At 42.6% G+C, this 241,141-nt stretch overlaps 8 protein-coding genes and 5 long non-coding RNA genes across 21 annotated transcripts; 6 read left to right on the top strand and 7 right to left on the bottom strand.

The window, feature by feature from the left end:
- The first annotated feature begins 17,396 nt into the window (after positions 1-17,396).
- Positions 17,397-30,768, top strand: meak7 (MTOR associated protein, eak-7 homolog). 5 transcript variants are annotated; one of them, XM_040008235.1, is made up of 10 exons: positions 17,522-18,644; positions 18,842-18,945; positions 19,058-19,210; positions 19,486-19,749; positions 19,827-19,971; positions 20,072-20,283; positions 24,042-24,228; positions 26,342-26,460; positions 27,379-27,558; positions 29,429-30,768. In XM_040008235.1, the coding sequence occupies exons 3-10, from the start codon at positions 19,064-19,066 to the stop codon at positions 29,552-29,554; spliced, it is 1,380 nt and encodes a 459-aa protein (XP_039864169.1). In that variant the 5' UTR covers positions 17,522-18,644; positions 18,842-18,945; positions 19,058-19,063; the 3' UTR covers positions 29,555-30,768. The 5 variants fall into 5 exon arrangements, with proteins under 5 accessions (XP_039864168.1, XP_039864169.1, XP_039864170.1 ...); XM_040008234.1 differs by lacking the exons at positions 17,522-18,644; positions 18,842-18,945 and adding an exon at positions 17,397-17,515; XM_040008236.1 differs by lacking the exon at positions 18,842-18,945 and having other exon boundaries at positions 17,522-18,037.
- An 8,031-nt stretch (positions 30,769-38,799) lies between these two features.
- On the top strand, positions 38,800-84,851 carry plcg2 (phospholipase C, gamma 2). The gene is made up of 33 exons (XM_040008026.1): positions 38,800-39,184; positions 53,979-54,170; positions 55,356-55,505; positions 55,835-55,928; positions 56,827-56,874; positions 57,673-57,757; positions 57,876-57,956; positions 58,050-58,093; positions 58,194-58,266; positions 63,844-63,945; positions 64,218-64,336; positions 64,450-64,535; positions 65,518-65,635; positions 65,896-66,064; positions 66,153-66,248; positions 66,656-66,742; positions 67,181-67,350; positions 69,593-69,793; positions 70,699-70,821; positions 71,110-71,290; positions 71,929-71,997; positions 72,097-72,206; positions 74,625-74,721; positions 74,816-74,888; positions 75,138-75,310; positions 76,238-76,340; positions 78,848-79,051; positions 80,239-80,378; positions 80,516-80,624; positions 81,115-81,279; positions 82,041-82,129; positions 82,214-82,377; positions 82,787-84,851. Exons 2-33 carry the CDS (start codon positions 53,987-53,989, stop codon positions 82,827-82,829), a joined length of 3,750 nt encoding a protein of 1,249 aa, XP_039863960.1. The 5' UTR covers positions 38,800-39,184; positions 53,979-53,986; the 3' UTR covers positions 82,830-84,851.
- LOC120719113 lies at positions 69,209-77,244 on the bottom strand. Its single transcript, XR_005692623.1, has 3 exons — positions 77,100-77,244; positions 71,551-71,636; positions 69,209-69,394 (listed from the first exon to the last, which is right to left on the bottom strand). It is a non-coding gene; the product is annotated as an uncharacterized LOC120719113 (long non-coding RNA).
- On the bottom strand, positions 84,343-126,564 carry LOC120719107 (c-Maf inducing protein). 3 transcript variants are annotated; one of them, XM_040008028.1, is made up of 22 exons: positions 124,896-126,564; positions 124,397-124,743; positions 106,124-106,249; positions 102,783-102,833; positions 101,422-101,583; positions 101,241-101,282; positions 100,809-100,871; positions 100,623-100,703; positions 99,593-99,696; positions 98,545-98,649; positions 97,083-97,538; positions 96,922-96,987; positions 93,471-93,497; positions 93,329-93,377; positions 93,044-93,151; positions 92,831-92,947; positions 91,654-91,794; positions 90,245-90,292; positions 90,007-90,153; positions 89,798-89,903; positions 89,636-89,706; positions 84,343-88,381 (listed from the first exon to the last, which is right to left on the bottom strand). In XM_040008028.1, exons 2-22 carry the CDS (start codon positions 124,718-124,720, stop codon positions 88,328-88,330), a joined length of 2,448 nt encoding a protein of 815 aa, XP_039863962.1. In that variant the 5' UTR covers positions 124,721-124,743; positions 124,896-126,564; the 3' UTR covers positions 84,343-88,327. The 3 variants fall into 3 exon arrangements, with proteins under 3 accessions (XP_039863962.1, XP_039863961.1, XP_039863963.1); XM_040008027.1 differs by having other exon boundaries at positions 124,397-126,563; XM_040008029.1 differs by lacking the exons at positions 124,397-124,743; positions 124,896-126,564 and adding an exon at positions 106,410-124,343.
- LOC120719110 lies at positions 103,675-106,117 on the bottom strand. Its single transcript, XR_005692621.1, has 2 exons — positions 103,980-106,117; positions 103,675-103,940 (listed from the first exon to the last, which is right to left on the bottom strand). It is a non-coding gene; the product is annotated as an uncharacterized LOC120719110 (long non-coding RNA).
- A 264-nt stretch (positions 126,565-126,828) lies between the features above and the next one.
- LOC120719111 lies at positions 126,829-134,310 on the top strand. Its single transcript, XR_005692622.1, has 2 exons — positions 126,829-128,721; positions 131,430-134,310. It is a non-coding gene; the product is annotated as an uncharacterized LOC120719111 (long non-coding RNA).
- Positions 133,149-149,211, bottom strand: gan (gigaxonin). Its single transcript, XM_040008030.1, has 13 exons — positions 149,030-149,211; positions 148,129-148,352; positions 147,891-148,005; positions 147,448-147,798; positions 147,143-147,211; positions 146,260-146,411; positions 143,622-143,743; positions 143,406-143,518; positions 142,301-142,450; positions 140,642-140,778; positions 139,088-139,222; positions 137,954-138,063; positions 133,149-137,865 (listed from the first exon to the last, which is right to left on the bottom strand). Exons 2-13 carry the CDS (start codon positions 148,311-148,313, stop codon positions 137,693-137,695), a joined length of 1,812 nt encoding a protein of 603 aa, XP_039863964.1. The 5' UTR covers positions 148,314-148,352; positions 149,030-149,211; the 3' UTR covers positions 133,149-137,692.
- A 447-nt stretch (positions 149,212-149,658) lies between these two features.
- Positions 149,659-153,294, top strand: acd (ACD shelterin complex subunit and telomerase recruitment factor). The gene is made up of 2 exons (XM_040008031.1): positions 149,659-149,715; positions 150,013-153,294. The coding sequence occupies exon 2, from the start codon at positions 150,284-150,286 to the stop codon at positions 151,955-151,957; it is 1,674 nt and encodes a 557-aa protein (XP_039863965.1). The 5' UTR covers positions 149,659-149,715; positions 150,013-150,283; the 3' UTR covers positions 151,958-153,294.
- Positions 153,295-160,488: 7,194 nt separating this feature from the next.
- Positions 160,489-163,904, top strand: foxl1 (forkhead box L1). Its single transcript, XM_040007897.1, has one exon. It carries the CDS (start codon positions 160,683-160,685, stop codon positions 161,853-161,855), a length of 1,173 nt encoding a protein of 390 aa, XP_039863831.1. The 5' UTR covers positions 160,489-160,682; the 3' UTR covers positions 161,856-163,904.
- Positions 163,905-164,371: 467 nt separating this feature from the next.
- Positions 164,372-167,049, bottom strand: LOC120719044. The gene is made up of 3 exons (XR_005692617.1): positions 165,816-167,049; positions 165,329-165,377; positions 164,372-164,590 (listed from the first exon to the last, which is right to left on the bottom strand). It is a non-coding gene; the product is annotated as an uncharacterized LOC120719044 (long non-coding RNA).
- A 2,905-nt stretch (positions 167,050-169,954) lies between these two features.
- LOC120719045 lies at positions 169,955-170,603 on the top strand. The gene is made up of 2 exons (XR_005692618.1): positions 169,955-170,071; positions 170,269-170,603. It is a non-coding gene; the product is annotated as an uncharacterized LOC120719045 (long non-coding RNA).
- Positions 170,604-178,349: 7,746 nt separating this feature from the next.
- Positions 178,350-205,726, bottom strand: kiaa0513 (KIAA0513 ortholog). 3 transcript variants are annotated; one of them, XM_040007894.1, is made up of 13 exons: positions 205,630-205,726; positions 196,676-197,245; positions 193,352-193,451; positions 189,688-189,761; positions 188,881-188,951; positions 187,951-188,158; positions 187,823-187,863; positions 187,625-187,697; positions 186,546-186,623; positions 186,209-186,238; positions 183,542-183,622; positions 182,180-182,274; positions 178,350-181,859 (listed from the first exon to the last, which is right to left on the bottom strand). In XM_040007894.1, exons 2-13 carry the CDS (start codon positions 197,053-197,055, stop codon positions 181,810-181,812), a joined length of 1,281 nt encoding a protein of 426 aa, XP_039863828.1. In that variant the 5' UTR covers positions 197,056-197,245; positions 205,630-205,726; the 3' UTR covers positions 178,350-181,809. The 3 variants fall into 3 exon arrangements, with proteins under 3 accessions (XP_039863828.1, XP_039863829.1, XP_039863830.1); XM_040007895.1 differs by having other exon boundaries at positions 187,625-187,691; XM_040007896.1 differs by lacking the exon at positions 186,209-186,238.
- A 4,862-nt stretch (positions 205,727-210,588) lies between these two features.
- On the bottom strand, positions 210,589-231,051 carry LOC120719043 (solute carrier family 13 member 1-like). Its single transcript, XM_040007898.1, has 15 exons — positions 230,824-231,051; positions 226,657-226,785; positions 225,097-225,233; positions 224,824-224,990; positions 224,652-224,691; positions 224,454-224,535; positions 224,168-224,325; positions 223,881-224,000; positions 222,785-222,883; positions 216,686-216,787; positions 216,420-216,511; positions 215,830-215,924; positions 213,585-213,746; positions 211,139-211,276; positions 210,589-210,997 (listed from the first exon to the last, which is right to left on the bottom strand). Exons 1-15 carry the CDS (start codon positions 230,941-230,943, stop codon positions 210,863-210,865), a joined length of 1,776 nt encoding a protein of 591 aa, XP_039863832.1. The 5' UTR covers positions 230,944-231,051; the 3' UTR covers positions 210,589-210,862.
- Positions 231,052-241,141: the final 10,090 nt, after the last annotated feature.

The following is a 241,141-nucleotide window of genomic DNA, read 5'->3' as shown; positions in this document are numbered from 1 at the left end:
AGGGCAAGACCACACTCATCAAATTTGCATCCTCCTCCGTGTGTCACCAGCACCAACATCTGTGAAGGCCTGGTTGTTTCCTCAATGATACACATCTGCCCCGTTCAGGTGGCCTCCTTTTGTCTTGCTTATTTCAGCAAGATGATGCTAAAGCGCTCCGTGCACGTGAACCGTTAGCCTATGTAGGCTAACCCGGCGTGCCTGCAGTCCATACCAGTCTGCATCCGGCACATTATGAAATTAAAAAGACAAAACAGAGCAAAGGCAACTGAACAGCAAAAATACAATATGATGCAAGAATGGGAAAATATTATTCTTTCAAAAATGCTGTAATTAGTCTGCCCAGTTCCCAAAGACTCTTTGAGGTAACGCAACACGGTCCAAAGATGCTCCTGCCTCAATCAAAATGAGCTTTCCTAGTTTGAACTTTTGATGTTTAAATGATTTAAAAATCATGTGTGTATATAAGAGTTTTACACACCTCCCCCCTCCGCTTGTATTGGTTGCTCTTTATCGAACATTGCTTCGTATTGATTCAATCCTCGCAGTCTGCAGTCATGACTTGGTCACATCTAGTAAGTCAGCATGTTAACGGAGAATATCGATGCACATTCGCACATTATCACTTTCAAAAGCAGGTTTGCAGCCAGAGTGACAGCTGCTGGTGTGTAATAGGTCAGTCGATGGCTCCCGGCTGTTCCAGCCCAAACACTGTCTGCGTGCGTGTGTGTGTTGTTTGTCCTGTTACAGCTCCCTGTTGAGTGGATGACGGTTTGTTTGCTGCTGATCAAACACTGAGTGATTGTGCATACAGTAGGCTGGTGCCTGCCTGCTGGGTGGTTGCAGCAGTGTGTAAAGACTAATGGCAGGTTTCGTAATGACAGAGCTGTAAGGAAGTGAGTAGTGGATGCAATTTGAGATGTTTCACCATCAGTGTGTGTGGGAGTTTGGGCGAGTTGAGACAGGCATGCTGGGACCGCAGTGTTGAAGCTGATGCTCTTAAGATTTAGATGAATTTGCCTTAAAAATGAGTGGATGGGCCTTTATCACAGCAGACTTGTTACAGCAGATCAATGAAGTCATACGAGGAGGAACCACTTGTGTCTGTTGTGTAGTGCAATAAAGTTTCTTCCTTTATTTTCAGTTCTCTTGCCCACAATCAAGGTTTTAAACGGTTGTCAGCGTTTTCCCCACGTCTCTGTGTGAATGCTGCTTAAAATAGACCCAACACAGAGGCTGTGGCGCTGCTTTAAAGAGGACCCGCTCTGCTCAGTGCTAACTCCATACAGGGATTCTTCTAGTTTTGTAAATTCATGGTTTTGTTTAATCTTATGCTGGTGCTTGGTGCAGCCCCACAGTTCTTCATGTGTCTGACATAAGCGATTCGAGCTCCTCCCTCTTTAAACAGCCCTTAAATAGAAGAGGGTGGGTGGGGCTTCTGTGCCACAGACAGGAAATCACCTCTCAGTGACACCATACAGATCCAAGAGTAAAAAAACCAGTTTGGATCTGTGTGTTTGGTTGGTTTAAAGGTTTTGGTTTGGTTTGGCGGTTTAAAGAAGGTGATTTTGGTATTTGCTGATTTGCTGGGGGATTTCCCCCTCTGATCCTCGGCTGCTGGATTATGTTTATCCCCACACCCCCAAGAGATTTCCAGACATGTAGGTAAAAGAGTCTCGGCTGCAGATGACCCCTCCACAGGAACATTCACACCAACACAGCAATAAATAAAACAAGCCTGAAATGAGTCACAAACATTTCTCATTCTGAGCTTTTGTTAGAGACCCACAGCACAGCTTTATGCACAAATACCGGATCATGGACCGGAGCGTTTATGGACTTTACTCCTCCGGAGAGCTCCTACTTTCCCCCCACAGTGCACGAGAACCATGACCCATTCCCTTTTAATTAAAATCTTCAGTCCGACTAATTAACAACGCTCAAATGAAAAAAGAAAAACAGTTTGTTAGAATTGCACTGGTTCAGTTTTGTGCACAGTGACTTCCACAGTGGTGTTGCGATTGCTGGCCTCTTCTTCCTTTCACTTTTGTGTCTCGCATGTTCTGACAGCTCCAAGCGGAGGGGGCCAAAGGTAAAAGCATGCACAAGCATCTATCGCTTTCTTTCAGAGAGGGATTTTTTTTTTGTGCGTGTGTGTAAATGTTCCTGTAACCAGGAAGTACAACTCCTTTTCTGGAGTGTGCCTGGCCAAGACAAGCAGCGTTAACTGAGGATATTTTTGATAACAGGAAAAGCCGGGGCTCTGCGAGAAAACCTGCACAAACACAGGAGAAGCTGCAAACTCCACACAGACGGGTCGAGCTTGAACACAGCTCTCTCTTACTGTGAGCAAACTGCTAAGCACTGAGCCACTGTACTAGCATGCAGGACTGTAGGAGTCTGAACAAGGACCGTCAGATCAGTCCCTGCAGAGCTGGCACTCCAGTCCTTCCTGCATTCTTCAGACCTCCTCAACACAGCAGCCCACACAAGTCATGTGCTCTGAGAGAGAGAGAGAGGCAGGAATTGTCCTCCACTCACCCCACATATCTAAATGTTTATGTCATGATGCTGTTGTCTTTTTGAAAATTAATTATTCTTTAATTATTCACCTCTTAAACATCAGTTCCTGCCTTTTAACAGCTCAAGTAATGATTCGGACTATTCCAGTGTCATAACACTTCATACTTTTATGTTTTGGAACATAATAAATAAAAACAACCTCAGACGAGTTACAACACATTACATATTTATTTATGTATTTCACAAAAACTAAATCAAATTGCAGAAGCAGGCCATGTCCAAGCATTCAAGACACTTGGCAAAATTTCCAGAAGTGGACGTCCCAGCAAATTCACCCCAAGGTCGGCCTGTGCAAGGAGCTCCATCTCAGGCCTCAGTTAGCATGTTAAAGGTTAAAGTTCATGAGAGTACAATTAGACAAAGGCTGTACAAACATGGCTTGTTTGGAAGGGTTACCAGGAAGATGTCCTTCGGAATGTCCTTTGTCCCTTTGGAGAAAAGTAAACACCTCATACCAGCTGTCAGCACGGCGGTGGAGGGATGATGAGTTGGCCTCCTTGCCGTCACAGAGTATACCAAAGTGTCAGATGTGAGGCCGCGTGTCCCGCAGCTAAAGCTCAGACCAAACCGGGTCATCAACGGGTCAGTGATCCAAGCTCAGCAGCAGATCTCCAACAGGACGGCTGAAAAAGAAAAGATGGTGGAGCCAGAGTCCAGACCTCAACCTGACTGAGATGCTGTGTGCTGCAACCTTCAGTGAACTGAGCCAACAATGTAAAGAAGAGTGGGCCAAAAATCCTCCACAACCATGTGACAAACCTGCTAAGCAGCACACGATTGTTATTTCTGTCCTTATATGTAAAACTTTAGAATCGAAACTTTTATTTTTAACATGACTGCACGTTAAACAGGAAAGTGAGAACAACTGAGATCTGTCTCTAGCACATAATGTGCGTATAAAGTTTCTTTTGAATGAGTCATAAGTTAATAGTGCCTGTCAATTCGTCTCATGTAGTAAATCATCATTATCTGCTGTGTAGTTATCCATTAGGAATCAAACTAGCTCCCAGTTTGTTCTGAAGTTGTTTAAAACAACTACGTAATCATAAAAGGGAACTTACTGCGTGTTTCCTTGTTTCCTGTCACGCTCATATTTTAATAAGGAATCAGGTCACAGTTTGTGCAGGTAATCCCTCGGCCTCTTTTTCTGTTCAGACAGGTTTTTCTCCTTTTGGACAGGACGGGAGATATCCATGATGTGGTTATGTGGGGAACTGCAGTGTGGAGTGGGAGCCCTTCAGAATAAAGTTGTTTTAACATGAGGGTGAAGGAAGCTAAAGCAGTGTGTTCAGACATGGACTGAGGCACCAAGACCCTGCATATGAAAGATACAGTGTATCATGTGAAACCACTAAGAACAAAGGTACAGAGCTAAACAGGTCCCCCTTAACTAATGATTAGCTACTTTACATCTGGATATATTTTTATCAGCAGTTACTGATTAACTAATAATTAACTAGAAGTTTCTCATTTGTTTCCTGCTTATTCCCAGGTAGCTGTGGTTGCTGGTTATTTTAAAGGGCTGCTCTTAAAAACAACCCTGCTTTGAATTTAAACACGCCACAAGCGTCTCTGAACACTGAAAGGCTCAGACGGTTTGCATCAGTGCGGTTCTCAGACTCAGAGAAACTCTGCGAGACATTTAGTTTGAAGTTTTCCATTAAAGCTTTTAACGTTTGGCTCCTTTTTTCCCAGTTTGTTGTAAGTGCTGCTGGACTGATTGAACATTTGGTTCGTCACAGCTCGGAGGCCTAAATCCAAACAGACTCAGATGCCTGTGTGATAACATCTGAGAGAAAGAGGCAGGCAGGGACCCTGGGAGAGAGAGGGGAGCTCGTGTTACTCCCGATGAACTCATCTGCTCTACACAAATCCTCATCTCAACTCATCTTCTGCCACACCACATGTTTTATGCTTTCCATCGTTTTAAAGTGGTGTCAGTGTTTCCAAATGTAGCCTCAATCAGTAATAAGTGTAGTGATAACTCTTATTAGCAGCAGGATCCTCACAGCTCTGTCACTTTCATGTTCCCGTTGTAGAAGCCAGCAAGTATTTCCCAGGAACACCGGAAACCAACCAGCGTTCCATAGCTGGAATACCAGTTAATTAACAGATTTTAAAAATGTAATCATCATTTGAAAAGCTTTTTTAAGGACAGTGCCAAAAATGATAAATATGAGATGTTCCACTGCAGGGATGAGTCAGAAACTGGATATGTGGCTCAGGATTCGGAGACTTTCTCAGCCCCCTGAGGGTCATAAGTCTGCGTCTCTGCAGAACTCTGATGAGTGATCCTCAGTCAAAGTAACCGTGGTGTTAGATGTGGCTGGGCTACATTTGGGCCAATGTAAGTAATTCCAGCCAACCACATCTAACAGCTGACGAATGCCTGCTTGCAGTCTACAGACAATCTTTGGTCTTGGACCAGGTGGTGCAGCCCTTTACTTATACCCAGTGATCACTTTTGCATGTCCGAGATTATTATTTGAATTTCAGATTACAAACATGAGACATTCCAACCTCTGAGCTTTTCTTTTTCTTTTTGGTTTCTTGTCACCCAAGAACGGTCTTTCTGGAAGCGTAAATGAAATATAGAGCAGGAAGATGTTGGAAACCTCATCATACTGAGACGAAAAGAGGGAAGAGAGATAATGGTTGGTGGGAGGCCGAAGAAGGGGGGCGAGGGGAGCATGGAGATTGAAATTTACACGAGTGAGCAAAGCAAACGGGGGTGGGAGGTGGGGCGGTTCTCTTTTCAGATTCTTCCAGGCCATGTGAAAAGCAAAGACAGGGAGACAGAGGGGGGAATGCGAGCGTGAATGAGTCTGTCCTCAGACCTACTGTGTGCCAGCGCTGCGCGGCGTTGGCACAGAGACATCTTTGTCAGAGACTAACGAGCTGAGGGCCGCTTCATTCTCCCACCTCAAATGAGCATCTGTTTACAGAGGGCCTTTACACTGAACACAGGCCGACAGTCAGGCGTCTGTTTGCTGTGATGTCAGTCTGTTATTGCTTCTCTATCACCACCGATCATCAGTTCATCACCTGTCACATGACAGGCAAAAATACAGTTCCAGTAATTATTACGATATAACAACTCTGCTTTACACAAATACAGCTTAAAGCACAAGTCATGACACAAAGACAAGTTGGTGAAACCAAAATATATGAAAGGAAAATTTTAAACAGATTGTTGTTATCGATGGAGATAGTCAATATTCATTTCATCTTTATGAACTTAAAGCAGAATGGGAGGCAGAGCCTTCAGCTTTCAGGCCCCTCTTCTGTGGAATCAGCTTCCAGTTTGGATCAGTGAAACAGACACTATCTCTACTTTCAAGATTAGGCTTAAAACTTTCCTTTTTGCTAAAGCATATAGTTAGGGCTGGACCAGGTGACCCTGAATCCTCCCTCACTAGCAAAATGTGAGCAAAGTCCAGTCTGATTTACAGAAAACTAAAGAAAAAGGTGCAGATTTGTTACACTTGTTTCTTATCAAATTTAGTTTGCTTTTCATCTCAGTGACAGTTAAAGACAGCCACAGTAGACAGCTGGGCAAAGTAAGCAAATGTCTGTTGTCATTGTCACCAAAGCTGCTTGGAGTCAGGCGTTCCACGTAAGGAGATGTGTGGATTAGCGCTGCTCCTCGCTATAAACAAAGTCTGGATGCAAATTTTGGATCATTGATCAGCCTCCCAAAGACCTTTTGTATGAACATTTAACCAGGCTAAAAATATACTGAAGGAAAACGTTTTGAATCTGAGTTAAAAGTTTACAAGTGCACGAGTAATGAAGCTTCTTCAGCTTCATGCATTCCAGTATGTGCTGTAATAGCAAGTGTATGTGTCAGACGACTCCACCAGGCTCCGCAGGAAGGCAGGAGTGTGAAAGAAGCTGAGATCTTGTTGAGTTTGCCAGCAAACAGGTTAGCTTCACAAAGTCTGTCACCCTGGCAACTGACCTGGGATTTAAGTTAGCGCTACTTCTTTCAGTAAACTGCTTCTGCTTTCTGGAACAGGTCCGAGGAAAGGCTGGTGGGTGAAAAACAGAAACGAACAGCACTGTCCAAATCTCCTTAGGTACCCCCTCATTTCTTTGTATTTCACTTCCAAGGAGCCAGACTTTCTTGTAATGTTTTTAAAAAGCGGCCTCGAGCAACAGTTCTCCAGTTTTCTGAAGGTCTTTCAAAAATGTTCTTTGGACATCAGCTGCTTTTTTACTGATTTTCAGTCCAGACCTCGTTCCTCGTTTGCAGAGGAATGTCTTCTTTTGTTTGTTAAGCCATCTACTGACCTACGAATCATTCAAGTAAAAACAGAAAGAAAAGCACCTAACAAAGGATGAAAATGTGAAAACCTACAAGAAATCAATTTTAAATTGAAAAACACATCATTTGTTCCCATTTTGAGATGATTCTACAGAAAACACCAAACACAGCAAAATGTCACAGAAATAAAATTGTATTTTTGCACCAACGAGGTGATTCCCAAAGAGCTGTTAGCAGAAAACTGAACAAGGGAAGGACAAAAGAAGAAGCAGCTGGTGTAAAAACGATCTACAGTAGATACATCTGGACCCTCAGCTGATTCAGTTCAGTTCAGTTCAATTTTATTTTATTTACTTATTTATAACAATTGTCCTAAGGTGCTTTATACTGTGAGGTAAAGACAATAATACAGAGAAAACCCCAACAAGCAACCAATCCCCTCTGAGCAAACACTTGGCAATAGTTGGAAGGAAAAACTGTTTTTTAACTGGAAGAAACCTCCCAAAGAACCAAGCTCAGGGGGGACGGCCGCCTGCACGACCAGCTGGAGTTGAGGGGAGGGAAACGGGACGAAGACACACTGACCCTTCGTAAAGAAGGAAACAGGGAGAAAATGCTGAGGTATGCCTCAGCATTTACACAAGAACTGGACTTAAAATCAGTGTCAGCAGGTCTGACAGAGCGATGAATTTAAATTTGACATGTTTGGTTAAAATCAGGGCAGCACGGCGGCATGGTTGCCTCACAGCAAGAAGGTCCTGAGTTCAATTCCACCATCAGGCCGGGATCTTTCTGTGTGGAGTCTGCATGTTTGTGGGTTCTCTCTCTGGATACTCCGGCTTCCTCCCACAGTCCAAAGCCATGCAGTTAGTGGGGACAGGTTAATTGGAAACTCTAAATTGCTCATAGATGTGAATGTGAGTGCGAATGGTTGTCTGTCTGTGTGTTAGCCCTGCGAGAGACTGGCGACCTGTCCAGGGTGTCCCCTGCCTCTCACTCCAAGACAGCTGGGACAGGCTCCAGCCTCCCCAGGCAGTCATACCAAATACTGAACTCTGTGTTTGCCTTACAAACTGTTTTTCAGTGTATCTTTTCTCATTTATTGCACCTATTTCCCATTTTCCTAGTAAAACATAAAGAAATGCGGGGTGGCTATACAGAATGTTTTTCTTAATACTCAGTTTAATATTACCTAAACAGCCCTGCATGATGAAGCAGGCTAGTCCAACAACAAGAATAGAGATAAGAGCCCAAGAAAGACAGAGGATATAACTAATAATGGACAGGTAAACCTAACCAGACTCTAATAAGGGCAGGGAATGAACAAAGTAGGAAGTATAAACACAGAAAGCCTCATGAGGAACTAATCTCCAAAACAAAACAGGAAGCAAACTGAAGAGCAGATATGTAGAAGCTGAAGAGGCTCAGAAACACGGGGACAATACAAAACAACTATTAAGACTTACAGCCAGCAATAAACAAGAGATATGGCAAAGATTATGATAAAGAGAGTCATTTCAGTTTTTCTTTCCACTGCTGCATTTCTAGGAAGCCCCTGTTAACAGCTGAACATGAATTGAAACTGAGCAGAAGTCCTTATCTGTGCCCGTGTGTGAGGAAGTTGAAATATGTAGCTGGCTTCCTGCCGGAGACGCTATTTCAAAGAAGGCTGACCGATCTACACCGAGCAGAGGAAGAGATGCAAAGATGCAAAAGCCCAAATCTGATGAGGTTAAACTGGTTAAACTTTACAAAGTCTTCAAATAGTTTAAGAAAAGTCACAAAATATTAATCTCCCGGGAATCCTAGAGGATGCTGTGGTATGTAGATTAAAACAAACAGGAAGCATCAGCATATTGCTCTTCCCTGTATTCAGCTGGATTCCCAAACTAGTAAAGCTGTTTTCCTGACTTGCTTGTGTTTTGTCTATTTGCATGTGTTCCTTTCAGAGTGTCGAGCTTTCTAAGTCACCCTATATAAACAATTTGCATCCAAAACAAATAAGGGGAATTCTTCTCCAGAACTTCAAATGCTGAAGTCACTGTTTACTGTATACAAGTGCTACCATTCAGTCAGATCTCCAGTCTAAAGGCCCAACACAGATTCAAAGAGACTGAAAACAAACTGTACCGTTATGAAAATGAAAGCTCACAGCGCTCATAAAAGACAATTAAACAAACCCATCTCTGAAACATTTATGTGAAAAAGTGTTAACTTTTCTTCAGATTTCAACAAACAGTTCCTAAAGAAATGAAGTATTTATGTTTTATAATTTGATTAAATAAAACACATTAGAAAAGTAGCTTTGTGAACTCATACATTAAGAATTGTGGCAGTGATTTGAACCTCCTGAGGGAGTGGCAGGTACAGCGTGTCTTATTTAAGCCTTTAACAAATTGGCTCTTCTGTTGTATTTGCTGCTGACTGTGGAGTCAACATGCAAAGATGTGAAAGTCTTCATCGGGGCCTTCACCAGAAAAGGTTGTGGATGCCTGTGCCTTTGGCGGAAGATTAAAAGCTATTCAAATGATTTCAAAATAATTGTTACGAAGCTCATCTGTCGTTGGGTTCAAATGTGTCGGGGCAAAAAGCGTCTCCGAGGACATCGAGGACATCAGGGACTCTTTGTTGTCATTCACTGTGGTGAAAACATGAAGAATAAGATCCACTTACTCGGGTCTCTGTGCCAATAACAATTAGAGTATGTGTAGGTGTGGCTGTAGCTCAGGAGGTAGAGGAGGTTGGTGGTTCGATCCCTGGCTGCTCCAGTGTGCACGGCTAAGCATTTGGGCAATGTCAGATAGAAAAGCGCTTGTGCATGTGTGAATATGGGTGAATGGGTGAACGAGTCAAGTTGTATTTAGGCAACACCTATCTCTCCCTCCAGTGTGTCGAACCACAGCATCATCTTACATAATGCTGCTGCTGACCCGCGTTCTGCCGTCTCCCTCGGTTCTGCCTCTTCCTATCGCTCCAGTCGCTCATGTGGCGTCCACGTCTATTTCCTTTTAATTAAACCATAACTCTCGCCTCTTCGTGGATCAGTGACATCTGCTAAAGCGGTTATTCATTTGTTAAGGCCACAGAGGTCACAGCGAAAGGTCAACTGCCTCGGTGCTCTTTATGAGACGGATGGGAGTGGCTCTGCTCTTTAAACCACATCGATTACAAGATGAATTTTTTTGCCTTTCGTTTTTTTTTTTATGTTAAAATCATTCATAGCTTCACACAGTGATCTGTTGTAGAGACCTCTTTTATCTCAGCCTCTAAAAAGGAGCATTTGATCATTTCTTGCATAACCAGCCGAGTCGAATATGTTCTTTATATCCTGCAGCTCTGCTGCTCTCTCACTCTGCAGATCTTACACCTGCTGCTGAAATCAGGCTGTAAACATAGTTTCTGCTGTAAAGTCTCTCGGGCTTGAACACAAACTGTATACAAAAGATGGCTACAGCCCTTGTTATTGTGCTCACTGACTGTATTCTGATGCCCCCAGTTATCATTTTGACCACTGCAATGTTCCTGGACAGTAAATGGACAGTAAATGTGACTCCATACAGCACGGCGCAGTAATGTATAGCCCTTGTGCACTGTGTGGGTGGTGGTAACCCCTGCATAGCTAAGATCTACCCCTCAGAAGGCACGGGGTGAATACGTAATAAAGCAACAGACCTTTCAGCCCAATTCTATTTTTTCTGCATAATCCATCATTTAAAATGTAATCAAATGAAAAATTCTCTTTTTAAAACTTGTTTTATTAGTTTTAATCTTTTAACTTTATGCATCAAGCAAAAATTAAATTATATGCAACATTCTCTGACTTGAAGAAATTGTTTAACATTTCAACCTATTTCCTGCAGATTCCAGCACATAAAATAAAACAATGTTTTGTGTTTACACTCACTCTTTCAAATAGATGCGAGTAAAATAAATAAAATCAAAGACTCAGCAGCACTGAGTCCTGCCGCTCTTAAATCTATTGTCACCTGTTTAGCACGAGTGGGGCGGGTGGAGGTTTGCCCGGTGCAGCAGCCGTCATGTCAGTGGGGGGATTCAGGGGTTTCTCTGTGAATGTCACATTCCCGTGTTTGCTCAGATTTGAAGTTTAATTTTTCGCTGTAGAAAGACGTTTTCTTCCCACGCAGTGAACAGCGGACGCTAATGTTTTGTCACTTTTTAAACACTAAAACTTAAAGTAATATAAGTACATCCACACTTTAAACGCTGTATGGTCGTATTCTCTCTTGCACTCCATATTATCCATTGGTGATCTGCACACGTCTGTTACCATGGACGTTGCACGCTCGTACGTCACTGTCATGAGACACTCTCACAAACAAAATCACGACGGTTTAGTAACGCAGTAACGCAGCATACTTACGGAAATGTACTGGAATGTAACAGTAATCTAATTACTTTTTTGCAATAGTAATCCCTTACATTACTCGTTACTTGAAAGAAGTAATCAGATTACAGTTACGCATTACTGCCCATCTCTGCTTGGGTGCATGAGTAGTGTATCTGGAAAGTATCTTTGGCACAAGAGTTTGGGGTTCAAATCCTGACCAGGGCACACATCTAATAAGAGTCTTTAGGATGAAGCATACCGGTTTGGACGCTGCCGGGATTACAAAGGTCTGTGTCAGTTTTTGAGTAAGTAAGATGTATTGATGAGAAGCAGGCAGTTGGAATGAGTATATGCAATGTGGATGGATGGATAATTTTTCAATACTGAACAGATAATGCTGCATCTTTTAGGATGCATCACGCAGCTGGGAAAACAATGTCCATGCTGCCTAATGTTGGCCTGGTCGGATCGTGCAGACAGGGACAGAGTTGTCGCTTGACACATGAGTGTAGTGTACATGAATGCTCACCATTTTCAGGTGCATTAAAATGCTTACCTGTGTGGAAAATGTTGGCGTTTCAATGCATTGTTTAAATACGTTGTGCAGGTAACTTTCTTGTATATTTCCCAATCTGTTGTGCGTAGGCTGATCAGATTCCCCCAAAAGATAAAAGAAAAAGAAATGGGGGCAAACACGATGTTTATGTGGGACAACATCGGACATGTTAGCAATGCTAGCATGCTATGCTAACATAAAGATAAACTAAAGTATGGTCTTTATACGCTCCTGTATTCTCTTTTATTTCAGTTCTTCCAGCTGCGTTTCTGTCTGGTAATCATCGCTGGATTTCAATATGGATGAATCCATACATTGTTGTATATTTTATAAGCCATATCTGACAATTTCAGCATTTTTTCAGCCAGCTATGATGTGCTCTGCTGCTCCATGCCATTTTTTGCCTTGTGTGAAACAGTAGAGACAAAAACTGCATTTGCCAGTGTAAACTGCTGATTCATTTCTTTGTGATCGTTTCCATCTTATTTATTAAAAACTGCAAACCTGTGACTTTTTGGTGACTTTCCCATTAGACCGACTGTATTGCTTCCTTTACATGCACCGGGTAAAAGCCAGAAAAGTGGACATCCTGCAGAGCTGGTGAAATGTGGGACACTGTCTTGATATATGGGGGCAGGGGGACAAAGGCATAAAAATCTTGTGCAGTCCCACATAAAGAGGGACATCTGATCACCCTGGTCATGTGTTAGTCAGCATGGGTAGGTAGTTGCTTCAGTTACTCACCTGAAAGCTGAGACTAGTTTAACATGCTTTGCATTCGCCTGTTGCTGTTTGAGTTGCTGAATCTTGTTGATAATCTGCGGTTTTTGTCCATCACATCGCTGATACCGTCGTCCTGTCTGTATGTGGTTAATTACACTCATGTATCCACATTTCTCTGTAGTTGTTTTGCTACTTCATGAAAATAATTCTTCTTCTCTTTTAGCTTTTTTCGTCTTTAGTTTTAGAAACTACTGGAATCGTGTGAATCCCCCTCGTTTTCCAGAGTAAAGAAGTTGAAGGCCGTTTGGTGACTCTGGGCTCGTAGCTAGTCTTGTAGGATGAAAAATTACAGCCAATTTGCACACTGCTTATGTAACATAGTAGAGTACTGGACCTAGTTACACCTGTGTTTGACAAGGTCAGTTCATCTACACGAGCAAGCGCAGAAGAGCGGATAAATTTGAGAAATTCAGTCTTTGCGAGTGTACGGTGTGTGGCTTCTTTTTTTTCTAACTTGGTAGTCAAATGATAGATTTCCCGTGCAGTCACTCGACAGTGACACTTTTACCATATAGGGACTGAGCTCAGAGGACGGGGTAGAGGGTAAAGGGAAACAAGTTCAACATGCAAAAGTCAAGCATGCGATTTTTTTTGTCCCCTTGAAAGGTCTGCTGCCTCGTGGAACCGGAGTTCTTCTTCTTCTTCTGCTTTTTCACAAGGTTAAATTTTACAGTGAAACCGGCACGCAGAAGTCGCCACATAAAAGACTCAGCAGCATCCTGATTCTCTCAGAATGAATCGAGAGCTGCTGCAGAGACCAGAATGTACCGAAATGAGGAAGCTGATTGTAATTGCAATGAGATACGATTCTTCATAAATGTGTAGGTATATTAGCCTGGTGTTAACGGAAATACTCACATAAGTGACATTTTTGCCAAGGTGTCATTTCTCTCACAGCTCTGAGCTGGCACATTGTGGTCCGTGCACACACGCACAGGAAGCTGTCAGAAACAAACCAAAATCTCATTCAAATGCTGTGGATGCAAAGCAATCAAGAAGACTGTTTGCACGGCAAACACACAGTTCGCCTTTGTGTTTAACCTCAACAGAAAACCTCTTCAGGTGACGACTGTTTCCTATATGAATGAAAACTTCATGGGAGCGCTGTAACTTCTGCACAAAGTACAAGTGAATCCAACAAGCGCAGAACAGCAGATAAAGTTGAGAATTTCAGTCTTTGCGAGTGTACGGTGTGTGGCTTCTTTTTTTCTAACTTGGTAGTCAAATGATAGATTTTCCGTGCAGTCACTCGACAGTGACGCTTTTACCATATAGGGACTGAGCTCAGAGGACGGGGTAGAGGGTAAAGGGAAAAGAAAAGAAGAACTAATGAGGCTCACTTCTCAAGTCTGAGCTTGCTGACAGCTGAATCAGTACAGATGAGTGAACACGCAGGCTGCCAGAGATAGCGATCAAGCCATGTTTTTCTTTTTTTTATGGGAATGTGTGCAAATACATGAACTGTGTGTTTCGCTGGTTCTGTTTGTACCTGCTTGAGGTATGAGGCGGATGAAGTATGACAAATGAGGAAACAAAACAGAAAATAAAAAGAGCCAAGATTATAAATTGTAATTGGTGTGGTTGTACCTGCAGGCCCTACAGCTCAGAGTTCACTGAAATCGCTCTTCATGTTTTAACTCCGAGCTCAGAGTGACCTGATCCAGCTGTAACTATTGGCTTTATTAAAAAGGAAAGCTTTAATCTTCAAATTGTAATGAGTCAGTGGATCAACGACCCTCTTAAGGGACAACTCCCACTAGGGTTTAAATACCAGGGACTCGCCACCATTTGGTCTAAGAACCGAAGAAGCTTCTCGGGTGAAAAGTGAAACATTTCCTCAAGAAACTTAAAGAAGTCCAGCTCCTTAGATCCAATCTTCAAAGTACAGAAACTGGGAGCTGGTTCCAAAGGAGAGGGCCGGCCTCCTAGTCTACTTTTAGACCCAACAGCAGCTTGTGGGGGACAACAACAGTCATTTTGGGGAAAATGAAAACTTCTGTCAACATATGAAAATGAAACTGTTAAAAAATAAAAGGCCACTGCTATCACACCCATCCCCTTCAGCCCAGTGAGGCCTGCTCTGTCTAGTGTCCCTCTTTGGCAGGATTGATTTGGTACGAACCACTAACAGCCACGAGTTTACAGAGAAAGTGTACAGACTTGTTTGATACTCAGTTCAGGAGAAATGAGAAGTGCGAGCCATAAACTGCGACTTTATGTTCAGCTTGTTTCCTTAAACTACAACACATTCTCATCCCACGGCGTAACATCCCCTCGCATGTGATAAATGGTTGGGCGTTGGGAATAAGAATGCTCTGTAAAGTCTGACGCAGACTGAGACTTCCTGACTTAAACAGGTCGTACTGAAACAAATGAGTACATGAAGTGATTTTGTTTAAGCAAATCACTTTTTCTTTTTCTTTTTTTTTTTTATTAAATGCGTCATTGTTTGTATTATCCTTTCATGACCCAGGCCTACAATGTCTCCTGATCCTGCATCACATTAAATGTCTGTATATTATATTTAATATATTTCTATAAGAATCAATCACAAAAACACTTTTAGGTCCAAGAAGACATTTCTGAAAACTTTCCAAAAGACAGTTATTCCTGCAGCTTTTCTGTCTGTGTTTGTGCTTCTGTTATGCATATAAGAGTACACAATCTTTACGGCCTTTGCACAGTTTAAGGTAGTATTTCTCTTTGCAGATTGCTGCCTTAAATAGCTGCTGTATAAATTCTAAACAAGGCTTGGACTTTGCCACTGTTCCCTTTATTAGAGGATTATTTAGAGAACTCTGTCTGCACTGTTGTGTTGAAACACAATAAAGAATTACGCAATACACATGTTGTAAGCCCTACTTGATCAATCAGCTGCAGCTACAGGGGGTATAATACAGTTTTTGGTTTCCCCTGTAGAAACATGGATCATGTCGTCCAAAGATTACTTGAATTTATAATTAATACTTATATGTTTATTTGTAAGAGTCTTCCTGACTGAAGTTCACCCCAAAATCAAACTTCTCTTTCCAAACATCATGACTGTAAAAAGATCCACAGACCCCGTTAACTTTGAAGTACAAACTGTTTTCTTTCTGCTGAACTGCGCCCGCCTAGAAAGAAGCTCGCCCTCATAGACATTACACAAGTAGGCGTCTCCCTCGGCTGAGCTGTAATGTGAGCTTGTTACATGCTTCCTTTGATTGGTCGATGTAGAGACTAGAAAGCAAATACTTCCTACTTGAAACTGCTCACACCAAGGGTTTTGGATTTTTTTTCCTGTTCTTGAGAAACCCAGACGCAGTTTCTGGAGAAAGACTCGCTGCTGAGTTTTCCCAAATGTGTTTTTGCAACTTTAAACACTTTGTGGCAGGTGCCGTTAAGTTCCACTACAGTCAACAGAAGTTCACACTGTGAATGTGTGTGGGTAGGTCTTTACTATGAAGTAGAGCAATGCAGAATCAAGCAGACATGAGAGCAAACTTGCAGAAAGACTAAAAATCTGGAAGGTGTGGTTCTAGGACTAAGCAAAAGCCTAGAGGCAGTGAGGTTCAAATTCAGATGGAGGCAGGTGGAGGTCCACCAGAAAATGTGCCTAAGAAGCACTTTAATTCATTTTGCTGAGCTTCAGAAGAGTGATGATAACTCCATTTAGTATTCGTGCTACCAAAACTTCACTGAGTCGTTCAGGTTTATGACCCAGTTATCTGTGGCTTTATTGCAGTGGATGCACTCCGGGGTTGGTCTTCTAACTCTCAGGTTCTTCTTATACTGCACTCTCTGCTTTGCCACCATATCCTGTTTATGTGACGCAAGCAGATGGCAATGCGTCACCTTCATATTCAAAAGCCCTCATTACAATGCAACACATCCAACTCCGAGCACTCACACAGCAAATCTTATGCCCTTAAAAGGCATTTTTCCAACTGCCTGCTGTTTCTGCAGAGGACCTTCCCGTCTGTCTTTAGTTACTCTCGTGGCCCCTCTACTGGCGAAAGAGGGGACGGGAGCATGAAAACAATACAAGCTCTTTATGAGGGCTGTATGAGTCACACATTCAGGTTTGAGACAAAAGTACGAAAACTGGATAATAAATTACTATTTGTTTCAGTTTTTCAGGAAGAGGAAAACTACAGAAACTGTTGAATGAGTCTTCTTTTTTTTAAAAATATATCCTTGAGACCTTTGTATCATTTTCTTTGTGGGTATTTTGAGAGTTTAGAGTCTCTTTGTAGTTGTTTTTCTTCTTCCTGTGGTTCTTTTTTGTCTTTATGGGATTGATTATCGATTTTAATAGTTGTTTTGTGTCTTGTTATCAAGCTGTGTTACTTCATGTATATTCTAAAAACCAGGAGCCCTCTGATGTGACGGGCCCCAGGATCTGAGTGTGCTGAAAGAAATGAGATATGATGCAAGCCGATTTATGTGGTATTACAAAGTCTTTCCTTTCATTTGATAAAGTCACATTCACAGTAATCTCCTGCCTATGAAATTATGACGTTTTTTCAAGGATAAATATGGCCTTCATTGGATATTTTTTAAAAACTCCACACATGGTTTTTCATAACGCTACAAATTTTACACTTTATCACTTCATATGCACATATGACAAATGCCTGCTAAAAATAAATGTTTCAATATTATCATACCCATGTCACTTTATGTAAATATTAAAAAATGATGTACGTCGTACAAATTGCTCGAATAGTATTTATAGTATACCATTTATTTTTGAGTATATAGTATTATCTATCTGATAATCATGTTCAGAAATATTGTATGAATACAACTGGTATTCCGGTATTTCAGTATTGTACCTGAGGCGCTTTGAACGCGCCCAGGCTGCTCACGCGCATTGTTTCCGCCCCCTCCCTGAAGCGCGTGGACATTTCGTTCTTTCATTGGCTGTTGCTCCTGCAAGACCCGGAAGTGTTGCTGTCACAGGATGGAAAGCTTTTAGCAGCTGTTTCATTCAAAGGTTTGCGCCTCACGGACACATTTACTGTTATTGTCGGAGACCGCGGTGCATAAAATCTGTCTTCGCTAATCAAACACGACGTTTTCGGCGAAGGATAATCATGAAGCAGTGCTGGGCTCTGTTACTTTAACCCCAGCATTCATCCAGGTGTCAGCTAACCGCTGATGAAAAGTAGCCTGGCTAGCTTCGTTTTAAACGCTCTTAAATCACCTCTGTGTGTATCTTTAGAATAGCCAAGGACGCCTCTAATCATCGGGTGGAAAAACTTTCCTGTCAATGCAATGATAAAGAGTAATTTTGTCCTCCTTCCCGGGTGCACCTGCGATTCCTGAGTCCAAACAAAGATGGCCGCGTCCACAGAAAGTAGTTAAAACTGTCGCAGGTTACTCGGTGAAGCTGCTGTTTTTTATTCTCGGATGGTTGGATGAGTTTTTCGGGAATCTAGAAACGCCTTCAGAAAGACAAAGATTTTAAACGTGTTTTCAGGCATCAGCAGCTGATTAAGACAGAAAGAAAACACATGTAGGTCCATCCGTCCATGTGTGCTGGACTACATTATAAAAACTAGCGTTTCTGCTGTTGTGTCCTTTCCATTCATATTAATCGGAGGGGCATAATATACAGGCCACTATGGAGTCACCACTAAATGATAAAGCTTAATCAGCACTGGGAGTGCAACGTATTCACTGAGCCAGTTAGTGAGCCCACAGTGGCGCTTTCACATCTGCCTAACCAGGAGAGATCTCAGGAGACGCTGCTGTAGTGAAGCAGCTGAACATAATGTTTTATTAATCAGACAATTAAGTTCATCATAAAGCATCTAAATGCTGCTGCTCATTGTGTCCCAAAGCCCTGCAATCCGGGTCCAGACATGCCTGTCACATGTGTCGATGTTCACCGTTCAGAGGTCATCCTGGTTAGAAAGAACTAGGAACTTGCCCAGTCCCCTCCCACCTAACTTGGTAGCCTGCCCCCTTTTATGATGCCTCTGAAGACTGAGCCCATAAAATCTTCAGAAAGTGTTTAATCAGGTGGCTTCATAAGGGAGCAGAGTATGATTTTCCCTTAGACTTCTATGCAACCAGAAGTCTTTTTGCAACCATGGGAGTCGCCCCTGCCGCCTTTGCAGGTGCACATTGGCTTCACTATTTAGGCTTAGCTACATTTTTGTCTTTGGTATAATATGTATTCTTCTTAATTTCTAAACTTGATTAATTTGCTCGGCTCACAGGAGGTTTTAAAAATTTATCATCGAATTCTTTTCATTTTAGCTTCTTTAACCGAGCCCATAAACTCATCACCTGTTTTAGCTTCTTTGACTTTTAGCCCTGTGACTGCCTGGCGACCTGTCAGGGTGTACCCCGCCTCTCGCCCAGTGGTTAAAATAATAGCCGTTGCTCCTCTTTTCATTGATATCGATTTATCTTTAGGTTGGTTCAAATGTAATATTGCTTTGTTTTTCTTTGAATTGGATTCGATTGCCTGGCAGTACGTACACACAATGATGATTTCCATTCTGCTGTACTTTGTGTGTGACTGCAGAACATCATGGGTAACGCTGAGAGTGTGGTGGTGCAGAAGCGGCTGGCCCGTTTCCGTCCCGAGGAGCGACCCGTGGTTGAGGGGGTTTTTGACAAGCTCCAGGGTGGTGCTGGGGGCGCCGCAGGGAAGACCATAACGCTGGAGATGCTGCAGGTGTGACTGTGGAAGCAGTACTAAATGTTTTCAAAATAAGATTTAAAAGTGTGTCAGCAGATGGAACAGGTAAAAGCCTGAATAATAGTTTGTATGTAACATCACGACTTCATTACATCAGGTTTCACATGTTTTAAGAAGTCCAGTTTTCCATTTGTACATCTTTAAGCTTTTCCTATCAGGCAGGATTTGTTTTTGTGACTATGATGCTTTGACTACTTGGTGTAGAGGTGCTTTCTGTCACCGGGTTTCTTTAAACATTTTGTTTCTCCCAGTCATCAGTGGGCAGCGTGGCACCGGGCTCGATGGTGAGGAGGGTCTACCGGTGCATGTCCAGCATCGACCCTGGACTGGCAGCTCCAGCAGCCACGGGGAAGGCCGGATACGCCGGCCCCTCTGGAGTCAGCCGAGAGCAGTTGATCGTCTTCCTTGCAGACACTCTGCGGGGAACTGCAGAAGAACGTGCCCCCCTCATCATGGCCATGTCCCAGCATGCGGCAGGGGCGGCAGCGGTTGTCACATGTGAGCAGGTGGTGGAGGTGAGTAGAGTGTAGTGTTGGTTTCTGCAGCATTTGTTGTCTGTGCTTCTTACAGCACTCCTGCTCTTTCACTAAAGTTCCTCCAGGACCTGGTCTCTGCTGTAGTTCAGATTTTGGTCCACAGAGGACGCCTGCAGGGCTGGAAGCCAGAGAGGATGGGTGACATCTCCCTGGGTGTAAAACTCCTGGCAGAGCAGATGTGCTCTGAGCTCAAACCATCAGGTAGAGCTGATTTGGAAGTTCTTGAATATTTTAGAAACTCTGACTTCTACTTCTCTGACTTAATCTACTTTAAATCTACTACTTCCCCTTTTCTCATTAGATGAGGGGGATTGTGATGTTTCCTGTCTGGAAGACTGGATCTTCAGGGTACAGCAGGTATCACAGTACCTGGAGCTGCTGGTAGCTGAGGGACTGAGTGTGTCTTTGAGCAACCGGCCAGCCCCGACGCTGCTGCCCCCCTGCAGGGAGACGCCTTGGAATGAACTGAAGTGTCTACTGGACATCCCCAGCCTCATGTTTCTGGCTCCACAGGTCAGTATATACCAGCATATTTTTGCTTTTTTATGGAGTCAAAAAAACCAAAAAACTTTCAGACACCCTGAAACATTTTGGTGTTACACTTCTGTTTAATGAGAACTTAGTTGTGTTACTGCAGTGCAAACAGCAAACATATAAACTGTATTCAGGTGCTCTAGATTTTAGAAACGCAGCGATCCAGCCGATTCTAGTTCCAACATGAGACCTACACCTTGACATCAGTTATCTGGTGCTGCTTCAGATGTCTCATACCTGTGTGACATTAATAAGCTGTTTCTCGGTGTGAAGACAACAAATCTTTCCTTTATTTGAATAGAATAGAATAGAATAGCCTTTTATTGTACATGTATGTACACAGCAAATGTACACAGTACATGTACAACGAAGTGTAATGCTGTAGCTACACTTGCAGTCTATGTATGTATGTTCAGTAAGTAGATCTTTTTACTGGCTGCACCTGATGTGGTCTGTACAGGTGGGTGCCAAGCAGTGTTGGCCAAGTTACTTGAAAAAAGTAATCAGTAACTAATTACTTCCCCCAAAAGTAATCCTGTTACTTTACTGATTACTTGTTTTAGAAAGAAATTAGTTACTTAGTTACTTTTTAAAAACACGATGTACAACCTGAAGAGGTGATAAAGCGATAGATCTTTCAGCCCAATTCTACTTTTTCTGCATAATCCATCATACAAAATGTAATCAAATGGAAAAGTATCTTTTTAAAACTTGTTTTATTAGTTTTAATCTTTTAACTTTATGCATCAAGCAAAAATTTAATCATATGCAACATTCTCTGACTGGAAGAAATTAGTTTAACATTTAAACCTATTTTCTGCACATTCCAGCACATAAAATAAAATAGTTTTTTGTGTTTACACTCACAGCAGAAAATAAATAAAATCAAAGAGTAGCGGTCCTGTTGCTCTATTTTCACCTGTTTAGCAGGAGTGGGGCAGGTGGAGGTTTGCCCTGGTGCAGGTGTGCCACAGCCGTCATGTCAGTGGGAGGATCCGCGAGTTTCTCTGTGAGTTTCCCATTACGTCGTAGCTACTCGGTGCTTGCTCGGACGTTTAGGGTTTTTTTCGCTGTAAAAAGAAGTTTTCTTCCCACGCAGTGATCAGCGGACACTAATGTTTTTGTCACTTTTTACGGAATCAAACTCAAAGTAAGGTCAGTACTTCCACGCTTTAAACGCTGCACGCTCATACTCTCTCCGCACTCGATATATGATCCATTGTTGATCTGCACACAGCTGTTGTCACGAACGTCGCGCTCGCTTACATCATTGTGAGGAGACACTCTCGCAAACGAAATCACGGTTTTAGTGACGCAGTAACGCAGCGTAATCCCTTACTTTACTCGTTACTTGAAAAAAGTAATCAGATTACAGTAACGCGTTACTGCCCATCTCTGGTGCCAAGTAAGAGCAACACCAAGACATTATTCTCTCATTTTAGGATTTTTTGTCATCCTAAATCAGCAAACTCATATTAAATGTAGCCAAGTCAAATTAACGTTCACAAGGCTCGAACTATCCAAAGATGTTTCTCCAAACTTTCATTTTTCTCAAGTTGCTTTTGTCAGTTGGATAATTAACTCTTGAAACTTTGCTGACTTGAATAACACAGGTCTGCAACCAAAAAAACAGAGCAAAGGCTCGAGCGAACTGTGAAACTAAACACTCATTAATGGCCAATCTTTACCTGGTTAATCCTCTCGTCTTAATTCAGTTCAATTCAATTTTATTTACACAGCACCAAATCACAACAACAGTCACCTCGATGTGCTTTATAGTGTAAAGTAGACGCTACAATAATACAGAGAAAACCCAACAATCATGTGACCCCCTATGAGCAAGCACTTTGGTGACAGTGGGAAGGAAAAACTCCCTTTTAACAGGAAGAAACCTCCAGCAGAACCAGGCTCAGGGAGGGGCGGGGCCATCTGCCATTTGGGTCGATTTCTTTATCAGTCTCCTCTTAGACGAGACTGATTAAAAAAAGTTACAAAATGTTATTGTTAGTGTGTCATGACAGCTTTTAGAGATCGAATCGGATCGCTGTTTTTGCCATAGACTTCCATTAAGGTTTTGCAGTCACATGACCGCTAATCATGTAACGTTAACTTGCCTGTTTGCATCTAAGACGCTGTAAGGTCAAGTCACGCAGGGCTTGAGACGGAGCCACCGACCAGGAGCGAGTGTTTGCAGACATGCTGGCATCTTCCATATTTTGCTGTAATGTTGTTCTTCATGTTAGTAAAACGGGAAAAACATTCAAGTAGTAAGTTTAGAGACCAAGACAAGCAAATAGCTCTGACATTTGGCTTCTTCCTTTTTACTCTCTTAAGTCTTTTACAAGCTGTTTTCTGTTGATTGGAGAAGGAATTACTTGATTAAATATTGCAACTCTAATATGAGTCTCTGGTATATTTATGAAAGCTCGGGGTGCTTTCATGTTCAAACAAGGAAAAGCCTTCTTTAAACCATTAAAACAGAAAGTAGCCGCCTACATAGTGTTCCTTGTAATTAACCAGAATCTGTAATCAGAATCAATGAATCGACTAACTATTGCAACACATTTATCACCACCAGTCTATCAGAATTTGCTCAGATGTCTTGTATTGTTTCACTGCTTTTACTGATATTGATCACAGGTAAACATGTAGCTTTAACACTTACGACCCATATGGAAAAGATATATATAAATCTTATGAAGTTTGTATCTGTCTTGTATAAAACTTGTATGAAAAGCATACAAGAGTGAAAACAGATATAAGATCCCTTGAAAAATTATATAAATGAAACTTGTATGTTTTGGATACTTACTAAAACAATATATGAACGCTTTCATGAGTAAATCATAGAAGCCTTATATGATTCACTATATGAAGTAGGCCACATCTGAGTCTTTTCCATATGGGGGGTTCAAACAGATCGATGCAGGTGAAAGAGGCCTGTGTGCAGAGGCAAAATGACAAAAGGTGCATCACTGTCCAAATATTTACAATAAAAGATGTACTCGCTGAATGTGTGTGTGTTCTTCTAAACATGGCCGTGCAGAATGGAGAGATTGTGGCTTGCAGCTTTCTCAAGAACTGCTCGCCTGCTCACGAGTGAGCGATTGAAGTAGTTTGTCACAGGAAACCAAAGACAAAAGCAAGTGTGTGAACCTGTCCGGCTGTGTCTCTGAGAACTTGTTTGAGCTTCAGACAATCAAAGATATGAAATGTTGTAAAAGAAATTCGATCAACTCTCATGTTCGCACGCCTTCTGAAGGGCCTGTTTGAGGGCTAAGACTTGGTTTTAACTTCTAGGTAGAGTTAATTTTAGGTTAGGGAGAGGCTGGGAGTGCATTCATTTAAATGAATGTGCCAAGCAATCATGCTTTTGTATTTATATACTCTACTACAAACAGAGTGGAGCGGGCAGTAGTTGCTGTCTTTGAGTGGGGTTGGTCAGTGGGTTTGGCACAGCATTTACTCGTCTTTCCAGCAGCTCACATGCAGAGTGTGGTGAAAGCTGCGAAGAATAGGGGGAGTGTTAGTGGGATAACAAGAACTAAAAGCACTGAGTCATGCAAAGTGGCGAAACAAGACATTCAGTGATCTGAGTAACAAGAGGGGAACAGGTTCTCCGTCACCTTTCAGACTCCCGATCCACCTCCTCTGTTGTAGTGTGATTTTTATTATAACAGCAAATCATTCATCAGATGTCACACATATTCTTCCACACGTCACTTTAATCTCACCAGCTGCCAGATGGCTACAGCGCCCCCTGGAGGCTTGTGTTTTCCACTCGGCTGCACGGGGAGAGCTTTACCAGGATGGTGGCCGGCCTGATGAAGCAGGGGCCCACCCTGCTGCTTATCAGAGACACCAAGGGGCAGGTCTTTGGGGGCTTCGCCTCCCACACCTGGGAGGTCAAACCTCAGTTTCAGGGTAAGTATGCCAAAAGTATGCCACAGACTAATGCTCCCACTGCAAAAGAGCTGAAGTCCACCTCATTTTTATTCTTGCACTGTATTTGGGTAGCTTTGCATGATTCACAGCTCGAAATGATCCTTCTTTAAGTGGTATTGTCTGATGCAGCCGCTCAGGGAGAATTTAACTGTGTGGTGATTTGGGAGTTTCTGTAATCAGAATCATATAAAAGGACAGATGCATATATGATTTGCCACGATGTTACTTCATTAATGTCATTTTTTTCCTCCAAGCTTTCCTGTTTCCTCTAAAATGTAAAAAAGGCCACAAAGTGAATATTTTAATATTTTATTCTAACATTTAGCCAAGTGAAATAAATCATTCTGATTGTGGTCCTACAAGAAGGGACCGCACAAATCACAGTGACCTGTTTTTGAGAGCTGCTGGCACTGTCATAAAACCAAGTAATACCGTACATCCAGATTTAAAAGAAAAATCAGTGAGTGTTTAACTTCGCGGGTTCGAGTCATACCTGTCTGTTGCACAGGCTTGAGTGGCCGAACAGGAAGTTACTTTTTTTTTAAAGAAAACTAAAAGTTCTTTGATGCTGTGGTTTAGACACGATTCACATGAAACAAGCCACACATAAAAACTTTGTTTCTAGCTGAATTTCTTCATCTTTCTGAAGCCGCTGTTCTCTAGTCTAGAATAGAATAGAATATATTAGAATCAATACTTTATTGTCATTCAGAACATACACCAGTTAGTGCATATTAAGCGTGATTTAGATGTCTGTGGAAGATCTACATCGTGACTTAAGATGTAACCCCTCTTAGCCCACACCACAACTTTCCACACCATCCAGCTAGAAGGCATGATGTCGATTTCTCTGTCAAGTATGTTTCATTCATTAGAATTACGTTTCAGTGCACTGACTCACCTGATTTTGCAGGTCTTTGGTCCCCACTGCTGTCACACTCCACAACAAAGACTTCATAGCTGACCAAACACACGTGTGTTTGCCGTATGTGCAATAACACTAGGTGCAATTCTTTTTTAACAACGTTGTATTTTACTCAGTTGTGTATATAGTATTTTATTTTATTCTATTGTGTACAGTATCTTATTCTTATTCATATCATCTCATCCTATTCCAGTGGTTTTTTTATTTTTGCTATGTAACTTTGCACTGTTCACTTACTGCTGTAACAAAACAAATTTCTCATGTGTGGTGAAGCTTATCTCATCTTATCTTAACTGGACTGATACAATATTTGAAAAAAAACACAGCAAATCTAAAAATTATAAAACGTTTAAAAAAAAGCACCTAAGATAATTTTTACAAATATTTATACATATTTTGTTATATTCCTTTAATATTTTATATGTAAATATATAACACATCTCTGCTGGCGTGTGGATTTTAGCATCAAAATGACAATGTGGATTAAATGGATGCATAACTTTCTCTCTGGTAAAACCATTGGTGCTGTATCAAACAACGAGCCGTATTACTTGTCATCAGTAAAACAGCTCCAGAAGGCACCAACATTACAGAAATTATTTCTTTAGTCTTTTTAAATGTTGTGGATTTGGGCAGTCTGTGGGCCTCGACTCATTTTGAAGTCTGCATTAACGAGAGGAGCTGCAGTTCTTCTACATTGGCTTCATTTTTCTGACCCAGAAGCTGCTGCTCGTTTGGAGCAAAGAGCTCTTAATAAATCGCTGCGTTACTGTTTATGCTTCTGAGCCGTGGCTGCGTTTTAAACACAAACCTCTTTGCTATTCATCCTTTGCAGAACTTTTTTTTCTGTGCATATCTTGAGACATCTGTAAATGTCAAATCACTGAAACATCATTTGGTTTTTCTCTAAGGTGCTCCACAGCAGTACGTAATCGGATGAGATTTACAGCTCAGTAAAAGATTAACCACAAGAAAGAAAGTGTGTCAGCTCTAATAGATACAAATATGTCAGGCAGCAGGTAGAGACTCATTGAAAACACGGATGAAATGAAACACTGAGGAAGTAACACCACTGCTTTGAATACTGTGGGCTGTCCCTTGACTTTCCTCTCACATCTTCATAATTTGTATATTTGTGTGTGTGTGTGTGTGTGTGTGTGTGTGCAGGTGACTCCAGATGCTTCCTGTTCACTGTGAGCCCCAAACTGAGAGTTTATACAGCAACAGGATACAACCAACACTTCATGTACCTCAATCAGAACCAGCAGACCATGCCCAACGGACTGGTGAGACCACACTCGTTCAGCTGGAGAGAACTTATTAATGTTCCTCAGGGCCTGTGCTCATCACAGATATCCTCAGACATAACCTCTTACTTTTACCAGAGCCTTAATATCTTTAGAGAAGCTGTGTGTAATTTAGGGAACATAGCAGTCTGTGTGAAAGTGAATTTTAAAAAGCTTTGTTTTTTACCCTTTTATCTAAGAATTCTCCTGAGGTGTGTGCTGAGCATGTTGGTTATCTCTGACCTGATGGTAGCAGTGTTGGCTCACTGATCCAACAGCTACACTCAGTGATATCAGTGTCACCTGTTGTTGTCACAGTGCAATGACGGTGTAGTATCTGTGCTTCAGGTGTAATGTAGAGCTGCGCTGTCTTTGACATTTGAGGGTCTACAGATGATAGTAGACAGAAATCTGCCAATGATGACTCGAATAATTGGACAGCAGAATTAAAAAGAGTAAAAGTTTCGATTTTGTCCAGAATCAGAAGAGTTTCAACAGAAAGTCCCACAGAAGTGCAGAATATCTCATCATCATCTCAGCGGTGCAGTAAGCAGGCTGTAATACTCAGGAGCATGTGGCTCTGTACCTCATACAGCAGCTATGTTCAGCCTGACCTGACAAACTAAGCACATCTTCTGATCATTTAGAAATCATTTGAACATTTCATAGGTTCCTCAGCGTGGACGCAGCGGCTCCTGTCCACGTTTGGACAGGAGTCGGTTTCTCAGGCGTTTCACTTTGACTTTCACCTGCTGGTTAGATTTCAGCATAGAAAGGTACTCGGTTGGTTTCCTGAACACAGCGGCAAAAAGGGACGATATTTATTTATTTGCCCCTGAGTGGCCCCCGAAAATGATTTGTTTTGTGTGACCTGCTTGTGTTAACTGACATAAAGATGTGTTGTCTGGTGTTCATCAGGGGATGGGCGGTCAGCACGGCTATTTCGGCCTGTGGCTGGATAGTGACTTTGGCCGTGGTCATAGCCGGGCACGACCCAAGTGCACCACGTATGGCAGCCCTCAGCTCTCTGGAGACGAAGACTTCACCCTGGACTCCATTGAAGTGTGGGCTGTGGGAAAACCCCCAGAGCCCGAGGAGGTCAGAGTACTTGTTCAAATTCTTCTATAAACTCGGCAAAATAAAGACCCGTGCTGACCTAGAGTCAGAAGGTTCACACTGGGTGTTAGTCGGTGTACCTGGAGCCAACAATGTGTGGCTGTCTGAACACAAACAGCCAAACAACATCTCCGTCAAACCAAAGAAATACATGTTTCCATTTTGTGTGATTTGGGCCTTAACTAAAGTTTCTCTTTAGAGCCCATTTTTAGTGTTTGCAGCTTTTATGTCTAATCAAAAGAAAATTGCTGGGATAGTCGAGCAGGGCGACATGAACAAAAATATTTATCACCATATACATTTGAAAATTTGCGATAACGATATAACTGACGATATAATTGACACGAGACAAAATACTTTACAACTCCACAACTTTATTAGTGCAAAAAAAACCCATCAATGTATTTTCACTTAAACAAGCAGCTGTTTTTTATCTGCATTAAAGTTATATAAAAATGTAACAGTGCAAATGCAAATTCCTCGCTGACAGTTTAACCAAAAGGCATTTCCAGTGGAAACTGGCCGACACATCCTCAGCATAACCATGTATAATATCCACAAAACTTAAAAAGAGCTTATACACACACAATACGGTAACATTATGTTGAAGCACAGTACGTATCACTCCGCGAGGCTCCGCCTACGATAGCCGTAATGCTCCGACAATCCATCAAGCGGTGCGGCTTCGTAGCTCAGCAAAGTCGCACTGAAACATTTGACAGATTTTCGAGCGCCGTGTACATAAAATCGTTTCGAGGTCAGTAAACACAACCAGAGTTCATACATAAGGCACACGGGATTATAAGGGGCTCTGTCGACTTTCAGAAAGTCGACAGAGACACACACACTCGGATGCTCCAGAGAGGACAAAGAGGAAACATGCATTATTCCTTCAAAGTTCCTGACTAACAGACAGAATCTCCTCTTTAGTATCCCTGCATACAATATTGTGCAAAAGTCTTGAGCCACCCCTCATTTCTTCATATTTTATTTCCAAGGAGCAATTCCTTTTAAATTCAAAGGACTCCCGAGCAATCGTTCTCCAGGCTTTTTGAAGCTCTTTCAAATGTTTTCTTTGGACATTGGCGGCTTTTTCTGTCCACTCCCTGTACCTGATCATTTTCACAGTTATTCTTTAGATTTCTTTCAAATTAAATGCTTAAATTACATTTTTAGGCACTTTGCCACTAGCAGCCTGTCATAAAACACATCATTTGTTCCCATTACTTCTGTTGAATCTACAAGTAATACCAAAGATAGCACAGTTTGACAGAAATAAAATAATATTGTGCAGCAACAAGGTGATACCCAAACAGCTATTAGTCAGGTGGCTTTGTCATAAACACGGGCCTCTTTTAGGTCTCTCTTATTCTTATTTCTGCCACGCCCACCACTGTAACCAACAGTCTCTGTGTCACAACACAGCTCAGCCTTACATGTAAATGTATGCAAAGACTTCCCATCAAAACATCCTCCTAAATAACCTTTAGGGATCAGTAACTCTGCAGGTTTAGCAGACAGACCAGTTTATCGCCCAGTGTGCTATTACTCCACAAATCTCATTTTATGTTACTTTCCTAAATTATTTTTCAAGGTAATTAATATGCACAGAGCACTAACTTTTTGTGCAGTTGTATATTGCATTAATAATATATGAAAGTACAACATTTCACACAGCAGAATTTGTCTAATGGCAAACTCACACTGAGGAGATTTTGTTGCACTCTAATGCTGATCAGTGCATGCACAGAGCATGCACTGCACCACGAGAGCTGCAGTTCTTCTGCATGAACCTGCTGTTTCCTTTAAAAACTGTGTTTTTATTTTCTGTGCCTATTATTTTGCTTTACAGGGTGAGGAGGGCGGAGCTAAGAAGAGCATCCTGGATGTGGATCCAGAGGCCCAGGCCCTGATGGAGATCACAGGGAAGACCATGCACAGTCAGGGCCTCAGAGAACCAGAGGATGACCAGGAGTGACTGTAAACACACCCAGCTATATATCGCTTCCATTCATGCCCCCCCCCCCCAGTCTACCCAGTTACTAATTCATGTGGATTTAAAGGGAGCTTAAAGGTGGTCTGCACAGTGTGGTTTGTCACCAGTGTGCAGGTTTCAGGCCTGCTTTACATCAGCGAGAGCACGATGGACGTGTTCACATTTGAGCTGCACTGGAGTGAATTCATTTCATCACTATTAAAAAACACAAAGTGAAGAATCAGACTGAAGAGACGTAGCTTGGAGGAATAATTCAGGGAATTTACAACACTGGCGATCACAGCTTCTTTTTCCTTCCTTTTTCCTTCCGGTAAAGTTCACGAAGACAAGAAACAGAAACTTTGATTACCTGTTTTACAAACTGGACACATTCCTGGATTTACTATTCCTTACCAGTTAGCACAAAGTCCAAATCCTGACTTGGATTCTGGGCAGATAAGCTGAGTAATTAACAGCTTAAAGCGAAATAAACAAAGACTGTGGAATGCTGCATCACAGCAGGCGTGTAGCGTCTGTGCAGATGTGATACTGTGAATTTCATCTTTTAAGTCACGTGTGATTTTATGCTTCAGTGTTTTAGACTGATGAGCAGGTCTGTGGTTGATCAGCGAGAGGATCAATAAATCTCTATTTAATCTGTAATCTAATCTGTATTATATTACTTATAAAGTGAAATATTTCAAGCCTTTTTTTATGCTTTACTTTGATTTTTTTGGTGTTATTTTCCTTCTTACTCATATGAACAGCAGAGTGAGCTGGTCCAGAGAAGCTGCAGCACTTTACTTGTTGCACTAACTGGCTGTTATTCATTTAAAAGGCTGTTTTGCTGTTTTTGCAGCAGTTTACAGCAGCAGCTGCTCTGCTCCGGTGTGAAAGGTGAAGCAGTGTGCGAAGATGGGTGCTGCTCGCTACTTTAAATGCTTCCATGGTTGATTCTTCGACTGTATTTAAAAGATAGATGTAGCTGAAGTGTGTTAACCTTGCATTCTGTCTGATGGCCGGGCAGGGTAAAGTCTCAGAATGACGTCTGCAGACTGTAGAGGGAAAACATCCTCCAGCTCCCTGGATCTGTGTCCATACTAAACACTTCCGATGTGTATTTATTGTCTCAGTCACTAGTTTGAGCCCCTAATAAATAAAGCACAGTTATGGTTCCCAATAAGCTCGCAAGGAATAATAAAGTACGGTGTACTCTACCATGTGACTAAGATGCTTCTTCAGAGGTTGCCACTTGGCAGACATCTATAAATTTTAGTCCCACTGTCGGGATAGTCAGTTATTGCGACCACACCACAAGTAGGTTTATGGGTGCAGCTTGCTATCCAAGAATTAGCTGATAGCTTATCTTTCCACCCACAGTTGGCAGCAGACAAAGGCTTTGAGGCTTCAAAGTTCAGACTCACCATTGGAGCCATCTTCGAGTGGCCACGAGAGGATCAGCAGAGAGTTTTCGGCGTTTCCATTCTGGCTTCTTCTATCAGTCCTGTGGGCGGAGCTTGTTAGTTCTGCTCACAGACTTCATCCATGTGCTGCAGAATAAGGCGAGCTTTGTAAATGTTCAGGTTGTCTAAAGATGGAGCAAAACTAGAAGTGACATGTGTCCTGCAGTCTCATGCTTGTGATGTCAGCTGCAACCAAAATGATTGCAGGTTTGAGCCGATATCACCTGAAGTCGCCCGTTTACAAGACGCGCTAGCTTCTCTTTGGCACAGTGCAAGGAAGTGGTGACATATCATCCATCTTCCATCATCCATATTTAGGCAGTGATGCAGACCTTTGCCTGAGCAGCTCTGGCACTGACTCGTTCTGTGGTTACGCTGATAAAGATCAGGATTGCAGAGTCCAGGAAACCTTTTCTTCACGTCGCCGCCAGCTCATTGAACTGAGGTGGTGTAAACTGAGAGACTATTGGGATCTCTACATCAGGCCCACAAGACAAATGAGCCACTGACTGAGCTCAGCTGTTTGTTAAGCGAGCCAGTTAATTCACACCCGCTTAACTGAATTGACATTCCCAAGAAATGGCTGGGTCTTACCATCAGCAGCCAGACATCTGGCTCAGTTGTAGACACAGGCCTCTTTTAGGCCTCTCTTATTTCTGCCACACCCCACAATTGTAACCACAGTCTAGTGTGTCACAGCTCAGCCTTACATGTAAATGTAGGCAAATGCTTCCCCTAAAAACATCCCCCAATATAACCTTTAGGGATCAGTAACTGAAGAACTAACAGACGTGTTGTACAGAGGTGCAGCTGATAGCCTTCCTCTGTCCCAGCACTCTGTAAATCTCACTTCACTGAACAGTTTATGGGAAACAGCCCTCAACCTTTTATTTTCAGCTCAGGACAAACACAACCTGTCTTTTCGTCGCTGTAGAGCCACTTGATCCACGAGCAGCTTTAGGAAATCCACTTCTGTTACACACCAGTCGATATGCTGTGTTAATATAATGTGTTCATGTGTTCAGCTGCACAAACAGGAAATCGGTAATGTTGCATTAATACGGTTGATGGATGTGAAGACACAGAAAAGCAGCTTAATGTTATTTCTTTATTTAAAGTGACCACAGAGTTCAGTCAGCTGTTAAAAAAGTGCACGGTGCAGATTTTGTTCACTCAGCTGGAACAAATTAGACTGTGTGAGTTAGCATAGCAAGTGTTAGCAACATGAGCTCTGAAATCTGGTGTATTCATTATTTATTGGTTATTTTCTGTGTGTACACTTTATTGTAGCTACTTTGACCCATTTCTCACTTTTGCTCGAATGTGACTTTATGTCCGCCGGCACGACGCACAGACGAATAACTGCTAATACAAACAGCTGATCAGTGGCTCTGTGTTCACCTCCTCCCGTCTCGCCCGCTCCTCTCTCGCTATCATGCAAATTACTGAGACAAGTTACACATGCAAATCTATCAGATAATCTGACAGCACTTCAAACAGCAGCATGACGGCTCTGGGCCCATAAACATTTATGTTTATTGTATTTGTATAAGGAAAAGATTTAAATATTATATTCCCAGAAATGAACGTAATCTGGGATCCTTTCATATTTTACACTCTTTGGAATATTTTCTCCAACTTAGGCTTTGTAAAATATTTGACTGTGTCGTCATATTTTCTAAAATATTCATCTTTGTAGCTTTTTCTTCTTTGTCTGGCAGAGCAGGGTTTTTATTCTCTTCATCCTGATCCGCACACATGCTGACTTTTCCATAGTTCTGATGTCACCTAGTAAACCTCAAACTTAACTTGCTATCAAAGGACATATTACATTTACTGTTTTATTCACTTAAAAGGAAATTCAGCTGTAAATAATCATTCTTTGCTCAGAAGAAGCAGTGGGAAATTTCCTCTCTGAAAATAGGCCGACTATAAATGCAGAGTAAAGGAAATGAGGCTGTGCTGCCCTTTTTTAAAAGATATTTATAAAACATTTGATGAACAAATGCTTCCAGGACGTTTCAGCGAGTGAAAATACTCATGATCCTTCTTTGGAGTTTGGACCTATGACTAACGCAGGTGAAACAAATGCCTACGACATCCCTGGTTTATAATAATTTTTCACTCACATCCGGTGAGCAGCCACTTCAGATACACCTGTTCAACTGCTTTTTAAGACGACCAATCAACCAATCACATCGCAGCAACTCAGGTGTGCTGACATGGTCAAGGTGACCAAAATGTGACATCACCTGAAGAAGATAAAAGCATCCAGTGAGCGGGTGTAAACACCTTGATGTCAGATGTATGAGGAGAACGCTTTGAGCTGACTGGAAGGCAAAAATAACACCAATAAAGATTCATTACAACCAAGATGTGCAGAAGAGCATCTCTGAATGCACAAGACACAGCAGCAGAAGACCAAACTGAGAAACCGAGACTACAGTTTGCACATTTTCAGTAAAATATTAGTACCAACTGAGCATCGTTCAAACACCACTGCCTGCCTGAGAATTGTCGATCATGTCCATCTCTTTACTACGACCGTGTCTTCTGATGACTGCTTCCAGCAGGATGACATACCGTGTCACAGCGCTCAGCTACCTCAAACACAACATTGGGTTCACTGAACTCAGATCAGTCCAGCAGAAAACCTGGGATGTTTTGAAATAGGAGATTTGCATTATGGGTGTCCAGCTGACAAATCTGCAGCAACTGTGTGATGCTAACATGGCAACATGGACCCAAATCTGTGTTTCCAACACCAGCCCAACGTGTGGCCAGTGTGTATATAAGATGTTTAAAGCAAGAAATGAAAAAACGAATGTACTTTCACTTTAGTAGGATCTGAGTTACAGGGGTTTAGATAAAGAGTAAGATTTGTGGTCTGTAGCTGCAGAAACAGTCAAAAAACGATTTTTCATGATGATAAAAAAAAATGCCTGCTTTGCATTTCACAATCAGACTGTTGTGGCTAGATTCCGCTTTTATTTTAAAAATGTATGCTAGAATAATGTTAGTTGTGCTCTGCTCACCTTTCTTGCGAGCAGCTTTCTCCTCCCCCACTCCCTTTTTTTCTTTTATAATACCCTGCGTTCACTTTCTTGGCTACAGACATGACTCAGAGTTAACATTACTCACATTGATGGAAAAACTTAGCTGTGCTATGTTGGTGAGTCTGAGATGTTTGCTCAAAGTTACAAAGTGGCACATAGAAACAGGCTGAGCAACAACAACCCAAATTCATCAGGAATCTAATATGGAATGGCATCATACTGTTATTATACTGTTATAATATTGTCACTGTACACGTGTACAATGGGATACAGAGCATCTCCTACTCAGTGCAAACATGTGGGAAAAGAATGAGGAGGTGCACAGTTCTGCAGCACTATATCCCACATAGCAGACAGGCCTGGCCCGGATCTGGTGTCAAGCCGGCACTGCTGGCTGACTGGTGTCATGGTAAGTGGTATGTCATCCAGATATGGGCCAGGCCTGGTGTAGATGGCACTGTTTATGTGATGGTATGCTGCATCTGGCCTGATTGTGGTTTGGTTTATGTGGCCCAGGCTCATAGAAAACAGGTCTGGTTCGGGTCCGGCATCAAGCTGGCACTTCTGACTGACTGGTGTCATGGCAGAGTCTATGTCAACCAGATGTGGGCCAGGTCTGGCAATGCTCCACTATTTATGTTCCTATTTTAGTTAGAAGACCCAAATGCCATGTTGCAATACTATACTGATATGGTAGCCAACATTTCAAATGCAGGTTTGACAGGTTTGTGAGTGTACACTTTATCCAAAACCTAGTGACGGTTTACTCATGTTTACCACTTGGTGGCTGTAGCTCAGGAGGTAGAGCAGGTCACCTACTGATTGGAAGGTTAGTGGTTCGATCCCTGGCTGCTCCAGTCTGCATGCCTGCAAGACACTAACCCCAGTTGCTCTCTGTTGCATCCATTGGAGTGTGAATGTAGTTAGGAAGCACTCAGTTTAGAGAAAGTGACTAGGGCATGTTCTATAGAGTGCTCTGGGAGAGTAGGAAATCACTATATAAGATTTACAGTCTGAGCAGAGTTTTGTCGTGTTACTTTTGTACTATTATATTTCAGCAGTATTATTTGATATATTGATATAATGTTAATTCTGAATTATATAAATCATTCAATTCAAAATAAATTTGCTGCATTACCTTTTGTGATGGACCGAGTTGAAAAACAAAGTTCAGACTCACCATACAAGTGGAAGCATTTTTAATGCTTCCACTTGTATGACTAGCCACTCAATGCAGCTTATTTAATGTTTAAACTGCAGAGATTAAATAATTTTGCTGCTGGAAAATCAGCATTTTGTCATATTTAAAATATATATATATATATTTATATATGCCTGAGGTATTCAGGCATATATCTGCTGCCAGTGAATACCTCAGGCAGCAGAAACCCAAGAAAGAGGAGGGAGACGAGGAACCATCATGGAAGGACAGGGCCCTGCACGGTATGTACCACCGGCAGATAGAGGAGGTGGCTGATACCCAGAAATCCTACCAGTGGCTGGACAAAGCTGGACTGAAAGACAGCACAGAGGCACTAATCATGGCAGCACAAGAACAAGCTCTGAGCACAAGATCCATAGAGGCCGGGGTCTATCAAACCAGGCAAGACCCCAGGTGCAGGCTGTGTAAAGATGCCCCAGAGACAATCCAGCACATAACAGCAGGGTGCAAGATGCTAGCAGGCAAGGCATACATGGAACGCCATAACCAAGTGGCCGGCATAGTGTACAGAAACATCTGTGCCGAGTATAACCTGGAAGTCCCGAGGTCAAAATGGGAGATGCCCCCAAGGGTGGTGGAGAATGACCGAGCTCAGATCCTGTGGGACTTCCAGATACAGACGGACAAAATGGTGGTGGCTAACCAACCGGACATAGTGGTGGTAGCCAAACAGAAGAAGACGGCCGTAGTGATCGATGTAGCGGTTCCCAATGACAGCAATATCAGGAAGAAGGAACACGAGAAGCTGGAGAAATACCAAGGGCTCAGAGAAGAGCTCGAGAGGATGTGGAGGGTGAAGGTAACGGTGGTCCCCGTGGTAATCGGAGCACTAGGTGCGGTGACTCCCAAGCTAGGCGAGTGGCTCCAGCAGATCCCGGGAACAACATCGGAGATCTCTGTCCAGAAGAGCGCAGTCCTGGGAACAGCTAAGATACTGCGCAGGACCCTCAAGCTCCCAGGCCTCTGGTAGAGGACCCGAGCTTGAAGGATAAACCACCCGCAGGGGCGTGCTGGGTGTTTTTATATATATATAGATATATATATCTATATATATATCAAAAATAATCAGTTTCTTAATGTATTTTCTTTAAAACACTCTTTTAAAGAAAAAAAAAAGAATATCATAATTATAATAATGTGTGTGAATATGCATATTAGATAGTTTTGGTGAAATACAAGCCCTCTACAAAGGAGGGAAAGCCCCGTAACTTCCTTTGAAACTAAATATGTTCCTATAACAGTAGACAGAGCTACAGAGCCATGGCACCCTTACCCAGTTAGCTACCAGATAATGACCAGCACTACTTGTGCATTAAATAAAAGGACGAGTAATGTTTGCCGCACTGTTGCACACACAGCACTCTCATTTGTTTCAGACAACTTGCCACCGTGTACATAATAGCCTAATACTCCTGTGTTATATAGACTATAGTGTACACCCTGCTTACTGGTTTTTGTTGCATCAGTCTGCATCTCCCAATTAATTTGTGTGTGCCCAGGCGGCAAAAAATGTGCGTGCTCTTTGCAAGCTTGTTCCCGGCTCCAGGTGCCGCACTCTGCCATCAAGGGCGAACATTGGTTAATGGTCCACAGCCTTTTTTCTAAACTGAGCACCTGATGGCTTTGAACTTTTCTTGTCCATCTTCCATTGGTTTTAATTTTGCACTCCAGTATGAACACAAATCCCCCAACCCGAGGATCACCACAACATGATCTAACACACCTACACCTTAGTTCACAGATTCACTTTGTCTAGGGTGCATTTCTGAGATTTCACACAACCCAGGATTCAAATCATGAATAGATGATGGGCTTGGATTTACATCATTATGAATGAAATGTGCTCTATTTGGAAGCAGCCGGCCCCTCCCCTTTCGACAGGTTGTGTGTGAGACTTTAAATCATCAAACTGTAAATGATGAATTTTAAATTGTTATTGATCCTTTACCCCGAGTCCTAAAGTGTATATTTATTTTCTTACTCATTTTATATTTATTGTTTGTTTCCTTGCACTGCTGTAACTGGAGCCTCGTCATCTCGTCTCTCTATATACTGGACTGTAGCGGAGATGACAATAAAGTTTACTTTGACTTCAGCAGCGAGCAGGCGCACCGAGGGCTCTCGCGCTCACTTTTTGTGTATAGAGTTTCAAAAAAACATTGGTGCAAATTATAAGTCTGTATTATAATGTCTGGTGTTTTCGTGTCTGTTGGTTTGTTTTTATTTTGTTTTATTTTGCGAGTTGGTTATTAGATGCTGCTCCAGCCGGTCAGAGAATACCCCGCTGCCCCGCCCTCTCCTCTCTGCGCTGCAAGCAGCAGGCGCACCTCGCAAACGGAGGGCACCCTTACTCCCAGCAAATGGGCGATAGAAAACTGTTAGGATGCCTGGGTCGTTGACCCAGGGTTTTTGAGTTTATTATATTATTTATCATTTCTAGTCTTTGGTTTCTTTGAGTTCTGTCTTATGGTTTATGTCTCTGTCTTCTCTAGTTGCTCTGTCTCCCCTGTCAGCTGTATCCCCTTGTCTAGTTGGCGTCTCTGTGTATCCTTAGTTGCTATAACCCCGTGTCCAGTCAGTGTCTGTCTGCCCTGGTCCCACGTCTCTGTTCCCTCTGTTGCAGTGCCTGCATGTGAGTCTGTGTCTTTAGTTCAGTCTGTGTTATGTTTCCTGTTTTACTTTGAAAGTCCGTGTCTCATGTATATGCGTCTGGTTTTGCTCCCCTTGTCTCGTTAGGCCTGATTTGCCCCAGCTGTGTTTCCCTCCTGTTAACCATTCCCTGATTGCTCCCTCTGTGTATTTAAGCCCTGTGTTTCTTTGTGTCTGGTTGGTGATCTACCTGCATCTTGCTGTGTAAGTTTATTTTGGCGTCTCGGTTTTGTTACTGTTTGAGTTTAGCATTAAAGCTGTTTTGAAGTACACTCTTGCCTCCGAGCGGCTGCACTTTGGGTCCTCCTTACCACCACTCCTGTCTGCACACAGCCCTAACCTGACAAAAACTGATCGGTGCCGATGCCATTCCCAATATGCACTGGCTGACGTCGGGGCAGCACAAGTACGAGCATTTTTTTTTTTTTTTTTTTTTTGCCGATGCCCGTGATGCCGCCCCCCACCACGATGCCGCCCCGGGCAACCGCCCGTGTCGCCTAAAAACCGCTACTGCCCCTGGTACAGAGTAGACAAAATCATTTTGTCTGGAATTAAAGCTCAATCCCCAATAAATGTATCCAGGCAATTGAAATCTGATGCTAATTTTTTAAAACAAAGGCTTGCTAGGTGCCTTCCTGCCATTACGCCCTGGTAATCCCAGCGCAGTAATTTTCTTCCCATTATTATTCCCATAAATCTGTGAATTTTTAAACAGTTTCCACTTTGTTTGTTTTTGTATTTATTCTGATATAATTAATCCCCCCCCCCCCCCCCCGCGCATCCCCCTGTTGTGCCACCCGTTAATAAAAAAACCTGGAAACGCCCCTGTTAGTTGACACTCGTAGGTCAAACAGCTGTGTGCGTGTTTACATGAGCGCGCGAGACTGTGAGAAGACTCCACCACACAGAGAAACGTGTTATAAACGACCTTTTACGACTTTTGTGTGAAAACACAAGCCTGAGCATCAGAAGCGCTCATCCTGCAGCTCACTGCCCTCTCGTACTTTGCATAGATACCGTCCTTGCTTCCGGACTTTTTTATAACTTGCGGGCTATAATGCAAGTTAACTTTTACTTCCTTGTACACACACGCGGATAGAGGAACTGGCCGTTTTGCGGGTGGCCTTTTTGTCAGCGCTCTACATCCTCTCCTGTTTCACTTCAAAACTTTCAAATCATGATTAGATAGAAAACAAACGAGCGGCGACTTTGGGAGCTGTAAGGAATCGATTTCACTCACAAGGTGAGCCGGACATTTTACTTTTCTTTATTTTTTTCCTCCTTTTCTGTTTTTGGTGTCAGTTTTCTAGCGACCGCGGTGTGACACAGTTCAGCTGGCTGAGGGGAAATCCGCTTTTTGCTGGCGGCAGCTGCAGCAGTGTGTGCGGGGCTGCAGAGGATGTGTCTGACCAGGCGGCTCAGCGTGGAGGCAACTCCGTGTCAGAGCAGGACCGGTACCTCTGAAAGCCTTCACGCACGGCGCACTTTACATTTCTTCTATGGGGAACTAGTTTTGAGGTGAACCGTTGGGTCCACGTGGAAGAGTTTCACCCATATTTAATTCCAATACTTCAAACTTCACTGTGTTGGTCAGGATAATAGACACGGGGCCCTCTGCGGCTTTAGTGTGGGGCTTTGTGTAGCTGTTGTGCCATTTTATTGTAGTTTTGCGCCACTTTTGTGAGACTTGTTCTATTCCATAAAAGTCGTTTTGGTGTGATATTGCATTTCCTTCTTGTTGCTTCTTCTCCTGCCTTGTTTGGGGTTATTTGTGTGCTTTTTGTCTTTGTTGGTCGTTTTGCGTCAGTTTCACTGCTGGAAGGTTAGTTATTGAATATTAAGAGGTCGCAGATTAGTTGCTCTGCTAAAAATGTCTTGCATGAATAACTGTAATGAGATGAGATAATGTGGTTGTATTTTTAGGCAATTTTAAGTGATCTGTGCAGGAGACCTGATTTAAATCAGGGTGTGCACGTTATTTTAGTTCATGCGTCTTTCTCAAGTGTGCCAGACCATTAAAATCACAGCACCATAACCCGTAATGTCAGTATCTTTAAGTAAAGCACATTATGAGAACAATACGTCCTTAAAAAACTGTCAAATAACTAAAATTTTGTTTTGTTTTGTTTTTCTCCTCAAGTTAGCAATCCATCTTTAAAACAGGAGTAATAGCGTATATGTTTCCCACATTCAGTGACTCTGCTGTCTTTGGATCTCAGTGGAAAGGCACAAAGCTTTACATCTTCACCATTCAAACAGCTAATTCACAATTCAGGTCTTTTCATGCCTGTGTGGTAATACTGGCATCACCACACCAGGAGCAGTGTGCTTTTTCTTTTCTGAAAAGGTCTTTGGCACAGGATTGTGTTTTCTGCATTAGATGTTTCCTCAGCAGCACGTTCACTGCTGCTAAACAAGTTTTATTCTATTTAGGGCCGATTTCTGATTTTAAATGGAAAAAAAAAATGTTGAATTTCCAGCTGTGCAAGGCACTCGTGTCAGACAACATGGCCCCTGCTTGGTGTGGTTGGCTGATCACAGGCATGGGCGACTGAACTTGCTAAGAGCATCACTGAGGCGGTGCAAATTCAAACCAGAGAACTGTTCAGAATCAGTGCTCAGACTTTTACTGGCAAACCTGTGGGGTCTGTAGATGCAGAGGGAGCTCCTTACAAAGACTGTTTTTGACATCTTTGGCTACGTGGAGTGAAGGATTACAGGAATTCAACCAGCACGCAAGCTGCGGGAAATACTTGCACACACTCTTCCAAAAAGCCAGCGCAGCATTGCCTTCGTTAAACGCTGATTGGCTGTAAAGGTTAAACAGGAAAGGGAACGACCATAGAAGACTTTACCACAATGATAAAAAAGCACAAAAAACAACAAAGATCAAAGAGGCATGGTTAGAAGCAGAGACGGTGGACAGTTTCCACTGTTTTCAGTTTCACAACACCACCAAGGTCTCTGTATGTCGTGACATTTATCTTCTCTGTGGCAGGGATGAAGCTGAAGGACCAACAAGTGCACAGCACGAACACGAGTTTCTCACGTTAGTAGCTGTCCCTCAGATCTGTATCTCTGCCCCTTTGTCCACAGCGACAAGATGTAGACGCATTTCTGTAAATCCCAGTTGTGCTGGGACCATTTTACCCCTGATGGTGTTGCACTCAAATGTCCATCTTGTCCAGAGTTATGTGAATAAAGGCTTTCCTGCATGGGAAAAGATCAAAAACAATCAACAAACACAATAAACCCCAGAATGTGAGTTCTACTGCACATTTTCAGCTCATCACAGATGCCGTCCACCTGTCCAGAACTCACAAGAATCGTTATTTGTCCTACAGTATGGGTCAGAATTGAATCAAGTTTACATTCAGTGTTCATGTAATGGGTCTAACACGAGGTCACCGGTTTGTCTCTGTCATTCTCCCTCACCAAACCTAAAGAACGCATCACTCTCTGTTTGTGCTTCACACACGGATCGTGAGCCAGATGAGCAGCGACATCTAGATTCCCCTTTCTGATCACCAACGTTTGTATGAGGAGTTGTAATTTAAGGATTTTCTGAGCAACTGAAGTTTTCTTCCATTCTGTTGACTGCAGAGGTGAAGTATATCACAGACAAATTTATCACATTTATTCAGGAATCTCTAAACATAATTTTCTCTTCAGTTTGCATCTTGATCATCATCTTGTGTCTCAAATTGTTTCTCAATTTCCTGGTTCCTTTTCTTCCTCTTTGCATTGCTTTTGATCAGTTTGAGTTCACACTGTGTCTGTTTTGTTTTTGGTTCTTGTGTATTGCTTTAATTATTGTGTCCATCTACGGTCATTCTTTGGCTCTTTGAGGGTCATTTTGCATCTCTGTTTCTTTTTGTGTATCATTTGTCATTTTGTGTCTCTTGCTTTTGTCGTTTGAAGTCCTTTTTGCCACACTGTGTCACCTTTTGCCCTTTTTGTATTTTGTTTGGGTCTTTTTGCCTCCTAATGATTTTGCCTGTCCTGTGTCTCTGCAGTTTTGCTTCTTTTGTCTTTTTTGTCATATTAGTCTATTTTTCCTCATTTCGTGTCTCTCTTTTGGGTCCTTATGTGCAGAGTTGCTATGTATTTTATGCTATTTGTTCATTGTACATGCGTTGTGGTCATTTTTGAGTCTTTTGTCTTTCATTCTTCTTGCTCATAGCGCGCCTATTTTTGTATAAATATAGTATAAATATCCAGATGGAGACACAAATCATCTTCTATGAGAGGCAAATGACTTCAACAAGACATGAACAAATTCTAAAGAAATTCAAGGACTGAAAATAAGATTTCTGTTTGGGTTGCCATGAGAAACAATGAGACACCAAATTACCAGAAAAAGACTCAAATGGACCATAAATAGCTGCACGTTGCCTTCATTCAGCAGACGTGTGTCCTACAGCTCGTAGTCTCATAACCTTCCTTGTTCTTTTCATTTCACTGAAAAACCAATGCAACGACGTAGCTGTAGCTCTGTGGAGCGCTAACACAGCCGTCTGTGAAAGTAAAGCACCTGCAGAGACGTTAAAACTAAACGACAGACCCCAGAGTCACCGTATCTGTATTGCTGCTTCTTTTAAGTGCAGATATGCGGAGAACATTTTCATGCACGTCCTCTTGATCGTATTGATGGGGCTAACGGGTCTAGCCTGTTCTCTTGTTCCTTTTTTCTCGCAGCCTTTGGCCGTAGATGTCTGTTGAAGTTGAATGAATACATTGTTGGCTGGCAGGAGGGAGATGGCGAAATGCAAACAAACACCAACAGTAATGTTCGCGTCCACCTCGTGGATCTGAACTCACTGTTGATGTTCACAGAAACACGCTGCTCCAGCTGCTAATAATCATTTTACTTCACTATGGCAGTGTTTGCTTAAATGGTTAATATTGATCCTTATTATTCACTGACACCGTCCTGTGTAACTGTGTGCGCGTAACTGTGTGCAATCGGTTTGTAAATACTGCAGCAAGTAATTGACTGGAATATTTAGTTTTTTGATATTCCAAATAATTTCCTAAATATGTGATGAGCAGTAAAACAGCCGCCTTGAGTCAGTACTTACAACATGATGTAAAGTGTTTCATCAGGTTAACTGGAAAGTTTAAGCAGACTGACTAATCTCAGTGTTGTAGCTAAATTTGTCAAAAAGTAAACTTTTTGCTGTTTGAAAAGTTAAAATCTGTGTGGCAGCCGTAGGAAATGGCTCTGCAAAAGATTTCTGCAAGAAAAATAGAATTTTTAACGCTTACCATTTGTTCTCTGCGTGAACAGAGAGGCCAGGCTTCAGTCCCCCGGTCTGCCCCGATTACCCACGCCGACGACGTCCTGTCCTTGAAAGTGTTCGCACGTGTGCGTGCAAGTCCATGAAATGTTTTGAATGACTTCTGATAAAATTTGGCTTCCATCCATCGGGATCTTCACGGCCCGCTCAACGATTTATTGGTGGAAAATTTACAAAAAGCCTTTTAAATTAGAAACTATGATCCTTACAAGATCAAAACTGCGTGGACAGAGCAACATGTAGGAAGCACCATAAAAAGATTTCACATAGCATGTCATATTTGACCTTTGACCTCTTCTTCAAGGTTAAAAGAATGATCTAAAAGTGATAATAATGCTGTTTGGAGCGCTTTAATATGGAAATACGTTTTCAGATCGACATGCGTGTTAGCATGGGATACTTACTGAGTACAGCTGATTAATTTATTATTGTGACTTTTATCCACCTTACAGTAACAGGTTATTACTGTTCAAATATATAACAATTTAAATACATGTGAAATATTACTGAAAAAGTTCCTTTTTTTTAATTTTAGAAAAGAAAAATACAGTTTTTAATCAAAACGTTTATATTTATCGCTAACCATTTAAACACATTTTAATAAGCAATAAAATGAATGTTGCAAAGTACAGTATCCACATAAATAACCAATAATTATTCCCCAAATGTAGTCTAGTATATTAAAATGTAATTCAATAAGGTAAATAACTGTTCTAACTGCACTACAAACTCGTTAAGGACGTTAATGTAGAAAAAAGCCCCCAAAATGAGCATACTGTAAATAATTTGTTAAATCTCTTATCAGCTGGTAGCGTGATGTCACATATTTATTATCATTTATGCAGATGTTTGCAAAAAGAAAAGAGAAAAGTAAGATTCTGCATATTTGGTGGGTTTTTTTTTTTCTTTTTTTTAATGCATTTTAAAACTGTTTGATGCAAAGTTCATATATGTGTAATTGTTAAAGAAGCAATGAGCTAAAAGAGGCTAAACCACAGGTGTCCAACTCCAGGCCTCGAGGGTTTTAGATGTGTCCTTGATCCATCACAGCTGATTTAAATGGTTAAATTGCCTCCTCAACATGTCTTGAAGTTCTCCAGAAGTCTGCTAATGAACTGATCATTTGATTCAGGTGTGTTGAAACAGGGTGCGATCTAAAGCCTGCAGGACACCGGCCCTCGAGGCCTGGAGTTCGACAGCCCTAAACAATTTAGCAACTGTGTGAGGAGATAAATAATAAAAATATCAAATCTCTTTCATGTGTTTATCGTAAAGCTTCAACAGTTAAACTTATTTGAATAAATGAGTCGAAATTAAGTTTTTTGTTTTTGCCGCTTCAGCTCTTTAAAATCGGGTTTCATATATATTGCTGCAGTGAAGCGAATGCCATTAGATCTGCACTGTTAGTCCTCAGACTAAACAAGCTGAAGATGTCAGTTTGTTCTACTCTTTTCTTAAAAAGATGCGTAGCTAAAGTTGTTTCCATTAGTGTTTAAATGGGGTTTTTGTTTCTCTGGTGCTTTTCATTCATATTTGGGTTGCATGTAAACAGACTCATTATTCTAACTTTCTTTTATGGCACAAGTGAGTGGATTAAAGCGAGCCACAGACTCAGTAATGCAGCCAAATTATGAATGCATCACCTCTGCGTAGGCCTGTGGGGTTTTGAGGAAGATGTGAGATAACGTTGTCCTATACTGCAGAAATGATTTGACTTGTGATAAATACCCAAATATTAAGACAATAGCCATACAGTTCATGTTGGGGATAATTCAATCCAGTAAAAACGGCGAGTGTAAAACTTAGAAAGACCGACGGACACAGACATCTGTCCTCCTTCCTCTGCTGCTGCGGCGCATTCACTGCCTGCAGGTGTTGCTGCTAGAAAGTGAGAGGAGGCATTTCTCAGCCTGCAGCCAAGTTTAAAAAAACTGCTAGATTTGAGAGTGTGGCACATTAAGCAACCAGCTGTTCTATATACATACATACATACGGCTTAGCGTTAGCTCGGTCAGAACAAAACTGCACTCTAACTACGAGCAGAAAAACACCAAATAAGAAAATAGACTGAAGCTTTTTTAGATTCTAAATGATACTTCTGAAGTGAAACGTTGCACAGGCAAAAATGAAACTGTTACAGAGACAATAATCCTTTTGTGGAGTACAAGAAAAAAGCATAAAGGAAGTTTGACGTCTGTATGATTTAAAGAGCTGTAGCGCGTGTTGCACCTCACCCAGCACCTCAGGCTGATGTGTCATCTTCAAGGTGCAAATCTTCATGCTCTTTCTGTAACATGCATCTCTGTATATCTGCTGTTAATCACCCGTAAATGATTCTTTTGTTCCACAGCATCTTAAACAAGTTGCTTTAGACTTTAGCTGGTACCTCGCTGCAAATATTGATATTAACCAACACGTCTTTGCTGAGGATGAGCTGGATCCTTCAGCCTCTTCACTGCACGTGCTGAACTCAGCAACTTGCTGAGTTGCTGAGGCCACAGTGGCCTAGTTTACAGACAACCACAGACTGTATATAAAAGATGGGCACAGCGACACAAAGCCACATATAGGTTTTGGGACATGGCGGTTGCTGTTCTGGCTGCTGCTCTGTTACTTTTTGGAGCCAGAAGCTGCACTCGTAAACTGCACGAAGGACACCTACATGATTTGTCGTTTTTGTAGTTTTGCCTCTTCGCGCCACCGCAGTGGATTTTAAATCAAACAATCGATATGTGATGAAAGTGTAGACGCTCAGCTTTAAGTCTTAAATACAAGGACTCATTAACTGGCCACTCATTTTCAGAGGCTTAAAAGTAAATTACTAACATCATTTTCAATATAAAAATGGATGAAAATCATTAGCAGTTCATAACTGAGCCCGTGGACATCCCTACATGCCGTTTCCCCCCCGAGATGCTCTGCCAGGCTTTTACTGTGGCTGACTTCACTTGCTTCATCTGTTGCACAGGTTGCTTTCGGCTCATTGTCCATCTGAACTTTGAAGTCTGTCCACACGGTTTTGCAGCATTTGTGTGAATCTGAGCAGAGTGCAGTCCTGTCCACAGTTCATCATGAGCAGTCACATCATCAGTAAACACCAGTAACACGGCCTCCATGACCTGTTCGTTACCTACTTCATACTTTTGTCATGTCGTTATGTCGGTAAAAACAGGTTAACCTCGGTTTAGTTAGTTCAAAGAGGCTTGTTTGGATGTTTAATCTGCTTCTTTTAAAGCCTGGGCATCTCTTGATGACAGCGATACTCCTTCCTCCTCATGAGTGTTCCTGACTTGGTTAGATGTTGTGAAATAGTTTTTCCTTAACCATGGAAATAATCCTGTCATCCACTTTAGTTTAGTCTTTGGTCTTTCAGTCTGTCGGTGCATTCCTTCTGTTTATGAATGAATCCGATTGTTTATATGGTCAGTTTCTGATATCTTTCTAACCGGTTTATTTTTGGTATTTCAGCCCGATTGCCTCCCTCACATGTACTTATATTGTTTTCAGCTCAAAATTACAGTTAAATGCGATAAAGAAGAGAAAGTCTGACTCTATTGTTGCATTATAGCTTTTTTAAATTTAAATCTTTTCTATAGAGATTTCTGAAACGGGTATAAATTCTATAAAAAGGTGGGGACCTTAACCCAGCGGTTCGCAACCCCCAGGCCATGGACCGGTACCGGGCCGCGAGAGTTGAGGCTCGGGTGTGAAATGAATGGTTTTCAGGGTTTTTTAGCGTTATTTATTTATTTATTTATTTATTTATTTATTTATTTTACCATTTTTATCATTAACCTGGTTTCCCTGAGTCTTTTCCCGTGTGTTATTAATAAATCTTGGTTTTTTTGGTACCAGTACTGGTTTTATTTCTCTTTGAAAATATTGTCGGCCATAAACTGGTCTGTGGCACAAAAAAGGTTGGGGTCCGCTGGGTTAACCAATCCCAAACCCCACCCATGACCTGCTGACCCCATTCACAGCAGTACAATGCTTAGCTGCCTACCATCCTCTTTAGCCAATACACTGGCTATGGAAGCATGTCATACAACCCAAATATAAAAACATGCAAAGTATCCCTATAAATAGCAGCTTTGTGTTTCTATGAATGCATTCCTTTGGCACCAAAGGTGGTTTGGCTGAAAGAAACATCACATCCTCATTTCACATAAACACAAATCTTCCTGAAATGTTTTCCATACAGTCGTGCAGGATGTTCACCTGACTAAGGCCTCAGTTTGTGCTTAATAAGTATGAGGAAATTTGTTAATGTAAATAAGATCCTTAATAGGGACTGTCCCTCACTGGACTTCAGTAGGAAAAGCAGGGGCATAGTGCTGTAATTATGTCAGTTAATTATTCACCTTTCCTCAGAACACTGAAGAATGCTCAGTGTTTAATGTTTCAGCCGTATTCACAGGAAAGCACATCCTGGATTTTTACACATACAGACGTACTTTTAATCATATGTAAAGATAAAAATGGCATTTCTTCTTAATCTATGCTCTGTTTTGACTGTAACTCTTCACTAACATTTCTTAATGTACTGTATTCAGTGTTGTGACACACTTCACAAGAGGTAACTCAAAGTTTACGCAGCTCAAAGTGAAATCTTTCATGTTGGAGGCATGTTCAGTCTCCAAGCAGTTTATTTGTTCTGTTTTTTTCTCCTTCTCTTCACCCAACCCCTGACAAACAATTGTTACAACCACTTCTACTCAAAGAGCTCAAAAATATTAGACACATTAACAATGTTATGCTGAAGTGCATGATAGTCACAGTGTAAGGAACTTTCAAAGTGTTACGTTTTTGTGAAAAGGTTTTCACAGTCTCTGTGCAGTGCTGTGAAAAACTGAATCATCTGAGACTCTACAGGCCTCAGCTGGCAGGCTAAGTGTTAAAGTTCATGAAAGGACCATTAGAAAAGGACTGAAGTACGGCTTTCTCAGAAGGGTTGCCAGGAGGAGGAAGCCTCTACGCTCTAAAGAAAAAACGACAGTCAGGTTTGCAAAGCTGCATCTGAACAAACCAGAAGACTTCTGGAAATATGTCCTTTGGACAAATAAAGCAGGATGCAGCAATGCTGCAGTGGTGGCGTCCTGACCTCAGCCTGACTGAAAGCTTCAGAGAGCTGTGAGACTGATGAAGTCATACAGAAAACAATTACTTCTTGCTGAATCATGAGGTGTAATTAGTTTTTCACAGGGCTGCATATTACAAGGTTGCTGCCTTAAAAACCTTTCTTTTACGGTGCAGTTTTAGCTCCCGAGAGAAGCTTGTTAGAGCACTGTTGCATCACCTTCATTTGGGTACTTGGTCCTAGTGCACATTTACCTCACAGTGTACTGACTTCACCTCATTGCATAGTGAGTTGATAGCTTCTCCGCTACATAATAACAAGCTTGTTACGTTCCCTCAGAGTGACTTCTTTAGCTCAAAGTTAGCTGTTGCAACTTTGAGTTTTGTTACACCAGCAACAATATCCTCGAAAGGCCTCACCACCATAACTGTCTCCACCTGTGTGTCTCCAACCGTTTCACTAGCGTACAGCTGCATGTCCCATCATCTGCAGTGAGAGTAAGACAGAAAATCCCCCCGTGTCATAAATTTGCTTTATTTCCTTCGTGAAAACAAAAATAAGAGAAAAACTTAGTGATATTTTTAGAGGAATTATTTCTTTTAGGTGATTAACATCATTAACTAACATCATTCATTTGGCATGTGTCAGCATCATCAGTGAAAGTTGTGGCAACAGTGCAGATGTTACTGCACCATCCTGGTAGGTGTTTGCTGGATCTTTGTAACATCTGTGTAACAGCGAAGCCTGTCGACGTTACAGTAGGTTGCAGTTAGCTGCAGTACCAGCAGAGGGAGATATTTTATTTTAAGCCGATATGAAAATAATGAGTTTAAACAGACTTTACTAACACATGTAAATGCATATTAGCCACCTAGCTTAATCGTTCCTGGCATGTATTTCATACCTTCCTTGATCACTAGTGATTTCTTGGCTTTAAATGTATCATCTCCCCCTGCAGGTGGGCTGCTTGGACCGGCGTGTCTGTTATGTGCTTTCCCGTGAAATTAGGTTGCTTGGAGACATTGTTTGGCCTGACAATAACAACAACAAAAAAGAATAACAAACAAAAGCTTTCAAGCTTGTCTAAGTTTGCACTACGTCATGCACACCAACAAACCTCATGCTTCTCATTCTGACCACACCCTCCCAGTTTGGTGATTTCTCTGATGTGTCAGTGATGCTGCCTGCAGCCCAGGCATGCAAACTCTAATTGTAGTTTGCTTCTTAAATGAAAATGTCATTTTAAAGCTTTTGAGGATAATGGTATGTAGATGTTGTCTGTCCGTCTGCAGGCGTCTTGAGTTAAAACTGAAAGACGTAAGCTTGGTATGCAGGACGGAGATAATTGTGATAAAAATCGAATCAAATTGAAAGCGAACAGATTTTGGACAGTTTATAGACTGTATTTTTAAGATGGCCACAGCATCTTCACACAGTGATTTCTGGAGGCTTGGGGTTTACACTTTGACCTTCTTTTTTTGAGTTAGAAGTAGAAACTAGATGAGTGTAATGGCGTACAGGTGCAACACACAGGTACACATATGCCTGCTAGTCGACTTTCAGGAGTGGAATTAGCGGAGCGCTAGCTGCTACAGCTGCCTGGACCAGCACACATGCCACTCAAAGCAGCTTCTCCCTAACTTAACACAGTTGTTAGGAAGGGGGAAATGTTCGGCAGAGGTCAGTTTTTTATACTAGTCTGCAAACATGCATATTTGTGCTGTAAGTCCAAGCATTTAACTGTGGGGATCTGTGGCTGACTCACTTTGGAGTCAGCCTCAAGAGGCAGCTAGAGAAACTGCAGCTTTTTGCACTTTGCGACATGAGTGCTTATGTAATAATGTACATGGGTTGAAATGTCAACACACTGACCGGAGTTGCAGCATGTGTGATCTCAACTTCCACTTCCTTTTGTCTTCTGCTGCCTTTCTGTTAGCACACCCCACAAATGAGATGAAGATATGAAAAAGCAAAAATAGAAATGGCGCCAGATGTGGAGTTTGGACGTGGACCCACTCATCAGAAAAGACGTGGGTGAGGTCAGCTTCCCATTTCAGGCTAAAGTAGAATCCAGATATAGTGAAAGAATTAATGTGTCGTCACGCGGCTCAGAACACGGACATTCCTGTGCAGTTACCTGGATTCAAGTAAGCGATAAAAGCGATAAAGTCTGAAAACTGGGATGAGATGTAAATGAGTGATTTCTGTTGTTTGTCATCAGCACCGTGTCAGCCAGAAGGGTCTGAAGCGACATGTGGCTATCGCAAGTCTCCCAAAGCAGCCAGATGACTGTAAGACACGCAGAACTACCACAAACCACACGGTCATGTTGCTATAGTCGTTTTGCTTCACCGGCTATGTATCATGCAGATATTTTGCATCTCCTAGTAGTTGTTTTGTGACTCTCACTGGTTGTGTTATATCTGTTTATGGCCAATTTGCATCTCTTCATATCTTTGTGGTCATTTTGCATCTCCCAACCTGAATAAGAAGTAAAAGTTCACTATATGGCTCGTTGTCCTGGGCAGTAATCCACACGTGCATTTATTCACTGTTTTCAGATCAAGTATGTGCATTTATTATTTTTTCTTAATCGTACGTGTTAGTAAAAAGCATCATACATTTCTTGTCTGAAGAAGGGACACATCAGTAGGGATTCTGAATAGACTCTAAATATCTGTTTCGCCTCTTTGTGAAACTGTTGTGTAGTTCAAAACTATTTTTAGGCTCTTGTGTTGTGTCATTGAGGGTCTTTATTTCCTATTAAGTATTCTCTTTACCCGCAGATCTGCTGTGTTTTCCTTGCACCCCCTTCGTGCCACTCCTAAACCGAGGGGTTCCACAGAGTTCAATCCTGGGTCCATTATTATTGTCTTTACATTAAATGATACCTGCTAAAAAAGACTAATCTTTTAATTGCATTTATTATCACTTTGAAAAACACTTACTTACAATAAGTTCATTTACAGAAATGGCTCACAAAAAAAAGAGTAAAAACAAAGGAAACAATAAATGTCTTTAAAAACGATTTAATGAAACAGAACTGGGATGAAGTGTTCAGAAACAGGATGTGAATGGTGTTTATGATGAATTGCTTAGAATATTTACATTATTGTATAATACAAACTGTCCAATAAAGCAATATAGTAGAAAACATGAATATACGGACTGTCCACGGATAACAAAAGGTCTGCAAAAGAAGGGAAAATGCACTATACAGAGATTTCTTAAGAAAGAGAACCAAAGATACTGAAATTAGATATGAAAGATATAAAAATAAGTTAATGAATATACTTAAATATAGTAAGAAGGAATTAGATAATAATAGAAATAATATTAAAAGATCATGGGAAATACTGAACAGTGTTATAAAACATGGGGCTGGACTAAACAACCATCCCACGTATTTCGGTGTTTCAATGAATATGAAGAATATAATATGGATGTTGTAGCAAACGGCTTTAATCATTTCTTTGTAACTGCTGAAGCAAATTTAGCAAGAACGATCACTGATCCTGGGACAGCAGAGGATAGACAGAAATCCTTATTCAATATTTCTCACAGCTGCCGATGAAAATAAAGTTTTTTAAATTGTCAAAAAATGTAAAAATCAGAAATCCTTGGATTGTAATGATACTGATATTCTTTGAGGGTATTTTAAAACCATTTACTTACATTTCAAACTAGTCGATTTTCAGACCGAATGAAAACAAAAAGTTATAGCTCGGGCAACAAACACCATTTCACAAACTACAGGCCTGCCTCTTTACCTCAGTTCTCAAAAATACTTGAAAAACTGTTGAACAACCGACTGGAAAATGTATAGATAAACTACTCACCGAGAGTGGGTACGGCTTCAGATGAAGAAGATCAACATCATCGGCACTATTAGATCCAACAGAATACATCACAAATTCCACAGACAAAAGTCAATATGTGGCTGGGTTGTTCATAATCTTGAGAAAAGCATTTGACCCTATAGATTAGGATATATTAATAAGAAAACTGGAACTTTATGGTGCCAGAGGCGTCGTTTTAAACTGGGTTCTGAATTATATAAGAGACAGGAAGCAGTTTGTGAAATGAAAGGGTTATTGCTCTTTATGTATGGGCATTGCTTGTGGTGTACCCCAGGGCTTAGTTTTGGGCCCATAATTCTTTAACTTATACATCAATGACACCTTTAAAGTGTTCAAAGTATTACAAATGTCACTCTTTGCTGATGATACAAACATTTCCTGTTCTGGTGATGATCTGAGACAACTAACAAAATAAGTGAAATTCTTTACAAAAACACATTGTCATTAAATTTGAATAAAACTAAACTGTGTTATTTGGTAATAGCAGTATAAGTACAAATGTTAACATTCAAATGAATGAAGTTGATACTGAGTGAAAATACATTTCTTGAGGTAATAATAGATGAAAAACTTAACTGGAGAGAATAAGATATGATATATAAGATATAATCATTAGTCTCAAGAAGCATTGCAGTACTAGTAATACTATTGCAATGCTAGTTGCATTACTAGCATTGCAATACTAATCCAGTCTAATGCTGCTAGTATTAGACTGGACTTCATATTTTCCACTGTTCACTGGTTTCACCTTACGTAAGCTATTGTGCAGAGGTCTGGGGCAATAACCAAAAAACAACATTGCATTCACTGTTTACTCTTTTTACAGTTCAAATCATCCACACTGCAGGTTACAGGTTATATACACACTCACTACTTTCTCACTGTTCTTTTTGAGAGAAGGAAGTTATAACTTAAGGTGTTTTTGTAACTTCAAGCTGTGACTGTGTGATACCGGGAACAGTCTTTGTGTTTCTGTGCGTGCAGTGAAGCTGTGGACCAGTCCGAGTGTGGAGTTGAGGCAACGTCCAAACATAAAGCAGTTTAAAAAGAGTTATAAAGAAAGGAAAACGCTGAAATTCAGTGAATATCTCTGTTTAGCTTATGCTTACTGTATTATACAATTAACTTTAAAAAGTGGAGGTATTGGTTTTGTTGTGTGGAGTCACAGTTTGCTGCAGATTATATCAGTAAGGAAGCTGATTTAATGTTGACTGATAACTTCTGGCGAAGGGGTGGGATTAGATACGTGTGCACGTATCCAAATATTAGCTCTATTTTTGTGGCATTTTTTTTAAATGAACTTCTGTCTATTGTTTACATGATTGAAACAAACAAACAATACTTTTTCTCTAAAGGCAGACATTTTCAAATTAAAGACCTGCACATTTCAAAGTAAAACAGCAACCAAATGTATTGAATAAACACAACACGAGAGGTTTAACATTAATAATAAAACATGATTTTTTTTTCCTGTCATCATCGTATTTCGTAACTTAAATAAAGGCAGGATTGATTTAGTGATGCCTTCTGGAGTAAAGGATGATTTATGGAGCAGCAGGCGAGGTTTGTTTCTCGGTGAGTTTGTGGGAAAAACATACGCTCTGCTTTAAAGGCTATTGCAGGATTCATAAATATGTCACAACAGGGGGGATTTTACTCTAGTATGCACCAGCTGCAAGGTGCCTGTGATGACTGATGGGTTAGTTGTTGTTTAAAATAGTCTCAGCCAGCAAAAACTCATGTTTCCACGTTTTCCTAATTATTCAAGTCACGCTTCGGCTTTCTCCCACCCTGTGTCAGCTGCAGAGATGGCTCGTTTGGGGCAGCAGGGCGAGATGACTGAGTACAGGAAGATCGTGATCAAGCGGGACCTGGAGATGGGCGTGGTCATGACGGTGTTTCGGCAGAAGGCAGAGCGCCTCACTGTGCAGGTCATCATGGAGACCCGTCAGGTGGCGTGGACACGTACCGCAGACAAGACCGATGGCGTCTGTAAGTATTTGAGTCTCAGTTGTACGACCTGAGGGTCCCACTGTTTCCTCTGTAAGGCTTGTTGTCATACACCGTGATGCTCCAGCTCAGAATCTGTCAGGTTTGGTTCACAACTTTCAAAAATGGGTTCATCTGAAGCAGGATGTGACATGTTTTAAACCACACCATCCACACTCCTTTCTCTGTGACCTTATTTCCCGTTTCCTAGTATCTATATAGCGGATGTATGTAACCACGGTAACGTCCGCCAGTGTTTTGGGCATTTTAAAGCCACAGTGTTACCATTTTGGTCACTGCCTCATTTCTGTTTCTTTTCTGTGACCCTATGACTAATCACAACATCCCTATAAAAACAAATATCAAACCACACCTCAAAAAGCCAGGAGGCACATTAGTGTATCGGAGGTACCACAGCACATAGAACAGTACCTGTTATCTCCTGCACTTCACTGCTCATTGTGTAGTTTTGAATATCAGCTTCATGAAGCTTCAGAGATGACTGTGGCTAAAAAAGGAAGTTAACCATACATCATATACTCCAACCAGTTTATAAAACAATGTGCATGTTTTGTCTAAATTTCTCCTTGATGGTGTGATTTCACTTTATTCTTATAAATGCATTTGGGGTATTTTAACCTTTATTTGATGGGACAGTGGAGAAAGACACAGAACATAGCCTCGAATCCTTATGGCATATGGGTCACCTGCTGAACACAGGGTGACTCCACTTTAAAAAGGAAATAAAAAATGAGTCTATCATATCTGTGCACAGAGGCCTGATATCTCATCACATGGCTCTGGGGAAAAGATAAGTTAATTATCCTGTTTGTGTGATATAATTGGTAAATTGGGTGGCTGTAACTGAGGTGGTCAGCTACTAAGTGCAAAGTTAGTGGTTCGAACCCAGTCTGCTCCAGTCTGCATGCCAAATATCCTTGAGCAAGATACTATGTGCACATAAGCTCCACCCCCTGTTTGTAGTAGGTTTGATAAAGGGGAGGATGAACTGAGGGGCCCAGTGTTAGTGCAAATCAAACATTGCTACTTTAGTAAAGTCTATGAATAAAGTCTAAGTTTGGAAATATGCATTAAAGGTCTCCTTCGGTAATGATGATGGTCGTATAGTTAAATCACATCCTTTAAAAACTGTAGCTGCTTTAAAGAAACACGTGTGCTGCGTTTCAGTGGACCTGTCTGAGATCCGGGAGATCCGTCCGGGAAGGAACTCCAAGGACTTTGAACGCTTCAAAGATGGGAAGGACAAGCACGATGAGAGCACCTGCTTCACCATCTTTTACGGCTCCCAGTTTGTTCTCAGCACCCTCAGTCTGGGAGGTGAAGCTTTATGGATGTTTCATGCAGTGTTTATAACAGAATTTAGTAGCATCAGAAATGTGTATCTGCTGCACAACAAACTCGTAGTTGCCAAATGGATTTGCGTGATGTATTTGCATCTTCTTTTCATTTCCCACGCTTGCTGTTAAGTTCTTTTGAAGCTTTTCAGTGCATAAGTGCACCTGTTGCTCCAGGAAGTGCCCAGTGCAGGCTAATTTGTTTTAGGGGTAAACGGTAGTTTTGGTGTTACCTATGTAATATAACCAAATCCACTGGTGTTTTCACGAACACATCTTTGAGTAATGAGTCTTTTTTTTCTCATTGTGCAGCTGATTCTGTGGATGAGGCGCAGAAATGGCTGGTGGGACTTGAAATGCTGAGGGAGGAGACTCGGGCATCACCAACCCCGGTGCTCATAGAGAGGTAGCCGTGCACGCTGCAGTGTTTTCATCACCTCAGACACTGACTTTTATTCATTCTGTGAAGATGTCCTCCAACCATAGCTGCCTCGAATTTAAAGCAAAACATTACCCTAAGGTAGCGGTTTCAAACATGTGGCCTGGGGGCCAGAACTGGCCTGGAAAAGACCAGCCTGCCAGACAGCTTTGGAAAATGTAAAAGATGGCAGAAAGTTTTGGACTTTTAACTGTATTTTTATATGTTTTGCAGCTTTTCCTGCTGATAAACACCTCCCCCGAGCCATTTCATCTGACACCGAAGTATTTAAGTGACAGATAAACATTTAAATGACAGGAAAGTTCCTGTTTTTCACTGTCTACTATATAAATTGTGGTTTTAAAAAAAAAAAAAAGAAAATAATTTTTGCAAATACAGCACATTGTGGCAGTGAGCTACCAGAAACCTTATCACGTAGAAAAACTGAGAGGTGCTGCACTTCTTTATCTTATATTAAGATATTTCAGGGATTAAATGTGCAGTCAAGCATCTTTAGAGCGACAGAATGTGAAGTTTCACATGTTCGGCCCACTTAACTTAACAAAGCGGGCTCTAAAAGTAAAAATGTGAACTGTTTGAGGTCTTTGTTTTTCTATGAGCTAAACATAAACCTACACTTTTATCAAGTCTTTGCTTTCAGATGTTACATTATACATACTGGTAGGATGCACCTAACAATATGAGTCATGCAAACACCTACAGACACCCAGCTGTGTTTCCATGACTTAACAGGACACACACACACACACACACACACACACACACACACACACACACACACACACACACACACACACACACTTCCATAGTTATTTGTGGCTGTGCTGCTCTGATCATTGCTCTCTCTGTGTTATTGCCCCTCCAGCTGGCTGAGGAAGCAGATGTATTCTGTTAATCAGACCAAGACAAACAGGTATGCTGAATATAAAGATTACCTACTAACTGTTTAGTTTATGATACTTACTAATATTTCTTTTTTTTTTTTTTTTTTACAAAATAAATCCAGTGGTTTTACCAGTGTGCTGCAGCCCCGATCTCTGGTCCCACCAGTACTAGCGCCTGTTTGCCTTCAGCCACCTGCTGTGTTTAATATGGATTCTTTAAAAATGAACAGAAGCTAAATATTCCAGCTGGCTATATTTAACATGTAGCTAGATGTCTCGAGCTGAAGCGTTAGTGAAGCAACAAACTGTGGAGAGAGCATGCTCAGTTGCTGCGACTCTGTGGTCCACGCCCTCCTGCATGCTCAGAGCGTTTTGAAATGACTGAATGTCCAAACTGTTGTATGGAACACATAAACAGCACTTGACTGTGTTCATCATGTAACAGGATGAGAAATTAATTGGAACAAAGTTGAAATCACGGCAGGACATAAGTCTGGTAAACCTGTTCATGCTGATCCGACCCTTTAAAGTTTACCCATAATGCACTTAGCGATGCAAGCTTCTGTTACTCTGCAATGCATCACAGATAGTACTACCCTGTGTTACTGATGCTGCGCCTTTCAACCCTGGAAACTTTAAAATTTCATGTGGATGTAATCTGGATCTCAGAATAATTTCACATTGCGTACACTTATAAAAAAATCTGTTCTATACCTGATGTTAAATGGGCTTTTTTCTGCACACAGGACAGTGTCTGAACATGCTATAACCAGTAATAATAAATGGTTTCCAGTCTGATCACACTGGGTTTTTTGTCTCATATCCAGCATCTCCTTGAAGGAACTGAAGGCACTGCTTCCTTTGATGAACTACAAGGCGCCGAGCTCTCGCACTTTGAAAGAAAAGTTCCAGGTATTTCCACTTTGTGGATGCCTTTTAAAAACATAGTTAAACCCCCTCAGAACACAAAATAGTCGTCTGCAGCTGCTCCCGTCAGCTTGATCACAGCTTTCATGCTCTGCTTTCGCAGGAAGTGGGCTCGAAGAAGGATCGCCTGGACTTTGAGCAGTTTCATAAATTTTACAACCTTCTCATGTTTGAGCAGAATGAGGTTGGTATGAATGAATGACATCACATAATATCACCAGACACGGGTTCTTGTTTTTGTAGCCCTTTCATTCATGCTGGGTTTGTTTTTTCTCAGATTCTTGACGAGTTCAAGAAAGAATCCTGCGCCTTCATTCTGGGGTGAGATCCCGTTTCCTCTCGTGTAAATAATAGCGATCTGATGAAGGATGCTCTGACGGCATCGTGTGAATGTGTGTTCCCTCTCTCCTCCGTCCTGCAGTAACACAGACAAACCGGATGCTTCGGCCGTTCTCCTGCACGATTTCCAACGATTTCTCATCTATCAGCAACAGGTAAACAAGCTACAAGGAATAACGAGCATGTCGGACAAGCCGTGACTATATTTAGGGTGAGGATTATGCAGGAAGCAGACACGGAGCAGACCTGGCACTCGAGGAATCCTGAGTAGAATTTGGAAACTTTGAAGGTGGAAAAGAGCCAAACAGATTAAATATAACCAATCATACTGCAGCCAGCACACGTCCAGGACCAGCTGAGTGGTGGAATTCATCTTTCTTTTCACTGTCATAGCAAAGATATGGGTAAATGTACTTCTATTTATTATAATTGTAACTAGTGTGGCGTTGGTTCATCTGGTGTGATGAACAGGGATACTGTACATGTCTTGATGGGTACTTAAGTGAAGCTGTAATGTGTTTACGCAGTGCACATGTGTGTAAGAACGACAGTTTGCAGGGATAAAAACGTTTAAACGTTATTTGGAGGCAAAGTCAACAAAACTTCTGAAGCTTTTAGAATTTTCTGGTGATTCTATGCATGCAGCTTTGAGACATACAGTGGGGCAAAAAAGTATTTAGTCAGCCACCGATTGTGCAAGTTCCCCCACTTAAAATGATGACAGAGGTCAGTAATTTGCACCAGAGGTACACTTCAACTGTGAGAGACAGAATGTGAAAAAAAAATCCATGAATTCACATGGTAGGATTTGTAAAGAATTTATTCGTAAATCAGGGTGGAAAATAAGTATTTGGTCACCTCAAACATGGAAAATCTCTGGCTCTCACAGACCTGTAACGTCTTCTGTAAGAAGCTTTTCTGTCCCCCACTCGTTACCTGTATGAATGGCACCTGTTTGAACTCATCATCTGTATAAAAGACACCTGTCCACAGCCTCAAACAGTCAGACTCCAAACGCCGCCATGGCCAAGACCAAAGAGCTTTCGAAGGACACCAGGAAAAGTATTGTAGACCTGCACCAGACTGGGAAGAGTGAATCTACAATAGGCAAGCAGCTTGGTGTGAAAAAATCAACTGTGGGAGCAATCATCAGAAAATGGAAGACATACAAGACCACTGATAATCTCCCTCGATCTGGGGCTCCACGCAAGATCTCATCCCGTGGGGTCAAAATGATCATGAGCACGGTGAGCAAAGATCCCAGAACCACACGGGGGGACCTGGTGAATGACCTGCAGAGAGCTGGGACCAAAGTAACAAAGGTCACCATCAGTAACACACTACAACGGCAGGGAATCAAATCCCGCAGTGCCAGACGTGTTCCGCTGCTGAAGCCAGTGCATGTCCAGGCCCGTCTGAAGTTTGCCAGAGAGCACATGGATGATACAGCAGAGGATTGGGAGAATGTCATGTGGTCAGATGAAACCAAAGTAGAACTTTTTGGTATAAACTCAACTCGTCGTGTTTGGAGGAAGAAGAATACTGAGTTGCATCCCAAGAACACCATACCTACTGTGAAGCATGGGGGTGGAAACATCATGCTATGGGGCTGTTTTTCTGCCAAGGGGACAGGACGACTGATCCGTGTTAAGGGCAGAATGAATGGGGCCATGTATCGTGAGATTTTGAGCCAAAACCTCCTTCCATCAGTGAGAACTTTGAAGATGAAACGAGGCTGGGTCTTCCAACATGACAATGATCCAAAACACACCGCCCGGGCAACAAAGGAGTGGCTCCGTAAGAAGCATTTGAAAGTCCTGGAGTGGCCTAGCCAGTCTCCAGACCTCAACCCCATAGAAAATCTGTGGCGGGAGTTGAAAGTCCGTGTTGCTCGGCGACAGCCCCAAAACATCACTGCTCTCGAGAAGATCTGCATGGAGGAATGGGCCAAAATACCAGCTACTGTGTGTGCAAACCTGGTAAAGACCTATAGTAAACGTTTGACCTCTGTTATTGCCAACAAAGGTTATGTTACAAAGTATTGAGTTGTATTTTTGTTATTGACCAAATACTTATTTTCCACCCTAATTTAAGAATAAATTCTTTACAAATCCTACCATGTGGATTCATGGATTTTTTTTTTTTCACATTTTGTCTCTCACAGTTGAAGTGTACCTCTGGTGCAAATTACTGACCTCTGTCATCATTTTAGGTGGGGGAACTTGCACAATCGGTGGCTGACTAAATACTTTTTTGCCCCACTGTATCATGAATCAGACTCATGAACGTCTCTCCACGTGAGGCTGTAAAATAATTGCCTGGATTCATCCTAACATGCCTGCTGAGGTCTTTGCTTACAGTTACACCCACTTAAAGGACATATATGTCATCATTTGTCATGGTCCTGGGTCATCTTACCCAGAGTTTGGATTATTGAAATATTTTTCTTTTTCAATATTGTTTCATGTATTTCCTCCTTTATTTATGCCTGATACTAGTTTCCGAGTTCATTCAGACTTTAGTTCTCCCCACTGTTCTGTCCTCTTGTGTCAGTCCTCCTGTATTAAGTTCATTCTTGTGTCTGTGTTCTCTCACTTCCTGTTTTATTTTGATAGTTAGCCATTCCTTGTGCTTTGCTTTCAGTTTTGCTTCCCTTGTCTTGTCCTCTCATTACTTCCTGCTGTGTTCCCCACCTGTTTCCACTTGTCTCATCACCTCTTGTTGCTCCTGGATTTTGTTTCCTGATTTCAGCCTACGTCTATTGCAGCATAACTAAGGGAGGATTCAGGGTCACCTGGTCCAGCCCTAACTATATGCTTTAGCAAAAAGGAAAGTTTGAATCTTAAAAGTAGAGATAGTGTCTGTCTCCTGAATCCAAACTGGAAGCTGGTTCCACAGAAGAGGGGCCTGAAAACTGAAGGCTCTGCCTCCCATTCTACTTTTAAATACTCTAGGAACAACAAGTAGGCCTGCAGAGCGAGAGCGAAGTGCTCTTATAGGGTGGTACTATGATCAGGGGTGCACATAAGTGGTCTGCAGGTGCACATTCGCTGTCAAAATAAAAGATGCGCGCCAGATAAGAAGTTGCAACGCGCGTTTGCGTACATAAGATTTTCTGGAGGAGGACAGACATTTGTTTAGAACTCCTCAAGATGTCGAAGAAGCTCCTTTAAGCAATTACTGTGATGGTCCTCCACCTCCAAAGAAATGTCAGAAGGAGTCCGAACCACAAAAGAAGCGCGTATTCTCGGAAAAGTGGTTGCAGGAGGTGAGCTGGCTTCAAACAAATGATGAACGCACAGAGATGTGGTGCAGTATATGCTGTGAAAATCCCACTCTAGCGGATGAAAACAGTGCCTTTTTATATGTACACAAACACACATTGCAACTTCTTATCTGGTGCGCATCTTTTATTTTGACAGCGAATGCGCACCTGCGGGCCACTTATGTGCAGCCCTGACTATGATATCAGGTCACCAGCGACTCGTCCAGGTGTAGGGGTAAGGTTGGGGTTTCTAAACGGGCACATTTTCAGAAACTAGAAAATGTTACTTTCATTTTTACTTTCATCTCGGCATTACAGATTTTCTCATTAAAAGATTTGCAGACTAGCAAAGTTTACCCCCAACAAGTCACCAGTGAGCTGGCGGATGATGGAAGGTTAGCTTATGTTCAGTTCTTATTTATAAGGAAGGGGAACAGTGATATGATATCATTCATTATTGACTTCCTCGCTGTTCAGAGAAGTTTATCTTGTTTTGTTGCCCTGTTTTAGCCCTGCAGCTGTGCACTGAACTCGCCTCTGGTTTGGAATCGCAGGGATTTTTTTAAATGAGCTGCAGTACTTAAATCTATATGTTAGCAATATTAGCTTATTGCTAACAGAACACACACTGAAATGTAACTCTTGTGTCGACAGTTGTATATTATAGAAATATATGTGGCTGATGAAGCTATTTTGGGTTGTACTAAAATGGTTTAGAATCAGTGTGTGTTTGATTTGGTAGATTTTATAACTGTGCATCAATTTGTTTTGTAATCTGGCTGTAACAGCAGCCACCTGAAGGCCACAGAGTGATGACCGAAGTGTCTCGCTGTCTGCCGCTGGTCTCTTTGAATGTCAGCACAGGGCTGAATGTCTCAGATGGAGCCTGCTTGGCCCCCCTGGTCAGCTTTGGCCCAAAGACGGTTTGTAGATTGCTGACTAGGTGGTTCCCAGATTCACCACAGTGCAGTCATCAACAGCTGGGACCAGTTATAGAATTTACTGTTTTTCCTTTTCTTCCTTTTCATTTATCGTGCTCTTACAGCAGAAGAGTTCAGTGTGCTCGCTGGACTGTTATTGATACTAATGCGGATTTAAAAACACTCCCCTTCACACTTAAAAGGACCTAAATTAACTGTACTGTGGCCAGTGTTGGGAAGGTTACTTTTAAAATGTATTCCACTACAGATTACAGATTACATGCCCCAAAATGTATTTTGTAACATATTCTGTTACGTTACTCAATGAGAGCAATGTATTCTGAATACTTTGGATTACTTAATATATTATCATGCTTTTTGCAACTACATGAATGTGATTTATTACTATTACTGAAGGTCACTCTCCACACCAACACCAACTAGATGTTAAAATCTTAATATAAAATGAGTAACAGTAGGTGGACATTAGGTAAGGCTGCACTTTTTGCAGCGATCTCGTATAGAAAACAGGTCCGCGGCTCCGAACCGTAGTAAAGGGACCTCTGGCTAATACGTCGGGTTCGTGTCGGGCTCGTAGCTGCAAACTAGCTTGACTTTGTTGTCTGGGTCAACTTTGCTAGCGAGAGACAGAGAGAGGCGTTGAAAGGCTGCTGCAATGGAGCTTATTGTTTGGGAGGAAAACACGAACACGGTGTACAGTCGAGTCTTAATAGCTTACTTACAGCTGGGCTCGTCAGGCTCTCTTCTTGGCTGCAGTGGTTATTATTATATTTACATGCTTCCAGCTCCTGTTTCTGCCCGGTGACAGCTCGTACTTTTCCTTTTTCTCCCTCCTCGCTCACAGACACATAACGGGTATGGCAGTCCATTCTCCCTGCAGCACGGACTACACTGCCCATCAGGCTACATTCTTTGGGCCGATGCCTGTAACACTCTGCTATTGCCTTCATATTAAATCATTTTGTGAATAATTTTTAAAAATATTTCTTCAAGTCATTATGCGGGGTGCAACTAGGGGTGACATGGGCCGTGAGACTGAGACACAGACATTAGAGCCTCTTAATGCGTGTTTTGTGCGTGGAATTACCAAAACTAGAGAGAGCAAAGCTGAACATATGAAACAGGAAAAGACCGCCGTGCAATCCATTTATTTCAACAAAGTAACTGTATTCTATTATGCCACCTTTTCAAACGGTAACTGTAACAGAATACAGTTACTCATATTTTGCATTTTAAATACGTAAGGGCGGTACATTTATTCTGTTAGTCGCCAACACTGACTGTGGTGCGGTTACTTAATTTACACTAAAGCAAGCCATGTAGTTCCCCTCCTCTCTCTAAAGTCTGCTAAGGCTTTCTTCTGATTTCCTCATATACAGAGAGCAGCATGTTTATGGATTTCCTCTTTCGCTGACATCACACAGCTCTGGGACTAGAAAAAAAGTGTTTGAACTGAACCGTCGCAGTCTGATGTGTGATTTTTATTTATTTATTTATTTATTTATTTTGGCCCTTTCATCCATCAGGAAACTTGGGCCAATGATCTGAACCAAGTCAGAGAGCTGATGACAACCTTTATTGATGACACCATGAGAAAAACCAATGACCCGGAGTTCACCGTGAGCGAGGTATTCAGCACCAACATGAGTGGACACCATCTTCCTTCTTCTGCACCAAGTTTGACAATCGATGCTAAAACTGAGTTTTGGCAGGAATGCAGTTGTGTTAGAAAACTTGCTCGAAATTCTGATCAACAGAAAGCAGCCTTTAAGTTTTTGGAGTGTTTAAGTGAATACATAATCATCCCGTAGCAGTTCTACAGCGTTGTGGAGTCTGGAGGGGCGGGGCTGGGGGAACGGGTTAGATTACTCTGAAATCTGAAGCGTTTCTCCTCTTCCAGTTCCTCGGCTTCCTGTTTTCCAAGGAGAATTGTATTTGGGATGAGAAGTTCTCAGACATCAGCAACGTGGACATGAACAACCCTTTGTCGCATTACTGGGTCAACTCCTCACACAACACGTCAGTTTGACTCCGTCACACATACTAATGATGCTCAGTAATATTTCCACATACTGTTGGTTTAAATGTCTCTATGTGTGAAAGATAAAATGTCTCCTGTTGCTCTTCAACAGCTACCTGACAGGTGATCAGATTCGCAGCGAGTCGTCCACAGAGGCTTATGTCCGCTGTCTGCGTCTGGGATGCCGCTGCGTCGAATGTTAGTATCAAACTCCCGGCGTGTGCTGCACCCGAATGACGCCACTGTTCGTGCCCGGCATTAGCATGCATCCTGAGTGATTCTGTTGCAAGTGGACAGCTCAAAGACAGTGACGAAGGAAGGAAGCAAGCAGTGACGTCTGATCATTCAAACCAACGTCTCAGCGTAATCTGGGCTGACTGGGCTACAGCCGCATGCTTTTACCAGCGTGTGTAGATGTGTCCTGAGCAAGGCTGCCGATTTTAATACAATGTCCAAGTGTAAAAGACACTAACAAGTATTGAATAGTCGATAAAGTCTTTTGTATGCCTTACAGACCAGCGAGCCAGCTCTAACACTCAGTAATGCTCCTGCCCCAATATCTCATTCATCAAATATGCTTCCAAAAAAAAAAACGAAAGAAAGTTGGCTGGTGCAGGTCAGAGCGACTGCTGGGGTCTCCACGTGTTTGCCCAAAAACTCGCGGTTAACGTCACAGTCTCTAAGTTGTCGGTTCTCTCTAAGTGCACGGCTGCTGATTGCACATTTGATCTTTGAACATGGAAACTCTGTGCATGCTAGTTTGTATCAAAGTGAGCAAGACGTGATCACGGGCCCTCGTCGAGATGTGAGAGCAGAACTTTGATTTTGAGCTGTCCACTTTTGATTGGCTCACTCAAGACACATGTTAATGTAGGCAGAACAAAAATCAGTGACTGAAATAAGAAGATTTATTTTAACTCTTGTCTGTCTTATATGGTTTCTAACGTATAAATTAACCACCCCGTCCACGCGATGTTTTGGGGCTTTTCAGCTTAATTTGGCCAAACTCTTATTTAATGCTTAGTAACGTTTGACGTAAATGTCACAGAACCACAGTTGATTGCTTTAACTTTGGAAATGACCCATACCATTACATGTAAAACAAGAGTTTTTAATGAGAGTTTTTTTGCTCACTCAGTGTGTTCACAGTGTCTCTTTGTGTGTTTCTGAATGCAAACAGTGGACTGCTGGGAGGGCCCCGGGGAGCCAATCATTTACCACGGCTGGAGCAGGACGACGAAGATCAAGTTTGAGGATGTGGTCAGAGCGATAAACGAGCACGCTTTTGTCACCTCAGAGTAAGAATCAAAACAACCAGACGTGTTACTCAAAAAATGCTGCCTTTGACTGCTGTTAGATCTGAATATAAGCTGATGTTGGATCCAGATAAATCAACATTGCAGTTCTGTGAATTCAAAGGTCTGAGCTAAACTGCAGAAGCAGCGATTCAATGTGATGATTTAAGAACTTTTTGTCAGCCTCTTAATTCATTGGGAAGGATTCTGTTTTTTCATTGGACCATTCAGAACATCTCGGTAACCACGTCTCGTTGTCTCAGGTTCCCGGTGATTCTGTCCATAGAGGAGCACTGCCCTATAGATCAGCAGCGTCAGATGGCTCGTATTTTCAGAGAAGTATTTGGAGACAAACTGCTGATCGAACCCGTGGAGCACCTGGCCGAGCAGCTGCCTTCACCCACGCAGCTGAAGGGCAAGATCATACTCAAGGTAATGTGGTCTGAGCGCATCCACGCGTCAGTGGAAACGACTTGTCATAATTCCTGAAAACGGTCCTCTCCTTGTTTCCTTTGAGCAGCACAAGAAGATCAACATGGAGGGAGGATTCACCGTCAAGGATGTTAGAAAGGGACAGAAAGAAGGAGACCTGGAGATCTGGGACCCTGTGGATCAGGTATTACCCCACATATCAGTGTGTGCCATTGATAAGAGAGGTTTGAGGTTCTGAGATGAAATGTGTTCAGTTATGTCATTTAAATGTAGCTAAATCCAGTCAAATCCAATGAATTTCTCTGGATTCAGGGCTGACGGTTCTTGCCACTTTTTGCCTCTATTATGATAATATAGTGTTAAACAGCTGCGTTAGTACTGTAGCGTAACAAACGGACTCGTGTCTGCGCTATGCTGGGTGCTCATGTGCGTCTGCAATTTTTTTGTCATCTCTCTGTAATTCATTGACCTCACTGAGCGAAAGCAGCGCCCGACGCTTTGTGTCCCTGTTGCTCTTTGAAAAGCTTCCTGAACAAGTGGCATGTTTTGCATGGGAAGGTGGAAATGTAAATGTTCATTTCTCTTTGTCAGCGCTGGAACAAGCACTACTGTGTGATCTCTGACGACAAGCTGTACTATGCAGAAGAGTACGAGGATGAGGAAGAGGATCCCAGGAAGGTAAAAACCAAAGTTTAGTAGCAAACTTCAAATATCAGGTTTATGCATCTTTTTTGGACATGTGGTGCAATGAGCTGTAAAGAAGCGAAAAGGGGATGTTGAATGATGTCTTATATTAAAATTTTCAATAGATTAGTTATTATTTCCAAAGTACAACGATACTAAAGTGAAAGTACTAAGTATATGGTTTTAAAACAGAAAAATAACTCCTCCTGATTCATTTGATTCTTGTTACTCTTGTAATAAAAAATAGCATTTTATGATTATAGATGACTAAGCTCGAGTTTATTGTAATATTCATCTTGTGATAATTTCACTCGTCATTAGCGAGAAATGCTGGAGCCCTAACCCTGACTCCTTCAGCTCCAAGTTATTAACAGAACTTTTACAATAATTTAGAAAAGTGTTGATAGAACTTTTGTTTTTGTGACGTTTCAGTATCAGGACCTTCACTGCTCGGAGCCGTGGTTCCACGGTCGCATGAAGGAAGGCAGGCAGATGGCCGAGCGGCTGATCCAAGATTACTGCAAAGAGACCAGCGGACGAGACGGCACCTTCTTGGTCCGACAGAGCGATACCTTCGTTACAGACTATACGCTCTCCTTCTGGTACAGTGTCCCATGTTTTTTTTTTTTTCATCAGATTTACACACCAGCACTAATTTCTGTTTGTCCTTCCCCCTCTGTGTTCGCTTTCTAAGGGTGGGACCTCGGCGTCATGTAGTATAGGAAACGAGAAGGGCGAGAGATTTGAGAATGGGGCTCAGAAAAATGTAAAGTTTGCTCTGCTGTAAGAATGTGTCTTGTAGTGTGTGCTATACTACTATCTGACCATCACATCTCCTACTCCATGGTGGAAAGCACAGACGCTGTGTGGGATTTTTAAGAAATATTAAGAAATTATATAAAAATGTGCACTATATAAAACAGTCAGTAAATCAACAATAACTAAACACTGAAATACACAATAAAGATAAGCCTGAAGAATTTCTTCCTGTTTAGGGCTCATAGGAGGCATCTGTGTTCAGTAGTTTTTGCACTTAAACAACCTTCCTACTAATGACCTTACCCACTAAATGAATTCCACTAATAAAATCATCATTTACATGAAGGAATATGAAAAACAGAAAATTCAAATTTTCCCACTTTAGTTAAAATAGGATTGTTGATTATCTGCAGTAATTTGTTTGCCAGCAGTGAGATCACACATCCCTGTCCTTCCATGCGCTTTCACAGAGGTGGGTTTCAAAGCGGCTTGCAGAGGCAACAGCAGTTGTTAGCAGGCTAAAGCAGTTTAACTGGCACACTCTATATCAGCTGCCAGGATAGCTAACTGAGCTTGGCTTCACGCTGTGTTCGATTTGTGTGGTTCAACAAGGATCTATTATCATTTTTATTCTTGTACTTAATCTACCTTTCCTCAATTTAAAGTTTAATGTAATGTGACATTAATGTAAGGCACTGAAATCATCCTCTGTGTGAAAGAAGCAGTTTTAGCTGATTGGCTGCGCTTCACAAATGGAAGGTTTGAACAGCAAATGGGCGGGGCTTCTGTGCTCACAGCCAGAGCTGTGTGCCTTAGATAGATGATGCTGGAGAGATCCTCTCTAACATACATAACCAAGAGTAAAAATAAAGTGTCTACTTCCTGGTGTGTCACAGTTTGCATTAAAGCTGCACCTAAATTTAAACCAGAGAGGAAAGGAAAGAACAAAATGAGAGCGTAATTGAAAAGCTGGTGGTAATGTCTATAAAAACCCAACAAAAGGGTGAAAAATCCAGGGAATGAAATTCCAACAAAATTCCTCAGCTTGAGGATAATGAGGGAAAACTCACAGCAGTGAAAACAGACCATCCAACAGAGACCACGGGGAAGACTGGACACACACAATAATAATGGATTGCATTTATATAGCGCTTTTCAATTCCACTATTCATTCACACACTGGTGGAGGCAGCTACAGGTGTAGCCACAGCTGCCCTGGGGCAGACTGACAGAAGCGAGGCTGCCATATTGCGCCATCGGCCCCTCTGGCCATCACCAGTAGGTGAAGTGTCTTGCCCAAGGACACAACAACTGAGACTGTCTGAGCCGGGGCTCGAACCAGCAACCTTTCGGTTACAAGATGAACTTCCAACTCTTGAGCCACGATCGCCCCACACACACTCTGTAGTGGGGATTGAACACAGGAGTTTGGAGACACAAATGAAACTGTTAAGGACAACGAGACAGTGCAGGAAGTAAAACCCAACTATCAAAGTAAAACAGGAAACCAACAATAGCCATAACTGAAACAAGGAAACGCTGAAACATGAATGAACTTCTAGAGGGGGAACATGGAAAAGTGAGCGCGTAGGAGATAACTACAAATACAAGAACCAAGGACCAGAAAACACAAAGGACTGAAGTCATTCCTAGAAAATCACGAAGTAAACAGAAACCAGACACAAACCAGACACTCAGTAATTTAATAAGGAAATAAGGTCAGTAGAACAATGACGAAATAAAAACTGTAATCCAAACGTTACACTTTTGAACAGAAAATACAAACTGAGGGCGCCGGTTCAGCTCGGTGGGATAAGCAGCCGGTCTGGGCTCCAATACGACCCTCAGCCCTTTGTTGGATGTCTCTCCTGTCAGGCTTCACTGCATCTATCAAAATAAGGCCGAAAACACGTTTAAACTCAAATGGAAACTCGGACTAGGATATATTCAATTTGAATTCAGTTAGGGTTAGAAGCTGAATAGGTCAGCTGTAAACACTTTGGTAGCTTCATGTTTCTGCTACACTGGAGAAGAAAGCTTGATGTCGATGTCATCATTTCGGTCATTTGTTTGCACGTGTTTCAGGCGAAGCGGGAGGGTGCAGCACTGTCGCATTCGCTCCGTCACAGAGGGCGGACACACCTCCTTCTACATGACGGCAAACCTGCACTTTCCCAGCGTGTACGCCCTGATCCAGCACTACAGAGACAACCCGCTGCGCTGCCAGGACTTTGAGCTGCGCCTCACCGATGCCGTACCAAAACCCGACTCACATCTGCAAGAAGGGTTTGTCCCACAGTGCTAAAATGCATCACAGACATCACAGGGTGCTGAATCATTTTGCAGTGTGATGAGAAATAACGAGTTAATCATTCACAACTTCTCAGCTTATAATAAAAAAACAAACCCTTGTTTGATGCAGGGCTCCACATCCATGTTCAGTTTTAGTTGTGTTACTGTAGCTAAGCTTACATCTCACATTCAGTCCCACACACATATGCATAGCTTCTGTTTCTCACTTTCACACTTTCACACATGCACACACACGGACGGGTAGTCACTGCCCTCTCACTTCTTTCAGCCTTTTTTTTAAGAGCATGGAAGAAAGAAAACTCCTGTTTCTGTCAAAGCCAAGCCATCATCTGATAAACAGACATGCCGCATAAATAGAATAGAATTCAACTTTATTGTCATTGCACATGTCACAAGTACAGGCAACGAAATGCACTTTGCATCCATCCAGAAGTGCTTTAGCCATGAGATATATAGATATAGATAGATATAGATATATAGAGATATATATATAGATATATCTCTCTCTATCTATCTATAGATAGATAGATAGATAGATAGATATTACAAAAATGGGTCTGTTATAGGTATGTTACAATGTACACGGTATGAAGGTATGTTATGAATATCCTATCACTATAAGTATGTACAGGCTGCAGTGGTGTACAGGCTATGAACAGGATCTAAATATGAAACTATACAGAAATATGAACTATGCAAGTTATAAACAGTTGTAGAATTAAAATGATCGTATTGTACAGAATGATTATTTATACAGCATTTACAGTAGTGCAGTTAAGATAAGTGAGATATGTGGATAATTTCTACAGAGGCTATATAAAGTGCTAGTGGTTGTGAATGTGTAAGGGTGTAACCCTCCTTGTGTTTGTGTGGAGCAGGTGGTTCTACAGTAACCTGAGCAGAGGTCAGGCAGAGGATTACCTAATGAGGATTCCCAGAGATGGAGCCTTTCTCATCCGGCAGAGAGAAGGAGAACCAGACTCCTTTGCCATCACATTCAGGTACCGTGCCAAAGGAAATTCAACAAATGTGTCTCCACTGAAATGTGTCATTTCATAAAGGGTGAAATAAAGTTGATGACCCCTCATTATGTAACTGTAATCTCCATAAAAACTTTCCATTAATTCAGACACTGACCCATTAGTGACAAAGTTGGGCTAAAATGTGTGTTTTCCAACGTAAATCTGATGATCAGGGTGACAGAGCCAGAACACACTGCCACCGTGAGCATCTGCATAACGGGTTAGTACTGCAAACATAACTATTTGTTATCAACTTCTGTCATTCAGAGGTGACGGTAAGGTGAAACACTGCCGCATCCAGAAGGAGGGCAACATGTATCTGCTGGGCACCACTACGGAGTTCGAGAGCCTCGTGGAGCTGGTCAACTACTTTAGGAAGAAACCGCTGTATCGCAAGATTAAGCTACGTTACCCGGTCACGCCCGAGCTGGTCGACCGCTTCAGCACAGTGAGTTTCAAGAGATTCTGCCACTGTTGCAATAAGTTTGTGGAAACTAGTGAATCATTTGCGCTTGAGAAACAGGTAATTATGGTAGCCCCAAGAGTTCAAACACACTAACAGCTAGAAAACTCAAGGAAACTCACTGTTTTTGGTTTTTGCAATAATGCAACGGAACAGCTGCGGACGTGACAAGCTAAGAGTAAATGGCTGTTAGCAAACATGTCTCTGCAGTATTTTATGAATCGTGTGATTGAAACACACATTACCTTGCATCTTTGTCTGCAGTGTTACATCCTCACTGCGTGCGACTCTGGAGACTGTGCTTGTCCTCTCTGAGCTACCATAGAATTTTCTAAAAAAAAAAAAAAACACACACACAAATAAAAGGAGAAACAAAAATCAGTATTTGATCACTTATTGTATTTACTGCCATGTTAGTTGTAGAGTTCCTGCTCGTCTCTGACTGTGAATTAGGAAAGTTTGTGGCAAAGCCAGTAAATTCCTCAGTGTCAAAATACATGGTGATCAGTCTGAGGAAGGTTTATCATTTTAAACTCAGAACATTTACTGTACAGTTTACTACAGAACATTTCAGGTCAGCGTCAGGTCATGATATCCTCCTAACAGTGCGCTGTGTTTCACAGGAGAAGAACTGTGCCTCTTTATATGATGTGAAGACGTATGTGGAGCCCAATGAGATCGAGCCCTCGCTGGTGTGTATACAGTCAGATTTGGTCATGTGGTGTGTTGTCGAGTATTCTTTGATTATCGTTCCTTTAACGTTCTCAATTCTATGTGTTTGTCTCCTTTAGCCTAAAAATACTGTCAAGGCATTATACAGCTACCAGGCGAGGAGGCCAGATGAGCTGAGCTTTCAACAAGGAGCTTTGATACACAACGTGTCCAAAGAGGCTGATGGATGGTGAGTCCACACGCAAGTTTGTGTCTTTGCATGTACGTGGTTGGCATGGCCACGGACTGATTTAGTGACACAGATGTGGAGAAGGCCCTCCGCCCTCCACAGTAGAGATCGGACTCCAATTAGAAGTGACATGAAGTGGCTTTGTGTCTTTGCTGATGTATCTTAATGTAACAACTTTGTGTTGATTTTTAGCTAGTTTGTGTATTTCTTTGGGCATCTTGGTGTCTTCTTATTTCTGTCTTTTTGTGCTTTTTTTTCTTGTTGTGTCTGTTTTTAGATGTTTTGTGTCTCATTGTAGCGCATTTGGTCTATTTGTGGTAGTTACCAATGTTCCCTCTAAGCTGCGCGCGTGCACAATTGCGCACTGCTGGCACGGTCTCTGCGCACAGAAAATCTGCGTTGCGCACAAAAAAAATCTGACCTGAATTGAAATTAAAATTAAAACTTTAACAATTCTGTTTTGCAGTGTTAGTCAGTGAGTGACTGGCTGCTCCCATATGGGATTAGAACGATGCCGCCTTATCCCACAGTCCAGCCAATGATGCGATTCACATTCGTATATGTTTGGTTTTCTTCCTGAATACTGTCGTTGTTTATATTTACTGCGGGAAGAAACGGTAAAAACGGCATTTTATAAGGAAAACGCTCGAAAGCGTGTGAGCAAAAACAACACCAAACCCCTCCCCCTGCCCTTTCCTATTGGTGGAAAAATGTACCATGTCGACCAATCAAAAAATGATATGGCAACATGGCATTTAGATGTTTAGGGAGGGGGAAGTTTTAGGAGTGACGGCGGTGTTTTGAGATGTGAGAGATTTGCGACGTTTAGCGCAAATCTTGTGTAGTTAGTGTGTAGTGTAGTCAGTAGTTTTGTTGTGTGTGTCAGAACAATGAGGCGACTGCTGAGTGTTACAGCTGTTACAGCAGTGATACATCTCCTGCTGTCAGGCCTGCAGGTATCAGGCTGTTGTTCTCCTTTATCTCATAGTGAGTGTGTGTGTGTGTGTGTGTGGGGGGGGGTTTTGATTGAATTTACCAATGAAATGATTCTAACAGTTACTTCAAACCCTCAGTAACCCTTACATAAACATGGCTAATTGCAAACACGGGACTTTTCGTTTCAACTTACACAGAAGTATCATTAAGTACAGCAACTTTATTATTTAGACTCTTTCTCTCCTACTGAGCTCTAAACTAACTTTAATAATGAACTCTGAGTCTGTTAGACTCCACGTCTTACCGTTAGTGCTTTTAAATTTGATTAGTTTGACTTTATTAACAGACTACATACAAACGGACTTTCAGGGTGGATGTAATAAAATAATTAGAAAGCCATTTGTTGGTGCAGCTGTCTCGTAATTAGAGACCAATCTTTAAGTAACGATCTCCTTCTGCTGGCCTCTGACAGTGGACTTGTCTGTGTGCTTCTATTGTTAGATCTGAGTCCTCGGTGCAGCATTTGATGCTGCTGACTGATTATTACACAGTGTAGAAGACATCATCAAAATGTACTGTGCTGGCTTGAATAGTGTTTAGCTGACAGATTCCAATGCGTTCATGAGTCTTCCTCACTCGCAGAAGTTATCTGTCAGACATGAGCTACATGGACTGCTGTAATTCCTTTATTCTCATGTTGTTTTGAAGGTTGTCAGAAAAGCCTTTAGTTGCTCCAAAATACTGACAGGGACTGAAAATAGAGCCCATATATTTTCTATATTGACTTTTCTTCACTGGTTCCCTGTTGAATGCAGAACTTAAAATTCTTCTCCTGACAAACAAAGGCTTGACAGATCAGGGCCCATCATATTTTAAAGATCTTAGCACCTTATTGTCTTAACAGAGCACAATGTTCTAAGACTGCAGACTTGCTTGTAGACTCGGGCTGCTAGGGTACTTCCCATAGTGTGTTCTGTCCTTTCTCCAATTTCCTTCAATGCACATATTAAACAAATATGTAGGACTGCTTTCTTCCACTTGCACAGTATCTCTAAAATTAGAACCATCCTGTCTCAGAGTGACGTAAAATCCTTCTCATCACATACAAGGTCTTGAATATTCAGGCCCCGTCTTATCTTAAAGACTTCGTCGTACCGTATCACTCCATTAGAGCACTTCCCTCTCACACTGCGGGCTTACTTGTGGCTCTGGTGACCCTCAATCCTCCCTTTGCTGCGCTGCACAGCACTGAGTTGATGCACTGAGTGTTTCTTGTTCAGTCTGCTGGAGGTTTCTTCCTGTTAAAAGGGATTTTTTCCCCCCTTCCCACGGTCACCAAAGTGCTTGCTCATAGGGGGGTCGTCTGGTTTTGTAAGCTCTTTGCCTCACAGTATAAAGCACCTTGAGGCGACTGTTGTTGTGAGTTGGTGCAATATAAATCAAACTAAATTGAACTGAAGTGACTCATTCTGCTCATTACAGGTGCAGAGGAGACCACGGTGGCAAGCTACAGTTATTCTTTCCTGCTAACTACGTGGAGCCAGTGTCCAGCAACACCGAACCTGTCATCAGAGTGCAGGTAAAGATTAGAAGTCAGGTCAGAGTTCAACTGTACTGTATCTGTGTGGAAAGTGACTGAAAACGACCTCTATTTGTGATGTCTGCTAAAACAGGAAATGGAAGATAACCCACTAGGTGAACTATGTCAGGGCGTTGTGGACATCTCCAAATGCAACATTCAAAACTGTGAGTACTCGTTATCTTGGTGTGTCACACAGTCACAATGGAAAAGCACAGTTAATACACATTACACAGCAGCGTCGTTCAGTTTAGTTCAGTCCTGAGCATTTTTCTGTGGCTTTAACTCAGTTTGGACTAAATGTGTCATTACTGCGTTAGGGTTTGTATACACGTCGACTAAATCCTGATTCCTCAAAGTTTGCACAAAGTTTGGGAGTCAAACATCACTGGGCCTCTCTGTCTTCCTTTTTGTAGTGAAGAATGGTAAATACGGGAAGCCCCACGCAGTGACCTTGCAGGACCAGGATGAAGACAGTCTGCAGTTTGACTTGACTGCAGGTTCTCTGGAAGAGCTGTTTGAATGGTACAAGGTGGCATGGGACATTATTCAGAGAACGGCGAACCAGCAGTACAGCAAGGAGCAAGAGGTGAGTGCGATATGCTTCTGTGGAAGCAGAGCCCGCATCATAAAACCTGTTGGGATGTGATTGCTGGAGGTTGCAGCAAAACCACCAGCAACCACAGACTTTGGTCACTTGCTGATTGCCACGGTTGCCTGTAGATTGCATGGAAGACATCAACTTGTATGCAAACAGTTGGGAACTAACCACCAAGCGTTAGTGAAACTGGAAAAACTGCAGCACAAAACAGAACGTTTGCATCCAAAGTTCTGCCTTTAATGCTGAAACCAACCAATGCAAATCTCACTGGTGATGGGAGGAATCTGCCCGCGACCAAAGCAATCACAAGCAGGTCTTTGGTGCAGCAGTGTATGCATCTTTGCAACCAATATCACCTGGCAACAGCAGGTAACCTTCTGCAACCCATCCCTAGCAACTGGGGTGTCATCCAATGTTCTCTAGGCTTGTGTGAATGTGACTTTAAACGAGATACAAAGTGACTACAAGTGAATACAAAGTTACTTACTAACAACTACAACGACAAAAACTGCTACAGTGAGACACAAAATGCTCCGTTCAGTCAGTGGGGCTGGTTCTACTGGTGCTCTCTTCCTGTTAAAAGACAGTTCTTCTTTCCCACCGTCACAAAGTGCTTGCTCACAGAGGATCATGTGGTATCTTATCTGATACCACAGATATGATTTAAGGCAATTTAAGACAAATGTTGTTGTAATTTGAAATCATTTAAAAATATACAAAATTAATGTAAAAACTAATAACTGAAGAAACTATAACTGCAAAGAAATGATGTAAAAGAGCATCATCTGTGTGAAGGTTGTGTATTGACCGAAGCAAAGCGCAAGATGCAAAACCACATCGGCGTCTATATTCATAGGTGGTCTGTCCACATTACAGTGCAAACAGGAAGTGACTTGTTTTTCTGTCCGATATCAGATGAAACAACAGGTGGAAGTGGAGAAGAAGGCAGTGGTCGCCACGGAGATGTCGGAGGTGGTGGTCTACTGTCAGCCACGCAGCAAAGAGAAGGACCGCTTTGGTAAATACGTGTCAACTCACATGTCTAATGCAGACAGGCTGCGCTTGAAGCTTTTGCACGCTGCTTTAAAATGAAACCTTGCCTCACTTATTTAATCTGAGGCTAAGAATCGAAATCATTGGTGAATGCGGTGTTACCTTTGTAACTCCATGTCACAGTAAGATGAATTCAAGCTTTGTGTTTGAATCGCTTTTCTCCAGACCTCCAGTTATAAAAGCAACGTAGTTATTGTACAAAGTGTAAAATAAAACCACAAATTTAGATCAAAAGTGCATTTCGGAGTACTGCAGGCAATACCCAGCCTTGCAGGATTAAAAAAGCATGTTTAAAGCCTGCAATGACAAACATTTCCCTGTCTAGCTTGCAACAACATTGTCCTGATCGGTGGATTTATTGATAACTCATCTCTTTAGTAAATGTCACTGATTGACTTTGGTGTGCCACAGGGTGCTCATAACTGTAAAAGTGCCTGACCGCTGCTAATCGGAGTTACTGTGTTTGGTGTGCTGGGCCTGTTATGTAGGCCACACACGGCAAACAGAAGGAGGTGACCTTTACAGGGCCAGCTGCCAAATTTCAATCAGGTATCATTTTTACCTTTTATAGGTGCAGTCTCTGTGGTGTCTCAATGAATAAGCAGATACCTCCTTCTTCATTTCTGACTTTTAGATGTTATTTTTTATGTTAGTTGGCGTCTAAACTTCCTTTCAATGACACAATTTTAAAAATATAATTGCAGTCACAAAAGCGTTTACATACTTTTACTCAAGAGCTGGTCCCATCCTGAAATGCACGTCCGTGACTCCTGTAACTACACAGTTTCTAACATTGATTTAAATGAGTCCTTCTAGCCGAGGAATTATTTGAGCTGAGGAAACTCGCCGTGTTCAGCCACAGGTTGTTGTACAAACAGGATGTGACCAAGAGGAAAGATCTAAAGACAGACGGTTTCCTGTGATGCACTGTCTCAATCTGGAAATAGATGCTAAAACTACATTCGCACCACAATTGATTTCTGTAGGTTCAGGATGACTCGGTGACATTTCCAAATAACAGATCTGCAATATCAGCTTCTAAACCAAATAAGCATCTGAAGGGGAAAAAACGCGGTTAAATCTGAAAGCGTCTATAAACCTTTATTTAATCGCGTTGTACCTGAAACTCATTTTACAAGAAGCTTGTGTGTAGCATTTATTTGATACTATTTAGGTTCATTTTTAAATGTGTTACTTTCAAAAACAGGAAAAGACCGATTTGAAGTGGGCACAGTCACATGAAACAACGCCACGGCCACTCATTGTTAGAGCCCCAAAACCCACAATCACTCATCTCGTTTGATGACCACCACTTATCATGTGGAGTGTGGTTACTGAAAGGAAAGCAGTAAGATGTGCTGCTGTGAGCAGGATTTGTATCTGATGGACCAGCTTCAAAGTTCTGCGCTTGTTGCTCATTTTTGTTGAGCATGACATCCAGTTCAGATAAATTCAGTTAAATTTTATTCCTATGGAGCCGATCAACATCAATAGTGAGAGAAAATGTTTGCTGCTGTGTTTTGGGTTAAGTTAAAACCTTTAATGGATCATTAAAGTCACCGAACAGTGAATTATAACACAGCAGCCTGAGACAGCTCTCTGGCTCCTCTTATTCAGCAGCATTGCACATCGACAAGTAATCGAGGGCCATTACAGTTTTTATATGGCAGCAGACTAACTCGCCCAATGTTCTTGAGACTGTGCAAACACAAAGTGTGCAGCTGCGGTTTTTGTCACTCTCTGATCAAAATTGACTGAACCAGCAGCAAAAGAAGATCAAAACTATGCTTCTCGTTTGATAAACAACATCATTCATTCCTTCTTACTTTGGCACTTTTGCTTCCACCACGATAAAATCACACTTCCTGCGCAGCTCTTTCTGTCTCTGTGTACTTCAAGACCAGAAATGTAAACTTTTACAAATGATGCCAAACTGCTCTCAGCCGTGTCTCTAATAAAACCTCTGTAACTTTGCTCGGCTTCACTTCAGCAGCATCAGGTAATGTTCATATGTTGATTCATGGTTTTCTTCTGTTTTTGATCTACTGCAGAATATTTTTAAGGTTATCTGCTATAAAAAGCCAGAACAGGAAAATCTGCTTCATGTTTTTGTTTTATTCTCAGTTACTTCCACAGAAAAGCATCTGCTGTGATGCTTCCACCTCTGATAAAGTCTCACAACTGTCAGCTTTGTTTTTATACAAAGATCTAAAAATATGGATTTGTGCTGATAAATGATCAGAATTATAATATTTCTGACTGTCTGAGTGACAATGTGTGAGAGGATGGGGTTTAGATGCAGTTTAGACATGCATCCTTTCACAGTCTAGTCCCCAAACAACCATCCCTCTGAAATAAATCCAGTTAATTTGTGTAGCTCGCTTTAACTAAATGTCAGCTCCCTCTCTTAGCAAGCAGCGAAGGTGAGGTGGCTGAACCACTGAACTCCTCCCCTCTCTCCTGTCTCTGCAGACAGTTACAGCTACAAGGAGGTCCGCTCCTTCGTGGAGAACAAGCTTCCAGGGAAGAGCCGCACCAAAGACTTCCTGCAGTACAACCGCAAAGCTCTGAGTCGTATCTACCCGAAAGGCCAGCGCGTCGAGTCCTCAAACTACGACCCTTACCCGATGTGGGCCCTCGGCTGTCACATGGTGGCTCTCAACTTCCAAACAGCAGGTACAGCAGTGCTCATTTATCACACGGCGGAGGACAAAGGAGACAGTTTTGAGGGCTTTATATTTATTTTCTTATGACAAGAAAACATTCAAGTGAAGCAAAGTACAAAAACAGGCTAAAATATTTGTGACAGAATATACTTATAAAATTAGAATAAACCTCCGCCTGTAGGTTGAGCAACACGAGGATCGACACATGAAAGGACATGAAAATGCAGAAATAAAAAAGTCTGAGGAAATAAAAGTGTGAAAATGGGAAATAATAGAGGATTTAACATCCCATTAATACAAGAAATCTTCTATTAGTAGTATCTGAAAGCTTATTTCAATATATTACTCCACTTATATGTAGTATTTTGGCTATGAATAGCTTTATAAACCCATATATTATGTGTTTAGAGACACTATGTCTTTGTCTTTTGAGCTTAGTCACGGTAAAGAGAAAATACACTATCTGTGCATTACTAAGAATTTAAGTGTCAGGACAAAGTAAAAAAAATATCTAGTCTTTAGCAGGTCGTACATTTGGGTTCGTATGAGCTGAGATGAACAACAACACCTGACGCTGTGTCATTATTTAGTTAACTAGGGCTAAACCAACATGCAGAAGCAGTGCGTCCGCCCCATGGTTCTGTAGCCTGTGCAGTCTTTCAAATACCTGTTCTCTGTGTGAGGTTAACAAACATGTTGGCACGCTCTTCTTTACAGTGTTGCTTCAGTTCGTTTATCCACAGCATCTCAGTCGGGCTGTGGGACTGATGGGCTCACATCTGACTCCAGAATACATAAAAGGCGTTCATGGTGGAGTTCAAAGTTTTTCACACGTTACTTCAGCATCTTGTCTTAGTTTTTGTTCAATAAATAATGGCACAGTGCAACGTGTCACGTGTTGGGATTCATTTAAAGTTACATTTACCTCATTTTAAGGCCTGCTGAGGACCAGGTCATTTTATTATGTCCTGATATTTAAAGATATGCTGATGGGTTGCCAGTGCATCACTCTGCACTAAAGCTAAACTCAAACTGCCCTCTTTATGTTGTCTGTCATGTCTTTGGGGGATATCTGTCTACTCCAGCTGAAAAAATAACACAGGTTACACTGTCGAGTCTACCTGTTAGAATATTATCAGGATTTGCCTGAAGGAGAAGTGACACTGTGAAGTTATTCAGGTTCTTGTGTCCACCCAGATAAATACATGCAGCTGAACAACGCCCTCTTCAGTCTGAACGGACAAACAGGCTACGTGCTGCAGCCGGAGTTCATGCGTATGGATAGCTACGACCCTCATCAGGACAAGAAGGAAGTCAAATACAAAATTGTGGTCAAGGTGTGCCGCCACACGCACACACACTCTGTGCCTCTGTCATGATTATGAGTCACGTTCAGGGTCGACTTATGTACAAAAATGCACTTTGGGCCAGATGGTGTGCAGAGAATAAGAGCAGTTGTGTTCGTCCCTTGCAGGTGATTGGTGCCAGGCACCTTCCGAAGCCAGGCCGCAGCATCGCCAGTCCATTTGTGGAGATCGAGCTGTGCGGGCACACAGAGGAGAAGTACAAGACCATCGTCTATCGTAAGCAGATTCTCCAGCAACCTTTCTATTTTCCTCTGTTTCATCTAGTTTTTCTCTTTTAATACAACTATTAAAAATGTAGCTTGTGTTCGTTGTTTCAACGCTTTCTGCAGGAATTAGAGATTTGAAAGAAGATCGATGGTAAAATTGTAATAAGGTTGTGTTTGTTGTGTATCTATATCAACACTGAGATTTGCCTCGTCTTTGTGGGGCTTTCGATCTCACAGTGGAAAAATTGTGGGACGTGGGGGGCTGGAGCCTGTCCCACCTCTCACAGGGCAAAAGGCGGGACGACCCGGGAGAGGTCGTCCATCACAAAATATAATAATAATGAAAAACCTTAAAATAGTCAGAGCTCGAGCAGCTTCGGCCTTAGCTGCAATTCTGCGGGAACTTTTATTCTTTTCAGCTTGAGGTTCTGGGGACTTTTAATTTAATGGGGACTTGAGGCTTCACAGGTTAAATCTTTGCACGTTTCTGCCCCCTGCAGGTGACAATGGTCTGAACCCAGTGTGGAAAGGCTCAGAGCGCATAGTCTTGAGTGTGTATGAGCCTGAACTCACCTTCCTGCGCTTCATCGTCAACGAGGAGGACATGTTCTCAGACCCCAACTTTCTAGCTCAGGCCACGTTTCCTGTGAAAGGCCTTCGCTCAGGTGGGAATTCATACACGCAGCTTCTGTTACCGTCACTCTCAGGTAGTGCTCGTTATCATTATTACATGAACTGAATGTTACTTAGAAGTAAGATTTAATGCACACTGAGAATACTTTCACCTGAGAACTATATCATGTGGAGCTCAAGTTAATTTCCTCGTTCACCAGTTTTCTCACAGGTGTGCTCGCTTTTGCTGTATTAACTTTTTGTATGGGGCTCATATTTTAATAAGAAGAGACACTCCACTTCTCAAATTAGAAATAATGAAAGAGGTGAAACAATCCTGAATCATTTGATATTTAAGTAATGTTAGACAGTGGCTAGCTCATGTCTCTTGTATCCTGGCCAAAGACTTTAATGTAAACTTTTAGATTCTTCGTAATCGGGGAGTTTCCACTCTGAGTGTGACGCAGCTTTAATATCTAATTTTAGCGGGCTTTAGTATTTTGAAATTCCACAAAAGGCTGACACCACACACTGAAGTGACCTCATTTGGAAGTGAAATTAGGTTGTGACTCATTTTAAGACCTTTTAAGTTTAGAGGGAACACAACTCATACAGTCACGTTGAAAACAATGGTTTTTTTGTATTTCTGTAAAAACTAAACTAGGTCCATCGTTACTGCTTAAGATTAAAAAAAATGTAATTTTTAAAAGTGATTTTAAAAGTTGAAATGAACATGAATGAATCAGGTTATAACACAAATCAAGGTGATGTGAATAAATGAAGGAAATGAACTGTTTTGGGTTTGCTTCCACAGGTTACCGCTCTGTCCCTCTGAAGAACGGCTACAGTGAAGACTTGGAGCTAGCTTCTCTTCTGGTCTACATCAGTGTGCAGCAGGCCGGGGTGAGTAACGCACCAGGAGCGCATCGACGTTTATGTCACTGTGGCGGGATTTCTGTGATCTCCTGACTCGCACGTATCGTTCAGAAAGCGGAGGAGGAGCTGTACTCGTCTTCCAGCCAGCTGAAGAAGAAGCAGGCAGAGCTGGGCGAACCCTTCCTGTACGACACACACAGCAACCTTCAGCGATCCTCCCTGGCCCAGCCCACCAACAACCTCATGAGGAAGGGCAGCACTGGTGAAAATCCAAGGTAAGTCTGAAAAGTGCAGGAATACTCTAGCAGCGACAGTCTGTTCACGGAAAGGACCCCGTTCGTCCGCTGCTGTCGTCTTCGGGTCTTTTGCCAAGCTTAGTGATATTTTGGTTGATTTTGCTGCCGCTAACATCCTGCCTATCTATCAGACTAATTTCATTGCCGTCAGCGGATGGCCTGCTTCACTTCAGTTGAGGTCCTTAGGCTGCCACAGCTTCCAAATTTCAGTGGCGAGCTCAGAATAAACTGATTAGGAAATTCCATCCATAAAACAGCTTTTTGGTGGATTATCTAATTTGCATTTCATGGTGCATACTGCAATATGTACATATACTGCAATATGTACATATACTAATTTGTGATACTTGTTACTCTCTGCTCTCAATCTGTCCGTCTTTCTCTCCAGGTCAAAGGAAAAGAAGATAAACAACAGTAAATTTTACTCCTGAGGACTCATTTGTCTAACCTGTGTGAGCAGCAGGCTTCAAATCTAGTATCAATGTTTGCTATGGGAGCTGTGATCTGGAAGAGCTTTTTTTTTGCCATCTTTCCACCGAAGATGGCAACATTCCAGTATCCCGAATGGTTTTCTATTTATTTAAGATTGAAAAAAATAGTTCCTAACGTTTTGGAGTTTTTGAAATATGGAATTGCTGGAGGAAATGTAAGAGGCCGTTACAACGGTCCAAGTAGCCAGCGTTGTGCTTGATATGTTTGCATTCAGTCTGTTATCAAACTGCATCGTGTTACACTGATGGTATTTATTTTTCATTAAAGAGCGGAGTCTGAAATAATGACGATTTCACTGCAGTGGCTGTTCTGCTGCCAGGGAGCTTGTGTTTAATTCATTTTAGTCATTTTGAATGTGGTTTTTTTTGTGGTTTTTTTTGCTGTGCAGTTTCACCAGTGTGACGTTTTTCTTCAATGTTTGTTTGATATGGAAATCCGATCTGTAATCTCATGCAGTGAGTGTTTCCTCTATTTAATATGAAGGCAGATTGTGGTTATAGCTGTCCCAGAATTCCTCTGACTTCCTCATGAATCGAGTCAATAAAGTATGCTTGGTGAACGACATTCTTTATCTGTATTTATTGAATTGTTTTCTGCTCCACCGCATTTTAAAGTAGGCTGCAGGGACAGCAGTAGGCCAAACGCTTGAAGTGAGGAGCGTAGAGAGACCTCGAACAAAAGAGCAAGTCCTCCATCAAACACTGGGGAAATAATTACCTGTAAGTTTGCTCACTTACAATTTTTAACAAAACATATTCCATAAAGGAATATACTTCAGCCTGTGGATCTCCAGCTTCTCTGAAGATTCATAGGCTGAAGTACAGCATGGAGAAATATGGAAGTAATGAGCCTGTAACCCTGGTAGACAAGAGCAGTGCAGCTAAACCAATGACAGATGCATCTGAGCATGAAGCGTGTGGCTGGACTCGAGACAGAGAACGAGTCCCCAGCTCGTCTCAACACAGGAGATGTTTGCAACACTGCCCTGTGCTCCATCTCCACTACCAGCATCACTGAAACCACTACTGCTCTACAACCACTTGGGTATAAGATCAAGGATGCAAGCAGAGGAAGACAAAGGCTGGAAAGATGTTGATGCGAGTTGCAGAAGGGTGTCAAAATGAGGTACAGCAAGCTGTCCATAACACAGGCTCTAGATGCTACCAAACAAAGGCTGCAAGCGCTGAGAAAAAGGCTGAAGAGATATACCAGAGAAGAATAAATGGCCTTCTGGCAAACCTGTGGCGTCCAGGTATCATCTCATGCAAGCAGCAGTGACTCTGACTCCAGCTAAATGAGAAGAAACTGTCCAAAAAGATGAGGGGAAACGTGTCCTCCACCTGCAAAACCATTTGTTTCTTCTGTTTTCTCACTAACAGCTAAAGCTTCATGTTTTTCCCCCATTACACTGATATAATAACATGAAGAAAAGAAAAAAACACACCCGGTTGATAACATATTCACAGACAATTTATTTTTGATTGAAATTATTTCACATCATAGTTGTTATTTTCCTGTTGAAGATCTTTTGTATTTTTATTACAACAGCCACAGAGCAGCAGCAGCAGCAATAATAATAATAACTCGGCAGGAGAAGCAGATCAATGCGACCGAAAGACTGAAAAAGAGAGAGAAACATGATGGGCGCCCCTTTTCCAGCTGCCAACAAAATGATTTTACTACAAGGAATGGGAAATAAAGTTGAAGTAGTTGCATTTTTTCAGTCTGTCAGGTTTGTCTGACCCTGTTCCTTCCATAACAATGGTTAAGACTCGAGCACAGCTGTACATGACGCAGGTGTGGTAGAAACTTTACAAAAAAATGTTTTTTTTTATTTAAAAAAAGGTGACAGATGAACGGGGAGGAAAGCTCAGTGAGCTCCACAGGAAACAGGAGACATGGCCGAACAGGAGACGGTACTTTTCAACCAGCACATGTTCTATAGTAACACTTAAAAAAAAGAGAGAAACATAATCTCAACATGCTGGACCCCAGGCTCACAGTTTGGACAAGTCAGCGTGGCCCAAAACAGCCCACTGTGGGAAAGGGGCTCATCTGCTTTCACGCCAAGTTTGATGAATTACCTCTGGGATTAAGGGTGAAGCTACAGCCAAGATCGTTACCTCAGCCAGTTTCCCTACTAGTACAGTCTCTGGAGGAAAACGATGCTGCGCTGCACTGAAGCTCAGTGTTGTGTTGCAGGTTGCTTGTAGCCTAAAAGCTGCATCACAATCTGGAGACCACCGGGTGATGTTTGTTTTTCTGCTTTATCTTATTTTAATAGCATTAGTCGTACACCCTGTAACAACCCCCACAAAGGCCACAAGCACACTGGTCTAGCAACAAGGATGTTTAAAATAATAGCTGGAGTTCTGATCCATGTAGACTTCTTCCCCCGTCCTTTGTGTGCCTTGGAAGCAGTGCGAGAAAACCCTTCTAGTCTGTTTTAGCTCCTCCCTCCTCCATCATGACATCATAAAGACCCTAGACCAGAAAAAAGAAACTCGTGGATTACTCGCACATACCTCATTATCTGAAACTCTGCACTGGAAGGACTATTTTACCTTTCGATAAAGTCAAGGTAACCATTTCTCCTGATACGCTGAGCTAAGCAGCCGATGGCTGTGGCTTCACGTCAACCAGATAAACGTGATATTGGTATCAGGATTCTTCATGTCACTCTTAAAATAGAGTCAAACCGTTCATCCTTCAAAACCATCGGGGATAAAAACAACTGCAGTAAAATCAGACTGAATCATCGGGTCGCTGATGTGTGGAATCACCAACTTTATTTAATATGACCACAGTCAGCGTGATCCACATACGATACGACTCGTGATATAAAAATGGCCATCGTTTAAATGATTAAATCTCGGCTTCAGTCCAAAGGCGCCAAGTGTCATTGGCTGTTTTAGAAAATCAACATGAATAAAGCTTTAACTGCCTCAAACAGCAGGCTCGTGGGTAGATCCTGGCTACGACCAATCACAAAACAGCCGGATGGGATCTCTCCATTTCAGTCCTCAACCTGGTGAGATAGTGATCAAACCCTTTATGGTATTTTTACAAAACAAAAAATTACAAAATAACGAAAAAACATATTCGATGACGCGGCAACATTTACGTGCAAAAAACCTTAAACAACAAAAACACCGGAAACAAATGTTTGATTAAAGTGATCGAATGAGAGAAACATAAAATATAACACACATTGAAAACAGTTTTTTTTAGATTACAGAGCACTTTGTGTGAAAAGAAGAAAAACAAAACAAAAACAACCACACACATTAAGATGAAGGCAACAACAGCCTGCCGAAGAAAAGGAGGCTGAGAGAAAAACAGAAAGGAGATGAAGAAGGGCGAGGATTCAAAAATGGTTCAAAGAGAGAAAGGAAGAAGACGACTATATACACTCATATGTACATCATACAGGATATGAAAAAGAGCACGATGTCCTAAAGCTAGACCCGAAGATGGCCGTACACAAACCGCACCTACAGGCCAAACAGAAACCTGTCGTGGCACCCAATAAATAGGAAACAAAGCGCATCGTAGCGGACGGCGTCCTGTCCTGATTCAACAAGCATCTGGAGCGTTGCCCAGGTCGACACGAATAAATAAAATGGATGGATGCAGTTGCGCTTGCCTTGAGTTTCCAAGACAAATCCGCCCAAACCACGCGCACACGGGGAGAATAGATTCTGACAGACTTGCAGTGTGTCAGGGCAGTTACCACATCGTATGAAACGCTGCCACAACAAACAGGCAACACTTTGAGGGAATGTACACAGGCAAATAGAAGGTGCCCCACCCTCCCCGATTACTCGTCCCTTATTGTGATCGAATATGTACAAGAATTTTGTCCCATTATCTGATAAGAATTAGCCTAAAAATGTCATCCACGTGATATGGCGTAATATAAATACAGCAGAGTGATTCAAAACAGGTCGTGGGACAGGTAAAAAGACAAGTGACTCATCCGCTAGAGGCACTGCGACTCCTCCGCTCAGGAAAGGGGGTCGGAGAGGCAAACGGCGTCAGGGGGGCGACACCACGCTCAGGTTTGCCTCAAAAAAAAAAAAAAACAAAGCAGAGGAAAGACGTTTGGCGAGTTCTTTGCTTCAAAAGCATCCCAAAGCACCTGCACGGCGGGGACCAAAAACGAGAGGGGGATATGAAAATATACAACTCTCAGCTGGTGATGGGTCTGGTTTAAACAGGTCCGATTTCAGAAGTCCACTCTGAAGTTTGCCACCGCGGCTTTGGTACACGGACGTCCATGTGCGGCGGCGACCTGCCAGGGCTTCTTGGATAATGCGATGCAAAAAAACCAAAAAAGCTGTGTACTTTGATACCTCCCAACGAAATCCAGGAAAGACAATGTGTCAGAGGTTTTAAAGACAACTTATAAATATCAGTCAGTCCCAGACCACCCAGCTACTGCTACACAACTGTCCTATTAAATAGAAACAGGAGAGCTTCAGCACGCACACTGAAGGCAATTTAAAAAGGACCAAATATTGCCATCACCCTTGACATTCCTGCAGAGCTCCCAAAATGTCATCGTTGGGGAGGTGATGGGGAGGGAGGTGGGCATCTCCTTATGTTTTCTATAGAAAGACACAATATATGAAAGCACAGATGTCTGGAAAAATATGTTAATTCAAGTTGATAAAAACCGTTTTTGTTTTCTTTTTCTCCTTTTCGCGAGTTGTACATGAGGAGTAGGCACAGTCTTCTTTTCTCTGAGGTAGCACCTCATTTTCCCAGTGAAAGATTGGAAAAGGCCGGAATTTGATCCCGAAAACTGACAGCAAAGAGAGAGCGAGGACTCGATAACAGTTGACCGCGTCCGTCGGGAGAGCTACATCGTGGATCGGATCAAAGACGAACTGGAAGGCGAGCTGCTGCGTCCGGCCTTCGTTCCATGAGGGGCAAACGCCAGCGAGAGGCTCCGGGGAGGTGGAGCCTTCCTCGATTCGGGATTTCATTATGAGGTGCACACGCAGAGAGGGGAAAAAAAAAAAAAGAAAAAAAAAAAGAGTGATTATGAAAACTGAGAGACTACGTATGAAAGGACGGGGCAAAGGGTAAGGACAGAGAGAGCAGGGTTCCAGTATTTCAGTACATCGGGTCCTCTCGTTCTCTGATGTCGTTTGTAAAAAAAAAACAAAAAAACAACAAGGGCCTTCGAGGTAAGAGGAGCGATGAGTTTCACAAAGTTCCTTCCCGGTGACGGTGTCACTTTGTGGGGTCGGTGATGAAACTGGTGACGGCTCCTCCTCATAGCAAGCGTCTAATCAGACGGGGTGATCCTCAGGCCGGGTGATGTTAGGGTTCCTGGTGTAATGATGGCGTCGATGTAATGTGTGAGTTGGTGTGTGATCGTGCTTGTGTGTGTCTCTGCATGTAAAGGGGCTGCTGAAAGCTTGGCCGATCACCATGCTTCAGTGTACCGAACATCAACATCCTTCAGGTTAGGCAGTTTGGCCTGGAGAGGAACACAAACAATATACACTTCAGTTGAGATCAGTTTTATTTAAACAGCAACAAATTCAAACAGGCGCTTTAAATTATAAGATAAAGGCCCAATAATAAAGAAAAAACCCCAACAATCAAACGACCCTCCTATGAGCAAGCACTTGACAACAGTGGGAAGGAAAAACTCCCTTTTAACAGGAAGAAACCTCCAGCAGAACCAGGCTCAGGGAGAGATTTCATTCATAACTGTGCTTAAAGATTCAGTGGAGGGTATACAATAACTAACTAAAGCACCAAACAACTGATGCAGATGCACTGATGTGTTGCATGAAAAACACCAGCAGAGAGCAGTCTTTAATGGCGATAAGTGCAGCTGAGCTCAGAGAGCTGTGAAACACGGAAACAGGAAGTAGTACACCAACTATTTTAACAACTACTGTTTGTCAATATTTTAGCATTAGTCCCAGTGATAAAGGTGAGCCAGCAACATCGACAAAGCTGTGTTTAAGCTCCTTAGCATGCACAACAACAACGCAAGCCCAGACATGTCTAAGAGCGAGAGCCACGTAAACACTAAGCTACCTAAACACCCTTCACGGCATCACAATCACTGGCAAGAAAACTGTTCCTGCTAAAGGTGAAAACAACTCGTTTCACCACTGGTGACAAAAACACACTGCTGAGTACAGCCAGGCTATGAAGGCACACAAGGAGGAGATGCTAGCAGCTGCTGATGTGCTGCCCAAAAGTAAACAAATGACCCCTCCGAGCATTGTTAGTGCTCGCTAGCTGCACTCCATGTGAGAGGAAGAATAAACAGTGGATGGAAATTTCTGGTGCAGTTACATAGTGGAAAAGCAGAGCTTTAAGCAGCTGGTTAAAAAGCTCAGCCAAGAATCAAAATCAAAATATTCCTCAGATTCAGTTTTATGACGATACTGCCTCGACCGCCTCGAGGGATTGTGCAGCTTAATGTTAAATGATCAAATTGACTTTAGCTGTCAGTAAAGCACAGTTTAGCCATCATGGGGTCAGGTGTTGGTGGCTTTGTCAAAACCATTTATTTTCACTGTATTAATACAAAAAATATATATGCATCTATCAGTCCATTCAAAATTTATCTGTGTAGACATCAGATATAAGACCTCTCTTCAAAGCGATAAAGGTCCCGAGGCATGCTTTTTTCCATTCATTTAGCATTAGGTGCCACACAGAAACAGAACAGCAGGAACCTTTAAAGAACCTTTAACACTGACTGAATTACCTTGAGGTCCTCGTATGTGTCTGCTGTGAGCTTGGTGCTGTTCATGTTCAGGCTGCACAGACTCTTCATGGCTGAAACAGACATTTGCACTTAGAGTTGACACACACACTATCAAGGACATTCAATGTGTCATAAAAATGCTTCCTATGCAAGATGTCTTACAACTGAGCGCCAGGAGACCAGCATCAGTGACGGGAGTCTCACACAGGTTCAGAACCTGAAGGCAGGCCAGATGCTCGGATAACAACCTCAGTCCTGCATCCCCAAACTGAAGCATGGAACAAAGCAAGGAAAGGGCAGCTGTTAGGCATCTGTAGACTCATAGACAGTCATGATTTCCTTGTGCAGCTGTTTGTGTTGGGTCCGTTTACCTGTGTGGACCAGAGGTTGAGCTGTTTGAGTGAAGGCAGCTTGATGAGCTGCTCAGCACAGGCACTGGTGACATTGGTGAAAGCCAGGCTCAGGTTCTCCAAGTTCCCAAAAGAACCTGAACTGAGCAGGCGGGCCAGGTCCGCATCCTAGAGAGGTGATGACAGGTTATTGTAAGAGTCAAATCAAGAGTTTTGCCTCTTTTCCAAGACAGTGTCTGTGTCAGCAGTGCGATCTCACCGTGGACTTGGAGGGCAGAGTCAGCCGGGTAGGGCCTCCTTTTCTTTGCTGAGGAGAAAATAGAAAGAAAGATGGCGTCTGAGCTTGAGGCCTTGCAGGAATCGTTGCTAACAGTAGATGGCACGTGTGAGCAGCTGCAGGCGTTTCCCACTGAGGCCTCTATGATCACCTCATGTTTAATTTCAGTAATAAGATGCTTTAAAAATGCTTCCCATCCTGCTTCAGTTAGAACCACTGATAAAAACTTATTCTCCTACATAACATAAACGTGGTGTTTCTGGGGCAAGATTTTGGCCTTCACAGTAATGACCTGCTGATGAAATTCAGTTCTGCGTCATCAATTGGGAGACAGATTATTACGTTTTAATCTTAAACGGCATTTTGTTTTAGCTCTATCCTCTCTCCTTCACTCACAAACTCTCTTTACATCCATTTTATTCAATTATGTAACACTGCATTTCGAGTTTATTGAGAGATAACGGTGTACCGCTGTATTGGTGTGATAAAGAAAACAGCTGGTTACTGGGAAGGCCTTTTAAATAGGAGGTGAGATAAGTTATGGAATATAGACATGTTTATTTGAATTGCAAATAAATGGAGTCTACATATCGGCGTAAATTACGCAAATATTAGATAAATGTGTTGTTTTATCGCTTATTTTAACAGAACTATGGCAGCAGTAACAAGCAGACGCTTTTTTTATATAAAGTTGTTAATTTTACAGATTTAGACTACTTTGCTTCCATAACATGCCGTCTTTTTCAGATTTTTAAATATAAAATGTGCGTTGTGTAAATCGTCTCAGGAAATGTAGTGACATTCATATCAAATATATACTAAAAAACACAAACTTTATAATTGGAGAAGAGTACAAGAGTCTAAACTTTACTGTGAATTTGAAAAGTGTGTGACAACCATACATTGTAAGCACACTGGCAGTTTCACATGCATGTATTTTCTGCAGATTCTAGCTATCATTATTATTATCATCAGGTTCTCCATCACCCGTCTCTGCTGCTGCTCTGAAGGAAGGAAAAAACTACAACCTCCAAAGATTTTTAGAGTAAACGGCAGGATTTTATATCCAAACGTGTTCATACACATAATATTTGACATGTGGATGCGTGTAAATGCACCTTATGTCTTCCTTTTGTCCCTAATGTGTGCATGACCTCTCAGACTGTCAACAACCATCACCAGTGTGTTAGAATTGCAGACTGACAATTATCTACAGCCAGGTCACATGCGTTACTGACGACACATGAATTTGCAGTAATGAGAAGCTGGTGACTTTATTTTTCCGTGCGCCGGCAGCAGCGCCGGCAGCAGCGCGCCGGCTGCAGCGTGGCGGCTGCAGGCCTCGGCGCTCCTACTAAATAATGAGAGTGAGAGGTGGAGTTGGAACTCACCAGCTCTTTGAGCTCTCTCTGTCGGTCGCAGAGCTGCTCGTACATGCGGAGCCCCACCTGGGTGCTCTCCAGGGTGGAGATGATCTGCAGCTGGGTGTCTTTATTTTCAATGATGTTGTACTCCAGCATCAGACACAGGATCTGGAAACATGTCATGCACAAGTTAAAGCTGCTGATATACTGAAACACCAGAACATGTGATGAAACCAACACGTAGTGCAGCCCAGTGTTGGTAAATGGATTTTCTACTCTTAATCTCCTCAACCTCACTCATTCACAAATTCACACAAGTACTTTTTTCTATGTCTAAGACTCACATTCACCCTCCAATTAATCCTTTTAGAGCAGCTTGGCATCCAGCATGTTGTCCAAGGATACTTTGGCATGCGGACTGGAGCAGCCAGTGATCGAACTACCAATTAGTCAATGACCTAAACTACCTCCTGAGCTACAGCCATGCCAGATAGTAATAATAAACTCCCAAACTGCACATGGGTGGACTAAACAGAGACTAAGGTGAGAATAAAATGACCAAAATGCCATGCAAAACAACCGTAAAGAGTCAAAATGTCCAAAATAATGAAATGATCAGAAAGAGAGATGTGGAGAAATGAACAAAAACAAGACAATTTTAAAATTTTAAAAGAAGAAATGATTAAAACGAGACTGGAAACATCCACATAAAGAGGTAAAGTGACTTAAAAGTGAGACAGATATGGCCACAGTGTGGCCAAAAAAAAGTTACTAGAGTGAGGAAACGACCGGAAAGTGAGGCTGAGGAGCAACAAACCAAATGTGATGCAGAAAATCTATAAAGTGATAAAGACTAAAATAAAATCTGTACACAAACTACTGCGGTGACACTAAATGACCACAAACAAAAACAAAGAGATAAAAAATGGCCTCAGAAATGTGGTCAAAAGTGTCCACCAAGAGACAGAGACATGAGCAGGATGACCAAAATGTGAAAACGTACAACCAGAAAGTGATAAATTACAGAGATGTGATGCGATAAGACCAAAAAGGTTAGAATAAAAACAACCACAGAGCAGTGTAGAAACACCCCACAGTGACCCAAAGAATCCACAAAAAGACACACAACTGCAAAATGTGTATATATTTAGGAGAGCAGGACATAATTCATGGTTATAAGATAGAAAGATTGAAAATCATCCACCTCCACCATGGTTTGGTTTCCACGGAGGGCCAGCAGCATGCAGGGGCCCAGCTTATTTTCAGCCAGAGAGAGGAGGAACTTCTTGGTCTTATAGCAGGAGCCCATCAGGATATGAACCTGGAGGATAGAAGGAAGAGCAGGAGGTGGGTCACGTTACAGTTCAGCATGACTGTGTCAATGCTTACGTGTGCGCGTGTGTGTTCATACACTCACCATACTGGCAAAGAGCTCTCCGTCGTCATCACAGGCCACGCCTCCTGGACTGTAGAGCTGGAACCAGCCATCTTTCCCTGAACGCACGCTGAGCAGGCAGGAGTGGACCTGGAAAGCACACATACAGGGTGACTCTCCTTTCTTAGGCTTAAAGCAGAGATCAACATGAACACACACACACACACACACACACACACACACACACACACACACACACACACACACACACACACACACACACACACACACACACACACACACACACACACACACACACACACACACCTCCTGCCGAGGGTCCTCTGCAAACCTCTGAATGACATATTTCAGCTCCCTGTTTAGAGACAGAAATATCAAGACACAAAGGTCAGTTTGTTTGAAAGCTCGAGTTCACCTCATTTATCAGGAGCACGTCTCGGTTACTTACTTTGTGAATTTGGCATGTGCAAGAGCCCTGCAGAGAAGACAGAGATATGTGAGGTGTTACAGCCTTAAATACAGGAACGCATTTTTACATGCAGCGTGACTCAGAGCTGATCTTTATGGCACATCCGTGCCTTTCTGGAAGCTGACATCACGTCTGCGCTTTCTCTAACGGTGATGTAAAGCTGCTGACACAGAGGCATGGTGTTACTTTGTGTTGGTGGATACGGTCCACATGCAGAGGGAGTGCAGAGCTCATTATGACTTTCCCTGCACTTGTACGCATGACTTCTATGAACTGTTTGTTATCAGCGATTCCCAAATGGCGTGCCGAGACACCCTGGTGAGCTGGGAGATGAATCCAGGGATTCTGGGACAACTGTGCATTTTTGTTACAATGCACAACTGCACAGAAAGTCATGAATGAATTACTTGACTCTGTGTGTACTTCGCACTCGTTTCCTCTATAAAAATACGCCACAGGCTCTGATCTGCAGAGTGGATCAGATTCTTGTGAGGAGCCAATGACAACCAGAGACCATCTGTAAAAGATGGAGCAATGCTACTGAACGTCCCCCCCACTGTTGTCATAACAATGCAACCATGGGTGGAAAGTACAGGGAAGACACGGAGGGCCATTTTTCTAGGAAAAACCATGTTGGTGCTCATCAGTGCGTCACTGTAAATATACAAGCACAGTAAAAAGAAAGCACAAACTTTCTATTGGAAGATTTTTACATATCGACACTTAATAAATTATCTAATCCTTAATGGGTCTTAAAATTAGGAAAGTACATCCAAGAAAACCTGACATGTTACACTGTGCCAGCATGTATTAAACAAAATCTAATTCAAATGCTTTAGTAATGTAGTAATGTAATCATTTTCTGCAATGTAGCTTTGCAAGCCTGAGCTATGCTGCCATGTTCTTCAGAGAGAAGAGGCGTTCTCCTGCAAGCCTTCCAAAGAAGCCCTACTTATTCAATTAACTGTATTTTAACCTTTTATCTAAGCCTTTGAAGATTGCCTTGGATTTTTTGTCATGAATCTTTCTCACTGTACAACAATGGATTACAGATTGTTTGGAAACGGCCTTATAACCTTTCTGAGATTGATGCACAGCAGCTGTTGCTCCTCTAAGATGAGCGCTGATGTCTTTCCTCCTTGGCGTTGTGTTAACACACACCTGACTGCTCCAGAACTGCAAACTGCCGATGCCTCTGCTTTAATGGAGCCTTAATCAAGTGCATCTGATGTCCTGATACATAAATCCTTACAACTGACAGTCTTTTCTTGTGAGCATGACTATAATTAGCTGGTGCACAATAACATGGAATGCACCGAAAGCTCGTGTTTACATATTTGTTAGTTTTTACAGCATAAAACATCCCGTTTCCACCTTATTCAACAGATTTCACAGAGAATGTTTCGTTCTCATCTAAGTCATGTCTGTGACTGCCAGACTGCCACAAACATTCACTTGGCTCAAGGATGAACGATTAGATCTTGGCGGTCAAAGATAAAGGTCGCTGTGACCTCACAAAACATGTTTTGGCTAGCAGTAAAGAATTTCGATGCTGGTCACTGAAAAGTGTCGAGTGGAAAGAAGCGTCACCGGTTAACCAAACAGCTTCTGTTGCTTCGTTTGCCTATCACAGAAGCTTTGGCTGGCAGATCGTGGTGTTTCCAGACGTTTTGAAACGGTGGGAGCACGACTGAAAACAAAGCAAGAAGATCCCACAGTGAAGCAGTTCAAATATCATTTAAAAGTATTATTTAAAAATACTTCATATAGCTATTAAAAAACCCTCTTTGTTCGTGGCATTATTCATGTAGTATGGGATGATAATTATGGAATCATTAACGTGTGAATAACAACTTGTCATGTGTTAATTAGTCCTCTGCATGCATATGCTTCTCACTTTGTACGAGATGACTCACTCTGTCCAAAGCTAAAGGGTTCTGGGGAATATTGTTGCTTTTCCTAATGACGCCTGAAGACATCAGCCAGGTAACAGTGGCGCAGGTGGGTTCCCCAGTTAACGAAACAACAAGTTGTTGTCTAGTTGCCATTAATGAAGCTCGGGATCAGGCAGCCAATTACAAAGACAGCTCTGGGCTACTTATGCCTAACAACAGCGGGCTCGCTGGGGGTAGGAATCCGCCCCCCACCCTAGTCTGCGATCCTTTGGGAAGCACGGTAATGTACCTCACCACGTCAGCAGTGACACCCCCACGGGTCCTCATCAGAAATATGTGCACACCCTGAGAGACAGCGACAGCGCGTCTGTGGGGACTGGCTTGTTTTTGGAACCAGGCTCAAGTGGCCACAACAGGAACTGCAGTTTTTGTTGGGCTTCCGCACAGCTTCACTGTTCAGCCCCAGAGGCACACGTTTGGTTTTAATTGACGTTCCCACAGCAGGAACCCCAAATTCTCTGCTGTTTGGAGCAGTCCCCAGTGCTCTGTGTAGTGCAGCGGTCCCCAACCCCCGGGCCACAGCCCGGGCCGGTCTATGAGTCGTTTGGTACCGGGCCGCGAGAGTTGAGGCTCCGGTGTGAAATTTATGGTTTTCAGCGTTTATATCGTTAACTCGCTTTGCCTGGGTCTTTCCCCTGTTGTAGCTGCGCGTCTTATTTTGAAAGACATATTTACGCGTTACCATAGCGACCAGAGAGGAGGATGTTACTCTGAATGTCGTTGGCGCATTTTCAGGAGGACGCTGCTAATAAAGTTACACAATTACACAGTGAATTCACTTTTATTATTATATTTACAAAATCCCACAGTTTTTGTCTCGGTCGTATCGTTTTATTTTGTTGTATTTATTCGTGGCACAAATAAGGTTGGGGACCGCAGGTTCAGTGGCCTCAATGAACACAAGGTGCTTTTTGGTCTTTCATCATTAATAACATAAATTATATTATCCAGCATTCTAACTCATACAATACTTTTTGATAGTTTGACACATTTTTAATAAGAAAAAGAAGTTTTTTGGAGATTTTTCTCCAAATCAGAGTTCTGTCCTTTTTTTCTTGGTCATTCAGATTAAGATGAATGACTGGATGAGTGAGTGAATGTGAATATGTGAAAACAGAGGAAAAATGAATGCTCTGGTACGAAAAGGTTTGGTGTCCGAAGGCAAAGTGATGGTGGGTGTTTTCATCAAACTGGATACTAAAGTTGCTTTAATCTGCTGAAATGTGGAAGTGTAGTCTTCACTGTCTACGTTGTCTTACTATCGCTAATTCCACACATAAAAGAAGTTAGATTCCTTTTTATTAGTCTGTCATTTAGCCCCACTCAGCTAATATGTGTCTGTGTGTTTATGAATGGAGCCTGCTCAAGCCATTGGGTGACATCATGGTGGATTTTTCTGTTTTTTTTTTAATTTGCATATCCTATTATATTTGCAGCGTGCAACATATGCTACATTATCTATGATGAACACTCACTCTTTAGGGAAGGGGATGGGCTGCAGCAGGCTGGCCAGAGCAGGTCTCCAGTCGTCATAGTCTGACCTACAGTCACAAAGCAAGAACACAGAGTCAGTGTCACCCTGTCAACCCGGAGAAAAATGGTTTTGGCGTGCTACAGCACTGACGCATTAACTCACAGCATCTTGAGGATGAGAGCGAAGCAGCCCAGCACTCGGTCAGCCTGCGCCGGCAGCTGGATGGAGAGCGTGTTGACGGCCGGGCTGACCAGCAGACAGTCGATAAGGTTGGGTTCGCTGTCGCCCCTCGTCGGCCCGCCCTTCCGCTTGGTGTTTGCCGAATTGTTGTTCCGCTCTAGCTCCACCAGGATCTCGCTGGAGTTGACGACGGAGGGAGGAGGAGAGAGCGGCAGGGAGGACGTCGGAGAGGAGATGGGGATGGTTGGAGCCACGGGGTTAGTGGGGGCTGGGGGAGGTGGCTGAGGAGGACTGGGGGTGGTAGAGAGCGGTAGGATGGTGGCAGGAGGTGGCGTTGGGGGTTCGGGCCGCAGCAGGCGTAGCGGCATCGGGGGTTTGCGGTCGTTCTGCTGTTGACAGCCGTTTCGGATTTCCTTCAGGCTGGGGGAGTTGTCCCGACTGCAACGAGCAAGAGAGGAAAACATCGGTCATGCTGGAGAGCGTGCATGAAAAAGCGTAAGCGCAGATGAGAGACGCAGGTGAGGTGCAGCTGGAGGCAGAAGCGATGTTTCCTGGAGTGACAGCTCCTTCGTGGGTTAGTGCTTTGGAAAAAGTGGCTCCTCTCTGGGGTGAACAGCGCTAAAGGGATGGTGATAATGAGCTGAGAGGGCCCGTCAAACCACCAAAGAGTCCAGATGGGAAACACCAGAAAGACACATTTCAAAAAAATAGTTCTAAAATAAATAAAAACCAAGTCCAAAATGCTGATGTTGAATGTTAAATCCACACACCAATGGCTGATGCCACAGCATCCACAAGCAATGAGCTGCATTTAATAAGAAGCAAAACTGGAAACTGTCAATAGTCCTGCAAGAACCCAACAAACCTCAGGTTATTCTTCTTAATAAACATAATCAGCTTATGTATTTAATTACTTTCCATTTATTCTTTTGTATATAATTGCTCATGTATTTCTGTGGCACTCTGGAACATTGCAGATTAGTTTAGGGCTATAAATGGCATAATGTGGTCTGATGATCGAAACAGTTACCGTCTGCTTTCCTGGTAACATCTGCAAATTGGTGTTTGTATCGTTTCCTTCATATTAGTCCTACAAGATGTGGGAAATTACCAGTCATGTGTTTGTCTAATCAATGACAACGTGAAGGCAAACAACAGAATAACCCTTCTGCCGGAACAGCAGCAAAAAGGAGCCTTAGAAGCAATGGTGTAAATACTCTCGATGAATGCTGTGCAGTGAGCTTTCTCTAGTATAAAAAGTGCAAAATGAAAACTCTGAGCCTGTACACAACAAGTGTACAGGCTGAGTGAGAGTTGGAAAGAAGAGAAGGACGAATGTGAAGGTGGTAAGACCAGTAAGCGTTTATTAAATGAGTTCAGGGAAAAGACAAGAAGCAGAAGAAGAAGCAGATACTGTTTGCGTGTGGATATGGGCGTGACTGACCTGTTGATGAACTCCTCATAACAGGAATAAATGGCAGCCAGACACACTGCCACCAGGTTTGGCAGGACACGTGGGTGAGGGCACTGGCCTGTGGGCCCGTGCATGCTGCAAAGCAAACGTGCAGGTCAGAGGACGACTTGCAACTTATCTAAATCCAGTGTGAGTCTAACGATACTCGTCCTCTAAGCTGATGCTAGAGGACTACATGGTAACTGTGTACGAGCTTTCTGGGGGTGCAGCCTCATGTGTTAGCTCAGAAATGCTACCGATTTGCCTCAAAATACTAGTCGGCAGTTCCAGGAAGTGTAGAGGTTGGTAAAAGTGAGTGGCTTGTCTCACGCAGTGAGGAGAAAGGTCATGCTGGCCTGTTACTTTGAACTGCTGGCCTACCGCTCTTTGGTTTTCACACAGATTCAGTTCCTCCTTGCGTACGGGAAATATCTGCAGTGTGCTGCATTTTATCCAACAGCCTTTGGCTTCAAATTATATTCACTTCCTCTTGGATTGTGAATCATTCAAATAAAAAACAAATGTGCTACTTATGTGTTATTATATTGTCTATTATGAGATTTCAAAGAGCTTGTAGAGTTGGTGCCCAGTTCCTACCACGAGGACAAGTGGACAAGAAACACACACCTCACACACACTCTACATACAGTGTCATCAAACTCGATGTTATATTATTGATAAAATAAATAATAATAAATAATTACAATCTGATCGTTTGGCAACATTTTTCTCTTTTTCTTAAAACTTTCATCTCAATAAAGCTCAGCTGAATACACGGCCTCTCTCAGGCTCGCCGTAGCCTTATTTCTGGTTTCCAGTAGACTGGTCTGGCTTTGGTCTGCGCAGCATGTTTACCCAGTATTGAAGGCAATGCCCCAAAAACGTTTTTCCCCCTTTTTAAACATCCTGCCATCCTGACCGCGAGCTACAGCTGTGGCCCCCAGAGCAATTAAATCCCACCTCACTGCATCTTTAAATAGAGGCTGTAGTCTGAAGTTATTGAGTCACGGATTACAGATTTATAGCAGCACATGCTCACCTGTGAATAAACTTCTTGACCACCTCCATTCCACCGTTGAGCTCATTAAGAGCCAGGATGTACTCCTGAGTGAAGAGACGCAGACGAGGGCACTTCCCGAAATCCTGTCAGCAACAGCCAAAAGCAGAGTTAGGAATATATCATCCAAAATACAAAATTGAATGATGAATAAAGGATATGCAGAAATAAAATCTTTTCTTATTCTCATTAGCTACACGTTTATTAAAGACAACTAGAATTTAGGTTTCTCTATGAGAGCCACTGACAGATGAGACTCACACTGATTACATCTCTCATGCTCTTTCTACTTAATCACCATTTCTATCTATTAAGTTGCTGCTCATGAACCAAGGGCTTGTACAGGACTTTATGGACACTTGTGGGAACTTTACATGGCAATTCATTCATTCATGCTTCTTAAATTCTCACAGAACTGAAGACAGCAGACGGATTTAAACTCTCTCATTGAGCAAAATGCGCGTCGTCATCCACTGAGATCAGATTTTTCCAGTGGAAGCAGTGAAAACCACAGAGAACAAAGTACTTTAACCTTTTAACATTTACAAAGTCTGAAATATATTTCTGCCTGCATGGAAATGCTTCTGCAGAAACCCTTAATTTGAAAGCTAACGGTCTCTGAGGGATTTCTCAATATTTACCAATTTAGCATGACGTCAAAACACAGTCCAACCCTAACCTTAGATGGGTCACAGATGATCTGGTGGGTGATACGACGTTAAATTACAACACAGCACCAAACAGCTAACAGAAAGCTCCCAGGGTTAAGACGCCACAGGAATGTGGCATTTGCAGCCAAAAACACAAAACTGCCTGCAATAAACAGTCATCAAAAGGAGAGGTGGGCTACGTGGAACCAGTAAAGATTTTTACAGCAGATCTATCGTTGCTGGGAATCACTGGTCTTGCAAAATCTTCTGCTTCCTAAAAAATTACTTTAAGAATTCTAAAATAAGAAGAAGATAAAAACGGCGCTGTGCAGAGAAGCGGTACTGGACTCAGCCGATCTCACCATGTTGTGTTTGAGGATTCTCTGAACCACAGGAGTGAACACTTCGATCACAACGCTCGACCGCGGTCGCTCCCGACAGTGCTGCAACACACGAGATCGACGGGCGTCAACAAGGAAGCGCTTTTAATTATTTGCAATATTTACGACAGAAGAAACGTGTTCAGCATCCGATGCACAAGAGCTCACCTTACAGAAGAACTCGCACAGATCAGGTGGAGGGTGGTTGTTTTCCAGAAGAGGAGCGATGGCCTGCACAAACACACATGTACACACACAAACGCACACATACAGGTGACTATTTCCATATCATATCTCTTATTTACACAGGCCCAGAGCCAGCATGCTGTCAGGTGAAGGAGCTGTGTGAAAACAGGCCACAGGTGAGCTACACAAACATTGCAATTTCCCTAAGCATCAAGCTGCCCCTGCTCTGCCCAGTTACCACCGCGTGGGTATCGACCGCCACGGTCGAAAACACACAAATAAAAAAAATCTAGCATAAAGAGAGACACGGGGACAATCTATATTCTTCAGTCTAACGAGCAAAGCAACTGAAGCTTGTTAATGATTAATAAACTTGTTAAATATCAGTTTAGTGCACAGTGACAGCAAACTTACCACGATGATGTTTTCATGATCCTGAGGACTGAGGTTTGAGTTCTGCAAAGGAAGAAATCAAAAATAAGGAAGAACTAATTATGAGTACGGAGTTAACAATACGTCTAACGATGGAAACTCTCCACCTTAAAGGAAATGACATCATCACAGCAATGTCACTCAACACGAGTGAGTGGGCTACCTCAGCCAGCAGGGTGGAGATGATGTGCAGTGGAGCTTGGTGGATGGATTCATCCTGCAGCGGTGAGGTCAGAGCCATGTCCACCAGCGCTCTGATCTCCTTTAGCGCCACATCCCAGCGACTCGGGTTGTTTAGGACCTTGCGATACTTGTAGATCTTTTTCTGCAGGAGAAACGATGCGATGAACAGCTGAGCACCGGCCCAAAGGCCGCAGGACTGCACATGACACATCAGGGTGCTGCGTTTGTGTCTGTTTGCACAGGTATTTGCCTTTGGAGGGCCCAGGAAAACTGCTTGTGTACAATGCACCAACAAAGAAAAAACAGCCACATAGCTCGATGATGTAGCTGAGTGACAGCTGAGTTTACTACACTGCAGCATGAGAAGCACAGACAACAGAGCAGCGAATGCTTTTTATCGTTTTTAATGTTCAGTTTAATTTCAGCTTTTTCTACATTTGAACTTCGCTCTTCTGCAACTTATTGACCCACTAAAGCACAAGCAACACCAACCCACAGATGGTTGTTTGTGCCACTGTTGGTGACAACAAACAGCTACTACATGTTGGCGAAGGTGCGCGAGGCTGTCCGCAGGCAAATACCTATGCAAATGGATACAAATCCAAGACCATAAATCCACCTTTAGACAAAAGGAACCGCAAAGATATGCAAAGAAAGAAAAAAACTAAGCCCACACACAAAAAATACACAGAAAGAAAACAACTGTGGAAAGACACAGACCGCAAAGAGAGACAGAACAGCTACAAAGAGACAAAAAGTTCCTCATAGTTGGATGGAGCCAAGAAAAAAAGGAAAAAATGTACAAAACACCTAAAAAAAAAGAAAAAAAAAGCCAAATAAACGTATGACAATGATAAGCAAAGCAGACACAAATCATTAGGAAATAATATAAAAGTGGTTTTTGTCTCGTTGGTCCTCCTTTGTCACGGTTTCCTCCGTGTTTGTGTTGGACTTTTATTTTAAAGGTGTCCCAGGAAACGTGTGTGTCACACACTAACCTGAAACATTTGTACAGTGCAGAAGTCATTGCAAGTACTAAGGCATACTTCCGTGTACAGCTTTATTTAGCTCTGTGAGCACAGCATGGATTCAGACCTGACAGGTTTAGAGGTCTGGTCCTCATAAAGGTCTGTGAAGTGCTATAAAATGCTGTGTGGGGTTGGGGAAAGGTGTGCAATAATAAACATCCATTTCTGATGTTTTGAGATGATAATTCTGCAGTAAATGTCACCATGTGTGGTAATCTTTACAAAGTGGAGGACAGGGTGAAGGCTGCAGCTTTAATGAGGCTGAAGAAATGATTGAATTCATAGTTAAAGAAAGAAAAAACAGTGACCTTACCTTCCACTGCAGGGAGTGAAACCACTGGTCCCTCAAGTAGCTGTTTGCAGCCTGCAGCAACACACACACACACACACACACACACACACACACACACACACACACACACGCAAAATGTCAAATGATTTCGAGTATATCCTGAGACAAACTTTTGCTGCTGTGCAAAAAGTCACAAGTTCACCTTTTAGCCAGCATTAAATGACCAGATCTACAGTTTTATTAAAGACTCCTGCGCTGTGAAGAAGAGAAACAGATTTAATGCACCCATGGAAGCAAACCTGATGGTCAGAGAGCTGCTAAAACAATATCAAAAACTTGCACAGTGCTGCAACTGTCGGATGCAAAGAAATCTCTAAGTAATCAAAGTAATTGTAATCTTAGTAATCTAGTCTAATTTAAAGTCTTTTAACTAAAATAAAAATGTAATAACTGGACGTGTCGGACATCCTGATAAAGTTGATGGCATCCACAGTGAGACCGTTCCACTCGTGTCTTTAGAAACAGAGCCGTGGCTTCAAATCGCAAATATTTTGCTTGGTGATATCGTCTCAGTGGAAGGACACCAAATATGGATGTTTTATTAAATAAATTAAAATACTCTCATCTCGTGCACCCCCATCGTGACACATCGCACAAACTCACATTAAACCAGCTCAACTGACAAACCTCCAACAAATACGACACAAAGAATCGTCGCCTAATTTATAAATTAGATGTTGTTACCAGTCTGAATGAGTCTGAGCACAACTCAAAGGGACTCTTCTGAACCAGCTGCCGGCTGCTTTTACTCACTAACAGCGCCGCCGTTGACCCGCAGCGACAGAAATGTCTCTGAATGTCTGCTATCATGAATTTCTGTCTATGGTGACAAGAACAGATATGTCGTCATTAATTGCTGTATTATCAGAAACTGATTGCATGTTATTTCCAACACCATTCCATCGCAGTCTGATATCACAGATTGATATATTGACTCTGTCTTATGGCAACACTTATGGCAGGTTTTAGCAACAGTGTTGACAGCCTGACAATCTCATTTAACAGGAAATACATAACTGCAGTGAGATAACTTTATCTTATTGGATAAAACAGATATTGACAAAAAAGTCAAAGGAAAAAAAAGGTGATAAATACTCAGGATATCACGAAACGTTGAAACTCGTAATAGTTGCATCGTTGCTGCCGGGTCATTCCCACCGCCGCCGTGCTTGCAGCAGCTTAACGTGAACGCGGATGAGCTCCGGCGTTGGATTCATTTCTACACGTTTAGAAGGAGTTCAAACCTTTTTTAGGTATTCGACTTACACAATGTGCCGACCCAACCCATGAGCGACTGTTACGACATTATTACTTCAAACTACTTTGTTAATTTGCGCAGCGCTATCATGCTGTGTGCTGCACAAACTGCCTTTGTGGTTGTTCCTGGTACAGTACGTGTCTAAACATACAACCGCACACACAACCAGAAATCAAAAAGATCACGCACAGAAACACTGCATGCAGCGCAACATGACCACAAAGAGATGCTAAACAACAGTTAAAGGAACAGTTTCTGTCCAGTGAAACAGCTAGGCTTTCAGTTTGTTGATTTTGTATTAAAAGCAGATGTTGGGGCAAGTCAAGTACTAGAGTACTTAAATATAGTAAAGCACAGTACAATTACAGCCTTTGGTGCTCATGAGTACCTGCCTGCTTCAGCTTAACCTACAATATAGCGTCAGGTTGGGGTTTCTAGTCATCAACTTGACCTTCAAATCTACCATCCATCCACTAAACACTAAATGCACGTCAGTGTTCTTTACATAGCTGAAGATTTATTCCAGGTTTGCCAGCGTTCCACGACCAGCAAAGCTTCAAAGTGGGAGCATCGGGCGGTGGTCCAAAGAAGGCCAGCAGGCACAAGCAAACACAGCTGAAGAGGCTGACATTCACTGTTGACCCCCAGCACCAATCATAGGCCGAGCTGTGTATCCAAGGTAATTGGGCTAATGGGTAACGGTACTAAATGTGCCCCCTGAGCGGCTCTGGTTAATGCTGAAATGAAATTTTCTCAGAGTTCAGCAGGTACATGGAGCAACAGGCCAAAGACAGGACCTTGTGTTGTCCCAAGCCAAAGCAGACAGACAAGCTTTAATAAGTTAAAGATCGAGGTAAATTCAGGACTGCGTAAAACCGTAAAAATACTCATTTAACAATGCTACAAACAAAACAGCATTTACACAATTATCTGCAATTATTTAACCTTTTGTCACATTCCAGCTGTTCATAGAAATACTTGCTAATAATGAAACTAAATAAATGAAAATCAATGTGACGGGCGCAAACAGAGTGATGCTATTCCAGCTTTAAACATGGCCGCCTAATAAGAAGAAGGATCAATGACCTGATGATAATTTTTACCGTTCTGTTGTGTAACAACAACAGTGACCAGAGCACAGAGCAGAGAGTCTTGATCCAATTATCCACTGGACGCCACATAAGCCACCTCTAAATGTGGCTGCTGCCCACAGAGGTGTCGGCTCCCAGGTTTGTTCCACTGTAGCTGGTCTGGAGTCACCTGTGTCGCTTTGTAGTCATTTAGTGAAGTAAGCGTTGTATTGATGTACAACTGTGATCAAGTTTAAACTTAACCTTTAAATAAGGATCTGTAGTAGGATAGGGCAGATCAGATTTGACAAGCTGACGCAACCAGATGTGGAAAGTGTGTTTTGACCGTGAGTTCCTGGAATGTGCAAATCAAGCCACAATGTTTTGATCTAGTTTCAGAAACTGTCTAGTTACAGATACGCTCCGAAGGAGACAAAGAGTTACGTTTTCACGAGACTTCAGCTGCACGGAGGACTTTGCTCTTAGTAATTTACTAATTGTGCTGAACACAAGAGGTTAAAATTATTAGAGCAACAATCAGTGCAACACTGAAAACATCCACAACCTCTCTGGACAGCATTAACATTTGTGAGAACAGTTTTCTACATTTTCATTCTGTTGTCTTTGTTTTTAAAGTATTTATAAAGTTTGCAGCGCTTTTGCTGTTTGAAACCTATTTTAATATACACTCTGTACGTTTTTAAGACACATCAGGTCGGTAACTTGTTGTTAAGTCTGGTTAAATGTTTACTTAGAAATATGAAGTGTATATCTACATGCTGACAACATCAACCTTGTTTCCAAATGTTAAGTCTTTTTCTCACTTTTTGACCAAAAAGCCGAGGTTCGGCCGACCTCGAAGCCCTCGGTGTGACGGATCGTTAACACGACCCTGCTCACAGCTCGCACATGCTACCAAAAACATAACCTCCCTGGCGGAGGCGAAAATAGTCGTAATAATGATAATGAATTACCTGCAGCAGGACGGTGCCACCAGGGAAGCTGAGCTGGACGCAGTACTTTGGGGCATTGTCCCAAGAGAGGAGCTGCAGGTCCTCTATGGAGCTGTAGGGCAATGATGTCTCCATGTAACCGGTGGGCTGGGGAGGAGAGAGGGAAAGAGCAAGAGGATATTAGTCTGCCACTGTCTAACATTTACAGTACATATTGTATATTTAAACAAAGCAGGAGGAGAAAAAGGCATTTATTTTTTACTGGCAGTCAGCTGGAAAGACAAAAAGAAACATATCCCAGGCTAACCTGCCCTGGGTAAACACGAGGCCAAACAAAACCTCCAAATACAGCCGAGTGGTAAATGCTGTGAAAACAGTACACAGAGTAATCTTTATCAGCTGTGGTGACATTTGATTTAGTTCCAAGTAAACATTCACCGAATGCAAGAGCAAAGTGGAAAATCAATTTAGCAAAAGCCATTAATCACGCAAATACACAAACATCAGCCAGAAAGACACGACGGCGGAGCTTTAACTCAACGCGCATGCAGGAAAAGGCCCTTTGGTGCGATGGCAGAGCTCTGATCGCAGTCTCATCGCAGTGCACACGAGTAACACGCCACAACCCGTTTGCTAGTCTCAAAATGATTACAGAAACGCTGACAAATGACCACAAGTTTCCGGACTCAGGAACAGAAGAGTCTTCAGAGAAAGGGAGGCGGGGGGAGCCAAGCAGATAAAAATAACGAGGCTGAGAGAAAGCCACAAGGAAACCGAGCCTGTATATCTTCTAACCCGCAGGAGGAGCTTGAAGAGAAATGTTTAATGCCACTCTAAAATAAGACGAGTGTCGGCCAGCACTGCAGAAACAGCAGCATATGAATCATCAGCTGATTTCCCAGACGCCGGCGTCACTGCGTGATTTTCGACCAATTATTGTCGATGGCAAGATTAACTGTATATCCACACAAATGGCCCGAGTGGACGTCATCTGTAGTGGCTTTCTCTGCATAGCTCTGCTGGAATTATCGTCCTTATTTTGCTTTTCATTTTTCTGAGGCCATTTCCCTTCAGAAACTTTGGAAAACACAGAGTGGAGAGGCAACATTTTCTCTCAGGGCGGCAGAGCGAGTGTGAAAAGTTTCACTGGGAGCAACTTCATCACACATACAGGACGTCCCGCTCTGAAAGCCATTTCTGTAATCTGTGAAACTGTACAGATTGAGTTTTTATGCCAGTGGTTAAACACAGATAACACATTACAACTTCCATTTTGGCTTTCTCGCGGTGACTTGATTGCAAAACACCGGGTTTGCAAAAACGTCATGAAGTTTGGTATCTAAAGAGAGAAGTGACTAAAGTGTCGTAGCTGACCTGCTTTATTTGGCGTGTTGCTGACTGAGAATGAAACTGGGAAAGAACCACAGCTGATCTAATAGTGCAGTAACCAGGTCTATGTATTAGTAGTAACAATGTAAATATAGTAGCACACATGTAGCTGCCCACCTAACTGAGATGGGCTAAAGTTAAGGACACCCCCACCTTTTTTTCCTGTTTATTGTATTAATAACATAAAAGTGCAGGCGGGCAGATACAGGAAGCTTAACTCGAGCCACCTTTTCTTCTTTTAAAGCACAAATAATGCAGCAGTTAAACTATTCAACCATAACTGAGAAACGCCACATAAACAGACAACGTTGGTGGGCAGCAGAAGCATTATTTATATTCATTTCATTTCAGCGCTCACTGGAAGAGTAAATCTACACGTTTCAGTTCAGGCCTCTGCGAGCGCCACATCTGCCCCTCAGATAATGTTCCTGATGAAATCCCAGGAAAATCTGCTCTTATCTGATTACAATAACACATGTTTTGGTATCAGTGTGCTCATAACAACTTGTGACAAAGAAGCCTTTTCCGGATGTCATCAACCTCCCTGTAGTCATCTTTAGGCCTTTTTTGTCATCCTTTGATTTTCAGGTGAATTTGAACCATACGCCCAGGCCACTGTGAGACCTCCCATGATGCTCTGAGCGCTTTCAATCCGCCCCTCGTTCTTTAACAAAGCACTACTGCGTGCCGTCGTCTGGCTCCTCTATTCTCTTTCCTGCTTTGGTTCCAGTACAGGATCTTCCCGCCTGTTCATTTGGGTTCTGTCTCCAGTTGAAGTCTTTAAAGCACCTAAGGACGAGCGCTGCAGTGAACAGGCACAGTCTAAATAAAACGGACTGAATGAGCTGAACATGTGTAGCTCTGTGGCGTTTGCCTTTGCAGCTGTGTTTTCACTCTTTCTGTACGTGGGGCCTCTCTCGCTCTCTTTTTTTAGTGTTCCAGAGACATTTGTTAACAGTGACTTTAAAAGTATACAAGGCCCGTCCTTCCATGACTCCACTGCATCTTCTTCCCTGCGTGTGCTTCCACACAGATAAACAGCACGTCTGCAGCTCCAGTAAACACAAACACATCTGAGCAGCTACACGAGAGCAGCAGCAGCAGACGCCTGGCGTCCCTCTGCAGCCCGCTCGGGCAGACAGGTGGTTCTCGTCCTTAATTGCGTCCATCTCTCTCTATAGAGCAAACAAACAGCTCCGCCAACCCCACCCTCGGTGAAGAACGTACATGCTATTCCTTTATTTACACCTCCCTCCACGACCGATGGGTGAGCTGGCTTCTTGGTGTAACCCCGCCTCCCCGCACACAGGATACCTGTTGTGCGCCTGCACCCGTGCGGGATTTTCATTACAGACGACGTCCACGGCAAATATTGGTTCTGGGCAAGATGTCTCATTTCCTCGGAAGAGTAAACCTCAGCCCCTGCCTCTGTCCATCCCTCCGCCTCTCCGTCTGCATGTCTCAAAGCTGCCAAATAGTGTTTGCGGTGGTTTTTTGCACGCACATGACACACTAACAAGATGAACTGCAACATTAAGAGGAGAATATGAAGCCGGGAGCTAAAGGAGACGATAAATGCATTTCTGAATAGGCAGAGGGAGAGCAGAACGGAGACAAACAGAGGAGACTTCAATTTTCTGATAACCGGCCGAGGTTACCATAGATACTCCTTCCTGCACAAGAGCGAGCACTGATTGCCTCTCTCTACCCTTTCCTCTCCCTCTCCTCCTCTTTCAGTCCTCCTTGTTTTTTACATCTTATTCCCAAACCTCTCCTTTTCTTTTTTTTGGCTTATTCTGTCTCTTTCTGTTGTGCTTCTCATCACGGAGAAGGGCTGGAGGAGGCTACGGCTCCTCATCTCCTCTCCGCTCTGCTGCGTTGCTATAGAAACAAGAGGATGGAGATGTATGTTATGTTTTTTTGTTTCCAGGGAGAAGCAGACAGCGAGCAGTGATGGAAGGAGAACGGAGGAAATAAGACACAAAGAAAGAGACCGTGACGCATGAACTATATTTTACAGTAAAACGTTCGGCTCATCTGTGCTGATCACCTCTGCATCACTGGCAGGATTATGGACAGATTTCCATTCAAAACCACCAAAATGTAAATCAGTAGACTTTAAACACCATTTGTAGCGATGCGCCCGTTTATTGGCTGACTTTTGTCTTGTTTACAGCCGTCAACAAATCAGTAAACAAGATGACATCACCGTGGCAGCGGTCGATGTTGATCTGTTGTCTCCCATCAGTTTTGGCATCCAGTTCCTTGAGTTGGCGATGTTGAATCTGTCCTCATTTAAAAAGACTCCTGATCACGAAAAACAATTTGAACGGGAACTGGAGCAAACGGGTGTTTGGGGCCGAGAACGAGCAGAAAGGAATGTTTGAAGTGTCGCTCCAAACAAGACAAAAAGACAACAGGTGTCGCCACTCAGTCGAAACCTCCCCATCAGCACTGGGAAAGGAGGTGGAGGAGAAGTTAAAACCGGGAACAAAGATCGTTTTTCTCTCCAAAGATTTTTCCAGAAAGTCTTCTGTGCCGATGTATCATCGAAAACCAGAACGATCATACTTTTGCATTTCCATCCACGGCACCCGCTCGAGGTTACAAAACCAAGGCGGTGCACAACTGCGTGGCTCAAACGAGACCAAAGTGTGGCTTGTGACGGCGGATGTGGTGTCACTTTTGGCATGTGGCACTGTTCAGGAGTGCGGCAACGCCAGGTACAAGCTCTGCTGTAACAGCTGGCTATCGGCCACATTTTTACATCCCTAAAAATGTAACACTGTGGATATGAAATGATGCTCGCTCATGTGAAGAACCACATCTCTTTCCCACATTTCGGTATCGAGGCGTGGGTACATGCATGCGAGTACCAGGTAAGGAGGTGCTTTGCTCCCTTATATGACGACGTCATTAAATAACACATGATCTCAGTTTCTCCTCTGCAAGTATCCGTGCCAGCTCAAGTAAAGGCTCGAGTTAGCATGGAAGCGTTGGCTTTTCTGTGCATGCAACAGTATACATAAGCACAGGGTGTGGGGCGTGCCTCCTCCTTTACCTTTCAGGTGTGGTGTGACCTTGTGTCAGCATTTGTAAACCCTGACTCAGTCCTCTACAGCCCTGACAGCTCGTCGATACACTGAGTAGAGTTTGCAAAGCGCCGCATGAAGGAGGAGTTTTCTGTTTTTTTTAAACGGCGTGAATGATGAGTCAAAGCAGGAAGTGCATCAGCAGCCAGAGAGAAAGACAAAGAAAGAGAAACCGGAGGAGGGTGACAGAGGAAGTTGCGGGCGACTCAAACAGCTGACTGAACGGGTGTGAGGAGTCACCTGGCAGGTGTTTCACAGGCCAATGACAAAGGCCAGAGCACTGTAGCACATTCACCCCTGGAAGAACTATGAAAGCTAATGTGAGTCGTCAGCCTGAGCAAATTAAATCCACAACTCAACAGGATATTAATATGTAACTTTATATGTAACCATTTATTTTAAAAATGGAAATTATTTGCTCTTCTCAAAGGAAAAATTCTAGATAAAAACCTCAGATGCAAATTTAAAGTCGACTAACATTATTTTTCCACACATCTACTTCCTCTTCCGTTTTACTCCTTTTACTTCCTCATCCAGCGATACTTTCTTCCTTCCTTTCCCCCCTTCCTTCTCATGCTTCTCCTACTTCCTTAAGCTTATTTCTCGCTTCCGTCCTTCCACTCTTTTTTCAGTTCTCCTCACCTTTTGGTATTTTCCTCCCCTTTTAGTCCACAAATCCTCATGTTTTTCATTTGACATATTTCCTATTCATGCCCCCATCCTCTCACCATTTCCCCAATTTACTTCCTTCTCTCGTGTCTTGTTTCCCAACCTGTTTCCCCTTTCCTTGTTTTCATTTCCTAAAGCCTTCCCCGTCTCTTTGTTCCTTCACAAAGCCCTCTTCCTACACTTCCTTCACTTAACATCTCATTCTTTACTTTCTCTTTGCTTTCTTTTCTTTCCAACTTCATCCATCTTTAATTTCTCCTCCCTGACTGAATACTTTTGTCCACTTCCTTTTACCTCGACCACCTTCTCCTTTTTCCTTTTACAACTCTCCTTCAACATCCTCCACTGCTCCTATTTCTCTGCCTTCATTTACGACACAATAGATTTTTTCCAAATTTCATTCTCATCAGTTATTCATTTACTTTCTAATCCTTCTTCCTTTTCTTTCCTCTGCTTCCTCTTACTTTTTCTCTTCACTGGATTGGAACCATTTCACCTCCTTTTGACTCCTTTACCTTCTCCTCCCTCTCCCTCACACCTTCCTCTTTTCACTTCATGTTTCTGCTGTTCCACGTAAGTCATATCGCTGAGCGTACTGAGAACAGATGAGGACAAACAGAGGATATAATGACGCAGGATGTCAGATATGTCACCGTATCTAGAAACACTGAGGAAACTGAGAGAAGTCTGGTTGGAGAAACTTTATTGGCGGCTTGCAGTCAACGCCATTTGGTGCACCACACACACTGACAGCCGCAGCCCTCCTGCTGGAGACAGATAGCAAGAGGAAAAGCAGGCTTTGGAGGGCTGCACATTTCTTCCTGTTCCTGTCATCGTGCAAACATTACCCTTTCACATCCTGTGTTCCTGCGTGCTCTTATTTACCAATAACAGCCTTTCCCGAGCAGATGGACGTTCAGCGGCGACCCAGATTTGAGGGGCGGCTACGGTAACGGAGAGACCCCCGCTCAGCGTGACCAGCAGGTTGATCACACGCTAACATAAACATGTCACGTGTTCTGTTTAGGGGCTTAGTCACACAGCAGAACTCGTGCAAAGCTGCTCGACTCAAAGCATTAGAGTCTCTTCCCTCAACGATAAGCCGCTGCACTTCTCCATTTGCGAAGGAACGAGCAAACTGCAGCTCGTAAACACACCCGCGGCGCACTGTCAACAAGCCGGGCGGGCCGCCCCAGCGTTTGGTGCGCTGCGGCTTGACACGGTTCCAAGAAACGTTTAAAGTCAAGGAGCGCTTCGGCGTCGCTACAGCAGGAAATGAGGAACCCCTCCAGCAAAGACTTAACGCGGGACGGTGCATGTGGGGGAACAGTGTGTGCACACAGCAGCACCAAACTCACTGAAGGTGTTAATATTTACACGTGTAGCTTAACGCTGCACTTGATTAATGCAACTCGCAGTGTTGCAGCAGAAAGAAGAGCAGAGCTTTGCATGTGCAGGACTGAGGACGGAGACAGAGGGACGTCCACTTCCTGCTTCCAGCATCAAGACGAATCGCATTTAACAAACATGACTGATTCAAGTCGTCATAAATCTTCATCATTTATGTTAATTGTTTTATTTATATAGCAACAAATCCTGGTATTACATTAGATATATATTTGCAGTCTTACAGGTCTTTGATATCCTCTCAGTATACAATATACAAAAATAATAAATTGCTAGTTTAAATAATTTCGAAGACCAAAAAGTCAAAGGAGGAATGTCAGTTTTCCAAAACAACTACACAGGTTTTTACTGCCACATTTGTGCCCCTGAGGCTCGGCTAAAAGCACAAAATGGGTGTAAACATTCTCCACAAACCACAAGTTTTCTTAGAAAAAGAGAGAAAAACGAGCACATTCTCTTCTTTTTCTTCAGTAATATTTAAGTTTACAAGAACAGGAACGGGTTAGTGTCACTTTAAGTTTGGAGTATATGTTTAGAAGTTTTACAAGCCGTTCATTTTAGGACGGGACAGCGACCAGAACATCATCTGTTGCCACATTTTCAAATACAAGCAGATAAAAATAGATCCTGGAAAGCTGTTTCTGATTTATTCCTCACCCTCATTCCTGCGCTAACAGTATGTGGAATGTGCTCAGCACACAAATGATATGATTAGCCTTTAATTTGAAAACTAAAGCGGTATTAGGGAGTGTGTTTAACACCAGCGAGACATCAGGATATACTGACCAAAAAGCAACAACAACTAAACAAACAGCACAGTAATAATGGGTGTAGCGGTTCCTGGCAGCCTGCAACGCCGTGAGCGGCTCGACTCCAGCTCCAAACGGAACGTTAACCCAAACAAAACTGTAAATCACACTCGAGAAGCTCACATGCACACGCACACGTTGCTGTGACTGTGGAGGAAGGTTGCTGTGGAAAACAGGCCTGCCGTGAGCTGTCGTTATTCCCCGCCGCAGCAGGTCGACGCTCGGTGTTGTGACACACAACAGACCTGAGCGCAGACACGCAGTTACATCAGACAGTGTGAAAAGCGTGGCTGAATATCCTTCTCCTGTTCAGGTATTTAATGGAAATACTGGAGCAGCAGAGCGAGCGATACGTCGGAATGCAGATATGATCTCAGCACGGTTCACTGACAAGTTGTTTAGCAGGTAACATGTAAGACCTGCTTAACTGCACACACAGCAGCCCTGCGACAAACTGCAAACTTTCTATCATTGCACCTCGTTACCTGCTGGATGTAGCAGCTATTCCTCACACTAAAGAGTCTAAATACTTTTCATCCACTTTCTTCCGCCTACTCAAGTCATGGTCAGCTGGAGCCTATCCCAGCTGCCGTGGCACAGGAGGCAGGGTGCACTCTTGTACAGGGCCGCTTTTCACATAATGCCATCTGTATGAATGCACAGGGCTTCACGTGGCACTGAAACTGTCCTGTAGCGACTTTGATTTCTGGCTGAATGTCAGTGCTAAAGCTCCGAAACTGCAGCAGCTTCAACCGTCACCCAGAGAGACTAATGAGTTTGTTGCTGGTTACGTTGTGGAGGAGATGCTACAGTGATCTCTGTAAAGTCAATACACTGAGGTAAATGTGCAGCAGGCTACACACCCTATGAACAAAACCAACATGTGGAAGCCAAACTCAGAGGGCTGTTTAACTTTGGCAGCGCAGAAGTGCTCTGATGACTTCTCCGTGCAGGTAAAGCAGCAGTGTAACCGAATCCCTTTTTATGGCTCTAATCTAACATGGCAAGTAATGTAATATCATTAATGACGACAACAACTTAAACACTGATCAAACACATTAGAATTCCAGCCTAACACTTATCTGTAAATATCCTAAGACACAGGATTTGAAGCTTCTTTTATGACCTTTTAATGGCATCTGAAGACGTGCAGACAAACTGAGGAGTAACGTCATTTCGTATATAAATACGCAGCGATTTAACAGCCTGACAGTCTGTTCTGAACCAACACTCAAATTCACTTTAGCCTTCAAGGTTTTGTTCCCTTGGTGGTGTTTTTGTGTTTTAAGATTAGATTGCGATACTGCCCCTGACGTTGAGGCCATGGCTTCACTGCTCATTGTGGTCTGGTGATGAATGAGCTCAAGACGTCACCAGCAAGAAGGCCAGACAATACATCAGGGGCATCGGGCATCGGTTCTGACCCCCCCAAACACTAAACCAAACTGCTGCAGTCACTTCCTGAATAAAAGCAGTGTTGAAATGCATTCGTCCCTCCACTTTTTTGTTTAAATATATGCTTTTTCAAATCAAGTTGCCATATATTGTGAAAGTGTAGCCAGTGATTTGTTTTTCTGACTCATCAGGTTTCAGGGCTGATTTTTTTCTTATATGAATAAAAATCTTTCATATCAGTGCAGATGATTCAACAACAGGAACATGCTTGGTTGAAGCTTTGTAATTAATGTATTATTAATTCAGAAATACGTACAGTACACAGCACCATCAATGCAACAAACACTACCGAGGTTTTCTTTTGCTTAGTCACTCATTTATTTCTGCTGAAGATGCTCCAAGACCACCACGTGAACTACTTGATCCTGCGTATTCTAAGCATTTGGCGTTGACGGCACAATAACGGGATTTCTTGCCTCCTGCCATTCACAAATAAAAAGGAGGTTAAATAAATCTTGAACGCTACTTTAAATGTTTTCTAAATGTGCGTCACGTTTCCACGTCTCGGTTGAAACTTTGAACCGAGGTCTGCAAATTTTGTCATTAGACGGCGAGCGTGAGGCTCTGGATGGGCAGCTTTTTGTCACTCCAGCTGTTCACGTCCACAGCGGAGCATAATGTAAAGTAATGGCAGATGAGGTCAAAAGGCACCAATGAGAGGAGGGCAGTGTGTTCGTTTTAAAGGCGTCACGTGTGACTCCTGCTTCCCACACGGCACCGTAGCCCCAGTATTGTTCTCGTCAGCCTCCTCTTTGCCAGCTCGTCCTCCACATCTGCAGATGACACTCATCGCTTCTATGAGTTTGACACAAGCTTGTTCATGAGGTCACGTGACCTACAACTCGACGAACAAATGCTTGTTTGGTCGTCATTCTGTATGCATGCGTGCTTTTCTTACCGTTCTGGTTTCTGCAGCCAAAAACAACACAAAGAAGCAACAGCTGTTTAGAATGGAAAAACTGATTTTTTTCCTTTTCCTGGGCTTTTAACCAGACTTCTCACCAGTCATTTCATCTGATGTTGGCTCCAAATAGCTAGGGTCACTGCTGACGGTAAAATACTGCAATCTTAATGCACTCCAGAGTTTTTTTTCCCCCTCATTAAAAACACATGCTTATTTTTACATTATTCTTTTTTTTTTTATTTAGCCAGAGAACACTGTACGAGCGAGGTAAAGAGATGCAGAGAGTAAACTCAGAGGCAGTTTATTAATCAAAGAAATGACTGGCTTGTCTCTGGTTAGTCTATCAATCTGCCTATTGGTCCGTATCAATACATTTAGCCGTTTTACTGTCTTGTTTTATTAGATACAGCACAAGGAATCCAGGCTACAAAGCACAAACTCTTCATCAGCACCTTCAGCATACGTTGGCTGATTTATTTGCACTTGTTTCCTTTCATCTCAGTGTGGGAGTCTTTACTGCATGCTCCTGTCATTTACCGTCACATTGAATCCACTTTTCCCTGCTGTTACTATGTTCCACACACACGTGAAGCTGGAGACGGACGAATAAAGTTAAAAAACAACACGTGCATTAAATCACACCACCATTTAAGAGAGGATGAAGTCGATGAAAATGTCATCTGAACTTTTCTTTTTCAAATTTTGGGCAGTTCAGTCAAAAACTGCCGCAAATGAAAAGAAAAAACACTGCCGGGGTAGCAGAAACAGCTCCAACCTGCTGACTCTTTGGTGTTAGCCTCTTCAGTGTTAAATTAGTCCTCAGTCACGCAGGGATCCGCCCCCTGTTGGAAAAATGCACATTCCCTATCCGGTTGGGGAGTGGTTGCTAGAGGTCGCTAGCAACCAGTGTTGCCAACTTAGCGACTACATTTAGTGAGTTTTCAGACCCCCTTAGCAAAAATTTTCTAAAAAGCGACTAGTGACAAATCTGGCGACTTTTGCTGGTGTTACTGGAGACTTATAACGACTTTCTGACGTGAAAGCAAGTATCGCTCTCACACTCAACAAGCACGGGTGCTGCCGTGGGCACCTCGCCCTTACCAAAGGCAGCAGATAGTCCTCAGGCAGCAGTCCCCCCCAGCTGCCATCAGAGTTCACCCCTACACGTTCAAACCGCTAATGAACGGTGCATTAGCGAAGCCGCTGCTCTCGCGGTGATTGTAATGCAGGGTGGGAGCAGCAGTAAATGTACAGTTTTCTTTGTCTAAAATAAATCAACTCCATCTTGTACATCCGATTTCGACTAACGCTGTTCTGGTGAGGTTTGCTATGACCATTTTGATTGTTAATGTAGTTTGTTAACAACGTTATGGTTAAAAATAGTCTTCTTTCACTGTTACTTTTTGTGGATCAAAAGTTTTAAAACTACTTAAAAAGACACTCAAAAAAGAAACTCCGCCAGTGCCTATTTCGGGTCACCAATTATGCAAATTAGGCGATGAGGTCATTTAGCGACTTCTAGCGACTTTTAGGACAGCCAATAGCGATTTTCCTTACCGAGGAGTTGGCAACACTGCTAGCAACTGATGCTGCACTGAGAACCTCGTCACAATGGTTTTGGCCACCAGCAGCACTCATGGTCTGGTTGTAAACTTGGGTAAACTACTCAAACAGCGCTACGGTGAAAAGTGTGATGGAAACGTGTTAATGACAAACTTAGGCTGAGGAAAACTTGACTAAAATGTTGACAGCTCAGTGAGTTAACTTTAAGACAGCTGCTACACAAAGCTATGCTAGTACGGAAAGAATAACAGTATAACATGAACAATCCATTAGCTCTTGCTTGTTATCTTGTGACACATTTGTGCATCAGCCACTAAATCATGCAAACGATTAGACAATGCGCTGCTGTGTGACATCAGAGAAAGCTTAAAATGCAAACGGGCGGGGGGATGTAAATTTCAGTTGAGGTGGAAAACAACAAGTTTCACAGCGTTCGGCTACAGAAAAGCACTGTGTGCAACTTCCCACTGCCCGAACTGACTACAGCTTCTTTTTTTTTTCTTCCCCAGCTGGCTTAAAAACAGCCCACAGTTTTCCTGAAAGACACGACTAAAAACAATAGAGAATAACTGCTGCTTGGCTGCAGTCTACATTCCTTTTTCTCCCTCCTGACAAACTCTGTCGTTTGGTTTTCTCTGTTTTCCTTCACTTTATCCATCACTTGCTGACACACATAACAAGGCAGAATAAGGGGAACGAGTCCAATTCCAATCCATTCTAAATATCATAAATCAATATGGCAGGGAGCACCATCATTCCTGACTCCAAGTCAGATCTTTGCCTAATGGCTGCATTGTTCAAACACAGACTGGGAGGATCCGTTTTTTAAAGTATGAACACGTATGGTGGCCTGTCAGGGAGGTCTGCTCAGACCTGTTTGGGACTCTCTTGCCATTTTGTATTATCAGAACTGCAAAAACAAGATCCTTCTGCTTTTGGGAGCAAAACATGTGACCAGCTGATCTGGATGTATACTTTTATCCTCTACTCTCCTGCACAAGCTTTCTTCACCACCTTCAGAGTAAAAGCTTCAGGATTGGCAGCGGTCACGTGGTTAGCAGCGTCACCGCACAGCAAAAAGGATCTGGGCCCAAAACTGCCGGCCAGCTGGAGGCCTTGCTGTGTGGAGTTAGCATGTCCCAGTGCCTCGGTGGCTTCTCTAAAAGTACTCCAGCTTCCTGCCACAGACCAAACACGGACTTCTTAGGTTAATCGCCGATTCTAAATTGGACACAGCTGTGGATGCAAGCCAGGTGTAGAGCTTAAAGAGGGTAGGATATGTTGCTGCGTGAAAAGGAGTGCAAAACTTTTAAACTTTTAAGGAAAAATCCAATTAAAAGTTCAGGATTTTCAGTCCTGCAGGTCAAGACTGCGTCTGGATGTAATCAAATCTATCGCTGCAGAAGCATCTCTGAAAACAGGGGCACATTTAAAATGGTTCAAGATATCACTTTTGAGGCTAGAGCAGAGTTTCCTGTCTTTGTACAAATCATAACCAATCAGCTGCTGCTTAGACCTACTTTAGAGATGGTGGAGATAGGTGGCTTGGCGTTGAGGCCTGCTCTATGAAGTTGAATGACGCATTAAGCAACCACATCAGGAAGTCTAGCTGACTTTTCTTTCCTTTTTTTAAAGAAACTAGGGGAGTTCTAACAGCTGGGCTGAAACTAAAAGCATCAGTGATGTGACACTTTTAAAAACAATTTCTGTCCTGAAAATGAAAACTAGAATACTATGAACGCATATTTTTTCAATGTATAATCGGCAGCTAATTGCTGTTTTCTAATTAGTGAAATGTAATCATGTTTACCTTTAAACTTTTACACTGTAAAATGGATCTGAGTGCAGCAGAATAGGTCCTCTTTAGGAGTTTTGGAATTGGGCTTGCTTCACTCATGGAGGTGAATCATTTATATTGTCAGTGTAAAGCTACAGCAGGTCCTAATACTTCTTTACTGTGAGCCTCTCTGTGTTAAGAGCTCTGTTAGCATCTCACTAACAGCTGCTGAGCTGCATACCCACAGCTCCGTGCAGTGCAGTTGTGTCGTCGAGGATCAGTTTGATCTACGTCTTCTTTAAAGATGCAGCTCTGCGCCGTTTCTTCTGTGCTCCCTCGAGTGTGAAACTTTCACGCCTCCCACTCGTCCCACACGTGACACTGCTGGACACCTCGGCATGAAGGAGTTAGGTGTTACAACTCAAAGTTAATCCGAAGTGTAACACGTTCAGCAAGGTGACAATAACACACGGGATCATCCACACAGTGACTGAGAATAACAGGCACGTGTTTTCATTAATATGAAACCTGTTTGTGCGACTTCAGCCGCTCACACTAGAGAAACAGGACGTCCCTCAGGTCTGCCTCTGTCATTTTGTTTGTTCTTCAGACACTTAAAAATGACTAAAAATGTCATTTACAACATTTTTGGTCATCTTTTGCAGTCTTTTTGAGGCTGTGGTCATTTTTCATCTTTTACGGTCCTTTTTGCTCTTTTGTCACGTGTTCGTGCAGTCATTTTGAGCGCATTTGTGTTCATTTTCCATCTTTTGTTGTTGTTTTTTCTCGTTCCATCAAGGAAACATGGTCTCCAACGCTCCGACTCAATCAGTCCAGCACAATGCTGTGAAAAAATAAAGTTCCATGTAACCAGTTTATCTGTTCTAAAAGTGACATCATAGGTCACACCAACGCACACCAAGATAGATCAGCGATGTTGCTTCTTGCTAAATATTTCACCTATAAGGACATGCGAGATAGCGATTCTTAAATGCCAAGTTCAACCTCACCATCTAAAATGAACCCAAAATAATCAGGTTCCTTTCATCTCTCGCCTTTTGTGAGCGAGACGTGATATAGGAAGTGCTTTCCTGCACTTTGCAGCCTTCTTACATAAATGTGATGTAGGTTATGCTTCTGAGCACAGCCGTGGCAGGAAGGTCTGTCGAAGCAAGGAATGAAAAGTGAGTCACAACCCTCCCTCCTGCTACTCAGCGAGAGACAGAAAAAGCATTTAACAGATGAGTGAAAGCCTAAGCGACTGCAACTGTCTACACTTGTGTACGCATGAGAAGGATTTTAGAAAAATGGCAACCACTTTAATTTAATTCAGGTGAAACCCTCTTGGCAGCGGCGCTCAGTTTCACAGAGCTTTTTGTCCTCACAATCATCTCGGTTATTTGCAGAGCGTGGGGATGTTGTTGGAGACGCAGAGTCGACGCTCTGTGGAAGCGGCCCTGCTGGAAGAGCGCAGAGCAAATGGGTCAGCATTGTTCGTCGGCCCACATACCGGCTCCGCTTGACGCTGGGCACAAAAACTCCACTGAGGACGTGCACATTCACGCTCCCGGCCTGAATAAAACCCTGTTTGCTCAGATTTCAGCCTCTACGGGGGCAAAGAATAGGAGACGGCTCGCAGGCGCACCGCTGCTGCATGAGGATTTCTGAATAAACGCCACATGTGACATAATTCAAAGCAGCATTAATGTCACACGGTAGATTTCCTGAAACGAAGCAGGCTAACAGACATTTTGTGATAAATGACACCACTTGGTATTTGCGGTATGGTAAGAAAATATGCGGTGCTGAGTGAAGGGCTGTTTGTTGCTGAGCGATTTACAGGATAACATATGAGACATCAGCCAATAAGCTTCTAATATGTCATATTAAAACAGACGACACAGCATGCAGTCAGGAGGTTTGTCAGAGCAGGACAGAAATGTCCAAAATGAACCGACTTCTAGTTTGCAGTTTTAAAAGATTCAATCAGAAAATTATTGTTTTTTAATGCTTTTGAAAATAAAACTAAAAAGATTGCATGAAAAGGTGGAGGCTTAACTGATACCTGCAGGTTGTTTTTGCATTCTCAGCTGCAATAGTTTCACGACTAGTGTTCACAAAGCACGAGGGTCACAGACAATGACAATGACCCCTCAGTGTGGTTATTTTTAATCAGTATTCTGACGCATATCCAGACCCACCCAAGCAGAGATGCCCAGACCTCCTTCAGCTCCTCTGGGGTGGACACTGAGGTGTTCCCAAGCCAGCTGAGGGACACCTGTCCAGCGTGTCCCGGGTCTCCTCCCAGCTACAGGTGCCCACAACACCTCACCTACGAGGCCTCCAGGAGGCATCTTAGTCTGATGCCTCTGCTTGATCCCTTCGATATGATAACGATACATGGACTGAACCCATTTACGCACATTCATATAGGCACTTCTTTTCTCCATCTAGCTGCTTACTGTCTAACATTCAGACTCCAATCAGTGCATCAAGGGCAACTCGGGGTTCAGTTTCTTGCCCAGGGATACTTTGCCACGTACACTAGAGCAACCAAGGAATTGGCTCACCAATCCTGCGATTAGTAGATGACCTGCTCTACCTGCTGAGCCACAGCCAGCCCATTATGGAGCACCTGAAAGGCCGAGCTCCTCACCCCATCTCTAAGGCTGAGCCCAGACACCCTTCAGAAGAAGTTCATAATAAAGTCGTCTGGTCACTGCCCAGAGTTCAAAGACATCCTTATAGGTTTGTCATAGACTGGTTAGCAAAACCTTTTCAAACACCATTTTGTACTTTACAGAGTGTACTACACATTTAGAAAAACCATTACAGTTTTTCATTTTCAAATATTTTTTAATTTCAAGTGTTGTTTAAATGTCTTTGTTATCTTTAAATTAATATATACAAGATATTGGATAATATGGTAAATGGTAAATGGCCTGTATTTATATAGCGCTTTACTAGTCCCTAAGGACCCCAAAGCGCTTTACACATCCAGTCATCCACCCATTCACACACTGGTGATGGCAGCTACGTTGTAGCCACAGCCAACCTGGGGCGCACTGACAGAGGCACCCCAGGGTTGTTGGGACTTTACAATTTGCAAAGTCAAAAACCAAAGAAATCCCCCCCACACACCTCCCAGCTACTAAATTATAGTTTATACAATTACTTCAAACTGCAAACATTTTCTGAAGTTATCAGCAGATTTTAAAGAAACATCTGCTGTGGCTTTACATCCAAAATACCAACAAAATATCAATTTAAATTAAAATAATTCAAGTGGGGCCAATATAGCAGCGCTCTATCAGTATCTGCATTTATAACAGCTGATAAATGAAAATGTAAAAAGTAAAGAAGAGATGAAAGAAACACCCTTCAGCCATGTTGCAAGTGTTGATGTTACATCTTTTGCCCACCAGGGGGCACTCTGCAACTTCCCTGTCAGGAACAGAGGGAAGTTTATGTGACAAAATTATTTTTTTAACTGCATTGATCAAAATATCTTAATTACTGGTAAATATCTGCACATAACAAACGTTGGGAAAATGTGTTCGCGATTTGTGTCTTGCAAAGAAAAGGACAACGTATCATTTCATCATCATACATCAGTACCGTTCTTACAAATCTTGTATTTGAGGCTACAATGAATAAATAATAATAATTACAAAAAAAAATATGGGATGTATTTTTGTGTAATCCCACTTTGAACCACAAGATGGCACTGGGTATTTAACCTGGCACACCGTTAAGGACATATTCATATTGGTGCCCTGGAAAGGGGCAACTCTGATGTTAACAGTAACGTGGTAACTTTGAATTAACTGCAATAATTGCTTTTGCAGAGGCTGGTTACACAAATAACTACGGAGTCGTTATCAAAAGAGCTGCACGTTATTTTTCTATTAATCAGCTAGTTTCATGATACCTCATCCTGTAAATGAAAACACTTGCATATAACCCCTGATTCCTCACACATATCTCAGGGTGTCACGGACTTGCTGTGTTACGCCCATGAGATAATGCATAAAGGCGACCAACAATCAGTGTAAGGCAAAAGTTGAGCCGTGACATATATATATATATATCCATTTTCCCTGAAAGCTCTACGATTTCTCGAATGTGATATTTTACATGAATTCAGAAAGTCATCAACTATATCGGAAAGTCTTTTCTGAAATAATAACAGCTGCCAAGGTGTTGCACACTGCAGCAAGCAGTTCTGCAAACTCTTCCAGCGTGGGTGTGATAGGCAGACGTCCAAAGGGCCTTTAACAAGGTGTGCTGATAAAACACGCTTTGAGGAAAATGTCACGAGATAATAACAACAGAAGGGGGAAATCACAGGGTTTAATTGTTCTGCTAACAATTACAACTGATCCCTACTGACGCGGGTCCTGTTGCAGTTAATGCTGTAATTACACAGTGTGTGATTCCTCCAGGCTCTTCAGCTCCTAAAATAATGGCCATGTTGTTTCTTTTGAAAGGGGGAAGCTGCTGGATTTCCTCCTTTACGTCTACTGGTTAAACAATCCCATTAGATCCCATCCAGGTCTGTTTTCATTGGCTCAATCAGCTGATTACCAGGACCTATAGGCCTGCACATCCGCAGAGGAAAAAGCCTCCATGTGATCACATGACCAAAGAGATGTCACCTCGTCAGAGCATCCTCTTTCTCTTGGCCTCCCTCTGACAGGCAGGAAGCAGCAGCGCTTTGTTTGGTCAGGTTGCTGGAGTAGACCTTCAGCTGGTTTCATGTTACACACCTAAAGCCTAAACCCCCCTCCCCCACAGATGGCTTTTATTCCAACACATTAAAGGAAGAAGATCTTAGCTGTTAATATTTAAAACCCAAACGCAACAACCCCTCCCGGAGTCAAAGGACGAGCTCAAAGCGAGAGAGAGGCACCTGGGAAGCCGGCAGGGTCGCCGGGAAGGTGAGGAGAAGTGATGGAGGCGTGGCGGGGAGGGGTTCCAGATTAGGAGCAGGAGGGAAAGCAGTGACAGGCTGCCTTCTTCCAACTGCGTCAACAGCAGACTGTGCGTAATCTGGGTGCGCGTTCAGACACGAAAAGGCAAACAGCAAAACTGGAATGTGAAACGCAGCATATTATGAGGAAAGTGTGTGTGTGTGTGTGTGTGTGTGTGTGTGTGTGTGTGTGTGTGTGTGTGTGTGTGTGTGTGTGTGTGTGTGTGTGTGTGTGAGAGAGCCGGAAGGTTCCTTACCGTGGCCGAGGTCAGGCTGCTGTCCGCGAGCGTGAGGTGATGCGGCTCCCATCTCCGCAGGAACTTGGAGGTGAGGATCTTGCTGAGGAAGGTGCGGGGGTGTTTGACCACGCACACCTGGATGTCCCCCTCATGGAGCAGCTTGTATCGCATCCCGCTGCTGCTGCAGTGATGCAGGGACCTCTTGCACGGCCCCGCGCCCAGCTTCGTGTTGTTATTGCTCTCCGACATGTCCGCCAGCAGAGGCTTGTTCTCCTCGCACTGGTAGAACTGATTGTTGTGCGGCTCGCTGCCTTCAACGCCGCCGCCGCTGGTGAAATCCATAGTTGTCTGTAATCCAACAGTTTCTGCTCTCAAGGAGGGGAGAGTGAGCGCGTCGCCACGACACGACAATCCGACATGAATATGTAAAAAACCAATAATAATAATAATAATATTTTTTTTTTAAATGAGGTCGTTCAGATCGAGCTTGGGGGTGGGGGTGAGGGGGGGTACCTACCTACCAACCAACTGCTACAACACGACCTCGGTTACTGTAGACAGGCGCAGAAACGCCACCGATCAGTGTCTCAAGGCAGGAGATCCAGATGTGGGGAGATTTTCGTGACACACTGCAAATAATCCACCATTTTCCTCCCCGCACAATGCCCCATAAATTGTCTCCACGGTGCGCGTCTCGCCTCCCCCTCCACCACCGCCACCAACGAGCTACTCAATATGTTAGGGCCATGGCCTTATCCATTCCGTCCGCCCTGGCTCCAAACGCAATAATCCACAGCGAGAAACGTGCGGGATTCACTAGAAAACGGGACGAGTATCCAATGGCGGCGACCGTGGGCTCCTCCGTGGGATTTTGTGGTCATTACAAGCTCACTGGCACGGTTTCCTTTTATTCAGTCTTTTCCCCCTATCTTGGTGTAAAGCAGCCAGCACTCTCCGGCAGCGCCGAGCCGATTGGTCCTCGCTCGTTCATGTGACACCGGACTGACGTCAATGGGGAGGTGAGCGGATGAGCCGTGTGTCTTTTGCGCTTGAGTGTCTGCCGAGGGCGCACGCTCGAGCTTCGCTCACCCTCCTCCCCCGTGCGCGCAGAAAAATGGAGGAGGGCGCAGCGACTTCAGGCGAATCCTCATTTTCTTTTCCCAGTTCTGAGGAAATGATGCAGCGTCGTTACTTTCCAGGGAAGGAAAAGACGATCGCTGGCGGGCTGATGCGTGCAGGCGACGGGCAGTTTACACAGCTCCGAGCTGCTGATCGAAATCTGCCCCCACAGCCAGATTAGATACATCTGCCATTTGCAAAGGCAGAGGTTAGTTTTCTGTGGCACTCAGAGACAACTTTGTGAACAGAAATGGGGAACAGAAAGGGAAGGGATTGATTTTTTTTAAAGTAATATACATTATGTACATAAAATGAAGAAAATTGTATTTACAGGCCTATATGTTGGATATCATTTGTTATAAATTCAGAAACCAGATCGGACAGAAAAGTAAATGATCCCTTTAAGTGTATCGACTCAGCAGTTATGATAATATGACAGCAGCTGGGAATGATTATTTGAAAGCAGAACATAAAGCCTGAGAGCTTCACTGCATTATATTCCAGTATGTGTTGAACCTGAATCTTGCAAAAATGAATCGGTATCATGAAGAGGCTGCTGTGAAAGCTGCAACCACCAAACACCTGCAGAGGGTCAGATAAGTCCCGAAGAGTCAGCTGCATAGGAAGAACAAGATCTGGGCAATGAACACCTAAGCCCTGCCGGTGATCAGGTACCCTGCTGGGATAATAAGCTGACCAAAGGAGGAGATAGGAGCCACTGACTCTGACTGACATGGGGGCTTTCTCCCCAGATCCAGCACCCTGAAACTGTGCTAAGTGGAAGAAAGGTGGCTGAGGACTAGTGAGTGTCAGAGCCGCTGTCCAGGAGGAAACAACAGATCCATGAGTACATCTGGAAGATGGCCACAACTGATAGTGTGCTTAGTGAATACCTCAGGCAGCAGCAACCTGAGAAAGGGGAGGGCCCTGCACAGCATATCTGATAGAAGAAGTGACTAAAGTGGCTAATAATTGAGAAATCCTACCAGTGGCTGAACAAAGTTGAACTGAAAGACAGCACAGAGGGACTAATCATGGCAGCACAGGAACAAGCTCTGAGCACAAGCTCCATAACATAAAATAAGTATACATAACAGCAGGGTGCAAGATGCTAGCAGGCAGGGCATACATGGAACGCCATGACATGGAAGTCATTCTCGAGTGATCGAGCGGAGAAACTGGTGATGGCTAACCAACCGTACATAGTGGTGGTAGGCAAGCAGAGAAAGATGGCCGTAGTGATAGATGTAGCGATACCAGATGACAGCAACATCAGAAAGAAGGGAAACGAGAAGCTGGAGAAGATGTGGAGGGTGAAAGTAACAGTGGTCCCAGTGGTAATCGGAGCGCGGGAACAACATCCGAGATCTCTGTTCTAGGAACAGCTAAGATACTGCGCAGGACCCTCAAGCTCCCAGGCCTCCGGTAGGACCCGAGAGCTTGATGGATAAAAGACTGCCTGCAGGGACAAGAGGGGAATTTATATATGTCAGCAGGTGCAAGCTGAAGGCTTTCCTGTGGCCCTAAGAGTCCCTGAACCGAAACCTCATCTAAAATCTGTGCATAGCCTCAAAAGCATGCAAGACAGATGAAGACAGACGAAGAGTCTCATCAGCAAGAATGTGACAAGCCACCACAAAGGAGAACTGAAAAACCCAACTGCTACAAAAAGCATGTACATTTACATAGGTGCCATAACATCTGTCACATGTGCTGTGTGACTGGCATTCAGGTTGACTGAATGCCAGTCTTTGGACGTTTGGACGTCATCCTGTGCTCGCGGAGTCTGCATCCAAGTAGCCTACTCAAGGTCATTTTATAGGGCTGTGGCAGCGGTCTCGCTGCTCCTCCTCTCCCAAAGGAGCAGATACCAGTCCTGCTGCTGGGTTGATGGCCTTCTATGGCCCATCTCCCATTATCTCTCCCAGACTCTTGAGGCTTTGGAAGCCTGTTGCCTCCACTAAAAAAAAGTATCCATAACTCGAAATTTTGACTTAGCGCTGCCAATCAGTAATCTACGTGAATTATGTCATTTCCTTGTTACCTGGAAGCTAAAGCCCTCAGCTACAAATGTTACAACTAACCTACCAGGTCATGAATGCACAAATTGCTGAGTATTTTCAGCATGGCTTCACAAATGATGAAATCCTTCTGTTATTACCTGAATCACATGGTGGAAAATAACTTGAAATTTCCATATGAGGCTGTTCTGCAAGACATAGCAAACTTTGCATGATCTTATAAAAGTCTACTGGCTACGATATGACAAAGACACAGACAAAAAGGTAAAACTAGAGAAACATGAGTGAGGTGGGACAAGATGAGAGCAATGGTACGTGGAGAGCACTTGCAAAACTATCACTTGTTGGATGTTGTTTTATTGTTGCTTCTTCGGTGCACATATGTGTCTGTGTCGGTTCTCAGTCATCCAATCATCCATCTTGATTGTTTGCAAAAAGACAGCTTCCAGTTATTGTTGTTTATCAAGTTTTCCCTTAGTTTTTTTGAGAAGCCTAGAATAAATAGACTTTCTCAAATTAAAGTTGACCCCTGGTATTCGCAGGGGTTAGGGACTAAAACCGTGAACACGTGAGACCTGTCTAAAAATGCTAGAAACTGCCTATTTTAACAGGTCAAACAGAAGATATACCTTAAGGTATCATCCTAAAAACACTTTGCAAATGCCAGCCAATAGGGTTGAAGTAGCATTGTGCCTATTTCAGCTTCCCAAAGCTGCATTTTCTTTCCCGGAAGCTTTGTGTTCGGAATTTCCACATAATTTTTTAAGAACAAAACCCAAACATTTTATTGCTATTTTATTGTGTTTACATTAATATATTAATATTTGAAAATTAGTAAATAATGATTTTTATCATTCAAAAATGTATTTAGTCATGAACATACTAAATATATTTTTGCCCCAGCAGAATGACTAACCAACAGGATTATGTCCACATCCGAAGGAATGTAATGAATGCTGCAGCCGTCAGAGGATATTGTATACCTTTGGTTTTACTCTCGTCCATCAAAAAAGCCACCAGAGCAGCTTTGGACCCCGACAGGCTTATTTTGGATCGCAAAGATCAACTTGCCACAACTTGCCAATGTCCGTCATAGATGTCTCATCCAAGCGGATGTTGAACAATACGAGCCCCGGAGTCATGCCTTCCCAGCCACTGCTGACAGTCACCGTGACTCATGTTTCCACTTACTCACATACACAGGTGGGTCATAAAAAAATGCTTCCCAGGTAGATGCTTTACATTAAGGCAATGGCTGATTTTCCTAACCCTCTGTGCATTTCAGCTCTGTTACCTGTTTAGTCACATTCATGGCAGAACTTCTACCCACAGAGGCCGTTTATCTGTGCATCATACAAATCAGCAGAAATACAAACATGTATTTGAATGACAAATGCACAGGTGATGAGGGGGTGGCGATATTTATCCATCATGGGTAATCTCCCTTTGATTAAGTGTGATCTCTGTGGTTTTTCTTAAGTATTACATTCAACATCCTGAACATATCACTGATGAAAATGATGAGGAAAAAAGGCATAAAAAAAATAGAGAGTGCCAAGCCCGATTGTGTTCTGTGTACTTAATGACATCATGAGGCGCCAAAGTAAGAGTAACTACGCATTTGTTACTGGACAGTGACAGAACTCAGTTTCAGCATTCAGAAATACAAATAGATGGAATTTAAAGAGAAAACATCAGCCTATCGAGATGTAATATGATGCAAACAGACACGTAAAAAACATAAAGTTAAAATAACAACAAAGACAAAAGAGAAAACGACCCCACAGAGATGCAATGTGACCACAAAGAGACACAAAGATACTAAAAGGAGCTACAAAGAGACAGAAAGTTATTACAGACAAAGCGACACCAGTCGCTTCTGTGTTTTTACAAACATGTAAGTGTCAGTGAGAGCAAAGGTTCAGAGAGCGTTTAAACTCTGCCGACATAAGTTTGATTTTACTGAACAAGCTATAGGGTGTGCAAGCCTGTACCTGGAAAAAAAAGATGTTAGATGTCCTAAAAATGTGGGAAATAACCATTTTTTTCATCCCTCAAACACTTTAGGTCAAAGGGGGATCACATCTTCATATATATATACACACAGGGAACAAAACAAAGGTTTGGACATGAGAAAATTTATTAAGATTGGAACATGCACTCCACAGATACTTTATTATGAACACATTGCTGGTGCCGGGCTGGATGCCCTTCTTCACAGCACAGATTCAAGGTGGTGAATCCTCAGAGATTCTGGTCCGTGTTGACGTGACGGCATCACACAGTTGCTGTAGATTTGTCGGCTGCACATCCACGAAGGGAATCTCACGTTCCACCACATCCCAAAGGCGCTGCGCTAGTTTGAGATCTGGTGACTGTGGAGGCCATTGGAGTGCAGAGAACTGGTTCAAGAAACCAGTTTTTCAGATGATTTGAGCTTTGTGACGCTGTGTGCTGGACGCACCCATCAGAAGATGGGTACAGTGTGGTCATAAAGGGACTGACACTGTGAGCAATAATACTCAGGCATGCTGCTGCATTTAAATTATGCTCATTTATTTCTGAGGGGCCCAAAGCATGCCAAGAAAATATCCCCACTAATCTGAACCACAGTTGTGCTGTGTGTGGGTTATCTTGTCTGGGCCTCCGTATCTGTGTAAAATGTAGGGCAGCTCACATCTATAATGTGGGCATACTGTGGGTACGCCACGGGCCCTCACTGTGGGCCTCTCTCTGTTTAGTGTGGGCTGTCCACACTAAACAGATTTCACACCTGTACTGGGCCATAGTGGGGTCTGTTCATACCCCGAGTGGGCATTTTGCAGGGTTTTCACCCAGAATTATCGCTCACTGTATATTTCTCAGATTATTCTCAGGTAACTCTACACATGATTAATTAGATCAGCAGTTTCTGAACCACTCAGCCCATCTAGCACCAACAATCATGTCAGGTTAAGAGTCACTGAGATTACTTCTCTATTCTGATAGGAGGTTTAATCTTGAAATACGAGTTGTTGCCATGTGATTGGCTGATTAGATAATTACATGGTGTACCTAACAAAGCAACGAGTGAGTCCTTATGAAGGAGAAAGGCTGTTAAAAGAGAGAGCAGGAGCTTAAAATCTCTTCCCAAAGGTCCCAAACCACAACGCCTACCTCAGTATCACCTCTGAGGTTTACACATGCTTCCCCTGGGTCATCTCACCTTTCTTGTAGAGACCCCACCCCTACCATACTGCCAACAGTGCCTCAAAAGGAAAGCTCATCCTGTTGCAACACCTCGGGCCCTCCGGTGAGTGTTGTTCAGGAGACGAGTTATAACAGGCAGCGTTATCTGTGGTCTTATTGGAAATAATTTCCCCTTGTGGGACTAATAAAGGTATATCAAATCAATTCAAACAAAATACAAAGGAAATGATGCAAGTTCCATCAAGGATGGAGTTTGTCTCGGCAATAATGAAAATAATCTTGAAATAATATCTGACGACCGTTTCCGCTGAAATCGCATGAACTGTTTCAGGAATTACAGCCATTCTGTGCTCTCACTGCATTCAGGATCGTTTTTTCCCCAATGCCTGACAAAGATGTTCTTACTGGGTTGAGATCAGGTTACTCGCTTGGCTGTGTAAGACTATCCCATTTCTCTGGAAATTCACAGTCATTACAGATTGTGAAAAAGTAAAAACAAAACAAAACAATGAAAACGTAATTTTTACCCTCCTAAATTAAAGCCCTGCAGGTACCAATAGTTGCGATTCAGTGGCCTGAAGATAAATAACAATGTAAAGTTGGGGAGTTTACTATAAAATGCAGTTGCGTGTAGGTTTTGCTGAAGCACATTAAACAGAGGCTCTGAGGTCACACATGTCATTTCCTGCATATTTTTGTGCATCAACTTCTACCTTCATTAGCATCCAGGTGTAAGTTGTGGAGGCAGCAGTCTAAGCCGAGATACCAAACCTGCCTCTCCTCAGCCACTTCCTCCAGCTCTTCTTGGGGGACATCAGGCCATCCCCAAGAGGCACGAGCCCCCCAGTGTGTCCTGGTCTACCCAGGGGTCTCCTCCCAGGTGGACATGCCTGAAACAGCTCACCTTGTAGGTGCCCGTGAAGGCATCGCGGTCAGATGTAGCGGGCCTACTTTGAGCTCATTTCCAACACTTTTACCCACGATCTTCTTCGGTCATTAATCACAGCTCGTGGCCATCGGTCAAGCAGTAAATCAACAGCTTCGCTTTCATGCTCAGCTCTTGGTGCAGCATCCACATTATGAGACCTTCCACTCTTTGGCTACGATTCTGAGCGGAGCTGCCGACAGAGAGCTTCCCCGAGTAGCAACTGAACAGAATGCTGGTAAGCAAAGCAGCGAGGCTCTGCAGATCTTCTGTGCTGCTTTCAAATAATATTTCCCAGTATTTCTCAGCTGAATCAGCATATTTACAGGCATGATTCACCCTCCCGTCCTCCTTGGTGCTTGTTTGTACTGAGAACCCTCACGAACGGAATGTGGACAACTCTGTGCAAATTCGAGCACGTCGCACACGTCTGTGTTTTAGAAATGAACTTTAGTGCATCGCGTACATCTCGAGTAAGAAAACTTGGTGAGGCACAGATCAGATGCAGAACAGGAAAAAACACCAGCCTTATAATACCAATGCAAATACTCCGAATGTGCTATTGAGCAATGCAGTCAACCTAAACAATAAAAGGTGTTATTAAGGAGTGTGACAAAGTGGGTGAGAAGACCATTTGTCTACATTCTTAGTTAACATTCTTGTTTTGATTTAACCATATTTCACATGTAATCTGCAATAGGCAAACATCTACTATCCCAGGTTTGTTTATGTTCTGCACTTTTACAGATTATATAATATAACATCTTGGTTTAAATCAATTCCTACAAGTTTGTTAAGTTAACATGTTATTTATTTCAACTGTTAATTTGTATTGTTTAGAACTTGCCTACCTGTCTTGCAGAAGCAAAAGGAGGAAATGTAGTTTTACTTCCTGCTTTATACCTTCTGGGTTCATCTGAGGTCACAGGAAGAGACCAAGTGCAGAAGGGGAAGAATTCTTATAATTTAATAAAGCTGATTTTAGAGGGTTTATAAAGGAATAGATTTATTGTTGTGATATGTATTGATTACACCACAGAGTTTGTTGCCAGTCAAGAGGAGTAGTAGAGGATTGAATATAATCATGTTCATCTTACCTACCTACTGAATGGAATAGTCCAGAGGAGAAATTGTTTGGTTAAGTGGACTATTTAAGCAGACGAACTCAGGTGTTTCGGGAAAAAGGTTCAGGTCAGTGTAGCTGTGTGCAGTTTGACCTTAATTTCTGTTGATGTAAGTTCAGTTATGTTTATTTGAATTGAGTTAATTATAGAGTTGAGTTTCTTATTTGTTTCTTTGTAAATATTGTTTGGGCCACAAAATGGTGAATAAATCACTTGCTACACTGGACAGCATCAGTCTCCTGCACTTCTTTGACTGCTTAAGTTGAGTCCTACCACAAGGAGCTTTCAGCATCTCTTTGCATGATACAAAATGAGCAGCAGGAAAGTGACTAAGCATGTCGCTCTCTCTGGAGGCTGAAATAAAATAGAGAAGCAAATGAGACAAAAACATACAGCTTGACCACCAACAGTTTTAATTCCTCTGACGTAAACGAACGACACTCATGGGAAACATCTTACAAAACTTCCTCATGCACCAGTTACAAAAGTACAAAGTGAAACAAGACTCCCTCTTTCTTTCACAACACAGCTTTGGTTATTTTCAGGTTAGACGGCCATTATTTTCCCTTATAATGTTTTCCAGCACATCACAACAAAGACAGTCATGAGGTGCGAACACATGAGAGCAAGTGCTGTTTCGTACACGGAGCAGCTTGGAAACCATATGACTTACTTTAAATGTTAAGACACTCTGGAATGTTACAGCTGGGCTGTCATATCAGAGCTTTCTGTCCAATTATGGCCTTTTTATGAATTTCAGATAGTGTGAAAAAACAAATGTGTCAGATGATGAAAATCAGACGGTTTAAAAACCTCTGTCAGCTCCGTCTTTCCTCACATCTATACAGGCAGAAACGCGGGCACAACAGACCCATTTACGTCCGGGTCGATGTAAATGGGTCTTCTTTAACACCACTGATGTCAACAATCCATTTACAGCACAAAACACAAACCGTTTCATTGTAGTTGTTGCTTCATATTCATCTGTGCCTCACAGCCTGTTGCACCAGCTGTGTTCAGATTTGCACATTTCCTGCCATTTCTTTTAGCGATTTTGCAATTAGTCATGGTAACGAGAAAGCACACCCTGTATCACTTAAGTTTTAAATATCAGGAGATAAAAGTCATTTGCTCCTTATCGGGTCCTAAAATTTGATGAATCCAACTCTGATAAACTACAATACACGACGTTGTGACAATGAGTCGTTGTTTCTTTCACCGAAAATAAACCCTGAGGCAGAAGCCGCGTGTGAAACACTAGATGCACCCTCACTGCTTCCACGGGAAGTAAGCTGTTGAGCAGCCTGGTACTGAGAGTCAGATGCACTCGATTAACTGATCATCTGCAAGTGTGCAAACTTTGGCAGTTTGCTGGTCTGTTAACACAATACCAAGGAGGAAAGACATCAGCAGTGACCTGGGTTGTGAGGTCAGACTCTGCCTGTGCTGGTTTCCTCTTATTTGTGTGTTTATATGTGCAAAAGCCACAACCAATAGAGCGTTCGCTCTCACAGCGTCATACAAAGGATCGTCCTGAGAATCAGGACAGAGCGGGGGGAAAAGGCATTATTCCCGTTTAATCTGGAATAATCTACAGAAAGAGCTGACATTGTCAGAAATGTGACTGTTTTTAATGTAGCTCTTAATGATCTGCTGTTGCTCACTTGTCTGTGTGGAATATTGTATTTGTTTTTTACTTCTTATGTGTCGTAGTTGTTGTAACCTTTGTGCAGGTCTCTCTTGGAAATTTTCATTCTCACTTTTCACAATTTGAAGTCCACAAATTCTACATATAAAGATTTGGTCTTGTTTTACAGCCACAGAAAGGAGATTCAATCAAAGTCCAGACCTCAACCGGACGGAGGTGTTGCAGTGGGACATAAAGGTGGTTCTGCAAGCTGCTGAATCACGACGTCTTTAGGATTTCACACACTGCTTCTGCTTTTTGGCTTCGATTTAGTTAAATAATGTCACGATGTAATGTGCCCTGTGTGGTTGTTCATCTGTGGCTGTTTAAATCCTTTTAATGTGATTTTTATGACGTCCTCACACGTAAACCCTTTGAATTGACAGAAGGTGCATTATTTATTATTTTGTAGCAAATTATTTCGATATTTAATCCGTTATTGTTGAGCCAATAACTATTTTTAGCCAACTGTTACATATAGTTGATCATTAGCGAAATGTAATATTTAGGCCCTTGGAATCACTGTCATATTTAAACAATCAACTCTTGTGTTTGACAATTTATCATTAAAAAAAACGTGTAGAGGTGTTAATGAAGGCGACTAGAGCGTTCCCCCCAGTCTCTGAAGACTTTTGTAACATGGAGAGCAAATAAATGGTAACTGAACGTCTAGATATGGGCACCGCAACCTCCATCGAGAGGTCCGGCTTCAATTCATGGAACATGACCGCTCCAGGTGAGGGGAGCCTTGCAGACAGCTAGCAGGTAGGTCGGTCTGTGTGGGGGCCAGAGAAGTCGCGCCTGTATAGAAAACAGAAACTGTCTTTGTGTAGGAGGCTGTAAACGTATTTATTTCTGCTGTGCATGTGGACAATTTAACCTGCGAGTCTGGATACTGACAGAAACTGATCCGAGGAACCACAGATCTTAATGTCTGTGTAGGTTCTCAGTCATCCAGATCACGGTAGTCTGAGGAGCTTGGACTTCTTTAAGTTTCCTGAAGATGTTTCACCTCTCATCCAAGAAGCTTGTTCAGTCTTCCAAGCTCCTCAGACCACAGCTCGTAATACTGATGGACTGGCTTCATTTTCCAGCCCTGGAGGTTGCTGCTTGGTAATAATAGAGAGTAAAAAAAACAAACAAAAACAAAAATGAGATGACATTTTGCATATATTTTGGAATAAATAACAATAAAAAAAAAAAAAACAGGAGTGTTTTTGTTAGGTGAGCTACAAATGCTTGTGTAGCAAACCAACCAGTAACAGTGCAGCAAATAAAGGCGAACAGCTGCAACATATCAGTTTATACCAAATTACCGCTTGAACTGATGCTGTTGCTATATTTATGGAGTTGAAGTATTAAATATTTATGTTATGATAAATAATAAGCTTACAAAATAAAACAGACGTGATTCCAACTGCAGTCGAATGCAAGTTTTTGCGCAAGTCTTTAAAACCTGACATTCTTGCGTCGCTTCAAATTGAAAGAGTTGTGTTTTGGCCCGGGGCGATCGGCCCTAACACACAGTGCGCTGCATGAACGGGGCATTTTGTAAGCGCAGCCGCTGAGTGCAGGACAGACACCAGCAGCTGTAACTCACACAGAACAAACGGGGTCAAGAGATGCCAAAACTGTCCTGACTGTAAAGCCAGGTCAGAGGTCAGCAAAGCTGCAGCACATCCAGTAAATCACCAGGGTAACGTGCTCTGTTTTAGAATGGACCGGCCCGGACCAGCTCAGATAAAAAGTGATAATCCATTAAAGAGTTTGTGCTCCAAGAGGCAAACGCTGAAATCAGCGCGTGGGAACGTTTCTGTGAATATATGGAAATCAGGTGCCGTCGCCAAAAGCAAGTCACCCGTGTTCGTGCATAGTTTGGAGAATTCCACGTGGCTTTTCTACACCGTCTGAGCTGCACGCCATAGTTTTTAAAGGACACAACCGCACTGCGAGGGCCTCCAGTAACATCGACAGTTTCCTGGAGTTTAAGAGACATTTGTGAAATCTTTGGTTGTGGATTCAGAACTGTGCTCCTACAGCTTCCTGTACAAAATCATTTTACTTCCTTCTTCTAAACTGTCAAACTGTTGCGGGGTGATTAGGGTTCAGTTTAGGCACGTAACAACGAGGATCACCAATCAGTGCTGCTAAAGTGCCCATATTATGTTTTTTAGGCTGTAAAAACCAAAGTTATTCTCTCCCCACGATGGATTTAAAACACCTTTTCATTAGTCAGTTATCTACATGGGGGTTAGTTGACCTCGGCCTCACCTAAAGACATGAACTAAGGTGGTGTAATGTGCATCTTGCATTAAAGGTTGATGGTAAAGGAAGGCGTGTTTGCTGGTGGGAAACAGCAAATCTAAAAGGAGTTTTGATTAACAATTAGCGTCAGCTTAGCTACCTGCCTGAAACCGAGTGTCCAGAGCCGCCTGTGGCTTCTCTGAACTTTAGCATGAGCATCGAGAACTGCAGCAGCAGAACTCTGCATACAGCTTTTGCTGTGACCAGCACATGCCAAACAGAACATTATCCATCCACACACACGTAAAACAAACCAGCATGTGAGGCTTAATATGCATGTGACTGAGTCAGCTGGCAAGTGTCTAATGCGTTTACCAAAAAGGCAGCTGATTCCTGCTGCAACTTTTCACTTTGCTTTCATGTGTGACTCATCCTTCCCTCGTATCTCCACCACAAGGTGACGTGTGCAAAGTTATCATGAACTGGAACGTCATAACGGTGATAATAATGGGATATTTGCAGCCTTGAAATGATCTAGAGTGATCCTTTAATAAAGCGGCACCACAGCGGGCCTCGCTGCCTCTGCAAAAACTGTGCCGCGTGATTTCTAGTATAATAAAGGGGTAGTGACTGGTGTATAATGAATCCCTCGCCAAGTAACCGAGAACCAGAAAGCATTCAAAATGAGCAATGTCCTTTAAAAGAAAGTTGTAAAAAAAGGATCCCACACTTCAAAGAAAATAGATTTAGATAAGAAAAATGTCATAAAACCCATAAAGCTAAAAATGTGTTCAGATTAAAGTCTATCCCATTTGGTCAACAATAAATATACATCAAAAGGGTCGTGAGTATAAACCAATGACTGGAGTCGAGATCTTCAAAGCGTAGCGACTACAGCGCTTTAGTGTTTGTATATAAACTCAGACCTACAGCAGATAGAGCGTACCAGTGTGCAAAAGTGGAGACACATGGAGCCGGGACAGAGCTGCCGGCTGCTGTCTCGGCTCAGATTCTGATCCGGAACATGCCCTGACTCAGCTGAAGGCGGAACAGTCGACAATTGGCGATGCGCAAGTTGGCACAGGCCGTTTTGGAAAGGTCGCTGGGTAACATCTGCTTGGTGCGATGCCACGTCCCGGTGGTGCGCCTGAACTCCCGGATGTAGTCAAAGTTTGTGCCTGCAACCAAAGGAGGCGAGAGGGTAACAGGATCAAATACTGAACATCCTGAAAGCCCAGCAGAGCTGTATTTAATGTTTTCACCGACCTGTGTCCAGGTCCCCCACCACGTAGATACTGGCTCCAATGGGCACGGCGCCGTAGACGAAGGAGGAGCTGGTCTGGATGCACAGGTTCTGGTCATCCAGGAACATCCACCTGCAGCAGAACATGTTTCTTTTCTTTTAATAATGCAATCGTAAGATTAGCCACACGTACAAACTGTAAGGTCAGCTCTGCTCATCTGTGCAACGATGTGCTGCAAGTTTAAAAAGTGAGGTTCAAATGGAGCGCTATCGTCCAAATACACACAAAATAAAAGCTTCAACAAGACTTTCAGCTGTCACTGGAGAAAGCATGATGCCAAAAATAAAAGAAATCAATTTAGACTTGAGGAAAATAATTGTTGATGCTCACAAAGAAGGAAATGGATATATAAAGTTATCGCAGCGTTTCCTGGACAGGAATAGACTGCAAGAAAAACAGAAGAGACGCCTTCAAACCAGAACGAAGTGCGCTGAAGACAACCTGGAGAACGATTAAGCACGATTATGAGATGAACCTAGAGCCAAAGGGAGAGGCCAAAGAAAAAAAAGAACACTGTCCCCATAGTGAAACACGGTAGTGGGAGTATTATGCTGTGGGGATGCTTCAGTGGAAGTGGGGATTTCATCAAGGTGGACCCATGACGGAAGGAAAGACGTGAAGATTTTGAAAGAAAACTGGGTCTGGGTCATTGTTTTGTCTTCTGACTCAACAAGGGAACGTTATTGACTCACACAAAGACCCGATCAGAAATCTGTGGGGTCAGCAGAACTAGGGCTGGGCCATATCATACCGTTCACGGTAACACCGCTATAATGTTGGGCAACGATTAGAAAATGAAATATGGCGATAGAATATGGGTAAAACGCGCAAGTGCCTTTGTTTTCATATGCACATGGCGGAGAATGAGAAGGGCGAAAGCGGATCGTTGAATGAAACCACGAACCAGAATTCTGTGAAATCTTTTCAGTTCTGTGTGCAAATTCAATAACGGAAGCATTCAAAATAAAACTGTTAAAAATTCCTTGCCCTGTTTAACAGCATTTGGGAAAGCGCTGAAATATGACAGCACTTTATTGCGCCAGCACAGTTTACGTCACTGTGGCTGCGTCTGTGGTTTTAACGTTTAACGACTCACCTCCTCATCTCGTCATGGTAGAACTCAGACTTGCAGGTCGTCATTTGTCTTTGCTCGGGGTTGTCGTTCTCTTGGCTTCTGACTCCACCGAACACGTAAAGCTCCTGACCGACGCCGCACGCCACCGAGCCAAACCTGAGCAGCAAAGACATTTTGAGGGTTGACAGTAAAGCGGGCTCCTCGCTATGCAATGAGTTTAACAATTCATTTAAAGATAATAAGTAACGAGTAAATTAGGGTCATACGGGAGAGATCTCTTCCCTTAAATGGGAGTTTTTCCTTCCCACTCTCGCCAAGTGCCGGCTCAGAGCGTCATCTTATTGCTGGTCTTTCCCTTACAAACGTAAAGCGCTGATATTTCACTATATAAATAAAACTGAATTGATCTGAATTGAATAATTAACGCTATAAAAAGGATGCATGTGACCACGTACACCCCGTGAAGCCTCGAGGACCTCTGTTCAAGAATACAGAAACACTGCTTCTCTCCACAACTCGAGGATTTATGGTCATCTGTTTTTAACTACAGAACTTATTCAGTGGTTAACTTTACTGACGTTCTGAGGAAGGTGGGAGACCAATGTGGTTTCAGCGCAGTGACACTGGGTTCGTGCCATCGCTGCCTTTTGGAGCATTTTTAATGAGACAAATAACCTGGCTTGCCTCGAGCAGCTTGCTATCATTAAGTGACAGCTTATTACTCGACCCTCACTCAACTTTGGGATGAATAAATATTTATGTCATTTTGTCTTACATAGAATCATTTCTGGAACCAAATGGTGGCAGGTAAAAGTTTGAGGATCCAAAATCCGTAAACTCATGGGTCATATTGCAGAGGCCCGGTCCAGCTCTTGAAATACATTTATTTAATTTATTCCTTTGCCTTTCAGCATTTTTTAGTTGAATTTCAGTACAATGCCACGGCTGTGAGAGGGTTGGATCCTCAGCAGATTCTGAACATACTGTGGGCAAAAGCGCAGTTGCAGCAGCGGTGCTTAAAAAGTACAGAAAAACCAATAAGGAAATTCTGCAGACGCCCACAGAGAAGAAAAAAACCCCCCTCATAACAGCGCATAATGAAACCAAAACCTGTGGATGGATGAAATCCACATGAGTAGCACAGACGGGTCTAGCATGCTTGGTGTGGATTCAGCAATACGAAAGAGAAGGTGTGACACAACTAACGCACAATAAAAACCACAGTGTTGAATGTTCTGACTGCACCGTATGACTCAACAGCTACACTTGCTGAGCAAGTCAGTGAAGCTGTGATGTTAGATAAAGTTAGTCAAACTGAAAATAAAACTTCCAGATTGGGGAGAATGACAGTGACTTACAGAGCTATGTTTCATTTCCTGTTGTGCAACATAAACTAGTCCAAATTAAAGCAACAACACTGAAGTTAAATGTTAAGTGTTGCACAGCAAGTGTGCATGCAGTGAGAGAACCCCCCCCCCCCCCCAAAACAAGCTGACTGCAAAGAAAAACGTCAGGACTGTGAGGAAACACCGACTTTAACGTTTTAAGATCACAGACAGCAGAGGCTGTGCTTACCTTCTCTCCTTCAGAGGACACAGCCCCGTCCACTGCTGGGTTTTGGGGTCAAAGCATTCAACAGAGTCAAACAGCTTCCCGTAGGAGCCCCCACCGATGGCGTAGACCTTCTTATTCATGGAGGCGTAGCAGCCGACCTGAAGGAGAAGACGGAGACGATCGTACAAATCAGACGAGGTCAAAGCGTCGTCCAGCCGTCGAGCTAACCAAATATTTCTGTCACTGATTTTATGTTGTTGTTGTTTTTAACATTTCAGAACAATGAGAGCTGTTCTGCTGAAGTTACTGCTGAAGACGGGGTCATAACAGACCACCAACATCCAGTCATTAATCTAAGGAGAATCGAAGGAGATCTTTGTGTTGAACCCATGTATGGATACAGCTGCCAAACCAAATCCCAAACACACACTTTAAAAATATAAATAAATTTGTCCAGAATCGCTGCGTGACATAACTGCAGGTCATCTTTTATATACAGTTTATAGACAAATCCTTTTACTCAGAGTTTTACATTCAGTCATCAAAGTGACATCCATCAGTTTGAGTCGAATTCCAGCTTGAGCAATAAATCATTGGCGTACACAAGTGACGCCAACCGTAGTTCCAAGCGCTCTGGGTTTTACAGCATTCCCAACTGGAATACGGGTCAAATTCCAGCCTATTCCAAAAATAGCTAAACACCGAGTCCAATACACATAGATAGGGGCATTGTACTGGGAATTCTAGTGCTGACGCTACTGGAAACATTCACAACCCATCCAAGCTAAATCGGAGACTGTCATCATCTGTTCTCTTTTTCTGGTCCTTCCTTCAAATTTAACAAGAAGCTGACCTCATGCAGCTCTCTGATTGGTGGTTTCAGACTCTCGTGTAAGATGACAAATTGCTGACGTTGTCACCCATCATTAACACTCAGCAGCCAGTTAGCTTCCGGTTCTGCAGAACAGATGAGCTCAGATGGAAAAGCTGTAGAAATGCTAAAAAAGTAACTACTGATAACAAAGACCCAACTCACTAAAGATATCGATTCGATCTGTCGCACCACTTCAGCAAACCCACATTTAGACATTTTTTCCACCAAGTGGTCTACAATTATTTCATGGTGTTATTTTGATCGTTTTAATGGCGGGATGACACGCAGCAAAAATCCACAGTAGAACCTGAGCCTGGCAGTTACATGGGCAGCACCTTAGACCCTTATTTGTTTCTGTATTTACTTTATTCCTTTGCTTGCACAACATTTAGTATTTGTCCTGCTTCTATTTATGCAATTTCTGCACTTTTAACATTTTCTTTTTGGGCATTTCTGTCATGTTAATTTTATGTTTAATTAATTGTTCAACACTTACGTCAACATTTATTTATTTTAATGTCTGTTTTTATTTTATTTGATACCATTTAGATATTTTATATATCTAAAGGCATTTTTCAGGGTTATAGTTAGGTTGTGGTTAGGTTTAGGCATTTGTTTTATATGGTTAGGGTAAGGGTCTAGGGAAAGCATTATGTCAATTAGATGATATGAATACCCGAGGTGGAGGTAGGTAGGTGTGTGTGTGTGTGTGTGTGTGTGTGTGTGTGTGTGTGTGTGTGTGTGTGTGTGTGTGTGTGTGTGTGTGTGTGTGTGTGTGTGTGTGTATATATAGGTGAGGGGGTTACCTTGCGGATCATGGTCATACTGGTCTGCATTTTCCAGGTATTGAAGTAGGGGTCGAACACCTCGACGGTGATCAGCCCCAGCTCTTCACTCTCTCCACCAAGAACATAGATCAGACCATCCAGCTCCACCACACCGAAGTTCTGACGAGCCTGAGAACGTCAGCGGATGTTAATATAATCAACCACCACCGCCAGCAACATCCTCCAAGCTCAGCTGTGCGCTCAGCCACAAACAAACACCCTCCTGGGGTCTCTGGGTGTTCCCACGTCTGAGTTCCAAGTTCAGATGTTTCATAAGTGCAAAGCACAACTGGGCACAGCTGGGCGATCTGTGGCCCGGTTTGTTTGCAAAGGGGGACTTGAGCTTAAATCAGATACGCTATTAGAGCATACCAAAGCCACGAAGAGTACCGCTGGTGACGTCAGTTTTTCACACAGCTGTTTGTCTGTGTCAACACAAACGCAGCAGTGGGATCAGACCCCATGACTGGCTTGAAGTGTATTATTTATTATATTGTTTTCAGACTGTGTGCAGTGCTCCTGTGCCAAATTCATCTCGGTGCAGCAGCTTTAATAAGCTGATGATCTGCTGGTGGAGCTCTGTCGGGGCCCTTCCCCTAACTTCACCTTCCAGCATGTTTCCGCCAGCTACTTCATATCAGGAACTTACTAATGACAGCAAACTTTTATTAGTGAATGACATCACTTTTCTGGAGAACGATCGTGCGCTCTGTGTATCATCTGCCTTTAACCCTTCAGCTGTCAGGGAATTTTTGCAGCACTGCTGACACCTGATGGCCATGAAGTCAAATATAAAACAATATGGCAGCAACATGTCTGCTCTACGTCTGGTATATACTGAATATTTATGTAGCCAAGCAGCACGAATGATGGTTTTCATACATGTTTAGTGTCTATCTGACAGAAAAGCACTGAGCAGAAGGACAGAGTGTATCATATGACATTTGCAAAACACTGCATTCTGCTGTTTTTAATACAGCATCCCTATTTTGCACTTTTTCTGCACACTCACACAGGAGTTTACTTCTGCCATTTATCTGTTTATGGGTTTCCATGAGTAACTGTTTCAGAAACGTGATCCTACCTGTAGCATTGGGGGAATCGGGCTCCAGGTGTTGGAGTCGGGGTCATATTTCTCTCCACTGGCCAGGACTGCGTTGTGTTCATCTGTTCCACCCACCACGAACAGAAACCCCCCTGACCAACAGAGACAGCCTTGCTAATGACACACCTGCTAATGTCTTTTACTGAACACAAAGCGTTTTGTTACAGACATGTAGGTGCGGTGGACTGCACTGACCGGCAGCAACCAACCCATGGCCGAGGCGGGCGACGCTCATTGGCTCCAACTCTATCCAAGCCTGCCTGTTGGCGTCATACAGAGGACACATGCAGCGCGACGCAGCTGTCGGCTTCCTGGTTCTGCACAGAGTGAACGCATCAGATCAGACAAAAGGTTTTCCCGTCACTCTGTTCAGACAGGATGTGAGTCGGCCTTCCCGGTACTTTTACTGAAGACCAAGTGCACACAGGAGACCGAGAACAGGCTGCCTGCCTGTTCAGACCGACTGTTCAGACTGCATATTTTTAAATGGTAAATGAACTAATACTTGTAGAGCGCTTATCTACTCTACTGGAGTACTCAAAGCGCTCTATACAACATGCCACATTCACCCAATCACACCCATTCTCACAAGCACTCTCTCTACACTTAGTGCTTTCTAAGTACATTCACACACATTCATACCCCGATGGATGCATCAGAGAGCAACTTGGCAACTTTAGTATCTTGCAGACTGGAGGAGGGATCGAACCACCAACCTTCCGATCAGTAGATGACCTGCTCTACTTCCTGAGCTACAGTCAAAGTATGACTTCTCTGCAAACAATTGATTGTGTTGCATAAGTTCAATTCAATTCAATTTTATTTATATAGCGCCAAATCACAACAAAAGTCGCCTCAAGGCGCTTCACAGGTACAGAGAAAAACCCAACAATCATATGACCCCCTATGAGCAAGCACTTTGGTGACAGTGGGAAGGAAAAACTCCCTTTTAACAGGAAGAAACCTCCGGCAGAACCAGGCTCAGGGAGGGGCGGGGCCATCTGCTGCGACTGGTTGGGGTGAGAGAAGGAAGACAGGATAAAAGACATGCTGTGGAAGAGAGACAGAGGTTAATAACAGATATGATTCAATGCAGAGAGGTCTGTTAACACATAGTGAGTGAGAAAGGTGACTGGAAAGGAAAAACTCAATGCATCATGGGAATCCCCCGGCAGCCTACGTCTATTGCAGCATAACTAAGGGAGGATTCAGGGTCACCTGGTCCAGCCCTAACTATATGCTTTAGCAAAAAGGAAAGTTTGAAGCCTGATCTTAAAAGTAGGCCAACAAAGTGAAAACTACAAAACAATATAGCTTTTAAATGGGTGCTTAGGACAAAGCCTTTAGAAATCAACTAACGAGAACACACTAGATCTTCTTGTTTTGAAGCCAGAAAGATCTGTTGCAGAGTAATTGTAGCTCCAGTACTAGAAAAAAAAAAGAATTGCCTGAAAATCATTTGCTTCTCCCTGTACAAGTTACAGTAATCTGTATTTACTTTCATTAAATCTCTGACAGTTTTCAGGGAACCAGACAAAAAGTAAGTATTTATATCTACTTATATAAATACAAGTAGATATAAATCTCCCTAAACCTCACGCTGGATTTGGGAAGGTTTTACATCAGATCACCTTCCTGACACAACCCCAAAGGGACGTGTGTCAGATGCAGATGGAATCGAACCATCAACCATTTGAATGTGCTAACCAGTACACTATAGAGCCACACACAAAATATTAAGGAGGAGTTAACCCTGCAAAGCCTGAACCATGAAATAACTGCCAGAAAAGTCTTTTTGAAGCTGGAGTGTTTATTTCACCTTCAACGCCATCGCACTCATCACACCCCGGACACAACCTGTTCCAACTCCTTCCCTCTAGTAGGCGCTGCATGCAAAATCAAGCAGACATCTGTACAGTTTTTATTCCCACATTCACTCTGATCAACGCTCACGCAGAGTCTGTACTCATACAGCCATCATATCAATCACTGCAGTAGCACTGATGTCGTACAGATCAGGGTTTTTTAGGAAAAAAGAAAAAAAGTCACAATAAAATTGTCTTATCAGATTTATTAGCTTCCTTAAGTATCTGAGCTTTTATGTAATTAAATAAAAAGACTGCATCAACCCACCGCACCGCCACCATGACCTGAACTAATCTCAGCTGAGATGGTTTGGTTACAGGACAGAGTGAAGCACACTGTGAGATTTCAGAGGCATTCAAAGTTCAAAGGTGATAACTGAATCTCAAAGTCTACGTTATCTGCTTTGTTTCCATGCTGCGTCAGTCGTGATAACATCTGAAGGACACAGCACACAAACAAGCTTCTGCTGCAGCGCTCAGCTCAGTTTTACTGCTTCAATCTTTTTTTCCCTCCGTCAGCTGTTTTTTTTTTTTCCTTCCAACAAGTGCTGATATACCTCCCACCCCCACCTTTCCTTTCTTCGCTCAGTAGACACAGGTTGTAGCTGTGAAATGGTCATCCATTCATTCTGACTGTGTCGGAATTTTGTCCCAGGCTATCTTTGTTGAACACTGTGACGCATGGAACCAACATTTCATAGTCACAGGCAAAAATACTGTCATGGTTATTTCACGTGAGTCATTCTTCCAGAATGGCACAAAATTACACAATTTACACTCGAGTTAAGGCCGGTTAGTTAAGGTTACTTCAGTTTTGATGTCATCAGCCGACACTGAAGAATACAGTACAATAAATAAAGCATATAAATGGTAATGTATTTGCAGCCAAAATAACTGTATGAAATAAACTTCTGTTTCTTTGCATGAAGCCCAAACAGAACAAAACAAAGTTGGCGAGTGCGACTTACTTGCGATCCTCACCTCCAGCGATGACGATACACTCAGAATACCCTCTGGGTTTGAAGGCAGCGAGCATAGCCTCCCCCTGCAGCTGACCCTGTGTCAGCACCGGCTGACAGTACTCTCTGATCACCTCCCTCATCAGAGGCTCCCCCATGGCCTGATGGGATACAACAGTAGCACACAGCGAGGTTAGCTCAAAACTTATATTGCATTTGTATGTTTACAGCAGACTGAGTAAGCCACAGCTTTCCCACATAAAGGTGGTAATCAGCAGTTCCTCCCACACTGGGATGTCACTAAAAGCTTTTCAGGAGAGTTTTCATGGTGAATGACTGCGTGTGAGGATCACTGGCTCACACACAGCTAAACTGTCCATGTCTGCAGGTGGAGGAGATGTACCAGGTGAGGCTGAAGGAGACAAAGTGTGTGTGTTTTAGCCACTACACACACAGCACTCATCAGTATACTCAGTTATCAATGCTCAGTGTTGTTAATGTTGAAAACAGGAGCCACTTTGTTCTGAAATTCTCTGCTGCCATTTGATGTTTTCTCAGATTTAAAACCATGGTTCATTTGTCAGTTAGCCTTGCTGACACGGGGAGAAAGAGACTCATTGTATTCACACTTAATGTTGAAGAAAGGCAGCCTCAGCCTGCATTTCAGCTGTTACAGCCTTTAACCTGAGCTGTGACGCTGTCATTATAGCCAAACGATAAGCTGGGATCAGAATCCTAGCTCATAAAATCGAATATACTTCCTGCTTCTTGTTAAAGTTTTCATGACATACATTTACATTGACACAACAGTTTTCAGTGTAACATTCACATCCAAACACGGTCTCCCTGTGCCTGCCAGTAGCAGCTGGTAAGAAGTATTTAGACTGTTTACCTGCTCTCTCAGGTAGCTCAGATCCAAACCCTGCAGCCACACGGCAGACATCACTTCCTTCATGCGTACCTGCAAATTCAGATGGAATAACAGTTTGTTTGTTTTTATTCAGTTTGAGCCAGCCCTTCACAGTTTTATATGCATAAAAAAGAAAAGTGTTTATAGTTATGTAGTTTAGAATTTAATAGGAAAAACCACTCATCAGTATTTTGTTGATATGAAACTAAAGTTAGACAATGAGACTTGCCTCTGAATGCTGCAGGTATCTCTGCAAAAAAAAGAGAACATTTTCCAGTGCTACCCACCCTGCGATCATCCGGGTCGTGTGCGAACCACCGCACCACGGCCTCCAGCACATGCTTCTCGTTGCCCACATTCAGCTTCTCCATGGACAGCACCTCGCAGAGCCGGTCCGGTGGCAGCTCCCTGAACTCCTCAGTCAGCGCCACGTCACGGAAGTGCGTCTGCAGGAACTCTGTGGCGACGTAGTGCACGTGGTAGAGGCAATAGTGCAGAGAGAAGAGGCGGATACCGATGCAGTTCTCTGCAGTGATGCAGCTCTCCAAGAACTTGCAGCACATTGACTTGAGGTCGGTCATGAGGAGAAGGTCGGATGCCTGCACCATGTCCTGGATGGTCTCTTCTCTCAAGGTGATCTGTGTGTGAGGTACATATGAACAGTCAGTGAAAGCCACACGCTATTAGGATATCAGCAGGTCACTCTGCTTTTTAAAGCATCCCCACTCACTTCACCGCTGAAGATGTAGTCCAGGATTTGTTTCATGATGGCCATAGAGACCCCCTGCAGCTCGATTCTGTAAGTAGACCCATCTTCCTTTGGAGGGTTGTAGTTCAGCTTGGTCCTAACAGGAAGTAAAGCAAGAATCATCTGAGCTATAGCACTGCTACTAAATAAAATTGGACACGCCCTTGTTGTCCCTGGCTGGTGTTTACAAACAGTTCGATCTGTGCTGTGACTGACTGACCTGATGTAGGGGCTGGCAGCAGCCAGGATATTTTTCTGGACAGGAAGCTCCTCTCCGTCCACCACCAGCAGCGCATCGTGGAAACTTTGCTCCTGCCAAAAGGTGCGAAGGACTCTCAGGAGTCTCTGGGAATGTTGTGGATCCGAAACCTTCGAACCGGGCTCATTGGAGGCAGTGTCGGGCATGTCTAGGCTTGCGACAGCCCGAGGACGCACAGCACACTCCTGCCAACATAGTGCCAAACTGAGCTTCTTCAAACAGTACCACCTAATGTTGTCGAACATACGATGACAGTAATGCACAGTTTACGGCACTAAGTAAAAGAAAAGTGGTCCATTCTTAAAATCGAGTTTCAAAAGTCTCAACATAAACTCTTCATTGCGAAACTTTTTTTTTTTTTTTAAATAAAGGACTTCTCTGGAGTGGCTAGTCCTCTGCCAGTACAGCGAGTGTAAACGGGCCGCGTTAGCAAAACCCAAACGTAGCAAACATATCATGCTTTCAGTGAATCAATTTAATGCCGAATATTACGGAAACACCCGAGGACCCATGGGACCCAATGATTTACATTTATATATGTTAGCGATCTTGATTGTATCGAGTCTAAACTTGAACTGATATTCCTAAATGAGGTTTGGCCAGTAAATGCTAGCATAGCACCAAAACAACCGACATGTCGATAAAGATTTCCTCGATAAAGATTTCCCGTGATAAAGGAAGGACAACGCCGCCATTAACGTTTTTTTAAGTAACATCGTTACATGATTTTAGCAAATTGTTTTTGTAAATGAAAACTGTGGAGCTATGTTTACATGGGGTTCCGACATGGACTGTTTACAGTGCATGCAAAACCTGAGGTGTCATCCTTTCCTTTTACTGATTACAAATTTAAGTATCTCACCTTAAGACTGAAAAATGCACTTTTCTCTTCTGGGCACAGGGCGTACCTACACTACATGAATTACTCATCCACCCTCTCTGATCACTCAGGACGAAAATTTTGGAAGTAGACGTCAAGGCATGTGTTGTGCAACATTCAAATCTTGGGAAAATGTGGTAAATATGACATCCATCTCGAATGGACGTGACGATAATGGAGAACGTACAACGGAGAACATATCTATTTATATTTCAAGCCACTATGTTTTGAAACCTTTCATAATAAAGAAGAAACCACCTCGGTTGCTTTAAACAGATAAAAAAAAAAGTTAACACAGCCGCTTGCAATGTATTTTGGCGACACCACCTGAACGGAGCATCAGGGCGGAACGCGTGCAGTTTAAAATGTGTGCAGCAACAGAACAGCTGTGAATCAAACAACCGATATAAATATGTACATTTGGTTTCTAAAGACAAAAAAACATGTTACATTTCATTATGTATTTTATTTTAGTTTTCGCAATGTCTTTTATTTTTTCTGACTTTCGTAATGGACGTTGATTGGTCGGTTTAGAATTTACGACCACACCCATTCCCTTATTGTCACGTGTTTCCACACAATAACTACGAGTTTGAAGCACAAAAAATTTCAGTTTGTGTAAAACGGCCGGCTAGTTTTAATGCTCGAAGGCGACTGGAACCAGGAGGGTAATGCTGGAAATTCTTTGCAGCTATTGGATTCATGCCTGAAAGCATAACGGCGGATGTCGTAAAACGTGGCTCATGGTCGAAAAAAAAAAACTATCCCCGATAGAATGATGTCAGTCAAAGTTTCTATACATATTAAAAGGCATAAACTCGCTATTTTACCCGAGTATTTGGCTTCGACGGTTTAATATAATTTAATATGACTAATATGACTAATGATTAATATATATAATTCATCTTCTTGTTATCGTTCGAAATAAAAATAAAACGATTAACTTTTGCGCTTTTATGTTGAAGGAGCTGTTGTTCTCTGTCGGTAACTTGACTGTCGCCGCCATGACTGCAGACACGCGCAGAGCGGAAGTGCACAGAGGTTACAACGCTGATCAAATATTTAAGCTAAGCGAGTGTCCAGCTAACGTGGCTAAAATATAAATGGCGACACTGCGAGAGACGAGTGGACTTCACCAAGTCCCTGCTAAAGTTGTCACTACAGTGAGGATGTGGTGGGAGTGTTCTTCTGACTGAGTCTCGTAACTGTTCTGCGGTACGGTTTAAAACTCCGGACATGCCTCGGCTTCCGCGGAACAGACTGTCTCCATGGATAGAGCGGCTCATCTTGCGCTACGGCAGCCAGGAGGAGGAGCAGGAGGAGGTGGGCAGCAGGTTGAAGGCTCATGTCATCGGTGTGGGTCAGATGTCCCAGTCCCAGGCGGGGAACACCGAGGGCCCCACCGGGTTGCTCTTCCTGTCTGATGGGGTACTCCAGATCCCAGCCGTCCTCACGGCGTCAGCCTGGGAGCATCTGCAGGAGCAGGAGGACCGTGAGTGCTTCAGCAGCCTACTCAACAGCACGGTTTGCATCCAGGACTACCGGCTGCAGTTCCACATGGCCTCAGAACAGACTAAATGCAGGTTCTTCTTATCAGTCGGAGAACTAGCTACAACCGCAGCAGGTCCAGTTAAAGACAACACTCCCTGCTGCACCACCCTGTCCTCTGTCAGGATGAAGATCTGTAAAACGTGGAGAGCTCTGCTGGGTCAGGAGGACTCTCAGAAGAGCCAGTGTGAATTTGACCTATCCGAGCTGCTGGGAGAGTGGCAGCACGACTGTCTGCAGGCTGTGCTGGAGGACGTCAGGGAGAAGCTGACAAGGGGACGCGCCGCGAGCCTGCAGCCCTCCACCTCCACCTGTCACTCCACGCAGACCTGCTCTAGCACACGCTGGGATGTGGACAGGATCAGATATAAGGGAGAGAAGTGTTTCAGTGTCCCTGTGAAATATCTCCTTATCCCAGAAGAAGACTCTCAGCAGGTCCAGACTCTAAAAAATGCTGAAAGCAGCACAGAGAGGATGGAGGAGGAGAATATACTGCAAGTCTGCAACCCTCCAGAGACCACGCAGCCCTCTGTTGATGATGCACACTGGCAGATAGTTCAGCCAGCAGCTGTACAAGGAGTTTGTGCATCCAGTGACAGCTCATCTCTTCCAATGGAGGACAGCCTGCTCCACGAGGATGTGATCACAGGTGGGACTGACGAGCCTTTGTCCAACCCGTGGAACATATTTCCTCCTCCTTGTATCTCCTCATCTTCCTCTGATGCATCTCCAGAAGCTACACCAAGCATCTCGCCGCACCCCGCCTCTGCTGCAGAATCCAAACCTGATCCCGCCACCAGCACGCAGCTTCCTGTCCACCTGGTGGAGTCCAGCTACTTCCCACCCTACCAGAAACAGCTGACTGCCCTCCCCACCACTGCCACTTCCTCTTGTTCAGCTTCAGGCTCCATGATTGCTCCAGAAATGGAAAATCATCGCACCTGGACAGCACAGCAGAGCCTCCCACCTGTGGACCAAGAAGGGGAGGAGACAACTTTGACAAGACACGGAAAAGTTAAGAGAAAGCAAAGCGAGTCCACACCAGAAGCCCTCGACACCTCCACCTTGGCGGAGGACAAGGAGGCGGAGCTGAGCAGCAGTCCTCCATCGTGGCTCTTCGACACTCCGGTAGGAGGCTCCAGTGCCGAAGACGGCAGCAGTCCTAAACAGGCTTCAGGGAGTGTCCCGAGAAAAATTCCAAAGGTTCATCGCGACGGCAGGCCGTTCTCTTACTCGTACCGCGTGTGTGGACAGAATCTGCAGGACTTCAGTCGCTTCAGAATGACTGAATCTCTGCTGCACTGGGCTGTGAAGTATCTCGTGACTCCAAAGCAAACAGACAATCCTGCAAACGTAGCATGAGCGGGCCTAATTTACCTCTCGTCTGTCTTTAGTTCTGTTCTGGTATTGCTTCAGTTTGTCGGTTATGATGGTGTCCTCAGGCCGCTCTGATGGCCATTTCTGTTTGGGATGGTTTGGTTTATCAAACGAAGGTCCACATCAGCTGATGAGGGAATTTACAGCTGTTATTTATTTAGCTTTTATGAAGATTTCCTCATTTTCCAAGAACAAAATAAAAACAAAGTGCTGGTGTTTCAGTCAGAGCTTCCTAATTTAATGGGAAACTGATCTGATTTTGGTTTTTTTGAGCATATAAGACATCACCTTGGCTTGTAGGAAGTTAAAACTTAATTTGATTTATTTTTTTCCTGATATTTTGTATAAAAATTTGCAAACAGAAGAGGTTTGCATTTCACAAAAGCACATGACAGCAACGCCAAAGACACCGCACCGAAAATGTTTTGCACACACGGTCGATGTTTGTTTAACAATTTTTGGTGAGCTCTACACAAATATCAATGTTAAATCATCAATAAATACAATTACTGACCGAAATAAAGCCAAACGGCAGTTTTCTTTACACCTGAGCAGGAACGCCGTGCTTACACCGATGCACAAACTCGTCACACACTGTGAAACCATGCTTCTGTTTCATGCTGTGTGACGCTGTCACGGGTTAAAAATGAATATTTTCTCAGCCTCTAGATGCTAAAATGTCCAAATAAAACACGTTTGAAGTCTCTCTTCAATCATTTGCTGTTAAATGTTCTGTAAGTGCAGAGGTTGTGGCTTTGCTCTCTTTTGTGATTTCAGACCTTTCCTGTCTGTGATTAATGGAAATGTCACACGCTGCAATATTCAGCTGACATTAGTTTGATGTCAGAAGTCCTCAGCAGCTGTTTGATTATCCATGAAAGCAAAAATGTAAAATATTTGATTGTTCCACATTTTGATAAATGAATATTTGTGACAGTTGAGTAAAAATCTGCATTTTAAACTCTCCCCCCCCCCCAGTTTTCTGTTTTTCAGACAAAATTGATAAAAGAAAAATAAAACTTGGCAGATGAATGAAAAGGATGTTTGTAGTTTTCTCCATAGAACCGCCTCATGTCTCTGAGCATCGTTGGAGCTGTGCTTTTGTGTTTTTTCATTGTTCAGTGTGGAGATGATTAGAGCAGTATTAACAGTAGAAGCTCGGTTAGCAGCTTTATTGTCTCACCTGCAGTAGAATTCTTGGACCCAAACCTCAGTCAAAGTCATCATATTTGTAGAAAACAAAAAACTAGTAAAGCTGCATTAGTAGATATTTTTCTTTCTTTTAAACTTGGCAGCTTTTCAGTATCGATCCAGGCTCTCATGCAGCCATATTTCACATTCTTCATCAGTATGAAGGCTCATAAGCCTGAAAATCAGACTCAGGGTTTATTTCTGATCAAATATTCTGATTTCCTGGTTAAAGGTAAAAGAGTTGTTCTTTATTCGTCCAGGAGGTGTCGCTGAAGACCGTGCTTGTCAAAGTCGAGCTGATGCAGCGGTTCAGTAATGCGCACTTCAAAGCAAAAAATGTGAAGTGAACTAATCAAAACCTCACAAAGTGATGCTGGTAGGCAGAGGAGGGAGTTCACATTTCTCTCAGTCGAGACTAAACCTGAGTTTTTGCAGAGCTGTGCCTCCTATACGTGAGTATTTACTGTCACTAAAAGAAAAGGCAAAGAAGAAAACAATGTTGCCATTGTATGGAAGTTTAGGAACTGAACAGTTTATGATAATAAGGAAATGAGAACAACCAATAAATAAATAACATACACAACTAAGTAAGTAAGCACCACAATTCAGCAGCTTGTAGAACCACCTTTGACAGTAATAAACTGAAGCAATCATTTTTTGCACGACCACAGCTCACATCATCGTGGAGGAATTTTGGTCCACTGTTCTTTACCTCCTGGCTTCAGCCATCTGAAGGTCCACCACAGCATCTCAGTCAGGCTGAGGTCTGGACTCTGGGCCCTTACAGCAGGTCGATTCTTCTGGTCTAAGCTTTAGCTGTGGGACAGACGGGCTCACATCAGCCTCTAGAATACTTTGGCATACAGAGGAGTTTGTGGTTGACTCAGTGACATCAAGGTGCCCAAATCATCAGCTCGCCACCACCGTGCTGACAGTCGGTATATGTTTGTGCTGATAAGCTGTGTTTGACTTTCTCCAAACATCGCACTGTGCATGAGGACCAACTCGGCAGGAAACAGTAGAGGTTAGTTTTGTTCATTTTAACAGGTGCCAAATAAATCAGATGATGGGATGTTTCAACAGGATACAGACCCAGGGGCACAAGAAGTCAAGGAGCCCTGGTACAGAGAAAACTGAAAAGAGATGTGCACAAAAAGCCTCAAAATGACCAAAGTGAGGAGAAATATTAACAGAAGCTGATGCACCAATGAGTGTAAACAGAGTAAAAATGATCAGAAAAAGGTGCAATGTGACCCCGAAGAGACTGAAATGATGAAAAAGAGATAACTGTCTCCCCCTGGTGTCTACAAACAACCAGAGGCTGTAACTGTGAGAGGGCCATGCACACAATCATAGACGTGAAGTTACATTCAGTAAACTGCATTTTATTAACACCTCTTTTTAAACTTTACTGAGTGTTCTAGATTGTTTTTAATTATCTGAAGACGACATAAAAAGCTCATTTTGCTCGTATAAGCAAATAAGAAGTGAGAAAAGAAACAATTTCTTTGGTTTACAGCAATTTGTGAAAGAAAGAAAGAAAGAAAGAAAGAACAAAAGGAAGCTTAACAGCAGTTTCCGTATAACCACTGTGTAAAGAATGGTCACGTTTTCTTTGCAAAAAGACAAAAATGTCTAAAGTGAGGAAACTGACACAAATGCAACACTGCAAATAGATGCAAAGTAACTAGAAAAGACACACAACACATCCTGGTATTTATTAGCTCCACCGAGGAGGTTATGTATTTGGTAGCATTTGTGTTTGCGTCATTGTGTTTTGAACGAATGAACTTTTAGAATGGGGACGTGTTAACAATCCTTTAAAACACAGATGTCCTGACACTTTTAAATGTCTCCCTGCAGCAACACACCTGAATAAAATTAGGAGGTCATTAGCAAGACTGGACTGCATGCTGAGGTGGCAACCCCTAACCTTGCTCAAGTAAATTTACATAAATGTAAGTTTTTGGAAAAATGCACTTCTAAAAGTACTTTTATTGCATCATATTCATTCATTCATGAGCTGCTGTAACATGAATCAAATGGCTGAACTGCCACCTCAGCATGCAGTCAGGTCTTACTAATGACCTACTAATTTTATCCAGGTGTGTTGTTGCAGGGAGACATTTAAAAGTTTCGGCTCTTGGGGACTGGAGTTCACTACCTGCGCTTTAAAATGTGGCTTAACTCTACTGAGGTCTTCAATGTCAACTTAATGATTTATTGGTCAACAATGGGCAAAAAGCCCAAATATTATGTAACATCTGAACTCTGACCTCTCCTCCCCCTCTCTACAAAGTACAACTTCTTAAAGTATGTTTAAAAACAAAAATGTAAACTTACTTTTCCATCCACTTGTCCTTTTCAGGGTCGCTGGAGCCTATCCCAGCTGTCATAGGGCGAGAGGCAGGTTACATCCTGGACAGTCTGTTGCAGGGCTAACATATAGAGACAGACAACCATTCACATTCCCACCTATGGGCAATCTGGATTAATCAATTAACCTACCCCCACAAACTGCATGTCTGTGGACGGTGGGAGGAACCCACGCAAACACGGGGAGAACATGCAACCTCCACACAGAAAGCCCCGGCCTGATGGTGGAATTGAACTCAGGACCTTCTTGCTGTGCAGCAGTGCTGACCACCGTGCTAGCCTTCAAAGCAAATACTGCAAGAGACAGCGCCTCCTCTCTGGGTGCTTCCTGTATTAGCTTTGCTTCATTTTCTCATTTTGAAGTTTTAAAAGCTTTCAATTTTTTTTATGTGTAAAAACAACAGTTTTTGTTTTGCTGAATGGTTTCTTCTCTCGTGAGCCTCCTCGTCTGTGAGGTCTTGGCATCTTGCTTCCTGTTTTATTTTGAAGGTTAGATCTTCATGTGGCTTTCAGTGCTTTTGCTTCCATTCTTTTTTCCCCCTCCCTCATTAGTGACTGATTGACTTCACCCACTCCTTATTTCACTCCTCTGCTGAGAAGAGTATTTCATCTGCGTCATTCTCCTCAGTCTTTGTCATTTCTACCGTCTTTGCTCTCCCTGTGGTTTGGAATTGTCCATTGAAGATGTGTTTTCTGAAATCTTGTGGTCGTTAAGGTGCTTTTTGACTTCCTGCAGATTCATTCTAGTTTTTTTCTGTTCTCGTCCTTCAGTTTCATCAGCCTACAGGTGAAAAACCGCTGCGAACAGATACAAAGTGTCTGCAAAGACACCCAATATTATAGCAAAGATGAACATGCAACTACATAGCAACACAAGCCATTTCCTGCATGTTGTTCCCCTTGTTCTCTCCAGCAATAAAGGATAAAATGCACTAGAATAAATCTTTACAAAAACCCAAATAAATACAGATTAAAGCTAATCTCAGTCTGAGATCATCACTGGAATCTCTTTTTGGTCTGGGACTAGGCTTAATCCAGGTCTGGGAGATTGGCTGAAACTGTGTCATGGACAATCCTGACATGGAAAAGATCGTAAAGAAAGCAGAAAGCAATCAGAAAGGAAAAACAAGTCAGCGCTCTGGCACCTCACGTCTAATAATCTGTTTCTAATAAAGCGACCCTACAACACTGAGTTTGGTGAGTCAATGCTCCTGATCTTTGGACACACAGTGCTGCTTTTGTGAACTCTCAAATAAAGGTTGTAACAGCTGGGCGACTGGGTGACATCACTGTCAATAAAACATCATGCTCGTGCATCTGCTGCTCGAACATAAAGTTGTAGATATCAAAATGCGTCCTGCAGAATTTCCACTAAAATGTCAGATCCTGAATCCCGCTCGCTGTGGCCCGCACTCGTCTCATACTTTCATGTTAGTTTAGTTTAATTTGCTAATGAATCACCGTCTGCTCAGAGGAAACAGAGAAAAGACCAACTTCTGAGTTTATCCACCGAAAGCTCCAAGGCCTTAATGTAAGCAGGAGCCAGCTGTGCGCACTTGTAAAGTTGTTATAATCCTCCTCTGACCTATAAACAGGAAAATACATAATATAAAGCATCATGCTCACATCTACAAATAATACACTGTCCATGTTGTCCTTGTAAGGCAATACAGTCCCGAGTGGCTCCACAAAGCTTCTCCAAGGACAATTAAAGTCGGGTTTCATTTTGTTCCACTTTCATACGGACACAGTCAGAAAAGAACCTGAAGAAGCTGCAGTCGATGTGAAAACAAATATTCATTCAGAACTTTTCCACAGAGCAGAGAGTTGATTTGGTCACATCTGTAGGAGACATTTCAGTACTTACACAATTGTTTTATATGATTATACGTTGCTATTTTAATTCTCTGAGCCCTTCAGATTTTTTTTAATTAATACACACTTTATCCATTATTATATAATTAGAAATTTTCATTGAGCGTTGTGTTCACCTCCCCTTATCTTCATGTTTAGTGTGAGCGTTTGGTTACTTCCTGTTTTACTTTGAAGGCTGACTTTCACGTGGGTCTTGGGTCATAGTCAGATACTCAAAAACAAAACAAAACAAAACAAAGAAATAAATGAAATAAGAAAAGAAGATACAAAAATCTTCCCACATCCTTTTCCTAATCAGTGTTTCCTTGATGGAAAACCCTATGAGGTCAGAGGAAGGTGTGAAGGAGACCTCATAATGACTGAGAACAGCGAGCCGTGGTTCTCCTACACCGGCCTCCTTAAACTGATGACGGATGTCTGACACGTTGAAATGATAATTTCCAGAAGATGAACTACAAAATTTACATTTTACTCCACGTCAAAAAGAGACTCACTTCTTAAAATTATCACTTAGCTACAAAATTTAGAATTTTAAAGGAAATACATGTACCTGAATGTAAAAAAGAATATTAATGATAAGGCTGAAAATACAGTGATGAACTTAAATAATCAGAAATGTGAAACAGAATCAGGGGCGCCTCCAGAATTTTTTCATGGGGGTGGCCATATGAGGGCCACTAAAAATATTGGAGTGGCACACGAAAAGCAGAATTTCCAGTTTTATTATGCTGTTCTTAAATACATGAGTTACTTGAAAAATGTGGCAAAAACACAGAGACGGAAAAGAATGATATGCCGAGTTCATTTCCTGCTATTAAAGTTGACGATTGTTAGCAGAAGCAAATTAAGATCCATTCTCCCGGGAAGGAGTTCAGTTTAAAAGCAAAGTTGTTCAGGAAAGACAAACAAGTGTCGGATCATGTCAGAGTGTGATGCCTGTCTCTGTGTTGCCCCTGAGATGCACCTTTCCAGGGGTCGGCACCGGCTTTTCTGCAACCTGACATGGATCAAATACCTGTAAAAATATTCATAATATGTTAATATGTTTCAAAACCAACTATTTATTGGTACAAAACAAAATCATCTTTTAACATCACATTTATTTAAAATTATTATTTAACATAACAAAGTCTTGACGTGGGGGGGGCACTGGAGGTGGTGGTGGGGGTCGCCCCCTGCTGGTCATTCAATAACGTCAGCTCCCCAGATGTTTATGTGTTTTGTTAACTTCTGTAGCTATTAACACTTTATCGAGTGTTGGAGTTTGGCGGCTTCACCAAACACTGAGCTTTAAATTTAGTTTTACCTTAGGTGAGTTTAGATGTTTTTTGGGACACTCGGGCACCCCTACATTTTATCATACCACCCATTAAAATAGAATAGAAGGAGTAGCAATAATAACAATGTATCTTATATGTCTTCTGATATTATATTTTGGCAGCTGGTCTACTGGAGACAGGATCCAATAAAAACAGGTTTAAATGTCCGGTGTTGCTGCTGTAATGATGTTACAGTGCACTCACACACAGGTGCTGCTGCTTCAACAGCAGGTTTGTCAGGAATAAATACGACTTTTTGGGGGGAGGTTTTTGTTGCTGTGGCAGAAAGAAAATGAAGAGGTCATTTCACGAACTCTTATAATGTTTCTTTAGGGCCATTAGTTTGCTGACACATCACTAGTTACCACCCAAGGAGCTGGTGTACTTCATAATTTTAGTTTGTTAAAGATTTTTATTCCTATTTTGGTCGAATTGAGCTTCAGTGTTCGTTTACAGCTCCAAGTGCAGGTGAGAGTAAGTCAGAGGATGTGATCTGTCAATGTTCAACAGCAGCTTTAACTTACTTTAGAAAGCTCTGGTCAGCATGATTGAGCCTTTGTCTCCGGTTTGGTAAATAAAGGGTACGAGATAAAACTGGTGTATAATTGTGAAATGTGCGATTATTCATACTGAATTAGTTTTAGATCCAGATCTAAGTAATTACGCTTCTTTTGATGGTAACATTGTCACGATTAGTTGAAATGAAGTTTGCAAATGTGAAAAAAGCTGACTACATTTGCAATCATCATGTGCTGTTTATATTAACTATGAGGCACTGCATGCATGACAATATGACCGGGGCTGAGCCCCCTAAAAGTTTGGTTCTAGAATCGCCCCTGGTTTTATACAAGACAGACATGAACTGGAAGAACCGACAGTGGACTGAAAACTGAACACATTACAAAGGCAAATTAAAATAATTTGTTCCTTTTCTTTTTGGGAAATGCGATTTGTATATTTGTGTAATAAGTTAATCTTGTAATATATTAAGGTCCCTAGGTTTATGCATTGTTTGTGTAAGCATGCCCCCATTTTCTTGTGTCATCTTTCAATCAATAAAAAAAATAAAAATAATATTGTCTTTGTACCTTACTGCTTGGTATCAAGAAATGTTTTAATAAAAATGATCTCAACATTAGCTGATCGCAATAAGTTGCAAATTTTGAGCTAATCATATAATTGTTTTTTTTAACGCCACCACCTACAAAACCCAGTCAATCGTTTTAGAGCAGCTGTCAGCCTGAAGTACTTATATTCCTGTTAAGCTGATCATTATTATTATATTGTCAGCCATGCCTGATTTATGCGCTCAGATATTCTTTGAAATGAAGTTTGCTGCAGAAATGTTCCCTCTGCGTCATTTGTGTTGGACTGGAAGCAAAACGAGAGTCTGACACGAGTGAAGAGAAATTGTTTAAGTTATTTTCCCTTTTATACACTTTGTTTTCATTCGAGTGAACTCACAGCAACTCCCAGAAAGGACTCGGCAATGTTTGCTTGTTCTCTCTGTGTGAGCAACTCTGAGCGTCAGGGGTGGACGTGATATTTCAAACAGCACATCAGTGCGTTTATGTATTGGGTGCCCGGAAATTTTTCCAAATAAACACAGCTTGATTCAACCTGGGTGGGCAGACTTATCAAGCGACTAATTCTATAAACAGATGAGGGAATAACCCGGCACCTCATTGGTTGTTGGGCAGAGGAGGGGGACATGAGGGAGTTTCAGCGCAATGAAATTTTAATTAATGTGGGTGGGCTAAGAGCAGCACCGACTGTTTATGATGGACAATTTATTTCCCAGTGCAAAGTCAACATAACACAGCAAACGTACAACAATTATTAACATTTTTCTGGGGCCCTCATGAGGCTGGAGAGTCAGTCAGTGGAGGAGTGGAGCTGCGGGAGCAGGCTCAACTTTCCCCGGGACACACTGCGGCTTTCCCGCCGTCATGACTCTCTACCACGGCCGTCTGCCGTCACTCGGAGTGACATCTTCGGCTTTGAGCCTCTCCGCCCCCCCGCTGATCTACCTGTACGGAGGCGACAGCGGCGGGGTCGTGCCCACCGCCCTGAGCTTCGTGCCGGCCCGCCAGGAGCCCCCGCAGAAGCCGCCCTACAGCTACATCGCGCTCATCGCCATGGCCATCAAGAGCGCACCGGAGCAGCGCGCCACGCTCAGCGGCATCTACCAGTTCATCATGGACCGATTCCCCTTCTATCACGACAACAAACAGGGCTGGCAGAACTCGATCCGTCACAACTTGTCCCTGAACGACTGCTTCATCAAGGTGCCCCGGGAGAAGGGCCGGCCGGGCAAAGGCAGCTACTGGACGTTGGACACCAAGTGTCTGGATATGTTTGAAAACGGCAACTACCGCCGGAGGAAGAGGAAGGCGAAGTGTCAGCAGGAGGCTCTGGACTCCAAAGCCACCGGGCACAAGCGCACCAAGGCCCCCGGGCAACCCAGGGACCCTCAGACCTCCCCGAAACATCAAGCTGGCTCGAGGGTAACAGAAGCACCCGCGAGGGATGAGGAGGAGGAGGCGAGGACGCCCGCAGACAGGAAACATATTCTTGGCGAGTTGAATCACGCGGAACAGCCGCAGAGCCCCTCCACGCAGAGACTTAAAGTGCCCCCCAACCAACACAGCAGTCAGGCCGCCGGCAGGGAGCTTCACGCCCCACAGCCCGAGCCGTGCTCCGCGCCGAAACGCGCTGCACTGTGGACGGACGACGGTCATCTCCCAGACGAGACCCTTGACCCGAAATCAGAGGAGAGGAAGTCTGCGTTCAGCCAAAGAGAAAGAGGTCCTCTCTGCACCGTCAGCTGCGCAGGAAACACAAACTTGGCCGCACCTGCGCCAGACAGGCCGAAGGGGAACACACTGAGCAGGGACAAATCCAAAGGTTTCAGCATAGACAGCATTTTAGCGAAGAGCGAGGACGAAATACGAGGCAGCATCCTCGGCCTGCCGGCCGAGACATGCGCACAGGGCCAAAATCCGGCTTTCAGCGCGTCCGTGGTCCTCGGCGCGCGTCAGCATCAGTTGTACCAGATGGGATTCCCTTTCTGCTCTTACCTGTCGCTGTCCTACCCTGACAAAGTGCTGCATTTTAAATGACCGGCAGACTTTCGTGCGTTTTACGCACCAAACGCGTAAAAGTGTAAAGTCTGTGTTTAGCTTTACACGCAGAGACACGAAACAGGATCTCTGCCATCATCTACTTTAAAGTTCGGACAAAAATGAACAAAGAGCGTCAAGAAGACTTTTATCTCCATCTTTACGCATGCGTCATTTTCAGGTTTGTGATTATATTCAGTTTTTTCCTCCCAAATCTGTTGCTCCTCAGAAATTATGGCTGCACAAAACATAATGCTCAGTACAATAAAAGGATGTCGTCCCTGCCATGTAAATATTTACGGATATTCTCATATGCTACACTTTACTCATGATGGTGAAACCCCATAAAGCAAGAACAGTGCGTAATTTAAAAAATAATTTTAATTGTCGTGACTGGGCCTGAAGATGCCGTACAATATTAAGTTTAGTACTCAGTAATGATGTAACCAAAACCTATTATTATTTTCCACTCTGCTCTGGATTTGAACATTTATTTTACTGCAAAATAAAATTTAGCCAAAAATGTTGACGTGATTTATTTTAAATTGTGGTACGAAAGAATAAATAGAAACACTGCTGGAAAACTGCACCTTTGTTTTCCCCCCCCGTTTTGTTTTAAGAAAAATGAGACGACGTGTTTGGTTTTGTTCATTTTCATTAAAGTTTATGAGTTTAAAAAATGAAGTAAAACCGATATCAGGGCTTTCACCAACGGAAACATCAGCAGCAACAGAACTGAAAAACTGGACACTGCCTTGTAGTTTAAGGACAGACAGACATTCCATTATTAAAAGTTGATGCTTATCTAAAAAATTATAACAAAGTTTCATTGAAATCAAAAACATGTACCGTTTGAGAACAGAGAGATACATTGTGCATTTACAGAATTCATTAAAAAATCAATTAATAAAAAAACATGAAAATGTTCTGGGGAAATCAGAGAATGTAACTTCATATTTGTGAACACAGCAAAGTATTTAAATCATGTTTTTCCAAGTTGAGCGGCAGTAAGAATGTGCGGTGATGGCGCTTTATTTCAGTGGAATGAGAGAGCAGAGGCAGCCGGGCAGTCTTTGGAGGGCAGCTTTATAAATAAACATCATGCTGTGCTGCTCCCTGGTATTTGTTGAGGAGGACTGGCCCACCTTTGCATTTCATACGGTGAGAAAAGATTATCGACCGCAATGAAATGCAGTGCGATGTGATAAAAGGAATCAAAAGGCTTCCAGGTGGAGGAGGAAGCATTCATATGAACAGTGCCGAGCACAGAAAACAATTGTAGATCATGATTATGATCAGTAAGAGACACATCCATATAGTTTCTTCCACATCCAGCATTCATCCAGAGTCTGAAGCATTTAGATCATTTTATGTTTGGAACCAGCGGTTTCAGCTTTTGCCCACAAAGCGTTTGATTATAGAGCAGTCCAGGCTGGATGGTGACCTTGTGAAGGTGAAGCTTAAAGTAATTTACCAGTATTTATACATACTGTACGTGTGGATATATTTGGCACAGCCACACAGATCTGTGTGTGAAGGTGTTCTCATAAATACCTGCTTAAATCAGTGCAATCAGTCATATGGTACACCCTGTGCAAGGTGGCAACACCGGGTCCCCCAGGCGCCCCCAAAAGTCCACAGTTTACTTATCATTTCAGCCTAATGATGATGATATATTAGCACAGTTTAAGTTAAATACATAGACCTTAAGTGCTTTATTTTCTGCTGAGCTTATTTGTTTAAGTTTGTGTTTCAAAGTGTGTTTTAATCAACACCCAGAAAACCAGGAACCATCCGTCAGTGAAAATGGGGAAAATCTTTGTTTTACTGAAGTTCACATAATCCAGAGTTTCAGCTGCAGCTGTCAAATTCACCAAATCTAGGACTACAAAAAGAAACGGCATGTTTTTATTGTTTGCAGCGCTGACCATGACCTAAACTCAACGTCCATTTATCAGCTTTCCTTGGGCCTTTAACCATGTCTGAGGTCACCTGCAAACAACATTTAGAAACACGTTTTTTGGTTCAACTGTTTCCACATCAAGAATGAGTTTGTAAAAATCACAGTAAATAATAATAAAAAAATCTAAATCTCAAAGGAACCAAACAACAAAAACAGTAATAATCCTATATAATAATTTTCTCATGTTTAAACTTTTTGTATTTTTTAATTCTGGTATCTTTTTCTCATTTATATTATTACATTAGGAGTTAAAGCTAAAATTTCAAACAGCACAAAAGGCAAATGAATAAAACAAATTCTCATCATAAAGCTGAAATATTAATACTAAATCATAAAAGTGTAAAATACTTATGACTTATGACTCTTCTCCAAACCAGCGGCTGTGATTCCATGCAGGTAAACGCAACGACACGCTGAAGCATTCACATAACTAACAGCTCAACACACTCCAGATATTTTATTCATGCTCATGTGTTCATATAGAATTATGTAACACACAGCCTCATGTTTATTTAATTCTATATTTATACAAAACAATTATCATCATTTGTTGCAATCTATCTTATGTCTGTTTGCTCCATTAATACACAAGCTGGAGCAGTCTGCATCAGGCTGTAAATTCCCTCCTTGCATCCAGACAGATCCGGGCTGGAGTGTGACTGTTTCCTCTGGAATATCAAAATGATTTCTTCCACTTTCTCTTCTTTCAATTCAAGAAATTTTGAGCGCTCTCTCAATGGAGGAATTCTTCCAAAAATAATTAAATCTGGATCTGGATCAACAACAAAAGTTAATCACTTCTATATTTTTCCAAAAGCAGCTTCAGATGTTCAAATGCATCAAGAACTTTTTGAGTAAACTTATAGAAGAAGAATCAGCCCTGTTATCTCCACCCCTCTGTGGAGATAATAAGGACATCAGTCCTTTGCAATCCTGCAATTTGTAACATAATAACTTTGATCTGTATTTTTTTTTAATGACAGAAAATGAAGGGCGTTTTCTGGTGTGTGTATGTGTGTGTGTGGTGGTGGTGGTGGGGGGGTACTCTAATATAACACAACCTGGAAAGTGTTTGGAAACGAACACATTTCTGCCATGATTGCAATCTGTTATTAAAATGCAACCTGCATGATTTTCTAAACGCTTCAGTCCGTAGCGCACTCAGAGGTGGTACGACAGTGACTAAGCTGGACGCAGCATTTGTCCTGCTTCCTGTCTGCTGGGTGACGTGTGGCTGACGCACTCGTTTTTATAAGGTTGTTATTCACTTGAAAATTTACAGCTTTTGAAACAAAAGTGTCATTTATTGCTGAAGCGTTTTAAATTATGGAGACAAAGAGACTTCTTGTATTTCAAACTTCTCACAAGTATCTCTCATCCTTACAGCCTGATTTTATCCATGTTAGACTGAAAGAAAGTGTATTTAGCATTCCCGCCTTTAAAAAATAAAACACCTCACATGCAAACATCTAAGATTTAAAATAAGGTTAGAATTATTGTGAAATATCACCTCATAAGTCTTCTTCACTGTGCACTGACTGTAGTCACTGGCTTCATACCTGCAGGAGCAACAAGGTCATGTAAGTGCCAAAGACTGCAGTTCCTCGAATGTCCACTTGAGACAGTCTCCTCAAAAATGAGGCAACTCCCGTGTAACATGTTCATGTTTACAGCAGAAATAAAGACATTTACAGCCTGGATTAAAAACTACATCCAGTCACTGAACTGAATGTCCTGAAGGTGTTTGTGCTGCCGGAGCCTTTTGGACCATTTTACTGAATTATCTGACAAATAAAATGACTTGGTGTGAGGTGCAGGTATTCGTGTCCGCGTGTTGCCCCCAAACAGTTTATGATCGTAGCTTGATAACAAAGCTTGCTAGCATTAGCTGATAACTTCTACCTACAACAGCTGCGCGTGGCGTGGGTGGAAGGAACGTCACGGCGGTGACAGAGGCCGTATTTTCTGGATTTACTTCTCAGCAGGGCTCAGCTTACCTGGAAGAAGTGACGAGTTTAACGTACAGACACAGCTTGTGTTTCCTGGTTTCACCGCTAATGCTAATGCTAACAGCTGAATAACAATGGTAACCCTGCGTTTGCTCTGGACCGGGAGTCATAAATAGCTAATGAGAAGCCTTTTAAGGTCTGATGGTGCTGAAAGTCCCAAACGAGGGTCTGTGAGCGACTTGTTGTAGAATGACACCTGCAGGAAATCAGAGCGCTGTGCTGACAGCATCATTACAAACACAGAGCAGCCATGTCTAAATATAGGCCCGCCGCTCAGACTCACACTCCGCTGAAAAAGCTGCACTGTTTGAGGCTAGCGCTGTGCAAATCAGGAATGTTTGCTTGAAATAAATAAACTTGCCCACATTTGAGGAGAGGAACTCACAATCACAAGCATTTCCTGTGTATAGGATTCTTTTGGTCGGACGTGTAAATAAAACATGATGAAAACCTCAGAAGGGAAAGATGGCGAGAGAGGAGTGGAAAGAAGAGGAGTGACTGGACTCCACGCTCGGGCTCTCCGAGGTCTGGGTGCGTTTCATACCGACACATAAACCAGCGTAATTGGCTCCGCTGGTTCCTCGTCCTCCAGCGATTTCCAAAGTCTTCTGAAAACAAAGCAGATTAATAAATGTTGGTTATCTGATGGTGTCTGTGAGTGTTTGAACAGTAAGAGATCCTCCTGAGAAAGCAACTCAGACAAAAGGGAAATCCTGTCGCTTCTATTTATTATGCGAGAAAACAAACTTTGCTGATGGGCCGTGGTCACAGATCTTTAACATGCACGGAGCCAGCATTGGCACCGGGCTGAACTCTGCAGCAGGGACATGGAGGTGGCTTCCAGTCCCTTCCTGTGAGAGGCTTTAGGATTGTGGACTATGCAGGATTTGCTCATCAGAGCAACTATGAGACACTTTTTTTTTGAATGGAGCTCGTCATTGTCCTTTATGTCATCCTTCAGTCAAAGTGACATCGTCTTTAGATTGACTAAAATCGTGACTGGATTCGTGACTCCGTCCAGAAGAGCAGCGCAGACGGAAAAACCCCACAAAACCCCACTAATCATCCCACCATGTGGTTTGCGGCTCTGTGTTTCCATAAATGCATCTTGCCTCATTTTGCATACCGTTGTGTTTAATTTTGTGCATCTTCTGTGTCTAGTTTTGTGTTTCTTTATGGCTTTTTATGTGTTTTGTACATCATTGTGGTCTTTTTGTTTGTCTATGACGTCCTTTTTTGTCTTTTTTTTGTCAATTTTTGTCTCATTTTGGTGTGTGGGTCATTCTGAGACTAAATCTGGTAGTTTTCTTTTGCTCATCTGTTTTGCATTTGCTTTTTGAGCTTATGTTTGTACTCGTCTTTTTTGTAATTGTTTCACTCATTTTAACTTCTTATCACATTATTTCATCCATCTGCACATGTCTTTATTTGGCAGCTAGCTTTGGTCAGTGTGTGGTTGTTTGATGTCTGACTTTTTTGTGTCTTTTTCAGGTCCCTTTCTTTGTCTTTGCGTTTGTTTTACATCAGTTTCAAGTGGTTTTGCATTTTTTTTTTGTCTCTTTGTGGACATTTTGTGATCACTGTCTGTGGTTGTTTTCACATCTTTGTTGTTTTGTGTCATTTTAAGTCTTTTTTTGTTTCTGAGGTTGTTTTTCCTTTTCTGTTTTTTTGTCTCTGTGTATTCTAAGAAATAAAAACAGTCTAACCCTTAAATCATTTTCGATTGTTGTCATGTCACACATTGTTCTTCACATTTCTATTCTTATTGTCAAATTAAAATCTCTTTAATCTGTCCTCTTCCTTCACTCTTTTTCTTTCTACCAGCCATAAAGGTAATGCATGTTTCCTTGGTCAGGACTGATTTTTTCCTTTTATTTAATCCAAACAAAGCAGAAGAGAAGGCATCACTTCCTGTCTGACAGAGCAGAAACACCCACCAGACCGTTGGTGTGTTTAGAACATTAAATGTAAAAGCTTTCATCAGGTTGAATCACTGTTCTGTTTAATAATCCATCGTACAGGACAGAGCAGCAAAATGGACTCATATTTATATGAAAAGGTTTCAGGCCGGCCCACGAAGACGTCCAAGGAAAGTGAGTGCAAAATTTACAAATGCTGAAAACTGAACAGAAATGATTTTATTGCCTGAGCGAGTTCTCTTTCAAATGGGCATGCAGAGTTTACTGTGCTTGTTTCATCTCAAACTTGTTACTTGGAAGAAACAATCTAACCTTTCCTCCACCAACAAGTTAACATTTGCTTTAGCCTCACAGTAAAATGTGTCAACAGCAACTTTGCTCTCCCGTGTTAAACATATTTTTGTAATAGGGTTCTCATTAAATTATGAAATGCTTCTTTGTTTTCTATTGGCTCGCCCTGGCCTCATGTCTAATTTTTCTCAACTATAAAACCATTGACCTGATTTTTGGTTCACATGTTCTTCCTCCCTCCTCAGGCTGAGTTGTAATCACTGTGATTCACACGGCACTAACTACACAGGACTTTAGCCAAACTGCGTAACTCAGTTGTTGTTGCGGCAAATAATAATCTAGTTCAATAAATCTTTAATTAAATCAATGTGGTGCAAAGGTGTCTCAATCAAATAAAATAATACATATTTCTCTGGAGTTTCAGGCTGCAGTGCTTTTTCTGAAGTGTGTATCTGCTAACTTACACGGAACATTTCTGTGTTGTTCCACAGTTCTGTGTTGCATATCATGGTAACCGTACAAGCATGCTCTCCATATGTGAATGTGTTTAATATGACGGGGATTAGAGCTGATCAACGCACCAGAGCAGGGTTGGACTCAAATAATAATACAGACCACTCTGTTCACACAAACCTCCACAGCCTAACAATATTTAGATCTGTCGGTGTCATGCGTTTTACTAATATTACTACCATATAGTAAAATATAAAGAAATTCATCTTTAATTAGCGCGTAAATGAATCTCGAAATGCACATGCACAGTGATGGAGAAACTCTGTAACCTTTGTGTGCACAAGCTGCTTGAAAAGAACAGTTTTTATTACGTTTGTTACCAACATCATGGCAAAGTTTCATTTTCAGATATTACCTTTACACTGACATGTGCGCAGGAGTTATCCAGGATGGAGACAAATGTGTGTGAACACTGAGGTTTCAGTGCCAGCAAAAGTTCAACTTAATCACAGGCAGAGATGGGCAGTAACGCGTTACAAGTAACAGCTAAAGTGCTGTGTAGTTACAAGGATCGGCTTACTGTAATCTGATTACTTTTTCAACTAACAAGTAATGTAAGGGATCACTATTGCAAAAAAGTAATTAGATTACTGTTACTTTCCCGTAAGCACGCTGCGTTAACGTCATGATTTTGTTTGTGAGAGTGTCTCATGACAACATGCAGGACACCAATGGATAATATGGAGTGCAGGACTGAGTACGACCATGCAGCGTTTACAGCGTGGAAGTACTGACATTACTTTGAGTTTGATTCCGTAAAAAGTGACAAAAACATTGGCGTCCGCTGTTCACTGCGTGGGAAGAAAACGTCTTTCTACAGCGAAAAATTAAACTTCAAATCTGAGCAAACACGGGAATGTGACATTCACAGAGAAACCCCCGGATCCCCCCACTGACATGACGGCTGCTGCACCGGGCAAACCTCCACCCGCCCCACTCCTGCTAAACAGGTGACAATAGATTTAAGAGCGGCAGGACTCAGTGCTGCTGAGTCTTTGATTTTATTCATTTTACTCGCATCTATTTGAAAGAGTGAGTGTAAACACAAACCATTGTTTTATTTTATGTGCTGGAATCTGCAGGAAATAGGTTGAAATGTTAAACAATTTCTTCAAGTCAAAGACTGTTGCATATAATTTAATTTTTGCTTGATGCATAAAGTTAAAAGATTAAAACTAATAAAACAAGTTTTAAAAAGACAATTTTTCATTTGATTACATTTTAAATGATGGATTATGCAGAAAAAATAGAATTGGGCTGAAAGGTCTGTTGCTTTATTACGTATTCAGGTTGTGTATCATGTTTTTAAAAAGTAACTAAGTAACTAATTACTTGAAAATAAGTAATCAATAAATTACTTTTTTGGGAGAAGTAAACAGTTTTTAGTAACTAATTACTTTTTTCAAGTAACTTGACCAACACTGATCATAGGACAAACTCAACTGAAGTGAACTATGCTACAATGTTTGTATGTGTGTGTGATGGCTGCACTTACAGCCACACAGTGGTAATACCCACCATGTTAGTGGAGAGGCTTATAAGTAACATTGCATTCACATTTCTTTCTTTAAATATAGGAATTTATTTACAGGACAATAACTGGTTTTGGTTTAGAGTTAATTCACATATCCACATAACACTGCATTCTAAAATAAGTGCGCACATTTTAGTTTACACTGTTATGTATGATTAATCTTTTGTTTTCTGAGTTTCCTTAGTTGCAGCTGTTCCAGTCCCTTGATTAAGGAGCCAAGAGGTGGAAAAGGGGCGGAGCGAGCTTTAAAGGAAGACTACAAATTGGTTCACGCCATAACTCAGGACCATGGGGGGGAATTGGAGTTCATTATGTTAGGTTTAGTTAGGTTTTGTGTGTTTTACCCCTTTTCCTGTTTTTGTGGGCTGATCAGCCACTATTTAAGTTTCCCCTTTGTCTCATTAAGTTAGGTCAGTTTGTGTGAGTTATCAGTTGTGTTGTCAACTTTGAGTAGAGTTTTGTTATTTTGACCTCTTTTATGGGCCCAAGATTTTGATTCTTTTTGCATGAGTTAACCAATTATGTTTTTTGGGTTAAATAAAAAATCATTGTTTTGGACTTTAGCCTGTGCCTAAGTTTCCTTCACTGCTCGCTCCATCACAGTGTGTATATATAGAATAACGATTTCTCATAAGCTTTAATGTATGATTTGTGTATGCCGCCTTCCTGATTGTTTAGTATTTGTCATACTCTCAGGTCATCAAACAAATTATAATCTAATGTTAGACAATGATAACCTGAATAAATTCCATTTATTTTCACTTATTAAGAAAAAACACAACTGAATCCCCCCTGCACTGTGTGAAAAAGTAACTGCTCCTTATAACAGGTTGCACCACCGTTGGCACTGAGAACTGCAGTCAAGTGTTTCTGATAGCTGGTAATGAGTCTTTGCAGAAGTGTTTTGGGTTTTTTTCCAGCATGAACGACTGTTTAAAGTCACACCAAAGCATCTCAACTTGATTTAAGTCCACACTTTGAGTTTCAGATCATTGTCCTCGTGCATAAGCCAAGTGCACTTGATGGGCGGACATCCTCCAGAATTCATTTGTGGCGTGGGTGTGGTCTCTGGCAGAGGAGGGGTGACGCAGCGAGCTCCTGGGGAGGCGCAGGGGCGGGGTGAAGAGGTGTGCTGGGATGTGATTGTGACTCTTTATATGTTCACAGTGACAGTCGGAGGGAAGGAGAGCGGACGTGACAGCGAAGCGGGAGTGTCTGTGTCCCACTGTAAAACCACAGTAAAACCAGTAAAACCGAATGTCAAAATGAAGAAGTGCTGTCACCACGTCCGTGTCTGGTACGTGTGTAAAGGGTCCAACTTCACATCATGTTTCCATCAGTTACAGCGAGTCTTCCTGCCTGACTGCTGCTGTGATGATCTTTTTAGGAAATGCTGTTAGTTTGGTGTAACAGGACTCAAACCTTGCAGAAAGCTCACTGTTTGTCTCGTCAGTCCACAGACTATATTCCCAGAAGTCTCAGGAAAACCACTGCAGAGTGGTTTCCTCCTTGAACTCTCCCGTGGAGGCCATTTTTCCCAGCCTCTTTCTTGTTGTTGAATCATGACCTCTGACCTTAACTGAACCAAGTGAGGCCTGCAGGTCTTTAAATGTTGTTCTGGGTTCCTTTCTGACCCCTAGCATGAGTCGTCAATGCGCTATTGAAGTAATTTTGGAAGGCCGGTCGCTCCTGGGAAGGTTCAGCAGTGTTCCAAGTTTCCACCATTGTGTGGATAACTGCTCTCGCTGTGGTTCTCTGGAGTCCCAAAGATTTAGAAATGGCTTTGTAGCTCTTTCCAGATTGATAGATGTCACCGACTTTGTTTCTCAGCTGGTTCTTTTGATCGTGGCGTGATGTGTTGCCTTTTGAGATCTTTTAGCGTGCTTCACTTTGTCAAAACAGGTTCTATTTAAGTGATTTATTGATTCAGTGGGTCTGGCAGTAATCAGGTCTGCACTGAAAGAAGCAATTTTTCACCTTCAGTAAACATGAAGCAATAATTTCGAGTAAAATGCAGCTGAAATAAATTAAATTAGAGGTTTATTTATACAAATAATTAATAATTAAGGAAAATGTGCTTCTTATAAACTGAATGTACACCAGTCAAGTACATTTCAATAATAATAGAGAACAACATCAAGAATAAGAAGTTTAAACCCAAAGAGGGAACCACAGTCCATGATACAACACCTAATGCAGTGAAGGGGATGTGATATATGCTGGCATGGATATTTTTAAGTCTTGTCTGAATTAACTTCGATTGGGCACTGCAACATAAAACTGTTTAAAATATATTTCCTTAAAAAACAAGGGTTTAAAACATTTTCTGAAAGGCTTGCTTCTGCCATCATCCCGGCTGGAGCGCACGTGTGAAAGCAGCTTAAACCAAGCCGAGCACTGCTGTTTACATTCCACGTTATGATTTTTAGTAATCATTTAAAATCCTTGTTACCATGTTTCTGTCACCTTGCAGTGATTTTAACAGTCAGTGTGCCGGAGTCTCTGTGCTACTTTGGGGGATAAATGTGGATTAACTCGGAGCATTTTAAGCTAATTTTAAATATTGTCACGATGCTTCATTTTTAGACCGAGCTGACAAGCCTCTGTAGTCGCACCAAGAGAAATACGGCTGAAACTCTGGGAAGTGTCATCATCTCTGTTTCATGTGCAATCAAGTCCCAGCTCGGTGCTAAATCACACGGTTTGGGGCTCGCCAGTTCAAAAGGCCTTTTAATCCAAGTGTTTATTATATTTTTTCACTCTCTACATAAACCGGCTACACTTGTCCAAATACACACTCAGCACCGTGGGGAGGGCGGGGCCGTGATGAAGATTGATGGGCTCGGTTCTGGCCACATTAGCTGCTAATCAAGTTAGGTTTCCTGGCACAGGGCTCGATACATCATTACGTCCTCCAGAACAGGACTGATGCTGTTTACAGCACGGACACAAACACACATGTACCCTCATATGGAGAAAATTGTTCAGTGCAACAACAGCTCTGCAATAAATCTTCAGTTTGTGTTGACACACAGAGAGAGACTCTATAGTTTGTGTTTTCTATTTTTTCTGCCCTTGCCTACCGAACCTTTTGGAACCACTGCCTCCCTAAAACACTTTCTGTTGCCATTCTCCTTAAACTGTCACCAGTCTGCATGGAAGTTATACATCTACATGTATTTGAGGAGGTTGGGGCGGCTCTGCATGGTGGAGTAATTAACTTAAATGACTTAGTCTCAGTGGGTCTAATTACCTCGAGCAATTCAAAAGCACTTAGTAATAAATGCAATGAAAATGGCTGTGATGTAAATTTATGACTAAAATATTAAAATCACACTGTTGCAGAAAAGGGAAAAACACAGCAGCACCATTTTTGGTGAAGTTGTTACCAAAACAAATAGAAAATTTAAATTGTATGCTTATCTGCCAGAGTTTGCCCTACAAGCCTCCATGTAGCCTGTGGACTCGGAGAGGACATTCGTCCCTCAGGTTTCCCTCTGGGAGGTCCTTTTAGAGTTTGGGGTATCTGGCCTCTTGTTAGGGCCTACTCCGTATGACCAGAGTGAGAACTTTGGTCACATTTCCAGCAGTAAATCAGTTGTTGCACTAACTAAGTTTCTCCTGTTCACAAGGGAATGAGGGAGCAGGAGAATAACAGATGGATTGGTGAGGTGCAGCAATCTGCGAGAAAACAAAGTTCTTGATCTATTGATCGGTCCTACCCCGACCTGTGGTCACAAGCTGTGAGCAATCACTGAAAGCTTCCACCAAATGATGTCTGGGCTCTTCTGTAGAAACAGGGTAACCTTGGTCATTAGTTTGGTGGCTCAGAATATAGACACTACTCTGGATCCAAAGGAGTCAGTTGAGGTGGTTTGGGCGTGTGACTGGGAGGATACCCTGGGGCAGACCCAGGCACACTGGAGAGATTTTGTCACTCGGCTGGTCTTGCAGCGCCTCGGTGTTCCAACAGAAGAGCTGGAGGAGCCGGGCGGGAAGAAGGAGGCCTGAGCACCTCTGCCTACACTCCAGCTCCCGGATCTGCAGCACAGAGTGGATCCATGGATGAATTTTTCTATGAATTTTTGGAGTCAGTCAGTAGTTTGTTTTTTTTTACTTCTAACATCGTTCATCCTTTTCATTAATATTTCAAAATGCTCAGTTTCATAAAATATTAATAGCACACACATACTTTCAACCTGCAAACAAAACATTCAAATTTAAAGATATTATCATTGCGGTCAGCAGCACTCACAACAACAACACGTTACAGCCCAGTCTCATAGCAACACAGGAATCAGTCAGGAAAAAGCACCTTCATGGTCACATGCTGTCACATTTTTTTCATGTCAGCACAAATTAGTAACTAACGTAAGACACAATAGGATTTACATATGGTGTCTACAGCATGAACATGTTGTCGAGAGCGATTATTGTAGAAGCTGTGAAAGGAAACAGTCATTGGTCCAGATATAGAACATGTCAGACATGACAACCAAGAGACAACGTTTTAAATTATACAAATTAAGAACATATTTAAAAATAATACAAATATCTGTGATTTGTGCGACTCTAACTTGAATCTCTGGTGTGATCGACCCCCCCCCTCCTTGAGTTAGTACATATCAGCGAAAAGGTGGACATCGTGTTCAGGGACATTAAAAAAATGGCAGAATTTACATCCAGAGTCAATGAACTACAAGTTGTGACTATTTGATGTCCTGCTGCGAGTCCTGCTCTGATTTTATCATAAAGTTTTTCAGGTCAGCAGAGCTTTCGGACCCTGAATGCGTTCATTTTATTTGCCCTTCTTTGCTGTTCAGACTATAGCTGCCTTTTCCCCTCTGCCTGCTGGATGTTCAACCCAAACAATGAGATTATCTCTGCATATTTATTTAGTATTCGTGTAACACACAGAAACAAATATTTATTTTATGTTTAACATCAGTGTGTTGCTGTCAGATCCCTAAAAGCTGAAATACCGAAGACAAAACATTCCCCATACTGCACATCATGGCGTCACTCTCGGCTGTATGAACGAGACATAAAAACTTTTCAGCTTCTCTGCAGCTTTGCTTGCACCAACTGTAAATAAATACTCGCAGTCCCATGAGTAGTGTGTGTGTGTGTGTAAAAGAGAGTGTATACGAACACTGGCAGGAAGACTTGTACACAGCAGCAGGATTACCACCCCCAGACTGGGACCACCCTGACTTTAACACTTAATCCAGGAGGAAGTGGAGCTGCATCACAGGGCTCATGGGGCCACCACCCCCTCTGCACACACACACACACACATGCAAAGTAGGACTTGTGTTGCAATGGAGTTTGTATCTTTCCATATTCAAACATACACACACTTCATTTGAGCAGTTCAACCAAAACAAACCAGTTAAGATTTATACTGCACAGCTGGTCTTGTACAAATCCAGCATGTTTGCAAAACATGGTATTTCCAGAGTGTCTGTGAATGCATCACGGTTGTGTTTGTAAGTGCACTGCTTTCAGTGTCAAAATTCATTAACAGACGTTACAAATAAGAAAAAAAAAGAGTTCTGGAAAGTATCCTGATGTTGGACCACTGAGCGAAACGTAGGAATGATTATTGGTTATTGATTTATTGGATTAGAGGTGATTTATAATAGAAACACATTTTTGTCTCCATTAAGTTGAGCAAGATAAACAAGAGACGGAGAGGAAAACAAAGGATTACACAAAGCGACTTTAAAACAAAGCTAAATACACTCACTGAGCACTTCATTAGGAACACCGTGACCCTTTTAAGCAGTAACAGTTTGCAGATGGACAGAGATGCACATGCAGGAAACCTGACGACATATTTCCATTTTACATCTACAGCCTGTGTGAATTCAATACGCGGATCAACATTCAAAGCTATGCAGGGAGGATGCACTCAATAAACCGGGAATAGTTTTATTTATCACTGCTGCAAATAAACAATGTGCGGCACATAAACAAACAAAAGGCTCTAATCAGTATTCGTGTGACCTTTAAAACAGAACCAGCTCTCCTGGGTGCAGTTTACAGTAGACTCAGTGGGCATGGAGCGACTGTGACCGTGAAAAGTTCCACAGAAGTCATGTTGCACCTCTAAGTCTTTTGTGTTTCATCTCGTTGTAGTTGTGCCTTCACAGTTACAGTGCGTCTCTTTGTAAACGTTTACGTTTCTTTGTGAACGATTGCTTGTTTCACTGTCTTTACAGACTTTGTGTTTCTTCATACTTGTTGCATATCTTTGTAGTTGTTGTTCTATTTCTTTTACCCTGTAAAACCTGAGCCATGAAATAATTGCCAGAAGATGTAATTTCTTTGAAACTGGAATATTTATTTAACCTCAGTTTGCAGTTTATAGAAGTTTTAATTTGTATCATTTCTTGACACATCCAACATTTTTTGTGTATTTTATTGCTCACAGCAGAAGTGCGTGAGTCGGATTTCATGCGTCAGATTTTTCATGGGAAAAAGAATCACGCCGGCACACCGTTTTTTCCCATTTGTGGTGATTTATTTGTTGTTGAACTGGAGGTGTTTAGTGTCTCTTTGTAGTGATTTCGTCGCTCTTGTAGTTGTTTTATATAACGATGCTTTTTCTTTTTCTTTTCCAATTCAGGGTCACTGGCAGTTCTTGGAGAGTCTGTCCCAGCTGCCATGGGGTGACGGGTACACCCTGCGGTAAGGCTAACACAGAGGGACAGACAGACAGCCATTCACACTCGTGGGCAGTTTTGAATAGTCAATTAACCTCGCCCCACTAACTGCACGGACTGTGGGAGGAAACTGGAGAGAACCCCCACAGACACATGGACAACACAGGAAGGCCTCGGCCAGATGGTGGATTCTAACCCCAGACCTTTTTGTTGTGAGGCAACGGCACTAACCACTTTTCTACCATGCTGTTTTATTTATCTTTGAGGCAATTTTGCAGTTGACTGACTTGCCAACAAGAAGTGCTTACACAAGCTCTGAATAGCCATATTGAGGCCCCGAGGCCTTTGGCTCATAGAACAGCAATTCTTCCGCAAGGCTGTCTCTGTTTTCTGTCTCGTCATTTAATTCCAGATTGAGTCAGAGATTCAATCCACTTGCTGCATGACTCCTCGTTCTGAAGAAATGTCTTCACCAGCGCACGTTTGGGCTCGTTTTGCTGCTGCAGACTGAACCTGGGGCGATGGCTCGCCTGGTATTCTGATCTGAGCTAAATGTAAAGCCTTTCACTCAGTATGTGGCATGGCCGTGTCACATGTGACTAGGCCTGGTATTAATTAGACAGCACAGAGTGCTCACGGTGTGATGCCGCTGACTGGCCTTTCACAGCTCATTACATGGTATCCAATCAGAGCGCAGTCAGCATGACTGTTGTTTATTTATACGAAGAGCTGAAAATGGCCGAGTGCGGGCAGCTCGGAGCGAAGCTCAAACACTGGAACACTCAGGCACATTGTACTGTTGCAGAGGGTCGCGATCAACACCCGGCTCTCATTGACACAGACGTATAAAAGCTCAAAGAAACAGGCACCGGTCTGCGTACCTTTACTGTCATGTCAACTTTTCCAAAAGAAAAAGTTTTTTTCTTTTTTGGAAGAAAACAACAACACTTTCTGTAAGATTAGTATACAAAAATATCACTTTATGGATCCAGTATACCAACACTGCACTGACTTTAGCCTCATCACTGACCTCAACTCTATACAGTGGTTACACATACAGGAAGAAGCTAACAGCACAAACTCTGGTTTTTGATTACGCAGTTTGCAATTTCTGCCACTAGGGGTCTCTCTCTCTCTTAACAGCAGGTAAAGTTTGAACCTTACATATGAATGGTCTAAAATGAGTTCTCTAAACCTTTAGCGTAATATTCTGTATTCAAAAGAAAAAGAAAGACAAAGTATTTGTGTACAGTGCTTCACTGATTTGGGGGATGGCTAGTGCAAAATGCAAAACAACATTTGTTGTTAAGTGCAACCAAATACTACTTTACAGCCTGAAATGGGTATGAACCCTTCTTCTTCTAATTTGAGCTTCTATATTGTTTAGATGTTTTTTGTCAGCTCTATAGCTCTTCTTGATTTCTTCTCATTTCATGCATCATCTGCTATTCATTCCCATTTCCAAGTCTTGTCAATCACCTTTAAAACGCTCTAAATAGAAATGAAAGGTGAAAGTTTGGCAGCTAAAGGCTGCAGGTGAATCAAAGAGCACCAAAAACTGATCCCCAACTCCACCGACACATGGATGTTTTCCACATTCACGCCACAACAATGTAAGAATACTTTAATGATTTCACACGGTTTACACTACACAAAGTTCATCTTCAACATTTCACAGCAGACACGCTGGATGTAGAGAGGACGAGGGCACCAGCCATGCAGAGCAAATATAGGTTTATTCAGAAGGAGCTGAGAGTACAGATGAGCCTGGCAGCTAAAATGGGTGTTGAACTACAAGCATCCATTACCGCGCGGGTGGGGGTGGAGGGTATTTACAGTGAGGATGAAAGCAAAGATGTTTGGGTTAATGATGGTCAGCTGTGCCTCTGACAGATGAAGGTCGTCTGTGACTTTGGAGGTTGTTCAGTGGAAAAGCACTCCTCAGAAACCTTGTAACATATTAGCAAATGTAGCTTTGATGAACATTACGTGGAATAACTTTCAACTGAGACACTGATTCCAGCTAAAATGACCCAGGCTCACTGATTTACTGCGTTGCAATCACACAAACAAACTAAAAGTGGAAGCGTCTGATTGTGTAACAGCTGAATCGGTACAGTAAAAGTTTGAGTTGCGGGAATAAAAGCGGGAAGATTGCTTTGCTTTTTCCTGATAATGGACGCTATTTGGAACATGTAGAAATTTTAAAAAATTACTTGTGTAACTTTTTATGTACATTAAACCAATTAAATTGTTCTGACTCAGTAACTTAGTTTTTTTTAAATTATTTAGCGTTGTAGTCCACCCCCCCCCGTAATATGGTTTTATTTCAAGCGAGATATTATTTTTATAATTAAAAAATTCATTTGTATTTTATTTATTTAGCGTAATATATAGAAGCTTAAAACTCACTAGAGAAATTTGCTGTCAATTAAAAAAAAATTGGGCAAGTGTCTCAAAATTGTGACTTCACACAAGTTACATGTGATAGAATTTCAAATAATGTCAAAAATTCAAGTTAAGAAAACGACTGAAAGTTTTGACAAATTTTCTGGCAATTTTTTTTCAACTTACATTTTTTCCGTTGGCAGAAAGTTTCCATAGTAACCGTTCTAATTTCAATATAATACATTTCATATCAGTTTACAATTCCACTCTTTAATTTCTAATTATATTTTTATGGTGTTTAAACAAAAATCTAACAACATAGCCAAAAAATAATATTATGAAATAAAGTCACCTTCATTTTTTAAAATTACATAAACATTTATTGGTTCATTTATATCACTTACACAGTTTATTCACTTTATAAGTTTTTTTAAATTCACTTACCACTGAACAGTTTGGGGCTCTGTACCTTCACTTACACCTGAATTTGTCTATAGAGGGATATGTTAGAATAAGTGTAGTGCAAATTGCTCATGCTTGGCTAAGAAGCACAACCAAAGGGTAATATTAAAAATCAGAGCATTTAAAGCTGGAACATGGGGACAAGCACAATGGTTAAGTCAGTGTGCACACAGTCTAAGAACGTGGGGAAAAATGGGTTTGGATGATTTGCAAAGACGTCAGTTATGCACGTTGATCAAGATTGCTATGAACGAATGATTCACATTTAACAACAACATCAGTATCTGCACACATGAACACAGCTGGGATGTCCAAGGGGGCACTTCAGGGTCACATTACAGTCAGACTAAGGTCAAGGTTCACAATTACATCTATGATTTATACATTTACAATTAAACAACAACAGCATACAGAGAAATATGCAATATATACATAATAACTTCACTATTGGACAAAAATGGGATTCATCCCGCCTGAATGTGTCAGCCTGACTTTAAAACCTTCATATATTCCTGTTTAAATTCTCCCACTGAGAAGTGCAGACAATGCTGCCCCACAGTGGCAGACTAAAGTAATACAAATGTCATATGGACGCACATGCACCAGAAACAGGCAACATGCTTAAATGATATTAATGTTACATTACAGCCACATGGAAACAGACCACAACACATGTCCATCACTGAAGACACAAACAGCCACAGCAGAGGAGCGGGTACGAATGTTTGGTCAGCTGAGTGAGGGTAGAATAACAGGATAAGGAAAAGGATGCTGATATGGACAGAAGGCACTTTGGAAAGATAAGGAGTCCCACAGTTACAGTAATAATAACAGTAAAACAAAATAAATAGATAAATAAAATCAGCATCTCTGAATTGCAAATGTGTGAATCTTGAAGTGAAAAACAAAAGGATTAAATAATCATTTCACATAAATTAGAGGCAAAAGATGGTTAGCTTAGCATAAAGCCACAAATCATTGTTATATCGACCTTTTCGCATCGATAAATAACTTGATATGATCTTCAGTGAGCTGAGGAGAGGAGCTGGAAGGCGGTTTGCCATGTTTGGTCAACAGCAGGCTTCTGTTTCTCCTTTCTGTAGCTAAGTTAACCCAATCATAACCCAATCATTGCTGTTGTTGCGACTTCATATTTAATTTACAGCTTTGAGAATGGATTCATTGAGTAAGGTTGTAACTGTGGTTGTTACCACCGTCTGTAACTGCTGCTCGAGCTAGCGTGACATAAAGGAAGCGGATGCCTGTGCAGCTTCTTTAGGAAGTTATATCATTTATGCTTATTTCATTGCAAAAATTGAAAACATTGTCGTTTTAAAGAAAAATATAGTTGTTGATTGATGATGTCACCTATAATCTAAGCCAGGTTAGCTCTTTTGTGTTACAATAAGAAGAACAAAAGATGTGCTAGCAGATCCAAAAGTTAGCTTTTTAGCCAAATGCTAAGTGAAGCGACCCCGTTTACTAAAACCGAGTTATTGGTTTGCAGTGTTAATTGTTGCGTGTAGCATCTTTGTGCGCACTGCCCTAAAGAGAATGCATGGGAAAATATTGCAATAAAGTTTTGCTTAAATGTAAATTTTATGAAACAGTTTTTGTGTATTTACAGAAAAAAAATGCACAATAAAGTTTCGAGGAATAAAAACTGACCTAAAGCCACCTGAACAGCAGATTAAAGCACAATGAATTCTTATTGCCATTAATGCTGATAGACAGGTTGCTTGACTTCTTCCTATAATAAATATGGTCACTGAGAAACACAGAATAAACAGCATATAGGATACGTAACATACACGTCACTGGTGTAATACATAAATCCAGTGTATCTGAGGCTGTTCGAGGCTTATACTGGATGGTTTATTCCTTTAGTTAACGTCACGGACAGATCTACCAGGTCACAGACACATGACTATTATAAATATTAAAGTAACGATGGCCTTATTATTGCTGATCCAGCACACGGTGCAGATGGAAGGGTTTTGCTACAGGTATGGCACAGCTCAGTACAGCAGGTCGTGTTGTTTTTCAGCAGCGCACCACACAAAAGCAGCAGGAAATTAAAAAAAAGAAAAAAAGAGCCAGAGAGTCGGATAGAGCGACGTGGAGCTGGAAGGAAACGGCTGATGTGTTGCTGTGTGCTGTCAGATTGTCACGTGGAGGCTTTGAGATGCAGCCAGTCACTCTCAAACTCACTCTGCTGCCATTCGCTCTATGTGCTCAGTCAGCAGCTTGTACTGTTCTGCAGAGGGACAAAATACATGCGTTGTTCTTCCACACGTAAAGGAGCCACTTTTTAATTATTTACACACAGTTTATGATCACCGACAGACCAGCTGTGCATACAATGAAAATAAAAATATGAGATGGCATTTGGGTATTTTCTGATTACTGAATGTCAAAAGTTTCTACCAGAAGACAACAGAAAAAAAATCCTTATCTTGAATTTTTAAATGATAATTTCAACTTTTAAATAACTGCCTTTTATTATCCTTATATATGAAAACATTGATCCATGAATACAAGAAAACTGGACCAATCCAAGGCTACTTCGTCCTTTACCTTCATTCAGGTTCCCAATAACTGCCTGCTTCTTCAGGAAGTCATTGCAGAGCTTCCTACTCAGACCAAACGCCAGCATGTTGTGAGTGAATGTCCTGAAAATACACACAGCACCAACATCGTCTCAGTACAAGAGGAAAATATCACAAACACACAACAAATATTGTGCAGTCGTTGGCACATCCTCAGGGTTGTCACAATAACCGTGTTTTACAGTAACTATACGACTGAAACAACTCAGTAACAGCATTACAGATATCATAGATTACACATGTAATATTATGGTATACATGATAATGGCGAAACAAAAATCTGCTATTGGGACACACCAATACGCCCAGCTGCAGAGGTTTTGTAGCCACCTATCGCCTTTTATTAATCATTTTCATGACTGTGGACTTATGCAGGACTAAAGTAATGGGCCCCACCTTTTAATCTGTATTTAATCAGTATAACATTTAATCTGCAAAACTGTCTGCATTAACAGACATTGCAACACGTGCGTGGCTCTGTAACACCACTGTTACCACTGATGCAACAAGTCAGTTTGTGAAATTTCTGCCATGCACACGTTTCACGATCAGCTGTAAATGATGTTACTGCAAAGCGGAAGCATTTAGGAACCACAGCCGCTCGGCCACCAGTCGTCACGTCATGTAAAGTTACTGAGGGGGGGATCTGAGTGCTGAAGAACATAATCTGCATTAACATCAGTGCTTAAAACGTGTGCCGGGAGCTTCATGGCTGAGCAGTGAGCCTCACATGAGTGTTGTAAACGTGGAAAACACTTCTCAGTCTGACGGATGAGTCAGGGTTTGACCAATGCCAGGAGAACGTTACAAAAAAAAAGGCAAAAAAAAGGCGGCATAGCTACATTTAATGTAATTTTTTTTTTTTTACATACACTACAAAAGTGTGATTTAAGCTTATTGTAGAGGTTCAGAAGTTATGAGCATTAGTCATGTATCTACACGTGAGGTGCTACTGTGCGCCCACATGAACAACAGAAAGGTGACTGAAACCATCTATGTAATAAAGTATTTGTTGTTTGAGACACTAAAAAGATGTTCAGGTTATTTTATTAATTACCACTTATTATCTCATCACCTGTGTTTTGTTACCATTTTATTACCTCCACCTAGGAGCTCATGTTTTGGTTTGTCATTCGGTCTGCACCATCTGATTTTACTGCACTGCAAACTTCTTAAAGTATGTTTAAAAAAATGAATATACAGAAAATAAAATACTATTCCCTTTAAAGTAAATATTGCCCAGAGAGCGAGCTGCCCTGGTGGGCGTTCGCGCTCCTTGTTAGGATTTCTTTCTATTACTACGTGGAAATCACGGAGGTGTTTTAGTTACCCCAGCTGGCCAAAGGCGATGTTCTCATCGATTTTGTAGCTGTCCTTCTTCTCCTCATCAGTCATGTGACACCACTTCTCCCTGCAGCAAAAACACAGTCGCAGTCAGACTTCAGTTCCACTCGACCTTCAGCTCGTCCACAGGAACAGGTCAGGGGTGGGTGTCACACAAATATCGCATCCAGCAAGGTTTCTTTACACAGAACATTGTGATTTTTTTAAACTATATTGTGAAAAGCCAAGAAAAACCAAACAAGCATGACATCCAACCCTGTGACTGTCACTTTCATTTCATTACACATATAAGACACGAAAGAGCACAATAACCAGCCATCAGCGAAAAGACAACAACAAATGATTCATTCACAAAGAATCATCATTGTCAACACATGAAAAGCACTGATTTGGACTTTACTGCTGCAAAACAAATATTTATGAATCTGGAAATGTTTCCAGATTATTATTGTCTGAGGTCTTTGATGTGAGTCCATGTTCATTTTCTCGTCTATGTTGTTATGTTGATGATGCAGCTTTACATAGCTGTGTGCTCCGTTTGTCTCTTATAATTTACATTTGACAGTTTTGACTCATTTGTCCTGAATTTGAATTAAATCTTTTATAACGCTTGAAAAAGAAGAAAACATGCCGTCATCTGTCTTTGAAGCAACACGCCACAAACTCCCCGAATAATGAAATCTTATCAGAGTCTGTCCTGGAAAAACAAAATCAGAACTATAAGTTGAAAATGATATTCATGACTTCTGTCACACACAGACGGCTATGTGTGAATATTTTTTATGCACTTATTATTATATCCATTGCTAATATCATTCGTTATATATTTGTCAAGGCAGAAATGAAAGAAGATCAAACATGTTACATTTTTTACATTTTTAATTCTTATTTTTGCACGTCTATATTTAGATGTAACCAGTCTGCAGTGTAAGTACAAAAGCAAGCACACACACTGATTTTTAAAAAAGGCAGGAGAGGGGAACATGCAGATGGAGTCAGAGGAAAAAAAAATGCAAGCAGATTAATGGTTTGAACATGCAGTGAGCTGTGAAGAGGCAGAGAGCATCTCCAGACTGCAGTGGATCTGCTGCCATCTATAAATACCATCCCAGACATTATACAAGCCCTCTTTGCACATTCCGGATATTAACTGTGGGTGTGATGCTCGTCAGAGGTAGGCACAAAAATCACTTCAACTGCAGCGTGACAGAGCTGCGCCCGACAGCCCCGACATGCCAACAGACGTCGAAGAAAGAAAGAAGAAAAAAAATTATCTTCACAAGCAATGCAACATCTCGTCTCACCGTGCTCTGATTATGCAGATATCCACATAGCACAGCCTCACATTACTCTCTGGTCATCACTAACAGAGGATCTCCTCTCACGGTTCACCGGAGCACATGTGACAAATCAGACCCGGGGCGACTGCCAGACCTCGAGACTCAAGTTCTGACATCCATCGGACATTTTTGGGGTTTTTAGCACAGATTCCTACAGACTTCCATCTTTATTCACCCATCAGAACATCTGGCGAGCACGGCTGTCGTGCAGTGAAATTGGAGGTCGTCTGTTTTGGTGACTATGGAGTCAGAGTGTCACCATAGTAATCGGTCTGGCACAAATCAGTGACGCATTTTAAAAAGCTGTAAAGTTCACAATGTCGGGTGTCCACACCGCCCACCGCCCGGTGGTGTGACAACAATACTGCAGCAGCCTTTTACGGCTGGGGGTAAAGACTGTTAATGGTTGTAATACTCGTGACACAGAAGTCATTTTTGTTGCTGTGGATGTTTGAGCTGTCAGCGTTCATACTCATCCATCCAAGACATGGATGGATTTGTGAAGTCACCGCTTCCTATGAGAAATGAAGCTACTCAGTGAGTTCACAGTTCCTTTGCATTATTAACCAGATGAGGTGGTTCCCACAAGCTGCTCCTCAGCAGGCTTCCTGACCTTGGCCAATCAGAAGAACGTGGATTTTAAGGTCCCTATTTCAACTTAAGGGGATAGCTTAGCTTCGCTGACAGTGAATCAACCACAAATAACGTAAAGAGAGACAACACCAAAGCAAAAGGAAGCATTAATATAGAGAAAATGGGCACTGCTGTTTTTTCTGCTCTAAACTTTAAGCTACAAAGACTGAAGGGGGGGGGGGGGGGGTAACTTTCAATACCAAGGACAGCAAACAGCAGGGGAAAAGTACTTGACTTTTAGCTAGCAAGGAAGCTATAAAGCAGGCAGACCTCAGTCCAGCAGAGCGCCTTCGGGACGTGGTGGAACAGGAGATTCACATCACTGCAGCAACTCTGTGATGCTAACGTGTCAACATGCACAAAATCTCTTCCATGAAGAATTACGGCAGCTCAACAGAGGCCCGACCTGCTACTAACAAGGTATCCCTAATAAAGTGGCCCCCTGAGTGTAGTTTGGCGTCTGTTTTGTATATTAGCAGGAAGTGGTATGTACCATGCAAAGTGCAGTATGGCAGCAGCAGAGACCTATGTAAAGACCTATGTCATTCACATTGACATTCTCAAAGCTCTCTGTCCCCTTCAGGTTTAGTCCTCATGAAGATCTGCCCTTTGCCTTCTCCTCCACCTAAACTTTGATCTTTGCTTGTTTTGTTTTTTTTTGGACAAACAGAGGGACAGACCTCACATCTTTCTCTTCATCCTGCGTTCCCCTGCCCGGCAGCAAGGCACAAGGAGACAAAGGGTTAAAGTCAGCATGCAGAAAAAGAGAGAACAATAGCAGCTTTTAGAGAAGAAGAAGGAGAGGAGAGCAGACAGGTGGAGAAAACAGAGGAAGGAAAGGAGGAGAAAGAAGAGAGAGGAGAGAAAAGGCGAAAACAGGTGAAGAGGGGGCTAGAGGCAACAGTAGCAAATATTTCATTTAGACAGGAAGTGACAAAGCAATAGGTGCTCCTTTAAACTCTAGAGATTCATATTTCCATCATTTACACGAAGCTAGCTAGTATTAAACAGACTCACCTCGTGGTCGGAGATCTTTTCTTCCTCTCACAATGGACAGCATCAAAAAAGGCGGCGTTCCAAAATCTCAGCGTGTGCCTGACAGACAGAACATGGACACGTTTCAGGCTTCACGCCTCCACCGCTTCACCAAACAGCCAGAAATAACCGTCACCTCTCCAGGCACAAAGAGGCTCTGGTATGATTCATACTGCAATGCCAACCATTTCTAACATCTGCAGTTCCCAACGCACCGGTAATGACTCAGTGAAATTGGGGTGGGGGGGGTGGGGGGCAACAATGTGTAAAAGCTGCTTTTTGAAATTAAGCAGTAAACCGAACAGAGCTCCTTTTTGCGTCGTGCCACTGATTTAAAATGTTACTTTTGTTTCTCATCACTTTCAGTTCAATATTGTTAAATTTTTACAAATGTAACAATTTATGTTATATGGTCACATTATGACATTTTGAACAATGACTGTGAATTAATGTTGTTTTTCATCTCCTAATGTCATATAGTTTATGCCATAATACACTTACCACATTTTTCATTTATACAGTTTTCACTGGACTCTGTGACAAACTCAGAGATTCATTATTTTGGCGCACTTTTCCGCAGCGTTCATTTGTGCACAGCTCTCTGAAGGTCCCGCTGAGGTCTGGACCACTGCAGCATCGTCATTCTTTCCTTTTTCAGTTGTTTTGTTGGAAATGAGGTTTTGTGCGTGGGATCATTGTCCTGTTTCATGACGCAGTTTGGGTCGAGCTTTAGCTGTAGCACAGACGGCCTCACATCTGACTCCAGAGGACGGCCGGTACTGTCAAGAACTTTAACATTAAACATGCTAACTATGGAGCTTTAGGCTTTTTGCATTTTCTCTGAGCGACACACGGTCATTCTTTGGGGTGAATTTCCTGACGTTCCCGACCAGCAAACCACCCAAACCTCTGCTTTTATAGAGGTGCTCACACGTGCTGATGATCAGTTCATCAGGTGCATTTGATTAGCATCACCTGGCTGCTACAGAACTCAGTGTATTCTAGTTTTCCCTTAATTGAGTCCCGTGAAAAGTTTCTTCCTCACATGACGTGATTCTTACCAGATAGGTTGCTGCTTCAGGTGAGTGTACAGGTACACCTTTTCCCCTTTCTTTTCCTCTGGAGCGCCTGACACTGAAGAGGATGATGAAATATAACAGGCAGCGATGGACTCAGGTTTGTTTCTAGAACATTCTTTAAAAAAGTAAGAGCACTGGAGCAGCGAAGTGAAATAAAAAATGATTTCTGAGCTACGATACCTGGTGATTTAGGCTTCGTCTCCCCCGGATTTTCCCCATCACTGCAAAACAGATTGTAAGAGTGAGGAATACAGTGACAAGCGAAAGTGTTAATAAACAGACTCAAAGGGGGAGGTGCAGATGCTCACTCAGACTTGGGAGCCACTGAGCTTCTCAGCTTGCTCTCCAGGCCCCCAAAGAAGCCTTTGACGTCAGTCTTGGACGTGTGTTTAAGGAGGCGCTCGGCAGCGTCCTTCTTCCCTGACAGCCAGGTGTTAGCCTTGTTGAGATAAGAGTCCAGACCAGCTGGAGCACCACCGCGATCCAACAGCTCCGAGGGAGATGGCTGAGACTTTCCTGAGAAGAAAAGCTCAAAATGCTGAGTGCTAACGTTGCCTAACAACATCTCCCAGCAGCTACCTGCTTTGCACCGTCTGAGGTGGGGGGTTATTTTCACAGGTGTTCACTGAAGTACTTAAAAAAAAATAGGCCCGTGTGAGATTTAATGAAGTGAATGCTTCACTTTAGCCCAGCAGCAACGCAGTGAGACGGAAACAAAAACAGTCATTAGTCTGTAAGATTGTGTTCACAACACAAAAGTGGAAACATGCTGTTACTCTGTGTTAAATCAGGGCTCTCTGCAGTCTGCAGCAGACCTTTGTGTGTCACTTTGCGCCGGAGTGCAAGTTGTTATAAGCAGAAAAAAATATTTAACTTAGCAGACGTGCCTGCAGACTCGCTGATGCAATGCACTGTGTCACAGTGGTGTACTAATCACTCAGTGCTTCCTGCTTGCATAAGCACAAACACTACCTTTATTTGTGATGCTGCTGCAAGAGAAACCACAGAGCCAAACCCTGCTGGTAACATTCCCTGAATCAGCACTGAGGTGTCTTGTTTTTATAAAACAGACACAAACACAGATGTCGGTCTTTTGCACTTTTGCAGCTAAAAGTTGGAAAAGAAAAGCCTTTAATTTGGGCTGCAGAGGCTCAGCAGCGTTTCTCTTAAAAAGCAACACCTTACAGTTGCTCTGAGGTGGCGTACAGACTGTTTTCAAGAACTTCAGCTGATCTTACCAACGTAATAATAAGTGAAGCACATGGTCATGAGGTTTTTTGCCGGGCTGTAGTCGTCCATCTGGTAACACCTGCAACAGAAAAACAAAACAAGAAAACACAGCATTTCTTCAGATGTGATCCTATGAAACAATGACTTTGGTGGAAAATATATGAATTAAATATTATGTAAAGTATGCAGAAGTATATTTTTAGCACCCTTTGTCTGTTTCTGTGGAATTTAAGCAAAAACCACTCAATGCTGAATTTTCTGAAACTTGTTGGAGAGGTAAACAAATGAAGATGCATTTACTGCCTTGGGTGTGTGTTTGAGGTCATGTTCATGCAGAAAATCTTCAAAGATCCTGGAGAATTATTGCTCAACAACACTTTAATGATCCCAATAAGGTCGGACTCGTTGGAAGTTAACAGTAAAGAAAAGAGGAGCAGCTCTTTCTGCACATTACTGCAAAGTTTTTACTTCTTTTTGTTTTGTGGCACAGTTCAATTTTCTAATATTACCGTATTTACTTAAAGTTCCTTTTAATGTCAGAATGTAATGTTCTTGACAGATTTATCTGATCTTTCATGTAATCTGCGACTGATTATTAACAACTGAATAATCTTCAAATTACCTTGAAAATGCACATAGAAGAATAAAAACCTCGAGCTAACGCGAGCGCCACCTTTGGTTCAGTTGCAGCAGCATTTGCAAGACGCAGCTTTGATTCCAGCTCTGCTAAAAACTTATGTCACATGACCACTTATTCAACATGATGGCTCAAGTTCACAGTAAAAAAAAGTTACAGTTGGACCGTATTTACTTACTCAAATAGCACAACTGCAAAAGACTGCACGAGTCTATAGAAGGTGGCCTCGCTCACACATTTGGAGTGGCAGCGCTGTGAACACAGTACAAGTACATGTCACTGCAAGGAAACAACATTTCAGGAGAATATAACACCTGCGCTTCTTTCTTCACATGCATCAGAGTGATGGTTTTCCCGTCACACGACAAACAAGAAAACAATCGAAAACACATCTTTTTCAGCTAATGCCGTATTCACCAGATTCCCTCCTTCCTTGATTAAACCACAGCGTGTGGCTTTGCAGGAAATGACTGAGCCTTGAGCTATGAGCCCATGAGATGCTTTTAAAGACTTTTCTCTCTGTAACAGCCAGTGGGCTCAATGTTGCAAACAGTAAACGAGTCAGAAAGACGATGGTGGTGTTGGTCAGGGTTTGCTGGTAGAATTTGTGGAAAGAGGAAAACAAATACAAAACAACAGACTTATCTCTGCGGCCACAGCTCAGCCGTTTCCTGTTGATGTGAGAACATCGAGAAGGCCAGAAGGAGCTGAGGATGCACAGTGTAAAATCTACACATGAGTTTATCATTTGTTTGAACACTCGTTTGTTTTTGACTCGAAACAAACCCGACGGGTCAGCAGCATCTGTAATTTAGGAGTCAGGCACCTGTCTGCATGTAAAGACAGGTAAGAAAGAAGAAGAAGAAGAAGAAGTGCAAATGACTTCTTCAGTGAACTCTGATGGAAATTTGCTACAACTGGCAAACAAAGCCTTCACTGTGTCTCAACTCTAAAGTGTTTGATGACTACCACGTCGGGCTGGAACCAATTATTTCATTTAATCTGCTGATTATTGTTTGGATTAACCATTTAGTCCATGAACCGTTTCCAATGCTTTGTTCTCGTTTGTATAATTTTGTTTGTTTAAGAAAGCAAACCCAGAGATACGCCGGCCTCTGGAACATTTATCAGGAGGGGATCAGGGGCCTTTCCAGAGACGCCGAGGCCGTTCAGCTGGATATCCAGGAGTCTTCTCAGCTGAGAAGACAGAACAAGTGGCACGTGTCTTAATATTGAGGACGTGAAGGATGAGATGCAGAAAGCTCAAGGACTTGAAGAACCACCATAACTAAAGCTCAGGAACTTTGCCAAGAACTCAAAGAGGTGAATGAGAAGCAGAGCTCAAAGTGACAAAACGGGAGGTGAGAATCTCGACAGAGAACTCCCGAGAGACAAAAAAGAAAGTGAAAATGATCAACTGAAGGCTGTGGGAGTCGCAGAGTGTCTTCAAGGAAATAAAAGAAAAACATGCAGAAGGTCTCAGAGTCAGAAGAGTGTTCAGCTGAGCTCAGTTTGGAAACAACAAATTTCATCTTGAGATCCAGGAGCTGCAGCAAACGCTCAAGTAAGAAAAAGACTCGGAACCGGACAGAAGCCGCAAACCTCAAGACCTTCAATGTGACACACTGCGACTGACGCTCCGGGAGGGCTGAAGCGACAGGACCGAGGAGGCCCAAAGGGTCGGAGAAAAGCTATCAGCTGACAGCAGGGCAAGCTGAGGGAGACAGAAAAAAAGCAGGAAGTAGTAGTTCGAGACATCGTGGAGCTCACACAGATGCTCAGAAACACGTTTGACAGTCCAGGCAGAGAAGCACGAAGCCGAGGCTGCGCAGAAACTGCACCGAATGGCTAAAAACAGCTGCCAGAGTGAAGACGGCTTTTACAAACTTCTCATTTGACAAATAAGTAATCAAATCTCATATGTTGGTTATGCCTGTGTCTCTACACCAAATGACTCCATCACAGTGCAGAAATGAAACCTTCAGGGTGTTTTGTTTGAGTTCCTTAAAGCTCATTTTTGCACAATAGAAAGCAGAAAGGTCGCTTTTTGTACAACACAGCAGCAAAAGGAAAAACCAAAAGAATTTAAAAAGGACACAGAGGCTACTAAACTGGCTCGTAACAATGTGCAACAACATGTGACTGTGTGTACTTTCAGTCATTAAAAGGAGAATAATGTAACAAAAACCATCTAAAAACACATGTTTGAAGTCAGCGCCACTTTAGAATAATATCACAAACCGAATGCTGTTTTTAAATCCTCTGCAGCAGCACAGTTTCCACCTCTGAGGAAAGTTGTTTTCCAAAAAGTCCGAATGACAGCAGCAGTCAAAGAGCTCCAACTCTTTGGAGCTGACTACACTGCAGCTCCATAGCAGTAATTTTCTCAGTATATTCTGCCATGGTTTACTCTTAATGTCACTTAATACCACCGCTAACATGGTGGGTAATTATCTTCATGCCTCTAAGATGCGTAGTTTGTGACGTCTCTAATAGTTTCCAAAATTGCCTTAGATATGAATGAGCAGCGGGCTCGACTGAGAAGAGAGGAAGACTGACTCACTGACACAGGTCGGCTTTTAAAGAAAGTCTGAAACTACTTTTTAATATCACCTTATCATAAATGCTTCCACATAAACTGGAGTTAGAAATTAAGACGTTGCCAAACATATCTGTAAAGGCAGTGCCGTCTGCTCTTCATCAATGTGACGTTAGCTTGCTCGTTGTTGGTCAGCTCTGTTTTTGCTGCTGTCCTTGTTTCTTGAAATGTTCGCATAAATCACATCAGAAGAATCGTACATTTCCAAAGGTATGTTGCACGAGTACACATGTTTACTCAGCAGTTAAGTGCGCTGCACAGCTGTCTGGTTAACAGTCTTGATGGGCGAGTGTATGTTTACGTATAAGATGTTTTGAATTTCGATGCTTTGAGGAGAACAAAGCAGGAAAGAGCTGATCGTGGACTTCTCTACAAAGCAGGAGAGGAATTACAAGCCCCTCATCATCAGTGGCACGCCAGTGGAGAGAGTGGACAGTTTCCGATACCTGGGTGTCCACATCACTCAGGACCTGTCATGGTCCTGTCACATCAACACCCTGGTTAAGAAAGCCCGTCAGCGTCTCTTCTTCCTCAGAAGACTTAGAGACGTCCATCTGCCACTGAAGGTGCTCAAGAACTTCTACTCCTGCACCATCGAGAGTGTCCTGACGGCAAACATCTGCACCTGGTTTGGGAACAGCACCAAGCAGGAAGACGAGATCTGCAAAGAGTGGTGCGCTCGGCCGAACGCATCATTCAATCAGAGCTCCCTGACCTGCTGTCCATCTACACCAAGCGGTGCAAGTCCAAAGCTAGGAAGATTATGATGGACCTCTCCCATCCCAACAATGGACTCTTCTGACTGTTGAGGTCTGGGAAGCGCTTCCGCTCCCTTAAGGCCAAAACAGAGAGAATGAGGAGGAGCTTCTTCCCCCAGGCTATTCGGGCCCTGAACCAGGTGTAGGACTGGACTCTCCCACACACATCACATCACCACACGCACTCTGGTTTTTCTTCATGCACACTTCCTATAATTTATAATCTCTTTCTGCTATTTGCACATTTTTTTACTGTAAATTTCTAAGTTAAATCTGTAAATTTTGTATAACCTGTAAATTGTAAATACTGTAAAACCACTGACATTTAATGGTCGGGCATTGCATTGCACAGCACTTCACCTCATGTCATACTGTGTATGGTTGTGTGTGTGACAAATAAAATTTGAATTTGAATTTGAATTTGAAATGACCTGCCATTGTATAATGGGTATAACGAGGGAGCGTTTGAGTTTCTCCGGACTTACCTGAGCGCTGACATACTTGGCAAACCACTCCCTGCCTTTTCCATTCTCTCCACTGCACAACTCTCCAAAACGAGCCTTCTCCTCCTGGTCAAAGTCCTCTCTGTGAAAACATGTGGCTGCTGTGAAAACACACTTTAAAGTCTGCTTTGATGAAAATGAAACAGAGAAATCTGAAAAATACAAAGAAGATGGTTCTGAAGTTTGGACTGACCGACAGAGAAAGGCCGAAGATGTAAAAAACAAAAAAGACTGGCAATCACTGATTTTACATCACTGAGCTAACAGCCAGCTCTACAGGTGATTTCAGAAGATTGCTTAATGTGAAAGATGTCACTGCTGTCCCAGTGAAACAGCATGGCTTTAACAACGTAGTGAAATTACCTAAAAAGTAGCAGCATTGCAGGGCAGCAAATATCCAACTGCATACTGCAAAACATTCAAACTCATCTTGTGTATTTACTGTCTGCCTTCATGATGCACAGCTCGCTTAGTCATGCATTACTGCATTAGCATCTACAGGATGCGGCTCAAAATATCTCGAATCCTTTCACTATTACATTAACCCTTTAAGACCTACCATAGAACCAAGGCCGCCAGAGCTTACTTTATATTTTTACATGCTGTAGTGCCATTTTTGGGAGCATTTCAAGTTGCTATACATCAATACAACTGTTATATCCCATATTTTAATAATATGTATGCATTAAGTCCATAGTAATTACATTAATTGCAAAAAAGTGCAATAAACTACAAAAAAATTAAAAATCGTTTTTTTTTTTTTTTTTTTTTACATAAATTTCTACTTGGAGAAATTTAAGAGGCTTATCCCTCAAAACTTTAAATACAAAAAATAGTTTACAACAACAGGAAATTTATTTTGAGTGTCTTCATAGTTTTATTTTTGAGACACACCAATTTTTATATACTGCAGGAAAAACGAAAAACAATCCTATGATGCAAATTTGCAAAGGAAACAGCATGTGCATCAAAATAAACTGTTTAAAGCAGTGCAATTTGAGTTCTAAGCATCCCAGAAACTATTCAGAAAAGCATAAAGTCAAACATGACTTATAAAAACACCAGTATAGGCTTTTAAGGCCTACAAGTAAAAAACTACATTTTCTGTGAAAATGACGTCACTTTCGGTTTCGGGCAGGTAATAGCGGACATGCGATCGTTTGTGCTGATGTCTGTTTCAATGTGGGAAGTGTTTTGAACAGCTGATCGGATCGGCAAAGCGTGTTTCTGGAATATTATGTTTTTGTTCCTGCAAGTGCTTTTTATGCAGTTTTTGCAAAGCCATATGTGGAAGGAAAGCGTGACCTAGGACAAGCTGATGTCTAGGATGTAAGTACAACTCCTCCGGTTTCATATGCAAAAAAAATTATTGCGCTAGCTTACGCGGTTCCGGTTCTACAGGGATTTAAAAATAGTTACGCAAAACGGAGCGTGCCCGCTCAGACCGGCTTTAAAGGGTTAAAGGACAATCAGAAATCCACTAAGAGGGTGATGAAGATAATGAGAGATGACTGGACCGTCCCAGACAAAGGTAAAGAGGGCAAACTGCTGAATCAGAGTTCTAATGGCAAGAAGCTTTTACTTTAGGATGAGATGCGTTATGGCATTGACCCACAGAGAGGTCACCATGTGACCATGTGACCTCTCTGTGGGTCAATGTGCAAAGAGCTCAGTGGTCAATGCTTGAGGGTCAAAATAAACACACCTAACAAAGTTCAATGAAATACAAAGCTGTCCTGATATTTAGAAGTGTCTTTGACCAACCTCACATTTCACTCCATTAGATTTCTTACGTCAGCAGACCAGTGACCCCCGTGACCCTGCCGCAGTGTCACGAGAGGCTCAGTGTGTAAACCATGAAGCACGAGCACCAAGGCCACGTGCTAAGCACAGAGGCCACTGTTCAATTTCTTCACTTCTTAAAATATGCTCGAGTGATAACAGCAGAACCACCCATGTGTGTGATCATATAGTGCAAACACTGCTGCTTTAACATAAACGTGCCCATGGCTACATTGAGACACCCTGGTTGGAGTTTGTAACCTCCTCTGTGTTCAAATACCAACGATATCTTTTCCTTATCTGGCTTCCTGGACAGAATTTAGCACTCTGGTAAATGTCGATGCCACCTTCACCCTACAGCTCTTTCCCTGCGTTGATAATTTGGTGGCTTCCATCCAGACCCACACAATGCTCGCCAACATCTCTCGCAGGCGCTGTTGGACCGTCAGCTCCTCTATGACCCGCTTTGGAGTTTCTGTACTGTAATTAACTTCCTGCATGTATTTTCACAACATTTCTAGTTTCATAAAGACAGGCTGTTAGAAACATCCACTAAATCTGTTGTTAAAACACAAACACGTACAGACGACATCAGATAAAACCCGTCACGCCTACGGTAGACTCGTCTCCGCGATCGACATAGAGGGCTTACAGACTTCTCCACATTCTTTCTTTCATCATCACAAAACAAGTTTCAAAAATCTAAAGGCGAAAGGCCAACACCTTTTCATCATACTAACTTACATTTTAACAATGCAAGTTAATCCAACGCCCTTTTCAGTAAACACTGTCCGCAGCAACCTCACATGACTCACGTTGCTTTCAAAGCCCACACTTTTGTGTGGAGATCAAAGCATTTCAGCCCAGATCGTCTCACCCTGCCTTCCTGATTTCATGTGGTTCAGATCTGACAGTTCACTTTCAGCAAAAGACAAAAACCCCCAGAAAGTTTCAATAGTCTCAAAGAACGACTGAAACAAACAGCGGATATCAGGATGATCGTTTCTCTCATCTTTGTCCGTTTTTTCCAGGGATCCCTGTTTGTAATTTCCCACATGTATGGCACAACTCTGATCTGTTTCAAGTCAATGACATTTCAGTAAGTCAGACCTCTTCTATTTGCAAAACACGATGCAACAAGTATGCCACTGATTCATCCTAAAAACCCCACAATTTTCAAGTTGCATGTTTTCTTACGAATGCCGACGCTGTACAGACGGTGCATACTTGTGCAATTTCAAAACTTTGCATCATTTTTCTGTCATTCTGCAAAAACTTATGGGATTACTCCATCATTTACCAACACAGAGAAGCAGACAGTTATTCACAGCTATCACTATTATCCATATCACTAATTAACCTTTAGAATGTGTGAGGAAGCCGGAGCACCTGCAGAGAACACACAACATTTTTCTGTGGCTCTAATGCTTCACAATCTCATTTATCAAACAAATGTGAGCTGTCTTTTTTTAAGACTCACTCAAACACAAAAGACCAAAAACAGTTCAAAATGTTGCTCCTTACTTTCCATGAAACACCTTCTCCACATACGTCTTCATGAACTGCCTCCTCTCCACCGTCTCGGCGTCGGCTTCCTCCCCGCTGTGAGCCGACGAAGACGACGACCTTCTTAGTTCCCATTCATGAGAGGGCGGATCCATGTCATTTTCACTGTCTGCCGACTCTGTAGCATCACTGTCGTTGTTTCCCTCCTCTGACTGGTGGTGGGAGTTGGGCTTGGTTGGAGCCATGGGCTCTGGCAGCTGGTGGACTCCTGTGGAAGAAGCTGGCTCTGGGGAGAAAATGTCTGTGTGTCCTTGGTGTTGCCCTCCATCTATGTTGAGAGTCTTGGTCTCTGACGGTAGGTCGAAGTCTATTAGGTTGTCCACTGCCACACCCTCCATGGTGGAAAGCCTCTTCGTTGTGACTGTGCAACAGTGGTGTTAAACAGAGCTATTTACTGCTGTGCAGGAACATGAGAGTGCTGGTCCCAGTTAGGTTTCCACTGAAGCCGCCGGCCTTGCTAGGTTAGGATTCTGCAGATCATTCCACCCCTGAGGGTGCTGACCCTCACAGAGTGAACTCACAAAGCATCTGTGGACCAATGAAAGAGAGAAATCAGCAATATTACACCATGTTAAAATAGACAGTGTGAACATAATAATTTTAAAAACACGCTTGACCTGCAATTCAAACAAAGATCACGTGGTTTGATAATGTTAAATACCATTAACAAAGGAATATATTTGGCCAAAAGCTGCAGTTCCTGTTACGTCCACTTGAGGCTATCTTTGAAAGTGAGCCAGTCCCTACAGATTCCCATTTTAAAGCGCTCACATGAATAATTTTGTTTGCAGTGAATGTGTCCAGTATGTGCGTCTGTGTGTTACATTCAATATATGGATGCAGTATGTTCACCAAGCTAGGTAGCATTAGCTGTTAGCTTAGCAATCCACACTCATGCCCAAACATGGTCACTTCTAGCTCCAAGAAATGACACATAGTAGCTAAAACATTGAAGGCTCAGCAGGCAGACTGCAAAACCAACAGCCACGTCCATCTTTTATATACAGTCTATGCACAAGCATCCTCCTAATACATGGGTTTTATGCTTTATAAAAAATTATGCTATGTGTTACAAAAAAAACACATGTTGCTGATGTGGTGAAGTTTTTCTTTTACAAATGTTCTCAGTAATATAATTTCAGACCAGGTACAAATTCAGAGCATTTACGTGAAATTGATCCGTATACAGACATCGGCATTACTCATTCTGAAGCTTTACTAATAACCTTTCAGTTACTGATTTAGGAATTTCCAGCCACTCCTGTTGCAGATCATTTCAAGTTCAGTTCATTTAATGTGATTATCGAGTCCACTACATTGTCTCCTAATGGAGATTTGTCTCTGGCCAGAAAGTCTTTTCCTTGTTGATGAATCTAAAAGATTCAGTTCAATATTTATTAAAAAGCAACATCACGATGATTTGAAACATTTAGAAAAAGTGAACAAGCAAATCAGAGTCCTGAATTCATTTAGATCACCTTAAATATATTTAAACCTGGTTTAGCTATAAAGCCTTGAACTAACATTTCCCCCCCCGAGTTTGTCCTTAAAGCAGCATTTCTGCAGGACTTGGTGCAGGTTTGCAAGAGTGGTTGGGTGGAGGTGCTGCCTTAAAGGCCAAAGTCAGAGAATAAAGTAAACAAACACCTCAAATTACAAGAACGACTGCAACCCTTACTTTGCGACGGTCAGTCTAAGAATCCTTTTCTGCTATGAAAAAGTGAAAACATCCGTAATGAAAAGAAAAGAGGGTATTACAGGCTGTGTAGCTGTAAGTGTAAATTTAACCGCCAATAACAAAATGTTACGTAAATAAATCTATACAAGTTTACTTCTTTCTAAATTTGAGATGATAAAACAAAACCAGTGTGACATCTGACTCAACACCAGGCCTATAAAACGTGCCTACAGTGACACGGCACTTCTTATTTAAATGCTTAAGGTGTGAAAGTGAATATAATTTCCTGTTGTTTCTGATCGCACACATTCTGCAGGCAGAGTTAGCTGAGCAGAGCAAAGTATGCTTTGTGGTCTGACATAAAAACCCCCACAAACCTCCTGATAGGACACGCTTGTCCTCCCTGACTCTGATGCTTAAAGAAGGAGAAGAAGATCTTTGTATCTCAGAAAGCTGATCCTTACCTGGATGCATCAAAACAGATCTACTGATCACTTCTCAGAGGGAAAAAAAGAGCACGAAAGAAAACGAGCAGCATGTTGTAGCGCCACACTGTCATTTAGATCCTGTTCAGTTGTCCTTGCTTTGAAATCTCACACCCCGTTCATCTCTAAACCTCAGTGTTGTATTTTTAGAATCTATTCTTTCATCATGTTACAGTGCAAATAATAGGAAGTTGAAATGATTGATTAAAAACCACAAAGAAAAAGGCAAACAAATCTTAAACTGCACTGCTATACATCTCCTGTCACACACACCTTTCATCTGGTTTGAAATAAATGCCCAGTCATGGGACAGCATCACACTGCTGACTCCTCAAACGGCCTTCCCAGGATTCTTCACCCAGCAACAGCTGGCATCCTTCACACACACACACACACACACACACACACACACACACACACACACACACACACACACACACACACACACACACACACAGAGAGAGCCCCTGGGCCAATGCTTGTCATGCAGCTCTGAAGATGAGGTTATATAATGCAGCGTTTAGTGAGTAAGACCGAGGGTGAAACACTCGAGATGCACAAACACACTCATGTGTACCTAAACACCCACATCACCAAAGACAAAGCAAACGTTTGGCCTGCAGACGCTGCTTAACTTGTGCCATTTACTTACATTGTTTCCTCCGAGCAGGACGCTGGCTGGACCTGCCGTCCCCGGTGACACGGCTTCCTCGCCTAATAAAACTAAACACCGGGGGGCGCTCTTTGATGTGTCCGCAGTCTGGCTGTCACTCTAACAGCCATGGTTTGGTGTGCAAGTCTGAGTTTAGGTCAGGGTTCAGCATCATTTTTGACAGAGTTAAAATCCCATCGAGTAACTTAACTGGACAAGTGGTAAAGAAAATGGATGGATGGGTCTTCATTTACCTTTGCAAACAAATCTCAGTATTATTGTTTCTGTGACCAACCGTTATCTTTTCACTCGGGATTGTAAACTGAGTTTTGTTCATTTGATTTAATTTTCATCATGCTTGATTAGGTTTAAGAGTGGTTGCTAGGTGATGGAGTCTCTAATAAGACCCGCCCACCTAAGGAGTAAGAGCAGGAAAGAAATAAATCAAAGATATGTTGATGACAAATGTATTTGCGTTACAGCAAAACAAATCAAATCTAAGTCTCCATTCGAGTCGTACTTTTATTTACTCAAACCCTCTGAAGGTTAAACGTGGAAAATACTGGAAAAAGTGAGCATCTTATGTGAAGTTTAAACCTGGTTTTGTTCCTTCCTGTGATTAATCTGACACACTGGACTTCTGGTTATAACTCAGTGTAAGACTTGACCTTTCATTGTCATTGTGTTACCTTTATTCGAGTTATGGCTTACAAAGATCTCTTAGACCTAAAGGCCAATTACAGGCTTGACAGTAAGCCATTGTGTTTCATACTATTTTAAAGCCTTGTGCCAACAAAAGGCTTATCAGTTGTTGGTTTTGTCGTTTAAAAAAAAAGGTGTTGCGTTTCCTTTCCCATTGATTTCCTGCAGTGGAAGTGTAGATGTAGAGGTTTCCACAGACACGTCACTGGATCAAAGGTGATCTCTGCTTGGCTTTTTGAGCCTTCAACAGTCTGCACTGATGTTGGGTCAGGCGATTGTGGAGAATGGTCACTCCTTGGGTTTTCTTTGGTTCTCAAGCAGTAGTAGATGGAGCAGATGAAGAACGGCCTGCTGGTTGAACTGGTGCCAGTGTTCAACTACAGACTTCAGCTATTTCTGCCTCCATGTCTTGTTACAGCTTTGAATAGAGAGAGTGGTGTAATTCTCTCTCGTGCTGGTCTTCCTCCACATAGCACCAAACTCCAACTTGGATCGCTTATTGGACTTTTTCCATTACCCACAGTAAAATCATTTCTTAGCTAAACCTCGAGAGTTTGGCTTCATTTTGGATCTTTAGCAGTGGTTTAGAAAGGCTGCTCATCAGAACCTTTGCTAAGTGGAGTCTTTTGTTCTTCACTTAACAAATTCTCCATCTTTAAACATGTTGCCAGTGAACCAAACTCGATGTATTCATCTTCTGACAGTGAGCTCACTTTTCGCTGCCCTGATTATTTCAGTATTTCAAATATTTCAGGAGGTTGTGCACGACCCCTTTAGAATCTGTCAACATGGGGTGGCTGATAGCTTTGTAATTAGAGCCCACACCATATGGGCATTAACACCCAGAGCAGCAAGTCTCCGGCTTACATCCCAACAGGTCAGAACATTAGGTGCATTTTTCTGCCCATGCAGTTTCTGTCTTTCTTTCTACACCATCCTCGTCACTACAGGCATAAAAAACTTTCTTTTTCTGAAACAGAAACCTTCAGTTTAACCGTGACTTGTCTCGGAGAAAGCAACTTAAACCACAATAAATAGATTTACAGGTCATCCAGGCCTTCATGTTTTTGGCTGTAATTTAATCATCTGATCATGTTTAAGTGGTAAACATCTTGCATGGGTTACTGAGCATATGTCCTACAGTTAAACAGTCGTGCCTGTGATGCTCATAGTGTGAAATGTTGCTTGTCACATCTCTCCCCTGCAGAACTTCTTTTAGATGCCCGAAAAAACAGCAAAGCCCCTCAGTCAGCAGTCGTGATTCCCTGTTGAGGATGGATGGCAGCGGTACAATCACCTGCTGGCCAGTGACGCCATTTGGCCTGATTAATGTGCCCCGTCCTGCCACAACAAATGCACACACACACACACACACACACACACACACACACAGTCAGGGACTCTATAAATCACACTCCTCTCTGACTGCAAAGGATGCAGGATTTTTGCTTCCCTGAACCAGAAAGGGAGCTCCCAGCCCCCCTCCTTCTCCCTGAAAATACACAAACACACAGTGACATGCAATCCCTGAACCCAAGTGCACACAAACACACACACAGCCCCTCCAGGTAGCATGCACAGAGGAGGGTGGTTCAATCGTGATGAAAGATACTATGAAGCTCGGGGGCTCCACACCAGCATCGCAAGACCTTCTCCCATCTCATTTTCAGTGTGTGCTACACGACTCACACAGGGAAGCCAGAGCCGTTACGCAACCTTCCCCCCGAACCACTCCACCCGAGGAAATATTATTCAACACACTTGTCTGCAAAAAAAAAAAAATCTGCTGAGCAAAAACGAACAAGGCACCCTCGACACAGTTCATCCATCTCTGTCGCCCCGGCTTTCTGAGCCTAAAACACCAAACGCAATCCAATAACTCAGCTTTCTCCACTATGTCAAGCACGGCATTACAGAGCATCAGCTCAGCGCATAAGCAAGGTGACTTTAAGGTCTCCGGCTCAGGCCACTCATCCATTTCTGTTCTCAGAGGCATTCCTGAACAATGCTCGTCTTTAATTCAGGTGAGAACCAATACCCGACTTGGGACTTCCCTGACCCACAATCCTTTGCAATTTGAGAGGGTACACATTCAGTGTCCCCATTAATGTGCCTACTGGGATGTCTCAGTTACCAAAACAAAAGCAGTGAATGCATTTTCTGGATCTTCCTTTAGAACACACACAAAGTCTGAAAAGACTTGGGAAGGAGGCTACTTCTCCTTCCTGCTTTTCTTTACATGATGACATCCACCCTGTTACGGTAACACCCTTCCTCGTATCTCAGGTATTGTGAAATAATTTAATTTTACAACTTTCACAATGTTCCAAAGCAGTGAAAACAGTGTTTTGTACTGTAACTGTATTCCAAGCAGTCTGCAGTGGAAACTGGAATATCCACAACCTGCACCGGGTCTACTGGCAGCAGCCTGCTAGTGACCAAAGCAATCACAAGAAGGATTGTGGTGCAGCACTGTACACCTCTTTGTGACTGATTTCAGCATGCAACAGCCAGCAAAAACCCACAACCGGTCAGAGATCAAGATGATAAAAAAGATGGATGTAGCTTTGTGGAGGGAAAACTATAGCCCATCAGACGCCACCAGATGGCGATGGTTGTGATTGGAAAAAGGCCTTAATGTCTGTTTACAGAGGTCAAGGCCTTTCCTGACCTCTGTAAACACTTTGCTGCAGAGTGGACTGTCACTCATGTTGGGTCATATGAGTGCCTGTATAACACCCTGGTATTTGGCTGCAGTATAGATCACATGCTACTCATTACAGTTAAATAGTTACCATGCTGTATATGGAATGTATCCAAACCTGTCAAACAGGTCAGCCAGCATGATGACAGAGCAGACAGCTATTACAAGTATTTAAAACTATGTTATTAACATCTCCAGAGCTAAGAGAGTACACGGGAAAGCTCACAGTTTTAGAGACCAGAAAGACTAAAGTCTCTTCCCGATGCCCATCTTATGAGGAAGTAATAAAGTTGTTTCTAACAGAGGTGTTTTAGCTGTTGGCTGGGCAATGAACCTTCATAAAATCAGATAATGCTATTGTGGATGGTGAACTTCCTAGTGCAGATCCATGCTGTGATAGCATTTTACGCATTGCACCTTTAAGAGGCAGCAGGGAGTGGGTGCTGTGGGAGCAGTGGGGTCAGAAACTCGAATCTTCAGAGGTGCAAATAAGATTAGACGATCTCAGAAAGAGCTGTTTGTGTAATTACAGGGTGTTAAAACAAGGGGGAAGTGAAGCTGTGTGGGACAGTTTGGAATAACTGACAACACTAATAAATGCATCTTTATAAAATCCTGCTACCCAGCCAATATATCAGAGTTTAACATCAGTATAAAACTGAGTTTTATGGTGCAATATAAACATGATCTAACAGCAGAACTACAGCGGCAGAGAGCGACGGCTGAAGCTCACAGGCTTCTGTCACGTGTTCAGTGGATGTATGACAAGCAGAAGTGTGTGACGGCAGATTGGTGAAGGTGTAGAATCTCAGCTGAGGGGCCTGCACTCCAGATAGGATCTCCTCACCACACATTAACTCTAAATAATGTTCTCAAACCTCATCCACAACATCCACCAACTTGATTTTTTTATAGTGGTAAGAAAAATCCAATGCAGAGGCCACAGAGAACAGGACTGTGTACAACACTAATACCAGCACGTCAGATCTCTTCCTTCATTTTCCAAACATGACTCCCTTGTGTAACGTTCCCATTTCCTCATAATGAATTGTAAATTAGAAAGAACATCAGTCGCAATCTCTGAGAAATAGCATAAACCCTTTCCTCGTGCTTCACGACAGAAGGCAGAGGCTGGAGGGCAGCACGGCGATGCAAGCTTCATTTACAAAGGCAGCTAAACACTTCTGCCCCACGGATGAGGAGAACTGAGCAGTGAATGCTGTAAAAACTGACAGGACGTTCATCTCCGTGCAGACTTCCAGATACCACCAAGCACAGTCCCCATCTTTGTCACACACACACTGTGGTGGTTCCACACGGAAGATGGAAATAGGCACATGTGAGAAGTCTCAGTGTGAAGGAGACCGTTTTTCCTGACTGCATGATAAAACTAACATCATGTTGTATTGGGCTTTTCATGGGCTTTTCCCCCCCTCGTGGACTTCAGAAGAGACCCCCTAGTGGTTATTAAAAAGAATGCAGGTGTGAACACAGTCATCGCGGTGTGGAGCAAAACAACCGCACAGAGAGCCTCGGAGAAGGTGATCTCGGTGTGGCTCCAAACGAACTGCAGAGGAGTTTGTTTCCAATCCAACTAGTATGTATGCTGATAAGATGCTTTTTTTTCCTTTTGTGTTTGTTATTTATTAAATTTTTCTTCCACAACACATTCATAATAAATTTTAAAAAATACAGGTAAGTATATTTTGCATGTGTGGTCATCATTTTTTCTATAAAATCGCAAAGGACATCTTTCACAGTTTACTGCACACGCTCGTCTTTTCAGTCCACATTTACTTGACACTATTACATGTCAATAACTTCTGTCTGATCTCTTTGCCTTTGCTTATATAAAAGGAGTTCTTCCTCCCTGCTCTTGCCAAGTGAATGCTCATAAGGGAACTGCCATATTGTTTGGGGCTCTTCATCTAATCTTGAAGGGTCTTTGCAATATATCAAAATATAGATTTTCTTCTTGGCAAAGAAAAACAAAGTATCTGAACTGAAAAAGCAAAAATCAGTAAAATGATATTAAAAGCTGGTAAACCTGACAGTAAAGTAAAGGTGAGCTACACTCCCATATTCATTATTATAGTAAAAAATGCCAAATTCCTATATTTGGATGACACATCTGACGAATATAAATGTGTCTCTACATCCTTAAAAACGATGCTCCCTGTTTTGGTTTAAATCCACCGCCTTCACTCAAAGCGTAACAGCTCTCAGCGAGGTTTGGCGTACGAGTACTCTCCAATCACAATCTGTCACGAGTTCATTAACATATGAAAAGTTCTAAAGGCACGAAGGAAGCAGGAGCTCGCACCGCCAGCTCCTCATCATCGGTGACCCGGGCGGACTGACAGCTCCGAGGAAGCGGCGCTGAACAAACATACACGTTTCCTGGAAGGCTGGGAGCTCCGTGGAAGACTAGAAGCTGACCGTCAAGCCATTTTAAGGCAAACAGGGAAACCCCACGTCAGTCACAGAGAGGTTCGTCTGCAAGTGCAGCCGAACACATCCAAACGAGAGCGGCTGCGGCGTCCAGCAGCCCTATACGCTTTGACCCCCAGAGCCATTCGAGCGACCACAAACCCCGCTGCACAATAACGTTTAAGACCCGTAAATTACGCAGTCCGGAACATGTAAAGTGACATCTGATGAGCTGACAACGTAAATAAAAGCTGTACGTACATGAAACATCCGGTGCTGGACGGAGAAGAAGCAACTCACTGCTGCTCGTACGCGTCGCTCATCTCTTGCTCCTGCGTCTTCTTCTTTTTCTGTAGTGGCGTTTTCGAAAAGACCTTAAGTTGCATTACCGCCACCCTCTGGATCAGAGAGTAGCTCAAACCAGATAAACCACGGATTTCTCCTCAGGTCTGTATTCTCTAACAGTCTCATCGCCAAAAAAACACAAACAGATTAAAAAAAAAAAACTGTGCGCATATTTGGTGTGGGGTATTTTTTTTATCACCCCGTGATCGTCGGCCAAAAAATGATTGCCCGTATTTAAAGTGTTGTAAACGGCTTGTTGGCGTATTATCTGTCAGACAAATGTCAAACCTACCTCTCATGAATGATGTAAAGTCATTTTGAGCCACAAACAACATACCTGATACAAAGAAGAAGCTGCATTCAGTTTTGGGCAGTTTTGCATATTCTTTATTTATTCAGCTAAAACGTCTTAGCGACATCAAAATGTCTTTCCTGACAGAGATGTGGCCAACAAGGCAGCAGAATTTATAAGAAATATGACATCACTGCTTTGTGAAGGTATAATAAGTGTCCAGCAGAGACTGGATTGATTCTAATGGAGGTACAATAAAGAAGAATCATATATTTGCAAAACAAGTCCACGCTATCTCCACGGACGCAATGACCGTGCAGAAGAGCAGCGGTGTTTTAGTTGTAGTACAAAAACCCAGGACATGGGGCTGAAATGTTCTCATCCGCCTCAACCACTCGTAGCGTTGCATGAATAAAACATTTACTGCTGGTTCAATCAATGGTCAGTACAAACGTGTTAGTTATACGGGATGTTAAAGCCAACTCAGAACCTCCTCTGGTATCCAAAACCTACCGCTAGAGTTTAAAGGGGCGCAGTTTTCGTTTTGCTGTTAAAAGCCGCAAAAATGCGCGCACGGAAGTGTAAATGTCTGTAGGTGGGCTGCAAACAACCTGTTCATCTATTGTTTTGTTTATAAAAACACGCAGGCAGAACTGACTGGCAGCACAAACGAGTTTAAATTTGAGCAGCAGCAGTGAGGGAGTGTGGTCGTTTAAGAACACATTGTTCGTGCAGGTTTCCCGCGTGTTTGTTTCAGAGAACATGGAGTTAACTTAGATAAATGAAGGAGAAGCCAAGGTTTAAGATGAGGGCGGACTGTGTGAGGTCCTTTCCATAAACGCGAAATCTTTGCGTATCATTTTTGGCGCGTGCCACAGACGAACACGTCGCATCAGATGTTAATGAATTTACTTTGCCATGTGCGTAATTACGCGCATCCTTCTTGTTTTTGGGTTGCAGACTCATGCTCCTTGAACAAAGACAGCTGTCTGTTTTTAACAACTTCAGATATCACAGAAGATAAAAAACAAACAGATTTTTTTTTGTTTCCATCTTCAGTCAGGAATCGTCTGCCAGTCTCACCCTCCACTCTGAGCTCACTTGTGAACAAGACCCTAAGATACTTCAAATCCACCTCCTGGGGTAATAAGTTGTCGCTGTGCCAAAAAGTGATTTCTGATGTTTATATGTGTTTTCTTTTATGTGGAATTGGTAAATAGACTGTAGTCAACAGGATTTACAAAGGGGTTATATATAAAAATAAAGACATGTCTCTCTAATATTTTTAATATTTTACCTAAATTATAACCAATCCAAACCCTTTTGGTCACGTAAACATTTTATAGAACTATTATGTTATTTTTGTTCCATTTCTCCTGCCCTCTTGGCTAAATCTCTCTTAAAAACAATTTTAATGCCAATAATCTTTTTAAGTGGATAAAAAGGGGATATATGAAAGTCACTACCAAAAAACTGATTGCAGCTTCTACCTTGTGACAGGAATGTTGTTTGTGGCTGAAGATGACTTGATATCATTCATGAGAGACACATTTGACAGATGTTTCACATTTTAAAGGCCTTAATCTTATTTCATCTTTAAAATTCAAATAAAATCTTTCACTTTTTGGCAAATACCCAAAACCACTTATCAGTTTCTGGCACAACACCGGCTTCCAAACCGGCAGAATGTCTTTCAAAAAAGGCGAAAAATAACAAAAGCAAAATAAACAAAACAACCTGAAATGAATCATCTTGTAATGCTGTCGCGTTCAAATAATACAATGATGCCAGAATGTCCAACACGTCACTCAGCTGTCTTCTTCACCACCTGTAACCAGTCATTTGGAAATGAGCTCTCAGTGTAAGTACCTGGGTTTGGCCACATGGGGGCAGCAGAACAAGACAAAAACAACAGATATGAAGGTTGTAGAAGCTGCTGCGTGGACACACTTGAAAAGTGGGCACATGCCTCTGAGGCCAGAGGCGTTCTTGGGCTTAGGAGGGTTTAATATATACAGAACTATTATTTTTCATTTACTTGAATTAAATTATTTTGGAAATGATTATAAAATTAATTCAATCTTTTGTTATTGCCTGAGTAAACCATATGCCATGTAGTGGCATAGCCTCTAAATCTAATGTGTATTTGGCAGCCATTAAGTAAAAAGCATTGACACACTGGGAGAAAGCTGCACTTTGAGTTCCTGGTTGTTAATGCTGACCCACATTTACAGCAGGTCTGCAGCTTCCAGACTAATGATAGTGGTGGATCCACAGTGTTAGCAATACTGGATCAGATGGACGCTGTCTGACATTTCTTGTTGAGGAAAAAGGTCCCTGACTGTGGATTAGATTTAACATTTTCAAGTGTTCAGAATGTAACTGAGCAGCCCGTCTCCTTAGGGTCATTTTTGAATGCACTGCTTATGTGTGGATTTCCAGTGTGAGGAAGAACAAAACCCTACAAAAGTCTTGATGGGAAGCTTTATCAAAATGGAAAGTTAAGTTAAGTTAAGCGTAATCCTGAAAGTGGAGAGGGTCTCTGCCTCCTGAATGCAAACTGAAAGCTGAAGCTAAAGCAGTCAGCAAAGTGCTCTGAGGTGATACTGCACTGTGAGGTCTTTCAGATAAGATGGGGCCTGATTAATCAAAAGTTTGGATGTGAGCAGAAGGTTGTTTGAGTTTGATCATAGTTTATGTTAAAATACACATTTCATAATGTTAAATGCATTAAAAGGCATTGACCTGTTAACATGTGTTAAATATGTAGCAAGCTTCATTGACATTACCTGGATTACCAGTGTTAGGAGACAGCATCACCACGTCCATCTCCGACACTGAGAAACTCTTAATGGGGAAACTGTTTACCCCCTAATGGATAAACAGCGGATTAAAGTATGAAGCTATCATTATAGGGTCTTTACCTTATAATGTAAAGCACCCTGAGACTGTTGTTGTGATTTGGTACAGTACCTGAAGTGAACTGAATTCAGTGGGTCCTGCTCAAGCATCAGCTGGAACCACCAACACAGCTGCTCTCTTTGGTAGTCATTTTTTTATGTGTGTGCGACCTTCGTTATCTGAGATTACAGACGTCTCTTTAAGCTGAAGTGATGTGTTGATGGTAAAAATAAGAACATTACTGTTATTTCAAAGCTTTAATGAACTTTGAATTATTTCATAATTCCTTTATGTGTCACGCTACTGAGTCTGTGACTCAGTGTTTTGTGTTCATTGGTTAATTATTGTTATTTGGTTCTCTTTGTTTTCTGCTTGTGTTATATTCTTAGTTCCTAGGTTTCTGTCACTTTGCCTTCCCCGTGTTCCACGTCTAGTCACTCTTGTCTCCATGTTCCCTCTGTCTCCCCAGTCAGTCATGTGTCCATGTCTAGGTGTAAAGTCTGTCTTTGTGAATGTCTCATGTCTCCTGTTTTATTTTGATAGTCCTTGTGCTGTGTTCCAGTGTATCTAATTTCGCTTCCTCTTGTCTCATTATGTCTGATTAGCCCACAGCTGTGTTTCCCTCCTGTTTCCCTTTCCCTCGTTACTCCCTTGTGTATTTAAGCCCCGTGTTCTCCTTTGACCTTTGTTATGTTGTACCACTCCATGTGCTGTGTGCGATGTCCTGTAACTCACCGAACCCCAGCGCTGTGTTTACCAGTGTTCTAGTTTCCTGTTTAGGTTTTGTTTGTCTCTTGTTTTTGCTACAGCACAATAAAAGCTGCGTCTTTGAGTTCATCCTTCTGTGTCCATGAGTTTGGGTCCTCACCTGCCCACCACAGCGCCAAACCTTGACGTTATTAAGCTCTATCTTGGAGAAACACACATTTGATTAACCTTTCATATGTGTTGGTGGAGGAGATATTGTGTTATCCCAGAGTAGCTGACTTTTACAAGCAGAGGAAGGGCACGAGACTTTTCCCTAGCTGTGCGTTTCCATATGAAGGCCAACCAAAACCAGTTCACTCAGGATCTCACAGGAAAATCAAACTAGAAGTCAGAGAAACACAGTTTATTGAAAACTTTAAAAAACAAAACACACACATATCCAAACTTCTCCTGTTGGGTTTACACAAATCCCTGAGCCAGTCAAAAATGTGGTACTTCCAGTGTGGTATCCCAGCTTTTGCCAGAGACAGGATTTAAGAAGGACGCATAGAATTGAACCCTGATTAGAAATCTATAGAAAAGGGAAGAACAACAGAGCCCTAATTAACAGCTAAAAGTGAAAACATATGAACTAATCAGCGTATTGCATAGATGCATGCTGGGTGGCAGCAACCTTTTCTCCCTTCTTATGGGTTATGGCATTAGTGAAACGGGGTCGCTACACAAATTTTCCAGTGTGCAGGTTTACTGTTGTGGAGTGGCGTATTTAAACCCTAACAAAATCCTTATCAGAGTCTAACAATAAGTGTAAGTGAAATAAAAAAAAAACACAAGAAAGCACAGAAAATGAAGGTCTTGAAGGAACCAAACGATGATCTGCTTTTTAACAAACTGACTGATTCTGACAGCAACCCTCCAACTTCCTGCACGTTTCATACTAATGCAAAATGACACCTGATGAGTAACTGTGAGAATCTGGTGGCATCTTACAAAACTGCATTAATTACACTCCAGGATGACGTTTACCTTCCAGAAAAACCCGACTTCCCTTTGCAGCTCCTGGCCCATTAACTCAAACTAAAGAGATAGATCTTTTAAACTAAACAAACATAAATATGAATATTTTATTTTATTTTTAACAGCTTTTAACTTTAGTTTATAGCCTGTCTAACATCACTCTAGCAAGAATCTCCTTGGAGTCTCTATAAGGATTCTGACCACTGAAAACTAAGTTCCAGGGTCCGCTCATCAAGGTGTCGTGGAGTTGAAGGTCGGTGCCCACTCAGGGTATGTATCCAGCGAAAACAGAGGAATTCCCCAAGTTGCCATGGCCAGCAGGAGGGAGAGGACTCCGATCGTGTTGACACCAAGCCCCGCCTTCACCTGCAGCAGACATGATCAGACACGAGGCTTGCAGTCAAGGATGAATGTTATACAGATGTTTCTTGTGAATTATGGCCAGCATACATTTAGTGAAAGAGTTATTTCTAGTGTCTGCTTCTCTTTTCTTATCAAAGAACTCACCATATCCATGATAGTGATGTGTCCATAGGCATACACCACAGCATTGGGCGGGTTGGACACTGGCAGGAGGAAGGAGAAGGATGTGCACAGGGTGGCAGGGATCAGGATGTACAACGGGTTGACGTGTATGGCCTCGGCCTGAAGCGAGAACAATCTTCATAAAGCGCTTTGAGTGCTCAGAGTAGAAAAGCGCTATATAAGAACCAGTCCATTTGATAATAATTTCACTAATTTCATAAATTAGTGAAATAACAGTCTCTAGTGTTCCATACACAGTAGTGTCATTGATGCTGACTAGCTGGAAATAAATCACTTGTTTTGTGGCAGGTCAGACAAAAAAGACTGTATGTTAAAGATGGAAATAGCCAACCTGACATCACCCTTTTATTTGGGAATTCAGTGTTGGCTACAGTGGCTTGCAAAAGTATTCGGCCCCCTTGAACTTTCCCACATTTTGTCACATTACAGCCACAAACATGAATCACTTTTATTGGAATTCCAGGTGAAAGACCAACACAAAGTGGTGCACACGTGAGAAGTGGAACGAAAATCATACATGATTCCAAACATTTTTTACAAATAAATAACTGCAAAATGGGGTGTGAGTAATTATTCAGCCCCCAGAGTCAACACTTTGTAGAACCACCTTTTGCTGCAATTCCAGCTGCAAAATCTGTCAAATGTTTCAGTACAACTTTGCTAAGCTACGAAGCCGCACCGCTTGATGGATTGTCTGAGCGTTACGGCTATCGTAGGCAGGAGCCTGGCGGAGTGATACGTACTGTGCTTCAACATAATATTACCATATTGTGTGTATATAACCTCTTTTTAAGTTTTGTGGATATTATACTTGGTTATGCTGAGGATATGTCGGCCAGTTTCCACTTGAAATGCCTTTTGGTTAAACTGTCAGCAAGGAATTTGCATTTGCACTGTTAAATTTTTATATAACTTTAATGCACATAAAAAACAGCTGCTTGTTTAAGTGAAAATGCATTGATGTTTGTTTGTTTGTTTTGCACTAATAAAGTTGGGGAGTTGTGAAATATTTTTTTTAGTTTGAATTATATCGTTATCGCAAATTTTCAAATGTATATCATGATAAATATTTTTGGTCATATCGCCCGTTTGCAGTTTGCCACAAGCCATGTGGGGGACACAGCAAACATGTGGAAGAAGGTGCTCTGGTCAGATGAGACCAAAATGCAACTTTTTGGCCAAAATGCAAAACGCTGCACATCACTCTGAACACACCATCCCCACTGTCAAATATGGTGGTGGCAGCATCATGCTCTGGGGGGGCTTCTCTTCAGCAGGGACAGGGAAGCTGGTCAGAGTTGATGGGAAGATGGATGGAGCCAAATACAGGGCAGTCTTGGAAGAAAACCTCTTGGAGTCTGCAAAAGACTTGAGACTGGGGCGGAGGGTCACCTTCCAGCAGGACAACGACCCTAAACATAAAGCCAGGGCAACAATGGAACGGTTTAAAACAAAACATATCCATGTGTTAGAATGGCCCAGTCAAAGTCCAGATCTAAATCCAATCGAGAATCTGTGGCAAGATCTGAAAACTGCTATTCACAAACGCTGTCCATCTAATCCGACTGAGCTGGAGCTGTTTTGCAAAGAAGAATGGGCAAAGATTTCAGTCTGTAGATGTGCAAAGCTGGTAGAGACAGACCCTAAAAGACTGGCAGCTGGAACTGCAGCAAAAGGTGGTTCTACAAAGTATTGACTCAGGGGGCTGAATAATTACTCACACCCCACTTTGCAGTTATTTATTTGTAAAAAATGTTTGGAATCGTATGATTTTCGTTCCACTTCTCACGTGTACACCACTTTGTGTTGGTCTTTCATGTGGAATTCCAATAAAATTGATTCATGTTTGTGGCTGTAATGTGACAAAATGTGGGAAAGTTCAAGGGGACCGAATACTTTTGCAAGCCACTGTATGTTGGCTTTTTGGAACCAGAGGCTGGCATTTACAGACGAGAGAGAGCGGGCAGCTCATTGTGTCAAACGTGGTTAGCAGAGTATGTCCACAGTCGCACATATCAGGTAATTAACACTTAAGGCCTTTACACACTTAGAAATTTGCAAGAAACTACGCAAAAAATTGTGTGAAAAGTTTGTCCTTGAAGAAATTGATTTAGAAAAAAATGAAGTTGGTGTCAAGCGATGAGCTGGTTTAGTGGACGCTCATATTCAAGACAAGCAAAGCTTCGGTCAACAGGTCTGTAGGATGGCAACTGCTTATCCCTTAGTGGTTTGTTGGTTAGCTACAGTCAAAGAAATTAGGGTTAAAGGGAGGGACCGTAAACTGAGGGACTCCTCAGTGTAAGATAAACGAAGATTATTTTCAACTGTGAATCATGCAAAGCTACTCTAGTAGACTGAGAGAATCAGATTTTCCGCAGATCTGTACAATATAAAACACTGAACTAACCAGAGGAGAGAGAATGGGGAGGAAGATGGTGATGGTGGCGGCATTGCTGGTCACTTCTGTTAGCGTGGTGACAATGAGACAGGCAATTGTGACTGTGGCTAAGACCGGGAGGTCGCCCAGAGGTGTCATCAGCCTGGCCACCCACAAAGAGAGACCTGACTCCTGCACACACAAACAAACACACACGTTAAGCAGATTTTATACCAGCTTTAATGTATCTATCAGTTCTTTTTGTTAAACTAAGGGACAAGTCAGTTCTTTCAACTTCTGAAGAGACTAGTTTCTTTGGCTCACCTTTTCTATACATCATGTTGGTGTAGACACTATAAAAGATGGACATAGGTACTTGTGGTGTGATTGAGACACGGCGGGTCCAGAGGTTGCTCTTTAGAGTCATCTTTATTATAAACGGCTGCAGCTCTCGGCTGTCAGACTACACTTACAACAATTTACACCTCTGCTTCCCCGTGTTTTAACACTGGGGGCGCCCCGGTACCATTACATCAACCACTGGTTTCTGAAGGCCCATTTTGAAGATTTGACATGACGTTTGTGGACACTTGACCAGATGCAATGAGGACGTGCTGGTCTGACAGTGAAACCATTTGTTCATTAGTTAATGATTTCAATTTTAGACAAATCATAGCCAATAAATTTCAGAAGGTTGATTCTGTTCATCTGGATGTGGTGTTTTCAGTGGGAGAAACATTTCGTCACTCATGGAGAAACGCTGGTTTAAGTGGGGAGTCAAGGAGACCATTTAGGTGAAAGGGAAAAGACCATCTCTGAATTGAGGAGGGGGCCTAAGGGCACATCTTTGTGATTGCAGCCGTTCCCTAACTCTCTGTGAATGGTACTCATGGGCAACGATCAGTGATCTTTGATCAATGGTTGTTGATCGATGGTCATGACAATTTGCATATTAGTGGTCAAGGAACTGACCTCACAGCTTATTGTTCATTCAGTGGTGCTAGTTTCAGTTATTGTACAAATGTACTGGTCATAAGGTTGGAAACCTGCAGTCAGCTGAGACTGAAGAAGTCATTTAGATCAGTAATGAATAGGGATGGGTACCGGTGTTCTGACATAAACGGTAGTAACCAGACCGAAGAGCAGCGCACATTTCGGTGCTTTTTTTTTTTTTTACTGAGCTGTCATACACTTTGGATTCTAGCCAATCATTTTACCTTTCCGAGGATAGTAGGCGGGCCCAGATAAGTACGTTCTTTTAGAGCAGAGCTACAGATTAAAAATGCCCAAGGCGAAGCGGTCAAAAGTCTGGCTGTACTTCACAGCAAAAGATGCAAACTCAGCAGCCTGCAACAAGTGCTTTAAGGTGATACTGTGCAAAGGAGGTAACACCTCGAATCTGATTAAACACCTGGCAACGCATAGCGTTTTTTTTAAAAGCTGAGAAATGCACCGTATTTGATAGCTTGCTGCGAGACCTCACACCGAGCACATCTACTATGGGTGTGGTGCCTGTTATCTGACCCGGAGTTAGCGACATGAACCCAAAGAGGAGAGTCCTGGCCCCTAGCCCTGCCAGTGTAGCAGAAATGATGAGGATGATGATGCAGCAGCAGCCGTTCTTCTCTGAGTGAGTAGCTTAATGTTGTTCGTGTGTAATTTACGTTGAGTAGGCTAACCACGTTATTACATTAATGCATGTAAGGTGAACTAGCAAACACCGTCGTAGCTACATGCGGCTGTCTTCTTGTATGATGGCAGATGCTCCCTTCACCCTGGCTAAAAAGGCTAAAATGACCAAAGAAAAAGTGGAAAACAGCTAAACATGAGAGGTTTTTGGACAAAGTTGGTGTTTTTTCCATTGTTTAAGCACTGCTTCCAGCCAAGAGTGATACCATATATCCCTTATAGCTGCAGAAAAGGCTAACATTGTTATCTATATACAAAAAACAGCTAAACATGAGAGGTTTTAGGACAAAGTTTGTGTTCTTGATTCTTTAAGCACCAATTCGAGCACCATTTAAGCACCGGCACCGTTTCAAAAGTACCGGTTTGGTACTGGTATCGGATAAAACCTAAACGATATCCATCCCTAGTAACGAAGTAGTGAAAATTCCTGTCATTCCCAATGATCTACACCAGAGTGCTGATTTTTGTCTGGACCTGAGATTATTCTGTGTTAGCTGTGAAAACTTTACAATGTTTGCATCAAATTTCTTCTTGGTCTGTACGAGGAAACTGTTCTGGATGTATTGTAATTTGTATTTCAGCATACCTCTGCACCTTTAGCGAGGGCAAAGCCTCCACCAACCAGCAGGGCAACTTGCCACGGCATGGAGGCCTGAAACTCTTTCCAAGAGATCATCGCCTCTGAATTGAGAGAAAAAAACATATTTACTGGGACTGATGCTGAAAAACAGACGTGTTAAATGATTGTTAAAACTTTACTGATTGTTGGTATTCACACATTTCTTTGCAGTCTCAAGCTTTTATATCTCTTTTATGTAAAAGCTTGATATGCATAGGACGCAATAACCAAAGAAGTGAGATTAATGTAGTGTAGGAAAACTGCATTAAGAAGAATTAAGAAAAAACAACCTGAGTAAATCTACAGTATTTAATCCTGACCCATTATGCTAATTCCTGCTCCTTATTCTTGGAGCAGTTTTGCATGACTCAGTTAATAATAATTCTTATTTATCTCACAGTGGTCTGTGGTGTAGCCCCTTGGTTTAAAGTTTGCCTGAAACAAGGTTTCAACTGTAACTGATTGGTTGCCCTTCATAAACAAAAATGTTGAGAGTACTTGTGTTAGCCTTCAACATCCGACTAAACAACAAGCCACATTTCATACATATTTCACACCATATTTTCTGGAGGGTCCGTGAGCAGGTACAAAGAAGAGGAGGACGCCCAGCACCAGAGCCACAGTGGCATCTGTGATGTAGTTGGATTTACTGAAAAATAGAAAAAGTGATCAGCTGGGTCATGGTTCATTGCTGCTGCGAAAAATCATAAAAATGCATGTTTCCCAAAGAATCTGGTCTTTGTCATTGTATCATTTGTATCGTATTGTTTGTGGGAATAATTTTGAATAATTTCCAAGGCAATAAAAGAAGGTTGTGACTCACTGAGGGAAGAGGGAACCCCAGCCGGGTACAAAACCTGGAGATCTGGTCAACCACAACAAAACCATCACCACAAAAACCACCCCGGTGAAGATCTCCTGAGAACTGGAGAGAGGGAACGAATGAATGTGTGAATGCATAAATTATCATAGGAATGTCTTTCTGTCAATAATTGATAAACAAGTAAAATGAATGACAGCATTGGCATGACAACTGACCATCAAAGGTACTGTAAAACTGTAAACGTGGTAGATATATAATATATATATATATATATATATATATATATATATATATATATACATAATAATAATAATATAATAATAATGGATTGGATTTATATAGCGCTTTTCAAGGCACCCAAAGCGCTTTACAATACCGCTATTCATTCACTCTTACATTCACACACTGGTGGAGGCAAGCTACAGTTGTAGCCACAGCTGCCCTGGGGCAGACTGACAGAAGCGAGGCTGCCATATCGCGCCATCGGCCCCTCTGGCCAACACCAGTAGGCAAGTAGGGTAAAGTGTCTTGCCCAAGGACACAACGACCAGGACAGAGAGCTAGCTCTTTAATCGTATATATGTGTAATATATAACTGAGATATATATATATATATATATATATATATATATATCCATAGGTCCCTCATCCTATTCATGTAGCCCCTTCCGCCGGGGTTACTTGCGTAGTAGAATTCCAACAACGCCCTGTTTTCGTCTCTTGCCCACCGATGCCTTCTTGTTCCAGTAGCCCACTTTTCGAACATCCAAGATGAACATGCACATGGGTCAATACATGAGCGGGACACAGAAAGGAATTGGCAAGAATACCAGAGGCGCAAAACACCAGCTACTGGTAGACAGAACAGTCAGCCGAGACTGCAAGACCAGACTGACCAACCTGTGCACTGCCTGGATTGATTACAAGAAGGCCTATGACTCAATGCCCCACAGCTGGATACTGGAATGCCTAGAATTGTACAAGATCAATGGGACCCTAAGAGCCTTCATCAGGAACTCAATGGGGATGTGGTGTACAACACTAGAGGCCAACTCCAAGCCCATAGCACAAGTCACCATCAAGTGCGGGATCTACCAAGGAGATGCTCTGTCCCCACTGCTGTTCTGCATAGGCCTGAACCCCCTCAATGAGATCATTAACAAGACTGGCTACGGATACCGACTACGGAACGGAGCAGTTGTCAGCCACCTCCTGTACATGGATGACATCAAGCTGTATGCCAAGAGTGAACGAGACATCGATTCACTGATCCGCACTACCAGGCTATACAGCAATGACATCGGAATGTCGTTCGGACTGGAGAAGTGTAGTCGGATGGTAACAAAGAGAGGGAAGGTAGTCAGAACTGAGGGGATTGAACTACCAGAAGGCAACATTGCAGACATAGAGGACAGTTACAAGTACCTGGGGATCCCGCAGGCGAATGGGAACCATGAAGAGGCCGCTAGAAAAGCTGCAACCACCAAGTACCTGCAGAGGGTCAGGCAAGTCCTGAGGAGTCAGCTGAATGGTAAGAACAAGATCCGGGCCATCAACACGTACGCCCTGCCCGTGATCAGGTACCCTGCTGGGGTAATAGGCTGGCCAAAGGAGGAGATAGAAGCCACTGACATAAAGACAAGAAAGCTCCTTACCATGCATGGAGGGTTTCACCCCAAGTCCAGCACCCTGAGGCTGTACGCTAAGTGGAAGGAAGGGGGCCGGGGACTGGTGAGTGTCAGCACCACAGTCCAGGATGAGACAACGAACATCCAAGAATACATTGGGAAGATGGCCCCAACTGACCGAGTGCTCAGTGAATACCTCAGGCAGCAGAAACCCAAGAAAGAGGAGGGAGACGAGGAACCATCATGGAAGGACAGGCCCCTGCACGGTATGTACCACCGGCAGATAGAGGAGGTGGCTGATATCCAGAAATCCTACCAGTGGCTGGACAAAGCTGGACTGAAAGACAGCACAGAGGCACTAATCATGGCAGCACAAGAACAAGCTCTGAGTACAAGATCCATAGAGGCTGGGGTCTATCACACCAGGCAAGACCCCAGGTGCAGGCTGTGTAAAGATGCCCCAGAGACAATCCAGCACATAACAGCAGGGTGCAAGATGCTAGCAGGCAAGGCATACAAGGATCGCCATAACCAAGTGGCCGGCATAGTGTACAGGAACATCTGTGCCGAGTATAACCTGGAAGTCCCGAGGTCAAAATGGGAGATGCCCCCAAGGGTGGTGGAGAATGACCGAGCTCAGATCCTGTGGGACTTCCAGATACAGACAGACAAAATGGTGGTGGCTAACCAACCGGACATAGTGGTGGTAGACAAACAGAAGAAGACGGCCGTAGTGATCGATGTAGCGGTTCCCAATGACAGCAATATCAGGAAGAAGGAACACGAGAAGCTGGAGAAATACCAAGGGCTCAGAGAAGAGCTCGAGAGGATGTGGAGGGTGAAGGTAACGGTGGTCCCCGTGGTAATCGGAGCACTAGGTGCAGTGACTCCCAAGCTAGGCGAGTGGCTCCAGCAGATCCCGGGAATAACATCGGAGATCTCTCTGTCCAGAAGAGCGCAGTCCTGGGAACAGCTAAGATACTGCGCAGGACTGAGGAGCTCATTCATATATATATATATATGAATGAGCTCCTCAGTCCTTGTGGCCATTGATCAATGGTCAAACAATTTGCATATTAATGGTCATGAAGCTGACATCACAGTCCACTGTCAGGCCGTGGTGCCAGTTTTGATCATTATGCAGAACTATTTATCCGGTTGTTCAGTCTGACGTCACTAGCCGTGTCTGGGTCTAAACTCTGCTGCAGGTCCATATATCAAACGATCACTATGGCATTACTGAGAGTTGAAAAACTGTCTAAAGTCTTTCATCTTTAATAAAATGATCAGCGTTCTGCTCTACCAGGTGTAACAATTGAGTTTAACATCCAGGCATCCATGAAAACGGAATTTATGACATTTAACGGAGTTAGAAGTTAGCAGGAAGTTAGCTCGCTAGCTTCTATCTAAATACAATATAGCATGTCCTGACTGCGGGGTTTTGGAAACAAATTAAAACGTACAACTCTGTTATCACTTCCTTTTTTTTTTTTCTTTTTTTTTTTTCCATCAGAATTGTTGTCTTAAGGCCAAGAAAGATGCCAAGCGGATTTATTTTACCAAGTGGATCATCATGGCCTTGCCATATTGGTCCATTTGATTGACCTTTATTATAATTATGAATTTATTTTATTTTCAGTTGCTACAAACGGGACAGACATGACTGGAGGATAGGACAGGGGGGAGAAAGAATGAAAGAAAGAGAGGGAGAGAAAGAAAACCAAAGGGGAGAAGAGACGGTGAGAAGGGGGGGAAGAAAGAAAAAAAAAAAAAAAAGAACAAAACACCTGGGTCACCTGTATGGAGAAAAAAAACAGACGAGAAAGCAAACAACAAAGAGCAACATAATAAAAAAAAACAGCACCATCACAATAAACTAGCTAGCAGTAGATATCAGTAGATACTAAATAATAAACGATATTGTGCAGCACGCAAGATAGACAGCGCACAATGTGCTTTGAGGCAGCAGCCAAGAAAGCTGTAGTCCGCGTCTGTGAATACCCGTGTGTACACCTGTGTGCATACCTGTGTGGATCAGCATGCTTGCATTCCAAAGGTTTCTCCATGTAACGATCTGCTAGGGAGTGTGGGGAGCCACAGCCCCGTCCTCCAGGGTATGAAGCAGGTATGGAGGAGATCAAAACTCCAGACATCCAGAGGCCCCCAGAACACAAGAGACCAAGGAAGACCAACAGAGGGGCAGCCGAGCCACTGTCCCAGTAAGAGCTGAGGAGAGTCCCAGATGAGGGCTCACTCAGCAGCCGCGGAGCAGAAGCCAGGGGGAGTTGCAGTGACGCGCCCATGAGCTCCGCCGGCAGCCAGCTGTGCCTGAGTGACCGAGCCCCAGGCCGAGAGGCCGGGGGCACCCCACCTCCGAAGTGGCCCGAGCGAGCCCCAGGCTCCAGGCCCCGATAAGCGGCCGCCAAGGAGTGAGCCGGTGTGTACCCGGACGCCCACCCCCAGACACAAAGAACCACCAATGCACCGACACCTGAGGGAGTCCGCCACTGGCAGGGGAAGTGGTGGTGGGTGGAGATAGGCCTCCAAACCTTGGAGGGTCTGAGATGTCCCCAGAGAGGTGGCGTCTGATACCCAACCTGACATATAGACACAGACATACAGGCACACACAGACACAAACATCCATTCCCACCCTCATGCTCTCATATGCACTTACTCCACACTCAACCAACATGGAGACAGACATAAAGAGACGCTGTACACATGGTCACACTCCCCAAGCGTACTCTACGAACCGGGTCTAGGTACCCTTGCCCCTGGAGGGGGGAACTGCACCCAGACCCAGGTGGTGTTACCCTTTTCCCTGCGGTGGGGAGAGGCAGACCGCCCCGACTCCGCAGCAGCAGGGAGGCCCCACACTCCAGACCGCAGTCGGACGGCCAATTCCTCCTAGCCCCCCCGCTCCAGCAGGCCGCAGAGAACGGGGGTGAGAGAAGACTCCAAACCTCCCTCCACCCGCTCATTGTAGTGTTGATGCATGTGTGTTCTAAGGTGCAATTAAAACCCAGGAGGGCATGGAGCTACCTGCCAGAGAGCAGCAGGTAAGCGCATAGTCCCTCCTGCTAGCCCTCAATGTCTACGTGTATTCAAAATTGAGAGGTGGGCAACGACGCCAGGGGTGGGGTGTACACCCTGATGGTAATTTGGACTCCGTGTATCGTGCCCACCCCCAAGATCCTATATGTATGTGTAATGAGAGTGTGAGTAATGTGAATGTCTAAGTTGTGGGATAAAATTGAGGCAGAGGCAGCCAGAAGGGGACAGAGGGGGGGGGGGGGGGGGGTAGACAGACTTCTCTGCACCCTGGTGACATACCCCTACTCCAAGGCCCTACATGTGTGGGTGGTTGTGGTGGAGCGGGAAGAGGGAGGCAGCTGGAGATGGGGAGGGAAGGAAGGGAGGGGCAGGTGACCCCTCCCTGGGGCCAGCTCCCCCGCTGACCCCAGTAGGCACTCCCATACTCCGCGACCCGCCAGGGAAAGGGGGCCCAGGCCCATCCAGACCGGGGCCCAGCGCAGCAGCGCCCCCCGGCCCCACAGAGCCCGGGACACTCCACCCAACCCCACCACAGAGAAAACTGCACCCACCCCACCATCCATTCATCTTCCAGACTACATGAGACAATAGACACCCAGGCTGAGATCTTCCTCCACCTCTCCCGTATCTGTTATCACTTCCAACATAAATGAAGACAGAAAACTAAACAGCAGTGATGTTTGTAGGGTTACTGAAGTTGGGCTAGCTGGTATATAATGATGTGCTACGTGACCGCTAGCGACACAGCTATGTTAGCATAATATAAACAAGCTAACTTTTTTTCCACTCGATAAAAGTTACCGTGAGTGTTCTCGGTGGTCAGAAACAAATGTAATCACATGGCAGGATGCTGTAAAAGGACCAAACTTCAGCCAGGAGAACAACTGAGATAATCCATCCACAATACAAGGTTAGTCATTCATATACTGCTGCATGGGCTGGGCTGTAGTTACATCCTAAGGTTTTAAAAACTGAGCTTAAATAAATGATTAGTGGTAATAAAAGCCGAGGGAGGTTAACAGGGATCACTGACTGTTTTAGGAGCTTTTTCAGATCAAATAGAAGAAAATACATAACATTAAACATGTTAACAACACAAAAGCCATATTAAACGCAGACTACTTTAGACCCGGAAGTAGGATTCGTCGCGTCATCACTGAACAACCGGATAAGGTTGGAGAAACCTGCAGTCAACTGAAACTGAAGAAGTCACTTGGATGACACTGAAAACGCTACGTCCAGATTCTGGGATTTCTTAGCTGGATGATTGAGCATGCATTAAGACCCAGTGTAAATCTCTAACCAACATCCTGTATCACCAACACTGCATAAATGATTACGCATGAATGAATAAATGATCAAACTGATTACTTTGATGAATAAACGAGTGTGTAAATAAACGAATGAGAGATCACCTAATGGCTCCCAGCTTCTTGTACTCGTCTTCCAGCACCTTTTTCACCGCCCTCTCTCTGTCAGACTGCTCTCCCCGACACTGCCACAGGAACTTGAAGCTGCATGAGACAGTGTGTGTGTGTGTGTGTGTGTGTGTGTGTGTGTGTGTGTGTGTGTGTGTGTGAGCGAGAGAGAGAAATTTCATTTTAATTTTGCAAATTTTACTATTTAAGTCAAACTGATGATAAAATTCCGTCTTTGCACTAAAATAATCTGGAGTAAGAGAAACACTTTGTATGCAGGAGTGATTTGTTTTCCTGGATCTTCTTGGATTCTGGAGACAGAGACTGTGTCTACTTAAAGAGAGGCTTAAAAATATCGTTTTTGTTAAATCTCTAGTTAGATCTAGATCAGGTGACCGTGAACCAAGCTTTAGTTATGCTGCCAACTATTCCCATACTTCCCATCATGCACTGAGGACTGTAGTTGTCTATGTTCTCCAGTTTAGCCTTCTCCTCTCTTTTATCCTCACTTCCTAACCAGTCACAGTTGATGGCTGCCCCTCCCTGAGTTCTTCCTGTTGTTAGTGATGCCTGCTCTGTTATGTCCTGAAGTCATACTACCAAATATAAATGGAGATGCATATAAGACACTTTTCTGGAAATACTGCAGATTTTTGGAAGATGCTTCGGCATTGTTCTTTTTGGTGAGGATTGGACTTTTAAAATAAAATCGTACCTTTAACCTATTGTAAATGCGGTAGCAAAACATAATAAAAACTGTCAAATAGCATGTATATGTTCTTTAGTTTTCTCTGAAAAGCTGCTGGAAACTTCTGCTTAAGTTTAAGTTTAAAGGTAGTCAGACATTTCTGTTAAAGATGCCAACAACTGATCCATCATCAGAGCTTTGAACTATAATAAATCTTCACAACAATAAAACACATATATAACACATGTGATGATGCTTCCACTAATTGATTAATGCAAAGAAATCAGAATAGGATGATGAAACTGATAAAAGAGAAAAAATAATGGAGTGTGCACAAAGAGTAGTCAGAGTAGAATAGCACTGATAGCAGGTGATTGGCTCTGCAGATGGTATGCTGACACTCACTCTGAGCCAATGAAGAGCCAGTACAGCCACAACCATGTCAGCAGCAGCATGATAACACTGATGGGCAGGCACAACAGGAGCCAGTTGGCAAAGTTGATGCTGTTGCAGTCTGGGTAAACGCTGAATGTAAAGACAGTGGATTCAAAAACATTATTTTTAAAGGAGTCTTTGAATCATTATTTCATTCTAGCTGTGCAGCAGACTGAATTAAGCGAACACTGAAGGCAACATTAATCCCACCACTGCCAATATGTCTCATTAACATACACCTGATGCGAGACACTCACTGGTTGAGGTACTCAGAGAATATGAGGTTAGCAGAGGTTCCGGGCAGCGTGGTGATGCCGCCAATGCTGGAGGAGTAGGCGATGCCGATGCACATGGCTTTGCATAGCATCCGGCCCTGCCGACGCCTGCAGGAGGCCGTGGGTACGTTCTCTGCAGCCTGTAAGACAAAATGCGGAGAAATCAAGACAGAGAAGCAGAAATAGCGGAAGTAGCAGAACATGTATGAGCACTGGAAAAATATCAAAGAATAATTTTATTCTGTGTTTGTTTGGTGCTTTTTTGCACCTCGTCTTCTGCAGGCTGTGACTCTGCTGGTATTTGAACAGAAGTGAAGGTTTCTGTGGGGACATCTGGCTCTGTGCTGTCACTGAGAGAGGAATAAGGGATTCAACTGCTCTTCAAGCACATCAGAAACAAAAACTTAGAACACCCTGAACCCAGAGGTACAGAGAGGGCAGCAGTGAATCCCCATGCTTTACATACCTCAGAGCTTCTTTATTTTTTGCAGTACAGTTGTTGATTTCTGGAAAAATGACAGATTATAGTCAGGGTCACAAGTTCCATCCTACTGTAAGCTCAAAAACACACAGCTATCTCACACTTTTAATTATATTTTGTGCTTTTATAAAGTAAAGTATACTGTTTGTGCAGGTACCGTCCAGCTCCAGGGTAGGGTTGTCTTCACCAGAGTATCCGTCTTCATTCGCCTTTAGAATCTGTTGGAGAACAGCATCTACGATGGGCATCACCATGGTAACAGCCGATGTGTTTTGGACCCACATTGAGAGGAAGGCACAGCCGGACATGAAGCCAAGCAACAACCTGAAGGAGACAGTGGTGTGTTCAAAAAGCAACAATGGAGCCTTCACACTTAAATCTCGAAGAAATACAAAATTTGAATCCAACAGCAGAGAACGAAGATGCTCACCAAGCAGGGTTGACCCCCACCAAGGTGACGAGCCTCAGGGCGACTCTGCGGTGGAGGCCCCACTTCTCGATGGACGTGGCGAGGCAGACAACACCCACAAGCAGGAAGTGCAAGTTATTAAAATACTCCTTTGCCACCTAGAGGAGAAAAGGGATTTTAGAACAGAGAGCTGCTATAGAGTAATTGAGGAAGAGGAGTAAAAATTTAAGCCCATTTTCAAATTTGAGTTTGTGACCAATGAATATGTTATACGGGGAGTTAACAAGTAACAGATAAACCAATTTAAAATACAACTTTAAAAAGATAATAATTGGATGAGCATAAAGAAGAGTCCAAGTGTCCAAGAATAAAAACATTTATTTGCAAATAAGAACAAGGCCTGCTCTGCTGTAGGCCCACAAGACGCAGGAGGTGCCATACTGGTCACTTGCAATGTGTGTCAGGCATCAGTCAGGGGTGGAGACCTTTGCAGTCTGATCATTGGCTTTCGAGGTTGGGTATGGGGACATGGAACATGACCTCTCTGGTGATGAAGGAGCCTGACATAGTGCATGAGGTTGAGACACACTGGCTTGTTTTAGAGGCTTCTGGGGTGGATGAGATTCACTCTGTGTTCCTAAAAGCTTCAGATGTTGTAGAGCTCTCTTGGTTGACATACCTTGGAACATTGGATGGAGAATTGGGATTGGCAGACTGAAGATGACGTGGCTCTGCTGGCTTCATCAGTTGGTGGCCTCCAGCTCACACTGGAGCACTGGACCAGTTTGCAGCCAAGTGGCAGAAATGAGAATCCAGAAAGGGTGGCGTGCTCACTCTGGATTAGGGGTGACTTGCTGCCCCAGGTGGAAGAGTTTAACTATCACAGGGTCTTGTTAATGAGTGGGGCGAGAGGGGAGTGAGAGATTGAGGGACTGTCTTTAGTGATGCAGATGCTGTACTGGTCATTCGTATTAAGGAGAGAGGTGAGTACACAAGCTACCTATGGTCACAAGTTCTGGATAGTGACCAAACAAAGGAGACTGTAGATACAAACGGCAAAATTAACTTTCTCCAAAGAGTGGTTGGCATCTCCCTTAGAGATAGGGTGAGGAGTTCAGTCATTTGAGAGGGGCTCAGAGTAAAACTCCTAGTCCTCCATCTCAAAAGGAGCTACTTGAGGTGGCTCGGGCCTCTGATTAGAATGCATCCTGGGCCCCTACTGGGTGAGGTGTTCTGGGCGTGTAGCACCGGAAGGAGGCCCTAGGGCAGGCCCAGGCCACGCTGGAGAGATGATGTTGCTCAGCTTGCCTGGGAACATCCATCCATCTATCGCATATGGATGGATGGATGGAAGAACAGGGCCGTTTTAGGATTTTTAAGATCACACGAGGGACAAGCAAATTGGAAAAGAAGCAGGGATATGCTGAAAACTTCAGGTGAGTGTCAAATGTTGACACTCACCTGTAGGCAGAACCAGAACCAGAGCAACACATCTGCTGCTGTGCATTCATAAAGAATAACAACTCTCAACGCATCAACACTTTGTCCTGTGTAACTGTGATTGCTAACAGAAGGACTCACATTGGAGGACGACATGATGCCAAAGAGGGGGAAGAGAATGGCGGGGAGCATGGCCGTCATGGACAGTGGAATCACCTCCGTCACCCAGTATATCGCCATCAGCATCATCACAAAGCCACATTCTGCCTCCTACAGGGAAAACACATTAAAATGATTACACACACACACACACACACACACACACACACACACACACACACACACACACACACACACACACACACACACACACACACACAGAGGTGTATTTGGTTGATAACTGTAAATATAGATAAATAAAGTTCATTTCTAGTTGAATGTTATGCAGAAGTTAGAGACAGTAAACTAGAGTCACTCAGCAACCACTTCAAAACACCTTCAGGTAATTATTTGGGTTGTTGAAGCATTGTCTAAATTGAACTTAATTCTTATTGTTATACTTCTGCATGTATGTATCTTTGCTTTTGCAGATCATTTCAATGCTGCGCCTTTTTTTAAACAAATAATACAAATTCTAAAAAAAAACCCAAGAAAACTGGATCTGTACTGAAATTATCCAGAAAGAACCAGTTTTGTTTATTCAGTTTTTTTAAATTTAATATTTTTATGGATAAATTTCACAGTATTTTATACTCCTTGCATTTTCAAAAATAGGATCGTTACTTTTTGTAAAACACATTTGAGGGAAGTTTTCATTTTCCATTACTGCATGCCCTCGCACATCAAAATGATTTAGCCTAAGCAGTAACTGAGGAAAGGCAATGCTAATGGTGTATCAATCTTTCCTCAGGCACCGCTTCTTCTACACGTCCTGGGGGAGGGAAGCTCATCTCCAATTATCCTTTCAGCACACCGCACCACTCTTTGGTGAGCTTTGTGGTTGTAAGCGGTGCTGTTGCCATACCACGTGGTGATGCGTCCAGTGAGGATGCTCTCAAAGGCACAGCGGTAGAAGGCCCCGAGGATGCAGGAGCTCTTGCCGAATCTCTTCAGTCTCCTGAAAAAGAAGAAGCGCTGCTGCGCCTTCTTCACTGTTTAGTTTGTGTGTACTGACTATTGAATGCTGAGCTGTAATCTACAAACAGCATTCTCTCTGACGTGTCTCTCTTCTCCGGGTGCGAGAGGGCAGTATGTAGTGTCAGGGCTGTGGCATCATCAGTGGGCCTGTTGTGGCAGTATGTAGCGGTTCCAGTGAGTCGGGCAGTACAGAGCAGATGAAGTCCCCGACCAGCCTTTCAAAGCGTTTGCTCATGATGGGGGTCAGAGATACCGGTCGCCAGCCGTTTAAGGAAGAGGAAGGAAGAGATGGTGGAGGGTTTGGGTACAGAGACGATGGTGGCCATTTTGAAGCAGGCTGGGACTACAGACAGAGAGAGGGAAAGGTTGAAGATGTGCATGTAAACACTCCAGCCAGCTGAGCCGCGGTTGATTTGAGGACACAGCCGGGAATCCCGTCTAGACCAGTAGCTTTGCCTGCGTTCACTCGTCCTCAGACACAGTGTGCACGCTGACATCATCCATGACGCGCACACTTTCCGGTCTCATGGTGTTCGCTGAGTTTAAACTTTTGTTTGAGGCCTGTGTTTGGGTCGTCATCCTGCCTGCCACACAGCGCTACACGACAGAAGCTCTACTTGGAACTTTGTTAAGATCCGCCAATGCAGAATATGATATTTTGCCATTTTTAAAGGGGTCTTAAACGTTTGATCAGTACTGTAGTCTAAATTCAAATTTAGACTGAAATAAAGTTTAGATTCCCATGTACTAATATAATTAGCTCAAGGTTGCCTTTCACAAGAAAAGCTGGTAGAAACAAACACCTTTTACTTGCTTTCTACTTTCTTCTAATTTGCAATCCTGTTATTTTTTAAACCTAAATTGTAAAAAATGACCTTGAAGTATCATTTTATGTGTTTTCATTTTATGAAAAGTAGATAAATTATTATGCATATAGGATTCTGCTGCACTGCTGTGCTGACCAGCTAGCAGGTGTGTTCACTTACATCTTCAACGAGTCCCTGGCGAAGTCTGTGGTCCCCACATGCTTCAAAAGATCCACCATCATCCCTGTGCCCAAGAACAGCAAACCCTCATCCCTGAACGATTACCGGCCAGTTGCACTGACCTCGGTAGTAATGAAGGTGTTTGAGAGGCTGCTGAAGAACATCATCTCCTCCTCCATCCCAGACACCACAGATCCGCTGCAGTTCGCCTACAGATCCAACAGATCCACAGAGGATGCCATCGCCCACGTCCTACACACCACTCTCAGCCACGTGGACAAGAAACAGGGTAACTATGTGCGAATGCTGTTTGTTGATTACAGTTCAGCGTTTAACACAATAGTGCCCTGCAGACTGTTCACAAAGCTGAGGGATCTGGGACTTAACAGCCGTCTGTGTGAGTGGGTGTTGGACTTCCTCACTGGCAGAACTCAGGTGGTGAGGGTGGGCAGGTGCTTCTCCAACAGCATCACCATCAACACAGGAGCACCTCAGGGATGTGTCCTCTCGCCACTGCTCTACTCCCTCTACACTTCAGACTGTGTGGCCACCCATGGCTCCAACACCATTGTGAAGTTTGCTGACGACACAGTGGTGTTGGGTGCCATCTCCAACAACGATGAGGCGGCCTACATGGATGAAGTGAAGAATCTGGCATCGTGGTGCCAGGACAACCACCTCCAGCTGAACATCAGCAAGACCAAGGAGCTGGTGGTGGACTTCAGAAGGGGTCAGCACAGAGACTACAAGCCCATCATCATCAATGGAGCTCCAGTGGAGAGGGTGCAGTCCTTCAAGTATCTTGGTGTCCACATCTCCTCAGACCTGACATGGGCTGCCCACATTCAGGTCCAGACCAAAAAGGCTAGGCAGCGCCTGTATCACCTACGACAACTGAGGAAGTTCAGGGTCTCTCCAAAGATCCTCAGGATTTTCTATACAGGCGCTGTGGAGAGCATCCTCACACAGAACATGACATCGTGGTTTGGGAACAACTGTGTGAAGGACCAAAAAGCTCTCCAGAGAGTGATCCGTACAGCAGAACGCTGCTGCAGGATTGCTCTCCCCCCGCTTCAGGACACCTACACCAGGAGATGCCGGACTAGAGCAGATACTGAAGGACCCGTCCCATCCTGGCAACAAACTGTTCCAACTTCTGCAATCTGGTAGAAGGTTCCGCATCTTCCGGGCAAGGACAGAGAGACTCAAGAGGAGCTTCTATCCCCAAGCCATCCGTGCCCTAAACACACACACCCGCCCTCTCACATCATCTATAATTGACTGAGACAGGACTCTTCCAGACACTAAACCAAGGCACAATGTACATTTCAATTCCTTTAATTTTAAACATGTTTATATTGTCTATCCTGTAAAATAGTCAGATGTCTATTCATATTAATGTACAGAATTCACCTGCTTGCTGCTACTACTGCACATTCACCCAATGTATATACTATATATCGTTAGCTTCATAGCATAAGTGCCTAAGTCATTTTTTGGTCAAATTGAGATTTTTGCCTAACTTTACTCCCCTACCACTGCTGCATCATCCTGTCCGTCTGTTTTCCCGAAAACACAAAAAAATGACTTAGGCACTTATGCTATGAAGCTAACGATATATATATATATATATATATAATGTTCTTCCTCTACACCCCCCCCCCCAATTTTTGCACATGTCGAGGAGCGTGTCAGGCTACATTTCACTGTGTGTTATACTTGTATAACTATGCATGTGACAAATAAAGAACCTTGAACCTTGAACCTTGAACCTTATGGCCATTATTAAAAAAGGATCAAGGGTCAGCTGGCACTATGCACAAAGGTCTGTTAGCCGTATTTATAGTGACGGGAAAAAGTGTAAAAGATCTCGTAGTGCTTAGAGTTGAAAAAAGTGTATAAGTACAAATCCATGACTGGCTGATAGGAAAGCAAATAAAGAGCCAACGTAAACTTAATAAAGCACAGAGACTGTTCAGATCATCACAAAAACTCTACAATAACTACAACCTACTGAGATCATATCATAAAGTTTATGTGCTATACAATTAAAACTAGCAGTGGCAACATATTTCACAATATGCAAATAATGATAGGAGCTGTTTAAAAACACTGATCAGTGCAATTTCAGTTAAATGAAACCGTTATGGAGGGGATACAGTTCCCGTCATATTTGTGCACGTACCTTTGTTCCGATGACCAGAGGAAGAGGGAGCAGCAGCAGCGGCGTGAGGATGATCAGGAGAAGGCTGTGATAGTTCCACAGTGCTTCGCTCAGCTTCGTCAGCATCCTCCTGTCTCCCATCGATTTCGTCTCTCCTGCAGGATCCTGCTGTGACCCCGCAGTTATTTGGCTGTGATATGTTAGAGAGGGTAATGATTGACTGAGAATGACAAGCTGGAAACCAGTTTGGGGAAGTCATCAAACTACTGGAAGCTTCATTTTACATTTCCATATCAGTTTTCTTGAGCAAGATACAAAAGCTCATTAGTAACTGTTGGTTATCTCGCCACTAAGACAAAGGTCAGATGTTAATGTGACAAGGCTTTTCATTTATTTCAAGCGTGGTGCTTGAAAGGGTCAATGTCAGTAGTTTCTCTGACATAAAAAACAAATTATAAAGCATGTAAAGATACTTATTGAGAATAATTTTTACTAAAATGCGCATAGCAAATATACATACACAGACCTAATAAGTTGCTTCCAGCGTGCGATTTGATATTGTATGTGTACATGGTTTGGTGAGCTCTAAGGTTTTCCTCCTTCAGTTCACAGGGAAAACTCTTTCATTTACCCTGATTTTTAAGGATTTATTTATTTGATCCTGGTGTGAAATATTTAGACACAATATTTATTTGCTAGAATGTCGACTTGCATCATTTCCAGTCCTCATTATATTTTAAGAAAGAATAAAGACTGTTATATAATTAATGTTGAATATTCAGCAACAATCTAAAAGCAGGCATCAAAAGTATGCATGATATGTGAGTATATGCCTAAGTCACGAAACTTACTAGCTCATTGTGTAAAGGTGAGTCTTAATCTATACTCCAAAGAACATGCATCAGCATGACATGGCACCTGCTGACGGTAGTATATTTGTCTTGTGTCTGGCTATAAGTGTGAGAATTCCAACAACTTCTGATATCTTTTAACTTGTTATCTTGAAAACTTCAGAGATCCATTAAAGTTTAGCTGAGTTTATGTCTGTTGCTTTTGACCCACAACTAATAACTAAACAAAATTCAGGAAAATATAAAAAAAAAAAAACTTTCCAGATGGAATGTGCTGACAGCACAAAAATCACTTCACTTTATAAGTTAGACTTTAATGTCATTAAGAGATTTTTGTGCAAAACTCTTGAGTCACCCTCATTTCTTTCTATATTGCTTTCAATGAGCCAGAGCTGAGATACAGTTCCCCACCTTTACATTTCAAAGCTTTTCTTTGGACAGTGGCTGCTGTTTCACTCAGTCCAGTCCTTGTACCTCACTATTTTCAGAGGAATGTTTGCTTTGCTTATTAAGCCACACTGACCTATGACAGACTAAACACTGACCTATGAATCATTCAACCATTAAAAAAGCCACCTAACTCAAAGAATGAACCTTGAGTTGGGTTGTTTGGCCTGCTGTTCACTGAAGCCTCATCAGAACAGGAGGAATACGGGTAAAATAAAAATCTGAGGTGTGGTATATTATAAAAGCACTGGACTCTACTCCAAATATAACAATTCTGGTTGAAATTGCTGTTAGTATACATGTAGGAGGTCAGGAAAGAGATACAGCACTGAGTGTCTGCTGTCATCCATAAAACACGGTGGAGGCTTTATCATAGTTTGTGTTGCATTTCAGCCAGTGGTGTTGGAGATCTTGTCCAAATAATTGGAATAATGAAAACATACTGTAAGACGTGCACTGTGGTCGTATGCAGCCAGTTTGCTTTAACTATTCATTAATTTATTTAGAAATTGAATGAAGTCATCTTTGAGTACCAAGCACAGGAACCTGTGTGATAAATCTGTCCAGGAAACAGAATTCTCCAAATCAGTGGAGCTGTTAAACATATACAGCAGTTCACCTGTAGCAGGAAGGGTTATCTTTGTTTCCTTAATGAGTTTGCGTATTTATTTTTAACCTCTTTACAGGACAAGATGTTGTCGAGTGTGTTGGAGCACAGAATGAAGTCCGCGGAGCTCATGTAACCACAATGACGTCACTGTAGATGCATACTTCAAATATATGAAGCAAGATATATGGAATCATATAGCAAAGAAAAAAATTATAAATAACTGTAAGTATGTTTTATACTTTAGATTCCACCCTTTGCTTTGTTGACAGTGCTGCAAACCCTTGGACTTCTCTCAGTGAGCTTCATGATGTCGTCACCTGAAGTGGTTTCACTTCACAGGTGGGCCAGTCAGGGTTCATCTGTGGAATTTCTTGCCTTCTTAATGTGGTTGGGACCATCAGTTGTGTTGTGCAGAAGTCAGGTTGGTACACAGCTGACAGCTCTATTTGACAACTGTTAGAATTCATGGCATAAACCATCAAGCGTTATGATGAAACTGGCTCCCATGAGGAGCGCCCCAGTAAAGGAAGACCAAGAGTCACCTCTACTGCTGAGAATAAATTCATCCAAGTTCCCAGTCGCAGAATTAGCAAGTTAACAACACCTCAGATTAGAGCCCAGATAAACGCCACACAGAGTTCCAGTAGCAGACACATCTCTACATCAACAGGACAATGAGCCCAAACACACCTCCATGCTGTGTCAGGGCTATTTGACCAAGAAGGAGAGTGATGGAGTGCTACGCCAGATGGCCTAGCCTCCACAGTCAACTGACCTAAACTCAATTGAGAGGTTTGGGATGAGATGGACCGTAGAGTGAAAGGGCCAACAAGTGCCCAGCATCTCTTGGAACTCCTTCGAGACTGTTGGAAAACCATTTCAGGCGACCACCTCATGAAGCTCATCGAAAGAATGCCAAGAGTGCGCAAAGCAGTAATCAAAGCAAAGGGCAGCTATTTGGAAGAATCTAAAATATTAAACGTGTTTTGAGTTATTTCACATATTTTGTTTACTACACAATTCCATATGTGCTCATTCATAGTTTTGATGCCTTCATTGAGAATCTACAATGTAAATAGTCATGAAAATAAAGAAAAACCATTAAATGAGAAGGTGTGTCCCAACTTTTAACTGGTAGTGTGTGAGTTTAAGAGTGCTGTTTGCTCACCTCTAGCAGCTTGGCCACCTCAGGATTGAAAGGTGCTGTTTTGATGTAGTGAAGGAAATGGGGAAGTGAAATCTCTGCTCCTGGCTGACCGTAATCTTGATGGTCTTGATGGTCTCACTCAAATAAAATCCTGAGCACCACTTTAAATCACTCCACAGTCACCTGAACCTGTTGAACATTAACACTGAAACCACAGACTGTTTATGAAAGATGGACATCATGACATCACCCATTGTTTTTTATGAACCAGTACTGGGATTCCCATTGGCCGCCTACTGTAGTCCGTGTGGGTCTGTCTACAGAGATGCTACACGAGTTCCCCCTCAAAAAGCCTCAAATCAGAGCGCATACTCGAGTTCACCACCCTAAACATGTTGCAGCTGTTTAGCTCACAACATCTGAATATTTGTGGGGAAGAAACTGCTTATTAAAACTATTGTATTAAAATTACTGTGACCAGATTTCACGACTGAAATGTCCAACAGTGCAGTCTGGAAATTATATAATGGAGGTCATAAGTCAAAAGACCTTGCTTTAAAAAATGTTTCATAATAGGTTATGCAACATTATACTTGAATTAGTTGTAACCTCACTATGGTTTAGTGAGGTTTTCCAAAAACAATACTTTGTTGGGAAGATACCTCTCCAGGAGCTCTGAGTGTTTGTTACATAACGCTGAACACTTGAGAGAGGATTTGATTTTTGGCAAGAATTCTTGGTTTGAGTAACGATCTCCATTCCTGGCATTCAGAAAAGTTTCTGATGGAGTTGCACGTTTTAAAATAGAAATTCATAGAGGTCTATGTTCCTGGAAGTGGGTTTACTCAGTTATTTGGTAAACTTTCCCAAGAACAAGTTGCGTATTCCTGAAATTATACACACAGTCTTCCAAGATCTTCTTCAGGTTTGTCTCAGAGTTACTGGATAACTTGCTTGCTTGTGTCTCTGCTGGCAAAGTATTTAAAGAAGTTGTGAAATGTGTATTTGAACCTTGACTGTCCTATTTCCTGGAAAGCTGCGGATATTGATTGGAAAAAATTAGACTGAATATTCCACAGTCCTAATTTATTCATTTTTGAAGAGCTGAAGAAATGTTAAATGTGGGCAAAAGTGCAGACGTTTGAAACCAGGCAGAGGCATTTCTCTTTGTCTCCATGTCATTAGTGGGGTTAAACAGTAGGAGCTGACATTCCAAACTCTGCTTCTATATATTTAGGATTGTTTAGGATTTATGAGATCGCGTGTATGAGTGAAAACACTTGTTCAAGAAAATCCCCAGTGCCACGTAAAATATGCTATAACCTAACAAAATGTATTTACTTACATTTTATTCAAATTTAGATTTTAAATTAAATACATGTACAAGCAATGTGGACACACAAATTGAAATGTACAAATTTCAAACCCTAAAATTATTGTATGATTCTTGAAAACACTGATCAGGTGCTACAGTGTTGCTACAACATCCCTGGTAGAGGTCGACTCATTTTTTAACGGCGATACGAAGATCAGCTGGTGAAAACCCCAGTATTCTGCTCCTGATTGTTTTTTTCTTCCAGGGACACAACCTATAAACACTTTTCCCCAACATATGTTATACATTATTTATTCCTTTTATTTAATTTAATGTATTTATTATTATTAATAACAATTATTCATTTATTTTGCTCAGTTCAATGCAACAATGCTCTCTGCCTTCTTGCTTGTTTCAGCCATCATAACTCCTGATACTGATTATCAAATAGCCAATATCAGCTGATAACACCGATGACTCAGCAGAGCACTAATTCCCTGGTAGTGCCCTGTTTTTGGATCTGATATTAGGCTCATAAGACAATAAAAATGTTTGTAAATCACCTGCAGACAACAGGGGGAAACAGATTGAATTTGAATCTGTATTTCTTACTGATGCTCATCAGGTAAAGACAGAATCATTAAATGCTTTGTAAACTTTAGACCCTCCTACCAGCCATCCACTGAGGTCCAGGGGATATTCCAGGAAACATGAAAATATTTTCCAAAGAGCTGGTCAGCAAATTCTGCTTTTGTACCTGCTGTTCTCTTATCTGGAGCATAACTTGTTCCAGAAAAGGACACGTCAGCAGCAAATGTTTCCATGACGATGCATTTTGGTAAGAAGTACAAACACTTCTAACAGTGAAAACCCACTTACATTAACCCTGAACTTGCTAAGCCCCAAATTCTGCTTCACTGTGCAAGTTTTCTTTCTTCTTTCTTTAGTTTTGATTATAAAAAGCCCTTTTTGTTGTTGAGAAAATCCAAAAAACCTCTTTTGTGCAAGGACTTTTAATTGACAGTCAACTTCTGAACAACTACAGCTCTTCTACTGTGTAATATTATTAAAGTTTGATTTGGTTTTGACTGGAACAGCAACTTGAACTGTTCAATTCAAACTGAAAGATGTAAGAAATGAAAGCAGAGTAAAGATCAGCTGAAAGGAAAGTAAATGAGATGGAGAAGATCTGCATGTCACGATATGCTGGGAGAAAGTAGCTAAAAGCAGACGCCACGGGCACAATGATGCAAACAGAAGAGCAAACCTTTACTTTCGGTCAAAGACAAATTCCACAAACACAGAAATCCATGAGAATGAAACGGCACATGTTTAACTTACAGAGAAAACAACATGAAGAAACCAACACACTGTGGACTGAAGGAATAAATACACAAAGGCTGATTAGGGGAATGGGGAACAGGTGGGTAAATAAAAAAACACAAGACAAAGGAAGTAAAACTAAATCCAACACACGAAAGACAAAAAATACTAGCAAATTAAAATGGGAAGTAACATAACAAAGAGACAGAGGGTGCGTTCCAAATGTTTCTTCTATCTCCTATCCCTAACCTCTTTCCTCGCAATGACCTGGATGAAAATGTCATCCAGGTCATTGCAAATGAAGAAGAAGAGCAGTGCGCTGAGAACTGGAACAGCCTTACACTAGCCTCTCCTTCTACAGCGTGACATCTGTTATTATGTAACGACAATGTGCAGAAGATGGACCACAAAACTCTTATCGTACTTCACCACAGCGCTTTCTTACCCCGTTGTTTTATAGAGGTCATATAAATGAGAACAGCCTGTGGAAAAATATCGCTTCAGTGCAAAGGTTGGAATTGTAAACAAGAAGAAACATGCAGGTCCAGAAACCTGCAGCAGCTGAATTCCTTCTCTTGACCTTAAAAAGCTGCTGGATTTATTAAAGAGGCTCCGTGTTGTGACTGAAAGCTATAAACAGGAATATTTTGGCAGCTGGCCTTGTAGCATATGTATTTGTAAAAATTTCACTTTTAGGTGGAGAATATTTAAATGAGTCACAGAAATGAGAATTAAAAAGTCTGTGAGACAGAATTTACTGTAAATTGCATAAGGAAAAAAACTTGGAGTGGTGTTAAAACTTGGAGAGTTTATTTTCAGGAGGAGGAGATGTTATCAGAGTGCACAACTGGTACTTTGCATGGATGAACTTTGGCTCTATCCTAAAATTCTTGGCTCCTCACTGACACAGTTTTCATGAAACGAAGCAGATATGTAGGGGAGACCGGGGATAGTTGTAACATGGGTCAGTTGTAACACTTCCAATTTCTCCAATCAGGGCTAAGTTTCAAATGATGTGACTCATCCTGTGCATGCCCAATTCAGTTCTGCTATCACATGTGAAAAATCAGCACATTTTGTCAAACACAGACAATTTAACAAGAAAAAAAGTAATTTGTATGGCAAAAAGTAAGTTTTTCTACTTTATTTCAATTTCTAATAGCATTATCTGCTTTGCAGTTAAACTCATCAAACTTAAATTATGTTATTTGTATGTCTATGGGGATATATTCTGTGTAGGTCTTTAGTGCTAATGTTTTAGCCGTTGGCTGTAATGTTAGCTAGTTCATGGCTATAGGAGTCTGGGTCAGTTGTAACAGCAACAGTCTGGGTTAGTTGTAACAATAATGCAGATGTTACAACTTACCACACTATTACTTTAACTTACATTAAACAAGTTGGGGCAACGACATCAGCAGAGAGAGGTTCACTGGTCGCTTTTGTATATGCGGTTAATGCCATTGGCAACACAATTCCTCCACTGTTTGTGTTCCCACACACACATTATGCAGACCACTGTGTCAGAGATGGACCAGTAGGAAGTACTGGTAGTGGAAATAAATCAGGATGGGTGTGAGAAACAGATTTCCTCATCTTTCTGAAGCACTTTGCAAACCACGCCAAGGTAAGCCATGATAAAAAGTAATGGAATTGCAATGCTGGTGAACAATTACATTTTTTCAGCTTCATTGTTATGTTTAAAATTGGTGCAAGAGTTGTAGGTTATGATGCCCACTGAGCCAATGAGGCCAAACTCAAGGAAGACCAACCAAAATTAATGAAATATTCAGTTGCAGAAAATTCCATTTGTCTTTTTTGGGGGGTTGGAATATGTTCAAAAGCTAGATTTCTGCATTCTGTCACACACACACACAGCTACATAAATGGCTCTAAGTGCATTCATGTGTTGAATAAACAAAGATTACATGTTAATATTTTGTTAGTACCCTTATTTCATTGTGTTACATTTTACCCCAGGATATGTTACAACTAACCCAGACTATGGGGTTAATTGTAACATTTCACTCTTCGTGTTTGAGACCATACCATGCAATGGGTAATTGTGCTGCAGAGAAAATAGCTCAAATCAAAATCAAATCAAATCAAATCAAATCACTTTTATTGTCACGTCACATGTGCAGGTACGTTGGTACAGCACATGTGAGTGAAATTCTTGTGTGCGAGCTTCACAAGCAACAGAGTTGTGCAAAATACAATAATGTAAACAAGCAAAATACAAGAATGGCTACATCTGAAACTAATAAATATATGTACAATATATAATAGTATATGCATTTCTGGATGTGTATACTAAATATTTTTCTACGTGTGTGTGTGTGTGTGTGTGTACACATATTTTACAAATTAAATAGAGTAAACAATAAATAAAATATATAAAAATATACAGAGTTGAGACATGTGCAAAACAGTGGCATTACTGTACAGTGTGGAGTGCATAATGTTGAAGTTCCAGTAGTGAAGCTGAGGTGTCTATGAAGTGTTCAGCAGTCTGATGGCCTGATGGAAGAAGCTGTCTCTCAGTCTGCTGGTACGGGACCGGATGCTGCAGAACCTCCTTCCTGATGGAAGCAGTCTGAACAGTTTATGGCTGGGGTGACTGGGGTCCTTGATGATCCTCCCCGCTTTCCTCAGGCAGCGCTTCCTGTAGATGTCTTGGAGGGAGGGAAGCTCACCTCCAATTATCCGTTCAGAGCACCGCACTACTCGCTGGAGAGCTTTGCAGTTGTAGGCGGTGCTGTTGCCATACCAGGTGGTGATGCATCCAGTGAGGATGCTCTCAATGGCACAGTGATAGAAGGTCCTGAGGATGCGGGGGCTCATGCCGAATCTTTTCAGTCTCCTGAGAAAGAAGAGGCGTTGTTGCGCCTTCTTCACTGTTTTGTTTGTGTGTACTGACCACGTAAGATCCTCAGCCAGATGTACACCAAGGAACCGGAAGCTGCTCACTCTCTCCACAGCAGCGCCGTTGATGGTGATGGGGGTGTGTACTTCTCTGCACCTCCGGAAGTCCACTATCAACTCCTTTGTCTTTGCGACGTTGAGGGTGAGATGGTTGTCTTGACACCAGTGGGTCAGGGCGCTGACCTCCTCCCTGTAAGCCGTCTCATCACCATTGGTGATAAGACCCACCACTGTAGTGTCGTCCGCAAACTTCACAATGATGTTGGAGTTGTTAGTGGCTGTGCAGTCGTAGGTGTAGAGTGAGTATAGGAGAGGGCTCAGTACACTGCTTGTAGCTGCACTATTTAGTAGCAGAGACATGTAAATACTTTGCATTACATTTTGAATCCACTACCTTAAAAGAGCTTCAATTTACAGACAGAAATGTCAAAAATGTTACAACTATCCCCGGTCTCCCCTACTGAAATGAGCTTCTTTTTCTCAGCAGTGTGCACGCAGTGACTTCTGCTGAGTCTGTAACAAATAAGGGAGTCATTGTGTTAGATTAATGCTTGAATGTTGCAATGTGGTATTAATGGGCGATCGTAGCTCAAGAGTTGGCAGTTCGTCTTGTAATCGGAAGGTTGCCGGTTCGAGCCCCGGCTCCGACAGTCTCGGTCGTCGTGTCCTTGGGTAAGACACTTCACCCGTTGCCACCTACTGGTGGTGGTCAGAGGGCCCGGTGGCCCTAGTGTCTGGTGGATGACTGAATGTAGTGTAAAGCGCTTTGGGGTCCATAAGGACTAAGTAAAGCGCTATACACATACAGCCCATTTACCATTAAAACTAAAAATGCATGTGCGCATACAGGCACGTAGCATAGTAAAGGGGACGGTTCGCAATTTGATAGTAAACAGTGTTTTGTGTTGTTCTGCACGTTGCACGGGTCAGCTCTCTCACACAGATTTCAGGTTTAGGGTGGAGCAGTTTATAATGATGCAGCCCTCGAGTAAGACAACACCTCTGGTCCAACCTAACATCAGCGCCTGTGCTGATTGGTCCGACAAACTCAACAAGGTTCAGCAGTTGGCACCTGTAAATGGTAAATGGCCTGTATTTATATAGCGCTTTACTAGTCCCTAAGGACCCCAAAGCGCTTTACATATCCAGTCATCCACCCATTCACGCACACATTCACACACTGGTGATGGCAAGCTACATTGTAGCCACAGCCACCCTGGGGCGCACTGACCTGTCTCAGATACAAACTCAGGTTGGTGAATCACAGGCTGTCAGTGCTTCCAAAGTGTTTCCTGTTACAGACACTTCTTACACGCTGTCACACATCCATTTCCCCCTGTAGCTAGAATGACAACATTTCTTTAAGTTATTAGGAAGATCAGGGAAAACATGAAATCATGCAGCTGCTCAGCGTGACGTCAGGCTGCAGAATGGTTGCTCTCTTTTTTCCCTCTCAAATGGCGTATGTGTGGCGGTGAGTAACCATGGTTACAGGGGGATGCTCTAAAACTCTCATGATCCCCAGTAAAAGATCTCAGATTATTATCCATGCAAAACCAAGACTGCACTCTGATACTAAGACCTTCTTTAAAAAATGTAGACAGTATGTATTACCGTTCCAACCTTAAGAATTAGTGAATCCATGGAAGATAATGTCTGCTTGCGTCACTAATGTTATGAATCTTTCATTTGAGTGCATGCTGTGTCATTTCCCCTGTTTACAT

The sequence above is a fragment of the Simochromis diagramma genome, unplaced genomic scaffold (assembly GCF_900408965.1).
Source record: "Simochromis diagramma unplaced genomic scaffold, fSimDia1.1 OVJJ01000545.1, whole genome shotgun sequence".
In the NCBI taxonomy this organism is placed as follows: Eukaryota; Metazoa; Chordata; class Actinopteri; order Cichliformes; family Cichlidae; genus Simochromis; species Simochromis diagramma.
This window is presented reverse-complemented; position numbering and strand designations above follow the sequence as displayed.

Bases quoted from the DNA above. Each gene is read 5' to 3' on its own strand.
- LOC120719107 (XM_040008028.1), bottom strand. From the start codon at position 124,720: ATGGATTTCACCAGCGGCGGCGGCGTTGAAGGCAGCGAGCCGCACAAC. The intron at 89,904-90,006 runs GTAAACGGACCC...TCCATGCTTCAG, and splicing joins TCAACCTCTGGTCCACACAG to TTTGGGGATGCAGGACTGAG. The intron at 88,382-89,635 runs GTAATTCAGTCA...GTTCCTCTCCAG, and splicing joins ACACATACGAGGACCTCAAG to GCCAAACTGCCTAACCTGAA.
- gan (XM_040008030.1), bottom strand. From the start codon at position 148,313: ATGCCCGACACTGCCTCCAATGAGCCCGGTTCGAAGGTTTCGGATCCA. The intron at 143,744-146,259 runs GTAAGTCGCACT...CACTCTGTGCAG, and splicing joins GCTGGAGGTGAGGATCGCAA to AACCAGGAAGCCGACAGCTG. The intron at 139,223-140,641 runs GTAAGCACAGCC...TTTGCTGCTCAG, and splicing joins TGTCCTCTGAAGGAGAGAAG to GTTTGGCTCGGTGGCGTGCG.
- LOC120719043 (XM_040007898.1), bottom strand. From the start codon at position 230,943: ATGGGAGACAGGAGGATGCTGACGAAGCTGAGCGAAGCACTGTGGAAC. The intron at 224,001-224,167 runs GTGAGTGTCTCG...CTTTACATTCAG, and splicing joins TTCTCTGAGTACCTCAACCA to CGTTTACCCAGACTGCAACA. The intron at 216,788-222,784 runs GTGATCTCTCAT...CCCTCTCTCCAG, and splicing joins AAGAAGCTGGGAGCCATTAG to TTCTCAGGAGATCTTCACCG.
- kiaa0513 (XM_040007894.1), bottom strand. From the start codon at position 197,055: ATGGAGGGTGTGGCAGTGGACAACCTAATAGACTTCGACCTACCGTCA. The intron at 193,452-196,675 runs GTAAGGAGCAAC...ATGTTTTCACAG, and splicing joins GAGAAGGTGTTTCATGGAAA to AGAGGACTTTGACCAGGAGG. The intron at 187,864-187,950 runs GTGAGCATCTGC...TCTGTTTTGCAG, and splicing joins TCAGTGGCTCCCAAGTCTGA to TGATGGGGAAAATCCGGGGG.
- meak7 (XM_040008233.1), top strand. From the start codon at position 18,591: ATGCAACCAGAAGTCTTTTTGCAACCATGGGAGTCGCCCCTGCCGCCT. The intron at 24,229-26,341 runs GTAAGTATGCCA...GTGTGTGTGCAG, and splicing joins GGTCAAACCTCAGTTTCAGG to GTGACTCCAGATGCTTCCTG. The intron at 26,461-27,378 runs GTGAGACCACAC...GGTGTTCATCAG, and splicing joins AGACCATGCCCAACGGACTG to GGGATGGGCGGTCAGCACGG.
- foxl1 (XM_040007897.1), top strand. From the start codon at position 160,683: ATGACTCTCTACCACGGCCGTCTGCCGTCACTCGGAGTGACATCTTCG.
- plcg2 (XM_040008026.1), top strand. From the start codon at position 53,987: ATGGCTCGTTTGGGGCAGCAGGGCGAGATGACTGAGTACAGGAAGATC. The intron at 75,311-76,237 runs GTGAGTGCGATA...GTCCGATATCAG, and splicing joins AGTACAGCAAGGAGCAAGAG to ATGAAACAACAGGTGGAAGT. The intron at 76,341-78,847 runs GTAAATACGTGT...CTGTCTCTGCAG, and splicing joins CAAAGAGAAGGACCGCTTTG to ACAGTTACAGCTACAAGGAG.
- acd (XM_040008031.1), top strand. From the start codon at position 150,284: ATGCCTCGGCTTCCGCGGAACAGACTGTCTCCATGGATAGAGCGGCTC.